The sequence below is a fragment of the Phaenicophaeus curvirostris genome, chromosome 2, assembly GCF_032191515.1.
Source record: "Phaenicophaeus curvirostris isolate KB17595 chromosome 2, BPBGC_Pcur_1.0, whole genome shotgun sequence".
Classification (NCBI taxonomy): domain Eukaryota; kingdom Metazoa; phylum Chordata; class Aves; order Cuculiformes; family Cuculidae; genus Phaenicophaeus; species Phaenicophaeus curvirostris.
The window spans coordinates 92,275,555-92,563,912 of record NC_091393.1 but is presented as its reverse complement, the minus strand read 5'-3'; the positions used below and the strand labels follow the sequence as shown (position 1 = coordinate 92,563,912).

General features: G+C 39.2%; 1 protein-coding gene across 5 annotated transcripts; it reads right to left on the bottom strand.

Annotated features, from left to right (window-relative positions):
* Window positions 1–54,218: 54,218 nt before the first annotated feature.
* EML4 (EMAP like 4) lies at window positions 54,219–216,855 on the bottom strand. Of its 5 annotated transcripts, none has more exons than XM_069852899.1 (24): window positions 216,744–216,855; window positions 128,798–128,980; window positions 118,229–118,358; window positions 113,332–113,505; window positions 111,087–111,215; window positions 108,038–108,063; window positions 107,547–107,579; window positions 94,941–95,064; window positions 89,613–89,762; window positions 88,111–88,180; window positions 86,629–86,739; window positions 84,174–84,269; window positions 81,905–82,039; window positions 81,554–81,689; window positions 79,633–79,784; window positions 78,330–78,455; window positions 78,082–78,213; window positions 77,408–77,475; window positions 70,463–70,551; window positions 69,196–69,293; window positions 64,359–64,446; window positions 62,976–63,074; window positions 57,540–57,670; window positions 54,219–57,037 (listed from the first exon to the last, which is right to left on the bottom strand). In XM_069852899.1, the coding sequence occupies exons 1-24, from the start codon at window positions 216,835–216,837 to the stop codon at window positions 56,573–56,575; spliced, it is 3,039 nt and encodes a 1,012-aa protein (XP_069709000.1). In that variant the 5' UTR covers window positions 216,838–216,855; the 3' UTR covers window positions 54,219–56,572. The 5 variants fall into 5 exon arrangements, with proteins under 5 accessions (XP_069709000.1, XP_069709002.1, XP_069709001.1 ...); XM_069852901.1 differs by lacking the exon at window positions 216,744–216,855 and adding an exon at window positions 149,060–149,097; XM_069852900.1 differs by lacking the exon at window positions 107,547–107,579.
* Window positions 216,856–288,358: the final 71,503 nt, after the last annotated feature.

Here is a 288,358-nt window from a genome sequence, read left to right as displayed (position 1 = left end):
CTACAGTGGGATGGGGTTTACCCCACTCTTGTCCATTGATCCAGGAAGGGTGAGGAGAGTGGTTGTCAGTAAAGACTGAGGCAAAAATGTTGCTGAGTATCTTAGCCTTCTCATCTGTTGATACGACGTCACCATTTTCATCCATCAATGGGGGTATTCTTTCTTTAACCTTCCTTTTCTGATTGACACAGCTGTAGAAGCCCTTTGTGTTAGTCTTTACTTCCCTTGCCAAGTTCAGCTCGAGCTCCGCCTTGGCCTTCCTGACCTCATCCCTACCCAACCGGGCAGCGTCCCTATACTATTCCCAGGTTCTCTTTCCCTGCTTGCACTGCCTGTGCAGTTCCCTCTTGCTCTTCGATCTGACCAGCAGGCTTCAACACAGTCATGCTGGTCTCTCTTCCCTTCTCTGCCTGATTTCCTACATCTGGAGACTGAGCGCTCTTGCACTTTATGGAAAGCATCCTTAAATATTTGCCATTGCTGTTCTGCTTCCTTGTCCCCGAGGACCATATCCCAGGAGGTCCTACTAACTAACTCCTTTAAGAGCTGGAAGTTTGCTTTCCTGAAAATTAGGGTCTTGACTATACTCCTTGCTTGCCCCATGTCCCTCAGGACCTTGAACTCCACCAGTGTGTGATCACTGCAGCCCAGGCTGCCTCTGGTCTTGACATCACTGATACATTCACTTGTATTCATGATCATCAGGTCCAGTGTTGCACATATCTTTATGTATCTTGTGAAATAAATACATAGAAACTTATGTAAAAGAAAATAAAAAGCCTTCATTCATATTACCCATTCTGAGGTTAAAGGCAGGTACCGTACAGTCTTAAAAGAACTGTATTTATGTAGATTACTATTACATAGCTAGTTCTTTTTCCCTTCAACTTTGTAAAGCTGTAATGTATTTCAGGCAGCTTTCTATTGATAGCCGTTTCTGAACAACTGTTCCTCCCAAGGCTTAACAACTTATTTTCATATTGCTTTCATGATTTCTCATTCATTAAAATAAAAACTCAGCCCTCCAAAGAGAAACCTGGAGTTTTCTAAAGAAAACATGTGAAGAACCTTAAAATCTGAATGAACAAAGAAATCCTATTCATAAGGCCACTGCCAAGATTCAGGTTCAGTTCCCAAACACTTTCTTTAATCCAGAACTTTTGCTTTGAGAAAGTTCTGTTAGTACAAAATCAAATCTCTCCAGAACAGCATATTCCATGACTAAATCTAGACAATGTCGTATTTCTGGAGACCACAGAACACAAATACACCTTAGTTTATTTGATATTACTTCTTCAAGATTTATAGGACAATTGGAAACATGACCTATTGGGAGGTTTCAGACCTGACCTGAGCAGTGCATGATCACGGTGTCTGTGTCTCAGGGTCACTTACAGCATCCCAAAAAGATTCCTGCATACCAGTTGCATTGCACAGACATACACTTCTCTTTCCCATAGCACAGCTGCAACCTGCTGCAAGACACACACACAGAACAAATAGTGGTACACTCTAGGTGAAGCCTGTGGCTTGTGTCCTTGTGCTTGCTTACTTTACTAATAAAAATAACAGTAACAATTATAATAAAAACCCACTCATCTTGAACATTCCAAAACCATAAGTCATCAGTTACGAAGAGTGAAGCTTCTCTTTTTTTTTAAAAAAAAAATATTGCTTATTTTTACTTTGTTTTAACCAGCCTTGCAGAACTCAGTATAAAAAAGAAAACACGTGTGGAAAGCAGTTATTCTCTAGCTACACTCAGGGTCCATTTAGTGCAACCAAATACAGCGTGTGTTTGTGCGCATGAGTGTTTATGTGTGTGTGTGTTTACAAACAGCAAAAGCCAACTTTTCAGTTTTAACTTCAGAACAATAGTATTGTCTGTTGCGTTTTAAGGATGAAAGAAGATTCCAGCCATATTTTTTTAATCTGTATTACTAACATAAATAACAAGGTGTTAAGAACAATCTCAGTGCCTGAATCTACCTCAACATGAAACAGTTTTGCAATTTAGCAAGAAAGGAAAAACAAGACCAGCCCAATAATAAGTTCTTATAACACCTACTTATCTTTCTGTGTGTCCATAACATTTTCATACAGATAGTACTTTACTGTAGTGGCATTTAGTCCATTTTACCATGGAAACCTTGCCTTCTACCCTGCATTAAGGCTCTTTTCCAAGCAGCTAATGCATAGTTGTTTTCCAGGGCTGGTACTGCTTCAGAGTTGTGCTGAATTAATTTGTCCTCTGGAGATGCTTCTCCATGGTCTGAGCTGAATCACGACTTCTGAGGAACTGGCATTAACAATTCTGACATAATAAGGCTGCGGGAGAGGGATAAAGCTCTCAAGCAGTAGCAAGGACCTTTGGTAAACATTTTGAGCCTGACCAAATGAGTGACAACCAGCATGCTGCTCCTCATAGTCACTGAAGACAAAACATGGATCAGTTTCCTAAAGCACCTCTGATGATGCCGTTATGAGCTCCCAAACACCTGTGTGCATGGGAACTAACATCATGGTGTGTGATAAGCATTCCCATGCCACTTTTGCTACAGTACATTTATCACAAGGTAAGAACCTCAATAAGTCCAATGGAGGGTCAAAGTCAGCTCTCTATTATGCTGACATGATGCTTAATACCTTTGATGCCTGCAGTATTATTCACATTTAATTTACACCTGTGTCAACAACTGGAGGCGCAGCCAGCAGGGTATGATTCTACTGGAGTGTAACCACTTCAACAGGTTTCTACTAGTGTCAGTTGGGCATGCAACATTCAGGTTCTGGCTGTTTTAATAATGACATCTCCAAGTCCCTGGAGTGGAAAGTTTGCTTAAAAAAAAAAAGGAAAAAAACAAAGAAAAGAAGAAGCCACCTGAAATTTATTGACACTGTCGTATTCTCCTTCTCTGGAGACACTCAAAACCCACCTTGATGCATTCCTGTGTAACCCAGTCTAAATTAATCTGCTTTAGGAAGGGGGTTGGTCTAGATGATCTCCAGAGATCCCTTCCAACTTCATCCATTCTGTGATATTCTTGTAGTCATCCACATAGAGGATAAAGCTGTATTACTGCATGGAGAGAGTCAACTATGTGCTTTTCAAAAACCCTTGCTCTTTTATTCAGGCTACCATAAACAGGTAATGTGCAGGAGTTGGTTGTAATCTCATTCTGTTTTTAAAGAAATCCAAGAACTCAAAATTCAATAGCACACCTCCTGATTTACATACCCTCCAAGGTGTCTGATAACATGCTCTTCTGAACTTCCCTCCTGTGTCTCTCTGGGCAATATCTGCTGGGCTCTCAGCCCCGACACATCCTCCTGGCTGAATTCACACCCATCTTCCAAATTCAACCTGTTGCCCCAGCAGTGGCAAAACAACTACGCATTGCAAAAAACTCTTTGTGCCTCTGTCTTTCAAATACTCACCACTGTGTTCTCTCATGAAGCCATGGTATTGCTTTTGTGCTGCTTCTTCCTCGGCCCTCATCTGTTAGATCAATGTGTTCATCAAGGAAACCTTCCTTTTACTGCCTAGATGATGAATATACATCATAAAATTGTTATATTTGACAACTCTTATTACAGGTTTTATAAAGTAGCTACATTTCTGCCACTGAAAAGACTCAAGAGCTTTCCTGATATACAACCTTTCCAACAAGAGGAGGAATGCAATTAAAGTGCATTTTCTAGAAGTCCCTGCTTTGTTCAGAGATGAAGCCAGACTTCATTCCTGTCATTCCCTTGGTTTTATGGTAACCGTGAAGAAAGTGTGAATATCTTTACAGTTGTTTTATATCACTTGGATAGATAAATACCTGGCTGTGCAATCAGAGCAAGAATGAAATTTTGATAGCCAAACTGAGTTTGCATTGAAAACCAAGGGCTTAACTCTTCTCAGCCTAATTAAAAAAAATTAGAGAAAAGTTTCTGGATGTTTTAAGATAAAGTTTTAGGAAAAAAACTTTTAGGATTAAGTAAAAATATCTTTTCATTTTCTGTGTGAGTCAAGAAAGTTTTGTTTATGGCTGAGAACTCGCCAGCTAGTGGGGAGGGAAAAGGTTCCCCTTTCTAGTGAACAGAGCTCAGAAGGAGGGAAAAGGTAAAAAAAAATCATCTTCTGATGCACTGAAAGTCAACATAGTTAAAGTACCTTCCTAGGTTCTCATACAAATGGCACCACAGATGTATCACATCAGGACCATCTTCAATACTATTCATCACTGCCTTAGTGTATCAGAGAATTATACCTCCCAATGTAGCTCTACTTTATCTGAAAAGCTGCTCCCCTAATTGTAAGGTACTTAGGTCCACAATTCTGTCAATTAAAGATATGTGACTCAGTTGTCTCTATCATTGCAGCAAAATCTCTTGAAATGAAAGTTGGCAGCGGTGTACACCTTTTTATGTTTGAATAATCACCATCATAACCGTATGCTCATCTATGGATTGAAGCATTAATAAAAGGCATCTTTGTAGTAAGTTTCTTCTAGAATTTCTGTAGTATCGTATTTCTAAGGAGAAAGAACATCAGCTCCTGCACCACTGTGACACATTCTGATTCTGGTAAAACAAGTAAGTGCAGCAACTGAAAATAAAACTTAGTTTAAAATATTTCAGTGACCAAATCAAAGCTTAGGAGAGAAATGCTTCCCTTCAATGACATAAGGAATTTCCCTCAAGTGGATATGATATTTGGGGTGCACTAGATACTACATGAGTAAATAAACCATATTAAAATCTTATTCCTTGACCTGTTGCCTTAAAAAAAAAAGCAATAATTTCATTATACTCACAATGCAGTCTCAGAGGTGGAAAGAAGGATGCAAAGAATTCCAGCCCATGATTTGTTTGGGACAGTCAGAGAACAGTGCTGGGTAATGAATTATTCTGTGTGAATCATCAGAGTGGTAAAGAGCTGGGGCTTGCTGTAAGGCAGGGCTGCCTAATTAACACCTCTCACCTCTGACAGTCACCACCTGGAGACTTGACATCCCCAAATTCATTTGCACACAATCCTCTCCCATGGCTCCTTATAACAGACAGAAAGCATGTGTTTTCCCACTACATCTGAAAAAGTGCAACTTTTCTGTGTCATTTTGTCATTCCTTCCTCCCCAAGGTCTGTGTTTCAAATATTTTGAAGAGTTCTTGCTGCATACAGGGCAGGTTTATGACTAAAATTGGGTTATTTTGCTCCCAAGTATGGAAAAAAACCACCCACTTTTCAAAGCCATGAGCAACAGAGCAGCAAAGCCAGGTTCTAGGGAGGGGAGAGATAAGCTTTATATGTGGCAGTGTCTTTTCCAGATTATGAAAGTCTTCTGAGATCTGTTTCCATCTTTATATTTAACATGGAAATTATCACATACCTACTGTAATACTAGTGATCTGAAATAAAATGTACTGAAGGCATGTTTTTAAAAGTATCTAATTCAACCGATAGTTGTGGGGAGATGTGTTGGGGTTTTTTTGTGAACACAAGGCAAGAAATGGAGACAGCGATAAACATACACAGATCATAGTTCAATAAAGGTGGAAATCACATCATTACCTCTATCTATATATAACCTGACATATGATCAGGAGAGGGATAATTGGTGCCATTTGACTTCTGTGCTGGATAGTCTGGAAAGATTAATTGTAATTACCAGATGTTGCATACATGGTGTCATCTAAGTGGGTGTATATGCAAACATGCTTTAGTAATCATTATTTTCAAGCTCTTTAAACTACTAAAATATATGCTGCAACATATTAATATATTTAATGCAAACCAAAAATACTATGAGTATTTTTCAGTAATGTGTTGTGTTTTTTCTTTTTAGAAAAAGTTAATGTAATTAAGCTGCTGTTGTGAAAGTAAATCATGATCATTCTTGAAATATATCTTTGCATAAATCCATTAGAGCATATAACCAAGGTAAAATCTGAGCATCATGGAGTAATTAACAAATTTAGTGTCACAAGGAACGTCCAAACCACACAATCATACAAACAGAAGGTTTCTTGCCCATCCCTGTCTGCAGTCAGTTTAAACAGGATGAGATTACATTGGAAAACCACAAGAGATTGTGCAATCCAGACTGTCCCGCTTATTATGAAGAGTTTCACAATGTGCTATGGCTGCAAACTGGCATATACGTACATCCTTCACATTTCTCCAGTCATACCAGTGAAATTAAGGCAAGGATGAGTTTAGGCTAATATTTCTAATACAAGAGAAGGTCCAAAAGCATTGCAAAAGATGAAGAATGTAGATTTTAAAGACAAAGTTGTTTTACTTATTAAATTATCTCTGTTATAACAACACCATTGATATAACAAAGGTAGAGTTCAGGAGTCTTGCAAGGACTTAGTCCTAATCATCACTGTTAGCAACCATGTATAATATATCAATTTTATGTCTCATGAGGAATCATCACCTTTTGACTCTGAATTTGCAGAACAGAATTTAAGCGCTGCAGTCTGTTTCTTACATGATAGAAGAGTAAGTATTTCCATGAAGACTGCCTAGTCTGAATGATAGTTTTTGTCACTGCGTTATAAAACTATAAAAATACTGGGAACTTTTAGTGTTCTGCTGTGCTGAAAGCATCACTTCTGGATTTACTGAGGCACCCCATAACCTTTCATAGTCTTCCAATCACAAAATGCATTGCATGCCTAAAAATGTTATTCACAACTGTGTTTGGACACGCATTTTTAGACCGCTATGGAAAGGGTTGGATGTAGTTGCCTGTGGCTGCAATGTGAGTGGGAACCTGTACAGTAATACAGTAAATAAGGAGAGGCAGGCAACCATTATGATAGAGCTAACCCTCTCTCATCCCAGCACTTCTGTGCTAAGCCACAGAGACATTTAACACAAGAGGGAATTCTCCCTTTCTCTTTGTTCTTTCATTTTTCCCCTAGACCTACACAAGATACACAAAATGTACTCTGCTTAAAGCATCTCTATTTCTTATAAGCCCAGTCATATCAAGTGATTCCCCATCTGACAGCCTCAGAAACGCACCCTAGTTCCTGTACTTAGGCTGTACTGTGCAGCACAATCACAGAATCACAGAATCACAGAATAACCACGTTGGAAGAGACCCACCGGATCATCGAGTCCAACCGTTCCCATCAAACACTAAACCATATCCCTCAGCACCTCGTCCACCCGTGCTTTAAACACCTCCAGGGAAGGTGAATCAACCACCTCCCTGGGCAGCCTGTTCCAGTGCCCAATGACCCTTTCTGTAAAGAATTTTTTCCTAACGTCTAGCCTAAACCTCCCCTGGCGGAGCTTGAGGCCATTCCCTCTTGTCCTGTCCCCTGTCACTTGGAAGAAGAGGCCAGCACCCTCCTCTCTACAACCTCCTTTCGGGTAGTTGTAGAGAGCAATGAGGTCTCCCCTCAGCCTCCTCTTCTCCAGGCTAAACAACCCCAGCTCTCTCAGCCGCTCCTCATAAGGCCTGTTCTCCAGCCCCTTCACCAGCTTTGTTGCTCTTCTCTGGACTCGCTCCAGAGCCTCAACATCCTTCTTGTGGTGAGGGGCCCAGAAATGAACACAAGATTCAAGGAGCGGTCTCACCAGTGCCGAGTACAGAGGGAGAATAACCTCCCTGGACCTGCTGGTCACGCTGTTTCTGATACAAGCCAAGATGCCATTGGCCTTCTTGGCCACCTGGGCACACTGCTGGCTCATATTCAGTCGGTTGTCAACCAACACCCCCAGGTCCCTCTCCTCCTGGCAGCTTTCTAGACAGACTTCTCCTAGTCTGTAGCACTGCATAGGGTTGTTGTGCCCCAACTGCAGGACCCGGCATTTGGCCTTGTTAAACCTCATGCCATTGGACCCTGCCCAGTGGTCCAGCCTGTTCAGATCCCTTTGCAGAGCCTCCCGACCCTCCAGCACATCGACACTTCCACCCAGCTTAGTGTCGTCCGCAAACTTGCTAAGGGTGCACTCAATGCCTTCATCCAGGTCATTGATGAAGACATTGAACAGGGCTGGACCCAGCACTGAGCCCTGGGGAACCCCACTTGTCACTGGCCTCCAGCTGGATTTTGCACCATTTCCCACCACTCTCTGGGCCCGGCCATCCAACCAGTTTTCCACCCAGGAGAGTGTTCGCCTGTCCAGGCCAGAGGCTGACAGTTTCCTGAGCAGAACGCTGTGAGAAACTGTGTCAAAGGCTTTGCTGAAGTCCAGGAAGACCACATCCACAGCCTTTCCCTCATCCAGCAGCCAACCCACTTTGTCATAGAAGGCGATCAGGTTAGTTTGGCAAGACCTGCCTTTTGTGAACCCATGTTGACTGGGCCTGATCACCTGGTTCTCTTGCATGTGCTTCATGATAGCACTCAAGATCACCTGCTCCATGACTTTCCCTGTCCCTGAGGTCAGACTGACAGGCCTGTAGTTTCCTGGGTCCTCCCTGCGGCCCTTTTTGTAGATGGGCACGACATCAGCCAGCCTCCAGTCCAGTGGGACTTCCCCAGTCTTCCAGGACTGCTGGAAGATGATGGAAAGGGGTTTGGCCAGCACATCCGCCAGCTCCTTCAGTACCCTAGGGTGAATCCCGTCCGGCCCCATAGACTTGCGACTGTCCAGTCGGGCTAGCAAGGCTCTGACCACCTCCTCTTGGATCTCGGGAGCCTCATTATGCTCCTCTAGCTCCTGGGTTAGTACACAGATGGAACGACCCTCCTTACGACTAAAGACTGAGGCAAAGAAGGCATTAAGTACCTCAGCCTTTTCCTCATCCCCTGTCACTGTTGTTCCTTCTGTGTCCAATAGGGACTGTATGGTCCCCTAGTCCGCCTTTTATTATTTATATATTTGTAGAAAGATTTTTTGTTATCTTTCACTGACTTGGCCAATCCAATTTCTAGCTGAGCCTTAGCCCTTCTGATTTTTTCCCTACACAATCTCACTTCCCTCCTGTAGTCCACCCAAGAGGCCTGTCCCTTCTTCCAGAGGCCATAAACATTTCTCTTCTCCTTGATATCCCTCAAGATCTCTCTATTCAACCAAGCTGGCTTTCTCCCCTGCCGGCTTTTTTTCCGGACCACGGGGATGGCTTTCTCCTGAGATGCTAGGACCACCCTTTTGAAGAGCTCCCAGCCCTCCTGGGCTCCCCTGCCCTTGAGTACTGTCTCCCATAAATCTTCAACAGCAGCTTGCTCGTGTTCCCTACGACTCTTGGCTGCTGGCCTCTGGACATCCTTAGAAATATTTGGGAAAAATAGAAATAACTGAGCATAACTGTATATGGTCTAATAGTAAACTAAGATACTTATAGATCCCTGTACTTGCTATTTTTTTAATATTGCATGTGATCAATACCAAAATACTAGACACTGTTCTATACACTTGTTGGAAGAACCCTATGACAAAAACTGTGCAGCGCTTTGTACTTCTTTATAAAGCAATTAGTTGATAACTTCTGCTAGAATCTACCAGAACCATCAGGTTCTGAGGTCAGGTAGAATACGAATATACACTAGGCTAGAAATATATGCATTTCATTACCTTGGACAGGATGTTTTTTTTCCTAGGCTTTACTACTAGAAATACTACAAGGAATAAACTGCACAATGAATCAGATCCACATGCACATACAGGTACCATAAGCAGGAAAGCTATAAGACTTATACCAAACCAAGGACAAAATTGTTCAGATTTCAGGCAGGTAGCTGAGAATAGGAGCAAATCTCTATATTCCAAAGCTTCTACAAGGTAGTCCTTTTAGAAACCCTGGCCTAAATCAGATATCCAAGGATGTTTTAAATCCCTTCTTGCATGTACTTTTTAAACAATCATTAGGCACTTATGTGCAAATATCAGCATTATCGTTGGAAAGATGACCATAGAATCACAGAATTGTTCAGGTTGGAAGAAAGAAAGAGATAGATAATAAGCATACTGATGTCCTGGGGAAGATATGCTCTCCAGGGAGCTCTGCTGATACACTTTAATCTTGATCTGCAGAGAGCATAAAAGAGCACCTGAAAATGATTAACTGGACCTGTATAAGTATTTTTCATCGTCTTCTTTGTTAAATACCCCCACAACTGGAGGCAAAGGAAGCAGTTTCCTCTCTCTGCCTGCCCAGCAGTAAACCCATGGAGATGCCCCCAGCTGCAGTTGTGATTGCTCCCGTATCCTCCTACTCTCCTCTGTCTTCCACAGCCTGTTTGCTCTTAAAAACGTAATAAAGCGATCCACATGATTGGTAAACCTCCCTTTTCCATTATGAGAAGCTGTGAAACATAAAGAGACCTGGAACTTGCCTGACAGAAATCAATGAATAATTGTGCTTGCACTGGAAAGGAAGCAATTAATCAGTTCCAGCATGCACATTTGTTTGCAACAGCTGATTATAAAAGCAAAGCAATCTGTTAGGATTTGCTTTATGATTTTCTGTTGTGATTTGCTTTCAGACTTACCTGTGAGCATTTTAAAATATTGCCAGCTATAGTAATGAAAACAGTTAAGTAAACAACATTTGAAAATGCTGTCACAGGAACATTCTTTATGGAAGAAGCACATGGCTGAAGTTGTAGTCTATTCAGCACTTGATACATGAGTCCTTGGTGCCAGACTTCCTCCTCTGTTGTCACTCTCAGCTTCTCTTGAGCTCAGGATGTCTTGAAAAACATGACAAAGCAGAGACTCAGCTCTTTGCCAGAGAGTTCAGGGTGCCCAACTGCCCACTCACAGTGCAAGACAGGAGCGTGAGGACCCTGGGGTGCGTGAGACCCTCAGTGTAAAGGGGTTTGAAAGCCCGGGGTGATGTACGTTTCCACAGCAAGACATAACTTTGAGAAAAAGTGTTTTTTGGTTTTGTATAAATGCAGACAAGTGACAATATTCAAATCCAGTTTATAAAATTTACATCATTTTCATGAGGCACTTTTTTTAACCATTACTGTCAAGTAAGCTAAAATCATTCAGCACCTGTCCAACTGGCTTTCAATAGCTAGGATGTTGTATGCCTTTTGTTGTTTTTATAAATACACTCATTTCATTCTGCTGCATTTTGGATTTTAATTGTAGATTAAATTATTTCCAGACATTGCTTCTTCATCCAAATTGTGCAGTAAAATCACAATTAAGTTTACCTTTGACCTTCTTCCTTCTGACAGAAGCAAACTGTGCAGAGCTCAGTCTCCCCAGAATTCAACCTTAGCACAGAAGCTCCTTGCCAGATCCACATCTGAGACGATGAAAGATCATCTCTTCCAAAGGATACAGCTAAGGCTGTGGAAGAACTGCAAGACACAATACAATACAGGCATTTTTGATTAAAAGGCAAAAACCTAGACTAGGCGCAATTCTAAACCCTCTTTACATTGATTTTATGCTCTCGTAACCTCTCTCAAAGGATAAATTTCTTTAAAATACAAAACACATACTTGTAAAAGCAATGATTTTTAAAATGGTAACATGACTTGAGCCTAAACCTTCCTGTTTAATCAGCAGACAGAGCAAATGGGATATAACATGACTGTCCACATCCTCTGTGGCTTGAGCTCGGAGAGAAAGCTGATACAGAACATTTCATGGCTGGGAGAGGAAACAAGAGATTTTACACACAAGTAACAGTTCTGTTATCATGGTGATTAAAGTAATTTACTGTAAAATAAAAGCCTTCCAGATTCTCTCAACATCCTGAAATCATTCTGCCGTTCCATGGTAATTAGATGGGTTTCAAATGTTGTAAAATATAAGCCTGTTTATGGAAAAATGTTCTGCTAATCAAGATGTCTCTGAGTATTTGGTAGAAGTTTTCATCTCTATTCCTTCTGACATCCACCATAAAAGAGAGGCAATGTGGCTTTACAAAAACTTAGCTAATACCTCTGCAATTCTAATTTGCTAGAGCTTAAACCAAAACACTGAAGAACAGAAAATTCTATAATAAAGAAGCAAAGCTGGAGTGGCTGCCAGGGAATCAAGGAAAATGAGAGTACTGTATGAATTCTGATTTTTGGGAGCCAGGATGTGCCTCTGTGCATTGGGGTTCAAGTGCTCTGAGTCAGGTTAAGGAATGAACACAAACCTCCTGCACCCCAAAGAGAGTTCTGACTCAGCTCCTCATTTAAAAAAGATGAGATAGCAGAGCTACCAGCAGCACTAGCTTTAGATCTTCTCCTTAATTTCTTTTGCTTTCCTTAAAAGTTAGAGCTTGCAAAGGAAACTTCCTCGTAGCTATATGGTCACATTGGTTTTATTTCAGTTTCTCTTATCAGTTGTCTTTTTCCAGATTTTCATAGTCCTTTCAGGTGATAAACTGTTGTTTGATGGCCGTTGACTACAGCTCATTTACTCTGCCATCCATTTCACTCCTCCAAACCTCTTTGCAAACTCAGCCTGCTGCTTTATTATCTCTGTGAGGAGACAAGATCTCCTCTCCACAGCCCCTGCTTCTGAACTCTCACCACAGAGCATGATAGCTTTTTGGTCCAGGAATGTGCCATCACCCCAGTCATATTTAAGAGTCATTTTTCTAAGTCACTACTCATGCTCAAGATTTTTGATCAACAGTTCAGAATTACAGTACAACCTCAAGGCACAGAAAGATTGTGCTTCCTCCTTGGGTTTTGACAACGTTTTTTAATAGCTAAAACAAACTAAAACATTTTTAAACAAATACACATAAATCAAATGCTAAAACCAAAACTGAAGATTCAGACACTGATGTTAGAACCCTGAGGGCACTAACAGCCCTCACTGTCTTTGCCCAACATCCCCTGTGCCTCCTCCCACTCTGCCCAATTCCCAGGAGCCCAATTTCACCTCAGCTCAGGCTGTCAGTCTCTGCCCTGGAGACAGGCTGCCCACAGTGTACAGTCTAGGTCCCTCCAGCAGGCAGGGTCAAAGGTGGGGCTGGAGACCAGCACTGCTGTGGTGTCACTAGTGCAGAGACTGTGTCTCCAGCCCTGTCTCTTTTGGTCCTGGGAGGGTTCCCTGGGTGGAGACCAGTGCTTTTTTCATTCTCGCAGAACATCAGGGGCCATAGATAGACCCTGTTAGAGTGGCACCCAGCTCTTTCTGGGCTGCCCAGATGCTGTTGGACTACATCCCGTTGGTGAAAGTCTCCCTTGGCTCTTATCTTCTCAGAGTGCCCTGGCAGTGCAGTCTGCAAGGGATGAACAGGATAAAAGCTGGAGTTGACTTGGCATATACAGAGGCATCATGGAAATAGTTTTTCAATGGAGAAGATTCAGGAACTGGAACATGTCTTTTGAAGAGGGCAGAGTTTTGATTAACACAGTTTTCAAGGAAAAGCTTTCCCAGAGGGTTTTAAATGGCACAATATATATGCATGGACATTTAGGGACTCTAATGACACAATACAGATGTACCTGTATCTATATGCAAATAGTTGTGGTGGTTCAGGTTTCTCTAGAGGTGAACAAAAGTTATAGGCTGTAAGGAAGTGTACAGTTCTCTAAAAAGAGTTAAAGGATGAATCTTTTCCATGATAATTACGTAGTTTTTTCTACAACCCAGTAGCATGATGTGGCAGTCCTCTGCACCATAACAAAGTCTAGGTGTAGTCAACTGCCAGGCAGTGAATTATCTGCATCGCTAGAGCATAATGAAATACAAACTCCGTGCCTGCAGCAAACTACACAGTATGTACAGCTCAAGCCAGATCACCTCATCAAATCCCCTCTCCACACACAGCTGCTGATTAATAAGGGTAGCATCCCATCACAAACAGCTCAAGGAAGTTAACCACCATGCATCCAAATGCAGCTGTAAGCTTTGACTCCAGTTACACTTAGATATTTTATGAGTGAAAAAATCCAAGACACAGACGTGCCAGTGCAAATAACCACACTACATCCTAGGGTTTAAAAAGTAGAACTTGTCACTGTGAGCATTTCTCTCAAGTCTGAAGATATAATACTTTAATTGTAATAATTCCTGCTTCTTCAGAACACTTCTCACCAAGTTAATGACACAAGGGAACAAACAGATTCAGAAGCAGTGAGAAACCAGCATTTTTAACACCCTAAATCAGACATGATTATAGGGGATGTTCTACATTTAGTAAATTTGGACCACAGTCTCAGGTCTCCTGATTTACAAAGAGTCTGCATCCCAAGCAGATTCTATTTGTATTAACAACTGACATGAACATTGTAGGGGCTGTGGTGGTTTTTCCTACCATTGACAAAGGGAAACCCTGCTTGCATCTGAATATCACAGTTGTCTGGAAAATTATATGCAAAACACTTGCTGTTTTCTTTTGGTAATGCTGAAAATGATGTTTCTTATTAAAATAATTGAGCCAAATTCTGCAAATTACATTTTGGTTCATCTACTGGGCATTAACATGAAATACTTGTTTGCTACAATTTCAGGAAGTATATCTGCCAGATTTTCCAGGCTGAAGGATTGATATGCCTGTTGCTCTGTGCCTCCCTTGTTCTTATACCTTTCCTTAAGCATTAGTCCTCATTTGCATCAAAGATCCAGTACAGAGTTAGATGGACATTGGTATGATACATCTGTTCTAGTATTTGAGTAATTGAAGGAAAGTGAATATCTAAAACAGATTCATTATTCATTCAGAAACATGCAGTTTTAAACATCATTTCTGTTCAAGTGGAAAGCTGACATTGCTTTTCCATCTCTTCTATTCAGAAGATTACTTACCTTGATGTTTTCAGTAGAACGAGTATTGTGAACATTGCAGCATGGATTCTTGTAATGGTCTGAATTGAGACTACTAAATAACTTAGTTTAGTCTACTAATATATTGAAAGCACTAATCATAATTACCAAATGACTGGGATGGAATTGGGATGAAATGAAATGAGCCAGAAAAAGACATCATGGAGGGGTTTATCAACGATATTTTTCAAAAGGAAAAAAAAAAAAGAGGAAATGGGTCTATAGCACCATATTGTGGCATTAAAAAGTTACCAATACTGGCAACAATTTTCCAGTATGTTCCGTTGTGGGGGGAAATGGCATTGGCAGAACTATTTTGAGAAGAGTTCCTGTGGATTTAGACAGAAAGGCTTTGCTAGACTGGTGGCAAAAGCAAGAATAAATTAGACTCATATTCACTCATTCACAGAAGTTCAACCGATACACAGTTTGGACTGACGTTTCAGCACATACATGCAGATGGATAGTGTATTCAGAGAGAGGAAATTCAAGCACAAGAAACAGTAGGAGGGCTAGTGACATAGTGAGACAGCTTACATCAATATTTTTTACTTTTTGCTGCCAAGACACACTCTCTCCAATTCTACTGTTGCTCATACAGATAATTTCCTATTTGAAAAACAAAATCAGTGTAAATCAGAGTGGCAGCCAATTTCAGGTAACATACTATAGATATGTACCAAGAACATCAATAGATCAATGCTGTTTATAAGCAACTGCTGGGAGGCAGATGACTGTGTCACATGGCTGTGTCACAAGAGGATTCTATTGGTGAAATAAAACTGCTTCGATTTAAATGAAATTATTTCTTCCACATCTATGATGTTTGCAAGAGATAAGCAGCAAATCAGATCATCTTCTCTCTGCATGGGAATTTTGACATTTCTCCAAGTTTTCATAGATGCTCTGATGACATCAGATGGTTAATGAAATAGGTGCTATGTTACTCTGACTTTTTGTCAGACCCATTTGGTACATTCATAGGTCTTTTTATTTGATAAAAAGTTACCTATTTTGTTTTTGCTCTTTTATCTGGTACATTGTAGTGCTGGAATGAGGGGCATAACAACCTTTTCTTTCCTCTATCACATATCTCAGCTCTCTATTCTTACATAACTTTAATTTACCCATCAGTATAAAATGTTTGATTAAAATAGACATGGGTGGGTGTGTGGCATAAATTGCACTTAAAACAGCCATCTAAAATGTGGTTAAGAAAAATGATGTTCTTATGATTAATTGCAGTGCTTTTTTTTATTTTGATGTGAGGTACATGCTAATGACTGCTTTTAACATATTCCTCTTGCTTCTTTATTTATTTGTTCACAAAGGCCTTTGATTGAGTAACTGCTGTGAGTGGAGTTTTATATAAACATTCTTTACAAAAACAGAAGAATGGGATTACAATGGGTTTTTCGAAGTGACACAGTTTGGCAGCAGCAGTCCAACAAAAGTAACAAATTGAGTACATCAGCCTTTAATTGTTCTGCACATTTGTATAACATATTGGCATGAAAGCTCCATTCTACAGACAGTGGGAGTTTAAATAACAGCAAGAGGGATTCAATCTGCACTATATGTGAAAATGTTCGAGTAAGCCATTAACTTCATCTTCCAACACCTCTTTCGATCCCGTGATACTTTAAATTCTTCCCTCCTCTGAATGATACACAAATTGGATTAAGAGGGAAAGATTTTCCAGTAAGAGGACAGCAAAAGGATAATAGACTACTTGCTGGCACATGATGGCACATGTTTTGATCACTCCCATCAATGCAAGGGCTGTCTGCAGGTCTGGTACAAGCTAGTAGGGATGCCAGGACTGATTGCCACCAAAACCATAGAATATTTACCCTCTATTACTCCCACACACAAAACCAAGCCAAAACAAGAGTATCTATATTTCATCCTTAGGAATAAAAATTTATATGAATAATATGTAGACAAATGAAATTGACCCAAGTGGTTAATTTTCACCATGTGATAGACAGTCTGTTGAGGATCTCTGAAATACTTCTGAAAAGGCTACAAGAGTTAACCAAGGAAAGCAGGTTCCTTGTCTATAGCGTACATGATTTGCATGGAGTCCACACATCCACTTGAAAACTTTAGCAAAAAGTTTGAAACATGCAGATATCAATAACAACACCAGTCGGGGTTTCTTTTCTTTGTAAAATGAGTTATCTACTAGACAAGCAAGGTATAAGAAACAAATGCCTACAAAAATAATAGATTATTCATTTTCACACAATTTATCTTCTTAAGCATAGGAAATTTAAAGCCAGTTTATGGAGACCACAAAGTTCTGGTTCCAGCAAGCTAGTCACAGAAACTGTACATACAAGTATAAAATAGATTATATGCTGAAAAAAGGAGTTTCAGAGTCACTCCTTGTTGCAGGGAAGATGCTTTTCTTTCCTTCCAATATGTTAAGATACAACCCTGTTCCTTCCTGAGAGTCAGTTTTGACTTCTTGCTAACGACATGTCATGTGAGAACCCCCATGAAACGTAAAACATATGCCACACAGGCCTTACTGTTGGTTGCCAGAAAACTCCTCTCCAAAAGACAGGGAAGTACAGTCCCTTCTAAGACACATGAGATGGATCTGTGACACCCTTCTTTTAGAGGAGATCAGGTTCAAGCCATGCACTTAAAATGTCAAAGAATGGCCAGGACTGTGTCTCAATGATGCTGAAGTTTGGTGTCTGACCCACACGCGAGCTCTGCTGAGATTCAGAGGCTCTGCTGTCATGCAATCACAAATTCACACTTTACTGATTAACTTGTAAAAGGAGGAAAAGGTGAGGGAGACGTATATTCTGGTAATTACAACCATGCAATGGGCAAACAAGTGTCAGATGCGATATTGCTTGTAGAACTGTTGCCTCTAAATTTCCACACTTTGTATATTTTTTTCCTATTTTCAGTACAATTTGATTTTAGATTCAGTTCACCTTCAGGATGCTATCCAGACAACCTTTCCTTAAGCTAGAAAAATCTTCCAAGAGAACTGTATTATACCCTCTCAGAGGTACTCTGTCTGGGCTGACCCAGGGTGAGCAAATACCTTGTAGTGCACAGGGTGCTGAGGCTTTAAGCTGTACCTCATAAGTATACAGCCAGATGTACACTGGTTCGCTACAGAGAAACAGCTAAGTTCGTAAAAAGTCCAGGCTAGCCTCATTAACTCAGAATATTCTCAGGCCTTCTCTTTTCTTTGCCCTAGCTTCTGCAGGCTAGATAACACGTAATGAGACACAGTGGATAGTTTCTGAAAGGGAAGGAAAACTTTTCTGCACTAAGAGCAGAGATGAGAGGTAGGAGCTATTCCAAAAAGAAAACCGGTCACTTCTGGAAGGTGAACAGCTACAATGAGAAAACACTTGAGGAAAGACTCCAGGCTGATCATGATCACTTGGATGGATTTTTCTGAACAAGAGAAGGAAAACAGTAGTTTTAGATGCGGGGAGGATGTGAGACAGAATTGGTTTGGTAGGGTTAAGACAGATAAGCAGAACATTAAATAGTGTAAAGAGGAACACAGCAAGGAGAACTGCTATAAAAAAATGTCAGCAAGTATTTGAGCAGGAAAAAAGAGACAGTGAACAAGTCTACAAATTGTAAAAGAAAGAGAGAAAGAGAGTTGTAAAGTATGGGACACACAATAAAGAAAGCAACTTTTTCACTCCTTTCCTCTGCCCAGATATTAGTGTTCTGTATTAGGAACAGGAGAATCAAATCTCATTCAACTCCCACTAAAATCCTGTCTACTTGGGTTTTATACATCACTATTCTTTTTTTCTAACTTTACATTCCACAGAATCTCTGGTGATGGAGAGACATCTCACTGCAGTATGTCTGATAAAGTGAAATCCAAAGAATGGCTATCTTAACTCTTTTTTTTAGGAATTAATATTATCTGGTGAATAAGTCTGAATCCTGTTTGAGCACCCTTCAGTTCAATATCATATTGAAATATCATAAAGTTTCTGTTGTCACCTGCCCTTCTTAGCAACATCAACATATTTCAAGGTCTCCTTTTTTCTGTGTCTGCTAGGCAGTAACCACACTCTGCAAATCATCTTGTAAGCACTACCCGCAGCAGTAGCACAAAGACTTGCATCCAGAAATTTAAAATGAATAAAACTGCTTGACCATACTTAAACATATCATGGTATGCATCTCCTCTTCTTCATTCATTTCTTATTTCTGAGTCAGAAATAAATCTACTTCTCCTCAGTTTGCAAGAAAATAGCTTCGGCTGCAGTTTGCCAATACAATCCTCAGCTCTTGTGACCTCCATGTTGTAGTAATTTGCTGAATTCCCCCTTTGCCAGCATTTTAAGCCATAACACTCCGTTCATTATTAAATCATTCTGAAAAATATCATCAGCTAAAATTAATCTATGGGAGGCAGAAGAAATAGCTGCAAGACTCCATATGTTATCAGTCTTAGTTTTATTCCCTCCCAGTCTCATAATCCTTCTTCCATTTGTTCTAGTAGTTCAATTATCAGCTCCCTGAGGGTGCCTCAGACTAGTCACTTCTTATCTCTCTACCACATATGTGACATTACTTAAAGTAAAAACCCGAACAATTACGTCAGTCACTGTGTTTTCCTCTCTCTTACTCTGTTAATTCACAGTACTACCTCAGCCCACTCTTTTGCATTTGATATCCCTTGAAACAAACAGCTAACAAATACAAGTAGTTTTCTGTGTTATATTAAAAAATTACCATAATAAGTATCACCTGCTAGTTCATGATGAATTTGAAACTATTTGACTATGCAAGATAAGCTAATTTAAATATTTTTTAATGGTGAAAATGGCATTTTACCAGTAAACTTGAGAGCAAAGGCTGACAGCTGGGCTGATGGCAGAGTAACCTTTTGTCCTGTGGGATTGTTGGCAGGGCTGCTGAGAAATGTCAAGTTAGAAAACACTCCCACACTACTCAGGATACTAAATCACAACACTTACTCTTGAACATAATGCTTCCTGATGAGATTAGACAAGACTGTTTCAACTTGAATGGTCAGGTTTGTAAGGCATCATCAGTAAAGGACTCCAGCACCATGATTTCAAGGACCAGATGGCAAACTAGGGAAAAATATGGAATACCAGGATTATTCATCATCAAAATACTATAAGAATTTATATGATTCATATTTTTTGATTAAACACTTATTCTGCAGTTTACAAGGAAAAAGAAAAGGTTGTTTTTACTAAGAACAGACATGAATCAAGAGCAAGTTGAAAAGAGCTAACCAAAGGCCTGCATCAGAGAAAACATGAGAAAAGATAAGGTCATCCAAGAGAGAAGTAGATCAAGAAGCATCAGTCATAGAATCATAGAATCACCAGGTTGGAAGAGACCCACCGGATCATCGAGTCCAATCATTCCTATCAAACACTAAACCATGTCCCTCAGCACCTCATCCACCCATGCATTAAATCCCTCCAGGGAAGGTGACTCAACCACCTCCCTGGGCAGCCTGTTCCAATGCCCAATGACCCTTTCTGTGAAAAATTTTTTCCTAATGTTCAGTCTAAACCTCCCCTAGTGGAGCTTGAGGCCATTCTCTCTTGTCCTGTTCCCTGTCACTTGGGAGAAGAGGCCAGCTGCCTCCTCTCCACAACCTCCTTTCAGGTAGTTGTAGAGAGCAATGAGGTCTCCCCTCAACCTCCTCTTCTCCAGGCTAAACAACCCCAGTTCTCTCAGCCGCTCCTCATAAGGCCTGTTCTCCAGCCCCAGTGTATAATGGCTGCCAGAAAAGCTGGTGAGGAATAGGAAGATGATTAGGAAATCTAGGCCTTTTATAGAGGCAGGAGAAAAGGAACTGAAATGTACTGGCACAGTCAAGCTGCAGGGTTGGAAATTGGTTTTACTAGCAGAGCACGAGCTAGACTTCAGTTATCAATGCAATGCGATCAAATGGAACAGAACAGCGGGTGGTTGGTTTGTTTGGGTTTTTTATCCCTCATAAAATTTATTTCAGAAAAACCTCAACCAAAACATGTTAAAAATCTTACTGATGGTTTGCAAGTGTCTTTCTTTGCCAGTCTTATGTGATTTGGTGACCAGTAGCTAAAATTAATTTCTAACTGGTACAAGTTTAACAGCTGTTTTATCTACAGTTCCCTAGAAAATTTTGTTGTCCAATTGATGTACTTTGAGTTATATGTTTAGAGGGTAAGTTTAAACAACTAATCCTTAATAGATTAAATCCTTTCTATCTGCAACTCAACCAATGTTTGCAGAGCACCTGTAGAAAGATAAATACATTGCTTCAGAGCTCCTGGTAAAAGTCCTATGTCTCTGTAAGATTGTTCCTTGTTTAAGTGCCCGCTCCTAGAACACAGAAATAAAGAGCTAGTAAGTATTTTTGCAGAAAACCACATCACAGTGTTTAGAGAGAATAACATATTTTGTCGAGTCTTTTGATTCTTAGCTCTTTGCGTCAGTGACAGTACCTCCTCTCTGTAGATGTAGCAAACAGCACAGGCAAGGTAGTTACCATCAAAACTGGCTTTAAGACTGCTAATGTAAGAAGTGTTTACTATTATTGAGAAGTCTAGAAAATACAGCCACAAAACAGTAAAATCCAATTACTGAGAGAGCAGGGGAGAAATTGCCTCTCTACAATTGCTTACATTACACTTCAGAAATGATTACATTTTTAATCCATGCTTCAATAACAGTTGAAAACAACTGTTGTCAGCTCAGACAAAGGCTTCATATTGCCCTGGTAGTCCTCATCCAATGCTGGTGAGCCCAGATCCCCAGAGTTGCCGAGTGTACCCTGCCCCTTACCTTGTTAGAGCAGGTGAAGGTAGCTATTCGCCCAGTGATGAAAATGAAGACCAATGGAAAGCTTGGTGAGGAACTGAAATTTAGAATTCCATGAGCTGCCTAAATTAGTCTAGGAACTATTCCAGCTTTGAATTAGAGCAGAAACTAGGATATAAAACATACAGCCTGTGTTTTTCCAGCATGTACCTGTGGGAGGCTAAGCACAGAATTTGACCCTGAATTTAATATCTGAATGCCCTTCTCCACATTTCCCTGAATGTCACAAGAGATTTGTGTTCCCTCATTGGTGCCATGCACCTCTTCACAACACACACTTTTACAAACAGCTTGTATTTTATGATCTGGGATAATTTCATTCCTACTGTGGAAAAGGTAAGCAGTTTTTTTTCTGTCTGAGTGTATTCTGTGTGTACCTCACAAACCACTGTTAGATATTTCAGCTCAAATAAAACACCTCCTGACAAATTTCTAGCTTAGTTAAACTACTCATTCTTAGTACATGCTACAAAATTTCTTCCTCCAAATGGATTCTGCATTTCAGTCTAACATTTACAGTGTATTATGTAGGGTTTGTTTTGTGAATTTATGGAATATTATTTTTTATTTTATTTTAATATCAATAGTAAAAATTGTTAAATAGAATTTTAATGTAACATTTAATTTTACATGTAAAGTGAATATCAAAATAAAGTATTTAAAATTGTTATTTCTGAACTCTAAGAGAATTAAGAGTAATTCAAATAAATGCCCACAACTTACCAATACAGTATAAGCAGTCACCTAAGTGTGTATTTTAAATTTGGTCACTGAGATTATATCTGGCTGGACTAAGCCCTAGCTGTAATTATCACATGATCAAACAAGGCATACATGTCACTGCAGTTCAGTGAGCTGCCTACACTTAAACCTGATTGAAGTTTAAGTAGATCAGGAAGATGGTCAGCCTGTGACATATTCTCAAATGCCAGATATACAAAGGAAGAGGAGAAACCCTCAGATTTAAATAACTTATTTTTAAATTGCTTCACTAGTTACTCCAAACAAACAAAGAACATATTTTAATTAAAGAAGGAAAATACTTTCAGATGTATTACCTGGTAACTTGGACAAAATTACATGCTTATATTTCTTTAAGATGGTTTAATGCTTTTAATCCTTGATTATATAACTGTGCTTTAATCCAAGATAAATTGCAAGAGAGCAATGAACTAAAGGACCAGTGAACCCCAAAAAAAGTTTTGATCCTCAGATCCATTTTGGCTTAAAGGCAGCCTGTGTTCTTTGAGTAGGCCAGCAGAAGTCTTCAGATCTCAGTAGAAGCCGTGCCGGATTTGGTATTGTTTCAGGCTCAGTCCAGAAAAGATACAGGGTTTTAACTTTTACGCTTTTCACAGTTATGAAATTTGATCAGTCTTTGGTGTCCATGTCTGGAGCAGTGTGCACACTTGGAGTTCAACATCATATTGTTCTTCAGTGAGACAGTTTTTATTCCTCATATGTGTCTCTGATCTACTCACTGCCTCTTCAGACCTGAACAGTTCTTTTACTCTATTTACACAATCAATCAACAGAACACCTTTACTCAGTAAATTGCTATTTTTCCATAGTGCACATGCAAATGTCCCGCTTACAGTTACTTTAACCTCTACAGCTGGCACAAATAATACTGAGCAGATACTTAAAAACCCCAAATCCATAACTTCGAAGAAAGACAGAGAATGTAATTGGGGAATATTCTACTCAACCAGGATCTTGAACGGCTTTTGAACAGTTCATTAGATACAGGTAACTGCTGTCATGTTACTGATATAAAGACAATTATATAGATAAGGTAATTTTTATGTCCTTGATTATTCCTATAGCAGAGGAGAGCAATGACTTAGTGGACTTCACGAAACCCAGAATTTCCTGAGGGTAGATTTCTACATATGAATGAGTTTTAGACTCAAAGAAAATGAAAGCTTAAGAGCCAAAGACTGGAGGCACATAGTAGACACTAGAATTGGTAAGTTTCGGCAGGGAGCAAGAAGTATGCCAGATTTGAGGCACTTTCCTCAAATTTGGCATGAAAGAGGACCTCAGAAATAAAGAAAAATATTCCTTCAAATCCAGTTGGCCTCAGCTGAGACAGCAAAAAAATGACACAATACGACAGTGGTTTTTGTAGTCATTTCTATTCAGGAAAGAATGGGACCCATCACACCGCTACTTTGTAATAAGAGACCTCCAATCAATCATTATTATGACAAATGTAAGGCAGTCTTCACCTGAGCTGAACATAAATTAGAGATTGTGCTATAATAAATTCTGGCTAAACTATTAAACTCAATGAAATTACATTCATTAATGCAAGAAATAAATCATCCCCCGACATGTGAAAAGCTCTCTACTGTTATGTGACAGCAACTGAAATCTTTGGGGAGATGGGAATTAATGGAGAACAATAAAATTTTCTCATGGAAAGAAACATGGAAAGTCTGCCAAGTGTTTTAGAGAATGTTCTTTTAGGATATGCTTGAAAATATAAATAAATACTTTTATATCCATACTTCACTGAATGGTTTTAAATAAAAATAGATTCTACGTTGCGAAGATCTATCTTCTCATAAAGAGGGGAGAGGCATTTATAGAAAGAGCATGTTGACTCGTAGGGGATATTAATTTTGTTCCCAGTAAAGACCACAACCCATCACGAAGCATGAGTTCTCTTACACAATTTCTCCCTCTGTGAGTCTTTCTGCTTCCTGCCAGCTTTTGACCTTGCAAATGCTCGAGAAGCAACACACTAGAGAGAAACCGGGAATGAATTTCTCTCTCCAGTTTACTCATGCTCCAGTTCCTCACTTGAAGCCGCAGGTTGTGTGTCAGCTGTGTGTATGAGCAGGTTATTTCAGGAGAAAGCATTCTAAGACTAAGCCCTCGCTTGCAGAAAAATGTTCACCCACTAACTAGCTGATCAGGTTACATATGAGTGTGTGCCCAGACTCGATATCTACTCCTAAAATTTATCTGTGTTTTACACAAAAAGGCACAGCCACGGTGTACAAAGCCAGGGCTAAAGCCCAACTAGACCTCAGATTGGCCAAGTCTGTGAAAGATAACAAAAAATATTTCTATGAATACATTAACAATAAAAGGAGGACTAGGGAGAATATTCAGTCCCTACTGGATGCAAATGGAACAACTGTGACAAAGGATGAAGACAAGGCTGAGGTACTTAATGCCTTCTTTGCCTCAGCCTTCAATAGTAAGGAAAGTTGTTCCCTCTGTGTACAAACCCAGGAGCTAGAGGAGCAGAACAAAGCTCCCATGATCCAAGAGGAGGCGGTTAGAGACTTGCTTGCCCAGCTAGACACCCACAAGTCCATGGGGCCGGATGGGATCCACCCAAGAGTATTGAGGTAGCTGGCGGATGTGCTTGCCAAACCCCTTTCCATCATCTTCCAGCAGTCCTGGGAGACTGGGGAAGTCCCACTGGACTGGAGGCTGGCTGATGTTGTGCCCATCTACAAGAAGGGTCACAGGGAGGACCCAGGGAACTACAGGCCTGTCAGTCTGACCTCAGTGCCAGGGAAAGTCATGGAGCAGGTGATCTTGAGTGCTATCATGAAGAACATGCAAGAGAACCGGGTGATCAGGCCCAGTCAACATGGGTTCACAAAAGGCAGGTCTTGCCAAACTAACCTGATAGCCTTCTATGACAAAGTGACCCGCCTACTGGACGAGGGAAAGGCTGTGCATGTATCTTCTTGGATTTCAGTAAAGCCTTTGACACAGTTTCTCACAGCATTCTGCTCAGGAAACTGTCAGCCTCTGGCCTGGACAGGCGCACACTCTCCTGGGTGGAAAACTGGTTGGATGGCCGGGCCCAGAGAGTGGTGGGAAATGGTGTGAAATCCAGCTGGAGGCCAGTGACAAGTGGGGTTCCCCAGGGCTCAGCGCTGGGTCCAATCCTGTTGAATGTCTTTATCAATGACCTGGATGAAGGCATTGAGTGCACCCTTAGCAAGTTTGTGGATGACACTAAACTGGGTGGAAGTGTCGATGTGCTGGAGGGTCGGGAGGCTCTGCAAAGGGATCTAAACAGGCTGAACCGCTGGGCTGAGACCAATGGCATGAGGTTTAACAAGGCCAAATGCCGGGTCCTGCAGTTGGGGCACAACAACCCTATGCAGCGCTACAGACTAGGAGAAGACTGGCTAGAAAGCTGCCTGGAGGAGAAGGACCTGGGGGTGTTGGTTGACATCCGACTGAACATGAGCCAGCAGTGTGCCCAGGTGGCCAAGAAGGCCAATGGCATCTTGGCCTGTATCAGAAACGGCGTGACCAGCAAGTCCAGGGAGGTTATTCTCCCTCTGTATTCAGCACTGGTGAGACCGCACCTCAAACACTGTGTTCACTTCTGGGCCCCTTGCTACAAGAAAGATGTTGAGGCTCTGGAGAGCATCCAGAGAAGAACAATGAAGCTGGTGAAGGGGCTGGAGAGCAAGTCTTATAAGGAGTGGCTGAGAGAACTGTTGTTGTTTAGCCTTGAGAAGAGGAGGCTGATGGGAGACCTTATTGCTCTCTACAACTTACTGAAAGGAGGTTGCAGAGAGGAGGTAGCTGGCCTCTTCTCCCAAGTGATAGGTGACAGGACAAGAAGGAATGGCCTCAAGCTCCACCAGGGGAGGTTTAGGCTGGACATCAGAAAAAAAAATTCACAGAAAGGGTCATTGGTCACTGGAACAGGCTGCCCAGGGAGGTGGTTGTGTCACCTTCCCTGCAGGTGTTTAAAAGATGAGTGGATGAGTTGCTGAGGGGCATGGTTTAGTGGTTGACAGCAATAGTTGGACTCGATGATCCTGTGGGTCTTTTCCAACCTAGTGATTCTGTGATTCTTTTTCCTCCTCCGACAAGAAAGCCATTTGGTTGCAGAGCCAGGTTCACACTTAGTGTTGAAATCATGAGTTCTTCACCAGCTACTGGTGTGCTTGAAAAGAACATACAGAGGATGTGTCTTCCACCTATCTTACCTTATCTTATCTTAGTAGGATTTTCTGAGAAACCAAGAATAAACAGGAAATAAAAGAGATCCGTGGATTTATTCCAGCTTTTCTGCCTTGTGTGTGAGAAACTATTTTATAGACTTCTCTGGATATTATTTCCTGCTGAACAAACTGTCTGAACTGATTGCAAACACAACAAAGAAGTGTATGTAAAATACAATAAAAAAATGTGAACAGTGCATCCAGCTGAGGAGAGGCAAGACAAACAGGCCACAACGACAGTTTCAGTATTTAGAAGAGTTATAGAAAAGGACATAAATACTTTGTAAAGCAAAAAACTTGCCAGAGAGATATTAGAAAAAAGTTAGACATTATGAAACAATTATGATAATTAAGGTGGAGAAACAGAGGACCAGGTTATCACAATGATGTTTCAAAACTCCTAGGTGGAGGTAAATTTTAAGATCAGGGCATAACTCGGGCAAGAACAGTGCTAAAGAAGCTAAAGGAAATATCAATGCAGGTGTTCTATAACACCAATGGCCTTTAAACACCAGCACACTTTCCCCATGATGTTCCTCACCATTGCATTGCCAGTCCTTGCCAGCATCACTGGTTCGTGCCTGGGAGGTATGCTTACCCATTTGCATTGGTACATGAGGCACAGCACAGCCGAGCACAGAGCAGAAAAACTGAGGGTGGCTGTAAAGATAACAACCACTTGTTGCTTTTTTTTATGGACAGGTGTAGTCAAGCAGTCAAATGCAGCATGTACATTAGAAGCTCCAAGTAAAGGTTATAGCAGGTTATATGGCATTTCCTAACAGTTGCACGCCCAACCTTTTCTGCAGGGAAAGTAGCCTCTAAGCAGCATTGCAATGCCCTCTCAAAGCTCCATGATGAAACCTTTCTTTTCCTGTGTCCCCACACGTCTCCAGAACCTGGGAAGGTCTGTCCACCAACAGCACAGTTCCCAGGTGCCTCAACACAGAGGTCTGCCCTGCATGACTCATTTACCAGAAACCGAGAGCCATGGGTTCCTGTAGACTTTCATTTCCTATTTCATAACACGTCTGATTATCTGTACAGGAATACATGATGAATACATCCATTTGTGCGTAGTGAAAAAAATCACACTGAGCATTATCCATTTTATACTTTTCAAAGGCTTAGGAAGATGACCATGTCAAACCCAATTTCTACTGGAGTTCCCCAAAGTCCTTCTCGATGAAAGCTATAATCTATACGAAATACCAGTTCTCAATTTGTAGTTGCAGATCTATACAAATACTAAACTTAAAATGTTTTCATAAGGGGCAAAATTATTATTTTTTTCTTTTTGTAGCCATTCTGCATTTATAAGCATTTCAACAACATTTCTTGAACAATGAAACATGGCTGCCTTTCCCAAGTGATATTTTAGCCTCAGAAGTGAAAGGTTGAATGGCTGAGTGAAAAGTGGTAATTTTGGGTACCTTCATCATATAATCAGTCATTGGTTTTCTAAGATTGTTGCAGTAAATTCATAATCTACAATATTAAGGTTCATTCCTTGCCAGAATGAGGACACACTGATATATCATACCCTGACCAGAGCATCTCCATGGGTAGGGGAAGCAGTAGCACAGACACCCCGAGTGTTCACCCCGCATCTGCCCTCACACCTACTCAGCTCAGAAGGTCATAAGTTAAAAAAAATTAACTGCCAAATCACATTTAAAAAATCAGCACTAAAACATTCAGGAAAGAAAGACAGACCAGGAAGCACACCATGACTCATGCTCATTGACGTATTTGGGTTTTTAGACTCGTTAAAGCCTACCAAGATTTTGCTGCATATTGAGTATACTAAACTGCATACAAAAGGTATGCGCAAACCAGTGTATAACTCATCATTTTCAATGGTATTCTGACAAAACTTTAATGGAGTCAGCAAAATGGACCTTTCACTGCATCATTTCATTAAAATAAAATGATGAGTTGTTAGTATGTTTATGCTGTTCTTCTTGCAGCAAGGTACAAATTCCAAATTACGCATTTTCAGAAAACTCAGGTTTTAGATTAACAAAAATTACACTTTACTCAAGCTTACTTAGTATATCTTTCTGACTATCTCAGAATAAAATTTCTTTAGTATTCTGATTCTACTTTAGCTTTCACCTGTTTTTTGAAGGATTTTATATCATTAGCTCATGGGGGGAACAAGATTAACAGCTTGTATTCTGAGGGAGGAAAGGGAAAGCAATCATGATTTATTTTCCACCTTTTTTAAGAATTAGCTTGTTATTATTTGCTATTTTCACAGGTGTTGTTAGAATGTACAACTTACATCAACTTGTGCTTAATGTTTTAGTGGTTTATGCACAAAATCAAATCCAAAAGAAAGAGAAACAGGGAGAGAGCTGACCTAGCAGAGAATTTCTTGGTGACAAAGCTCCTGACTGACCTGCTGTACAGCCAGGAGTGGTGGATTCTCTAACCTTCTGATATCTCCAGGAGCCAAAGACAGACCACAACCCTCATCTCACCAACCCATGGCCATGACTGCAGTACCATGATCTGGAGGAAAGATTTTGAGTCACAGAAGACAATCCGGAAAGAAGGAAAACACCATGCAAGGAAGTATGGCCAATTCTAATCTCAACACCTTCAGATATTCCTGGTTTTTTTTCACACTATAAATAAGAAATATTTTAGTGTACACACTCCATTATCATCTTCTGACTGAGTTTGAAATGCCCTTGATAAAAGCCCTGGTATCTGCATTTCACTCGGTTTCCGTGCTGACATGACATTTCCAACCCTGTCAATCCTAAAAGCCAGAGAAAAGTTCTGTCTTATTTCAATTAAGGCTACAGTTAGAAAAGTCCAAACCAGCTTGCTCTTTAGCTATGGGATCTTGGCCAATCTTAAAAATACATTTGCGTAGCGTGGGCTGGAGAATACTTGGAGCTGGCATCAGAGATTTCATAGGGGATTGTCTCTAAACATGCCACCATATTGTCATCAGAGCTAGCCTGTGGTCTCTAGAGGAGCTGGCAAATTTGATATTTCAAATCTTCTTATCATGGATCCACAATTCTCCTTTCTTGAGCCTCCCAGACCCTGTAATACATATTTCCAGTGTGTAAGAAATACTACTAGCCTAGGAATTACTATACTGACTAGTACTCAGTGCAGAATTTTATAGTCCATTCTTTCAAGCATAATTGTAAGTAGTTGATCTTCATTGCCCTCTCCCAAAACCTCAGCAGATACAACAGACTGTCATCCTCTTTATTTCAAATTAATGCTGTTCTCTGCCATTTTCCCAGCAGAAGAAAATCCAAGGGTTTGCACTGCTCACAGAAAGCAGAGGCCAGTTTTAGGAAAGAATTACCATCGTGTAATAAAGATCCCTGCTTTGAAACAAATGTCTCCTACGTTTACCAAGGCATCTGATAAAGTTCAGTCTCACATCAAGATTATTTTTGGCTACAGCAGAAAGTTTCTAAATAAATCCAGAAACAATTTTAATGCTAATTCATTTAAATTAATTGGCTAGATGTGCATATTAATTGTATTTTGGATGGTAAAAGAAGGAGGTAAAACATCTGTTCCAGGTGAATGACAGACATAAAAGCCATCAACAAGAATATGATATAAAGGCTGTCTTAGACACTAACATTTCTCTACAAGCAGTGCCTAATGCATTTCAACAGCCTAAGCCTAGAAACTCTAAGAAAGGCTTTGTTTCTAAATAATTATGTTAATCGAGGCTAAATACACATAATTGCATATGGAAAACAAACTGAGCGCACAGGAAAACAAATGTATCAAAGGCTGGAAGTTCTAATGAGGCACTCAGCAAAATAAAGGCAAAGTTTGACTTTCAGCTCTGCTGGTGCACTGGTTTCAATATCATTGCTCCCTATTTACAGCATCTTAGCTAAGGTCTAAATCAGGTCTAATCTAAGTATGGGTCAAGAATTAACTGATATCCTAGCAAAGGATGTGTATTTTACCTGTAATATTTCATAAATACCACCTTTGTTTTTCCACCAGGCCTAGAATTATTCCAGTCATGTCAAGAGCCTGGTGTAAATTGGGGGAGAAATCAGATAGACCGAATGAGTATTTTCCAGAAGCAAATATCATAGTTAGTAATAAGAAAAATGACATAATTATATTATTTGAAAAGCAAATATCTTTGAAAAATTTGCTAGGTAGTCAGGATGACAAGATATTTAAATGAATTATTAAATCAAGAAGTTTTGTTATCTTTGTAAGTGTTGATTCAATTCACACAGAAGTGATGTGTGCTCACCATCATGCTTTAAAAAATTAAAGATTCCCAATCACTTTGCATGGTCTTCCACATTGCAAATAGGAAGAAGTGATCATTTAGTAAAACTGTTTTATACTTCAGCACTTTCCTAGACATTCAATCTTGTTAAAAGGAGAGAGTATGTACAGTAAACACGTAAAGAGTTATCAGCAAGCAAAGCACTTTCTTCAGACAGGCATCCTTATATACCAATTTGATTTTTTCCATAAAGCTTTACTTTTTATTCCAGCTCTCACTGCTTCTATTAGGTCAGATCTTAAGCTGGCACAATAGATAGAGGAATATATATGGAGTTAATTACAGCCACTGGAGAACAGCCAAGAAGATATACTACTATGAAACATTTACTCACATTCCGGAGGTCATATGAACAACAGTAATGGGATTCCCAGCTTCAAGGCTGCGTGGAAATGAAAGGGGGGAACCTCCCATAGGAATATAAAAATGTAAGCTAAAAATGGAAAGTCAGACAATACAGGAAGGGAGCTTTAAAACTTATTAATGCAAGGAACTATAACGTAATGAAGTGAACACGCACCTTTTTTACTGATATTCATAGAGCAGATTTTCAGGATGCATCCTGTGAAGATTCAGCCTGTGATTATGCAGTGTTAAAAAGCCCTCTTTCTCTCCAGTTTCCTGGCTTTGAGAGAAGTACTTGTGTCATAAATAGCAAACATCAGGCAGATTTGTTCTGATCGTCCATTCTCACTTCCTTTATGTTGATTTCATATTTAAAACCGTGCAGACAAGATGCAGAAGATCCCTGTTTGAATTCACTGGAACAGAATACCTGTTGGTTAAATGTCCTGTTTCTGTACGGTCAAGCTGCCAACAGCAGGTGTATTTGGCCATGCTTCCCAAAGCCTTCAGCAGAACAGACTGAGACACACACAGACATGATGAGGTCTAAGATTCCCAGATACAGTTCTCCCAGAAGTGGGGGAGAGGATAAATTGTGAGGCTTGGAGCCTCTCTATGTTCATTTGGGACAGGAGCACAATTTTCCAGAAAGTCTTCTGGTTGATCCCACTTACTGCGTTTTGGCTTATATACCAAGAATATCTCAGAGCACACAACTCCTTATGCATTAAATTTGATAGGAAGATGAACTGCAGGAGTGCACATACCGTGCTAACAGGCAGTAAGTCACATGATCGGACTAGAGTTATTCCCCCAAGGCATGAGCTGCAGATATCAGGCTCCCCAGCACTAACTGTTTTACCTTACAGATCATCATCTACTGCAGATCAATGGTGATGTCAACATAACCTTACAGGAATAATTAGTTCATTCAAACCAATCTGAAAAGGAATTAAATGAGACCTGAGAAGATCTGCTTGGCTTTGTGTTGTCTATTCATAAACATCTTATATTTCTAATTCACCTTCTTTTGACTCTTTTTCCATCTGCAGTATTTCACTTACCTCTCTCAAATATAAGTCTTTTATATCTCTCAATATCTGTCGTTGTCACAACCAGTCCCACAACTACTATTAACAGAGGTGGGTCTGTCAGGCTCAGCAAGTGTACAAACCTAATCTCAGGAAATACTTTCTACCACTTGTCCTCATAAAGATGCTGTCAAAGGCACAAGTATGCTGCAGAATTCACTACTGAAGCGTCTAAGGATGAGATCACCTATCTGCAGATTCATACATATTTTTATACATAGAAACTATTTTTGCCAACATTAATTCAGCATATATCAAATACAAATTACTTAAAGGCTTGTCAGCAGTGTGGAAACACTCAGGTTTGTTGAGATGACCACAATGCAAGTTCCCCACTGCAACTAATACAGAAATTGTGTATAAAAAAGAGAAGCCACACCCACAGCACAGACCAACAGCTGATTCCGTAACTCTGCATGGAAATGTTAGAAATATGTTTAAACTCCACAAAACATCAAGTTGTTATTAAAGTTCCCTTTTGAAGTGTAAGCTTGAATCCACATCACCTAATTCAAGTAGACGTACGCTGTAGAATACTCTCTGATCATTCAAAAAAAAAGAGAGTATCACGAAGTGATGCACCCATCTACACACCAGGTAGAATACGTCTTCCTCTGCTCAGCAAAGTTCTGATGGGCAGGATGACAGTTTACACATTCCCTTTTCCAGGTACTTTTACTTATCGCTGTTTTCCAGGATATTGCTATTCCTGCTCAGGGCACAATTGACACTCTGCTAATTTTGCTCATGCTTTATCCTCTATACAATAGTAAAAAAAGAATATAAGGGGGTCCTATCATTAGGCTCTGGATATTGGTGTTCTATTCATTGGTGGTTTTCCTCAAGGCTCTTTCAGGATATAGCAACTTTTGGAAAGATCTTCACTTTCACCTCTTGGTAAAATTTTCACTTGCGTTTTAAGGTAAGTTTCTAGTCCTGCTAGCTGTAAATGAGAGCATTATGGTGTAATGCAAGAGTATTGCTTCATTTTGTGAGCCAGGAAAAAGAAAAGGCTTAATACGAAATATACTTAATATGAAAATGAATTCTCCTTATTGTAATTTAACTGGGGAGAGGAGGGACTAATGCTTGAGCTGTGCATTCTTGTGGTTGACAACTCCTTCATTCAACCCACATACTGACACAGTCCTGTTACAGTATCTGCAAACATTTTATGCAAAGTGAGACCTGCATGTTGTATATGCAAACCACAGAAATCTCTCTAACTGCAGAAAACTCAGAAGCTGACCAGGTATCTTTTCAACAACCCCAAAAAACTGACTGAAGGTGTAAGGAAACCTCAACCCTTTTCAGATACCACAGACTGCAGAATAGTGATGGAATTCTCACCTTCTCAACTGTTGCAGGAATTCTGGACGAGCTAAATTCTTCTCTGTGGAAGGCAAGCGTGGTGGCTTCTTAGGAGGTTCAAAGCTCCATGTACAAAATCTCTAAGTGACATAAAAGCACGATGTGCTTTGGTTCAAATAATTAAATATGAAGAATGTTTTCAAGTGCAATATAGCACAGCAACACCACTGACTTCAAAAAGTTACTGCTGCTTTACTATATGAAAGATCTGATTCTAGCCTCTAACCTTAAAACATCTGAATCTTTCCTCTGTAATTCAGCCAATGGTAATTTAAATGTCTTTCAACATCCATAGCCACAACGTACATCCATGCCATATTGTGTTTTCCAGTCAGACTTATATATGTGTGGGATGCAACAATATCCATAATGTAGACCTCCAAGAGAAATGCACAGAAATATATTAACATATTAAACATATTAAAAGCATTCCTTCCAATTTTAAATAGTATTCTGCCAAAATACTTAAATATAGCTGGTCAGCAGACTGCACAGTGGTTACTGTGATGAAGTGAGACACCAGTTTAGGCTCTGTCTGCACCACAAATTTAACCAAGCTGGTAAATAGTTAGCAGTACAGTCTGTTGATCTGGGCTCATCTCTAAGTATAATACATCCTTAGTTATATTTGCTCCCACCAACAGACTATCTGAACATGTCTGTGGATCTAGGAAGGCATGCAAGTTGGTGTGTGCTATTCACAGATGTGAGCTATAGTCCTTCAGGAATGCAACAGAAGAAATTGCTGAGGATTGTTTATCCTCTAAATTAAGGCCAGGCTTTTAAAGATGAAAAAATGAAAGACTGGCTGCCAACACCACTTTGCAAACTGAGACCAGGTGAACTTGTCTTCAAACAGTCAGATGATTTATTTTCTGATTCATATCCCTGGATACTACTCTTTTCTTTTTCTCACAATGCTGACACAAAAAAAAATTAAAAAATCACTAAAACAACACAAGAGCCAAATGACAATTAAAAGTTTCCATCACATTGCACTGACATTATCAAGCTGTGGGTGGATTCACTGACACAGTAGTGGAAGTACGAAATCAGCATTCATTCCATTCTTTAGAGATTCAGTGCTGCTGGCACCCGTACAGAAACGCCTACAAGTCTTGAGAGAACATGATAGTTGACCTGAAATGTTTGCATACACTAGGTTATTCAAACAGTTTTCAAGATATTTCTGAAAGTGAGCCTCATTTCAGTTTGATCTCTGGCTCCATGCTTGAGAGACATCTTGCACTTAACTGAGAAATTGCTGGGAATCTAGATTATATCCCAGCACTGAATGCTTGGCCAAAGAGATCTAGAGTCTCTGCCAGCAGAAATATACACTGTAAGACAGGCTGCCTCAGTGTGTTTTGCCAGTACTCCATCACATATTGGACTGATTTGAAGCCACCGATTGCAGTTGTATTCCACCACAAAGAACAGTTAAATCGGGCACTTTCGCCATGAACCACCTCAGAAGGATTTGAACTTATACGGAAATTCTTGTAATGTAATCTTTACAGGGAGGGAAGCAATAACTCACAGAAAGATTAAAGAAAAAAGTGTGTACAGATAGCCATTTACTCTTCTTTGGCTCTATCCTTTTTGCATGCATGTTTCCAGACAGAAACACAAAAGTTTTGAGCTTTCTACCCACTTTAGAAAAGAAGAAAATTACAAAATATGGCCCTTCTACCCATTAAAAAAAAAACCTGAAAAACAACCAAAGATTTACTATAGAAGAGAAATTTAAGCTAATTATTCACAAGGATTTGAAGAGCAGTAAATAATAGAGGCAATCCAAAATATTCAAGCTGTCTTACAACAGAAAACAAGCCCTAGTCTAAAATACAGGTGAAATGTAAACAACTTAGTGAACTGACTATTAGAAGAAAACTGGTAAACAAATGATATACCAAGAAACATGGCACCCATCAATTGGAGTGATAAGAACTGGTCCACACGGAGCACAGGAAAAGGTGTTTCAGGAGGGATCTTTTAATGTTTGGGACAGGACTCAAACCACAAAAGTCATAGAGTAGCATTAAAAAGTCAATGATTATCAGCAACAAACAGACAGACATTCATTTTATATAAAACAGATTTGCTCTGTTTTGGCAAAGTCTGCATTTAGAGGTACCTGAAGTCCAGTCCTCCTTCCTCAGTGAATGCCCTAAACATGGGGCTGGGCCAGCATTGCTTCAGGCAGGAGGTGGAAGTCCTGCAACTCCTGTAGGTGGTTGCTGCAGGTGCCCTGGGTCTCTTTCCTGATGAACAGTAAATCTGGGCATGCATTGCTACATGCCAAGGAAGATACTGAGCCCAGGGTCCCCAAGACATCTGGCTAAGATGTCTAACACCTAAATCAGTTCATAAAAAATAGTGCCTTCCTCTGACAGCCCCATTTTCAAGAATCAACAGTAAGTTCTCAGTTGTCTCAGAAAATACCTTCAGCTCCCTCCCTGCAGGAAGAACCGCCCTGGCTCCTAAGGGGATGGGTACCTCCAGCAGCTACAGACACATTTTTAAGCTCTGTCAAACACAAGAAAATTCCCCACATGCCTTAGCTTAAACAAAAACTCTCTCTTCTCTTGGTCAGCAGCAGAGATACTTTGTTTGTCCATCTTACATCCCAACTGATCACATATTGGCTACAGAGACCCATGTCCTAAGCTCTGTGAGTCAGGGGGTGAGTTAGGTTAAAGGTGTTGAGCTTTTGACTGAGTCCAGTCTTAGGTGTTCATAGTCACATAGGAAGAATATATGATCAGACTTCAAACATCAAAGCAGTAATCACAGGGATGGGTTTCTGTCCTCAGCAATAGGTCATCCTTCTTCTGAAGCTGCCCGGAAACAGCATTGACATAAGATCAATGGATGACAGTCTTCTTCCAAGTCACATTTTTTTCTTAACAGCATTCATGAGCTGAATTTTTCTAACTGTATCTATTTCTTCCTGATTAGTGGCACATATACAAATTCTGTTTCACCCTTCAATAAAAACAGTTCAGACATATGTAGATAGCATACATGGCATTTGTGCTACTCTGCTTAGGGTTGATCACTGATATTGGCTGACACTTTATGACATGTAACTCAGGTGCATGAGGAGGGACAGGGCAGGAGCTACCAAGAACAGTAACAACTTCCAGTGCTTTAATCACTTCCAAGGAGGCAGGAGGGCTCCATGACTATATATTGGCTGTCCTAGGACATAGGATTTTTTCCAAACTTGGATCAGAAAAGAGCTTCTAAAGCAAATCTCCTGATTGTCATCACCTGAGTACGCTTCCGTTCACATCCACAGTCTCATAGGTTGCAATCGAGGTTTGTTTCATGTGAAACTTGCTCAGTTGAGTCTCAAGAGGGCATCTAACATCCTCTAGCCAGCAGGAGGCACTCAGTGGGGCCAGGCTAGCACTAGCCCAAAGTATACCCTCTTAAAATCTGTAACAAGGATGCTAAGAATCACAGAATCCCTAGGTTGGAAAAGACTTCCAGGATCATCGAGTCCAACTGTTCCCATCAACCACTAAACCATACTCCTCAGCACCTCATCCACCTGTCTTTAAAATACCTCCAGGAAGGTGACTCAACCACCTCCCTCGGCAGCCTGTTCCAGTGCCCAATGACACTTCCCACGAAAAAAATTTTTCTGATGTCCATCCTGAAGCTCCCCTGGTGGAATCTTGAGGCCATTCCCTCTTGTCCTGTCCCCTGTCACTTGGGAGAAGAGGCTAGCTAAGAGTTCAGCTGCAAGTGTTTAGATTGATAGGTTTGCTTCTGCTGGGCTGCATTACTTTTTACCATAGACACAGCTTCTGTTAATTGAAATTAGAGCACATGATTCTGTTCCTGAATGGCTGCAGAGAGTTTTCATTCACTCATATTCCAGGAAATTGCCTTATTGCCCATAGTTAGCCCCATGAGACAGAATTTCAGAGCTCTTTCACAGGTGTGTGTGGTGCATGAGACTCCTCTTCCACTTGTCACATTATTGAAGTCATTAGAGGAGAACTTGAGCACCATTCCAAGGCAACAGCTCTTCCTGGAATTATAGACTGGATGGATTGTAATGCCTCACTCCAGTTTCCAGATTATTATTTATCACTAGGAACTGGAGTTTCAGTTTTTAAACTCTACTTCCATCAGTTTCATTTCCTCCTCTAATGACTTGCTCTGCAAACATGCCTATGTCATTATCCAGCAGCAGGACCCTATCCTCCCCTTAGACCCATAGTTGGTCTCATACCCAACCTGGGAAGCACTTGTTCCAGAAATCCACTTCTCAATAAAATCTTCGTTAACACCACGCATTCAGTCCATTACAATTTCAGAAAGAAAAAAGCAATTGAAACCCATGAAACTTGTAAACAGTGCAGCTTCCCCTCTCCTAGCCTCCATGACACAAAATGTACTAAAAACAAATGGGGCAGAAATCCTGCTCTTTTAGTAGTTGTCACACAATCACCATCCTATTCTCTACTGACATGGCCTTGAATTATTTCAGATTGTAACACTTCTCCAAAAAGCACCGCGTTATTTACCCTGCAAAACACCATTTCTCAGCAGGAAGTACAAGGAACAGCACTATTAGAATTAATACACAGATCTAATTTCCTCCCTGCTCTGTCATCCAGTGGACATTAGAGAGGCTCAGACAGCTTTATGATCTAGTTAAAATTCCCCTCATATCACCAGATGGGTGCATATCCCACTAACTTACTGGTGAATCTAATCTCTTCATATTGCTCTCCTTACTAAAATGTTTACCAAACTTCAAAAATAAGGCAAACTAATTTAGATTATAGCAGGGTGCCACCTAGTGCTAAGCAGGTTTGAATTCAAAAGGTGTGCTCTTATCTGTAAGAAATTCTTGATCAAAAGTTCATTCTTCAGTTGTACTGGCAGTATAACACATCCTCTCTGAGAGACTGCAAGGAAAGGGTATGAAATAACAGAGGGGAAGATTATAAAAGAACCTGAACTAATTACATTCTTCATAAAGTTAGGCAAGGTTCCATCATTAATGAAGCCTTGCACTTGTAGGTGAGTATATTTAGACTGTTACAAATCCTCTAGATTTTAGCACATAACATGATGCATGTGAATGGAAGAAGAAAATGTGAGAAAAGTAGGCTCAGACTACTCTAGAAATGCTGAGGAATGGAGGGGGGGGCTGATGGGGAAAGTCATTCTCACCAAGATAAAATCTAAATCCCCTTCTAAAGTGAATGTATTGTGCAGGGCAAGGAACATCTTCTGTGCTTCAGATGAAAGGCACCTATTGACCCCAACAAATATCTGCCAAAATATTTATATACCGCACAGCTCCCTGAAGAGAGGTGAGGTGAAAACTCTGCTTGTGGGCCGTGAAAATGGCCTTAGACATAAACAGAGGCGAGAGGCACAATAGTTTTCACTCCTTTAATGCTTTTACTAGGGAGAATTTAGGCTGAAAGAGGGAGGGGACAGGAAGAAATTCCCTGACAGCTCAAACAGAGATTAAGTATTTCCTAGTATTAAGCTAGAGAAAGCATTTCCCTGGCTAGTATGATGTTCCCATGCTGTAGATATTCTTCTCTGAGATCAACAAAGGAAAAATTGAGAAGCCTTCTATTCTTTTTAAAAAATTGTTAAACCTTCAACATGCCCAACAACAGGCATTTTGTAAAAACAGGTGTTTTGTAAAACAATATTTTCCAGAAAATGATACCCAGACTACAGAAACCTCAGTTCTTTCTCTTAGTAAGCACTACATGTGGTTATGAACAAGTGGCTCATGCAGACTGTCAGGGTGGAGTACAGATATTCCTAGGAAAACACAGACTGAGGTAAAGTCTATTTGCTACTCAGTGCTGTCTTCTTCCTTGGGTGTGTTTGAGAGAAAACTGAGATTAATGGACATTTATTACAAAAAAACCACAGCCTATGTTTAGGCTAGTAGAAATGGGAAGAAATGGGTCAAGAAATAATTCAGTGAATTATTCTGAATTATTCTTCTGCTTTTTGTCTACACTTGTTTAGTGCTTTCACATGGTAGCAAAGCCATTAAATACCACTTTAACTGTTAGGCTTTGGAGCTTGTTATAATTTACAAGTACAGACTGCAGCATAAATGTTATCAATTTCTTCTGGTTTGGAGAACAAAATTTCATAGCTGCTTAGTAAATGTTTCCAAACAGACCAAATACACCCTTGCAGTGAGAGAAATTAGCATGATTCTATAAGCTGAATTTTCTTTTCTTGGTTAAAGCCGGTTGAGCTTGAGAGGGATGAAATACAAAGGTGAAGCAATTTGAATCCTTTGTCTGCTGTGGAACTACTGTATGAAAAAAAGCAAACTGAATTACTTCCCCCATATTTCAACAAGCATGCTGCAAAAAATGAATCCTCAACTGGCTCAACTTTCTGGTCCTACAAGCCTTTTTACTTAAGGCAGAGAGAGGATTAACTCCATTCTAGTTAGAGTAATTCATGAAAAGCTCCTTTCCTCTTACAGGATGCCCAGATGGAGGCAAAGGAAAGAGCTGATATACGTCACATATACCATTTTAAGAAGAAGGGGTGTTCATTCTACATGGAATAAACCTACCTCAGCCCAAGTATAACACACTCTTTCCTCAGGTAAGCTCTTGGCCCACACACCAGCTTGCCACAGAGTGGCATTTTTGCAAGTAAATATCATCACCACAACATCTATTTTTATATGTTTTAAAACATGCTATTAAATAATATTTAAAATATAAATACTAGAAAACTATAAATCTAAATCTAGACATAAATATTTCTGGCAGGGCAGGACATCTCAGTTTCACAAAAGTGAGATGCCCTCGTTCTACATACAGGGAAACAGACACAAGGATGAAGCTCTTCGGTGAAAGCTTCCCATTGAGCTGGGAATGGAACTGTGTTGTCTCCACCCAGCCTCAGCTTTCCCACTGGTGCTCCTGAGGTGCCATTTGCACAAGGTCAGTCACCTTGTTCAAGCCAGGACTCCAGTTAAACACAAGGTTAGCTGCTTACCGAGAACTCTGGTTTAAAAGACCCCTCTCTGTTGGAAATCTGCTGTCCCAAATGAGGACCTTTAAACCCAATCTAGCAATCAATGAGGAGTCCCGTCCCACAAAACTGTGCAGACAAAACAAAGAGGCTGAGCCTGCATGGCCTGTGCGATACCCTCCAGTGGAATCCTCCTCCTTGGGTTACTGCATTTGAACTGCTCAAAGTGAAACACAATACTCAGCTGTAAAATATTTTCTTCTTGGCAGCTCACAATCTTGTTCCAAAGGCACATGTGAAATACATTCCTGGGTAATCTTGGAGTGAAGTGGGCCAGATGGTAGCAGTCAGATGTGACCCAATTCTTCTTAAGCTCTCATATTTTCAAAGATGTGTGCTTACAAATCTCATGCTTCTCTCCCACGGCGCAGATATATATATATATATATATGTATTTTAGACCAGGTTTTTGAGGCAGTCTCGGGCGTGTGCAAAACTGTCACCTTTTGGCACTTTGTGTTCCTGGGATAAGGATCTGTACACATCTGTAATGGAACAAGTCATCCCATTGCAGTTCTCACTCTGTTTCCCCTGGACTGAGGGAATATCAGGCAGCCTTCTGGTTTAAGAAGGGCAAGGGAGCAGAAATACTTTCTTCAGACTTTTCAGAAAGGAAATGGATAAAAGAGAGATGGGGGTGGAACTGGTTCCAGTTGTTATATCAGCTGGAGGAAAGGGGACGGCTTTCAAAGTGGTCATAGAGGATTTAGTTTAAGGTTTCAGCTTGTTTTGCTCAGAAAGACTTTAAAGTCCCTGATTTTTGTTCAATTAAATAAGCAGGCAGGCCCTCCTCTTGTTTTGGAGGGTTTATTTTTTTGTTCTTATTTTCTTTTCATGTATCTGGCACAGTCATCCGAGTCATATCCCTAGTGTCTAAATGTTTCGACATTCATTGAAATATCACTGAGCTTGGGGTAAGCCCTTGTAGCTAATGCTGCAAACCCCATCGCTGCAGGAACGCCACCTCCAAGAGCAGGGGAAGGTAGGACGGTCCCTGACCCCACTTTGTGTGGGACTTCACCGACCTCACAGCAGTTTTGGAATGGCGGATCAGACCTCACGTGTGTGTACAGACAGACCTCTCCATAAAACTTAATAATTTCAGTGCTGTTCTAGCTGACAAAAAACTTATTACTACTCTGTCATCATTACCTCACATAATCATGGTCCCCTCAGAAAAATAAACCAGATCATTCACTACCAAGTCTGTCTTTCACAGCTTACAAGAAACAGAGAGAGAGGTTCCCATTAAAATGGGGTTTCTCCCCACTAGGAAAGTTCAGCAAACAAATCAATGTGTGCACCCCTGCAAGGGCTTCGGTTGAAAATTTTAAAGGGGCAACATGCTAAGAAGAAAACAAAACTAATGTTCAAAGGCTACCTAAAGCTTGCCTTTGGAAGACCTGTGTCTGGATTTTGGATTAGATACGAAATGAGATGTTACTGAGCAGTGCAGAGACTGTACACACCCTTTCCTATGCCATGCAGCCTCACACCAGCACAATTCTCCCTAGACAGCCAGCAGCTCTACTGTCCTGCTGAAGCCTCATGTGGAGTCAGTACAAACCACTGCAGCTTCAGGGAGGTGCATGGATATCTCCCTTGATTTAGAAGCTCTACTTTGTCCTTCAGTGAAAAAGCTGAAAGCGAACAACTTGTGCATTAGAAACATAACATACCAAAAATTTCAAACTAATGCAAATATTTGGTTGTATATTGTGGATTATCAGATTGAGCAGCTGAATTCAATTTACAAGTTCAGCCTCCCTGATGGCAGCTGGGTGCAACTGCTCACCATGGAAGGGCTTGCATCCACACTACGCACACAGAAGCGGACTGCAGCAGCAAGAAGTTTGATGCGAGGATGTGACACCTGCATTTCACCAGTACAATGTTTTTTAATTGTCTGCAAACGAGATCAGTACCTATGATTTCATATGTTGCTAGAGGTATTTTGTGGAATTTCGCTTGCCCTTCACAGTTTCTTGGTGAAGCTGTTTGCAACACAGATTGAGTTGCAGAGAAGTGTTTGCTCACAAGCCAATGTGGCAACAAAACATTGTCTGTGCCGGGAGGCTGCCTGTGGAAAAACTTCCAAGAAAAGAATCAGGTTAAATCTGAGCCTTATTGACTAGCTACATCAAAATACAACTCACTAATTAAAAAATAAAAATAAGCAACAAAAAACCCAACCAACCCCCATCTCTAATTGTTACTGAGAGTTAAACTCCTATTTCCACGTACATACAGTCTACTCTGGTGAAAAGGAAAAAAAATCAACTTTTCAGACACTGCCCAGACTAGAGAGCCTGATGATTGTTATCATTCATCATGGGGTCAAAGTTTTGGTGGAGAGATTAAATAATCAATTTCTGCTTTCAGCAAAGAGAAATACTGGATGTTCTGCAATTGTATGAGAAAGTAAAAATAAACAATGTGAACAAATATACAGAACAGAGTATACTTTTGTGAAACACTCCCAAAGTTAAAAAGCAACTGTGCAGCACTGTTTAGTTTCAGTGTTAGCACAAATCTACACAGAACCAACTTAATTACTGCTACAACAAAGACACTGTAAATTAATCAGAGTATTTCATAAAATAGGGGGGAAATCTAAAAAAACGTATCTGTAATGTCTTTATAGAAGTTTTAGCAAAGCTGTGGGGTTTCTGAAGCTATTCACTAGCTTCAACATGAGAAATAAAACAGTCTCACTGCATATCCTCCCGTCATCCTGGGTTATAGGAGCTCTACATTTCTAAGTTGGGAGGTACAAGTATTTTTCCACTCAGGCAGATCTTTCACTTGAAGGTAAGAAACGCAAGAACACAGATGGATATCAATCCGGCTCTAATTTATAATGAGACTAGTGACCAGAGATGATTTCAGAAAAAGAGCAATGAAAAAAAAATGGGTTAAAAATAATCAACAAGTGAAATCCTTTAGAAAGTCTGTTTTGTAACAAGTTTTTACAAAGCATTGCACAATATACTTCCTATTGCCTTTTCTCTACTAGAATATGAAAGACACTTTTAAAAGGTCAAATTCTTGTAGATTAGAGATGCAGAATTATAAAACCACCGTCTAGCCTGCAATGCACTACAGAGGTGAGCACAGTCCTTTCATAAGAAAAGTAGGATGACCCATCCATTCAAATCCTATGATTATATGAAATCAAATAATATGAAACCAAATTCTATGATTCTATGAAATCCCCTTTAGCAGCTTTCCCTCTCTTTTCAGCTTTCAAATTACTCAAGAAATATATCTTTATTTCCCAGATTACATCCACCACTGAACTAACTGAACTACCTACAGTAGTCTTTGGAGACCATTTGTCTATTATGTTTAAGAGGATTCAGTAGTGCAACCATAGAAATGTTTGGTTTGGAAAGGATCTGAAAAGTCACCAAGTTCTAACATCCCCGGCATGGGCAGGGAAACCTCCCACTAGATCAGGCTGCCCAAGGCCCCATCCAACCTGGCCTTGAACACTTCCAGGAAGGGGGTATCCACAGCTTCCCTGGGCAACCTGTGCCATCACCATCCTCATTGTGAAGAATTTCTTCCTAATGTCTACTCTAAATCTTCTCCGCTCCAATTTATAGCCATTCCACCTAGTCCTATCACTACATGTCCTTTTAAGAAGTCCCTCCCAGCTTTCCTGTCACCCTCTTCAGGTACTACAAGACTGCTATAAGGTCTTCTAAGAACCTTCTCTTCTCCAGGCTGAACAAACCCAGCTCTCTCAGCCTGTCTTCATATGGAAGGGGCTTGCTTCATCTGATCATCTTTGTAGTCCTCCTCTAGGGCCCTCCTCTGGACCAGTTCCAACAGTTCTAACAGCTGTGTTGGAGATTCCAGAACCGGACACAATACTCCAGGTGGGGTCTCATAAGAGTGGAGCAGGCGGGGAGAAACACTTCTCTTGACCTGCTGACAATGCTTCTTTTGATGCAGCTGCACATATGGTTGGCTTCTGGGGCTCTGAGTGCATATTGCCGGATCATGTTGAGCACGTCATAAATCAGCACTCCCAAGTCCTTCTGTGCAGGGCTGATCTCGATCATGTCGTCCCCCATCCTGTATTGAAAAGGTGGATCATCCCAACCCAGGTGTGGGACCGTATACTTGGCCTTGTTGAACATCACAAGGTTCACGCTCGCCCACTTTTCCAGGTCCCTCGGAATGACATCACATCCTTCCAGTGTGATAACTGCACTGCTCAGGTTAGTGTCATCTGCAGACTTGCTGAGGGTGCACTCAATCTCACTGTCTGAATCATTGACGGAGATATTAAACAGTATTTCACAAAATCACAGAATCATCGAGTCCAACCATTCCTATCAAACACTAAACCATGCCCCTCAGCATCTCATCCACCCATCTTATAAACACCACCAGGGAAGGTGACACAACCACCTCCCTGGGAAGCCTCTGCCAGTGACCAATGTCCATTTCTATGAAAAATTTTTTTCTGATGTCCAGACTGAACCTCCCCAGCAGAGCTTGAGGCCATTCCCTCTTGCCCTGTCCCCTGTCACTTGGGAGAAGAGGCCAGCTCCCTCCTCTCTGCAACCTCCTTTCAGTAAGTTGTAGAGAGCAATAAGCCTTCTCTTCTCAAGGCTAAACAACCCCAGCTCTCTCAGCCGCGCCTTATAAGACTTGTTCTCCAGCCCTTTCACCAGTTTCATTGCTCTTCTCTGGATGCTCTCCAGAGCCTCAACATCTTTCTTGTAGCAAGGGGCCCAGAAGTGAACACAGTATTTGAGGTGCGGTCTCACCAGTGCCGAATACAGAGGGAGAATAACCTCCCTGGACCTGCTTGTCACGCCGTTTCTGATACAGGCCAAGATGCCATTGGCCTTCTTGGCCACCTGGGCACACTGCTGGCTCATGTTCAGTCACTGTCAACCAACACCCCCAGGTCCTTCTCCTCCAGGCAGCTTTCTAGCCAGTCTTCTCCTAGTCTGTAGTGCTGCACAGGGTTGTTGTGCCCCAAGTGCAGGACCTGGCACTTGGCCTTGTTAAACCTCATGCCATTGGTCTCAGGACCACAGTCTAGCCTCTTCTGATCCCTTTGCAGAGCCTCCGTACCCTCCAGCAGATCGACACTCCCACCCAGCTTAGTGTCATCCACAAACTTGCTAAGGGTGCACTCAATGCCTTCATCCAGGTCATTGATAAAGACATTGAACAGGGCTGGACCCAGCACTAAGCCCTGGGGAACCCCACTTGTCACTGGCCTCCAGCTGGATTTCACACCATTTCCCACCACTCTCTGGGCCCGGCCATCCAACCAGTTTTCCACCCAGGAGAGTGTGCGCCTGTCCAGGCCAGAGGCTGACAGTTTCTCAAGCAGAATGCTGTGAGAAACTCTGTCAAAGGCTTTACTGAAGTCCAGGAAGATACATCCACAGCCTTTCCCTCGTCCAGTAGGCGGGTCACTTTGTCACAGAAGGCGATCAGATTAGTTTGGCAAGACCTGCCTTTTGTGAACCCATGTTGACTGGGCCTGATCACCTGGTTCTCTTGCATGTGCTTCATGATAGCACTCAAGATCACCTGTTCCATGACTTTTCACAGCACTGAGGTCAGACTGACAGGCCTGTAGTTCCCTGGGTCCTCCCTGTGACCCTTCTTGTAGATGGGCACAACATCAGCCAGCCTCCAGTCCAGTGGAACTTCCCCAGTCTCCCAGGACTGTTGGAAGATGATGGAAAGGGGTTTGGCAAGCACATCCACCAGCTACCTCAATACTCTTGGGTGGATCCAATCCGGCCCCATGGACTTGTGGGTGTCTAGCTGGGCAAGCAAATCTCTAACCACCTCTTCTTGGATCATGGGAGCTTTGTTCTGCTCCTCTAACTCCTGGGTTTGTACACAGAGGGAACAACTTTCCTTACTATTAAAGATTGAGGCAAAGAAGGCATTAAGTACCTTAGCCTTGTCTTCATCCTTTGTCACAGTTGTTCCATTTGCATCCAGTAGGGACTGAATATTCTCCCTAGTCCTCCTTTTATTGTTAATGTATTCATAGAAATATTTTTTGTTATCTTTCACAGACTTGGCCAATCTGAGGTCTAGTTGGGCTTTAGCCCTCCTGATTTTTTTCTCTGCACAATCTCACTTCCTCCCTGTAGTCCACCCAAGATGCTTGTCCCTTCTTCCAAAGCTCATCGACATTCCTCTTCTTTTTGATGTCCCTCAAGATCTCCTTGCTCAACCAAGCTATTTTATTTCCCCACTGGCTCCTTTTCTGGAACATGGGGATGGCTTGCTCCTGAGCTGCTAAGATTTCCTTTTTGAAGAATGCCCAGCCCTCTTGGGCTCCCTTGCCCTTCAGGACTGTCTCCCATTGGACTTTGCCAACCAGCCTTCTGAACAGTCCAAAGTCTGCCCTCTGAAAGTTTAATGTGACTGTTCTGCTAATCCTCCTCCTCACCTCACCTAGAACTGAGAATTCTACCGTTTCATGATAGCTTTGTCACAGGCATCCTCCAACCATCACATCCCCCACAAGTCCTTCTCTGTTCACAAACAGCCGGTCCCAGAGGGTGCCTTCCCTTGTCAGCTCACTCACCACTTGTCCCAGTACAGACACCTAAGGGACACCTCTTACCACAGATCTCCATCTGGACATCGAGCCATTGACTACTTTATGAATACAACCTTCCAACCAATTTCTTATCCACCAAACAGTCCACCCATCACATCCATATCTCTCCAATATAGAGAGAAGGATATTGCGGGGAACCATGTCAAAGGCTTTACAGAAGTCCAGATAGATCACCTCCATTGGTTTTCCTTTGTCCACTGCTGTGGTTACCCCATCACAGAAAACTGCTAGACTGGTCAGACAGGACTTGCCTTTGCTGAAGCCATGCTGGATACCAATAATCATCTCCCTGTCCCCCATGTGCCTTAGCAGAGCTTCTAGGAGGATTTGTTCCATGATCTTCCTACACACAGAGGTGAGGCTGACAGGTCATAGTTTGTAGGTCAACTTTTCTACTCTTTCAATTGGCTTCTTTTTCTTTGTTGTATCAGTCATGCGAGACCACATATTTACTTGTCATAATGAACTCTCAGAGTCACTTTTCCATTTCAAAGCTTAAATTTGTACCTGTGAAATTTTTTATGTGAATATTCGTTAATGCTACTTTAAAGTTTGACTGAGGTAAAAAAATTTTTTCCAAATGAACGTCAGCAAATAGTTACAAGTTCCCATGCAACACAACAGGTGAAAAAGAAAGAATTGCAGTTGTCTTTTTGTATGGTCACTGGTTGGTGCATGAGGGTCAAGAAAAAACAAGTATTAGCATTACCTAACCAAAGACTCTACTAAAGGCATATAAATCTAATTGTTACATCTAAATCCGTGTATGAAAATGGTATGCCTTTACTGCTCTTGTTTTTATTTGCCATTACTATATTTTTTAACCATGTAACCTTACTACTGCAATGTTTTGTTAAACCACCAGCAGTATGTTGATCAATTTTGGATCACAGGAGAAAGCAACGGTGCATTTTGTTGCTGTTTTAATGCAACTCTGCCCTGAAAATTACTCCAAAGTGGATCTCCTTGACAACTACCAGAAATAAACCTCACGGACAGCTTTTCAATGTTTGAGGGAACAAGGGAAAGCAAAAAATATCAGGTTAAGGATTACAAGAGTTGCATGTTGGGCTGATCAAAAACTTGCCCATTCTTTTGCACACATGATATTCATTCCCCCCACTTCATAAAATGTACATTTTACAGAGAGGCAGCACAACAGATGTGCAGCAAGAACATGTACACAGAACCAAGTACCCCTAGGCCAAACTCTCTGCAGATGTACATAGCCTAAAACTCAGGAGTCAATTCCCACGAATTACAGCAAGGCAAGTCTCTAGAAACAGTTTAAATTCAGCAGAAAGCTGGACAGTCAAGTAAGCCGTTCATGGCAGCTCTCTCCATCTGCAGCCCTCCCTCCTAAGTGCATAAATACTTTCTGCTCTTTGCTGTAGGATTATGATTTATTCCAACAGGGTGATTCCGGGGAGATAGTGCATGCAGTGGCGAGATATTATAGTTGGCAATAATTCAGGACCCATAAGTGGTTTACAGCCAATAGTCTCCCTAGTCCTTCCCCTACAGCAAAGCTAAAACAGAATGTCCTTCATGCTATATGTGACATTAACATCCATGGCATTGGTCAGGCTCCAAAGTGATGGGGGGAAACACAGGAATAAGTTTTCCAGTCAAACTTGTGGCAGACTTCATGACAATACATTCCTTTGCCCATTTTCCAGTCAAACAAGTTTAAATCTGTGGAAGATCCAACAAAAAGAAAGGAAAAATCAAAGCAGTAATTTAGAATGCTACATATAAAAAATCTCTTCTCCTCCTCTCTGAGAAATTCATCAATTGCCATGACCTGTGTGCTGCTGCTAAACTGGAAACACTCTGGGAGAAAGTAATCTGAGTAAGAGAAACTGCTCCAGGAACATCACACAGGTTGGTAATGATGACATACTATAGTGCAGTGCTCACTGAGCCAAGACAGCCTTTATGGCACTTCATAAGCTGCCATAAGCTGCCATGGGCAGGAAAGCCCTGCCCAGCCCTTAAGTACATGCATTTACATATGATCACAACCAATCTTATTTAGTCTGTATCTGCAGCACTGGCACAAAATGGCTTTGTCTTGACAGCTAAAGCCTTAGCCAAAATTTTCAGAAGATACGAATGGTAGCCATTCCCTTCTTCGATTACTCTGATTTAATTGCTGGAAATTACCTAGGTGGTCATTACATTCTTAAGAGAGAAAAGACATTTTGAAACACACGTATAACTGGAAAAAAGAAAGAAAAAAGCTATCAGAGCAAGAGGCCTATTCAGGGAAAGATATTTCAGATGCACAACTCTAGGAAGGCCTCTGACAGGTAATCCAGAAGATAATTATTCATAGGGTTGTTTTTTGCCCCTAGAGAAATATTAAGTCTAATTCAAAATACTCCAATACAAGCAGAACTTAATGCATGCATGCACACACAAAACAGAACCATAAGCAGTTCTATCCTAGGTATGCCTTTTGAAAGCTTAAAATGCTTCGCATCTGTTTCCCTCCCAGATGGCAGAAAATCCACGGGATTGAGCATCTCCTGGTTTACGTATCAATATAAAAAATGCATTGCAACTTTTGACATAAGAAATTCAGCTTCACAGGCTCAACTAACATTTAATTTTCCATTTGTCAAACTTGTGGCAAATAGTATCTTTTCAAGTGCCTTGTGTCTACTACAGCCATTTTATGTTAAACAGTCACGACAAATATTGGATACCTGTGTATGGACAAGATGTTGATTGCTCTCTCCAGTCTTAATTTTGCATTGTCCAATTCTTTAAGGAAAAATTCTAACCAACACAATGCTGTAAAAGGTTTCCACTGAAATTCTGCCTACGGTAGAATCTGTAGGGTCACTAAGAAAGAGACTGCCCACACACAGCAGGGATGCCACTCATACCCACCTCTGGACCTGAAGAAATGTAGTAAGAGGAAGTCTGGCATATAGTAACCTCCTCTGTACACATAACACTGCATAGTGCAGCTCAGTCCCTTCTTTCACTGTCAAATTGGAAAAATATTTTTGTCTGCCTTGCTAAAGTCAAAGCTTTAGCTGTTGGTTTTCATTGTTTTCCTGAGCTATGACATGAGCCACCAAGCCTCCCACATATAGCAATAACACCAAGTTTGTCCTTTTACGTAGGACATATATAGTCTTCTAAGTTCCCAATTCCACTGTCATTGTTCACACAACAGACGCTCATTTATAGAATACAAAGTACTAGGGATTTTTGTACTTGCATATTAGTTAGCTTTTGAATCTGTTACAGCTTGTGTGATCCACGTAGTTCATAATTTTCCTTCTCTATGATTTTCCTTTATGCTGCTATAGATGCATACAAAAGCGTGAATAGATTTAAGAGAGACTAAAAGGAAAAATTATTGCCAGTGCAAAGACTAATCTCTTACTTGAGAGCTATGGGAGGGGAAAAAGCGGGATGGACACACACAGAGACACTAACTAGAATGACAAGATGACGTTTTTAAAGGAAGCTGAAATAAATTCTGAAGCAGCATTAAAAGCAATGTCACCTCTTGCTTTTAGCCAGGGAGGGCAGCAAGTGGGCTGCATGACAGTGTGGATTCAGAACAAGGCCAGCTTGTGAAAGGAGTGATGCATGACAGAAACATCTGAAAGATCCCACAACAGGGAATACAGTATCTCAAGAGCTATCTTACGAGCACTTCTCCGGTTCACCATACAAAAGCATGTACTAGAGCAACTTACAGGCACTTTATAAAAAAGTGTAACTGACTGTTATTCAGTCTTTAAGAATTTATATGAAGTGTTTTTTTACAATAGTCTCAAAGAACCAAAAAAGCATGGTGGTTACTGGAGAGCAAAATAATGTGACATATACGCAGTTATGCAGCAGAGGCTGGCTAAGCAGATCACTTGTCTGGTGAGAGCTATGAAGTTCCCAGAGATCCCCTTCTGAAGGGCATACTGGGCTGTAAAATCCACCACTTAAATCACAAGGACACATATATACCTTGAAGATGGACACTCTTTCCAAATGTTGGGTAGAACTTCCTGAAAGAAAATGAGTTTTCTAGAGTTGTTTATAAAAAAACCCCACATACGTGGCCAAAAGCTCCATGGACTTGCTGTTTCTCAGAATCACTCTGTAACCACCCAGCTCCTTCTGACGGAAGAAGTGAAAGCTCCTGTAGGTTTTAGCACACAGACACAAACCTAGCAGAGGGCAACTTTGGTGGGGTGAGAGAAAGAGTTGATTTCTTTTTCTTTTCTTTTTTTTTAAAAAAAATTATCCAATGATAATGTCCCCCTTCTTATCTTAAAATCAGTTTAGCACTGCTGTAAGCGTAGTAGCAGGAGGTTTTGTTTAGGTTTGATTCCCCACCTCTCACCTCCCCTTTTTTTTTCAATGGCAACAAGAATCTATCCTCAGGAGTTTGTCCCCAGCTGGGCATTTCATCCTTCCTTCCCCATCCATGCTCCTGTAACACACTCAACCATGCCAGTAGGCAGCTGAGCTTCCAAATTTTGAGTTTTAGCTCTCTTTATAAAGAGAAATCTGAGGCAATGAGGTTAGCAGATCTCAGAAGGGGCTCTTGCACTTGTGAACATCTTGCACTTGTGAAATACCTTTTAGAGAACTTTAACCTTTAGAGGATGTGTCAAGAGATTCCGCTTAGTGCATCCTGATGGAGGGGCACAGTCAGACCTGCACAGGAGGGAACTGGGGACCTAACCTAGGAAATGCAGCTCTTGCCCTCCTGCTAGAAACACTTTTTTTCCCCTGTGCTCCTAAACCTTCTTAATTCACTGCAGCATAAAATCATCCACGTATCTCTTTCAAACAAAAAAAAGGGCCTCGGGCAGCTGCATCTGTTTGATGCTCGTACAGTTGTATGCACATGAAGACATCACCGTGTACATTAAATGTATTAAAATGTGTGCACTGCCCTGTCTTCTAAATTGTATAATCCTACTGTAAGCACTTTTTCATTTGCAGTTGATTAAAGTATTAGTACATAAGACATCTGTCAGGAATAAAGATTAGGCAATGGGCTTGGACTTGCTTAGAAGTAAAGCAAACAAGCAGCACAAATATCACGTAAATAAAATCCATCTCATATAATATTAATCCTTTCATTGCCAGTAACCAATGTTTTATTGGCATGAGGCAGTGGAAAGGAGAATTTGTTGTTTGTTTGGCTCTAGCCAAGCTTAAAATTTCACAAGGATGTTCTACTTACTTTTATCTTAATTCAACTGAAATCCTGCACTGAACTGAAGGAAATCTAAGGGGGTGGAACACATCTTTTTGAGAGAAGCATAAACCAGAAAATACAACATATTGTTCAGTGTATATTGTAACCAATATAACAACCTTTTTTTTGCCTTATTTTCAGAGAGAAAGACAGAATCTATGCATTTCAGGGATAATTAAAAAAAAAAAAAGAGGCTGTAACTTGACATGCATCATACACAAAACCTAGTAATTGTTTTTCGTAATGAGAATTACAGTAAAATGAAACCTAAGATATTCCTGGTTCATCATTAGCCATCCACACTTTCAGTCTCTTCCTCATCTATCCCAGAACTACTATGAGAGGAACAAAACCCCTAAGTTTTCGGTCATATCCACTTTGCACAACATACACCCAACATGGACACATAGTGCAAGAGTCCATGAGCTTAGCATTTCCTAACATTCAAATGCTTTACTGTGCAACCTAAGCAAACATCTTAATGAAGAATTTGAAGTTTCAGTCATGTAAAATGGGATGTCATAGTTTTTCGTCTTCACTGGAGCTTCCACCCCGAACTTCAGCTCCACGTGACAAACACCATCACTGCAGCTACTTAAGGCGGCAGCAGATGCTGCTATCCCAAATAAGAGGGAGTGCTTGGAGCCCTATCCTGCCTCCACACTGAGGGGAGAACACAGAAGACCAGCTTACCTACTCTTCAGGAAGACTCTTGCCTTACAGAGCATCCCAGCAGAAGAGTTAGCGAAAGCCTTTTGTTGAATTTGGAGAGAAAGGGAGTAGAGCCTAGAAAAGCACACCACCGCACAGCTGCCCCCAACTGTGAATGGGTACATGATGTTGTGAGTATGCTGGAAACAGTGCAGTATGACCTTAGGTCATCTGCCTGTTGCTCAAGTTAGAACAGCAGCACTCTCCTGACAATTTGGTGGGAAAGACGAGTTGTTGAGGCTTCCAGTCAAATTCAGCAGGTGGCAGTGATGTGTTTTTGTTTTTGTTTTTCTCTCCCCTTTAAGCAAGGATAAACATGAGGTATTTAGCTATCTCGCAGGTTTCTTTTTTTCTCTACCCCACCCTCCTATTTTGTGAAGGACAGAAACCAGCTGCAAGAAACCGAGATGATTCAAAGCCTTCTAAAAGACTGAGAATCTTTCACAAGCAATAGCTCAAACACATCACGTGCAATTGGACAGACTACCATGAATGTGGAAGCATCACAGTACTTAACACGTTATATCCAAAATAAGCTTGTACTTTTTGCATGACTTCCAGAAGAAAACTTCCAGCAGAACCCTGAAAGGTAGACTGTGCTTTGCAGCAGGACAAATACCTATTTTGCAGTCCCCTGCTGCCTGTCAATTAGCTACAGTAGGATACTGCTAGTAGGCTATTAATAAAAAAATGGAAAAAGGAAGTGTCATAAAAGTTTAAAAAATTAACCAGATCAGTATTTAGGTGTGCCAGCATTATTCATGATGATGAATTAACTTAATTCTAGGTAGTTTGGGAGGTTATCAGAAAAGCACAAGTTAAAAATTTTCTTCCAAAATCACAGAAACAGACATTAAAACTGCGATCACAGCATTCACTTTATATTCAGGAGGGGAACCAGAATGGATATAGAGACAGTGCAATTTATTATTTTGATTATTTTATTTTTTTTAATCTTCAAAATTTTCTGCCTTGAGACAGGAATGCATGATAGATAGAAATGGCTCAAACATCTTCACATGAAACACTCTTAATCATAATTCATTCACAATTATTTTTCTAAAACATCTACAGTTACATAAACCCACCCATTCCCATCCATTATCACAGATTTAATTATTTGTTAAACAGTAGTTGCCAGCAGTTGAAAGCTGTAAGGCTTTTTGCATATTAGTAGAGTCTTCTGAACTACAAACACAAGAATATCACAACTAAAACTCTCACTTTACATGGCAACCCCAGATGGCAGATGTTCTAAAACATAATGTGTTGCTTACGTGGAGTTCATAAAAATGACAGAGAGAGCTCTGTGCCTTGTTAGCTCTAGCATCCTTCTTCCTTTACTAAGATTATTTTCTAATACTACAGCATATTCCTCATTTGGAAACAAGTACTTTGATGAGTCGACTTTCATATTCCACTGCTGCTATTTGGCAAATTTGCGAGTCAGGCATATGAGAGCTCTCCAGTAAAACTCTATGTACAAAGCACAGTTTAAACAGATGGGTTGCTTGGAATCTGTATCTCCCTCCATCTGAAGGGAACTACTTTGAGGTTTTCTGGAACTGTTGTAAACAAGAGGATACTTTTTTTTTATATATATGTGTGTGTATATATATATTTATATATTTTATATATAAATGTTCTAAATGTCCTTTGGGAGTCCATTTGTTTTTATCTTTCCAAATGATGACTAAATACCTGATCTGTAGCATTTCTCCTGAGAAGATACTAGTAAGGGAATGACAGTTTTGATGCACTTTGGAATGGCACAATCACGTAAACGCTTGCACAATTAAGACTTATGAACTCATCCAAAGTTTCTAAACATGATATTCTAACTAAGAACTAAAAATACTAGCACAATGCAGCAAATTAAAAAAGAAAGTTCTACATAATCAAAATATAAACAAGTACATAGGAAATGGATATCTGTCAGTAAATCTATATCTTTTTAAAGTAGGAAACTTATGCACTTAAGAAAAAAAATGTAGCCATCTGACAAACTTCTTAAAAAAAGTACTTTCCAAATGCATAACAAATGCCAAGATATCCCATAACTGGCCAGGTATAGCCACATTAGAGCTGCATGGCTTAGAGCAACCCGAGGAGGGATGGGGTGGAAACAAAAATCACAAAAATAGTAGATAAACAAGTCTAGGAAGGAGGAAAAAAAAAAATCACATCATCATCTAAGTTACTGTATTCTTATATCACAACTGCTAAAGGAGCTATGGAGAAAAAAGATTGCAGTTCAATGATTCTTAAGAGTTACCTCTAAAAATTCAGAAAAAAAATTATCAACTTAATATACTAATCCTAAGCACCAATTTAATAATTTAAGTTAACTGTATTCATATTTCTCCTACAAGAGATGGAACAAGTTCTGCTTGAAGGTTTAAAGTTTAACTCTGGATCCTATCTGACTTCTGTGTTCTTGCCACACTTCCTCTGCTGTTCACATCAAAGTCACTGTAAGGATTCTCTTAAGTTGCAAAATCTCTAGGCAGGTAATTCTTGAAGAGACAGTTATGTCCTACAGTTTAAATCAACTTTCAGGTCATGAAAAAAGAAAAATACCTGTATTTGGTTAGTCTGTTATTAAATAGTCTGTGAAAATGGAACAGCTGACATGGTTCTCTGACAGGATTTGCCATAGCAGTAGCAGCACCCAGGGCAGGGCAGACCAACTGCGAGCATATCAAGACTCCATAAGGAATTAGTAGTGTTAGAAAATTGCATGCGTTAGATCAAGAAGGCATTGCCATACATGTGGCACTGTTACATTGTTTTTCCTCTATTTTTCTTATTAAGAAAAAAAAAAAAAAGGAAAACAGCCCACAAAGAGCTTTTTGGTTGTTGTTTTTTGTTTTGTTTTGTCTTTGCACCTGGAAAAATCAGCACAGTTCTCCCCAGCTGGAATAATTCAGCACCTCCCATCAGCTTAGTTCTTCTTTCAGAAAGCATTTTCACATAGTTAAGGTGGTCTACTTCAGCTAAGTCTCAGAGCTAACCTTTTTTTCTAGTATATATTCATGCCACTTTCTGACATCAGTTTCAGAACTGAAATGGATCTATGTTTATGTCCACTACTAACTGTGATTAGATCTTGACACAGACCATCAAGCCAGGCCCTTGGGATGGTTCCACACAATGAACGGAAGCTCAGACTAAAAATCTTACTGAAACTCAAAAACTGGAGTGGTCATGAATCTCAGCTACTTTTCCCTATTTGAACCCTCACCCTGTAATGAAAGCACGCGCACCGAGGGAAAATAACAACCGCCTGAGCTGTGAGCATTAAGACACTGGTGAGTTATCTTGCTGCTCTTCTGTGACCGTGGATTCGCTGTGCTCCTCACTGGTCTCGTTGGAGGGCTCCTCGTAACTGGGCTCAGCGGGATCCAGGCTGCTCCCTTCACTCTGCTCCTCACTTTGCTCTTCACTGGCCTCTGCAGACTGCTCCAAGTTGCTCTCCAAAGAAGCTGGAGAGCTGCCAGTTACACTTTCATTTTGGTTCGTTTCATTAAAAGACTGCGGAAGAGGTACAGGAGATTGCACAGCATTTTCGCTGGCAGCAATGGGCACTTTGGCTGCACCGATGTCTACAACAATGTCATTTTGTGGTAGAGTTACCTTCTCTACAAGTTTCCATTGAATAATACTCATGTCTTTCCCTCCAGTTGAAATCAAGTGACCATCACTATGGGTGAAGCTGACATTTGTCACATGACTACTGTGAGCGCTGTATTTATGACTTGGAGCCTATGGAAAACAAGTAAAAAGATAAATCACATGCTTGACTAGAAGAGCACATGATACTGAAATATAAATCTACTACTGTTTTTGATTAGCCCTTCAAGAGAGCTCTTTATTCTCATAACACTAAAGAACTATATTTATATTATTCTTTCCCCCCACAATACACCCTCTCTTCTTAAGGCTTGTACCTTGGGACAGATTTAGATCTTTAAAGAAAAAGCAGTGGGCTCAACACCAAGGCCAGCCAACAGGAAGCACCGAGCCTTTGCTCCAGAACTTAAGGATAACTATTGCTACTTCACTTTGAGGTTTATTATTTTTTATATATATATATTTTATAAACCTTAACAAGGAAACCCATGCTTTTGCCTGTAGCACTGTTCTCAGATATACATGGGTCATTTGGCTGCCAGGTTCCAAAACGACCGTGCTGGAAGCTGGTGTCTGGCAAGGAAAGCTTCACGTAGTGCAAACAAGCATACAGAATAGACTGGTCTAGACTCACCTTTGGCTTGGAACAGGGATACTGAAAAAGATGGACCTTACAAAAATCATCAGCAACTGCTATCACTTTTCGGTTATGGGATCTGACAAGGGCATTTATGTCTGTACCATCCGATCCTTCAGGCCAAACTCCTAGGAAGGAATAGAGCAGACATTTAGTGATGGTAGTTTTAGAAATAAATTAAAAGACAATCCATACAAAAATAAAATCTATAAAGCTACGAGAAACAGAAAGCTTAGCAAGGTAAATAGGACATTTAACTGGAAAATGGATTATACATTATAGTTAATGTCATTAACATTTTGCTAGACTAATGTCGCCCTTGTTCCCCCAAACCGTCAGCCTCGGCCAGGACAGCTTCTTGGGCTTGATAAGTTTCCTGTTCAAAACCTCAGTCTTGTTTAAAGCTTATCTTAAGTTTGATGCTAAAACTGGCAACTCTTTATTTAACACTTTCATTCCTGCACAAACATTAAAAGAGCAAGACTGATGCCAAAGCATGGAAGAAGCCTAGGTACTATATGTTATACAAAGATTTCTTTTTTTTTTTTTTCTTAAATCTGGAGCACCTTTGAGTATTTACGTGAATCAAAGGAGACCACTGATTGATGATACTTTGCACAGAAACCCAGCCTATACAAGCTTCATAGATATAAGTGCTGTCAAGTGCTTAAGTACAATTCAATATGCTTTTAAGTGAAGCGAATGACACTGATATGTCTAGACAAAAGAATAACAACATTGCCTGGACGAAAAGCACAGAACAAACTGAGGAGGGGAGAGGCTCTAGATATAACAAAAGATAAAGACCATAGAGATTCCCATATAAAAAATGATTAATCACATCTGCAAGATGAACAAAACGTAAGCAAGGGGTTATGAGGTACCTGTGACATCATATTTTTACAACTCGGACTTAGGTTTCTGATTAAGTCAGGTATTATGAGGAATTTTCCACCCTCAAATTTCACCCTCCACCCCACAAAACAGTGTGTCTGATTGACTGAGAGGGACGTCTATTATCAGACATGGAAGACTCTTCTTAGAATCATAGAATGGTTTGAGTTGGAAGGGACCTTAAAGATTGCAACCTTGCTGCCATGGGCAGGGACATCCCACTTGATCAGGCTGCCCAAGGCCCCATCTGATCTGGCCTTGAACACCTCCAGGGATGGGGCATCCACAGCTTTCCTGGGCAACCTGTTCCAGTGTCTCACCACCCTCACTGTGAAGAATTTCTTCCTAATATCTAGTCTAAATCTGCCCCTTTCCAATTTATACCCATTGTCCCTATTCCTATCACTACAGGCCTTTATAAAAAGTCCCTCCCCAGCTTATTTGCAGGCCCGTTTCAGGTACTGGAACGTTGCTATGAGGTGTCCTCAGAGCCTTTTCTTCTGCAGGCTGAACAATCCCAACTCTCTTAGTCTGTCCTCATATGGGAGGGGCTCCCAGCCTCTGATCTTCTTTGTAGGCTCCTCTGGACCCATTCCAACAGCTCCGTATCCTTTGTATGTTGGGGATTCCAGACCTTGACACAGTTCCCTAGATGAGGTCTCACAAAAGAGGAATAGAGGTGCAGAATCACTTCCCTCGACCTGCTGGCCACGCTTCTTTTGGTGCAGCCCAGGATATGGTTGGCCTTCTGGGCTGCAAGTGCACATTGCTGGCTCATGTTGAGTTTCTTCAATCAGCAACCTGAAGTCCTTCTCTGCAGGGCTGCTTTAAATCACATCAGCCCCCATCCTCTATTGAAATTGCAGATTGCCACAAAACAGGTGAAGGACCTTGTACTCAGCGTTGTTGAACCTCATGAGGTTCTCGGAGGCCCAGTTCTCCAGCCTGTCCAGGTCACTCTGGATGACATCCCGTCCTTCCGGTGTGACAACTGCACCACTCAGCTTGGTATCGTCTGCAAACCTGCTGGTGGTGCCCTTGATATCACTGTCTATATCATTAATGAAGATACCAGAAGAAGATAACAGCACAGGTACCAGTATGGACCCCTGAAGGGCACCACTCGTCATGGATCTCCATCTGGACTTCGAGCCATTGACCACTACTCTCTGAATACGACCATCCAATCAGTTTCTTAACCACCAAACAGTCCACCCATCACATCTGTATCTCCAATTTAGAGAGAAGGATGTTGTGGGGGACTGTGTAAAAGGTTTTATGGAAGTCCAGACAGATCACATCCACTGGTTTTCCTGTGTACACTGCTGTGGTTACCCCATCACAGAGAGCCACTAGACTGGTCAGACAGGACTTGCCTTTGGTGAAGCCATGCTGGCTGCCATTAATCACCTCCCTGTCCTCCATGTGCTTTAGCATAATTTCCTGGAGGATCTGTTCCATGATCTTCCCAAGCACAGAGGTGAGGCTGACAGGTCGGTAGTTCCTAGGGTAGTCTTTTCTGCCTTTTTTAAAAATGGGCACACTGTTACCATTCTTCCAGTCACCAGGGACTCCCCTTGACTGCCATGACTTCTCAAATATGATGGAGAGTGGCTTGGCAACCACATCAGCCAATTCCCTCAGGATTCTGGGAAGCATCTCATCAGGTCCCATAGACTTATATATGTTCAGGTTCCTCAGCTGGTCAAAAACCTGATCCTCCTTTACAGTGGAAGGGGGTTTACCCCCCACCCATTTACCCAGGAAGGGTGAGGAGAGCTGTTGTCAGTGAAGACCGAGGCAAAAATTTGTTAAGTACTGCAGCCTTCTCCTCGTCTGCTGATACGAGGTCAATATTTTCATCCATCAGTGGAGTTACGCTTTCTTTAATTTTCCTTTTCTGATTGACATACCTGTAGAAGCCCTTTTTGTTAGTCTTCACTTCCCTTGCCAAGTTCAGCTCCAGCTGCATGTTGGCCTTTCTGACCCCATCCCTACACAACCAGGCAGCATCCCTACATACACCCCAGGTTCCCTGTCCCTGCTTGCACTGCCTGTGCAGCTCCCTCCTGTTCCCTCCAGAAGTCTCCTCCCTTACAACTATTGATTCTGGGAAAATAAAAAACATGTGCTGTCTACTTTTTTATACAGCACAAATTGCCAACTTAGAATTACCTCATGTTTTTAAAACTCCCACACTATCTCTTCTTGGTTTCAGGCAAAATAGCAAATAGCATTTAACTTTAAAGGGTTGGGTATTTTATTCTGTTCTCAGTGCACAGAACAAAAACCTTATTTTTTTCTGAAGAATAACAAAGGTGGCTTGTCAAGCCTGTTACAATGCAAATAAACTACACTCTATGTATTTTACTAAATAAAGACATGAAATGCTAAGGAAAGTATTCACCAACATTTTAGTGCTCTCACATCAGAATACGATTTAAAATACCATATATATACTATTTAAGAACTTTTAAGTAGCTGAAAATGAATGAATTTTAACTTTCTCCCGCATTCTACACATAAAATATTGTCATCAAGCAGGAGTAATAAATGAACTTCAAAACAGTTTCCCCAAGTTTTAGCTACCAGCTTCGGATGTCTGTGCTAAACAGCTATGCTATTTCCTCCTTTTTTAAATTTAAGATCAAAAAGACTAATATCCAAGATTGCATCTTTTATTTAATATATTTTGTGTTCACAAATTCCCGTAGTGGCTTTAAAGGTAAGATAAGTCTTTGCTTTCAGTGCATCAGGCAAACATGGAAAACCCAAGACATTAATATGATTAAGTTCTTAATTCTTAATAACTGTAAAAATAACAAAACATACAAAATAATAGGACTTTGCAATTAGGCATGACAGCAGCACTTTGATTTTAATAAAGTCTGCTAGTCAGCAGTAGGCCTCTAAAAAGAATTTGCTCAGATGAAACTGTGGGAAATATGCAGTAAACGAGAGAGTGATTTCAAGTGCTCAGGGTGCAGACTGATGATACTGCTGAGCCAATACAGTAATATCAACTGCCAAAAAGAAGTGATGCTATTCTCATCCAAACCATGCATTTCCATCCTCTTTCTTCTGCTGACAACTATGCAGTGCCTGAGCCTACGGACACACTATCCACAGAGCTAAATTAGTAAAACACATACCCCAAAAGCCAAAATCCCATGAACTTAACCCTCTTTCCTGAGCATCAAAGTGAGCAGCCCCTGGCTTATTTGGATCCCTGAGCCAGCTGACCCTCGGATAAAAGCCAAGACTTCACCTTTGGGTAGCGAGTATCTGCTAGGTTGGCTTAGCTGCACTGTGTGATTTAATGGGAAAACAGTTGCCTTTGTCTGAGACTGAGCCACGATTTTCAGATTCTGCAAAGGGTGTCAGACTACCAGACAACATAAAACTCAGGCATGATGAACCTTGGCTATACAGTTTAAATATATTCTGTTCTGCCCTAGAATAACACCATATTATCTCCTTCATCTACTTCGCTCACAGACCCTCTGGCACACTGAGATGTTGAGAGCAGTTAAGACTAATTAAACTTAATTCACAGTGGTTAAAGTTTGTATTAATTCAAAAGGGAAGGCATAAAAGATCAGCAGACTTATCCACTTTTTAAAAAGAAAACATCAAAAGGCTTCTCAAAATAGTGGTAATGGGAACTCCGTATTATCTCCAGCCTGGCCCCAGTCACCAGTAGATTCTATTTGACAGCTATTACAGAGACAAAGCCAATGGTCTAGATGTGAAACCAAACTCTTTCTGCACTCCCACACCTCAAGTCCTTATGTCAGGAATAAAGGATACTTCTGAGAAAGCACTGGGATTTACAGAGCTGCTACCCATATTATGTCTGCTCTACCACCAAAGAGTGGTAAAAGTTCAGTACCAACTGAGACACTGCCTACTACCTCCGTGTTTCTGGTAGATATAATTATTCTGCAAAAAAATGTAAAATTGGTTCAGCTCCAAGGCCACGGAATAGCCTCAGATCTTACAAAGTATTTTCATTTCTGCTGGAGAAAGATATCATATTAGCAACAAGAGTTAAGCTTTTCACTTTCTCTAATGTCTCCTGAATCTTCTGATACTCCATTTTAAAAAAAAGGCACTCGCGTTGCACTATTATTTCAGTCACAGTAGCAAAGACAGTGAGGAAATGACTGCTGTGGACCAATTCTTGATCAATCAAGGCTTACACACACAGAAGCAAACAGTCATCCACTCTCTACTTCACCCAGACAGACTGAATAGAACCAAACACATACACAACCCATTAGGTTCAAACCATTAGTTTTCAGGCTAATAGGAGCTGATATTTTCATCAAACCAGCAGTAAACAACAGTATTTGGCTCCTGAAATGGCACATTCCTGTTTATTTCTGCTACCTACCTAAAACTCCAAACAGCTTACGGTATCATACTATTGTCATTCTCAATAATCAATTAACATTGTATTTCCAATGACAAATTGAAGCAAAATAAAACATAAAAGCACAGTATGAATAGCTTAAAAGCAAGATAAATGGTGCTTACCAAACACCTGGAAGCCTAGCACACAAGTGTACGTCGTCCAATCAATATCCTTACAGTCAGAACGATTCCTGATTAGCTTACAGCCACTTGGAATGTCCCCTGTAAAAACAGTTAATGATGAACTATGTAATATAATTTTAGATTTACACTGTGCTCTTTGAATGTGCTAAAACAGTAAATAAACAGATCTTAAACCCAATCTGGAATCACATTGTAGTGGCAAAGATAGACTATTGCCTTTATCAAATTCTAGATACTTAAAACTTGGCTTGATATTTACGAGTCACATTTACTTCTCATTTCCCTCTTCAGATCAGCATACTTCAAAAACACTTCCCTGCAGCTTGGGTCCCCTGCTACATACTCTACAAATTGCTTTAACAGAGTCTGTAATAGAATAATCTCTCCTGTCCACCAGCTTCATTGATGTGTTAAAATTCAATCTATCATTCAGGAAGCTCTGCTTTTAAAACAGTGAGAAACTACCATCAGAGGAACCTTAGACTGCTCTTCAAATTGTAACCTGAAAAGAAAAGGCTGTTTCCCAAAAGAGAGTCCATCTCTCTGTACATCAGCTCAGTATTAATGAGTCACAGCTCTTTGCTTTCCTTTACAGGCAATTATAAACACCAACACTTTTTTTTTTTGGTAGACTAAAATGTGCACTATCCTGATTTGAAACCTAAGTTGTGACAGGCAGAAAGAACATATTAAGTTGACAGTTATTTAAACTGACATCTCTTCTTGCCTATACAGGAACCGATCTACAGTATTCTTGGCTCTTGTTAAAGCCAGAGGCAGACAAGAATACAAAAACTAATTTATAAACAGACTGATGTACACTATGCAAGTTGAACTTCTGACGTAACCACTATATATTAAATTCATATTTTCACATATTAAAAAAAAAATCACAAACGCATTATTACCACTAACTCATTAAGTAGTATTATTACTTTGCTTAGACTTCAACACCACCAGCCAAGATAAAATTTAAAAAAAGAAATCTCAGAACAGAATAGCAGCACAGAACCACTGATTTTATTACCCCGAAATAACTGGTACTGTTGACACTAATTGTGCAACTGTATATATTATTTTCAATTTACAGAACTTTGGGCCAACATCAAAACATAGCACCAATTGTTCTGTAAATTCTATGCTGTTAAACTGATTTATGACCTTGTAAAGAAGTAAGCTATATTTGGCATTGCCATTAGGTAATACACAGCTCTGAATAACATCAAGATATCAAGTTACAAAAGTCCAAATTGGTTCCTTTGTCGGTAAGCATTTTGTACAGTACCCATTAAACACACCATTCTAAATATTCTGACAGCTAATACATACTTCTGTTTCCAGTGTATTTAATTTCATACTTACAGTATAATATTTCATAGTCTCCTGAGTTTGACATTATATATTTGTTGTCCGGGGACCAGTCAAGGTGTGTAATGTAGCTGGAATGTCCCTGGAGAAGAATGCAGTAGCATCAATGTGAAACACTTATTTTAATTCAGAAGCAGAAGCTGCACCCACAGCTGGGACAGCTAATAGCAAAAAAGCACCTCCCCACCCACCCCAGCTCTGCCAAAATTCACTTCTGCTCCTTTAAAGGCTCCTTAATTCACCATGCCACACTCGCTAACAGCTCAACAAACAGGCTGCACATTGTGCCTCTCCCACCACATGGTGGATTCATCACTTGTAAATGCCGCCATCTCTCTCAAAAACCCTAGATTGATTTACTCCTAAGTTTCTAAAATATGGATGAACTCATATTTGTTCTTGTGCTAAGAAAGTATACATCGCTACTAACTGAGCAAGGCAAGTAACTTGCACAGAATCATTTTAAGATCCCAACAGAAAAATGACAGGACTCTTTTATTTCTCTATCCATCCAAAATAATTTCCACAAAATGCATGCATATTCAAATAATCTTTGCTCATCCTAAAAACTTAGGATACCTTGGTTAACAAACATCACGTAAAGCTATAAGATCAAGGACTGGTGTTACAAGAATACCCTCATAAGCTTTTTGAAAGTGTCTGCTGTGCTTCTAACACTGCATGTATGTTAATGCTGGCTCCAAAAGGAGTTGCCCCTACAGGTACAGGGTAATCCATGTAAGAATCAAGACACTTTGGCCTAATTCCTTAGTTACCAGCATCAAGAACACACTGATGGCTAAACAATCATCTTTGTTTCTGAGGGAAAAGCTAAATGCAGTCAGTATATTTTTCCTGGGCAGAAATTTATTTGTTGGTAGTAATAATAACAATATTAACAATAAAGACATGAGAGGCTCCAGAAGAGCAGCAAATCCGTATAAGGTACAAATAAATTATTCCTCTGTAGAGGAAAGGGTAGGAAATTAATAAAAGTAACGTTCATTTCACTCTTTTCTTCCACCATTCCATTTCTTCTTACCACTTCTCTTCCCCTGCAAGGCAGTCCATTTTCTCTCCTTCCTAGTCATTCTGCCAGGCAACAAAACACCACTTTTTTGAATGACAGATGCCAATTCATCTACCCGACTAAGTGGACATTATGAACAAGGTGTCCCTTGGCCACCCATGAGGTCTCTCGGTGCAGCCTGCACCCACTGTGCTGGGGACATGCCACCCACCAAACCAGTGTCCTCTACAGAGAGCTCCAAGAGTTGCTGATTACTTCCAGAATTACATATAGAAAATAGACTCATGTCTGCCTCCCTGTCCCCAGATTCTCTGTGAAAGACTGCAAAAACATTTAGGAGAAAAGTTAGCCCTTGAGGTTTATTTACTTATGAACTAGCCTCTGCTGCAAGCAGAGGAATTGTGTATTGACATAACTGCTTTGCAGTCGCTGATGATATATATGGTATTGACATGCAAACTTGGTATTTTGAAAAGAAATAAATGCACGGTTGGCTAGGATTTTTTCTCCCCGTCTTATTTTCCAAGTCTTCAAATTTGCAAGTGAACTCCAACATGGAAAAGAATTAGTCAGTCATTTATTAAACCCTGCCAGATATTTGGCAGCTGTTAAAATTCCCAGGTGCGGGGGGGAAGATGGGGGGAAACAAAGCAATTGTCCTGGGGGCTCCACACTGCAGAATACCTTCAGGCAAGTAACCACTGAACACTGAATGGGTACATAACACTGTAGTAATATTTTCAATAGGACAATGCCATTTTCTATTAAAATCTTTCTTTGGTAACTACCCTCAGATAAGGCAGCATCTTACTCTTCCTGTACGTTTATATACAGTGAACATAATTACTCACATTATCACTGTCTAGTAAAATTAAATCATTCTAAATGGAAACCCTCTCCTTCATTGGTAAGGTTATCTGTTTCATACTTAACATTGAAGTGCCCACAGCCTATAGGACAGGCAAACTAATTATTTCAAGTCAAGTCAAGTATATAAAATACATCAGCATGGCTACCTGTGTGGCTTTCACCTCACAGCTCTCCGTAAATCTGTGTCACTTGCTTCTCTTTCGCTAATGGATATCTCTGATGTAAGGCAAACAAAGACAGCGCCAGCCACCCTGGAGCTGCTGACACACTGGAAGTTCCTACCCCAGCCTATACCTTCACATTGCTGTCTGCATAGCTGGAACCCTCAAAAAACAGCTGCACAAGTTCAAATGGTTATTTCAGCTCATCTGAAATTCTTTCTGATCACAACCAAGCCCATCCCACACTGTGGGAACAGGCTTATAGGTCAGAGACTCGCCTCTCCAGCAGCAGCAGACAGCCTGGTTGTGACCAAAAGGGGATTAAATGTAACAGTGGGCATACAGCCCTTATTCACAAGCTGATGCTGGTTCAGTAGATAAAATCCTTCTGAAACTATTCAAATAACACAGTCAAGTTGGAAGAAACAACCAGAAGTTGACTAGCAGGACGACTGAGTCATACTACTTGGAGGTCACCCGCAAGGCTACTGAATGACAGAGGAATGCCAGATGGATGTGGTGCCAGCACCCAAGGACCAGCTAGGAGAGCACTCTGGGTCCTGAGCATGCCTGGGTGTCTCCCTGCTTAGCATCAAGCTGGTATCGACCTGCCAGTGTGCTGGCAGGCAGCAGAGGAGAGGCTCGGGGTGAGTGAAACCCGACCAGCAGCCTCAGCATGCTCTGCTCAGTGAACATGCTGCTGCCTTCTGCACAAGCTGGAAGAGTCAGGGGACCTCAGCCCCAATAGAAACCAGGTTGCTTATTTTGGCTTCTCTGCACAGTCACTTAGACTGAGAAAAAAATTGGTTAACAGAAATCTGCTTTGAAGCCTTAATCCTTCTGCCCGAGCATAACTGCATTCATTTCTCCCATAACAATTTTTACAAACCCCTTTCCTGCCAAGGTAGAGGTACAGACAGGCACACAGATGCATGATAAGCTGGACACAGGAGGAAAAAAGGTGAAGAAGGAGAGAAACCCTCTTCAGTGGGATGGTACCTTCTGTTTCAGTGTAGCTTCACCATCCTTGACACAGTGGAAACTCATTATTGATTAATGTTCGCAGCTACTGGCAGCTTTAGAATTATGAGATCATGTACAAGTAACACTATGAAATAAAGTGGTTATTATATGCAAACTAACTGCACCTCCAAAAAACTATCCTAAAATGTAGGGGCAACTGAGCCCCAGAATCAGCAAATGCTGGTTTAAATTACGATATGCTATCTCCTGAACATAATACACATAATATACATAAATAAATTATCTCATAAATCTTCAAAAAGCTCACAGAGACCTTGAAGTACATAATAAGCTATATATAACATATGCTAAAATTAGCCATCTTTGAGTAATTTTATCTTTTATAATATAAAATAAGTGATGAGGTGAAATGCCATACTGAGGCATAGCTATCTGCTCCCAACCCCACCAGACCCACTGGGTCCCTGGTCTGACCTCCTTGTAGGCTTGGCCCCTTCCCCACCGACGGAGCTCCCCAGAAAGGCTGCAGATCTGATTTCTTAACTCACCACCATTCTGCTACCAGCTAACCCTATGATCATCCTGTTCGCAGCTGCAGGATGCCTTGACTCGCCCTGCCCTACAACACTGCCATTGGAGGAGTCCCCAGCACACTCAACAGCAACCACATCCCATGTTAGCGCTGAGCCCTCCCTGCCAGCCTGCAACCACAAAAATGGAGCAAACCCACTGCTGCTGACCGGCCCTGGCAGCCCCGTGCTTCCAGCAGCAGCTGGACTCCCTGCCACGCTCTAGCGGTGTGAGGCATCCTCAGGCCAAGCAGAAATCTCTCAAAGACACCATACATGGCACTAACAGATCGGCCTTCTCGTTTTCCCCTAATCAACACTTTCCACTGCAAGTATTCCATTAAGGATTGTAGAAAATACGAAAATAAAACCAAAAAATCTTAGAAATAAAAAAAACCTCCCCCAAAATTTAGTCTCAAAGCTGCTCGAGAAGTTCAAATTTTTAAAATTAAAGAAATGCAACTGATGAAACATGGAAAGTGTTTTAACCAAGGGACGCATAACATTTCATACTTCAAATGTGAACCTATTCTTACGATATCATTTGCAAATCCTCTTAAGTTTCAGATGTTCTTTATGTAAATTTTCCCACTAACCTAAAGAGACAGCTGAATTTATGGCCAGCATATTACACTTAAGGAAAAAAACGTACGTCTTTTTAGCATTGGGACAAACTCATGTAAGTGTAAGGACTAATACATACTCTACTACTTGTGACAGATTTACATTTATTTACACTGGGACAAAAATTTACTGTTAACATACCCCCTCCCCCCAATTCAAAATTTTGTAGTAACAATTACAGATGAAAATAGTGCATATTTACAACCTCTAAAATTACATATTCTAATGATATTCCACCATCTAATGTTATGTTGGCCCAAGACTACTTTAACAACTGGGGAAAATGCCCCCAAAACGTGATAGTTTCTCCAAAAGAATTTCAGCATACAGGTACAGAGCATTTTTCCATCTCAATGCTGATTTACCATTTCAAAGAAAAAGCCAATAGTCAAAGAAATTACGTGAATGCTTTGCATTAAATATGACTGACACTAACAGCTACAGTACCCATCAGACTGAAGTTTAACATCAATCAAATGCTGGGAAAACTCCCCAAAAATGTATATACAAAACTAAAAAGGGAGAAGTCTGCTGTTTATTCATCTTAGCATCAAAAAGCAAGAATTGCTGATTATATTTGCTCCAAAACTTACAGTGCATTTTCCATATCTGCTATACTTTCTTCCGTTTTCTGTTACTACATAGAGGTAAATAAAGTTGTCATGGGATCCAACTGCAAGTAAGGTGCCATCTACAACACAAAACATTTGATATAATTAACAGAATTTTTGCTTTCCAAATTTTAATACTTTCAAATTTATGACTAAGACAATAGTCTCAATTAAACTATTGTTTACAAATTGTATTTAAGGATATACAACTGTTTATTTTATTTTTCAGTCAATATCTGTTTACTTTGTGGGTATGTTTTGGGGCAAGTTCTCACATTTCTGCTTTTTTAAGTAAGTGTCCAATGAATAAATGGTATAAATCCACAGACTGCACCACATTTCTGGAGATTGTTGACAGTGGGCAGGCTTGAGTTTTCTGCACCACAAAAAAATGCAGAACAGTATTCTATTAGTTTAGCTTTGGAGGGGAGGACTGCATATAAATCAGTGCTAAAGAGCATCTGAAGAAGTGAAGCATTCAAAGATTACAAACACTTCTCCAACCTGTGTTATCTCCATTTAAAAAAAAAAAGTACGCGTACAAGAGTTGCCTTGAATCATGATCAAATGCTGCTAGTGTCAAGGAACATCAGTACTTTAAAATAAATAGCTGCACTAGGCAGATGTGGCAGTAGCAGAAGAATGGTTTGCCTACTGACAGGGCATGTTATCCAAAAGCAAATAGGAAACAGATTTACAAAGTGTTTTTCCACCTTGTTTTAACAGAAAGGAGTCAGCCTCTGATGATTTGCCATGTCACATCTGAAGAGAAGACTCAATACTGGTTTGAACTCCATGTAATCCCATAGCAAATACTTAACAAATAGCTCCGAGTTTCAGACAGACCTCAGCTTAGGTTTATGGTTTTGTATTAATAAACTTGAAAATTAACTAAGAAGTATATTAAAATGTTACTGGAATACTAAGCTTTTTACAGACTTTTCTGGTAACCTGTCAACTATTTAGTTGAGAAATTTTAGTTTTTTTGGGAACAAAGCTAACATTCATCGCAATAGCACGGTTCAACCTAAGGAAAAGCTGGGAAAGGCAACTATAATATTTACAGTTATAAAACTCCAAGATTTGGCATCTATAAACAAATCTGTAAGCAAATATTCAGTTATATTTTAGCACCTTAATTTTTTTTAAAGCTCTGCCTTTTCTAGTGACTGGGGAGTAGCTTAACACCATTTAACAGAGCAGACATGTCATTTATTAGCAATTATTCTGAACGCACAAGTCTGCCTACCTACTGAGTAGCGCATCACTGAGAGCTGTTCATTGCCATCAGTGTGTATTGAAACCAGATCCCTCGTTTCAGCATCCAAAACAAACCACCTAGAGAAAGAAGAATTCCAATGAGTATGACTTCCACTAAACAAAAAAAGCAAGCAAAAGAGCAATAATCACTGCCTGCCTTTATCTTCTCATGCAAGTCCCTCAAGGGCAGTGCAGAGGACATCTGTTTTTAATGGAACGCTTTTTTGGTTCACGAAGCAGTAAAAGTGTCAGTGAAGAATATATAAAAGATTCTAAATACAGCCCAATTTCTTCCTCCTCCCTTGAACACTGTAGTAAACATCAAAATGTCTACTGGATGATAAATATGCCATCAGATAGCTAATATGACTGTACCTTCTCATCCTGAAGCCTTGAGGCTACAGCAGAATTTTAATCCACTATTTCTTCCTCATTTTGAAGAACAGTTTTGATAAAAAAAAAATGCTCTTTCCGTTTGTATGAAGCAAAGTTAAAAATAGAAGTAGTAGGAGGGAGTGGAAAACATCTCTATACTAATTTTAAACACAAAATATATTCTAATTTGGTATTTTCTCCTCATTCCTTTCCATTTCTATGAATAATTTTATTTAAGTAAGAAGAAATAACTGTTTACTGAAATTTGATGGTTCATAACCTAGCAATTTTTTAAAATTCTCTGCTTGGATGATACATAACTAAGGTAATTAATTGCATTTTTTTATTATTTAACAATAATTTTTATCTTGTAGTATGAGTTAAGAGGCACATGTAAAAAGCTCAGAGAAGCTTACAAACACCCAGTGGTCTGTACACTGAAATGGCCATTGACATCAAGATGGGCTAGATCAGGAGATCCTGAGCATTTTGCAATGGTTCTGATGTCCATCTAACTCCTAAACACAGCGAGCATTAGCAAAACAAAGACATAAAAATTTTAATAAAAATGTATATACGTATATGTATATCATGAAAACATAAGATGTCAACATGGCTAAATACATTAAAGCCATACTCAGAATTTAATTTTTTTCTCACAACTACGTACATATGCCACAACAAGGTTTCCATCCCTAGTAGAAAATTGCAAGTTCACGTAACGTGGAAATGAGTAAGGCAATTCCATCCGATGTCTCCTTGTGAATTAGGTGGAACACCACTTAAAGCTATGGCCATTTACTCCATAACTAACTTATACAACCTAAAATAAACTCCAGGAACAACAGCACAGATTGCTGCTTTCTATGGATGAAGACGAGATTTCAGTTCATGTTGATCTACCATCCAGCAGCTGGGTACCTGGAAAGTGGCCTGGTCTCAACGGCCTAAAACCAATGTTTGGTTACAGAACCACATAAAAGAAATTAAACTACATACGCCTGAAAAAAACCAGCCCCACATGTCACAGACTGATGAATAATCTGTGTGCAAGACAGATAGAACTAGTGGAAAACAGCTAATATGTTTGCATTGGACGGCAGTAGAAACCACACACAGTCTTTGCTGTATTCCTCTGCTGAAAGTGGACTTCAGTTTTCTTCCAATCTATGCACTGAAGCTTTGCAGGTTCTCTAAACATATTAGGAGTTACAAGTTGCTAATCTGCTATTTAGTTCAAGCTATGCCCCACCTCTTTGGCCCTGCCAAATGCTTCACTAAAACATTACCTGGTTGATAACCCGGTAGATATTCAAGAACAAATCAAAATAAATTAGAAAAAAAGAAAAATCACAACCAACCAAAACCACAAGAAGGTTTTGCGGGGACAAAGAGAGAGGGTGGCTATGCCAGTTTGCCACCATAGAAAGAAAACTAATCACTCCAATGACAGGAAAAGTGCTCTAATGGCACAACAACAGAAGTGTGATGAACCTATGTGGAGGCATCACTAAGTTTAAGTTACCTGGTTTTCTGGAAGAAAGGTGGTTTGAAAGCCAGTTCCCTACTGTCTCATACTTATTTGTATTTTCCTCAATCCAACAGAAGCTGGAGGCTCCTCACTGCTTTAAGCCAGGTGGGCAACACATCTCTTGTCCAGAGACAGCAAAGCAGGAGATAGGAAGACCTGCCACTTTACCAAAAAACTTAGGTGCTATCTTGTAAAATCTGTGTATCTAGTAAGGTGACACAGCATGATGCCTATTTGTTTTGAGCAGCATAATTACAGCACCTGGATATAAAATCTGATTGTGGGCGTAGTAACAACCAAAAGTAGCCTTCTTCCACAGAGTGGACAGGTACCCCATTCCCATGCCCTCCCACAGGTGATCGTGCTGTGCACAGCTTCTGCTAGACAGCCAAAGGGAGAGCTGAGCCCTCTGTGTCCTGCTGTGGCAGGGCAGCTGCTGTGTCAGGGACTTGCCTCTTCATACTGGCCCCAAGACCGACTCTTTAGGTTGGTCCTTTGAGGCTGCTACCTGAACCAAATAATCCTCCTGTTAATGTTATGTAAAATTAAGTGTAGCCCAAAATACTCAAAACTTAAAATGCAACTAGAAAACTGCAAAATTCCCCTCGCCCTGCTATTTTACTGACAGCACAGAGGTGGTATTGTGTGGTATTAAACATAAAGCAAAACTGCTGCTGCTGACCTCAAGACTGCACATTGAACTTCATTTGGCTTTAGAAGACAGCATTTTGTGACATCAGCCCTTCTCAAAAAATATTTCTGAACAAGGAATTTCAGCAGCAATCTTAGCTGACAGAGGAAACAGTCAATGCACCATGACTATTTTGATATTAATTTAAGAAAGGAAGCATTAGTCACATCTAGCTCAGCTGTTTCTTTATGCTTCCACAAGCTATAATCAGACATGTTCCGTTCAATCGTCCAGAATCTACCAATGTCTGGCAAACATTGCAACTGTCAGCACGAAAGCCTGTCTCCATGAACAGTATCTCCAATCCAGCAGCTACAGCAGTTCATCAGCACACCCACACACAAGCCTGTCTTGAAAACAGCTGGGGTCCACCTTGAGGCTGTGCTTCGGGAGAGGATCTTCCTTCCAACACAGAGGTATGCAACACACAAATAGCAGCTGACCTTGAAAAAGACCTGTGGGGCTGTGAAATGCAAAGCTTGGCTGCCAAGTGAACTTCTGATCCGCAGTTCAGATTAAATAAATGAATGGTATCCCAGCTGTAAGATAGGAACTCTTGCTTTCTCTGTTTTTATTTTACTGATTTTCTGGCAACTGTTACTGAAGATAAGATATTTTAGTTGTTTGTAAGCTCCCAAAAACAACACAGAACTTTTGTCATTTTTATCCATTTCTTGTCTTCCCATTCCTCTGCTTTAAAAAAATGCTAATAACCTTATAGGTAATAAAGGGTCCACTAAGAAAGCAATGCAACCAGTAGCCCAGCTGAAGTGTATCTATACAAACACGCAAAGCTTGGGTAACAAGCAGGAGGAGCCAGAAGCTACTGTGCTACTAGAAACCTATAACCTAGTTGCCATCACTGAAACTTTGTGGGATGAATCCCATGACTAGAGTATGGCTATCAACGGCTACAGGCTGTTCAGAAGGGACAGCCTGGAAAGCAGGGGTGGAGGTATTGCCCTCTATGTCAGGAAAGGGATAGTACGTGAAGAGCTATCATTGAAGAGTAGCCACAAACAGGTTGAAAGCGCGTGGGTCAGAATAAAAGACCAAGGAACCAATGGGAACCTTGTGGTTGGTGTATACTACAGGCCACATAATCAAGGAGAGACAACCAATGAAGCCTTCTTCCTCCAGCTACAGGTGGCTTCACGCTTTCAAGCTCAAATCCTACTCAGGGACTTCAACCACCCTGACATATGCTGGAAAAGTAGCACAGCAAGCTGTAGGCAATCCAGGAGACTCCTGGAGTGCATTGAAGGTAATTTCTTAACCCAGCTAATAGACACCCCCGCGCCAGGGGATGCAATGCTGCCCCTGATGGTCACCAATGCAAGCGAGCTCATCAGTGACATTAGGATTGGAGGCAGCCTGGGCTGCAGTGATCACGCACTGGTGGAGTTCGAGGTCCTGAGGGATATTGGGTGAGTGAGGAGTATAGTCAGGACCCTAAATTTCTGGAAAGCAGACTTCCAGCTCTTCAAGGAGTTACTCGTAGGACCCCCTGGGACATGGTCCTTAGGGACAAGAGAGCAGAACAGAGCTGGCAAATATTTAAGAATGCTTTCAATAAAGCGCAAGGGGGCTAAGTCCGCAGATGTAGAAAAGCAGGCAGAGAAAGGAAGAGACCGGTGTGGCCGAGTCGAGACCTGCTGGTCAAACTGAGGAACAGGAGGGAACTGCACGGTCAGTGCAGCCCAGAAGGCCAACTGTATCCTGGGCTGTATCAAAAGAAGCATGGACAGCATGTTCAGGGAGGTGTTTCTGCCCCTCTGTTCTTGTCTTGTGAGACCTCATCTGGAGTACTGTGTCCAGTTCCGGAATCCTCAACATAAGAAGGATATGGAGCTGTTGGAACCAGTCCAGACGAGGATGATCAGACGGCTGGGGCACCTCCCATTCAAGGACAGCCTGAGAGAGGCAGGACTGTTCAGCCTGGAGAAGAGATGGCTTGGAGGAGATCTTATAGCAACTTTCCAGTACCTGAAGGGGGCCTACAAGAAAACTGGGAAGAGACTGTCTATAAAGGCTTGTAGTGATAGGGCTAGGGACAATGGGTATAAAGTGGAGAGGGGTAGATTTAGGCTAGACATAAGGAAAAATTTCTTCACTATGAGAGTGATGAGGCACTGGAACAGGTTGCCCAGGGAATTGTGCATGCCCCAACAAAACCAGACCATTTGCACACATCCCCAAAAGGGAAAGGATACTGAAATGCTTATCATGGGAAGCAGTACATGAAAGCACACCAAAAACATGATGTGTTGGCCTGATAAAAACACACCACTGTGAAAGAACAGACAGAATTGGAAGAGAGGTAGAAAATTCGGTTTTCTTCAGATGTCACGATTTTAACCATCAAATCCATCTCTCTTAATGTTTGATTCCCTACTGCTATTTTACTGACTTCTGTACGGGAAGCAGAGGAGCACTAGAATGACAACAGACAGACATATGTGAGCTTTACCAAACTCTAAATAAATTAGTCTCATATAATGTTTGCTTTACGCATTTTGGGCTATGAATCAAGTAAATTATATAATACCTTGTTAAGGGCCTACAACTATTTCCTCTTGTACACTAATCGACATACATCACACAACCCTCATTTCTAGGTAAATACCTCCCTTGGACTGGATTATCTGGTGCAGAAAGCACTGTGTTATGCTGCTGGTTAAGCAGAAAATTTAAAACTGTTCTGTTATCTTGATTCACAACCCCATGTAATCCTCATACACTTGTACACTCACCAGGCCTCATTTCAATTACGTTACATTTGCATATCTCAAACCTATATAATTGAATTATGCAATTTCAGAATGCAATAAAATATAGGGCTGAAAATATAACTGCCCAGCTCCAAGAAGAACAGACTAAAAAATCCCCAAAGTACTCAAGGCCATTATCATAAATTTATCCAACACAGTATAAAACAGTTGCCTCAAATAATTAAAAAACATTAATTTAAACTGAAAAAGTAATGTTAAAATACTCTGGGAAGAAAATGAAAAGTCAAAAGCAATCACCAGGCTGGACACTTAAGGTTGCTCAATCTGCCTTCATGTTGCCTTGAAATACTTTCAAAATATCTAATAAATCTCAGGAAATGTAACCTGACCTTCTTTTCTCTTTTCACTGTTTCAAGTACTATTAGGCTAGTATCACTGTTCTGTTTAATGAAGGTTAACACTTGTTCACTTCAATGCTACAATTAAGAAGACATGAAAAAATGGAAAGCTAGTGTGGAAAACAATTAAACAAGAGCTCAGCAATAGTTTTCTTAGGAAGGTAAACCGTATTTTCTAGCCTGATGCTACACCTAATGACTTTAGTGAAGGCTGCATCTCCATCATGGAGAAGGAAACTGCTTAAAAGGTATTTAACATGTAATTTTTTCCTGAAACTTAAAAGGGTGTTGTTTTTGTTCAGCAGTTTTTAAAACCAAATTTTAAATGGATTTTAGGTATAAAAAAAACCTGGGAGGCAAACTAGCTCCTGCCCCTCCCCAGTTTTCTGACACGTACTCAGGATTATTTTATCATCAAGCTGTCAAACATGAAGTAAAAAAATTCTGAAAAGCAGAATAAAAATGCCACTATAATTACTGTCTGCTCCTCTTACCTTTCTAGTGCTATGAGTAATCCATTTTGTCTTGTCATGTGCTAAAAATCCCCTGCATAGGACTTACTTTTTTTGTAGGTTATACCAAGCCAAAGTTTGGATTTGAATTAAAACAATTTCTTTTCAACCACTGAAAGATGCCTGAGTTAAAGGATTTAGTTTGTGTTTTAACAGCTTTCAAATAGACAACCATTTTAAGAATGAATATGAACAGCTCAATAACACTTAATTGCAGCAATGTGCTATGTTGAACTCTGTCTTACATAAAATCAAAATAGTAGATTATTCACTTGTCTTTCCATGTCAGTTTAGAAGGTCACAAATGTATTTGATTTGGCAAGGAAAAAGTTCTGTACTGTACCCGTCTTATAAACGAAGTGTCTCTCACACACATACAATATCAAATAATCAAAATAAATGATACTTGGTAAAGACAATAAGGAGTGCTCATGGAACAACCGCCCCCCCCACCCAAAAACCCAAACAGTTAAAAAAACCCCAAAATCTGGGCCTTCATGAAAAAAAAAAAACAGCCCAACAGTCAAATAATCCTTCTGTCTTCATCTAACCTATCTAAAAAAAGATCTGTCTTTTTAAGCTGCTTAACCTCAAGCAAAAATAAAACGCAAATACTATGTGAATTCCAATATATAAGATGCCTAGTATCAAGTAATTTCCTTTAAACTTTCAAAAGTCTATCAAAAGGCATTTACCTGCCCGAATGCGTTCCTATTGCTACCACTGCTCCACTGGGATGGAAATCAGCACAGTGCCCCGGTTCCTGAATGAGGAGGCAAAGATAAGTCATTCACTCACCCACTTCCTTACAGTCAAACACGTTCCCTTGTACCAAACCTACTCTAAAAGCCTGAGGTGAACTGACAGGGTGAAAAACAAATTAGTTATCAGCATGCTTTTCTTTTAATGTATTAGTGACAGGGATTACGCAGCCTTCTTCCTTCTTGGAAGTAAAAAGCCAAGATTTCTCTGTAAAAAGATACTTGGGGTTGGTTATTAGGACAGAATTAGCCAAAATGAAACAAACAATGACAGTACGGAAGGACTTCTAAAGCCAACCTTGCATATTTGTACAATATCCTCTTTTGAACTGTTCGAGTAAAAGTTAAACTCTAACAAGACCAAAGAGCTTGGAGTTTTATTTGACTTGGATTGTTACAATTACATCAGATAATGGTAACCAGATTACTGTCTATACAATGTCTGACGAGCTTGGTTAAGTTTATCAAAGCTTCTAAACAGCTGTTTTTAGTGCTTTAACTACAGGATTTTTGCTTCTTTTGCAAACACATGCAACAAGGGTGTTTCAGAACATTAAAGATTTTTGCTATTTTCCAGCTTTATATTTAATTTTAATGGCTTGACATACATCTAGAAGCCTGGTCCATTCCAGCGTGTGGTCCACAGAGTTCCACATACAGACTTGCCTATCTTGGGCACATGTTAAAAATAAGTCTTTGAAAGGATGAGATGCCAGTCCCCAGAGTTCATCTGTATGTCCCTGGAAAGAAAACACACTTGATTTAACAAAGAAGAAAATAAACACTCTCTAGAAATAACACACCAGCAGGGAAACCCTTCACATTTTTGGGTTTAAAAGAAAAACTTTGTGCTTACCTGTACCTCAACTATGAAACCATCATTAAATGTTCCCCGCAAAACAAAATTTCGTGAAGTACCCACTAAAAATTGATCTGCTTTTCCTTCTGCTACTGCTCTGATTGTTCCATACTGGTCAGGAACCTAGGGAAAGAAACCTCTGTAAAGCCACATCATGCATCTTATTATAGGCTTATTTTTGAAGACTACAGATAGTGTACAGTGACACAGTAAATGCTTCCTGGTTAACCTTTAACAAACATTCATATGCCTCATGTCAGATATGACTCTGAATTTTATTGAGTTTCTTTCTTGCATGCCTGAATTTAAACACTGCTTTAACTTTACAGTGAGAATTTGTTTGGTTTCCTAAATGATTTAACCTTTATATTAGCCACACAAGATAGAAAATCCAAAGAATTATTTAGAAAGTTGCGTGTCATTGTTCTGGCAATATTTCTCAACACAAAAAAATAGTTGTAAAATAACATTATTACCAAAAGGGAAACAGAGACAGATACGAAAAGTGTATTACTCAAGACTAAGAGCTATATATGACAGTCAATGCTTATTTACTCTCAGCAACGATTTCTAAATGTCAACATCAGATTCAAAATAATAACTAAACATGTATCTTAGGGAAAAAATGCTGCTATAAATACATAATAGGTAAGTGGAATAAAGCATTGTTAGAACTGTTGAAGCATAATACATTATTTCAATACATAATCTTATTGTCAGGAAAAAAGAAAAGTATTTTAGAATCCATAATGCACTATTTTTTTCCAGTTCATCCTCATCTACCTGGCATTGCCATGAAACCAAATAGCAAAGACATACATATTCACTAAATATCTATTTTAGGTTAAAGTCAAAAGAAGTTCCTCAACATAGCTCTTACATTCCTACAGAGTACTCATATGTATCCCATCTATTGCTTGCCTTATGTCAAAAATTGTATTAAAAAAACCCTCAAATCCCAGTAACATTATCTTTCTTCAGACAGGCAAACTTAGCAAAACCTAAAGAATACACTAAAAAACCAGATGAATAAAAGAAACTAAGGAAGGGCTTGGAGTAAAGATAAACCTTACAACTTCTGTTTACTAAGCAGAAAAGAACTGAAGCCTTAGATAGGCTCATTTATATGCTGAAAAATTAAACACTTTTATAATAAAACACCATCATCCACCTAAGAAGATGGGGATCAGAACATATACTGTCAACCTAACTACAGATTCTCCAAAGGGTGGGGAGGAATCCAGCTTGCTAGTCAATATCTTACTCAAGGCAAATTTCCTTGTCACTATTGCTTTCATACCTCAATTTCCCTTTCTGGATTCAAATCATGATCCCACAGGATGATCCTTCGGTCTTTCCCACCTCCAGTTAGCAGCATCCCATTCCTCATTTGACAGAGTGTGAACACACTGCCATCATGAGCTTTGATTTGTCTGCTTATCTGGTACACTCCTACATACACACAAAAAAAAAAACTTAATAAAGAACACTACTAGTTTTTTTACCTGCATTTTAGAAGAAGCTGTGCCTTTTGGCAGAAGAATAAAGTAACAGCATATAATAAATAGTTACATTTGGACTGTCAGTATTGCATCAGTATTGCAAACACAAGGTGGTAGTGTTTTCTTACAGGATAAAAAATAAACCAAAGAACCTGCTTCTCCGAACACAAGCTTTTTTGAGATTGATTGTCCTACAACTGGTGAAGGCAAGAACAATTATTTGCAAAATGCTTTTATTTCTTTGCTATCCAAGAGAACACAGTTTTTCCAGATGCAAGAGCAAGTGTCCTTTAAATCAATAAGTATTTAGCAAGTCATTATTAGAAAAGAAGTAATGTTATTTTATTAAAAAAAATCAAAGAGTTGTCTATAATCTAATGGGAATAAAAAGCAAATTATTTATAGCAAAGTTTCCAGGATGCGTGAATCTAATATCTAATGCTGGATGTTGCACCACTTAAAAATAGTAAAACTGGCATTTGGCATCCATCAATATAGCAGTCTACCCAAAGGAAAACACCAGAAGGAATGAGAGAGATGTGAGGAAATTAAACAAAGGTAGAAAAAGAAGCCTTTTGCATCCTACTTGAACATTCATGTCAGCAGAACTGCTGTAGAAATGTATATTTAAAAACAAAACAAGAAGATTCTGGTGCTTTAAGACTTGCATATTTTCAAACAGCAACACTGGAAAAAGCCTAAACCACCACCCAAATAAATACTATTTTAACTTTGCTGACTCTGTCTGTGGCTCAAGTCAGTTCAATTCAGCATGCTCTCACACTGTAAAAAATTTTAGATCTAGTCCTGCGATCAATCTAATGTGATAAACCAACTAAAAGTTTCCACATTTAATTAAGCCAATGTAAATAAATGTCCTGTTTGATATCTTCTAAGACTATACTGAAAAAAGGTTATTTTTTAATAAGAAATACAAAATTAAACATCAGATAATTTGCTTAATTACTTTTCCATTGTGGTTAGCTTAAAAGACAAGGAAAATATTTACCTACAAAAGCAACTTCTACACCTTTTACACCAATGTTTTCCTCACATACCAATTTAGACCAGAGTGTTTGAAATAGCTGCCAAGTAAAATAAATTACCCCTACATTTATAAGTTACCTTAGGGCTCAACTCTGCCAAGTCTGCATGTGTTTGGTAACAAATAATTTTCCTTTCTTGTTTTTTTACAAAAGATTTGCCCCAACGAGTGAGTTTAACCGAAATTTTGAATAAGATGGGTTTGTAAGTATATTTTACACCCAAGACTTGAGTATCTGCTAAACCAGATATTGTTATTAGCGTAACTGATACAACTATGCATTATATTTTTCCTTCACATACAATTCTTATTAGTATCAGCTTCAATACTTAATGGAATTCCTCCGAGACTAAGCATGGTACAACATAGGCCTTAAGAGAGGCAAAGGCAGCCTGTAGAATCCTCAAACTGATCATACAGCCTTTTTGAAATCATGGGATGAAAAGAAAGCTGAGTAATTGCACACTTTTTTAAATGCAAAACATTCAGATGAAGTAGCTTTCATTAACTTTGGGTATGGTCTCATTAATCACTTGAGAAACTCTAGACTGCTATTCAGTAATTTCCTTAGACTTGAAGGAATTTAGAACCACCTGTTAATAATAGGTGCAAACCTTCACGTTTGTCTTCTACAGATTGCCTAAAATCTGTGATCAACTGTGAATGTATCCTACCTTTAGGTCCTTTTCCTGGAGTAGATTCTACAGTAGTTTTGCCCCATATAAGTATTATCCCACCTGAGTCTCCAGTGAGCACATCACCATTTCCCAAAAAAGCCAAACACTGAACAAATTTGGGTTTTTCATATTTCTGCAACAAAATAAGCAAAAGGAAGGGATAATTGCTTGTACTCTTTACGTCATTAGTATAATGTATCCACAGTCATACGCCCTGCATACACCTTTTCTGTTTGTTTACCTTTCTGTTCAAACAGTACATGCTAACAACAGAGCAAATTTATATAAAGTGTGAACAGATCATTTGACCACTGATTGAAAATTGAGGTGATACCAAGACATTCTTACCCCAAATATCCCTTGCTTCCTTGATAATGAATTGCCACTCCAGGTCCAGAAAAATATATGAGATTTGCCACATGTTATTATGGTATTTGCAACAGTTGGATGGAATTCTACAGCAAGAACAACTTCATTTGTAGTCTGAAATAATAACAGAAATAATATTTATTCAGATGGGGCATTAACTACTAGAAACACATGTAAAATCCCACGTTTCATAACAGAGATATGAGGAACTAGACAGCTCATTGTATGCTTGAATGAATCTGTAAGTGTTTCATGCTAAATCAACTGTCTGAATGACCGCACATATCATATTATATATATTGATTTTTTAAATTCATAAGAGTTCTTGAAACAACTTCAGTAGATAAGTTAGGGGTTTACATTAATTTTTCCAAATCACAAAAGTTTCTGTTCTCTGCAATAGCTAAGACACATAAAAGACCTTCTTTTGGGTTGAAAATCCTGCTTAGTTTTTACACAGACAAGTTTTCTGTTCTGGATATGGAAGCTGTGACAGAGGCAAGTGAGAGAACGGTAAAATAGCAGGATTATATCCATCATTCTGTTTCAGAAATTCTATAAAAATTCCTTTTGGCTCTTTCTTCCTCTCCTTTCTTCCTTACAACGAAGAAAAAAAAGAAGGCTGCACAACTCAAAACTCTGAAACACAGGGTCCCACCTTTGTATTTTTACTGACTACATATACTGAATCACTAGCACCTTCATGAGTATTTTCATCCTCTACCAACAGATTTTACAAACATAACAAACTGACTGGTCATTTATCCAACCTCTAATGTATATTCAAACAAATTGCCTTTGAAGACAATCTCCTGGAGGCAATGACTCTATGACTCTACAGAGCATTCAAGTAAATGCTCCAATGCATTTACTTCTATGGGATTTAAGCCCATGCATTAAAGGAGTATACTTAAAAGTGCTGCTGAATCAGCACCTGTGGGTGCATTTTTGTGTAAGCATGATTTTTGGCTTACTTTAAATGAAAAAAAAAACCTTCTTAAAGTTCATATTTTGCTGATGGCCATATTTATTGACTTGTGCTTCACATACACAGCTTCCCCCACATAAGCGAATCTACTATATCCCCAAATCCTGTGGAAACTAAGGACTGAAAAAATTAATCAAGTTCAGCTAAGAAAAGGCTTCCGTTTTGCACTCTAGCTCAAAGAATGAAATTCTGCTCACACCGAGCCCCACTATCGTGGAACATGCTTAAGATGCTGTAAGTTCAAGTCCTAAATGTGAATAAATACTAAAGGTCAAGCTGTGTCTACCAAATTGGTTTTAGCTAATTCTGAAACACCAAGGAAGTCCCTGAATAGTTAAAATAGTCAAAACATAATGTCAATAAAATGGGAAATGTAAGACTTCTCTCAAACAGCTACGCATTCATATCAGCAAGGAAATTAAAATACTGACATATAAACATATTAGAACTGAGAGAATACAATATAATTAGTGTTGGTCAACATAATTTAAAGAAAATGGGTCAAACCAACCTTATTTTGCTATCTGAAATTGCAAGTCTGTAATCATACAAACATATATGCTTATAGAGTATTCCACTTGCTAACTCATGATTAAAAAGATTAAAAAATACCTAGTTCCACATCCATGTAATATCTCCTTGCTTGATACTGTATAATGCAAAGCAAGAAGTCTCAAACTACGGACTTCAAGAGCAAGTTATCATTGGATTGGGTATTTCCAGTGGAATCAACTTTACACAAACATTGAGCACAAGACCTCTCAATGTTTCTCATCAATCAGAGCTTCGGAAACAGAAAAGCAAACAAGACTGCAATCTACAAAAGTACTAATGGACTTCAAATGAGAAGAGATACATGTATTGAGAATCAATGTATGGAACTCGACTCAGAAAAAAACCCAAAAATAAGGAATGTCCAGAAGTATATATTTTTTTAAATAACAACAAACTGAATCACCACTTCAGTTCCCTAAAGTTCCCAAGATTTATTTATTTATTTTTTAAATTAGAAAAATATTAGAGAATTGCTTTATTTGGATTGGCCCTCTGGGATGAGTAAAATGTAATTTTAAGCGCTCCAATATTCAAACCCCTTCCAATATGCAAGTTAAGAATACAGTTCTTTTGTACCCTTACAAAAGCTAGCAGTATTACACAGCTGTAGTTTCTCAGTAACATCAAAAGTCTATCTCTAAAACTGTTGTTTTTATGAGACTAGAGGGACTTTTATTTCAGAATATTAATTTGTGCAATAGTTACCTTTATTTCTGCTATTTTTGATTTCCTCTGCCAATCCCACACGGTCAGCATATGCTCATTAGAATCATCAATTACACACAAATGAGTACCAGAATCCTAAAGGAAAAAGAATAAAAGTATTGACAAAGTACTATCATACTCATGTAGAAATACAGTAGGGTAGTAATATTTTTTAAAAACCCACAAAGGTAGAAATATAAATTAAGCAAGTAATTGTAAGTTTAGTATATATGGTATTCTCCTTTATTCTTAAAGACAGATACAGATTTTTACACAACCTCATAAAAATGACCATGCTTCAAGTAATACTGTCAAAAAGCTTTAAAAGTATCTTTTCCTTTTAGTTTGTTTTTGTTATTGTTGGGTATTTTTTCTTTCTAGTTTGCAAAATCATGCTAGTAGCGAAGAGGTTTCTCCCTTTTACTATTCTGCAAATATTTTTTCCTCAGTTTGGAGACAACAGACACACAGCTCCACTTGTGGATTTTTCTTATGTGTCACCATCACATATACACAACTTAACATTTGAAGATTTTATAAGAATATTTTACTTTTTCCTCATGGAGCATTAATCACCAGCAGTTTCATCATGTAGTTGGTAAAACTGCAGCAAAGGTAATACTTCCTGAATAAAATTCTACTTATATAGCAAAAAGACTGGCAACTACAGTATTAAATAACTGAAACAGTTTATTTCAAAGTTTTACAACAACATGGTAAACATAGCTATGCAGAATAAAAAGATCAGACAGAAAAAATCTCAGAATAAAACCTTACTTATTCACAGCAACACATACTTGCACAAACCAGTTGTTTCAAAGACGTGTAGAAAGATTTGAAGGAGGCCTTATTTATTTTAAAGCTGATTCTTGCAGTTCAACCACATTCTCTAACAAATTATGAAATAGAGGTGGCTTATTTTTTTATTCCCAAATACTATTATGAGCAGTGATATGTAAATATACATGTCAATTATTAAGTGGAAGGAAGCCCTGAAGACAGCAAAGGTGATAGACAGCTCTTTCTTGGTTTAATGAAATTACATGGTAAAAACATAATTATAGACACTGCACATTCACTGTTTCAGTCTAGTGAGGAATCTTATAAGACTGTAATAAGCTATAAGATCAGTTTCAGCTGTAAAACAACTAATAAAAACTAAAATCTAGTCCTCAGAAGTTCCATGATTTTTTTTTTGTTTGTCTGTTTTGTTTTTAAAATGATGGAACTTATACTTATTCACCTTAGGGGAAGAAACCCGTATCTGAGATTAAAAGTTTTATTGGTTTGTTAGAGTGATAGAATGAGAGCAGTCCTCTCACATTATTCTATTTTGTTTATGCTACTTCCTATTTAAAAAAAAATAATCCTCTGTTTACTGAGAAACAAAACCTAGATATATCTAACTTAGTATAATTTCAATATTAAGTGAAACTGCAGCAAGAGAATGCAAGAATTTCTTTTCAACAGGTTGCCCTGTAACACCGTTGAGTTTCCATTCTTGGAGATATCCAGAATCCACCTGGACCACAGCACTGAGCACTCTACTCTGGCTGAGCCTGGTGTGAGCAGGATGGTGGATGAGGTAATCTCCAGACTGCCCTTCCCACCTCAGCTGTCCTGTAAATCTCTTCCCCTATTAGCAAAATACAGTAAAATTTCTTTTTCTGAATTTTTTCCACATATTAATACTTCTTGTTGGCATGAAGGAATCACAGCCCAGATTTTCCGGAGGTCTGATATGTCTCAGTGCTTTTGCAAAAATACAAAGGCAGCTTAAAGACTGAAGTATACAAGTTTTTCAAAAAATAAACTCATTGCAAATTCTGAAATGAGAATTTTATCAGTGCCCACTAGCACATCCCCATTTGCTACTGATTTTTTTGATAAATTCTGTGGATTCAGTAACAAGACTTCTATTTTTTTCTCCATGTAAAAGTAGAGGCACAAATTGGACAAATTATTCCTCAGGAAAAAATAGCACAAGATAATGTGGGTTTGGGTTTTTTTTATTTTCATTTTCCTGCTGATGGATAAAAACTTACTCCAGCTGTGGAAGCAGAAAAGTTACTCTTTATATCAGAACTCACCAAAATTTCTTTTCACAGATCTCACTAACAAACTTGTTTTTAACATCCAAACAAAACCAAAAAAAATTAAGCCCCAACCAAACCGAACCCAGCACAGAGCTCAATTTCTAGGTAAGTCTTTTCTTGCTTGCTATTTATTCACTGTGCTAATTTGTTACTGCAATTTTACAGGTGAAGTTTCCTGTTTTTCCAGCTAGCTCACTGTCAGCTGGTTTTATAAAGTTTACATAAACTTTACTGGCACACTTTTAATACCAAAATAGATCAGCTAGACAACCACGTAGAAAAATCTCCGGAGATCTCATTCTCGTTTATACAGCATTGGATAAATTATTTAACATGGCAAGTAATCACACTCATCTTACCGCTTTTGAAAAATCCAAACACCCCACTCCACGTTCAAAAGTCCCGAGGCCAATAACCTGCAGCGTCACCAGGCTCACCGAGTCCCATACTCTAACATGGGGCTGCAGAGGCTGCGTGAAAAAGCAATAGGAGAAACAGCGTCATTGACAATGAAAGCGTCATATGCAGGTGAAAAGTTTTAAGCAGATGCTACTTGAATCAAAAACTGCAGACCGAAATGCAGGATGACCTGTGCTAATTATGCTGCTGGATAGATAATATTTTGAAACTCAAAAAGTGAGAGTCAAGACAATCTTGCTCCCTCTAGCAGAGCTTCAAACAAAGTGGTGCCGCCAAGGCAAGCAATTAGGTATGGTGGCATTTGGAAGTTGTTGGAAGTTGGAATCTTTGCTAAATATATGTCATTAAACAAATAGTGGAAAAGCCATCTTGCATTTCAGACCCTTGACCTAGCAATCTTATGCAACAAATGAAAACAAAGATCAAACCTTGTCTTTTTAACATATAAAGTAGGAAAAAAAGAAAAAAAAAACCAAACCAAAGAAACCAACCAAACCCTGGTGCACCAAGTCCCCTAACCATCATCAATCACTCAATGAACATCTCCATTGTTGTATTTCATACAAGTACTATCCCAAACCAGCTTAGTTTCATAAATGTGAAACGATCACAAATAAAGTGGAAACTAATTTGGCTTAAGACAGTATACACCATAGAAAGTGGCAATAAATCACCTCACTAACAAACCAACCAGCCCTAACAGGAGATTCAAGAAAAGTTCAGTGAAAAACATAAAAATATCTATTACCCCCTCCCCAACCATATTGATTTCTTACAAAATAAGTTGAACATCTGAATAAGGGTTATACTTAATGTCCTTCAAAATCTCGAAGTATCAGTCTTCTTCCTTTCCCCCTCCCCCTTTTTATTTTCTGTCTGTAACTTCATGAAGATAATCCAATTACTGAAAATCTGACAGTTTGCCAGTGGCCTGGGTTAAAGTGCATTTAAACACACTTTTTCTCAAATGAGGTAGTTTGTAGCAGAGCTTCACACACCTTCCATAAATTCTCAAAGTTGATTTCCTCTTCCATGAAGCCTTAAGAGTACACTGACCCATAGAACTGAGGACTTTTTTCTCTTCTGGAAAAAGACTTTTTGAATGAAATGGGACAGAAATGATGAGGCTTTATAAATCAGTTACAAGCTTCACACTTGCTTGGAGAATTGAAATGAGTTTCCCATGTCAGATAAAGCACTTCATGGGCTTCTGCTCTTTTTGATGTACGGGTGAGTGTCTTGTTGTAACTGTCTTTTGCTAGAGATACAGGCTGTTACCTTAGGAACAGCAGAATATCTCAGTAAACGCAGTGTATAAAATAAACTACAAATGGAAGGTGAGGATGATATTAAGAAAACCCAGAATACTTTTTCCTAATTTTCAAAACAAGATACTACTGCTCAACAGCTCTATTACTTACCCTTCCATCTTTATCCACTCCAGCTAACTGTCCTGTTGCAATTCTAATTTTGTCTGGATGAACTGCAAGACTAAGACAGACAGAAATATGACTTGCTTTTGCTGCCATAGGTCTTCAAAATTGAGATGAAGACACTTATGATCCTAAATCCCACTTTTAATGAGACAACTTGAATGTTCTTCAACAGATTATTTCATTACACACAGCACTAATAGGTCGATAAGGCTCTTGCAATGGGTGTTGGCACACAACCAGGAGTGGCAGAAAAGCCACCACCCCCATGAGCTGTGACAAATCTAAGGTTTGTACTGTATCAGGAGTCCACTATAACAAAATATACGCTGTCTCATTATGAACTTCCTACATGTAGCTAGATGTCATGCATATTTTATGCCTAAAACTAGCATGAAACTGGTAAAAAAAACAGCTGAAAAGTTTGCTGAGGGCTTGTGCACCCAGAAGTCACAGATTACTGACACTTTAAATAAGTTATTGATGTAAATGCACTAATGAAATTCTCCAGTATGGTGCACTACTAGTGTAAGTAAAAATCTGCTTTTGCTTATCACATTTCGCTTTGGGGTTGATGTGAAAATAGTGCAATTTCAGAGTACACATCTCTCTTAGTCCAGGGGATTTTTTGACAGACCTTTTTCTTTGCTTTCTCTGTAAAATTACAAAGGCAAAGAAAGCCATTGAAACAGGAAAGGGGGAGCAGAAGATAGCCTGAAGAGGTCAGTGTGATGGACACCAAAAACATTTACAGTTCAGTCTAACTTTTTTGAATGAAAGTGGAGAACACAAGACTGACGGCATTCCTCCCACAAAAAGCAATTACAGATATCAAAGCACAGTCAGGAGAAGAGAGGTTTATATGGCAACTCTTCTCCATTCAGGTACAGTAGGGAGCTTATGTGCACCATTACATTACGTTCACTACCCTTCAGTCTAACATCATAAAGGAAGCAATTGCCTTTGCACCCATAATGATGTTGACTTCAATTTCCTTGCTTCTGTGTTTTGGGTTGCAAACATCTTTCTCATTTCCCTAGACTGTCTTTATACTTGGATGTGGCATCTATTACCAAAAAAAAAAAAAAAATATTGCTCAGTTTTCCATTTGGTTTTCTAATTCTCCTTTCAGACCACAATTTTGCCATAATGCCTTTAAATCATTTATTTAGAATTAGGCTGACAATGATTTATAATTTCTGGGACATCTATGTAGAATGATGTACACAAAGATCTCTTCTCTAATCCTGCACTTTTAGATTGGCTACCTAACCCATTGTTTTACGTTTAAGCCAGAAACTCTAAGATATTATAGCATGGACTACTCTAGCACCATTCATTTGTGCAGTGTTTACAACACTAAAATCTACTGGGAATGATGAAACAGAAAATAACTACAATTATGATTACATTAATGAGCTCATACACACAGTAGGAAAGAATAAAAGAATTATTACACTCATACTTATATGTGAAAGTTATATACTAACCATTTAACACAATCTGTATGACCCAAGTAGTGTCGCTGAGTTCTCTCCTCATAGTTAAATAGTACCACCACTGATGCTATGAAATACACAATTTCTCCGGTAGGAAGGAGGTAAACATTGGCTCGACAGTCTCTTCCACGATACCCATATCTATACATATATTTTCAAGTCAAGGTTTTCATAATCATTGCGTATCAGAAAGAAAAAAAACCAAACAAAAACAAAACAACAAACCCAAAGCAGCTATTGTTTTTAGTAAAGGATTCCTGGGGTGCTCTTATGTCAGCAAAGTCCCTTTATGCTTTTTTTCTGGAACTACAGCAAAATTCCAGTAACACGCTTTAGAAAACCAAATCAAACTCCATACAATTGGACTTCAAGATATCAAATCCCTTAAAAAGTGAAGCTCATTGATGTTAAAAACAAAATATATAAGGCACACTGAAGTAAAACAATTACAGGTTGTAATTTCATAAAAACCTCCATGTGACATGCCATTAGGTAACAGCAGGACTCATTGTCCTGATTTAATATTTTTTACGGCATCAGAGCTGTGCATCTCCACTCTGGGCACCAGAATATTACCTCTACTCGGTCCTTTAGAATAACCGTGTGAAAATTCCTAATGCCCTTCAGAAAAAGGCAAACTTCTGCGCAGCAGTTGCCAAGTTCAGGAAATATTTCTTTAGACTGCTTAAGAGTATTTTTAAAACAAACAAAACTTGAAAGGAACTGACATAGTGAAAAATAGTCTACCCAAATCTACCCCAAATATATCAAAAAGAATTTTTTTTTTTTTGTAGGAAACCTGCATGACTCCTAATGACATTCAGAAGTTTTACACACTGTGAAACAGCCTTAGTTAGCACTGATCAAACATTATTACAACCGGTTAATTCTTTGAAACGGGTGCAATTTTCTTCATCTAGACCATTAATGTGGCTGTCTGCCTGTATTTCAATTGCCAAGGTCACTATGTACAATTAACATCATAACTCAGACTTTAACAGTAGCTCTGTAGCCTCAAAAAGTATAATTTTCCTGTTATGTCCTGCACTTCAAAGAGTTCCCCGCTTCAGTGCCAACTAACACACCTGCAACAGCAAGGAAAATACGGGAATTACATTAAGCAACTTTAGCTAAAGGATTCGAGCCTTAGATGCTAGTTAATCACGTAAATAAAAGAAATTCAAAAGATCCACATAGGAGAAATCTGGATAGATGAAGTAATAAATGAGAGTAGCTGCAGTAATCCAAGTTTGGGGTGTTTCTAAAATGACGTATCCCTAAGCTCACAGGCTGGCCTCTATTATTCCTGGACAAGGGCTGCTATGCTACCAAAAATACTGCCACAGCCCTTCCAATGCCACCCCCTGCCCCCTAAAATCCCCTTCCCCCAACTCCTCCTCTTTTGCAGTACCATCAAACCACAGGACAGCTATACCACAGGAATACTTGCAAAATGAAACACATGCTGTAACTAAACAACGGTTCAAGGAGGGACACTGCATTCCGTTGTCAATTAAATCCCTTAAGAGTATGGGAAACAAAATAGATCTATATTTTGTGGTCTTCCATTTATTAAAGAACACCACAATGGCTCCTCTGAAGCAGAGGTTATTCACTAGCTTGCTTAGCAAGTGATATGGAGAGAAAAGCTGATACAACACAATGCTGAGGGCAGGAAAAAAAAGGATGCCTCTGCTTCTCCTCCATCACTATTTCACTATTTACATCCCCAATAAATTTTTCCTCTTTCATCTTCTTTTAAACACCAATGGAACAAAAGAGACACTCCAGAATGGCCTTTTATAAAAAAAAAATAAATAACCAAACAAAACCCAAACCAACGAGACCACTGGACTTTCAAAAATGATGGGCTACAAACCAATCAAAATATTTTTTTTCTATCATCAAGGATTAAGAACATTATTCTAAATACCTTCTCAGAAAAGAAAGGCAGATCTTGTTAATCTGCTGAATACAATGGGGAAGGTATTGATAAGGATTTATTAAGACTGACATCTTTGAACATTAGTCCTAGAAAAGATGTACACAAATGTGCCTTCCTACAGGAGAAGCCTATCATGAAATATCATTAAGATTTTAGCATTCACCATTGAGCTCTGACATTCATGAGGCTGCAAAAAATGGTTAAGTTTTCTCAGTCCATTCCTTTCCTTTACCCCTTCTACATAATAAAATAACAAAGAGCAGCTGCATTTTCTAAGAATGTGTTTTTAAGGAGCATGTAAAAAATCAACCTGTATTGTAGAGAATTTTTTTGCTTTCTTGGTCCCAGACTCTCTTGAGAGAAAACAGGAGGTGGTTGTTGCTCCACAGTATTTCTTTCTTTTTCCACACACTCAGAACAAAGTAGCAGATACATTAATGCAATAATTGACTGTGTTTCTCTATGGAAAAAATGGGTGATAACTTTGATGCATAATTTCCACTAAATTTCAGTGTTAATGTTTCAATGAGACTGATGTTTCAACCAGGGAAACTGAGAGATATTTATCTTTATATTATGAATGTTTCTCACCAATTATAAGGACTGCTTTGTCACATCATTTGATATGCTTAATAGCTTTTAGTTTTGGTGGGTTTTTTGTTGTAATTGGCTAAGAATAGTCATGGCCCTCATGAAAAGTGATCCACTGTACACCAGAATTCAATACTACATTTACTGCTGCCTTCCATTATTCTTAAAAACAAGAACATCAATGATAAAAATAATTTTATAAAACGGAGTCAGAAATATCCTCCAGAAACTGAGCTACTACATTGGGAGAAAGAGTCTATAAAGTCACTACTTGTCAAGAGCAGCACTGACAGTGACCTCTGTAGCTACTAAATAAGACCATTTCACTATTAGTAGGAATGTCAGATATGCTTTAACCACTTCTGAAGTGCAGTAGGAAAGATTGCACTACTAAGAAGGGATACCCAAACAAAATTATCAAATTTAAATGAAATCACTCAGGAACCAGATGCAGCTAAGAGCACAGACTTCCCATGAGCTTCTTAGTTTGCCAAGCAGCTTAGGTGTTTCTTCAATTGACAGTAATCTGAAGGGCAGACAAAAGCTAAGTGTGTTCTGTTGAATCTACAGTACTTCGTATCAGTAGCTGTATACACCTGCAGGTCACAGGTATATGTATATGTAATTTAAAACGGACAACCCTCTCCCAAACCACTCTGCCTCCCCCAACTCAAACAAAAAATGCAGCCCAAGGACCTCTTCTGTTCTTGTCTTGAAGTTGTTCATAGCTGACCAGCAATCTCTAAAACAGTAATACTGAAGGACAATGCAATTATAAAAAAATATCCAGAAGGCAGGGGTTTGAAAGGTGTTCAATACAAAACTTAAAGATTTAATAATGCAACAATCAACTGGCCTTTCAGTTGCAAAACACTGGCATTACCAAAATGTTCTGTGAATCACTGTCCCCATATCTTTTTAATAAGGTGTATAGACTTAGGTTTGCCATCATATTTGGAAGTTATGCCAAGCTTACAGATCTCTTCCCCTTGCCAAACCTGTGCATGAAATACAAGATCTTCTGCTGTTGTATCTTCCTGTCTCCAAATCTGAGACAAACAGTGCAATTTCATAGAGAACAATATTAATCTCCCATAAATTTTACTGCCTTTTCCTCATTGTCTTCTTCACTGTATCCAAAAGATACCCAACACTCATAAATATACTGGTCTGATTTAGGATGACATTTCCTTAAACAGATTCCAAAAACATACGAGCAGTCTGTTTAAACTAGATGTATTTCAGTTTAATTAGCTCTCAGCAGGAAACTAGTTTAACCTGAACTTAAGGTCCTTGGACATTAAATAAGTGTGTCCACTCTGGGATTTGCACCTACTTAACTGAGGGTGAGATTTCACGATCAGTTTTCATCAGTTCATACCCCTTACTGCTGGTGAAAAACTAGATCAGATCTTCATCCAGTATGCCAGTTCTAGCCCTTGCATGTTTGTGAGGCAAATAAAAATTAATGAGTTGATCCTTCTGAAAGCTAATGCTGCAAAAAATGATTACATTTCAGCCAGCTCAGTGACTGACCCAATTCACTGCACTGTGATATGAGTGCCAACATCAGCACCCAAGACCTACAACAGCAGGAAAGCTGGGCACCACGGCTTTGCAAAGCATGAATAAGAGCTCCATTTTCTTTCCAATTAGACTTTTAGTTGAGAACTTCCAATTGAGAACTTTCCTCCTTTATAGCCTAAGCTTCCACAGTATCAATGAAAAGTTCCAAGAACACGAGCTCCACAGCTGCTCTTCATACCTTGTACCCAACGTTATCTGTTTCAATCATCTACTATAAAGGCAGGGAAAATAATAGAGAAATCTTCTTTCCTAAAGCAAGTAACAAGGAGTAGTTTAAACTATATGTATGTCTTAGTCACTAACAGATATGCTGAGAGAGGTACAGGCAGCCTCTGTCTATACATATCCTGATATATGACGGCGTATCATCAACATTCCTGAAAACCTTCCTGCTTTCAACAACATTATGAGGATCAAACCTGAGATTACTACACCAGCTGAAGTGCTGTGTGGCATGTTACTTTACCAAAGTACTAAGAAACTTACACAATCACAACTTACTAGAAGAATCTGCAGAGATGGAGGGGGGGGTGTGACAGGAAGACCCAACTGTGTGCAGAAGGACATCAATATAATGTCTGATATACTAAGCTTGGAGAATTCCTGCCAGCCACACACAAACTAACTCAATTCTTCACATGATAAATGTATTTAATGCATATTATTCTCCAAGAAGTGAACCCCTTCACTTCAGAGCTGAAACACAGAAGTAGTGCTAAGAACCTTGTGCATGGCTGTTTCTGCAATCCTCACTCTGTAAGTATGGACAATGAGAAATTTTGGATTTATGCAATAGTTTCCATAGCCCTAAAACCTCCTGAAAATGAGCAGAAATTAAAAGCTAACAATGTTCCTGAGTGCAAAACATACATTAATACAGTGGGGGACAGAAGGGGAGATTTTTCAAACTCAGTAACTCTCCAAGTACACTTACTTTCACGTTAAAAATAAAATGCAATTAGTTTCACCAGCAAAACAAACAAAGAAAAAGTACAGCTTTTCTGTGCCTACATATTTTGCAGCTTAAAGCTGTACTATAAAGTAGCTACAAAACATTTCAATTGTTAAATTGAGCTTTCCCCCCCCACTTCTAAGTATTTTTTTATCTCTGAATAGAGAAGTCATAAGACTAGATTCTAAAGGAAAATAAGAGGCAAGACAAGACAAAAAATGGTAGCTACTGATATTAAGGATACACCCACTCCAGTTTTAACTTTTCAGGAGGCAGTTCTGTCCTAATATCATCATAGTTTTCTACTTCAGAAGGAATGAACATTGTGATTGGTCGACCCCGCATGAACATCTTGATATACTCTCCCTCTGTTGAAATAAAAACGTGTATTAATCATGTGACAAGTTTATACAAGAAATAAGCACAAAAGAAATCAGTAATAAGCACAGGGATGCAAATAACACTTGTGATACAACTCCTTTTTGAAATGCGATCTTGGTAAAGGCCCGGATTTTAATATTTGTTTTTTAAACAGAAAGCAAAAACATACACACACACATAGTGTAATCATTAGTTGAATTTGTGATAGAACAGACAGAGCATGTAACATTTTAGACAGGCAAATTAAACAACAAAGGCAAATTTCAAATTAAAATCTGAAATTGAATAAATAAGTAGTCACAGAATCACAGGATAAGGTACTTCAGGTTGAAGGGGACCTCAGGAAGTATTTAAGTCCAAGTCCTGGCTCAAAACAGGCTCAGGTATGAGGTAGTCCAGTCTCGAAAACCTCCAAGGATAGAGATGGCACAACTTCTTGGGATCTGGCTGTCTGACAGGACCCCTAGGGCTTTTCCCACAGAGCTGCTCCCTGCAGCTTTCTCTGTTCCCAGCCTGTATCCCTGCCAAGGGCTCTCCCCCAAGGTGCAGGACTTGGCATTTGTCCTTGCTTAGTTTTGTGAAGTTCCTGAAGGTCCATCCCACTGACCTGCCCAGATCCCCTCAGTTGGCAGCTTTACTCTCCAGCATATCAACTGGGCCCCTAGACTCTGATCATCAGCAGGATGCACCATGTTGCCTGCTCCAGGGCATTCCTAAAGATGTTAAATAGGACAGGTCCAGGACAGATGCTTGCAGACTCCACTTGTTATCTACCAGCCAACAGGTAGAGTGTAATTAACCACAACCCTCTAAAGCCAACCAACCCACTGGTCCTGTTTCTCATCTAACTTTCCACAAAACCAAACCGCAACAGCCCAGCTAAGACAAGAATATTGTGGGAAAAAGTACCAAAAGCTTTGCTAAGGAATATAATCTGAAAATACATATCATCACAAACTAATACATCAATCTGAATCATTCGTTTATCAAAACTGTTTCAATTGCATGCTATTGCATATCACATCATTTCCTGAAGAATGGAAAGATACAACAGCTCCTAACAACTCCAGTTGTAGACACTGTCCATAGCTGTGACAAAATACATGCATATCTCTGTTGGGGCACCTGAGCATTTGAAAAGGTACTGCTAAAGGCTTGTGAAGGAACATGAGCTTATTTTCCTCCAGAGAAAGTTAATTACAGAGTATCCGAGTGGCTTGGTCAAACACATAAGCCAGCTGCTAAAAGATATGTCATCTGGATTTAAGGAATATATGATTGCAACTAGTATACTAGGTACCCTACAGGAGTCTTCCCACCACACTATAACAATAATAATTTTCTAAATTGATAAGACCAGAAAAGGCCTTGGAGACTTGAAAGCCTTTACACCCTCCTCACATAGCAAAATCAGCATCATAGTGCTGTTTAACTATGGTTAAATCAGGCCTTAAAATCCACAAGAATTAACGCCAGCCTCCAACGCTGCTAACAGAGGATTTTAATTTTGAAAAACAGTGATGACAAAGACCCAAGTATTTCACTAATTTTCCATCAATGAAATGGTTACTTTGTTATCATTCTTCAACTTCTTTAGTAATTAATATCCACTGTTAAAGTAACTAATACCCCAGCCCCAAAGCAATATAATATTCTGCTGCCAATCTGGAACTCTGATATTTTTTATGTGTAGGGATTTGAAAATCACAGTAGACAGAGGTAACTCAGGGTTTCAAGCCAAAATGTACACAGTTGAGTAGGAATGGAGTAGAAGAAAATGCCGCGAATAAGCAATGCAGTATTAAGAAATCTCTTCTTGTATTTGAAACAATGACTATTAAGCTCTAAAATTAAGATCTTTAAAGAACTATTTTGAGATTATTTTCAAAAAAGCAAACATGAAACAGAGTTCCCACAAATGCCATGGGAATGCTTGCAAACACTTCCCCAATTACGATTATTACTCAGAGTCCATGAATGTGCAATCTGTAATACATTTTGCATTTCCTAAGACATCTAACAATAAAATTATGAGAAAATCAGACTTATTCCCACAGAATTTAACTTAACAGCTTGAGTCAAACTTGGAGATCTAAAAAGGCAAGAGAAGGCAGATAATTTCAGTGACATTAAAAATTTCTTGCTTACGTTCTTGCAATGTTTCTTGCTTACATATTTTAGAAGATGCATAGATGGAGAAATAATCAAATTTCTGAGCAAGCCAAACCTTAAGCAGGGTCTCTTCCCTTCTCTGAATTTGAAATACGCCCCACTATATATACTGCAAAAACATATTCTGCCCTTCTGCAGTCAGAAGAGAACAAGGAAGTAAAAACCTCTAACTATTTTAATCCACCAAAGATACAAAGCAATCTTCCACAAAGTCTGGAAATTAATTCTTGACACTCAAGGTCTTTGTTCTACAGCTTGACAAGACAGAAGATGGAAAACCATCAGTCTAATGAAAATAATGTGGTGAATATTCTAGGTTTCTTAAAAGACTTATTTCCAATCATAGAGGATTTTAGCAGGGTTGTGTGATATTCTATGGAAAACTGCCCCGGCAGTGGTAACACCAGAAAGCAGAAGCTTTGAATGCACCAATGACTTGGACAACACTGACACATACAGGAAAAACTGATGGTGATCAAACCATAGAATGTATTGGGTAACTTCTAGCCAGAAAAAGAACTACCCATGAACTTGCATGGTTTTAACATCACTTGACACAGCATTGCTCAAACTTAACCAGGCCAATGAACCCATGTACCTGAACATACACTTGTTAGAAGTGTACCTACTATGTACATGGTACTTAATTTGAAGATTTCACAACAAAAGGCTTAATTTGTCCAAATATTTTGGTTTTCCTCTTAATGTTCTGTAGTTTGCCTTCTTGATGCTTAATAGTTTTAATTTTTTTATTGTTTGATGAAACTGATCACAGTTTATCATATTTAACATGTTCCCAGACATAAAAGATATGATTAGTTTGACTATTTTTCCACTTTTAGTCTGTTCAAATCAACTTTCTGAGATCAAGAATTCATTTCGTTTCACCTTTGACCCTGAAAGGAGACTTTGTGCTGGAGGCAAGATAAGGGCATTTCCCCACAACAGTCCAAATAAAACTGAAAGCTAGTGCTAAAACCCCACAGGCTCAAAAACTAATTCCCAAACAGAAATTGTAATAATCAAACAATGTAAAACTAACACATGTATAAAGGTAATTCCTTATTTGGAATATTAATACAATGGAAGTAGAGCCATACAAGTCCAGTGTCAATGGAACAAATACAGAGAAGATGAAAAACAGTTGTCCCACTTCTTTCTAAGAAAAAATACAGCTCCTTTGAAGGAGAACCGCAGTAAGTCTATCCACTGACAACAGCAGAAAACTTGCCTCAGATCAAATATCAAAGAACAAACAAAATCACTTCGAAGTAGGTAAATCAGAAACAAGTTATTTTACCAAATGTGCATTGCTTAATTGCATTGTTGAGAAAAGCTAAAGATCGGTATTGTCTCTTGTTCAACACAAATGTTTAATTACACCAAACTAGTAACATGTCTCATTTTTTCCACGAAAATATTTTTAGAGTGTTTATTTCAGAGAGATAAAACAATACTGGCCAAATTGAAGAGTAATATCTTAATAATGATCTTTCTATTAAAATTTGGCACTCAACACTCCTAGAAATAAAAGCACAGCATAGCCTCAGGGTATTTAGAAAAGACCATTCATTTGTCCAAGTCACATTCTTGATCTAACACCGAGCTTGGCACTTCTTGTTCCAGTAGATCAATGCAAAATGACACCAGAAATTTAGGATCAAATTTCTCATTGCTGCTAAGAAGAGTGGAGACAAGCTGCAACTGAAATTCATAAGGACGGAGGCGGTTGCATCTGACTCTGCAGATGAGAGAGATGAAGTTTAAGAGGGATTCAGTCAGGCCAGAAGAGAGAGGCTCTTCCAGAGCTCAGGGGAAAGATTATCTTCAGGGCATTAAAATACAAATTACCCCTCTGAACTTCCCCATTAAAGAAAGATCTTTGTTTGTTTTTATTAGCTAGCTGCCTGTTAATCAAGATCACCTTTGAAGATACTGATTTAACACAATTGTTAGAGAGACACAGGGTAGGTATAACTCGATTAAGCCTCTCCCTACAGAAGAGGAAGGATTAAAAAAAGGAGACAACCCACTGAAAGATTTTTGTTTGAGTCTGTAAATCTCCTTTCATCAGAATAACCTGTAGGGCAGATATAATATTAATGTAAAAATCTTTTGAAATACTGGAGAAGATGGCATTATATCAACAAAAGTATTCTTAAACAGCAATTAATTGCCTGAGGCCAAACTCTTGTATTTTCAAGTTCAGAAAACCAGTGATTTAACTCTTCCATAGCATACTGACTTAATTGAATGCTAAAGAGCATTAGACTATCTGTTTCTTTCCTGCATTCTCACTATTGCCACGTACAAAGCAGTTTGTCAAGCTGTTTTTTTCCCTCATGTGTCTTTTGGAAGAGCCTTGATCATCTCATAACAGGTATGTAGGTAAAGAGGTGTAGGGGAGATAAAGTGAGAAGTTTTAAAGAGTTGAGGGGGAACTTCAATAAACAAAAATCCCTGGACAATTCTGGCATGTACTAGCCTGAAAACAGTAAGTATGAAAGTATTCTTTGTCCCACATAAAGAAAGGTTCAGACCCCTCTACCCACTATGCAGAAGCACTGGAGGGGGGCATACCTGAGAAAACTTAGCTACTTGTTGTTTTAATTAATCTGCAACTGCAGACACCCTATAAATCCTTTCAAATATGGATCAAACCAACCTAAAACTACAGTTGAAGTTTTGTAGATAGCACACCCTGGCGCTGTGGATTATCACAAAAAGATATAGCCCAGACGCACGGCTGCTACAAAAGGCAGCATCAAGTGGACGCAGCACTCTGGCTTCAGGGGCCAGCTCTTCACTAGGAACAGCTGTAGCTGTTTTTGTGCAGCCTTGAGCTCAAATTCACAGCCTTTGCCAAACTCTGCTTGGCTCCACAATAATTCAGCTCTGGAGCCTCAACAATGTTTTTGCACAAGTGTCAGGGAACAGCAATTTTTATTCCCAGGACTGGCTAAGGCTTATTAGCCCTCTGGGTGTGCTGGACCCAAGCAAGCTCCACGCAGGTCTCAGCTCTCTGTAGGATGCCCAGAGGTCTGGGAAAATTATTATCTCAGCCCCAAAAATGCAGAAACACTTGATCTGACTACGCCATAGCCCCAGTCAGCTGAAGGAACACAGAACATCGCTCAGTAAGACTGAAGCAAAGACAGGGTCCAGTGACTTGGCAAGGGCACACCTAAAGGTGAATTTAAGCAGCAATCAGCCAGAAAGCTCTGCAAACCTATGGTATGAACTGGAGGAACATCACAGCTGAGCTTAGCCCAGCCCAATGGATACACAACACGCCTCCCAGCCTCGGTTGCCCTCTATCTGCATCACTCTGTTTTTTATTCTCATCAGGGTACTGCAGCACTTGCTTTGAACAGCAGAGACTTGGCTGTCACTGGGCAATGCACAAACACACTGCTGATTTTGGAATACCACCCTAAAAACCTCCTTATCCTAGCAGCTGGGAACTGCTCAGCTTCCAGGTGACAATAAAGCATGGCCAGTTGGTTTTATTTTTTGTGCCTATGACAGCATAGCTTTTAACTTCAGCATAGAATGAAAACTGCAACAATCACCCTCTCTCCTCGTGGCCTTCATTTTGAAAAAAAAAAACAACTAAAAAAACCCAAAAACCCTAACAACATTCAGCTGTTTAACTCTTTTTGCATGATAAGGTTTCAGTCTGCTTCCACGCCACCATGAAATGTATCCTTTATGATTATGTGTGGCAATAACTGCACGCAGTGTTACAGAGAAGAACCTATCAGGGTGCATTAACATTTCCCATAAGGCTGTGTATCTCCATTAGAATTACTTCTGATACATCCTGGGTTTACATTTGTGTTTTTGTAATAAGTGAGTGGTTCAACCTCCATGTGACTATCTAGCATGTTAAAGCCCTTTCCCTCACCATATAATTCTGGCAGACAACCGGTTTATAGATAAAGGATTTCTAGTAACTCCTGTATGTGTGATCTTGCACTTTGAATAATTTAATTTTTTCTTATAAGACTCCAGGCCTCTGGAACATCTAGGTCTTACTTTATTAAAATCTCAGCTTCCACTCTATCAGCTTGGTCTCTCAGCTTCATGTCATCAGTGAAATTTCATCAGTGCTCCTACTTTCCTGTGTTAAGTTCATTAGTGTAAACACTAAGTCAAATAGGTCCCAATAGGCCAGAGGCAGATGTTAGCAACCAGAGTACCTACCACGGGTTCTTAAAAAGTTTATAGCCTGCTAGAGAAGAGAGGAATAAATATGTCAGTGAAACAAGGTGCTGCAGTAGAATTAACCCTAGAAGCTGGTCTGATCTGTAAGGAAACAAGCGCATCTTCCTCAATGACAGTCACCGTAAGCCAGCACACTTGCCCTGCATGCAAGGAAACTGTTGGTAAAGTATACAATCCCAAGAATTCAGGACTAAAACTATGGGCAAACAAAATATTGTAGACAAACAGTAGAGAGCGGCTGAAAACTTTCAGAAAAGACACCTTGTATCAGAAGGAGATACCCATTAACAAAAAAAAGATTTTAACCAGGCTGTATAAAAAAAGTGAAAAAGCAGCATAACAGTAACAGCAAAATTCAGCTTCAAACCATGCCAACTAATTTGCTCTTGGAACAAAGTTTAAATCCCAGCAATTCAGGCAAAGAAAGGCAGAAGGTAATGCCAGTGAGAAACGCTGCAAGTGATAACAGACAGCAAAGATATGGCAACACAAACCATATGAAAGGCTGAAATTAGTTCTTCCATGAAGTTAGCACAGAAAGATTCATAGTGACACTTAAATCATTTATTACTTTGTGAATCATATTCTTAGGGGAATATGGAACGTTTTCAAATAATAAAAAGAACGGGAACTGAATGGATGAGAAAAAAAAAGATCAAAGAACTCTTTTTGGATTAACTAGGAAATTTCTACAGAGAAAAGTAATTTAGGAGACATGAAAACTACTGTTTAAATCCTTCACAAATTTGAAGGCAATGACGTAACAAAAGCAAGAGACTCCGGCTTCCAAAAATATGCTTCAAAATGAAATAATTGAGGAATACACAGTAGTTTCCTAGAAGCACGTGAGCAGCCCTCATCCTTAATTAATGATTTCTTCAACAAAACTGAAAAAAAAATGTTAGATTAATGGATTTTATATCATACTATTCCTCATTATTTAGATACTGACATTGCCCCACAAGTCTGTACTGTCATTAAATGCTCTTCAGCTACCCAGTATATGCATTATGGGATGTGTAATGAGCATCCAGTAAATTTTATGTGTGTGTATATATACACATATACATGAACACTGAGCAGATAACAGCGAATAAGTAACAAAATTATTTGTCTACATAGTTATAAGTTTAATTTTTAAGGAATCATTACAATAATCTTATCAGCAAATTATTAGTGACTATTTTTCAATAGGTCCCAAACCATCTAGTTTGAAAGAGCAATATGGACTGATGCATCAAACCCTTAGCTTGGTTCTACCTGTGTTTAGCATCTGAATTGTACCCTTAAAGTGAATCACAAGCAAGCAAAAAAATGCAGAAGACTCCAACTAGCTTGGCCAAGCAGGACTCTAATAAAATATAATAAACTACCACATCCACGGTACATTTATTAATCTGTCTTCACCTTCTAGTTGCTTGACCAGTGACGTTATGCTTTGTAATACTACAAATAGCTTCTTTCCCACAAGCTTTCTGCTTTCAGGCCTGCGTCCAAGAACTCTGTAGGACCACTAAGCTGAGGGACAAAAGCTTAGAATCCTGTTTCTAATTTAAACCAGTGCTAACAGCATAGTGACTAACCAAATTCAACCCTCATGCCCAGACCGTTACATTTTAAGTTACAGTGGAATAAAAATGTGGCTGCAGGTCTGCCACCTCTCACCCTGAGCTATGTGTCAATTCTTGCTGAATCTGACAGGCGGACATGGGTAGGTACTGTCGCTATTGAGTGCTGATGCAGTGCTAAGTAAACAGTTGAAAAAAGCAGATGTGATGAGAGATTTGCCTTAGTTTGGAATAATTTTACAGCTTTGGCTTAATAACTCTTTGGTTATTGATTCTATATAACTTGATAAGTAAATCACAGTGAAAACCCCAATTTTGCATGTACCAGGTGACATTAAGAATCTAAGTATTAATAACAGTTACCATTTGCATTGAAATAATTAAAGTTTAATATTAAACTTTAGCTTTTTTATTAAAAAATAGAACTCAAAAAGGAGTACTGGACATAATCAAGCTCAGTAAGACTGTATCTAAATGCTTAACTAATAAAACCCTGACTTCATGAAAAATCAGTGATAAAACCCCTCAAATACCAATCTGCTTTTCTGAACAGTATCTACTGGTTTTAATAATACGCACTGTGTCTGAACGACAGCAAGCAGCTCAATTACAGTGAGACAGACTGAATCTCCATTTGCCCTCAGGTACACAAGCACTTTCAATAAGCATCTAGCAGAAAATCCGTCTGATGAAAAAACTGATCTGAGCTAGTTACTGAATTTTGCACTCTCAGTGGACAGGACACACTGTCAGCAGGGTAAATTTTTCCATTGTGTGCTTCACAATTGCCCTGCTCTGCAAAGCTAGATCTATAGCGCAGTTAAACCAACAGAAGAAAAAGTACTGGGGACTAATAAACCACAATCTAAAAAGGAATAAACTTAGGAACGCAGTGAATGTTTTTCATTAGTTCTTTTACATATGGTTTTTATTGCCATCCAAAACCATCTTATAAGTCTCTTATTACTTTATAACACATGAAATAGTGATTCATATACGGAGCTGCTATCACTGAAAACCAAACTCAAACATGGAATCTTGGTGAAAAAAAAATACCTTTCATCTTAAAATAAGCAAGATCTTTAACTTCTGGGTATAAAAATATGTATTTTTTATGATTAATGTTTTTAAAATGTCTTTGCTGAAGTGAAAAGCAAGATGGCTTTTATAGGCAATTATAAACACCTGCTGGTAAAGAATTTTAAAATACAACTTCAGTTTGTGCCCTTTCAAGGCTGCAGTAGCACCTGTTCATTTCACCCATAGTTTTCATTGGATTTTCACAGAATTTTAATAACTTCCAAGTCCTGGATTCTGTTGTAAAAAGGTTGTCCTGGCTTGCAAGTATAAACAAACAAATGTTCAAAAATAAGCTGGAAAACCTAAACCCAAAAATCTCTTCAGCAAATATATTGAAGTGTGTATCATACTTCCCTCATTCGATTGGCACCACCAAAATATTGCTGACTGTACTACTTCGGTTCCAGCACGTACCTAGATGCATAAAGCTCAGGACTAACCTTAAAGTAGAATAGATGCAACTCAACTCAAGAGGGAGAGATAAAGGCATCGAGGGAACAAAACTGGGTAAAGAAATAAAAGATACATGATGAACAGTAGTAAAATGCATGGCCTCGGCATGGAGCTAAACAGAAGAAACTCTGTCCACAAGGCAGCTACAGGCTGTGGCTCCTCACACTGCTTCTGCTGGCAGGAGAGATTTGCTCAGGTCTTGCTGATATTTACATGCAACACCTGTAGTGTTCTGTCTATGGGACTCCACATCAAAGCCAATTCTGACATCAAAGCTAATATCCTTATCTACTGAACCTCATCCAAGATTCTCACTCCTCAAGTCGTTCACTTTTAAAGTTAATACTATAATAAAATAAGTTAATAAAATAATATCAACAGAAATGACAATGAATTGCACAGATGGTCACAACACATATAATATTACAGTAACTTCTGCTGCTAGAAAAATAAGATTCCAAGAACTGAATGTATGGTACTGTACTACATCAACATGTTTCAAAGCAGTTTCTTTAACAGCTGAATCAATAAAAAGGAAAGACAGTGATTCCAGGATGTTCAAAGCTACATAGAACTGTCATCCTCCATCCTATTATCCCATGCAAATACCTTCTGCTATGATAATCTGCAATTTCACTGTGTTTCTAAACTTATTTTATGTGTGTATAAAAACAATGAAGTATTTTTACAGATTTGCTTTGAAGCTTGACATTTGGCACACCAGCAGTCTTCCCAAGAGTCTCTTTCACACAATTTCTAAGAAGCACATTGACACAATTGCTAGCATGATAGGTGTGTGCTGGGGGCTTATGGAATATTTCACATACAACCCAGTAAAACGACCAACTCAGGGGAGCTGCTGTAATGTGATTAACACCATGCTAGAGGCTGCTTGCCTCTAGTGGCAAAGGCTGGCAAGCCACTAAGGAGTGTTAAAGCAGCAATAACTTTTTATCCATTTGGGTTGCAGAGCAGGGAGGTCCTGCACAAACAGCACAAGCAAAACCTATCTTTCAACCCATCCTGCCCAAGAAAACTCTGTCCAGGTGCATGGGATTGACTTCCAGAAACCATGTTAACCGGTCTGTGTAACTCTTCAACTTTCTGACCAGTTGGGTCAAGGTGTAAAAGGATATGGGTTTATTTATGTGGCAACTATCAACTACAAAACCGGTCTAAAGGTCTCTTCCCTGATGTTACACTACAGCAATTTGCTCAAGTATTGCCAAGCTTAAACTGAAAAAGGTGGGGGGACAACCTTCTGCAACTACAGCAACTAACAGGTGGTTACTTCTGTGGCAGTAAACACAGCACAAACCCTAACACAGCCTTACACACACAGACACATATTCTAAAATATGTCAAAAATTATGCTCATTGGTCCATATGAAAAACAAAAAATCTCTGAAGGCTGAATCCTGCTAATCACAACTGCATCCGTATTAAAGGCAGAATGTTTTGCCATAAATGCTTAAAATGTTAATAAACACATTTTCTGTGACAAGACTATCTCCATCTTCCAAATACACAGGACTACTGTCGTCCGCATCATATTTCTTTTTCACTCCAGTTGGGCTCAGAACAGACCATGGCATGACACAAACGGAAGGTACCCGTTCAACATCCAGTGAAAACATATATCATCTGTGGAGGAACACAACAGATAGCAGGGTACACATCCAGGCCATGTAAGTCATAGCTACCAGGATGACAGAACTGAAGGACGGCCCACTCTTTGCAGAACACAGGCTTGTTGAAGCACATTGTAAGGAAAGAATTAGTACTGAAGGTATTTCAGCTGTATGCAACTTGGCTTTGTAAAAAATTGTGTTTGACAGAAAAGGTATTTTTAATATAAAAAAATAGATTTAATTCTTGCACAGCTATATAGCAGCTGGTCTGGATGCTAGTGGTGAGTTTTCTCTTTATAGTAATCATTGCTGCACATATGTACTATTCTACAGACAGAGTTAAGCAACCTAGCATAAAGAAACATTTATTTGTTCCTGACTCTTATGCAAACCCTTTTGCCTCTACTGTATTTGAATGATGCTTTTGCTAGGCATCAATTCAGGATATTTTTAAATCTGTAGTTTCTCTACGAATCAGAAAAACATAAAACAATTGGATTCACGTTGGTTTTGATTTCATTGCAACAATTCATTTATTAACTTTGGTTGAGTGTTTTTTCTTTTTGAATGAAAATCCAGAGGAAAACAAAAGTAATATGTAATGATGTAATCTTGCTTACAGCACAGCATTTGGAGACTACAGGTTTGTTAATTAGCAGCAAAAAAGCATGAGACAGAATCTCTGCACATAGACATATATTGTGTACAGCATGCACTTGGGTTACATGCTTTAGTTTTGAAACTGCATGCTTCAATACAGTTTGCAGGACATCAAAGCACAGTAGTTTCGCGATACAAGAAGTGGATTTCTTTCGTTGTCAAGTCCCACCATGCTTAGTTAGATGGCTCCTTTTCCTGTCTGAACAAGCCAGCAGCAGCAGGTAGCCACAGAATGCAAGAATCATCAGTGCAAGTACATACGCTTTAGAAGAGACTACTTTTTCATTTTAGGAGACTATATTAAAACCTTCAGTCTCTGTTCTTGTCTAATCAGCATGTATATATTGCAATATTGGCAAGACAGAAAGCTGAGATAAAACAAATCTTTTAGTTGGCAGTTCTTAATATTCTAATATACTAGAACCTTATTTGAACACACATTCTTCTCTAAGGGAATTATGTGTGTAGCATTTTAGACTATCCGCAAGTAATCCCCATATATACTACAATGTGTATATGCATATATGTTTCCACAATGAGAAAGCTGAAATATTTATTTAACTGTGCAAAGTTTTTAAGAGATCATGCATTGATGCTGTTTCATGATGAAAAGCCAAATAAAAGATTTGTGAGAACGCTAAATTAGAAAGCGACCAAAGGGCGTAGCTTAATTCTTACCTTGACTGTTTTTTTCACGAGTTGACATTTTTGCTGGTTATGGGACAGAAATAAAATATCTTAAAACTATTTCTAAAGTCTCACTTACACCCGCTTGGATGAAGACTGGCATATAGGTCAAAATGTCTGGCTTTTATTTTCATAACCTCTGTCTCTTTATGCGCGCACGCACACACACACACACTGGAAATAATGAAAAGATTTTTCTTTCACAAAAGTAAAAGGAATCCTCCCACCACCCAACAAAAATTTCTGTCCTTCGTAAAGATCCAACATGATGAGGCATTTCTCCATGATTTCAAAGATGCTAGTACAGGTCTTGAGTAACATTTGGCCAGATGAATTCTTGTCATAGTTATTAATGCTATTTTAGCTCTATAACTCTGTTTCATAAGACACATACCAATGAATTTATTTATAGGAAATACTATTCAGTCAAAAACACAACTCTTGCCTTCAACCAGTATTTAAAAATAAATGTTTTTATTTACCTTGGCTGATGATGACATCTTTGTGCCTGGGGAAAAATTCAAGATAGTATCATTAATATTATGTGAAATGCTTATCAAGCCACACCACCTAGTTCTTACAAATGATTGCACTTGGCAATCTCATCAGATTCTGTGTACAGTGTAACTGTACTATAGGATGCTAAATAACTAATCTTAGTCATCGCAGTGCATTTTTACCCATATAATATTTTATGCAGTTCACTGTATCTTTTTGGGCCTACAGTAAGGGTTTCTAAGAATTACTGTAATAACAACAAAATACAAAAAAAAAAAAGCTTTTAAAAATAAATTACAGATGGCATATTCTTTATGCACGGAAAATTCCATTTTGAGACAGCAAGCTTATTGTAACCAAATGTTTTAGGCTGCCGAACACCCTCAGGCCTGCACGCAAATATGCTGTCAGCACACACCACCACAATTTTTTCTAAGAATTAACCATGTTGGATACATGAATTAAATGTAAGCAAGTTGTATTTTCATTTAAACTGGATCCACGCAGCATTAGTGGATGCACAACACAGTCTTCATAGAAATGGAGTTGAGACATCTTTCCTCAACAGAACCAGGAATGAACTACTCACAATATCCTCTCTTTTTTTTGTGAAGAAATAAGAAATATTAATTTCCAGCATCAGAGCTACTTCTTACCAGAAGAAGACTCCTTGATGGGGGAAAGTATTGCATAAAGAACCTGCCTGAATTCATTTGAAATTCAGCAGGAAGGTATGTGGGGCATACAGTATTTTAATAGGAGTAACAGAGACAAAGGTTCAAGTATATGCATGAGGAAAGGAATCTCTGGCTATTGGCAGAATCACCCTTTACCATGCTACCAAACGAATAATTAAAACTGGATTTCCAGTCTTGCCTGAAAAACATTGAGTGATGGACTGCCATAGGAACCCTCTTACTTACGGCTTTATCAGACTAATTTACAGTTCAGTTCTGGCTTAAAGACTGAGCTTACTAAACAAAGTTCATGCCCTCAACTGGTAGCACAAAGTATATGTAAAATGCTTCTGTCCTGGGGCCCACATTAAGGGCTGAGTTCTACTCCCTTGTGCAATAGTCAAGTAACTCCAGGCAGATTAGGCCAATGTTTCTTAACTGGAAATGATAAATGCAATTTAATAATTTGCCTTTGTGCAATACCAACTAATTATTTTAGGAACTGATGTAAGAAATGAGTACTAATGTGTGTTCTTGAATGCAAACACTGCTTTTATTGTAAATCTGAGCATAAGAAGATAGACAAACAATAGAATACCCAGTCTTCAATCATATGATGGTCTATAGATAAAATTTGAAATTTTATTTAGTACTTTAAGATATAACAGCTTCAAGTTATTAACAAGACAACTTCCTCCAACAATAATTAAACTTAATTTTTGTTAGATATCCAATTTCTTTTTTCTACATCAGAGACTGTAGGAGGACAGCATTTAAAGTCTTTTAGAAAATAAGAAGAATCATAGTAAAATGAAACAAGGTACTTCTATGTAGGCCATGCCTAAATCAGTATACAAAAAATTAATAAAAGCAAATTTTATTTTTTATTATGAGCAAATTTGAAGTATATGCCACATCGTGAGAGATACTTCAGTAGCATAACAAAAATCAGGAAACAGAAGCTTTATAAGTAGAAATGAAGAGATGTTTTTTCATTCCAAACTAATATCTAACTATAATCTAAATTGCCAAAGGGCTTTTAAATTCCAACAGTGCAAACCAATTATAAAAGGAAAAGAAATACTTGCAAAATATGTAAGCCCATAATCCCTCACACACAGCACTTCATTGCTCTGCAGAACTCTTCAAGCTAAGCATAAAGCTTTCAGTAAATGTGCTGATATCCACACCCATGATTAATTTAAGATGTCTTTGTTCTTCCCATTCCTTGGAAAGAAGGAATGTACTTGCACCACTCTTGATTTTAAGCATGTATTTGACAACTAGCCTTATATGCAAGCTAAGGAAAGCACTATGGACATGATCTTAAAAAAAATACTTTACATTAAAAATTAATGTAAAAATTACATTTAAAAAATGGAAATTACTCTAAAAGGTTTGAAGAGTTTTATTTGTCATAGTGGGAGAGGTTTTAAGGTAGTTCTGCCTCAGAACAGTTAATGGCTATTAGAATGAAGATTAATGAGCAGATGTATGAAATCTGCAGATGACATCAAGCTGGGAGAAGCTGCCAGCACACTGGGAGGATCTCAGCAAACAGGAGAGGGGTCAGACAAGAAGTCAACAACAATTTCAACAAATTCAGCAAAATTTCAAAAAATATCAAAAAAAGAAACTGTGTGAATAAAAATTGGGAAGCCCAATTGGCAAGGAGTATTGAGAAGTGGGTCACAACAAGGGTCAACAATGAAGAGTTAACAGCAAAACATTAACTCTTGTTCCTGTGCTAACAGGAGTAGAAGCAAGTACTCTGGGCTGTTCATCCTTGGCAAAGCCTTCACTGGAGGCCATAAACTGAGAAAACCTGCTGCTGAAGAAGTGCATGAGGGGAACAACAGGCTACAGCAGATCACCTACTGAAGGTGAAGCTGAAAAGAAGGTCCTCTAATCAGGAACCTGTTAAACAGTTAATTTGAGAGACCTGCCTGAAATCAGAAATACGTTCTTACTACTACAGTCTACATACATATTATGTCAAACCCAGTAAATTACCCTCAGGGAAATAAGCTAGCATTTTCAAATCAGTTTTAATTAGGAAAAAAATGTTTGGAAGCTTCACAACTGTGGCATTACGCCATAAATCTTCACTCACTTTGAATAACTCCACTAACCCCATTAAAACATATTTACACTCAAATCCTGCATTCATATTTTATAATAATTCAAAGATTCCACAGGCACTTGGAGCACCAGGTTAGGCCAGTAATTACTCCTGGTAAAAATGAAGGCACAAGTGATGCTAGCACGTACATAAATAAGTTCACTAAACTTATGTAACTGCATAATATTTTGGCTCTAAAATTCACTTTCTTTTATGTACCAAACTGATACGTACTTGTCTGCATTCTTTGCCACTTTTGATATTAATTTAGATGTTGATGCTACTCTCAGCAGCTTGTTACGACTGTCATCTGAACCATCCCAAGCACTGTGAGGTTTTTCAGCAGTCAAGGATTTCTTTATGCTAGAAGAAACAAAAATATATTTTACAGTGACAAGATAATAAGGTAACGATAACTGGAACTGGTATGCAACTGACAGATCAAGCAGCAGAAGACAAAAGCAGAGCTAGGTCTTCCCTCAAGCTGAAGCATGAAACAGGGAAAAAAGATTAGTCAAAAAGTTCTAACTGGATGAATGAAAACAATTGAGCAAGACAGTTGCCAAATGTTTTATCCATTCCTTTTTAATTCCAAATGCTCTTACATAGACTTGAACAAAACAAGTCTATACTTCACCACTATATTGCTAACAAATTACAAAAGAGGAAAGAAATGAGGCTAACATATATCAGCCTTAAAGAATTATTAAAAAAAAAAAACACTTGAGAAGGTAACAAATAAAAGTAGAATTTATTTTCCCCGATTAACTGCTCACCAGCTTTAACACATCAATTTCTGAGGCAGAACAGTTCTCTCAGATTACAGTTTCATAGGACTGTTTTGCAGATGGCACATTCTAAACCACATTAATGACTTTAACCTTTTTGAAACAAATGCCTGCAAACTTCTTCCACAAATAAGGCAAGCTGGGCTTGGCTTAATACTACAGATGATTAAATCCATGAATTATGATATAATATTTCAGCTATCTTATTGTAGCCAATTTGCGCTAATGAGAACCCGCAAGTTTTGCAGTCACTAGTTCATTAATTTCACACACATCTTAATCACAGAAAACATTCAAAAGTCATCTAGCCCAAATTATTGTTTAACCAGTTGATTTAGTGTCTGCATTTGTCCTGCTAACAGTATTATACTTCATCCTGTCAGAAATGCTTTTGCAGAAGTAAGTCCTGAACCGCAGCCTTAGAAATGGCAAGCTCCTTCCACAGCACCTCAAGAAGCTGAAAGGTCCTGAGACAAACAAGTTAATCCAATCAAGTTAAACAATTAAGAGACTAAAAAGGGCATTTATTTTGTTCCCCACATTGCAAAAGATTAGTAAGCAAGACTTCAGACAAACATCTTTACAGTGAGATACCAGGCAGGAGAACAACAGGCCACAAGTTCAGCTTCAGACAACTTAAGAGTTTGTGCAAGACATGTAGACAGAGCCTTTATGGAGTGTTACAACATGCATCAGTCAAGTGAAAGTTTAAATATTTATTAGAGCTGTGAATTCGAGCAATGCAAGACAACAATCTTGTGAACCACAGTACATTTTAGAGGAACAAATTCCACTTATTTAAGAGCACGTTTCAGGTTCCTAAATGCCAACTAATAAAAGAAAGTATCTAACTTAGAAAAACAATAAGTTGACAACGAACTAAAGAAAAAAAAAAGCCACACCAAGTGATCTGCATAGTTTTGAAACTCAGAAATAACACCCCAAATCTTAAAATCTATTAATTTGAATTTTAAAAGCAATTAAAAAAATTAAAAAAAATAAAATTCTGTGCCTGAATCCCACTAAAATCAGCAGGAACACAGAAGCAATCCTAAATAAACTTCTATGTTCACTCAAGTCTAGTAGTTCTATGATTTGAGTGTAAAACCAGGACTCTACTCACGTAAAGAATCAGAAAAAAAAGTGAGACAAACCATCCTGCAATCTAGTAGGAATTAAAAAGGGGTCGGGCGAAAAAAAGTCCAAACTGCAGTCACTCTGTAAAATAATTTGAGAAGAAAAGGTCTGAACGGAAAAGTTATAACGATACCAGTATTTCACAAATGCAATGTAGTAAATGGCCACATGCAAAATACACTCCACAATTTGGCTATGCCAGATAAAACCTATGAAGTGTATTTTGAGGAAGACCAAATCAGAGCCATTGTTATATATTTTAGGATAATGATTGATTAAAAGTAATCTAACTTTACCATACTAGGATTTCAATCACAGAGAACAAAAAATTCCTTTGTAATCTTAAAAAAATTACTGAAAGAAAAAATGCATCTTTTAGATGTTTGCTCTGAAGCTATGCATATTAAATGCATCTACTCTAGCACAAAAAAAAAAAAAATCAAACATTTAATCAAGATCATGAAATTGGAGCTATTCCACTCGACTTGTTGTCCAATATGAACTCAGTATTATTGCAATAATTGTCTAGTTTTGTACTGTGGTACTGTGAAAACCTTTTAGCTGGAGCAGAACTCTTGCTTTCTTGAGTTTGCCTGTGTGTTTGGAGAGTCTGTGAGGAGGGCTGGGGAGAAGGTGATGCTTGAGTTTGTGGACTTTGATCATTAGAATGAGAGTCCTCTTTTTTTTCTTTCTGTCCTGGAGGTTTTTCCTTCTTTTTTTCTGTACCGCTGCAAAATAAAGTATAACATAGAGGAGGGAAAAAAGAGAACAAGCAAACAAATTAAAAAGGTGGGAGAAGATGCCCTCTGTGAAAAGACGGGAGAAGCATGTCACGATTTATTATATATAATCATAGAAAGAACACTTTTATTACTTACTCACACTTTTCATTTTAGTGTTTTGCTAAAATAAGTTTCATTCACAAGCTCCAAAAATCAAAAAGGTGAGAGAGGCATGGAAGTTTATTTATTTATTTACACAGGATAGTGGTACTATGTTAATTCTGATTTTAAAATGAATACAACTTTGACTTGAGTATCTCCTTCATTTGATGGCACTTCTACAGCATTCAAAGCTGGCACAAGTTGATGCATTGCAAGTCTGCCATCCTTCAGAAAAAAAATCATCCTCTGGTTCAGCTCACTGACTACCTTACCGTGCTCCCAGCCTTTCAGCGCAAGCAAAAGGCAGGTGTGTGACTTGCACTATCTCTGATTAGCTTAAGCCTGCCATGAAGCTAGACCCCCTCCCTGTATTTCTGGACGTGCATGGTACTGCTTAATTTCGTGCTGTCACCGGAGGAGTGAAATGCCATTGCTGATCGCCTAGACTCTTCCTGACTGCACCAGAGGTTAAAGGCAATCACCTCTGAAAAATCACAGCTGTTTTGCTCTGTAGTCAAGTAACATCAGACCGTCTTGCCACTTCTTTAGTGCCTTCAGTAAATCACAGCTAGGAATAGATCATCTTTGCTTTCATAGTGCAGTATTTATTAGGTTAACATTTGAAACAGCTTTAAATATGTCATTAACAACTTTAAATTCATTACACATCTAATCAGAAGTCCATTAAGTAAACTGAAACAGTGATTAAAAGGCTCTTGTATAAAATATCATGCTTTGCAATATACTGAATCACACAAACAGTAGCAGGACCCCAAAAAGAAGAGTATTCTGTACTACAAAGCCTTTTTTTAAGATTAAAAGAAATCTTCCAAGATAAATTTCACTTTGAATAATCAAAGCAAGATACAAACACCAGCTAAGAAAAGGAAAAAGGAATTATTTTTCCCTTAGTTTCAAAGTAATCTGCAAGGCAAAAAAAAAATAGCACCTTTCTGAAGGAGAGAATCCAGATTTGTACTCCCTCATACCATTTCCACTCCTTGCGCCAACTCCTTGTGTATTCTTAGTTATTGATGTTTTGATTTCCCTTTTCACACAGAACGATGTAAAACAGTAAGATAATATTAAAAATAAATTACTTAAAATAGGCCCCTGGATTTTGATGCAGCATTCATTTTTGTATCACTATTTCAATTAAAGTATATCACCTACTGCCAAGACAAAGCTCTCAACGCTTATGTAAGTTCAACTTCTCTAAATGTTTTCAAAGAAGCATTGAAGAACAGGTCAAAACATGAAAAATAATCTAAAACTCAAAACACATTTACAAGGATCACTCAGAATTTCTTTTATAAACCATATTAACTAGTTAAAAACGTAAATATAATCCATTGAGTTTACAATTTCTTTTCAGAGAAATGGGTGAAAACAACACAGAAAGGGCTTTCAACATTTCTAATAATAGTAAAAGAGATGAAGGACGTAAGAGGAAAGAGAATGCACAAACATAATGACTTATCTAAAAACACCTTGCAATCAACAAAGATTAGTCCTTCTTGGTCAGAACAATGTCTCACCTCGCACCATCTTCTGTCTCTGACGGCGACATAAAAGAGCTCATCATTACCTGCAGTCCCTTTTCCCATACTTTTTGTAATACCCTGTTTAAAATGACACACCAGCAATCCTACAATTCTCTGTGTTCCTCCAGCATGCTCAGGTGAATGCCTCTGCTGACAGCACCATTATCATCTAACTTATCAATTTGTTACCATATTTTCTGTGTTCTTACCCAAATTCACTTAGCTCATCTGATCCATCTCCCAGAAACCACAGGTTCAGTGTGGGAATCTTTTCAAGGACTTCACTGAGCTTGTCAGCTGTGGACTACCCTTTTCACACCTTTGCCATTAGGTTCACTCCTTACCTTCTCTGTTTAGCCATGAAGTCACTGAATGACTGGTTTACCTGAGCTGCAGCACAAAGTATACCTTGGGTTCCAACGCAGTGCTTTTATCAAGCACCAGACTGCAAGCAGGCTTCTTTTTTATGCCTATCATTTAAATTTGAAATTATGCAGATATGTGACAGCCCTAGTATTTAATATCTCTGTGCTGAATTTATTTGGTTTGCTCTTTCCTGTTAAAATCTTCAGCTTAATTGTATTATGACTGCTATTACAAAGCAGCTTGCCCACTAATACCTCTTGAACAATATCTTGTGCAACAACGGTAACCAAATCAAGAACAGCACCTTTGCTTGTGGGTTTCTGAAGACTAGTTGTTCTGGGAAGCAATCATTTAAAGTATCCAAAAATGCTTTCCAAATTCCAACTTGATGAGGCATTTCTTTGGTCTGCATGGGATCAGTTGAAATCTATTATTATCTCTTTCTAATTCTCTAATTTCACTTAACGCAGCGTTTCATCCTTTGGACCACAACACATTGGCAGCTACCTCAGAGGTTGGTCTTTCTGAAACATGGAGACTATTCGTACCCAGAAGCTATTTTCAGAAAAATGTTTAGTCTTAAGTAAAATGATCTTTGTGACAGTCACCTGGACGAAGTACAAACCTGTTTCCAACTCTAGTGATAATACAAGGTACACAGCCTGTTTTTGGTTCTGAAGTGTTTTGACACCTCTATCACAAGACAGTTCCAGACTACAGGGCTGAAATTTTCTCAATACGTACATGACTCCATCTCTGTCAAAAGGACATCATCTACCTGTTGTTTATAGTAACATTCCTGGACTCTGGTTTAAGCAACAGCTGGTATTTTAGCATACCTTTGTTGAAATGAGATATACTGCTGCTGTGCAACTACTGAGCCACCAGATCATCTCCACAGTTGCAGTGTTCAATTTGATAGAACAAAGATTAAACAGTCCAGAAAATTAAATAGAAGACATCCTCAAGAGATGCCAGGTCTACAGACGCCAGAGCCCCATCAGAGCCTTCAATAGAAATAACAGGTTGTACGCAAGAAGGCCTTCTCTTATTTGTAACTACATATGACCACTTATAATTAGAACATGAAATTTTGGATGCTCAGCTGCACAGTTTTAGCTCCCAAAATATGGCTGAGTGGGGATAAGCTGTGATAAAGGAACTGCTGAAAACATAAACAAAGGGATGACCTAAGCCTTCCTAAAACAAGCCCTGAAGAAGGGAGTCACATATCTTCAGATGCATTGGAAACACCGAAACCTTCCCTGGACAGTTATTTGGAAGCCTGGGGAAAGCTGACCTCTGCATATTGAGGTTTTCTTCTTTTGGTCTATCCAGGTCTCTTTTTAAAGACATTAACTCAGATGAAAGTGATGCCGGCCACTCCACTGATCTTCTGCAGTCAAGTATCGAACAGCCAATGAATCAAGAAGGTGATTCAGCACAAACACAAGCTGAGCACCACGGGAACTGGACTGGCTCTCATCAAAGTGCTAAGTGTCACAAGGGTAAGATTAATGGAAAAGTGCTAAATAAGAAATACCTTCCTGCAGGAATGTCTTTTGTCCCACTGCCTGTCACTAGCAGATAGAGACACAGTGATCACTTCCTGATTTACTGTTTAAAAGTAAACATAAGGATTCAATAAAAAGATATACAATGCTACACAGTGGAGAAGAGGAAAGAGCAAGGCATTAGCCACGCTTTCCAAATTCCAAAGAGCACTAAAGCGTTTTCTGATTTGCCCTCCTACAGTTTATATTTGCATGCAGCACTTTTATTCCCTGAAGTATATCACTTTCCTGGTCTTGTTGTATAGCACAGTGTTTACATCCACAGTATAAGACAAACCAGCCACTGGAGTTACCAAGAGCACTCTACAGAGGCCAAGAATTTGTTCACAATTTAACACCTTTATACATTAGAGTGTTCTCTGCCCTCTGGCTACATCTGGCAGCCTGTTCTTTCCAACAAAAAGAAATAGCTGCAAAATCTACTGATTAAAGCAGCCACGCAATCACTATCTAACAGACTCACAGAAGAAAGTCATTACACAAATGCTCTGTTTTCTGTATGCAGTCAAAACCATTACCTGCAGGAAAAAAACCATTACTGATTTAGCTCATTTAACTTACAAATACTCAGCACTACTTCTATACATTTGAGATCTGAAACATATATTCTTCATAAAGACTAAGTAGCTACATTTTGGGTTAAGATTTTCTACATCAAAAAGTAAACTTTTATCTTACACAATTCACTATTGTGTCATAGCTATTATGCTGTTGCCTGCTATTTATGCTCCTGATAATGAAGTCGGTTTTGTCCTTTAATATCCTTGGAAAATAATAAAGACGCTGACGAATACCAGAAGGAAAATTATCCATTTGTATTGGAAATACACTGATCTGTTCTTTTCCTTAGGGATAATGCATTTTGGACATTATACACTATAGAAATAGTCTCAATCAATGAATTCTTTCTAGAACACTGCTTTAAGCAGCCCAACAATATGGTACATCTCCAAAGTTTATTTGAATCTTACTAGACTTCAGGAAGCTCTGATACAGGTCATGCAGAGGCAAAATTCAAACTCTTGCTCTATCTGTTTGTTTTTTTTTAAAATGTATTTTTTTATTTTAATAACAATTCGGTACCTTTTTGCAGCAGATGAAAGAGTTTCTTTTCTAGCAATAGAAACAGATGAACCGTGGCTTGTTTTCCTGCTTCCTGTACTCCCATTAGTTATACAGGACATCGAGATAGCCTCTCGGAGGCTTGGCTGACCTAGGGGGAAAAAAAAAAAAAATTGAAGAACACGAGGTTTTACAGCTGTATCCAAAGATCCATCTGAAAAAGAAAAAGCTCTCAGTTGCGGATCTGGTATCATACAGGAGCAAACCATTCAGGACAACCTGAACATTCAGGACAAGTCTATATCCAGTGACATACATTCATGAAAGCCTTAACTCAAGCAGCTGGAGATGGGAGATCTGTGACACGAAGACGGGCAAGAATATGCTCTGACAGGGGTCAGCTTCTCTATTGCCGTGCTGTCAGCAAATGCTTTAATTTAGCAACATGCCACATCTCTTTCCAGTTGTGATCCACAGGACAATTAGATTACAGCTAGCCTTGAGAAGCTGGTTAGCTCAAACAGCTGCGGGACACCAGATCTGATTATTCCACCTCTGCTGTTCAAAACTATCACAGCTCAGATAATACAACATGAGGTTTGTTGCTTTCAATTTGCTTGTTTTTCACTAAAGTTCAAAGAAGTTGCTGAAAAGAATTATTACTGAAGGAATTATTAAGATATTTAAGGGTTGTGATGCTAATAGTTCAAAAATCAAGCTTTTCAGCTTGTTTTCAGCTGCTCCTTCCATATCAAAAAGTTATTGACCTTTGAGTATATGCACTATGGTATAATTATTAAGTGTCTGATATACTTCACTCCATAGAACATCTGCCACATCAAGCAAACATTACAGCCTCCCTCCAGGGATGAATCAAGACAGTATATGTGAAGAAGGCTGTTGTCTGTCAGATGTCCACTTCACTCACTACAGAAGTTTGAAACTATGCAGTGAATGTGGGAGGGGATTGCAAGGAAGATGGGAGTGGGGGTGGGGAAGAACAGTGGGGGAATGAAGGCTCTTCTATTTAAAGAGCTGAATGCTAGCCTGGCAATCAGCTCTTGGACCTGTCTTTGCCGCAGACAGTCAGTGAAATACAAGGCATTTTATTTGAACTTGACATTTCACCCTTTCCCACTGATTGTTCATCTCTCCTTTTTTGTGTGACTTTCTTATTTCTAAGGTCTTATTAAGCCAAGAGTTTTGCCCCCCCCCCCGTACTATTCCTTTCTGAAGCATTACATGCCCTGAAAAATTCTCTCAGCTAATCTTGCATTAAGCATCAAAAAAAGCAGTGGTCATTTTTGACTCCGTCTCCATGCCACATCCCCATTTCGCAGAAAGCCAGCTGTTAAAGCATCTCATGGGGTCATGATGCCGAGCCATTTTGACTTCAGCAACAAGCACGAAGGATAGGACTGACAGGAAAATAACAAGTCTGTGCTCATGGCAGGCTTGGAATAGCGCGAGACAGATAAGGCATGAGGCCACACATAGAATATAAATTGAGGAACAGAAAAACAGTTAGGGAGAATTGACTGCTTGGCATACTGAGGGCAAACTTGCACAGATGCATTGTTTGAACAATACTATTTGTCACATCACAGCTCTATCAAGAAGGCTGAGAGGAAAATTAATTATTGTTTTACATATAAGAGATACCTATCACAGGAATATTAGATTTCAGAACTATTTGGATGAAGGCAGAAATGGGCTGACCTATGCTAACCATATATTGCTTCAAATGCATCAAGTGGCATGTGACCACATCTGAAATTCTGATCAGGAAAGCCAAAAGGTGCATGCAGAACATCCCAGGCAGGAATAAGAATAAAATAAATCTGAAGAAAATAAAGACACATCCAAATACAGGAACACTGCAAAGATGATTGTTGTTCTTCCTAAATTCTGCATAAATCAAATTAGCCCGATTCCTTCCAATTGGTACTTCTTAGAAACTGTTTTATTTGCTACATACACATTTGGAATAATGATTTTTATTTTAAAAGTTAATATACTGTACAAAACCTCTAAAGCTCAAGAGATTTTTATTCCTCCATGTAACCTTAGATGCAAGAACAAAAGCACATAGGCTTAAAAAGCACTTTTGGTATTAGAAGCCTATAAATTAGCTTCTTTTATTTTCAGTGGCAAAGTAAATCATCTTTATTGTCAAGATGCATAATATCAAGGCCCATGATTCACTCTTGAACTGCATACGACCTTAGCATCTCCGTCTGCTCATCGTATTAGATCAATGCCTCTCCATCCAGCACTACCATGGCTTTCCAGAACTGTGAATCAGGAGACATAATAGACGTAATTTCCAGTACAGAGGGGAAAGTATTTAGTGGAAAGTATAAAGAACAGTAGTACTACAGACAGGATACAGGGACTTAATAAGATGGGGGAAAAATATTGCTCAGTTTTCTCAAGCAAGGGGCACATTGCTATTTTGTTCAGTGAAGATGTCTAGAATAATTCCACCTACTAGGTATGAAAAATGTTAGCTTGTGTTTATTCCCAAGGACAAAACTGTATACTCATGACAGGAATGTGCTCTACTCCACACAGTGACAAATGCAAAAAATAATAATAAAAAAGGAGCCATACGGCAGGTTTAGGCTTATTTGTTTTTGAGGAAAGTGGATGTTGATGATAGTTCTGCAGAGCACTTCCTAATTTCAACGTGTCATGCAAAATTGAATCTGAGATAAAAGCTTTTGAATCAAAGTGAAAACAACTTCTGTAACATAGCTAACAATTACACATAATCTAGATCTCTAGATTATCTAGATAATTCATTTCTTGAAACAGTGATCAAAACATTTGGACACAGATTGAAATATCAACATCTAGAAAAAACTTCACTGCCAGATACTTTTGAGATTCAAAGATACGTCACAACTTCTTGCAGCCCAGAACAAAGTCTTGGTCAGTCACAGCTGAATATGCCACACTATTTGCAATAAAATGTAAAAAAAAAAAAAACCAACAAAAAAACAACGGGGGGAAAAATAAGAAAAAAAATCCCACTCAAATCCCCAAACCCAACATCCCTAAGAAACAAGCCCTATTCTAGACTCTTTATATTTCATTTTAACTATATATTAAAATGTGACCTTTGAAATACCTATTTTTAAAGAGGGGGAAAAAATAAAGTTCAATTAATCTACAATTATATATAAATAAAATGCATTTAAATTTTAAGCTGTGAGAAGGAAGGGCAAGTTTAAGCCCTGCACACATCCCAGGCAGTGGAGCAGTGAAGCCTGGCTGCCCATGGGGACAGAGACATAGAATTAGGATCTTCCCAGTCAGGTCAAAATCCGACACATCAGTCCCAAACCACGCATCTCTCCTTGACTTTTGACCAGGGAACCCCTACAGTCAAAAGTTGTACACCACTTTTCAAGTCAAAAATAAAACCACTGTAACCTTCTTCACTGCATACACAGTCCTTCATAGCAGCCAAGCAACTTTGCTTCAGAGACCTGGAAAATGACAAAGCAGCACAGAACACAAATTCCAAATCAATAGACTAAAATAATAGAATTCTCCCAGCATTCGGATTGCATATCTCTGCCAATATCATGTCATACATCACGTGCAAATATAAACAGTCTGAAATTCTTCAGGCTGAATAGCACTCAGCTTTATCTGTTAGTTTGGAACAAAAGCCAGACATAAACTCAGCATAAAATGAAAGCTAGAGTATGGTGACCAGGATTAAAGCCAAATTGCCAGAGATGAAAGTGGTAAAAAATGTCTTTTATGGATAACGGAGTCATCTCTCTTCTGATAATTTTCATAGAATGGTTCTGCTGAGCTCAAAAGAAGCATTTCAATAACATCTGTCAAGTATACAAGTGTGTGAATGAAAGATAAGGAGGATTAGAAAAAACAGAGCACAATAAACCAAGAATCTATTTCCAACTCTTTATCATCCTTGATTAGCTAACTAGGGAAAAAATGAAGACGATGTAAGAGACAGTGGTAAGTTTTGAAAATATGTGTCCTGTGATAACATGACAGCTTTTCTTTCCAAACACACATATAAGATAACTAGAGATGAGTATCAGTTAGTAATGCACTTCTTTTTCACAAACCTAAAAGTTAGTTATGTTAAAATATAGCTTATTACGTTTTTACTTGTGTTAACGTGAACAATGATTTGCTTAACATCTTTGTATGTGCTGATATCCTGACAGGTAAAATGCCTTTCTTCCAAAATAAAACAAACTCCTTTTTTCTGTTTTTCAGGTAATTTCAATTTAAATTAAGTAGCTGCAGCTACATTAAAATAACTTCTCTGGAGACTTCATGCAAGTGGATTTAAAACAAGATTTAGTTATACTGGTTTTTTTAAGCTTGCCTTTTTTTACAGTATCCAAGTCCTTCAACAGCCTCTAAATACCTTGTTTCCAGCAAAATTTGACAAATTTCTCTGTATTTCAAATATATTACACGCCTAGGGGTTTAGTGCAAATAATACTAATGGCTTGAAGGTCAGAAACCCGATTTAGTACTATTACTAAAGAAGCATACAGTGTGTGCTCATCCACGCTATTATTCACCAGAGAACCCACATAGGTGAGCTGTGAAAAACAGACTGAAATAGTTCTAAATGTAGCACAACATAAGATTTTATCTGCACTTCCTTCCTAAAATAAAGACATTAAAAATGAACTAGAAATTATGAAAAACCCTAAACTTACTCTAAAATGTTACAATTAATTGTATCACTGCAACTAACTGTAGCCACCGCTTTGCTTCCAAAGTTTCAAAGCATGTCAAGTCCCTCAGCTTATGGAAGATGCTGGCAAAGAAATATCCTGGGACTGCTAAAATTTTTTTGAAAACAAGTAGTGTATTCAGAAGGGCAAGGGAAAATATTCTTCAGCATTTTGTTTTATTTAACTGTTTTGCTTACATAGTAAGAGTCAAATTGTGATTGAGACTTAAGTAGAAAAAATAGTCTGTTCTATCATGTGAAAAAATGTTACAGATCACAGCAAGATACTAGTTCTCAAATAATGACTAACATAAATTAGGAGAAATAATTTAGTTCAGTACCAATGGTTTATACTGTATTTTGTTTAATAATCCAATTTTAAGACAAAATTGAGCTTTGACAAACAATTATTCTTAAAACAATTAGAACTAGCTGAAAAAAATATGATACTTTTTATGTTTCGTTTTTTAATTGATGCCAAATTTCACAAATCTTAACCTACAACTGGCTATTAAACATAAATTGTTTGTCATTTCCCATTAAAAGAACTATCTGAATAGAAGTATGTTAATACGCAACTGTTTGAGAAGGTATAGCTAAAGCATAAACATCTTGAGATGCAAGTGAATGTCTCCCAATATGTAGATCAATTAATCACAATATTAAGAATAATTAAATATTTATTTAGAGATTTCCTACAAAATTTTTATAACTAGTGGCTTACTGTCAACGTATGTGTTTCTAACTATAACTGATCCTCCTAAAGAGATAAAACTAGTTTTTCAGGTGTTATGCTCTTAGGAGTCATGGGGAGCCACACCGCTGTTCTGATGCTTGGCTTTTGGGGCAGATCTTTTAAAACCTACTGCTCAGGAAAACTGAAGATTTCCTTGGTGAGGGACAGTCAACAGCTTATTCAAACAATATAGCCCTTTTCCTCCTCCCTTCCTAACATCTTATTCTTTTGCTATGCATTCTCAGAGGCATCATCTACTTCCTCAACCAATTGCCAAATGAGCTATACCCAAGCAGAGGGAGAAAAAAGTTAGTGGCACTATTTAACTCTTCCAACATTGCAATTCTTAGTTTAAGAAGCATCACGAAGAACAGCAGAGTATCGCTCAAGAGAATTTGCCCACACTGTTCTAATAGAAGCACACAAATGGACAAACCATATCCAAACCCATAAGAAGCATATGGAAAAAGAATAAGAACACTATCACCACAACTGAAAAGCATTCCTCTACAATTCTCTGAATATCTTCTTCAACGAATAAGATTATTAGGTTACAGAAGGTAAAAAAATTGAACCTTCTTCTTCATGACTTCTTTCCTTACACTTGGTTTAGCTGGTTAGTGGCCCTTAGTTCATTAATACTGTCCAGATATAAATTCTTCGTGTAAATGAAAATAGATGAAGAACATCAAGAACAGTGAGTATAGCAGAACAAAAAGAAAAGAATAAAGAGGAGAAATGGGGAAAAACAGGGAAGAAATGCAAAAAAAAAAAAAAAAAAATTAATGCAGAAAGAACAGATGGCACTAAAACCAATACCTGGAAAATCCATTAAGACCTCAAGAGTATGATTATTTGTTATGTGAGCATACAGCCTGCAGATTTCAATTGGACTATTCCCATGAGTAAAATGACATATGTACAAGCTTGCCAGGTTCATTTTAATACTGCGGATAAGAGCTTATATCCTACATCTAGCATAAGATTTTTCCTCTATATGCTTCTCATTTCTGTTCCTTTAACATTTATTGATTAGACAACATAAACATGTACCTACCCAGGTATCAGAAAAAATCTGTACATTAAAATGTGTTAAGTCTAAAACCACAAATGTAAGTCCATCTTATGCTTTCAGTTAATGACGCTTGTTGAACACCTTAAGTTATTTTTTGTTAATATAAACCAAAATCACTTAATGCTATTGAAATGAAACCATTGTTGAGATAAGGTAAAAATCATGTCAATTGCTCTGCTTATATTAGTGCAATGAAATGGAATTTGATGGAAGATACTATTTGTCGTATTGAAGAGACGCTGTTTCACATGACATAACACGCAGCAGAAAAGCTACGAAGACTCTCCAGGTTCCTGTTATAAATATCCACTGCACAAAGGAAAAACTACAATAAAATATTAAAGGAATCTGTGTTTCCAGTATGTAGGTGCTTTTGCAGGTCCCCAGGATCACTGCTCTAAGTAAAGTGAAAGCCTCTAGGTCTGGCAGCCTGCATCGCCGTGGGAGACTCTCTGCAAACTGCCATCCATTGCTTCAGTTTCACTCTGTGAACTGAATTTGCATACGAGTTATTCAATATCAACTCTTGCCAAACAACAGGAAATAACTCCTCCAAAGGTTTAACCTGTGACAAGCCTCCTCACTACAACCAAGCCTAGGATAAAGGACATGACCCCTTCGTTTCTCTGCAGGCAGACATCAGATGCACCTTCTAGGTGATGGTCACTTTTTCAGGCAAGAGCTCATACCTGGAATCACAGAATCATTTAGGTTGGAAAAGACCTTTAAGAACATCAAGTCCAACCATTAGCCTGATGCAGCCAACTCCACTACTAAAACATGTCCCTAAGCACCACTTCTACACACTTTCTAACTACCTTCCAGGGATTGCAACTCAACCACTTCTCTGGGCAGCCTGTTCCAATGCCTGACCACCCTTCCAGTGAAGTAAAATTTCTTAATATCTAGTTTAAAACTGCCCTGGTGCAACTTGAGACCATTTCCTCTCAACCTCTCACTTGTTACTTGAGAGAAGAGACCAACACTCCTCTCACTACAGTCTCCTTTCAAGCAGTTATAAAGAGGGATAAGGTCTCCCCTCAGTCCCTTTTTCTCCAGACTAAACAACCCAGTTCCCTCCTGATATGATTAGTCTGAGGTATTTTACTGGTGCCATTGTGTGCCACAAACTTGTCACCACACCCAGAGCCTGAGGGATGAGTTCTCGTGTTACACACATTTTGACACCCTGGATGATTTTAATAGGCTTACCAGGCACCAGCTGTGAGCCAATTTATCTTGGTGGCAGCCGCAAGCACTAGACTGCTTTATGCCTTCCTTTTCTTCAGTATCCAGGTAATCTTTGTTTCTGGAACTTTTAGTGAATGTTAACACCATCAATCATTATCAACAGCCGAGACAAGTGGCAACAAGAGCACAGAGCTGCTAAAAGCAAAGAACTTCCCACCAAAGAAATTCTTCTTACCAGACTTTTCATTAAAAAAAAAGGGGGGGGGGGGGGAAGTAAGGAAAAAACCCCTTCCCCTAAAGTACCCACACACTATGATCACCTCAATTCCTGTAGCTGCTTGGTCCCTAATCAAGGCCTTTCACATTCTAAGAATTCTCAACACTATCCTTCCAGCCAGTAAATTTTCCTTTACATGGTTACTCTTAGTTGCGTGCAGTGTTTGAGAACTACTGTCATAGTCATTTAGAATGACTTTGCATTGAGAAATACTAGAAAGGAAAACAAGCCACACGTGAACACTCTCAGTCTGCTTTTCACTGTGCAATGACAAGTACTAACCCTGTTGCAATCCCTAGTAGAGGTATTTCCCTCATACAGCATCTCCACTTCATAGTTTAGTAAGAGGCATTAAGCTGGCTAAAAAAACCTCACACTCTAGCTTATCTTATACAGTTCTCAAATCATCTATCCTTTCCTTGAGTATTATTTTTGCAAGAAAATTCAGATCTTCTGCCAATGCTACTCATTCACAGAAACAATACATTTCACTTTGTTAAAATTTTCAAGAGGCCTTTACCTGCTGAATGAACTTAAAATATAGAAATCAAAAGTAGAACCTATTTTGCAAGTTATTGCAAAAATCTATATACGATCTTGTTCTGAAATGTTTACTAAGTTTAAATCGATATTTATCTCAAGCATATTTTTCAAGTCAATTTTAGACTTGCACAAAACTCCAGCGAGTATAAGTGAACAAACTTTTGCTTTTGTGACATCTTTACACTACCTATACACAGCAGATTTAACAATAAAATGTGACGCTAATCTGTTGCCTGGTGGCCTTAGGTAACTGAATACAATGGGGACACATCCTCCACAACTTTCATACAGTGCCAGTCAGTCATAACTCATTTATATTCAACATATTAGCTTGTATGTTAACATCTAAACCTATAACTTTCTTCAGAGTTGCATGCTACTGTCATTAATTGGTGGAGATTTAACAGCACAAAGCTGAACATATTTAGATACTCCATCCCTTTTCCCACCAAGAAATAAATTCCTTTTGGCTAAAATTAAGCTGGAGATCTCTGTATAGCCCCAAAACCCCTAGAGTCTCAGTAAGGAGATGGCCCCAAGGCATTTTGCAGAACAGAGCAAGTTTACCCTGCCTGTGCACATAGTTTGCTGGATATTACACAGCTCCAAGCCAAAGGTCTTTAACCATGTTTGTGCACATCCCAGATCCTCTGCATGGAAACACAAAGAATATACTAATAAGGTCCTATGCTGCATACATTTTGCCCATATTTTCCCACTTGAACGTTTTCTTTCTGTTGTAATGGACAACAGGTAGCAAAGACTGATTCAGTTGACATACCTGTTACAGTTCTATTTACACAGAGTAAGAGAAAGAAGTCTCAGTCTTGATGAGACTGAAGATATGCATCAGGAAGATAAAAGCTGCATTTATAAGCAGGGATGACAACAGCCTACTGTTGTGCAAGCAAGAGAGAATGGCAGAATTCAGAGCCTAAGCCAATTAAGCATCATCACTTCCTTCCATCTGACAAAGTGACTGCAAAATAACTTAATTAAGGAAATTGATCACTCTGCCACATCTAAAAGAATTCAAACTTTCTGCTTTTGCACTTGCAGTCTGTATAATGCAGCCACCCAAACAAACATAGGCTATGACGTGTCAGTTCAGTGTCATTGCTGTAATGTGTGTGCTTCAAGGCTGAAATACAGGGATTGAGCCCAGAGAACTTTGTGCTGCGTGGTTTGACAGATACATGCATTTATGGTGAATTATAACTGCAAATTATCTGAAATATGACCTAACCTTTTATTTGTGTACCATAAATATATGTAGCTGTAGTTCTCCCTGAACACACCATTTTAAGTTGGAATAAATTCAAATAACTTGATTTAAATAATTGTCCAGAATAGGAAAGGAAATGGCCACAGGAAAAAAAAAGCATGTAAAAATTAGTATGAGCAGCATCCAATTTCCTTGCTTTTAAACAACGCTACATGTTTCAAAGTTACAATATGAAAGCTACTAGCCACTATCCAAGAGAGATACTGCTGAGTGACTACATGGTCACTTCTTACAAGAAATCTACTCAGATAAACAAACTAACTATTATCAGAAAACTTCCTTTTTGGTGGCAACGTGGTTTAGGTTTTTTTGTTTTGTTTTTAATTTAGGAGCAAGGGGAATTGTAGCCTCTAACATGTCCCTTCAGTTGAACCACTTCAAGGTGACGTCAAAGCTAAGACTCAGAGCTGCCATAAGCCCCAGAGCCCCCAGTGGCAGCTTAAAGGATTGTAGCTGTAACACATTTCACCATTTAAATTAAAACAGAAAACTTTTAACAAGAAGTAAGGTAAATTTTCAGCGATGCTAAATACATAAAAGTGTTATCAAAGAGCAAAATTACTAAGTATATTTAATATATCTATTAGCCATGTACTATAAGGCCAGTTTTAAAATAAAACTAACACTTTCAGCTCAAGATATACTTGCTTTTCCAAACTGGTCAGAAAAGAGGAAAAAAAAAAAAGTGCAGAAAATACTAAATGGTAACATTCTGACTCCAGAAACAATCTACCAAATATGGGCTTACCTTTACTTGGTGCTGATTTTCTCACAGATGCTACATGGTCTTCAGAGATAGCAAGACGTCTTAGCACATCAGCCAAGGCTGCTTTTAGCACAGTGATTTCATCTTCTTGTTGCTGTACTCTCAGCTCCAAGGCTGAAAGACGGTCCTGGACATCAGACGTGCTCGCAGCTGAGATGCTGTCGTCTGTACAGTGAGAAAGCAGAGTAGAAATAGGGATTTAACTGTTTTGTTCTAAACTAAAAGCCACACAAAGAAGCATGACTATCTGTCCCATCATTTCGAAATGCTGAAGATGTTCAAACAAACATGTGTAGGCAAAGAAAGAATGGCTGTTATATTAAATGTACCAAATTAATTCTTCAAGACAGAAACATTACTAACCATTAGCTATGACAGAAGGCTTAAGGAGTACGGCCCTATTACAATCAAAAAGGTCAATGTGCTTTCTGGTAAAATAGTGCCAAAAGAAAAATATGCCTACCAGCAGAAATCAGGCTTATTTAAAAAGCCAACTGAATTATCTAAAAGGTATAAAACCGAGGTAAAATTTTGCAATATATTCTTTTGGCACTTCTGAGAATTTTAAATATGATCCCTAATTTTAAAGCAAGATGTAAAGTTTTTTTTAAAAAAAAACCAAACCCATAGCTGTATTTACAAGACTTGATAGCTGTGGCCTAATACCATCAAGTGGTAAACTCAATTCAAATGGTCAAGGTCAGAGTTCTTGACTCCAATTCCTTCTCCTTAACTTTTTTCACATCACCATCCTGCATGTGCCAAAAAAATACATGACATTATAGTATTTGGCCTGAAGTGAGCAGACAATAAATACACTACAAAAAGGTTCCAAAAATCTGTTTGGCCACACAGGGATAGATTAACATTGAAGGCATAATCCAGCCAAATCTATTCTTCAGTGGTAAAAAGGAAATTACAGCTTCTGCATACTCTTTGCCTTTGACAGTTGTTTGCATTATTTCTGCCAAGCCAAAATAACACATAACAGATTTTTGTATTTGGCTGTTCCAATAAATCACAGTCCAGCCACTCAAAAGACCCACAAATGAGTATGTTGCTCAATCACAAGGTACTGAATCCTTCCCCATCCTGATTTAGGTTTACTAAAACTCAATAAGGAACTTCTAATACAGGTTTGAAAAATTTGCCTGTATTATACAGGCAGACAGTATATGTCCATATTCTATGAAATATATACAAACAGCAAACTTACACTTAAGGGTAAACAGCTAGATACTATTACTGCAATTATATACAATCTAAACTTTAGTTCACTAATCTTATGAAGATTTACCAAGGAAAAAAGTTAATAAAAGCCACAATCCTAAAACTCTGTTTTCCACTAAAAAAGCCGCACTCTTTAATACTTCCATAAGGTCACTTTTAAAATAAATGTAAGCAAAAGAATCACTGATCCAAACCCCTTCAATGAATTGAATATGAAAGAGATTAAGGAGTTTTATGCCAACTTCTATTCAGTAAAACACGATGCTCACTGCTGAAGAACCAAGTGAAACAAACAAAATGAAGAATCACAGGAATACTTCCACAACACTAGCAAAACTCCTACAAAACAAACTAATATTAGCAGTGAAATGCATTTACAATTATTATTAAATGGAAAGGAACAGTTAAGATTACATTAATAAAACAACCCCTTCAAGACAAGTTTTGCATATCGATTCAATTCACTCTCTGGTTAAACCAAAAGCAGAAGTGTATCACTTCATAGTTAATACTGTATTCATTCAGGCTAATAAATAAAAAGAACTGCAGGAGAACTAATAAGGCAGAAAATTAGACTAAGATCCGGAGACAACAGATCAAAACAACTCTGAATAAAATACTTTCAAGATTGTCAGCCATAACTGTACCTCCTATATGCAGAAAAGTTATCTTAATGACTCTATATGCCCAGCATATCTGATGTTCTCTCAAGAGTAGTTTACAAATACAGACCAGTGACTAGCTACCTCACAACGGAAAGGTCTGTGTAAGATTCTTTTATTAAAATAATCATTTTCACAACATAAGACCTCATCTGCTTTATGAAGCTAGTAGAATTTGCTACAAACACATGTACGTATACAGCATATAAAAAGGAACTAAGGTAAATTTTCATAAATTTTTCATCATGAAAAGTTTTCACTTTAGGGAAGTAAAAGGACTGACAGGGAAAAAAGTACCATGTAATTCATACTGATTGCAATCCTTACAATATTAGCCTTTAAAAATATGCAGTAGGTCAGTAAAAATGAACACTGCAGAAAATAGTGAAATTACTTTCAAAATATTATGATCTTAATATCTCATCTTACACTGGAGTAGTATTCCAAACACAGAAGAAATAAATTTGACATTTCCATATAAAAGAAAAAAAAAAGGAAAGCTTATTTTAATTTGTCTGCCAAAGCCTTCAATTAATAAACTATTAAAAGGTCTTATAATGGATAAATTATGGATAAATTCCCAGGCCATATAAATTTACAAATGTTTTATAGTAATTTGTATAAGGAGTAAGTAGCTATGTCAAATCATCACTTTAGAAGCCAGACATTACTGTGTTCCCTCTGTGGAGTCCAAATAATAGTAATTACCAAACCAGGAAAGGCTCTGCTGTTAGTCTGTCTGATGAGCACAGATGCAAGCACTCTACCAGAGTGGTGGCTGCCTGACTTGGGCATCTTTTTTCTCACTGACTACTAACATTGCCTAGACTGCTTTTGCTGAACCCCAACACCCGAAAAAACAAGGGACACATTAGATGGCTTGTGCAGCTCACAAAGGCACAGTTACATCACTAAATTCAAAGGGGAACTGCAGAGCAAATCTTTCTGCCCTGTAAGGGTGAGCTGCAATGCTTTTACCTCCTCATTTCAAACGACATGATAGAAGAGTTGGCCAGTGTTCACCTTTGTGACCTGTGCTATGGAGGCTTAACCCCTAGACATACATAGAAAGGCAGAAGGACCCTCAAACTCAACTTCATCACCACAGCCTGTCAGAGGTCGCAGCTGTATAAATATGGTATGAGTAGGAAATCAAAATGGTTAAGCCATTTAGCTGATGCAAAATGGACAAAGCAATGGGTTGTGTGTGTACAATAGGAGAAAAGAGTTTTCAAACCACCCATGGCTATTTTGCATTGCAGAGAGGGTACAGTGGCTGAAAGAAGTTGGACAGCAAGATCACTTTGAAATCAGGAATATTTTGGTTGATCAAAGAGCACAGTAGCACACTAGGAAGACATTTTATTGTTCTTTATCACCCTACAGAAGCAGCATCTGTTTCAAGTGATGACAATCATATATTACACTGGCAACTATTAGAGAATTAAAATGAATGATTCCTAATCCAAATACCTCACCCATGACAATATTCAACTGAACTCCAACATGCCCTTCTTGGCAGTGTCTTCAAAAGTAAGTCAGCTAGGTATTAGCTTAAAAGAAGATGCCTTGAAAGTAAACACAACTGCAATCCTTGAGATTATTTTAACAAATGCGCACAGTATAAAACTATACTTCTGGTGTTTTTTGGTCATGGAGGTTTTCAAAATCTCTTTCAGATTTCTTTTTCTGTTGAGAATACATTCTTATAACCTACAGACCTATTTCAAAAGAAGTTTAAAGAAAAAGTTGCGTTCAAGGACATGCCCTTCCACCCTCAGAAGGGAAAGAGAACTTATGGAAGAACAAAGTCAGTCACTATGAAGTCCATCTCGTCCCTTCCTCTTCTCCCTCTCTTAAATATCTAGTCTGTCGCCTGTGCTGCCTCAGACGTCTATTCAGGCCTTCCAAGAGACACTCAATTCACTAAATCTGAGGGAGAGTTATTTATTTATTTATTTAAAGAGGGAAACCAGATTAGAGAATATAGTAAGAAATTTGTAAGTGCAATTGACTATTGATTCATTAACTTATTCCATTTCAAAAATACCTTTTTAGGCATCTGGTTATTTTTATTATAACAAAACAGCATCCTTTCTGATCTGTTGGTCACATTTCCTAAGCTATCCACAACCTCTGTGTTCAAGGCAGCCACGGGGAACAAGATCCATTACAAAAAAAGCACCATCTGCAGTGCTTGCTGGTAGTAGTGAGGAGACTCCACACAGATGTGGATCTAAGGTCCTTCAACTTAAAAAGTGGTTTAAGATAAGAGTATTGGTACCCAAATGACAGCAAAAACGTGATAGGTCTAAGCATACAGTACTGTAACTTCCAAAATAAGATGCCTTGTTATATTACAATAGTTCACTAGTTTAATTTTTAATTTTAGCTATTTAAGCATTAATCCTTCCCCTGCTTTTAGAGTAAGCAGGGATGTATATGGGATGATTGCATTCAGCACTCATGAGACATCTGGATGACAAAAAATTGTGGTTCATTTTTCATAGCTAATAAACAGTACTAAAAAGATGCATTATGCTGTGTGGGACTTGTCAAAGCCATATGCATCAAACCATTCCCAGCAGACTGTATAAAGCAGCAGCTCAAAGTGACCCTCAGACTTTGGCCAGGAACTTTGAAAAGGGTATCCAGTACAGAGCGATGGTACTTTAACCTCCAAACACACATAACACTCCTCTCCTCACATGTCACTAACCAGGCATGTGAGTATAACAGCATTTGAAAAGTATCACCCTTCATCATTTACCACCTAGGGGAAATATGAACTGGCTACATTTTTAAAAAATATATCTTAGTACCGAACCATCTATTTGGGGGCCCTCAACAATTCCAGAGCCTCCATTATCAGTTCTCTCAGTTGATTCCTGCCAGTCCTGACCGAATATAAGGGCTTGATTTCAGATATAAGCAACATTTCATAAAAGCAAATTCTAAACACTTCAGCACATGGAAATTTAAACCACAGGGTGGAAAATCCTACATTTTATCCAACAAAACCACACAAACCACAGATATTTTCAAACTCCTATCTGCCAAGGCACCCACAGAGTTGTCTATGTTTTCCCTAGAGTGGTACAAGTCTTTTATTACCGAAATGCAACAGAAATTACTTAGACTGCTATAAAGATCTGGCTGACAATGTCAGGAGATAATTGGCCCAAAAGAACCCTTTCTAACTAGGACTGTGATCTGTCCATGTGTGCAAGAAGGAACGTATCTGCACCACTTGCAATTGTTATTCTGAAGAGCAGTGAATAATTTGCTTCTGGAGGAGGGTTTTATTTCCAGAGAGATAACTGACATAGTTGTTTTTCATGCCCTGTTAAGTGAAAGAAAATTTTCTGCAGCTGACTTGTCTTAAGACTAGCTAATAAAAGGTGCAAAGATCAGGAATTCTGTTCCATATCTGTAATACCTAATTCTCTCTAAAAATAAAGGGGGGAAAAAAAAAGGTAGTAGCCTACAATCTTTTACCCACAGTATCTTTTGCACCCCCTCCAAATGCCAGAACACACACAAGTTATCTTTGGTTCATAAAGGATGTGAGTCATGGAAGGAACATGAGAACAGGAATTAAAATACACAACATGAATGTGAAGGATTAAAAAACTTCCCCCTCCTCGCAAACAATACTGTACGAAGTTATAATATGTCCCTAAAAGCTAGGCCTGTCGGAATGGAAGCAGAGTGGGAAGTTCTCTCTTCCTGCAAATGCAAGACTCTGGCCTTTAACACTCTCAATTAACCTACATATCCTTTCCTACTTTTTCATTCTCTTTCCCTAATTTCTCAATTTTTCCATTCAGAATTAAAAACAATGCAATGCTTGATCTCATACTTGTTACTGGAGACACAAGTAAAAGCTCTTTCTGTACTCCACTGTAGAACAATAACACAGATGTTCTGAGATGGGTACAGATAAATCATTGACTGCAGACACTAGTCCCCAACTCCCAACTCTCAAATATACGGTATGTTAGTACTTCCAGCACTAGCTAAACCTTTTATATGTTCTCTTCCACAGACATTTCTCCAGGTTTTAAGGAAGAATGCATCTTGTCACACGAGATTCATTTGCTCAGGGTTGATGCCACACAAGGACGATCACACTGAGAAAACTCTTCCTCACGCACCTCATTAAACTGCCTAATGTTGCATAGTCCAATGTTATTTTAGTCCTCTACAAGCTAGTTAATAAAAAAAGATGTATTACTCTCTACTAGCCTTTCAGAAGCCACTTCAAACACATGTCTACAGTAAGCAGTACATTCATTTGCACAGATCCTACTGAAGAATCGGACCATAAAATGAGAATTCAATGTTTAGTGGATAAAGCCTTAGACTAAACATCAAAAATAATCACTTAAATGGCTAATCTGCATTTTTAACTATAAACCATGCAAAAAGATTGCTTATTACTGACTCTAAAATACAGCAGTGCAATCCACATGTTAACTGATGGATACAGAACTTGGCCATAAAAAAACCCAACAAACCAACAACAACAAAAAAACCAACCCTCACTCAAATCTGAAAATCTATACTGTGCCTAAAAACCTCAAAAGCCGGACAGGAATATAGTTCATGATGTTAAGAATTTATGCATTAATAATTTACTCGACTAAATGCAAACCAGACCATCTGGAATACGTCTACACAAATCTATGTAATCATATACTCCAAAACTCAATTAAAAAACCAAACCAAAACAAAAAAAACATAACAAATCATGCTAAACAAAACTGGGCCATAAACTATAATTATAAATTGCTAAAGCACTGCATTAAATTTTAAAATAAGAACAAAGGCATATAACTACACTGAACAAAGTTTCCTTAGGACTATTCAATTAAGCACAATATACATACATTATACAACTGCAGCATTTTGTCTGTGGATTACCCACAAGATTTTACTCTAGCACATGGTGTTCTGCAATGCAATAATCACTACTGACCTTTGCTGTTTGCAGACTGCTTTATGATTTATTTGAAGTGAGTTCATGTCTACTAACCTACTACTGCACTATTACATTATAGAGAACACCGCCTGTGTTTTCAGGCAATCTCATTTTAAAGGGTTGGTCAGACACATAGGATAACCTACCACTTCATCCCTAGTAATTAGTAGTTCTACTTACGTATGTTAAACAGATTTGTGCACATAAGCTGCACATCTTTTTTTTTGTTGATATGAAAAAGCAAGGGAAGGAGAGAGATTAAAAGATGATACAAGAACTTCCTGAAAAAATAACTTTGTAATAACCACAAATTACAGCTGTTATGACAAAAAATATTTTTGTAGTAATACCATGCCTCTGCTGCTGTAAACATTCACGTATTTCTAGATCTTCTGTATTAAAAATAATATCAGCTAGAGATTCATAGGCACAACTCCACCCATGCTGTGTTTGACCAACATTGAGTGTTTTGCTTGCCTAGGTTTCCAGTAACTTCATAATTTAGTGGACACACAAGTTTTAAGAAGAAACAGATCGAACTTTATACTTGCCAATACTAGTTTTGATATGTAGACTGAGAAAACAAAACAAAGCGAACACTTACACACACTTCTCATATTTGACATTGGTATTCATATAATTACTCGAAGAGGCAGGTAATTATGCTGGCTCTGTAATGTATCCTTCCCCAACTGCATATTTCATATCAGCTCCACCTCCACTAAGGCACATCTCAACAGCAAGACCATTCACAGGATTTTCACCACCCACTACATTAAAAACCCTGTGTCTTTTAAGTATTTTTCTTCTCCTAGCATTGCTTAACTTTAGATGCTTCTAATACTCTTCTGAAGCTCAGAACTCTCTAATGCTTGGCCTTCAACTAGTAGGACATGCCTTTATCTTCCAAAACGGTAGTTCTGCTAAACAGATGAGCGACCTCCACACTCCATAGACAGAATTCATCAGTCACCTGCTTGGAATCCCCCATACAAGTTGTTCACCAGCAATCCCAGTCACCCTAAGCTCTTTTTAACATTTGATGCAATCGATTCTGATGCCACAGTAAGAGGTGCAGAGAGCATCTTTTCTAACATGCATGCCTGGAAGTTCACATAGCAACTAAAGAGAGAGCTGCAGTGAACTGCTCTACTGTAGGTTTCACATGCATTAAAATTACACTTTCACACACATATTAGCTTTCCTTTGTCAAAAGTATTTCATGTTGTGCAGGAACATTCCCAAGATAAAATGCTAATACCAAGCATGAAACTATGTAGCACCTGGTGTTCCTCTCCCTTATCTTCCCGCATGGACAAACTGATCAAGTTATAATTTCCCAAAAAAACCAAATTTCACGTACTGAAGAGCGACTGAATCTCTGAGGCCTTCCTGTTCATCAAGGGCTCTGCCACCACTTATGTTCCCATACCATGAATGGATGGAACACCAGTCACTCCATGGAGAGACACAACAGTCTCCAGCTTTGCAGGATAATGGCATAGCCAGACACTGCCTAGGGTTCCAGGGTGGTCAGAGCAGGACTCTAAGGGCAGTAAAGCATCCCTCTTGCACTCCCGAGGCTGCACAGAAGAAAAACTTGCATGTTCTGCCTAACCCGAAACCAGATGCAGACATGGAAAAGTGCTGAGCGCTCACAGATACCTCCCACCAGCAGCAGTCAGGCTTTTGAAGTATACAGGGCTGTCCTACCTACGCAGTCTGACAATCAAGTCTTCCCAGTTTCAAATTGGACAATCAGTTAATCAGAAAATTATATAATTAGTAGATGCTTTTGACCTTAATCTTTTTAACCTCTGTCTTCATCTGTTAAATGCAAGCATCACCCCACACTACATAAAGGTTAATTAACATTCGTGGGCTATTGAGGCACTACTGTAAGTGCTGCAGCAAACTCAGAGTTGAAATTCATGCATTTCTTTGAAAAGCAAGAGTAAAAGCCTTGCCATAAAAATAATATCAGGAGACATGCAAAGAAAATGAAGGCAACTCAAAATACTGAGCAACTCGTTTTCAGGCAGAATCACCTCTTCCAAGTACTGACTTGCGGGAGACTATGATCGAATAATTACAGGCTGTATCTTAATACTTAGATGATCCAGAAATTTAAATATAGGCTTGAAGGACTACTCCAATTCCATTTTTTTATGTTCAGTCTTTGACTTTTCACTCATAACTCTTTCCTTTATCCATGTTTCATTACTACACAAATTTACAAAAGACAGGAGCATTAATTGTCACTGATCTGCTCAACACAATTAATGATCCTAATAACTATATTCAGGCTTGGACAAAAGTAGCAGGATCTAAATCATCACAAAGTCCAGCAAATGTCACAGAGAGCTCACTGAGAAACATGGGATCATCTCAAACACTGATTTTCCGTTATTACTTCACAAACTCATTACACGGACGGGTATCCAGTAGGCAGGCAAAGAAGTTGTATGAAGGCTTGTCAATGAAAAAAAGGCAGAGGAAGGAAGGAAATAGAGGGAGACAGGAAGTGAAAAAAAAGGAAAAACTAAAAAAGAAAGAGCACGCAACAGAATCTTGTTCTCCACCTCACCCTGCACCCCACCCTCCCCCCAGGACCACTTACTTCCTTAATGCTCCAGTCAAAGTAACGATGCCAGCTTCTGCTCAGAGAAATGTGTATATTTAGGGTATGGGGTTTTTTTTTAAAACTTAAGCCTGAATTCATACAGGTTACCACTGATCTTCCACACTATATTTCCAATAAATTTTTTCCAGTAACATGCAAGTAAAATCTAGTATGCAAAACATTCAATCTTTAGATTGCAACAACATAGGGAAAGTCCAACATTTCCCATCACTGCAGTGCATCTCCTCTGGTGTGAAACACTCAAAGCCAATAGTACCAACATAATTGTAATCTGAAACTTAAGGAAACCTTCCAACATTGTCAATAATTATCGCTTATTTGGGCAAACTTATCTGAGATTTGTTTGTGGTGTGCTTTGACAGGTACATTTTTGTCCCAGAGGAAAGTTGTTTCTACTCTTTAAGCTCATTATAGTCTCCTCAATTCTAGGGTAAATTTTCAGCAGCAAACCAGAAAAGCATTGAAATCGTTAAGTGAGAGAACATCAGGCAAAGCAACACACCTTTTTTTATGCATACGGTTTATTTTGTGCCATGCAAAATTTATTTGCAAAATTTTACTCTTCTCAAATCCTGGAACACAAATTAATAATCTCCAGCTTCTGTTATCTAGTGTTCAAGTTAGATATTATCTACATAAATAAAAATGTTGGAACATTTCTGAAATTTGTTGTACTATCTGCTTCACCATGCTGCTCCTTTCTCCTTCCCCCAGGGCTCATAAATAACTACTTACTTAATTTCTAACATCACTAATACAAATTAAGTTTCTTTGATCTCATTCTATGCTACTCCAAGCCATTTTATCATAAATGCCACTATTCAAATTTCCATCCAGTCAGGAGAAAGCGTGCCCTGGCCTATCTTCTCCTTAAATAAGTTTTTGTCCATACTGTCCACTTATGAATCTGAGTTGGACATGTTGTGCAGCTGTCAGCAGCTGCTTGTGTTCCACAGGCAATACAATATTGTCTCATAGATTTACTATTATGTTTACACAACAAGAACAGCCTCCTATTGAAATTATGGACATGCATATAAAAATATCTGCATTAGGGTGCTGTCACATTGAAGAGATTCACTTCTTGATACTGATATCAAACACTGAGCCCAGTGTATGCTGTTCTCACTCATCTTCACCTCCCTTCATGCGTAAGGGAAAGCTGCTCAGGTCTGTCCTTTGCAGCATCATTTCAGGCTGAACATTCAGCCTTAAAGTACAGACACCTCTGTTCATCAGCACACCTCCAAATTCACAGAGAACCTCCTTTGGGTGCCTAGACAGCGGGGCAGGATGCCATGCCCTTTCCATGAGAATGGGACAGAAGCCTGTGTCCCCATCACAGGGAGGCTGGCAGATCCCCACAGACCATCAACCCACTGTAATTTGGTTTCATGGTGCCAGTATCCCACTGGGCAGTCAGAGATCCTCCTCCAAAACACTCCTCTCGCCCCGTCATGGGGGAAGCCTGCCCTTTTGGCTCTGCAGGAAGAGTGGGAACTGGCAGGGTTTTGTACTCAACACAAGTATATTTACAACAGAGGAGCGGAGAGGGACAAGAGCTGATATACACAGCCGGGTATTTGATAGCTCTTACCTCTCCAAGTCACAGGACACTGTGATTTCTGATAAAGGTAAAATCTGTTTGTAAAGAGACTTAGTCACTCACTGGCTTATCTCAGTTTTCTGGTATTTCAGGTATATGAATTCCTTCCACTTATTCACACCTCTACATGGCCACTGCTTTATTACCTCTCAATACCAGAGCCCATCCAATAAAACACCAACTTTCTCTCCAGCAAGGAAAAGTGACCTTGAAAAGTTATTGTCCTTCTTCCATTTTCTTATCCAAAAAGCTAAGGATGATAATACACACACTCTCTCTCTTGTGAAAAATAAGCTCTATTAAGAGACAAATCTACCAGAGGGAGTATTACTCCGCTTATTATTCCGCTTACTCCAGGCAGAACCAAATCAACAGCATTTTTGAGGTTGTTTTTGCATAGAAAAGAATGAAAACATCTCTGTACAGACTAATCATAGTATTGACTCCACTCAGCTATCTGCCTAGTTTCAAGGATAAAGCACAAGTTGTGTGACTACTACAGAGCCAACCTGTAAGGTAATATCTGCTACTACTCATCGCACATTAGTCACAATCTCCATTTCAGTTACTACAGAGGAGCAAGCATTGAGAAATAAAGGGAATATTTGTAAATTTTGCATCATAGAAAACATTTCAGATCAGACAGCAAGAAGAAATAGCTATACTGGTGCAAGTCACTAGCCACCCTCAAAAAGGGGAACTGAGCATAAACACAATTAAAAACCTGACTAGTTCTTTTGCTTTATCTTGTTAGCAATTAAACAGACCCAGTGAAACTTTGAAGTTCACACCTATAAACAAGGTGTGGGTGGAAAGCATTGCTCACACCTTTCCTGGTGCTGTGGCTGCTGCCTCGCAAGAGACTGAGTGCCCAGTCATCAATCCTGCCATTCTGCGACTTGCTGTATCTAAACAGCTGTGGAAATATTTAATATTTATTTTTATTGTTTTTACAAAGAAAGATGCTTTTTAAATAATCCAGACTGAAGATCTAACATCAAATGTTCCTTAGCAAGGGCACTATGAACAATGTTTCCACAAATGCACTACAAACAAATTAGGTAACTGTGAAATGAAACTATTTGATTTACAAAGAAGAACTCTTGAACAGCGTGACAAACTTCTCCATGTGTGACTACACATATATTGTTAAAAACTATAGTTAGGCTGCTTCCACAGAAGTAAATACATAAAAATGAAGCCGGTTTCAATGATAATTTTAATGGCTAATACTGGCACTATTATGCCTAGAACCGAAAACCGCTGGAAAGGGAGCAATTAGGTGTCATCTTTATTTAGGTTATGCCACAAAGCAGGTTTCAGAATTGATTCACCTGCAAGCAAACACAAACACACAGAAACAATGTTATGTGATGCTACAACTTCCCAGAGAAAAATTAATCCCTGAAAAGGACACATTGGACAACATGGGCAGGTTAAGACCTTCTAAAATTTCGCCTTGGATATATTTTTTATGTAGAAATCCTAATTTAAGTGTCACAATTGCTGTTGAAAAATCGTATGAAATGATCATGAATATGTGCAAGGAATTTGCCTGTGTGGGGAAAACATACATCTTTTCACAGGGATACCTTTTCCTTCTTCCTTAAAGGGACCTGTAGAAAAATACATAAATTCTTACATGGAATGTTTGCTGAACTCAAAATGGACCACGTTTCTATTAAAGTTGCTTCAATACATCACATTTTGTATCAGAAATAGATTACATATCTGTTCTTCCCATTGATAAAGCCTCTAAAGGGATAAAAAATCTTGAGGTTTCTTTTCCCACTATTTGCTACAAAGCAACAGTTTTTAGTTAAAGAAATTACCCCTACAAATAACAAGGGAGACTGATCATGGATTTATCTGGCATTAGGAATGATCAAATACTACAAATGCTTGACAGGGAAACAATAATTAAATCTGAAAGGGACTAAGTAACAGCAGTGTCACAGACCAGGAATAAGCTACATCTTTTCCCGTTTTCTTCCTTCTTCCCCAAAATCAAGGCACTAATTAATCAAGAACTGACTCCAATCAAAGCCTTCTCTGAAAGAAGAATCTTTATGCGCTAAAGTACACAAGTTCAAAGATAAGCAGGAAAGTTTTGCTGCAAATGTACACCAGCAGTGACGCAAACCAACAGCCTCTACGTTGCCACTCACCCTGCTACTGCCACACTAGCCAACACTCCTTCGCAGACCCACCCCAAAGCTCTTTTCTTCAGTACACAGGGTATCACTTCCAGCTTTTCACAACAGACTAGGATGCTAGGTAAAGCCTGCCCACAACTGTGGAAAGAAAGTTTATCATCTCATACTAATGAATTTCAAACCAATGAAGTGAAAAATATACTGGAAAAAGCTATATGTTGTAGGTCCCCAGTGTCTGCAATTCAGTTCTCTTCCCTTTTTAAAATCCTGCAGATTTCCATAGCTTTGATATCTGCAAGGGGAACAATCTATAGACAAATAAAATAATAGTTATTCTGCAAGCAGCCATATTCTTAACCATAGAACTATCTAGTTTATTCCTTTAATGCTTATGTTTTAAGACTGACTAATTTCACATACACTTACTAAGCATTAGCTGTACTAATTCATCTATTTATACATATAAAAGAACCATCCAGGAGCATGCTATTTCTGCAAAATACTGCCAGCCAAAATAACAGGATACCTCATGCATAAAAAGGATCCACCACCACCACATCAAGAAGAATAAAAATGGTTTATACATTTTCAGCATCTTCTAGCCTTACTGATTATTTTATAAATTTTATTTTGATCTTTAGCATTAACAGCAAAAACTTAAAACTGAGCTAGTATGAACATGTTCTTTGGGTTACAGCCTGGGGTACAGACACATAAACTAGCAGCGACTGAGCCCAAGAGGGAGTTCACAGCATCACAGCTTCCACGTAGAAACCACTCAAGTGCATGCCTTCACTCGAGAATAAATGCCAAGCTATTTAACCTACTAATCCACATCTACTAATCTACTGTGTCAACATGCTGTAAGTTTCCACCTTCACTTAGCTCTCTGCAACTCATGTGCAAACCCAAACTCTAACTAGGTGTGACCATCCTTTGCAACCTGCAACCAGCATAGCAAAAAGTCTTTGTACTAGAGCGGCATTTGAAACGCTGCTTCTGCCTCTGAGTGCTGCGGAAGACCTCTCAGCACCAACCAGCAGGCAGAGAGGATAAGGGACTCCGCCCTAACAGCATCACCACTCTTGTGGGGGGAGAAGAGCTCAGGAGCGTTGCTTTGGCCCTACTAGCTCCTGCCAAACTCCTGCCCAGCAGCCCTCAGGGCACTTCATCCCCATACACATAATGTAATCCTGATACAGAAACAGCATGCGATCAGTGCAAACCACTCAGGAATCAAAAGCCACTTTCAGCTCCAATTTTTGCCCCTTTAAAAAAAAACAACCCCCGAAAAAACATGTTACAAAGACACCATGCCACATTATGCCATTGAGCAAATGGGTAAAAGGTACAGTGGCAATGGCATGCAAAAACTCAAAGTATCTACTCGATCAGTTTCTCATGGAAAGGAATGATCCTTTTGATGTATTTCATAGGTATCACTAATCTTACTGTGGGTGTTCTTGTGGCTTTAAATGCTTCTGAAGAGCATCATGGGCAAACATGGGCAAACTTCAATAAATTAATGCATTTTTAGAGCAAGTGAAAAACAAAAAGACGGTGCTGGGAGAGAAAAACAAAGGCAGAAAGCAAGGTACATATATTTCATTAAAACTACATGGAATTTAAGTGCACCTTCTCATTGTACAATAAACCACTGTGACCAAGGAGTGACATATTTGATCATTCCTTCTCCTTCCCTGCTTCTCAGTCAGGTTTTGCATGTCCAGCAGTTCCTCTGTGCTTCATGGCAAGTTCTGCTCTGAGCTGCTTTGGCTCACTGCAGAGAGAGCAGGTTGAAGAAGTGCTTTAGTTTTGCATGCTGCAAAACGGAGGTGTCTAATGGTGCTGCTTTTCTGATTAATCTACTTATCTGTGTGAAGTACGGGTGGGATGTAGTATTCATAAAGATACTTCCTTAGGTTTCTTAATCTGGGCATTACTTAAAATTTGAGAGAAAAGACTCAGTGCTGAGAAAGTGTGTGCAGTCTGAATCCTTTTATCTGACCTTTAATGACAAGTTTGCTGCAACAACTGCACCTTTGATATTTCACCAGTTTTGATAGTTCAGCAACATTGAGCATGGCTTTCAGTTATTTCACCTTGCCTTTCTTTTCCTGTTACTGCCAAGAAAACATAACCGTTGCTCTGCACAAGTCATCATTATCTTCATAACCCCCTTCTAATGACTAATACATATGCTAAAACTGTTAGAAGTGAGAGAGATACCCAAACAAAGCAGAAGAAAGATTACCCAAAAATGTAACCTCATTTTGAAAGTTAACTATCAAGGTAGAGAAATGAGACTTACCCATTTAGTCAGGGTAATAATCAACCTTCAAAACAGTATAAGATGAAAACCTCTACCGACCTTGATGATGCTTGTAATTTTATGTCATACCCATATAGCACTGCTGTTACAGTGCAATACTGCAGCTGTTTAGTCACATGCTACAGTGTAATAATGCAGACATTTACCAAAGTACGTACCAGATATACTTTTTTCAGTTTCTCAGTCAAGACATACACCCAAAATCATAGAATCATAGAATCACTAGGTTGGAAAAGACCCACAGGATCATCGAGTCCAACCATTTCTATCAGTCACTAAACCATGCCCCTCAGCACCTCATCCACCCGTCCTTTAAACACCTCCAGGGAAGGTGACTCAACCACCTCCCTGGGCAGCCTGTTCCAGTGTCCAATGAACCTTCCTGTGAAAAATTTTTTCCTAATGTCCAGCCTGAACTTTCCCTGGAGGATTTTTTATGAGCTATGTATATGCAGACAATTACAGCACATCCACAGTTGGCGATACACAGCCAAGCCCATGTTTGACCTGACAGAGGGATCTCCATGGCTCTGTGCAATGCCACTGCACCGGTTAGTCCTGCACACAGCCAGGTCAGACCAGGCATGTCCCTTTTCTCACTTGCCTGGAAAGGAGGTAGTATCTGATGAGGAAATGGCACTTTGACAACAAATTTTAAGTATTGAAGCCTGGGAACAGCTAGCCCATCTAGCTTACAGCTCATTTCATTAAGCATTGGCTCAGGTAACTCACAAAGCAAGTAAATAGTGCTTAGTCCAACTGTGCTTATAATTACTCAATATAGCCACTCAGTAAAAGCTCCATTTAACTCTGCCCAATTAGTTGAAGGTGGTAATCAAAACTATACTAACTTGATAAGGAAGTAGAACTTCAAATCAGACATACATTATTTTGCAAACTCTAGTAGACTTACAGCTATGGAAGAAGCAGTAATGGTATTTTCACAAACTGTAATGAGACGGGATTTCACATCTAGACATAAGACAAAGAAGCTCACTGAAAATGTCAAACTGATTTGGAAAATTACATCAGTAGAGTGGTGGTTGTCATCATTTCCTTCTATAAAGTACAGTATAATAAGCAAAGAAACATATACAAGGAGAGTAATATCCCATCAGAACCTATATTTGGAAAGCTCAATTCCCAGGCATTTAAGCCCTTCAATTATGAGCATGAACGGCTATGCCTACAAAAATACAACCCTTTGCATTCATTTCTTGCTGACTACTGACCTTTTTGGATTGATTAACTAACAATTACTTAGAGCAAACAATACAACGTAGTTTTAAAACTAGCTATGACAGCATTGACTCTCACAGAAAATTCTTATGCCAAATACACTGAAACCTACAGCAAGTTAAATTTTTAATCAGACACTGAATATTGTAACATTTTATGCATATTGACTAAGAGGATACAGACTTTTTCAGGCTGGTTTTCGGTTTGGGGTTTTTATTGTAAGTATCAAGATAGTGATATGGATTTTTAAATTTATCATTATTATTAGTGACAGCATTTAGAGAGTAAAGCTGGCTCAAAAGTTTTCAATGCAATTACAGTAAAAGTAGTCTCATTTAAAAAGGCTTCACTGCATCAGCACAAATGTAGTTGTGGCGGTTCAAGCCTACAACAAAAACACTATTTAGGGAGATGTAATCCCCTGAAATAGGCTGATATGTCATTTATTTAACAGGTCCCCATCCAGTAACTAGCCATTTTATGGAAAACATCAAGCTGAAAGTAGGACTTCTATGTCAAATTTGTCTATTTTTGCCTACATAACAAGCACTAGAAATAAAAAAAGCCCTTGTAACAACTGAATACTTAAAGTCAATTCCCATCTGTTAGATACTAATTCAAAGTAAGTACTACTTCTCCACAAGTGCCTGGCAGGCAGGGAAGCAAGGCAGAAGGAGCAGCATGGTGCATCAGCCATCGCCACCCCCTGCCAACAAGACAAGGTGGAGGGCAAATCCTTTGCCGGCTGAGGTGCCCTCCAAGGCACAGTGACACCCCTGAAGTGAGGGGCACTCAGCCCAAGGAGGACTCAGTCCCACTCCTGTGGAAAACCTGTAGAGTCACCACAACACTGCCACCTTCTCCATCAATACCTCCAGCAACTGGCAATTCCCCACTGTGGAACAACACCTAAGTCAGCCTTAAATGGATTTGGATATGTTTATCTTTAACGTTAAGAGCCTGAAAGCAATAAACTTCACAAATTTGGGGATGTCCAGGGTGATGTCCCATTTATAAATATTGTTTACAATGTCAAGTGCCATTGGAGGCAAATATTTACTAAAGAATTAGGCCAAACTAAAGTTTTGAAGGCAAATATTTTCCTTGGCTAAACTAAAAATTTTTATCCTGATCCGTATCTCCTAACCTAAATAAATTCTAGCCTAGGTCTTGTTTGATAGCTAAGATTTTCCTGAAGGGACATGTTACAACATAAGCCCTTGCCTTAGCTTTAGTTACAAAATGTTAATTAAATACAAGTAGAAAGTATAAGTGACTCCTACTGACATTAAACAAGCTTTTTCAAAAATCTAATTAAACTGCCCACCAGCACACATTTTAACATATTCCGTATGTTAAAAAGGAGTGCTAGTTCTTTACTGCTGAATTAGGAAGTTATTTTTAGCTTTGTTAAGAAATGAGTAATTGAACAAATGTACAATGATACCTGTGCACAACAAAACCACAACTAAAACTGAGGTAGCAAAGTTCCTACAGAAAAGCATATCACAATCAAAACTTCACCTAAAATAACCTACTGTTCATGCAAACCTTAATCTCCTTCAAATATAGCAAGAATGAGCACGTATAGCAAAAAAAAAAAATTAAAAAAATGAAGTCTTTCTGCAGTTTAATCTCAGGCTTTTATGTACTTGCTGCCGCTGCAAAGTTGGTAAAAGCCCTCAAGGCAAGGAGCTCTGGAGGATAAGGTTAGAAACTTCATACAGACAAAGTACTTGTTGATTCTCCATCATACACTTTCTTATTGCTGTAAGTTTACTTGTCAGCCAAGACACATTCCTCAGAAAACTGTAGTGGGTTTAATGATATCAGCAGGAATCATATCTTAAATCACCAGACTATATTACAGTGCTAAAAGTATCCAAAGCTACATTTTCTTTTAATTACAAATGCTCTCTTTAACTCTTATTCAGCAAAATGCTCAAGTCTCTCATCGAGACTTCAGACTGCATTATTTTCTAAAATGTAGAAAGAAATTGAAGTAGAACATAGACACTGAGAAAAGAATGTATTGCTTGCACTCTGTTCTGCTGGATTTCTAGGCAAATCGCAAAGGTACACTCACTTCTGAAGCTCAAGATATGCCTCAAGCTCAAGCCTAAGACTGCTATATTTTACAGAGGAGCACAGAAACTCTTGCTAAGGGCCATTAAAGTCAATGGAAATGTGTTAATGTAAACCTCTAACTCATTAGTAACAAAGTTGCAAGTTATAGCCATAATAATTGCTGTTCCTTTGAACTTCCACTGGAATATTAACAGTTAAATATTAACCTTGCTTTTCTACGGTAACAAATCCTTGCGAGCCTGCAAAAGACTGTACGAAGCACTTGTAATTTTAAAATTTCTAATTCATCTTCCCTCCTTCCTCAGAGTTGCAACATCCTGAATTCTAACCCGAATGCTTTGAATTCTGAAGCAGATAAAGTCCAGTGCTCTGCTCACTTTAAGAAAGTACAAGGTCATTCCTTTCTCCCACTAAATACACATAGAAAACTAAGTGCTAGATGCCAACCCTTACTTTATTAATTATTTTTTAAAAAACAAAATATCCTGTTGACGATCCTATTTTAGGCCAAGACTGTAAGGTTTTTCTACACAAGCCGCTGTGTTTGTATCAAAAACACACGGTGTGAATCAGCAAACAACGAGGAGCCGCTCAGTGGCGTTCATTTCATTCGCTGTAACACGCTCTCCCGCCATATACAAGAGCAATATATTTTATCTCTGAGCTGATTTGTTGGTGCTGGTGAAGGTTATTTGTTTTAAAGACTTAACTCGCATTCTTTCGGCGGGTACAGCTAGAATGCTGCGATTAACGACCCGGCTTACGCCCAGGAGAGGCTGGCTTGATGGCAGATGTTGGAAGAAAGGGAAATAACGCGTTGAAGTATTTCATTTTTACTACGACACTAGTGAAAAACAGAGCGGGCAGAACCCCTCGGTCCACGTTTCGCACAAGCCCAAGCGCAGCAGCCCGCGCCGAGCGAGCCTGTGCTGCCTCCTGCCTGGAGCCGCTGCTCCATCTCACCCTGCGAAGCGTAAAAGCGAGTGAAAAAGGAGCGCTTAAAAAGGAGCCTGGGCACACATAAGCGAGGGAAACGCTCCTCGCCGCCGGGGAGCCTTCTGCCCAGCGAGGGGTCCCTTCTCCAGCACCCTCTCGTCCTTTCCCTCCCCTACCCACCGGCATCAAAACTCATCGTTTTAACTGTTCCAAGGTCGGGATGCTGCGCGGCAGCCAGACACCTCCGTCTCGGAGCCGGCGCGCTGAACCACGCGGATCAAACCTTCACCCCGCTGTTTACTTTACAGATTTCCCTTCTTTTCCCCCGCCCAACCCAGGCAGGCGAAGAGCCCGAGGCGGTACCTACCCGTGCAGAACCCGCCGAGCATCCCGGGGTCGCAGCCGGCGCCCCCCAAGCAGGGCAGGCTGCCCTCCATCCCTCCTCCCTCCCTCCCTCCCTCCCCACCGACCCCGGGCGGAGCGGAGACCCTTCCCGAGCTGCTGCCGGAGCGCGGCGAGAGGCTGGAGGGGGCGGGCAGGGAGCGCAGCCCGGCGGCTGCCGCAGGGAGTGGCCAAGCCGGGGCCGCCGCTGCCCCGCCGGCTGAGCCGCCCTCGGCTTCAAACGCTCTGCAGGTCGCAGACCCGCTGCCCGGGGGGAAGCCGGCCGCTGCCTACGCGCTTTGCCACCTGAAATCCCAGCGCACCCTCAGCAGGCTGGCAGGTGACACCGGGCTGAGTGGTGCAGTTGCCACACTGGAAGGACGGGATGTTGTCCAGAGGGACCTGGACAGGCTGGAGAAGTGGGGCTGCGTGAACCTCATGAGCGCGAGGTCCTACACCCGAGTCAGGGCAATCCACGGTTTCAGTACAGAACGGGGGATGATGTGATTGAGAGCTGCCCTGCAGAGAAGGACTTGGGGGTGCTGGTTGATGAGAAGCTCAACAAGAGCCGGCAGGCAATGCACTCTCACAGCCCAGAAGGCCAAACGTGTCCTGGGCTGCATCGAAAGAAGCGTGGCCAGCAGGTCAAGGGAGGTGATTCTGCCCCTCTATTCCACTCTTGTGAGACCTCATCTGGAGTATTGTGTCCAGTTCTGGAATCCTCAACATAAGAAGGAAATGGAGCTGTTGGAATGGGTCCAGAGGAGGGCTACAAAGATGAACATAGGGCTGGAGCATCTCACATATGAGGACAGGCTGAGAGTTGAGGTTGTTCAGCCTGAAGAAGAGAAGGCTCCAAGGAGATCTTATAGCGACCTTCCAGTACGGGAAGGGGCTACAAGAAAGCAAAGGAGGGACTTTTTACAAGAGCATGTAGTGACAGGATGAGAGGCAATGTCTTTAAATAGGAAAGGGGATGATTTAGATTAGACATTATGAAGAAATTCTCCATAACGAGGGTGGTGAGGCAAAGGAACAGGTTGCCCAGAGAAGCTGTCAATGCCCCATCCCTGGAGGTGTTCAAGGACAAGTTGGATGGAGCCTTGAGCAGCCTGACCTAGTGGGAGGTGTCCCTGCCCACGGCAGGGGGTTTGGAACTGGATGATCTTTAAGGTCCCTTCCAACCCAAACTGTTCTATGATTCTTGTTCCAAAGCCTGTTCGTCCACGTGTCAGAAACACCACAGATATAATGGCAAAGCACAAGGCGACATGGCAAGTTCACGGCAGCGGGGAGGGGGCGCAGAGAGGGAGGGAGTGGTTGTTTGTTTAGCATTATATCTGAATATTTTTCATATGACATCTTTCGAGATGAAAAAGCACTGACTTCCCCGACAATGTACTTGTATCCATTATAATAAAATGAAGCAAAACATCGAGGGTTAAAATCAGCAGCTTTGCAAACCAAACACTCTATTCAGCAGAAGGGAACTGGTATTACAGACGCATTACAATCTATTTAGCATGATCATGATTTCGCCCGTCTTGCAAGATGAAGCACAGCCAGATGAGAACTAATGAATGCAACATGTGTTCGTTCTTTTGGTAGCCGTGCCTGAAGCCAATTGGCAGAACGACTACAGCAAGATAAATGTCAAAACAAAACTATTTGTGAGTATGTACTGCATATATTTTGCCGCCTCAAACATACTTCAAATAGTTTATTATTTTCAAGCTTTGCAAGCATATCAAATAACTCTGGATTAAAGCTTTGATTTCCAGACAACTGTGGGATGGTATAAAAAAAACCAAACCACCCAACAAAAAAAAACCCCAAAACAAAACAGGGTTGAAATCCATGACTCCATTCAAAAATAAGGAGGGGCACTTTTTTCCACCCTCACAAACTGTTGATAAGAAGGTTCATAGTAACATATGTACTTAAGACAGCACACAATGGAGTTTGTATGTTTTCCCCAGAATTATCAATCTGCATAATTTCAGCAGTATCTTTATTTTCCAGCATCTCCTGCCACACTGGAGGAATCAACCTTTGCAATGATTTTTTTTAAAAAAAAAAAAAAAAAAGAGAGAGAGGCAGTGAGGCAGTCAGCCTAACATATCTCTGTGGTATGAAGCCAGCCAGCCAACTACTGTTGTTAATAAAAGGAAGGGACCAAGAAACTGAATGGTAGAGGACACTAAAGAGTACAAGGCAAGGGCACACAGCTAAAGAATGGGACTTAACCAAAGCCAAGGGCTTCAACACACAGCCACAGGACCAGGAACTAAGAACTCAAGCTTCCGACTTGTCCCGAACAGTGTTACATCACATCATCATATTAAACAACCTTCACTGCAAGATGAAATACTGAGTATCATCTTAGATGGGTTGGACATACAGAACTCTTTCATATGCACAGGTATACATTTTGATATCTCTTTAAGTTCAATGTGCAGGTAAAGACAAGCACAGAGAGCAAAAGGAGGCTTCATTTGCCTTTTTAGGTGGCCATTAGTGCTTTGAATGAAGACAGATTACATACAACTGCAAGGAAGCATCCAATATAGTTCAAACTCAAATTTTTTTCAGAGCAAGTAAAATACTTTGTATAAAAAGAAGTTAGGAACTCCTACTGTACTAAAGGGATATGAAAGACTGATATTTCCAGGTATCTATGAGACTGACTTTTAGCTCTAAAAGGATGGATTTCCCCAGCACAGAAAAAAAAGTTGTAGTAGGGCTGTGTTTTAAACACAGCCTAATGCCTAGCTAATCAAGAGCATGCAGGGTGAGACCAAAGAAACCAAAGCAAACACCAGAGCAGCTTCAGAATTATTCTCTGAATGCTAACATTTGGAATTAGATTTCAGATGGACTAGTGTATACAGCTCACCCTGAAAACGGCAGAAGCAGTCTCCACACCTCTCAGCCCTGCTGGGCTGAGAACATGATCAAAATTCCTTGATTTGCTTTTAAATCTCTCATGAAAGCAATAACTACTCATTAGGATTTTTTAACTCTCCTAGCTCTGGCCCACGCCTGTTCTTCTAAGCAATCTCCCTGTCTTAGCAGCTGTCTACCTCTAACCTTTTCAGGCTTAAACACCATTTGGGCCTCCTCCGCCCCTCTGTAACACAAACAGTGGGGGAAGAGGAGGTAAGCCTCTTAAGCAGTAAGCACAAATGATCAAACAAGTACTTAAAACATAGCACAGACCAAAACAAAACATATAGACGTAGGCAAGTAACCTTTGCCTAGATAAAATCGTCTCAGAATATTAGTAGTGCAAAGTACAATGTTACACTACGTAAAAACCAACCCTCTCCAATCTAACATAATAAAGCCAGTTAAAGAGCAGGAACAGAGCCCAGCACACTGCATAAACACAGGCTCAGTTTTTGTTTGTTTGTCCCCAACATACAGATATTTATGAAGATTACACATCTGGTAATGTTCTGGAAAGAACAGAGGATGTCTCAAAGATTACAGCAGCATCAGTCAGTTTAAGAATCTATGGAAGGAGCCGTTTTGGACACACCTCAAGTTTTCATACCCCAAAAACAACTCCAAACCACCTTTTTTTTCAGAGGCAGGAACAAATGGTTCTTCTAGCTTTTGAAAACAGCCATGGGAACTCTTTGGCGCCATCACTTTCACATGAAGAGGAGTCAGAAGCAGGTCTCCTGCCTCACACCCCAACCATTGCCTTCCAGTGAACCAGCCCCAGCCAAGGAAACCATCAGCACTCCTGCCAAAGCCATGGCCCCTCCAGCCGCACAGAATGCAGAACAGACCCTCTCCCCAGGACACCTTTACCAATTTAAGAGGAAGATTATTTATTCAGTTCCCTTGGCAAGTGATCCTGCTACCAATACCTGCAGTTACATGGAATTTGGAAAAAGTCAAACCTACTTTTGCAGAACAAGGGTCTCCATCTCTTTCAAAATTAGGAGACGAGAGCCAAGAGCTGCTGCATGAGGCAATCACCTTATCTTCCCTTCAAAGTATTGCTGGAAACTCTCCCTACCTACCTTTCCTTCAGGAAACCTGTAGCTCTAATTGTAATTAAACAATATAAATTGATAACTGCACTGAGACTGGTTTAATGACTCTCTTGTTGCTGAGCTGCAAGAGGGCAGCACTAGTTAATTCTGTTTCTTTATATCCATACAACTAATTGCGTTTCCACTGGCAAACAATCCTTCAATTACTTTGCTGCACTTGCTTTGCAGAAGGAAGAAAGCAATGTTTCAGTTGGCAATTAACCTTATGGCCAAACAGTACCACCTTTCAGCAGCTGCATGCAGCTCTGTTCCAGTATTACCTTTACCCCATGGAAAGCAGAATAGCAATGATTACTTCAATAACTATCCAATTCCTAAATATTTGAACCCTTTTATTCCTTTTTCCTAATGGGAGAAAAAAAATCCTTTCTGAAATCAACAGACTGTTTTTAAAACCATGCTTTACCTGCCGCCACCTAACTAGCATAACAGATTAAAACCATCTCAGCAGATGAGACAAAAATAATTGAGCACAGTTTTAAAACAGACACTTTGAGTTAAGGATGCTTGTTGCATCAGGTCTCTTTCCAGCAAGACTTTCAAGGTGTACAGATGCTAGTAAGCTAGGAAGGAAAAGGACAGCCTTGCATGGTCCAGCACTCTCATTCATGCCCGACTGGGGGATGCAGCATGCTACTCACTCCTCCTCTTCATTCCAGGTGCTGGCACTGTAATAAAGCCTATTAAAGTCCCATTCTCTGAAGCTCTAATACCAAGAGTGATGGAAGGCAGGACCTTTGGATATGATTAAGGTCGCTTACAGTTAGCATACAGCAGCACTACTGCTAAAATAAGCATCCTTGCCCTTCTGCATCATTCCCATCCTCATCCTGCTCCTGCCACTGGCACAACTGCCTGTGGAGCTGCACAGGGAAGCACATTGGGAGACTGAACAGGCTGAAAGCTAACCTATCAACACCAAAACAAGGAAACTCAGCAGGCCAGCCATATGACATATGGCACAACAAACCATTTTCTGGCAGTAAGGAAGGTGGCAGCACCCACTGGAAGGAGTAGTGGGAACCATGCCCATCGACAGCAGCTCTGCCTGCAGATGACTTAAGGTGATTGTGAAACAGCTACACTTGTAAACCACGTTTCATTGCCAGAAAACTTAGTGAAGCACAAATTTACAAAGAAGAGAGTGAAGTCCCCAAGCGAGAGGTGCCAGGACAGAATGTGGCAGAGAGCAGACAGCAGTGTCAGAGGCCATTCCCTTATCACTCCTCCCAGATTCTAAACTGAGCTCCTTCATCCTACAGGCATTTTTCTCAAACAGAGCTAGCATGCAGAACACATGAACATCAGATCTTAAAAACTGTCCTGAAGCTGTCCTCCAGAACTAAACGATACCCATGTCCATGTAGCCAACCATCCCAGAAAAGGGATGTAGTGAGGAATAACTTTTTTTCCCCCAAAACCACATTACCTAACTCAAAAAAGAAATCCCACAAACAATGCACAAATGTACATGTGTATTTTAACAATAACCACCTGAATGTTCATTTGTGTCAGGTGGATTTTCTGCTGCACCAGCTGCTTACTCTAGTTTGCAGAGGTAGGTGCTCCAGCATGACTGAAGTGGCAGCAGGCTGATGTGGAGAGTAGGAAGGGTGGCAATGTTTAAAGCTGGTATTTCACCGAGCATACCTTCAAACCACAGCTGTAGCATGCTTTCCGCTGCCTGCTCAGAGCACTTGCACAGCAGACTGCTTGCAGCTGCTTTCCTCCCTACTCATCAAGTGCAGTACGGAAATAGCCAGCAAACAAGATGAAAATGTATTAAATCTAAAAAACAGGCACAGAAGGGTCTCTCCTGTGAATTTTACTTCGGGCATATGTTTCAGATCACAGTCCAGACCATGTATCCAATATGGTGGCCCATGAAAATGTGCAACCCTGCCCCTGAGAAAAGGAAAAGCCTGAACAGCAGCATCCCTCTTAGCTGCAGTCCAGTCCATACTTTTGTGGAGATCATTACTGTTTCATCCTTGGTCAAGAATAGATGCAGCTTCAAACACACAAGTTTTGCATAACTCCTATTCTTGAAGCTACAGCTAAATCATAAGGTTGTTAAATGTGAAGCATTTCCATTTTCCAAAAGTGACCAGCAAAATTTTGTTTCTTAATAAACAAGTAACTCTTAGTCTTAGTCATACCAAAGCCATGGTTATGGACTAGCTATAGTTAAGTGACTGCTGCCTAATCATTTAGCTCATGTCAACAGAAAGAAAAATGTTGCTTCTGCCATGCAGAAGTGAGGAAACAGTGGGGGAGAGACCAACTGCAAAAGCATTTTTTAACAAAGCACTTCCAATAAGTATCTACTCCTAGAAATACTACACTGCTTAAGAGTTGTTTATTCTTTCAATAAAAGATTAAATGCCATTCTTGCATATTAAAGCATCTACAAATTTTCCCTGTTTCCACTGTCATAGTACTTCAATGTTAATTATTTTTACTCTTTTTAAAAGTTGTAAAAATATAAACTAAACTAAGTGTAATAAAACAGAATTTGAGAGTCTATCGTTTATGACAGAGGCCAGACAGTTTCTCTTTGAGAGTATCCACTTTGAGATGCTAAGGAAGTAGAAGATCCTTTATGAAAATGCCACCAACAAAAAGGGCAATCCTTCACACAAAGCTAATTCTTATTGGGGATGTACAGCATGAGACTTGTGGATGCACTGAAGGCTCATACAGCGGATAGCCAGCTCAGGAGTGTACTGGGATGACATAATTCTTCATGTGAACAGGAAGCTACTCTGTGGGCAGCAGATAAGACATGGTAAATGCATCTCAGAGGGTGGCTCAGATATAATCACAAGTCTTGGTATGGCACGTAAATGAGGAAGAAAAAACACACACGCTAATCTGGCTTCATCTAGATGGCTAGGAACACCTTTTGGCTTCCAGAACTCTGCATGCGCCAGCAGAATCCAAATCTTCCCCTTGAGGGGTGGGGTGATCATCTGTACTTGTGACCATGTAGTATAAACACAATAACTCCAATTTAAATATTATCTAGTACATGCAAATGTGATGTAGGTGTCAGACCTTCAACTATTACAACACTTCAGAGTTTGACCTTATCAAAAGATCATTTACAGCCACACAGTTTTGACATATTATATATAACAGCTGTACAGTCCATAAATTAATTACCCTTCTGATGACACAGACTACCAATACAAAATGGCTTAAAGGGAATCTGTAGAGACAGTTTTATATCTGCGTCATTCCTTTAAATTTAGTTGACAGCAGATTCTGTAGTCTCAGTAAAATGGGTCAAAATAATAAACATCATACTTTGTTTACAAATGTAGGATTGAACTGTAGTGAAATCCTCAGGCAGGTCTTATGTTCTTCCAGCAGCACAGGGCATAAGTGATACATGCATTTAAAAAAAAAAAAATTATGGAAACTCCAGTTTACTTCTCTTGTTTTTCAGTAGTGTTCAGTATTATATTTCAACCTTACTTTAAAACTTGGTGAATACAAAATACGAAGAACAAGCCACACTATTTCCACGTATTTTTCAATAAACAAATTGTTGTTAGAAGGAACCAGCTTGGTTCACACACAGAGGTCAAGACCTTTCAACTAAGTCAACAAATTAAATCTTCTGGACTAGAAGTCATGCTTACTTGAAAGTCTGAATAACATTATTGACACAAAATTACATATTGATTTCCAATTTATTCTTCCTGTAGGAATAGCAGTGTTACAAAAAACTGACACAAACGATACCATTGCCAGCCTCTCTGGAGAAAAAACAAAGGACAGTAGGAGGCAACAAGCAACCCACCATTTTAACTGGTAGCTCTTTCAGAGGTCAAGACTGAGGTCAACTTTTTACTACAGAAATGTTGATTTTGCCAGAAAACCCATTCTATAGGTCAGGAAAAATAATTTCTTCCTGTGGATCACCAATCCTGTTATGACAGCTAAAGGTCAAAACAAAGAACAAAAAGGCTAATTGGGGGTGGGGGAGTGGGGAGAAGGGAAGCTATGCTGTGCAGCAGTGGAGGTCTAACTGAACTGACAGATTAAACAGGTGTGGTGTAGGCAAGGACACATCATGCTATGGGGGGAAAAAGCCACATAAGAAAAATAGAGAAGGTCCTTGGTGGCTTTAAGAAATGCAGTTGTATTTTCTAAGAATCCATCTTACCAAAGCTTCAGAGACCTAGTAAAGGTCAGAAGTAGCAGGAATTCGACAATATCGAATTACGCAAGAGGCATTTCCCTACACTGCAAAACCACCAGCCCTAGGAGGTGAAGATGGTTACGGCAGGATATGATCAAGCTCACTATGTCCTTACTTCACCACAAGGAGCTTCTGTACTCCAGATATACTTAGTCATCACAAGGGAACAACCTAAAACACACTGAAATCACAACTTTAACAGGAATTTAATTGGCTTCAAATGAAGACTTGACCCATCTGTTCCCTAAAATGGATGAAAGTCCATGAACTAAGTGAATAAAATCCCAGCAGTGATGGGATGACAATTCTGCTTCACAAGCAGAAGAGACAATAACACTGAATGCTCTAAGCTCTCGAAGGCTTAGGATAAGGAATAATGCACATATACGTATATATGTATAGGAAGTAAACTGAAGATATGAAAACTATTCCTCCTCCCCACCTTTTTTTGAAATACAGACTACGGCAGCAACAGTATTTTTCTTAATACAAGAGGGTATCCCCAATCCATGAAGTCAGCAGGCATCATGTAACTAGCTACTTATGTGTAAGTTTACACAATCAAGACTGATAGGAGCACACTCCCACCACAGAGTTTTGGGTTTTAGGTAGAAATTTGGCAAATACCTTTACACACAGTTTTCTTAATGTAAATTTGTGTGTGTGTGTGTGTGTGTGTGTGTGTGTGTATTTTTTACCACAAAGTTCTAACCTACAGACAACCCAAACATAAAACTTCAGTTTGAATTATGTATTCCTTATGAAATGGACTGTAAACACTTTTTCTTGTACCAGCCTATATGATGTTTAAAGCACTCCACAAAGCCAAATGGAGGATCACAGAACTGAACTACATGTGGCTATACAGCTTTTAAATTATGGACGTAATAAAGCATTATCATATTCAGTCTATGTTTTATTTTCCTATTCCAAATTTTTAAAGTATGCGAGACTCGATCTCAAGACAGTCTTCAGCAATAAGAGATATTCAAACCGTAGCAAAGTCCTTGAAATTACTTAACAAAAATAAGTTGTTTTTAAATCATGTATACACCATAGGCTACAACTGACCATTTAAATACTCAGTTCAGTATACTTATCCTAAATCCCCCCCCCACATTCTTCCTTTTTTTATCCCTAAGACAAAGAATTCCATTGTTTTATTTTAAAAACGGTTTTCATCAAATGGATTTTTAGAAGACAAACCATAACTGATTTATTTATCAATAAGTCTGTAATGAGCACAGAGGCTTACAGGACAGTGAGCAACTGACAAAATTACATTTCCAGCATAAGTTTTACTTAGCAGAAATGCTTTGCCTGCTATCCCTATAAACAGGAAGACTCAGCTATTTCCTTCAACCAAGTGCTAGAGACTTACTAACACAACAGACCCTGCAGCAACATCTACCTGAAAGTAACAAACCTGTAATGCTGGACGTTTTACTATATTTCTCCATTGGTTGTATTTACAGTATGAAAATGCTTTTTCCATTTTCAGCATAAGTGAAAATCCTTCTACAGGAAGGCATGCACTATCAAATTATATTGCAGGACACCAGAATTAAAGGAATGGTATTAGGTAGCAATGAGAAGACAGGTAAAATCACAGGAAAGAAAATCTCAGTCCCTCCTTCTTAAGTTCTCAGTAAACATTGTGTGCTCCTTTAGGCATCATTTGAGGATGCATTCAATTAGCAAGGTAACACATTTGATGCAATCTTAAAGGCTGATCAAAAATACAGGTTTTCCATCTTCTGTCAAATTGCTCAATATTCTACCACATATTTGTGTCTCAAAAGTAATCCTTAAAATAATTGCTTTTATTTTTCCCTGTCATTATACACCTGTTTGTTGAAAAGCGTCTATCACAATGCAAGGAGGCTGACAAGGGAGGCAGTTCCCTCCAGCTACTTTAAAACAAGGTCAAGAGAGCCCAGTTGTGGGCTGCAAATGACTGACTTCATACCTTTCAAGACTTTCTTAACAGAGGATTAAACTAAGTAAAATATCTCAGATTCTTTTGGTGTTACTCTCTTGAAAATCAAGTCACTCATTTTGTTTTACCAAAGGAGGAGTATTTGATTTAACTGATTTGATGGGTAATCAGGCAACTGATTTTATCTGCTTCATTGCTATCACATTTTATCTGTTATCATTGCTATTACCATCCATTATGGTAAATTACAGGTTTTAAAGCATACCTGCAATCAGAGGAAATTGGTTTGTTCTTGCATCATCCTGGAAATCCATGGAGGATATGTATATTGGAGGGAGGTGGAGAGAAAAGGATTAAATTAAACAACAATTTGGAGGAAGCATCTTGCCAGTTTCTACCTCCACTGATGAAATCAGGCCTATGGCATTAAAAACAACGTGACAGAACACAGCTTATTTGCATTGTCTCCTTCCTCTTCTCATTTAAAAATCAATTGCTATCCTTAAGCAGGATATAAGTGGAAGGAACAAACCAGCAAAACAGTAAACTGAATTTGCAGTCAGATCATCACTGTCCGCCCCCAGAGCCATACAAAATGGTCTAGAGGTAGACTGCATCCAAGACCACCGAGTATGGGCATCATGTGTCAACATCATCATGTGATTAGCACTCGGTCTACTGAAAATCTGGATGTTTATTTTCTTTAAAACTAAAGGCTGCCTGAATCTGTAGAGGCCATAAATTTTAAATGTTAATTTAAAAGAGCACATTACTGACTTTCAAACCCAAAGCAACATTTTGGGCTGTCTGTACCACACACATACGTGGTATGGAGTTCCTTGATGTAGGTGGGGAGACTGTGGTGACTTTCCAGCACAGGCCCTCTCTACTGACAGGATGGAGCCAGATACTGGCTGTAGGAATGAATCCAGACATCTCTGAAAACACACTTGCAGATAATTGTTTTCAAGGCACCTCTCTTCAGTAAAGGACTAGAGTGGAAATAACCCGTACTTGGCACGACCTCTTGAGTCAGGAGTTTGATTTAGATCATTAGCAAATGAGCAGTTTAAATGAGATTCACTGTTGGAAGATTTGATTTGGTAAGGAATTTAGATCCTGCTACACAGTTTTGCAGGAAGGAGTCTGCCTGACAGCTGCAGCACTGGGCAGGAGGGGTACACAGCTCTGAATACACCTAAGTGAGGTGCTGGACAGGCTAAAAAAAAATCAATGAGAAACTGCAGCTGACTGAAAAGGAAACAGGGACTCACCTCAAGACCATTATACCCTTTACTCTGATACATTTTAAAAAACATGGCAATTCCAACAAGTTATTGAAACAAGGCACCTTTGTAGATACAAAAGTCTTTTGAAAAACAACATTTTAATAAACTATACCTAAGCAGCACTTTGGACAAGATGGGCTGTAGTAAATATCATATGATATTGTCATTCCTTCTTTTATAGCATCATTCCCAATGATTATCAGAGCTAATTTTGTAAAAAAAAATAAATTAAAAAATATAGCTACTAATATTACTCCATCAGTTTAAAAAAATTGCTTTTGAAAATTATTCAAGTACTTTGATTTCTCATACTTGGGTTGCTAAAGAAGAAAGATGTTCAATAAGTTCATAAAGATGACAAAACAAAAAATACGCTGACTTAACAGAACTCCAAAGAAAAAAAAAAAAAACCTGCTTCAGAGCACCTCAGGACCAGCACAGGTTTTACTAACATGCTTCTTCACCAGATGAATTCCACTTGTGTATTAAAATTCTAGGTAGAGTGAGTCTACAAACTAGAATTATTTTGTATTAAGCAGTAATACATTAAGGACAGTTTTGCCTCCTAGGAGACTGACATCTTTTTCTCCTACAGGTCGCTGCCCTAGTACTGTTGCAGACGCCACCCTTCATGTTATGGGATAATATAAACTACTACCTAAGCGAGGCAGGATATTTTTCAGTGTATTTTTTAGTTCCAAGTGTTCCATCACTTTGGGTTTCTTTATGATCTAATCTAAGCAGCATAAGCAAGACAGTGCACAATCCTACACAAAGCATTAACTTAGCAAAGCATTCTGCTGGCTTCACAAATCATCAAAAAGGTACAGCAGAATCAGTGTTTCAAGTTTGCCTGAACTGATGCATCTGACATAAACCTCTGATGCATCTGACGTAAACCACTGATGCATGGAGTACCCTGGATTAGTTTTGAAATGATTCAGTGTTTCCAGAGAATGGGGAGGGAGGAATATCAGCCACCTATTAGGGGGTGAAGGGAGAAGTTTCTTCTACAATTGCAAAACTATTTTTCCATATATATTACTCCATGCTCTGCCAGAGCAAAGTTAAGCCCCTCAAGGTGCATGAGGTTCTCTGCTGGGCGTAGTCACTATGATAATTGGATCTGTCTGGTGAGATAGCAGCTTGAAAAGAACAATTATAAACATTGTCAGTTTAAAATGTTTAAATCATACGTTATATGACAGGTATCTGCCATATCCAAGTTTTTATAATTTATGAAGCAGATTCTAAATACAAGGCCAACTTCAGGACACTGAAGGGAGGCAATGTTTTCTGGTCTTCTTGTGTGTGTTAATTAAGGATCTTTCTTTTCCTCAGTGCTGCATCCCTGAGATTTCTGATGTTCATGCTCTTTGCTTTTGCAACTCTGAGGTCTGCTAACTTCCCTGTTTTATTAAATAAACACAGAATATCTCCTTGCCCTACTTCACAGCTTCATCAAGAATGGCTTTAAAGAAAACCAAACTTTCAAAACATGCACAACAAGTCATACATGTTAGCAACAGAACTGATGATGTTGCAAAAAAAAAAAAAAAAGCTCACATCAGGAGCTATGCAAGGCCATACAGAAGACAGATGGAGTTCAGCCCCTGAATAAACAGCTCTTAGTAAAGCTCACTTCAGTTTCGCTTACTTGAACACTCACAATAAAAATGAACAAAGCCTGTTATTTTTATGGGTCACATCCGATTGTTCCAATGCATGTTGATCATATCTTCTACAAAAAAAGCCAGGATTTAAGTGCACCAAACCATTAAGCAGAGAACCTTTAAAACTCTCTTATATTTAACCTATCTGAATTGTAAGTGGCTGTATCAGAAAGGACTGAAGCATGTGCCATTTTGCAAAATAACTCTTAGTCATATATACAGGCAGGTAATTTCTAAATACATAACTGATAAAGAAGAATTATGAGTTCACCTTTCTGTACTTCCCACAGATTAACACAATTTCAGGTGCTTAAAAATGACTACATACCCTGCTCTAGGCATTGCTAACATTGCTGGATTATTCACAACAATTAGGAGGGGCTGTGTTTTAACAGCAAATTCACTCATCTGAATTATCAGTTCAGAATTCCTAAAGTTTCGGTTTAAGACAGAAAAAACCTGTGTATTTTTTGCTCCTATTCATTCTCCTAGAAGTATGCCAGAATTATGTGCCCATTACAATTCCTTTACAGACCATGACAACAAAGCAGTAAAGCACACTAATGAAAACAAACTCATGATCTTTCCATATCAAGAAGAACAAATTTCCAATCCACTATAAAATCTAGCAAAGTAGTAAATTATTAGCCATGACCAACAATTCAGAAGTACATGACAGTATTGCAGACACACAAAGTAAAAACTTAAACACAAACCACATGAATACAGATCACACCACAAACTCTCCTACAATCTCCTAGTGACAGGATGGATTTCTCTACTTCAGCCAGTACTTTGTTTCCCAAACTTTGTATTGTAACAGGCCCCTTCCCACGATGAACTCTTAGCTGCAACGCTTTCCACTTAATTAAGACAAGAGCCACTTCCAGCTCTACAATAGATGTGACACACACCAGCCCCACAGACTCTCCAAGGCAATGATGATCTCCTGGGAGCACCACAGAAGGAGATGCCACAAAATCCCAGTAGAGCTAGCATTAACGGTTTGTTGTCTTTTCCAAATTCCTCCAGGGACTGCCTTGTAGTAATGCCACTAAAATTATTTGCTCCTTTTGGTCAGCATGCACAAAGGTTTTAAATCCAGAGCTCTGAGAACACAAAGGGTATAAAGTGGGCATGTTTGGCATTAAGCATGAAGCAGGAAACAATATATGAGGGCCACTGGCAATGAGCATAGGACAGAGGGCCAACAAAATATCTGTATTTCCTTTAAATATTTACTTTTAGCTTACTTTCGCTTTTCTTGCCTACTTAAACCACAAATTATACATGATGACAACCGTTCTGAAACTCCTATTGTGCTAAATAGGTGTTTACACATATTTTGAAAGAATTTTTTTTTTTTCTAACTTCTCAATATAATGAGTTTCTCTTAGTATTTCTGGCTCAGAAACACAAACCTTTAGTCTAGAGTTCCTCATAATACACACAACTCCAGCTCCCTCTGAGTTTCAAAAGGACAGACAGAAAAGAGACTTAACATTTACACTTCATTCCACTCCAAAAAGACTTTGATAAAATCAAAACTTACACCTCGATTATGAAATGTCAATGAGATTTATTTTAAATGCCTGTTCCTTGGTTTTCACCCTTCTCCCTAGCGCAAATGCAGAGAGCTGAAAGACCTGGCACTAACTCTTCTTTTGTCATGTGGCAATAACAGAACGCGACACTCAATAAACTCTGCGCTTCCTCAAACAAAGACTAAAGGTTCCCTTTCTTGATAAAGTGAGACTTAGCTATAATAGTTTCTAAATCTCCATGAAGTTATCTTAAAAATAACCCGCTTACAGGTTAAACAGGTTCCTTAGTAATAAGAACAAACAAGATCCTACCTGCATGGGGGGAGGAGGGGGAGGAGGAGGAAGAGGGAACCGGGAACAGTGACCTTCAGGATTTAGATTTCTTTTATCACTCCAATGTATCTATTCCCCCATTGCAGTTACAGATACCCTCACGTGCAGTAGCTACCTGTGGAGCTATGAAGGAATGCCTAGCTGGCACCAGGGCAGTTATGCACATGCTCCTTGAGGAGGACTCTGCTGTACCACCAACTTTGTATTATTGCAGACAAGGGGAGTTCTCATAGGGGCAGATAAACCACATGGACAATGACCAACACCAACATTAAGTTATGTGCCATGCCAGGCCAGTAGCAACTTAAACCACCACATCCTAACCCCAAATTTGGTTTCAAATAGCCTACCAGTCCAATTTGCATATATATGTATGTATAGACACATGCATCTGTGACCTATGAAATCTGGTGTCTACCTGGCCCCTCAGAGCAGCTCCCTTAGGGTGCACAGAGAGTGTGTACTGTAAAACGCAGCTGAGTTCTAACAGGTGCTGCATCTATTCAGCAACCATAAAAAAGAGGAAGGAAGTGCTGTGTTAAGTGAGAAGAAAAAAATATATTTATATACGAGTCATTTCTGGGTTCACAGGTTTTGAGATCCTTTTTTCGGTATGAGTCACTGGTCAAGGGGAGATCACACTAATATCTCTGTAGATCTCTAGAAAGAGTAACAGACATTGTCTCACCCTGCCCTTTCCGAATAGCTCTGCAACCTTCCCTGTATCTGATGGCATTAAAATTAAATTCGGGACTTGACTAAAAAGGTCTACAGAGAAATATCAAGCCTGGAATTGTCTACCAGCACAGACAATATTAGGCAGAAGTCTCAACAGTCGACAATACTGAACATTCTCCACATAGAAAATAATGTGAACAATAATATTGCACATACTGCAAAGATAAATCATAGAGCATTACAAGTTGTTAGGCAGGATGTGTCCCACTTCCTCTTCCTCCTCATCAAAAACTAAACAACCTAACTCACAACTAGCTATTTCAAATGTAATTAAACCCTGCCAGCATCATGACTGGCTAATGCTTTCCCTCTGCCTGTCTTTCCTCACTATTAACTCAAAAAATAAACCAACAAAAAAAACCCTCTGCACACCCAAATTTACAGACCCACAACCAGACCTGATGGTGTTTTCCCCTTCTGGAGCTTAAGTAAAGCTAAATGGAAAAAAAAAAAAAGCAACAAAATAAAATGACAAGGTTGGTGGGGGGGGGGAATGCGCAGAGAAAAGTGAAAAAGGAAAGCAACACACATAGATTAAAGTCATAAAAACCCAGTAAGCACAGAAGAGGTGCTAGGCAATTCAATGAAGGAAGGACTCAGAAACGGTATGCTATCATACATAGCACATCTAGATGTGAATAAATTTTAACCATTCAAAACTTAAACAATTTCACAGCACAATTAGCATCTATCATCCCAGTTTTAGACAGAAGAGCCACTAACAACTGCACAGAAAGGAAGTGGATCTCCAAGCAGAAGCATCACTGGGCACCTATGATTAGACATTTTATGTAAGGCTTTCCATTCCTACACCTTCTCATATACTAAAATTGCAATTAAAGGTAAAAGGATCATGTCTGGAAAAAGAATTTTACAACTTCTTGGTTTTAGACAGCTACATTTCTTGTATGGCACTTAAAAATCTGCCAGAATTTCTCCTATAACCATGTTTCCAGCAATCCCAGCTCTCCCACACAGTTTTTGGTGCTAAAGTAATAGCCTCCTGCAGGAAACTTTTTTAAAAAAAAACACACACAAAAAAAAATTCAGCCACACATTTATCTTGCATGATGAATTGTTTTCCACATTAAGAATGCTAGCACTGGAGTGTCCTGTCACAACAGGCAATTAAGAGATTCAAAAGAAAAAGCGTTAAGTCTACAGAAGACAGGTCATTGCCACATTATGAAGTATATGAAGTAGATTAAGAGAAACATAACCTTTTAGAGGTAGCCAATACTTACACAAAAGCTATAAGTGCCAGGTAGGATAGTCAATGAGGGAGGAGAAAAATAAAGGAAGAGAAGTACTAACACACACATCATCATTGGATTCATCCATCCATCAAAATGAACTAGTGTAGAAAGACTGTGCAATTGACCATATCGATAAGTTTAAGAGCTTGATTGGCTGTGTTTTACTGCTAAGGAGGATAAGGCTGACTGCAGAACGCAGAGCCAGCTGCTGTACAGCACATGGACAACATCTGTCCTCAACACACCAACATCAACCTCAACACTGGCACCAAAGGCTGCAAGATATTAAAACCAGATTTAAATTAAAAAAAAAAAATAATAAAAAAAAGAATGAGGAAGCACTTCATACCAATGAAGTGGTTAAGAAAGAAAGAACAGTTGAAACAGCAGACTTTACAATTATCATGTTGGAGACAACTGGGATTCTACAGAGGTTTACACCTGAACATAGACTGTCGTCTATAGATCACCCCATATGAACTGCCAATTGAAAGTATGAACTACTCAGAAGCTGGTTATTTTTGTTGGTTAGTTGGTTTTTAATGAATGCTAGCAATGGCATGGAAATAACACCTGAAGGATTCCTTTGGTCAAAAGTCGTCATCAGTCACTGGTCAACAGGGATGCTGTCTCAGAGTCACTTCATGCTGTTGTACATGAGAGATGATGGGTAGATCAAGCAATCACAATTTGATTCTGATCATTTCCAATCACTACACAAGAACATTCTAAGCAGTTTGGAATGTGGAAAGGGCAAAGTTCAAGAAATGACTAAAATTTGTTAGTGGGGCTGATTAAGCAGACAGATTCCAGAAGACATGTGCACACAAACTGAAACCCATTTCCACTTGTGTGGTATGTTTTCCAAGAAAACGAACAAACTTTTTGAGGAGGACTCCAGACTACCTGAATGAATAAAAACCTGACCTGTAATGCTAAAAGCAAGCAGAAGGTTTTGTTGTTGGTGTTTTTTTTTTCAGAAAGAAAAAGAAAAGTATGTTCAGATGTTACAGGGTACAAACAGAAGAGTAAAACCAACTGGGAGCCTGCTTGAGCTCAACTGAATGGAACAGCAGGGACATCACTGTTACTACGCATCACAGCTTCGAAAGAGAGAAAGGCAGCTACCTACACACGAAGGTTAAAGAGGATGTTTAGAAAAAAAATAAGTAGGAACAAACACTGAAGCAAATACTTTGTCTTCTGTTTCAAGATAGACAATAAAATGATACACTGAAAATGGGGCTAAGATAATGGTTATTAGACCATTTACACTAAAGAAATAAGAGGATATCAATAATCTCCATTCCACAACACTGAAATAATTGGCACACACCACAATGACAGATACGCCAAAAACAATTACAAGAAGGAGGGGAAAGGAAGTAATTTGGGAGAGAAGGAAAATCAATCTTGGTACTACAAGCACATAAGCATGACCTTGATAATAAAAGATCTGAAAAAAAGAAATCAAGGAAATTTAATTAAACAGTGAAATGAAGATGAGCAAATTTCATTTTATCTTGGTAATTTATTCCGCAAAGAAAGGGTAGTATACAGCCAACTTAGGCCAGAGTTAAAATGAGACATCTCATGGAACAATATTTAAAGGTACAGACTGGTACCTTTTTAAAGATGAACAAAGCATTGGCTGAAAGAAACACAATAAAAAGATAAGATATCCAGACAAAGAGAAGGTACTGTTTTCCTGATATTTTATGAGATCAGGGCTATTTTATAATCTGCGTTGTGACTGCACAAAAAAGCAAGTATCCACTAATGACTTCTGGGAGACCAAAGTTTGGAGAATTCATTGTTCTTTAAAGCATCTCACAGAAATTAGGCAATATTTTGGGCTAGCTGGAGCAACACACATGCAACAAAATTTAGGCATACAAAGTGAAAGACAACTAGGAATAACGACTTCTGCTATGGTCTGGGACCCATTAATGAGTGATGAAAGGGTGAAGAGATCTGTCAGAGCATCAAAAGATCACAGCTTCTAACAACTGTTTGATACTTATAGCACTGCACTATTTCTACACACACACACAAAGGACAAAAAAATGGTATTTTTAGTAGAAAACCAGAACTGATCAATTATATAAAGTACTAGTAAACCACTATCTGTAGATTTTTTCATAGGAGAAGGACGAGGATTTTTAATGTGGAAAAGCAGAGGCTAGTCTCAGCCTAGAGGATGGAAACAGCTGTCAAACTAGATGGGGCAGATCAGGGGCAAAAACTGTTTCAAGATGAAATCTCAAACGTGAGGAACAAAGGCGACCCAAACACTCCTGGTTTGAGGTTTCAGGTGTTTAATTTGACCAATTTCCTAAGAAAGAAGTTCAAAGAAGGTTTGCTAATGCACCATATACTATAATATAGTAATTTCAATTCTGTACTGATAGCTTCCACTGATTTTCTCAAAGAACCCACTGCCTGGTCAGGAGTGGAAGGGCTCCCACTGCCACAAAGCAAGAGGTCTTACTCCAGCTGGAAAGATGAAGAGCAACCTGTACTTCAAAATAAAAACAAGCTTCAGCACAATCTGCATGGCACCTCATTAACATTTTTACTACTGTTCGAGTGAATCTTCCCTGAGTCAGACTTCTGTAGTTTAGGTATAGTCTACTCTCCCATTCAGCCAGACATTTACATTTAATACATTCCCTGCTAATAACAGAAATACAGGAAAAAAAAAAAGTCTCTGATCTTTTCTGCTGCCTCCCTAGAGTATACTACATATTTACTCTTTCAGTCTTTTTATTAAGGCTTTGAATTTGTTAGAACAGTAGGGAGAGTGAGCAACAGGCCATCTAGATTTAAACTTTTCTTTTTTACATGACTGTTAGGGGAAATTGTCCCCTTCAGCTCTCAATTCCAAGTCAGCTGTATTTCAACAGTCCATTAAAAGAAGAGAAACAAATCTCAATATTTACTTTTTGTTGAACTATCAGATAAACGTTGGGTCTATTTCTGTTCTATTCACATTCTCCCACAATTTCCATTACAAGGTATGCACTAAGCACTTTTGACAAGAAGTTCCCCACTGCTAAAAATCTCAGTGCTAAAAGAAAAAGGTAATATTTATTTAGGTTTTGGTTTCAAACAGAAATAAGTTTTCAAAATTAAATTGGAATTCCCTCAACTTACTCCACCACAAGGCAGGCTCAAACAGTCTGCAGCCCAGAGACATAAACTCTACATGTTACAAAGTGAATTTGAATCCCATTTTACTGGTAACACTTTTGATTTGTGTAACTGTCCTGGACTACCACCAAAACCTACACTACTTTCACATTGATTTGGTTAGAAATGCCTCACAGTAACGCTCTGTCCAAGTCTGCATGGCATCCCACAAAACAGGAGTACCTGCACTGGGTATAACGTACAAAATACAGTAGCACCTAAAATTAATTTTTAATCATTAAATCATAAAACTATACATACACATCAGAATATGAAAACAAGTAATATGTAAGTAAGGCATAAAGCCTAAAAAGGATATCTACATGATACTTCAATAGAAATCATATGCATGCCTAAAAATGACTGGGTTTTCAGCAAATTTACTTATTACTTCACATGTATTATGCCTCTAGGCTTACCTTCTGGCTTGCCTTTTTTTTTTTTTTGAAGACTAGTTCAGCTTGCTACAGTCTATAATACTTTGCAATAGTTAGCACTGAAAAATATTTCTTTCTCCAACCTGCAGACACATCTGCACCTACTTAGAAATTAACTTCAGCTCTCCCTTGTTAGTAGTTTTGATTATTTGGGGTGGGAAGGGGGAGTAAGAATGGTGTTTGGTTTGGTTTTTCATAAATTGCATAATGGTAAGCTCTGGAAAACAGTCCGTAGCTGTCCAAAACCAATAGGCTGCTATCAAGTCCAAATCAGTAAGATGAGCTATGAAATGAGAAAAATGCACTTGGTTTGCATAACTGATCCCAATTTTATCCCTGCTCGATGGTAACTTTACAGTCAATAAATAAAAGGAAAAAGAAAAAGAAAAAAATTCACAGAATAAAGAATGAAGGGCAAAGGTTATGTTGTTATATTAAGCTTATTTCACCATTTTTTTAAATTTTCTCATTCTTTTCTATATATAAATTATGAGGTCCAAACCCCACTGAAAAGCTCTGGCAAGACTAGTGGATGAGAAATGATATCACATGTACATAAGAAGCTGAAACTACAATTCTAGAGTTAACATCCTGTTTTATTTCAGTTTATGTCCAAGTGTTGTCATTTGCAGGTCATCAGCCTGTATGTCATTTTATCAAGTTTTGAACAGTAGAAACTTAAGCAATGATACGAGAAAAGCAGTAGGGTAGGACAAGTAGTTTAAACAAAAAATGACAGTCAATACCTTCCAGCTAAAGGGGAATTATTTTCTTCTTTTTTTTTGTTGCTTTGAGTAGAAGCACTTAAAAAGTTTCACAAAACTTTCTTCGCTGAGCCGCAGTGATTTGCTGGCTTTGATTAAAGAAGAGCATAAATTAAGACAGTATACAAAGTACGCTGTATATAAAGTACATAAGTATATAAGAGTATTCAAAACTGTTCAGAAAATTTAATATTTCTCTCTCAGCAGCTTTCTCTACCTTATAAGAATCTAGTTAGTGCCCATGGCAGGGGGATTGGAATTAGATGATCTTTAAGGTCCCTTCCAACACAAACCATTCTACAATTCTATGATTTATTAGAACTCTGTCATTTCCTTTCCCTCCTTCCTCCACAGGAACATATGGTTATTTTTGACGGCACAGTAATTCATTATGTCAGCTATAAATTGATTTTGAAAATACACTACAGCAAGTTAATTTTGTTTGGGGATAATATACAATCAAAAGCAAACATCAGAACCACATACACACTAGAAAGAAAAAAAAAACCAAACACCCTCTTTCTGAAGTAAGCTGTTGGTGTCCCACAGATGTAGGAACATAAGGAAAATTCACTTGACACCCTAAAAACTTCCATAGAAAACTGGTATTTAAATGGTTTTGTTTAAATGCAAGGCGTTAAATGTGGAGATTAGTACCACCAATAGTTAAATATTGGTGCCATCTGAAACTCACTCTGAGCAAGCATTTCCACCGTTTCTTATACCAACATAACAGAGCATCCTTCAGTTGACTTCCATCTGGCAACCGTATGAATGGCAGATACATGTCATGCGTAAGAAACCATTTATATCCTTAGCCTTTTAATAAAACTGGACTACTGTTCAGAGAGGCTGAGAGTTTGAATTTCATCATCGGGCTTAATATGTATCTGGGTTCAACTTTAGGAAAGAGGCTGAAGGACAACCGAGGTTTCACAGGGAAAAGCGAAAGGAAGCATTGACACTGTTTGTCAGTAACAGCCTGGTATATCAAGTTTCCATCATCCCTATAGGAACTTTCCCACTGCTGTTACAGCTTCATGCAACTGGAAGAACTGGTTGATGCATGATTCAGACAGTCTTTCAAACTGGTACTGATATTTAACTGCTCACATTAAACTCATGCACAGCACGTTTTTATAACACATATGAAACACATAGCTATCACCAATAGCTTTTCCACTGTGTGGCACTGTGATTAGCAGTAACGTTAACCCCAGGAGCTACTGCCATACTACTGCATTGCCAGCCCAAACATCTTCTGCACACAAGTTCTACCAGCTGGCGGTACCACCTGCTTCTCCTCTAGAGACCCACTAGGATGCTTGATATCAAGGGAAAGAAACAAAATCTCAATTTCTAGTTCAAGCTAGAAATTTGATGAAAATAAGCATGTTCATGGAAGCGTACAGTAAAAAGGAATTTGTTTAGAAAACTATGGTACTGTTTAGGAAAAAAAAAGTAAAAATCTTGTAGGCAATTTTATCATTCTGGAAACCTTGTGTGTCCCGCAGTTCAGGGTGTTCTTGACCTGATCAACTCCCAAACTATTCATGGCCAAGCACCAAAAGAGAGATGCTAGGGAAAGACCACCGAGAACACCTAACATATGGGGCTAGGGGTCAAGACCTCTCTGCTGAATTTGGGCACCACTTGCTGCTGCTCCTAGCCCTGGGAAAAACAGGTGTAAGTATACTCAGTTCCCTAGAAAATAATGCCTCCGCTAGAGCCAAAGGTGGCTCAGATACATAGTTAAGAAAAATGAGTTTCATGAAGCACCACCTCAAATCCAGAAACCCCACTGATGATCATCTGCCTTCCAGGCTGGACCCTAAGAGATCCACAGGTCCCTTGCTCCTGGCAGTGGAAGCAGTCACATCAGAAAAGAAGGCGGGGGGCGGGGGGGGGGGGGGGGGGGGGGGCGGGGAGGGAAAGTAAGATGGAGCTCTTGCATACCACCTAGGAAAGCCTAGTAACATCAGTAAGCCTACAGTTGCCAGACCTGGGAGACAGTATCAACAAAAGAATCAACATCCTGTTACTGAACTTTCTGGGCATCTACCCTCTCTCAGTTTCACTTGATTAGCTTCACTGTTGAAATTATTCTCTGCTCCAGAAGGTTTTCTGGAGTCAAGCCCATAAACCAATGATCCATGAAAACCCATTAGGACTATTTCTTTTTCACAAATTATGTAAGCAATAGAGATCCTATCAGTCGTGGCTGGAAGAAACCCATCATACTTTTTTCTCCTCCACCACCCCCGCAACCCCTCAGTAATAAAGAGCAGTTTTCTTGCTTTTATGTATTTGGCACATATCAACCTTTGACTACACTAAACAGAGCACTTCCTCATGCATAAAGCATCTACCCTCTCCTTCTTGCACTCATGTGAGCTCTTTCCAAACAACCTGAAGAAACAGGATGTTTAAATTCAAAAAATTGCTCTCTGGAAAGCATAAAAAAGGAGCTTTTCAAAGAGCATCATCTGTTCCTGAAAAGCAACTCAAAGTGTTGTGCTAGCGTTGCCTACCTTTCATAGCCCAGTGTAACATTTTAGTGTAACACCCATCGTAAACAGTTTTAATTAAGGGCTGCAATAATAACCCAATAATCCTCAGAAAAGTTCTTCTAGAAAATACTTTTGGCAGCAACAAAAAAATCAAGACATCTAAGATACACGTGATTTTCACATATTTCAATTAATTCTGGGAGTTTACCTGTTCTCCTCCCCAGAAGCCAAGGGCAAAGTTCCCACTAACTCCAAAAAAAGCGGGACATCTCTTAGTTCTTAGCCCCAAAAATATATAACACAATTATCAGCAAATTAAAGTGGACTTCACCATTGATACTGCAGCAACCTGGCACAAACAGCATCATGTGCTTGTGTTTGATGGTGGTGTTTCCCTCTTCCCTCTGCACTGCTCAGCCAGAGCACCCATGTACCTTCCCTACAGCTACTTCCTCAAAGGTATAGAGACATCTCTAATGCTCTTTCTCTTTGGATTTCACAAAAACAGTTAAACTTCAATAACCAGCCATCTTACTAAGTGTTACTGAAGCCACCTGGCAAAAAAAAAAAAATATATATATATATATACACACATATATAAGTTTCATATATATGCTTATAAATAAACAAAATTACAGGAGTCATTAAAATATTGTTGTTGTTGTTATTATTAAAAAAAAATATTCCCTTCCTATTCCTGCCATGAACTTATGGGGTTTTGGAATTCCAAGATTTTCCTCAACTGGAAGGTCTTTACATGGGATGCAACAGTCGACAGTGTAAAAGCATCTGTCAAATGGGAAGCATACAATTGTGATTAAAGTACTGAACCAATAGTTAAGTAATAAATAAAGTATATGTTTCCAGCTCTACATTTTTTTTTCCCTTATTGTGCAAGTAAAGGACAAATAACACTTTCTAGAAAGCCTACATTAGGGAGCTACTCATCTAATACCCAAATTCATAAGAACCGGACACTAGTCTCCTTAAGCTTTCAAAACTCTGAGACCATGGATATATTTAAAAAAAAACAACTAAAATCAAAGTCTTACAAACACGAGACATAAAGTGACATTTGCTACCCCTTGAATCAAAACCTACACAAGTCAGCTTATTGTGGTTAGGGCCTTCCTTCTCTCATCCTCACCTTCCACCTAAAAATACAATAAAAATTCTGTTCATCCAAATTTTACATTCAATCCACCCTACCAGGTTTTTAATTTTAGTACAGAATATTTTGCATCTTGAGAAGTGTAATGCAAGTAGACAAAGGTCCCTCAAGAGGTATCAGTCACAACAGATCTTTTCTCATTGAGCGTTTCAGGCCATGATAAAGTACAGCCCATTAGAACTGTTTACTAAAACTTTAATAAAAGGCCTATTTTCTTTCGACACGCCAACTGACACAGCTACACTATCAGGTCCTTTAACAGTCATAACTACCAGTGAAGATCTCCAGAGTATTTTTAAAGTCTCATAAATACAGACTTAGGTACTATTAATAAAAAATTCAATAATTCCCAGAATAGGATATATATACATATGTATAAAAATTCTTTCTTTAGCAGTAGGTCTTTTGTCTGAACAACAAGCCTCAATACATCCTCCCACAGAGTACATTTTTCTCTGTGTTACGCACATTGCAAAATGACCTATTTCTTTTGACCACAGTAAGAAGGTGACTACTTAAATTATTAGATGCTTAGCATTTCCCTGGCAGCCCAAATAAACGATGCCATGATTTTAATCTAAACACATGTAGTGATATTACTTTATGGAAATTTTCACTTTCTAGAAGCAGAAGACATACTTTCACAAAACAGACTCCTAATTTATACACACGTGCTTTCAAGCAGCCTGTACTCCTTACTAGAGCAAGCTGACAAGATGCTCCTAAAAAGTTGTATCTTCATCATAAGTTTTAAACGTCAAAATATACATGCTGAAGTGAATGTCTCTCTCGTCGGAAAAATAGAAAACAGTTGTGCTTAGGAATCTGTTCACTAACAGCAAAATAGAATAAAATTAGCTCTTCATCCTGGATCAGGCAGTGAAAAAAGGCTTTATTTAAAGGCCAGGTATATTGTTCTAGCTAAATGCAAGCCACAGGACTTCAACTGACATTTACTTTGGCAGCTTCACACAAATCAAGCTCACCCATTCTGCCTTCAAAAAGGAATTCAGGATCGACCACGTTAATAGGACATTGTTCATTTCTAAGTATGCCAATTCACACAGACTTGGTTTTCAATAGAAAAAGTCACAGATGAAACTATTTCAATTCCCCTTGGAAGAAAAGAAGCTTTTTGTGAAAGTTGGCAACGTCCCTTGCCTCCTTCCCAATTAAGAGAACTAAGTCGATGCGGGAGAGGTGGAACTAGCTATACAAAAATACTGTGAGAGCACAGAACGATCTGTGCTGTAACCTTTAATTCTAAGGACCAAACAACCTTTCTTAACCAAAACACAATGAAACGGACAAAGCCACAAACAAGAAGCAAGGGTGCCTAAGTGATGTAAAGAGAAGATAAGACAAAACAAAATTTAAAAGCTCACAAATATCCCATCCCAGAGACAAAGAGAGGGCAGGTTGCATATGGAGTATACAGAAAACTGCTGCTAAGGAGGAAAAGTAGCAAACACCAGTTTTATTCTTCTGCCCAGAAGAGTGAGTTAAGAGGAGTGAGGCAGCCCCTTGCCTTGCAGTTACGCCTGATGTGCTCTGGCATCCTGCGGCAGCAACCAACCAGCTCCAGCACGAATCGTACTTGCCACAGATGGCTCTCTGAAATCTTCCCTGCTTTCCAAGCCCAAAGTGGTTTTTTCTGCACTTCTTTGTTTCTGCGGAGCCATCACAAAACTAGTCACAACTGAGTCCCTGGATTAAAAATACGTCAAAGGTGTTAAATAATCCTATCCACTCCCATTTAAAAATCAGCAATTATCTCTGCTTATGCACAGCAAACTTCAGTAAACTTCATGCAAATGTATTTGGGTGCTTAATTCTCAGGGCAGGTAATAGAGATGGATGTTCTTTCCATAACTAGAGAATTTTCCTTGAGCTAATTGAAAACAGGCATATTTTGAGTAATGTACAGTACTGCCAATAGCCTTGCAGGGAGGCAATGCAAGAATGATTTATGGGCTGTGAATATCACGTAAATCTGTCTTCAAGTAAAAGGATCATTCTCTGCATAGAACAAATTTAAGTACTCAATTATCAATGCTCATAGTTTTACATATTTCCTAACCAAACAAAAAAATCCACAGTGTACCCTAGCCCTTCTCAGAGGTTGTCCCACACCAAGTAAATGGGCATCATTTATAACCAAATGAAGCCAGAAAACCAATGCTCAATTAAAACATTCTTAAATTAGATTATTTCATGCTTTTTCCAAGTCTTTTCCCACCCCATTTTCACATCACCTTAGTGTTCACCACTTTGTGGCTCAAGGGGAAGGCAATACTTAATCTCCTGTAAGGTAAAAGAGGTTTTTCATCTATAACAGCTGTTGTATACCTCCTTTTTTCACCACCTTTTCAAGGAAGCATTCTTTTATTTCATTTTAATTTGAGGCCTGTGGCTTTTACTATTATAGAGAAAGGAAAAAAAAATCATCCGTTTTTTCAAGTAAACTTTCAATAAACATAAATAACTTCAGCAGCTATCCCGATTCCTGGTGGAAGTACATTCCCCAAACTAATTCTTAGGCAGTTTTGTTTCCCATTCCAGCAACATCACTCTTTGAGCATCTGGATCTTGTTCCAGGTATCCTGTATTTATCACATAAAAGATTTATTTCAAGTAAAGCTAAAGCAATTCCCTGTGCAGATACTCACATAGATGCAGGCTCTGACCACGCTTAGTACAGTAGATCCCTATTTGCACTGGTGCCGGCAAGTCAACATTTATCAATAACTGGGAATGCATTCAATGAGGAAATAGGTTTAGGTTGTTGGTTTTTGTTTTTTTCTCCTCTAATGGAAAACTGCACTAAATACCCTTGGCAACTATATTAAGAGTTTGTTGGTTTTTTTTAAAGGAAACTAATAGAGTTGCTGGCGATTATTGAGTTAGTTGGACAGTGTTGTACATGTAAAAACCCTAGGTTTGTAAGTTCATTTTCCTAGTCCATGCCTAGCAAAAACTATAGCTTAGTCCCTCAAGGTACAGAATACACTTGTATCCTTGGGCAGCTCCTAAAAGGGTCTTATGAAAGGAGTAGTGTTGAGTAGCTCTGGAAGAAGTCAAGTCAGAATAGGTAGAAACATATAAGAAAGACTCATTTAATACTCAGCAAGTTAGAGACAAAAATAAATGTCAATTTCTGTAAATGGCACATTTTGCATGGCCATTTATCTCAGTGACAGGGGACCATGCTGGTAAATGTCACATTAAATATGTCACCATGTTGAGGATAAAGGTAACTCACAACAGAAGAAGATTACAAACTGCTTTCAATGAGGGTCTCTGGCAGCTGTCCCATAATTTGGCAGTAAATAGGGGCAATACAAAGATGAGACACAGTTGAACTCAGTAACAAATAAGCTATAGTTTCCACACACTAATACTACCACGTCTTCACAAATAACTTGTAAAAAGACGTCTTTATTTATTTACTTCTGCTGTAAACAAGGGTTTGATCCCTGGCCTTGCAGGAGCATTAACAATGAATGCACTGAACACTCTCCACGACCATGGTTCTTGATTTCAGGCCTCTACGTTTAGCAAATATTCAAAAAAAAAAAACAAGATGCTTCAAAGCACTTACCAGCTATACAAAATTAGCATTTGCATCTGAGGGCAAATTTCAGAAGTCTCAGTACAAAATTTTGCTATTTGATAATTAAAAGCCACATGTGTATGCACATGCATAAATATGGATGGCTCCAGGCAGAAATGGATGGATTTGCTTTTGAAATGCTGATCCTTCAGCACCCAATTTCAAAAAGCGTTGGCTTCCCCCAAAGCAATTGGAACAGCTAATTTGTAATTACATGCTCACTTTCAGTTTGATAATGGTGAGAAGTAACTGCAATCGGAGACCTAGTCCTGCAGTCACCAGAACACACACAGCACAGGAACAGAAGTCAATATACACAGGTACAGAACAGGCGAGGGGACCAACTCAGTAGCTCAGCACATCGGTAGTGAAACATGATTCAGAACTCTAGTTGCTGTTCAAAAACTATTCATTTTGTAGGAAACTTTACAAATCCATAATTACAGAAAAGCAAATCCTCATCATAAAGCAGTGAAAACTACATTCACACCATTCTAGAGGGAGCACTTTCAGCAGCATGGCTCATTAGAAAGGTATTCTTGCATTAAACACCAATTGCAAAGACAAATGTTAACTCAATACCCTAGAGCCATGCTGAAAACTGTATTGCAGCAGTGAAGACGTACCTGTTTAATTCGATCCAGTACCCCTGCGCAACAGAAGGCCCCGTGATGCCATTCTGCATCGTTTTTCAGCTATCAAGCATAGCTTGTTATGAAATCCTATTCTACAAAACCCACATCATCTACACCATTCAACGCTTAAGAATAAGGGTTTTCCTTACCACAATGACTGGGGAGACAATCCATTTATCCTTCTGCTGTCCAGTTACCTTAATATAAAACTACTGCAAATCTAAACAGTACTTGCTGCTGCTTTTTCTTCTGAAACTGCATTACTTTAGCACAGTTCCAATCCAAAAGGAAGAAAGAAAACCACTTCAGATGTCTTGCTAGAAAAGGAGTATAGCTATGAACAAAGGTTAAAACTGAAAACCTGAAACTACTTAGCAGAGGTGTGGCTGCTGAAACCTGACATAGTTGCGTCACCAAGATTTTTCTTTGGCAAACACGGCTTCCTGAATTCAAACAAATCTTAGACAGAACTATCTTTTGTTCCAGCAAAAAGCAATTATTGCACAGACGTGCTTTCAAGGTCACTAGCAGGAAGAGTAACTATACTGGGATGTGTCAGTCATAAGTAATGTTTTAAAAAAGTTAACACCAACCAATACATACTTAAAGCCTTCCATGCTCAACAGGCCTTCCTTCCAACTGACCACAAATAAACATGAACAAAAAGATATATAAAAAAGCAATAATTATTTTAGAGGTTCATAGTCTTCTCAAGTACATCTAATATTTAACATTCTTTACAACCAAAACTATTTTGTATTACTTTGGCAAAGTAAAACAAAATTAAATGTCTTGTTTTAATTACTTTGATGGAAGAAAAAGTTGCCTTCAAAATAACTTTAAGAGAAAAAAAAATATTAACCAGGGACTCTGCTCTCCTTTATATTAGGAAGTCTGATGCAAATATATATTTGAAAAAGAAGCATTTTAATATTTGTTAACGGTAGGCTACGTAACCTATAACAATATTCCCCTTAAAAATACAACTGGCTGTAATTGCAAGTATTGTGGTATTTATATTAAGAAAAACATTTACATTTAACAAATGCAAAGTCAAAAGTTGCAAGCATTTCTACAAACGCCATTTATTCTTTTCAGGAGGGCAATAAATATATTCAGATTACTATTGACAAAAATAAGCATTCACAATATAAGCTCATTTTAAAAACAGATATGTTAAGTAAGAGTACAAACAACCAAACACAAGTGCTTTAGAAGAGATACAAAACACCCTTCTTAAAGGTTTAAAAGAACTTCTGTTAAGAATAAGAAGCAAGATCATCTCATCTTTGTCTTTACAGGGAAGCCTTAAACTTTTCTTGAAATAAGACAAAGAAGCCTGAAGTTAAATAGAAGATATCAGACTAGACAGATCATAGTATGTTCTCATACTGAAGGTCAAGTGTGTGGAAATGATTCCTAGGGGCTCTCATGGAATCACAGAATTGAATCATAGAATTGTTTTGCTGGAAAAGACCTTTGAGATCATTGAATCCAACCACACTTCACCATCACAACTGTACTTCACAGCACCAAACCGTGCTGAGCCCCAGTCAACTTCACTCAAAAGCCTTAACAACTTCTCACACAAGTCCTACCCAACTGTTAAAAACAGCAGTTACTTTTAATTCACCTGTGTATTCCTCCTCAGTTACTGTGAACTGCCAATTGAATACTGAGTTATAATAAAGAAAACTACGTGATTGCTGTAATTTTTTTTGCCTTTGAAAAGTGAACTAGCTGTCATTTCTACTGCTTCATCACGTTTACCTATACTTCAGGATGCACGGCTACACTTCAGCTTTACTTCAGTTTATTTTCAGAATATACAACACTACCCAAATATTACAAAAGCAGTTTTTGTAAGACAGTGCTTACCAGTGGTTACTGGATTTAAAAATGCTTTCAAAACACCTAACAAAGAAAGATCGTACTTGAAGGTCTCACCAAGTGTGCAAAGCTAAAGAAAACAACTTGAATTGTTCGATTTACTGCCTTCAGTCAATACATTCCCTCTAAATGCATATACACACATGAGCAATGATTAACTTCCATAATTCAATGCAAACAGTTATAAAAGTTAGGGGGTTTCCCTTAAACAGAAAAGTTATAGTTAAGCACCTTCTTTTCACAAGCCTCAGAAATATGTACTGAGATAACACTTTGACATGAGTCTCATCATGCCCAAGAAAGTACTTTACATCCATAAAGTACAGGATTTGAAGAGTGGGTTTCTACTTGAACACATCTGCACAAGCAATTCACACATGAAGTATTTACAGGCACATACATGAGTGAAAAAAAATAAAAAAAATTAACAAATGCAGTAGGCATGTAACCTGCTTGGCAGATGTGCTCTATAACACAATGTAAATGAGACAAGAATACCTGTTTAAGGCATTATAAAGTTTAAAGCCCTTCTGAAAATATATTTCCTTCCATTTGATGCTTACTAATGGCAATTGGTTAGGATTTAACCTCACCATAAAAAGAAAAGTTTATTTTATAAACACAAACTATGCAGCTCCCTGCACCACAAGATGAGGGCATGACAACCAGCTGTCATCTGCACTAGATCAGATGATTCTCCAGCATTATTTGCCAAAATAGCCATGTCCTACAAATTCAGCTTAAAATTTTGAAACTGCGTAACATACCTCAAAAATCTTAAGGAGTGGCAAGAAGATCCAACATGCCTAAACAGACATCAACAAACTCACATTTCTCTTTAGCAAGAGAAGAAAGAAATCAAGAGTGGTATTTAAGAACTTGAAGACTGAATCTATTGCACCCACTTTTGCTCAGCTCTCAGATTTTTATTTGCATACCTGAAGTGGAAGTTCATGTGCTACAGCGTAGACCTCAGCTCCTCACAAGTTTCTTCCCTGGTGACAGCAGTGGCTGCTGCAAACTAGCCAGAACCAAGCACACAAATGTACATGGCTCCAGCAGTTACTAGTGCTTGGAAGCACTTTAGCTGATAAGGCAGTACATTTTCCAGACAGAGTAATTCCAGTTTAATTCCCAGAGCTAAGAGCCCACGACATCTCCATTGGTGCTACAGCCTTGTATCAACTTCCTAAAAGCGGGAGAGAGAAGATAATTGTTTGTTCATAAAACAAATTGTTCCTGATGATTTTCCCCAAGTAAAAGACAAGCAATGTACAAATTAAAGCATTTGCTTTTGGGGTTTGGTTTTGGTTTGTTTTAAAAAAAGGAAGCAAACTAATATTCCTCCCATCTTGGAAGGATCTGATGCACACTGAGGTCACAAGCTGCCCATGGAGTAGGATTGTACTTAAAAAAAATAAAATTGATCTGGCGAGACTACTAGTGAATCTAACTTACACCATGTTTCTAAAAATGGACAGCATTTGCTTCTCCATTTCTGTTAATACATTCAGAGATGTCTTCATCTGGAGAGAAAAAAAAAACCACAAACCTACACCTCTGAAATGCATAAAACACAGTAATTTTACAGTTTTCTAAAAACAGATTATTTACTGCAATATCTCCTGCTTGCTCCTCATACAGAAGTCTAAATCATCTCAGTTCTCAGGAGAGCTGTCTCCAAAGGAGACGTGTTTTTCAATGTAAACACTAATTCTGTAAGAACAAGGATAAGGAAAAAAAGGTGGGTGGGAGTATTTCCTTTTCCTTGGATGTAGTTTTGCTGAGTGTTCATTGTTCACAGGAGATGTTCTACCTTTCTATTGTCTCATATGCTTCCCCCACGCCTTTTTTTTTATCCCTTGGAGACGAGCACTAAGATAAAGCATATAAAAGAAAATATATTGCTTAAACTTTGGTTGCTCAATTCTAGTTTTAGAATCTTCATCAAGGTCTTTTTTTATCTGTAAACTCATGTTTGTCCTGCCCCTTTCTTTGAGAAATTAGTACAGTAATTAAGCCTCTGTAAATCCGCTTAGTCTAACGTACTGTCCTGGTCTCCTTGTTGCTCACTCACTCTCCTCTGTCAGGGTGCTCTGTATTTTCTCATAAACCTGCCTAGTCTTAACCAAATTAAATAACTAACTATTCTTATATGCTTCTTGTCATTTCACCATGTTGCTCATGCTGGCAGTAAAACTCATGTTTGAATAGAGCAACCCCTTCATCTCTAAATTCTAGCAGAATTTTTTAGCATATCCAACTGCTCACAACAGTTTGCTGTGCTTCAATGCACCAACTTGAGCATCTCTTAATTAACATTCTAAAGCCTGACAGTAATTCATTCTTACTAACAAGCCCTCCACCAGAATTAGAGTACTTAAAACAACTCAGCTTCTTTTCACTTTAACTACCTATGGGAGCTGGAACTATTTCACTTACTACCTGTTTTTGTAAGGCGATGCATTACAAAGTAGACCATCTGCTTCATAAACTTATCACCCTTCTAATTTCCTTCCCATACGTTTTTCTGATGTATTTTATGGCCTTCTGGTTTGGTTTTGCCAAGGTTCAATTCCCTTTTCCTGAAGGACCTCTGTTGACTAAACTTTGGTGTACCACCCAGCCTTCCTGCTTCCCTTTTGTTTGGTTTTTTTTTTCTTTTTTCCCCTCTTTCCCTCAAGACGTGTATCCTTTCCGAGACCAGATGTTACTTAAACTTTTATGACATGAATTTAATTATTCAAGTTTATCTGCTTCCCAAGTTGAATCATTAATGGCAAACTTCTGTCTAAAGGGGTAGGAAGGAGGGCAGGAGTTAAATCCTTCCTCCACAATTAACTACAATTGTTTGGGCATGGCATTAGTTATCAGTCCAGTGCTACATTTCAGCAGTACTCTTGCTTATAAATATATATAAATATCTTATATGTAAAAAAGTCAAAATATCATGGCTTAAGTTTCCTTCGTTTATCACAAAGATTTTCAAAACTTTTTTGACTCTGAGTTTATCTGCTTTCACTTTAAATAAGTAAAGAAAGGGGAGATAGAAGAGGAAGACCTTCCTAAAATGTTAATTGATTTTTTCTTTTTTAATCACAGCTGGCATGTCTAAGTTTAAATAATTATAACTGATGTAGCAGAACCTGGCCAATCCGGGTCAGCTGCCCCTCTACTTGCTGCATATAAAAAGCAGGCATTCAAAGCTGCAGGAACTTGTTAAAGCATGTTGTGCAGCTTAGCTCATCTTCCCAGATCAGTAAGCACCACTGAAATCCAGTAAATATCTTTTAATGCAGAACTGCATAAAACAGTCCTTATACTGGCAAAAAAAAAAAAAAAAAAATCAACCTCCTTCATATTCAGTGTGATAATAAACACTGAGAAGCAAAACACAAAAGGGAAAAGTGCCATGCAAAAGATATTTAAAACCCTACAGCTAACCAGAATGAGTATGAGAAAATGTTCTATTTATCCTAAGTAAAAAAACCCCTACAGTATGAAACTATAATTATGCCCCAATATTATATGCATCAGTAATTAGTTAAGGCTAGGAACATTCATTGTGAAGAAAGAGGTTATTTAGTTATTTTTAGAAGACCTTGCACCATACAGAAAAAAATAGAGGTTAAGAACAATGAGCTCATGATTAAGCCCCTTATAATATAATTTGATGTAAATTGAAGCCAGGAAAATCAAATGCTGATTTATATTTATATAACTGTAGACTAATAAAATTCATCAGAATATCAACACAGTGCAGTGCTACAGACTAGGAGAAGTCTGGCTAGAAAGCTGCCTGGAGGAGAGGGACCTGGGGGTGTTGGTTGACAGCCGACTGAACATGAGCCAGCAGTGTGCCCAGGTGGCCAAGAAGGCCAATGGCATCTTGGCTTGTATCAGAAACAGAGTGACCAGCAGGTCCAGGGAGGTTATTCTCCCTCTGTACTCGGCACTGGTGAGACCGCTCCTTGAATACTGTGTTCAGTTCTGGGCCCCTCACCACAAGAAGGATGTTGAGGCTCTGGAGCGAGTCCAGAGAAGAGCAACAAAGCTGGTGAAGGGGCTGGAGAACAGGTCTTATGAAGAGCGGCTGAGAGAGCTGGGGTTGTTTAGCCTGGAGAAGAGGAGGCTGAGGGGAGACCTCATTGCTCTCTACAACTACCTGAAAGGAGGTTGAGGAGAGGAGGGTGCTGGCCTCTTCTCCCAAGTGACAGGGGACAGGACAAGAGGGAATGGCCTCAAGCTCCGCCAGGGGAGATTTAGGCTGGACATTAGGAAAAAATTTTTCACAGAAATGGTCATTGGTCACTGGAACAGGCTGCCCAGGGAGGTGGTTGTGTCACGTTCCCTGGAGGTGTTTAAGGCACGGGTGGACGAGGTGCTAAGGGGAATGGTTTAGTGTTTGATAGGAATGGTTGGACTCGATGATCCGGTGGGTCTCTTCCAACCTGGTTATTCTATGATTCTATGATTCTACTCTGCACATTAAGCTGGATTTTTTTCATGCAGCAGTATTTTCATATAGTTTAACAGGGTACCAATTGTAACTTCAGACTCCTATTTGTGGTACTATGTGGAAAACTTAAGTTATTTAGAGACAAAAATCAATGTTGCACTTAAGTCCATTCTGTTAACTACACTCACATTCAAAACAGAGAAAATAATTATTATAAAATAGCCTCAATTTATTGTCCCAATTTTGTTAGACATGCTATGTCAGCTCTTTACGTAAGTTTTCAGTGTTCACATGTCCTCTCTAAAAAATACGAAAAAAACCAAACACAAATAAACAATCACAAAAAAAACCCAATTTAAATCCTACATTTTAGAGGCTAAAAACCTTCTATTTCATGCCTACCTACTCCCTAGTCATGAGACCATGAATAAATCACCTGAGTAAAGTGCAATTTTCTCCACCTCGTCTCCTCTATAATATTACCTTACTCTATAACACTTCACTCAGCTTCTTGATTTTTCTCTTCCAAGTTAAAAGTAATCCTGCTTTTTCGAGCATATATATTATACAATTCTCCTCAAGAAAGTAACATACAGTAGAATTAGTACTATCCACTCATGCTTTTTAAATGCAATCTTATATTACAACACGTACTGTATTGCAGCGTATTTCCAGCAGACCGGTCACTCAAGTCAGATGGGTTTAGATATCTGTACACATTATTGTTTCCACTACTGTTGCTCCAAGAAATGCCAGATGAAGACCAGAGCAATAAGCACTGAACCTGAGGACTTTATAGATAAGGTTTACAGCCAGCTTCCCTTTGGTTTAGAACTAACAGGAGAAGCACTGGAGTGAGAGCAGTGATGTATACCACATTAAGCAAAGTCCAACTGAGGGGTCAGATGCCTCAGAAGCAAAAAACCTGTTTGGAAACAGTATACACAAACTTGTGTGTAAGTGACTATCTTAACAGATAAATAAATGTCTCAAACATAGGAGCTGAGAATTCATTTATGGAAGTTACACTTCAATTTCACATCTTCAAGCTAAGCTTTAAACGTTTAGGTCAATAAATACTTAGCCTACTCAGAAAAATCATTTATGCTTCTTTTTTAAGTATCAGCTATATCAAAGCAAAACACAAGGTTCACTAAAGCAGAGAACAGAAATATTATTCTATAACTAAATCAAAACAGAAAGGAGTTTTTTAAGCACCCCTGTGGAACAAGATATTGTACAAGATATTTCATACTACTATTCCTATATTCAATTTATAAACAAATACAAGCAGCAATGCATAATCAGTATTTGAGGAAGGATGTATTTATTATTGAATCTCCAAGAGTTGCAATCAAATATATCTGGCTCTAGCACACAGAATTAGACACACAAGATTTCTGATCAGTCCTGTTACAGCAAGTTAAAATAAAAAAAACTCGCAATGAGTCTTTCCATGAAACGTGTTTATTTTGCTCCACTGCCAACATAAAAAAGATCCTAGAAGTCGTATTTCAGTATTGACTCAAACATCAATAAGTACAACAACTGGTTGAGCTCAGAAAAGCATTACAACGACACCATTTTTACAAGGTTGGTTCCCTGAAGAGCAATCTGCGAGCTAGAAGTCCTTTAGTTTCAAAATGATCTCCCTCATCCTGAACCCAATTCCTTAACTTCTTTTTGTCCTGGCCTGTAAATGGGCTATAGGACTATATCATTTCCAAAGTAAGCAATGCAATAAGCCTTGACTTCCCAGAACACCAACACATCCATATACGATTTCACTTGTAAAAAACAAACAAACAAAAAAACCTCAAATGCTGCACATAGGTGAAAAGGTGTTTTGGGAATGGGTCTAACACATCCATTCTCCAATTCTCTTCCCTAAGGAACAAAGAAACTGAAGAAAGTACATGGACATCTAACAATCTTTTCAAAAAGCTCTTAATCAACTAGACCATGGCTCCTGTCAAAGCAATAAAATTCAAAATGTGGTACTGTAATTAAAGTTTACACTACATCTTCTTTCCCATTTAACAAACTGCGAGCCTTCTAATTCAGCAAGAAACTGCAAACAAACTTTTTTTGCCCCGAGATATTTCAAGTCACCTCTTACTTGCATCATTTGGTAATATTTACAGATTCTTTCCTTTCCTTAGCGCAATTTATTCTGGACCTTAAGTGCAGATCCTTTTGCATTTAAAGCAATAAATAAAAATGGATAAGTTATAAAATAACCTGAACAATGAAAATGGCTTTCTCCATATCAACTATTACTGTGTACATATGTATGGGGGGGAGGGGGTTGTTTGAAGCAGTTAAACTTAATATCTTCAGAGAATCATCTGAAGGAGACACGTTCTTGCACAATACAGTATTTTAAGCTCGCTGAAAACTGATGCAACACACAAATGTGCATCTTCCTTTATTATTTTTAGCATGCAGATCCACCTCCCTGCTGCCCCAAGCTACATTAAGGCAGTATTGAAATAATCTTCCAGTAAGGAAGAATTCTGGATAATTACCACTACTCTTACAGTACATGCCAATTGTACGTGGTTACAGATGGTTGAACAAATACATTCAGAGATGCTCCATCTGATTTTCAAGCCGCATACAGCGAAATTCATATTTTATAAATATTTAACTAGAAGTAAAAACGGTAAGGCTTAGCATAGCTGTCACAACTTCAAGCAACCGTATCAATTAACAACAGAAAACCTTAAGACAATACAGATACAGGAAGCTTGCAATTACTCACAAAAACCTAACTGGAATAGATCGCAACACAATTTCCCAGCTCCCAGAGCAAGTGTCCATGAGATCTCACCAAAACCCACCAACAAAGAGGAAAAAGTTATCAGTCCCTGCCAGCAAGCTGTTCTATGCACCTGCCTACACCTGGAGGAAATAAGAAAATGCAGCAGCCAAGACAGGGGATGGAGTACACCAAGAGATGGTGGGGGGAGAAAACCTTAATGCATCACAATGATTTTAATTAAGTTAGTTCTGATGCCTCGAAGTATTGTTTGCAGTCTGAATTTTATGTAGACACACATATACACACACACAAAGCAAAAATAACTTCAAGTCAGCACTTGAAATCTGCAAGGGGGAAAGAAAGATTCAGAGAGGTAACGGAAACTTCTACATTTTTCTTTTGCTTCCTGGTAAAAGTGACTCGACTGTCTAATTGGATGAATCTTGGGGACTGAACCTACAGAACTCATTGAACAGATTTCTTAAATTGCCTTTAAATTCAACTCCAACCTTGGTTTTAATTCCATTTATTCTCTCTCTAGCTATGCTCCCATTCCTGGGTGTCCTTTGACGTAATCCACAGAAACAAATTGCTCTACCACAATGTTCACTGAATGTAAAATGTAACGTTGCTATGGACTGAACACGAGCTCCAGATCTGCTGCATTCATACAACAGAAACCCCAAGAGCTACTGCAATACAGAATTTGCTGTAGGCAATATTGAATAAAACCACTGTGTAACAGGAAAGTAGCAAATCTCACTTCCAAAGCAACACACAAACTTTTCCTTTCTGTTTCAGCAACTCACAAGAAAGACAAGCTTAAAATTCATATTGAATTCATCACTCACTTTCTTCCTCGAAATGTATTATAGTCTGATGTTGTCAGAGCGCAAGTGCTTTAGTGGAGATTCTACTGCCTTATACCTGCTGAAACCACAGAATCCACTGAAATTATGCAAAACTTTGACTTAAAACCAAAAAACCAACAACTAATCTACAAGAACAACACCAGAAAAAAAAAACCACCTGAAAAAAAAAAGAAAAAAAAAACAAAACCAAAAAAATCCAAACCAGAAAGCTATATCACACCCTCAGAAAAAGAAAATCATATGTAATCAGAACCATGCATTTAATGCTCGGTATCCTGTCAGACACTAGGGTGTTTTTTTGAGGACCAAAATAAAAGCTTCTAGCAATAATCATTCTCAAAACTGCTACTAAATTTTAAACCTATGGAATCAACAAAAAGTATAATATTTATACTATGTTTTTTATTGCATCAGGGGAAAAAAATAAAAAAAATTACTGAAAACTTTTACATTGTTATCTGCTAATGTGCTCTACAAAGTCTCACATGCATAAGCTACAGGAATATTTTCACATCTAACTTGATTTTTTATTAATGACCTCTATTTAGCATCAATGTGATGCTATGGGTAAAAAGCTATGACTTGAAGCTAACAGTGCCTTAATTATATTTCTGTCTTACAAAAACAACGTATAAAAACTCATGGGGAACCTGATAAAGTTTTTTTTCTTCTGGAATTTCTTACTAAGTTGTGTGCTAAAAAACTAGGAGATTTGGATGCCATCACCATTGTTAGCACATACACTCAAACAATTCTGTCTATACTCAACACCATAAGCTCCATCTAAAAAAACTTACAAACAGACTTTTCTCACAAATTTTTTGTGCTTATTTCTAACAGTACAGAAAACAAATTAACTTAAAGCTCAATGTGAGTGTTCCTGAAACTGACACAACTGCAAAGTAACAAGTGGATTACTGGTAATTATTAGAATAGCAATTACACTCCTCAAAATTAACTTGACTTTTAAATTTTACTCAAACTGACAGACCAAAATGTTTTAAAGACCGTGGTAAGTGCAAATTACGGGTTGAACTCAGAGGCGCATGTACCTGATGATAACAGAACTGCTTAAAAGTTAATGGTCTCCTCCAAACTACAGTTATTGACATGTCAGAAACTTGAAGACTGCACATGACCTTGACTAAGTCATCATAAATGCTATGATCTCCAGTGATCATATACAGAGAGAATAAGTGCTTTCTGCCTGTGGTAGCATAAGGGAAATTCCCAACTGTACACATGACTTCCCTCTCAAAACCCTGCCCCATTTTCCCCAACTCCTTCCCTGGAGTTGTTTAAGGCACCAGTGGACAAGGTGCTAAGGGGCATGGTTTAGTGTTTGATAGGAATGGTTGGACTCGATGATCCGGTGGGTCTCTTCCAACCTGGTTATTCTATGATTCTACGATTCTCTTGCCACAACAGCAATTAAAGGTAATCTTGCAGCTCCTTCCAGCAGATACAGCTCACTGCCCAACTCTACATCTGCCCACAGCAAGATGAGCTTCAGGCAACATGTAAGGGCCGGGGTGGGGTGCAGGGGGTGGAATCAAAACAAAACAAAACATTCACTTTCTACTCTAAACAACGAAAAGAAATAATTTTTTAAAAAAAAATTGCAAATCTTCCATTGGGTAAACTAGGCTGCAAGTTGATAGCTGTTACTTTTTCCCTGTATTAGACAGAAAATTTTTTTTAGGGAAGTGACTACTCCTCACAGTATAGCAAACCAATTTTTACCCAAAACTGAAGGTATTCTCTTTATTATAAATAGTCTTGCTTACATCAATCTATACACCCAGAACGTTAAGCAATAGAACACAGTTCTATTCTCTGCTTCCAGCAAACTCAAGTGTTTAAGAACAAAAAGTCAATGTGCCTCTAGTCTCCTTTATATTTGACAACCATGCATAGTTGTACAAATTCATAACTGGAATGGATTTTTTCCGAATCTATTATAAGATTTCTTGGGATTTTGCTATTGTTTCGGTTTTTTTAAAAAAGCAGCTATGTGGAGAGAAAGCGTTAGTCAGTTTTATTATACCCTTCAAACAAATAGTATCAAGACTTACGACAAAAAAAAAAAGAATCATAAGCAAACTTTCAATATCAATTTTTTGTTCATTTACAGAACACTATTTCTGATCTCTGCCACCATATTTTATTTTGCAAATGATGTTCTGCCCATTAAATTTGGTAATACAAGTCAGCTGCAGCATAATGAAAATGAATGTTCAGTCATCGAGATGCCTCATAGACAAGGTTTGCCATAGATCTACCCAAATCATCCACCAAATGCTTGTCCATTTACAAAGTACACGTGCTTGTATATCTTTTGACAATGAAAGCTGCTTGGCTTAGTTAAATGGCACTCAGATACAACTTTGTTATTGTGCAAACTTGTTCAAGTCCAAATCAAACAAAACCAAAGGAAAAACATGTTAAGTAGCAATGGAGCTAGTGAGGTTAGCAAAAGGAATATACTAAGGCGTAAAGGCAAGATTTACCTTAATTATGCACAGCTATGTGTGTATACTGGAAAGACAAGATACTCATTTGAACAGATGTACCTGTCAACGTGGCAGATCGTGGTGGGTGCTGGTTAGTTTGCTGAGGAAGGAAAGGGGGATAGAGAGCAGAAACAGAGGTATAAAATCCCTGCAAACAAGACAATTCAAGACTTTCATATGGATTTTCTCTTAAAACAGGACTGCTGGCCTCAAGTCCTCCAGCATTAAGCTGCTGTGCAATGCAGGAAACCCTGCCTCTGCCCAGAGAAAGTTCTCCCCAGTTTGTAACTCCATTCCTCACATTCACATGAATAGAAAATGCTCCACAAAGCTCACAGACATCAGCTGTTACTGAACGAGAAACATATTTTCCCATTCCTGTTTCCCATCCCTAGCAAGTTCACAGCTCCATGGTCTTCAGCACCAACTTCCTAACACTAGCTAAGCTTGTCTCACTGTGCAGAAAAACAATCTCCCGGCATCATACTTCAGTCAAACCTTGCCCATGGCCACAATTCACTGCTCAGATGAGCTCAAGTGTTTCAAAACAACCATGCTTATAGACCTTGGGGCTATCCAAACCAAGTCCAAGTTCATTTTCAGATGAAAAATAATTCACAAAACAAATTCTGACAAACAATACTTTGACACTATCTTCAGAAGAGTCTCCCAAACCTTAAAGAAAAGTAAGTCATACACAATGATGACTTTAAAACTTCAGCGATTTTAAAGCAAAAACTATTTAAAAATAGTTCCAATATGCTGAGGACTCCTGATACTTTGTGTTTATGCTGTCATGTATTTCTGTTGAAACGACCCTTAGATTATTCAGCAAAGACAAGCACAGAGTCTCGCAGCAGTGACAGAACAACCCCATGCAGCATTGCCAGCTGAGATCACCAGCAGTAAGGAGCTGGGGATCCAGGTGGACAGACTGAATGGGGGTCAGCAAGGCATCCCTGCAGCAACCAAAGCTAACCACACACTGGGCTGTGCGAGCAAATGTAGAGCCAATAGACTGGCAGAAAGTATTATTGCCTTCTGGATGGCAACTAGACATGTGCTCAGTTTGGAGTCCCCTAGTACAGTGAAGGACTGACCAATTGGAGAGAGCCCAGTGGAGGGCCATTAAGATAGTAAGGAGGCTGCAACACATGACGCACGAGCAGGGAGTGTAAGAACTGGGATCCAGCTTTACTCTTCACTACCTTGGGAAGCAGGTCTATACAGAAAAGCACACTAAACCCTTTCAGAGATGCACAGGGAAGTGGGATGCAGGAAGCAACTGCAACAAGGGAACCTGTTTTAGCTTTTAGCTACTTTCAGTGAGGACATTTTTCTTCCTTTGTGCCCAGACTTTCAGCCTTTCCATCCTTGGAGATATTAAAAACTCAACGGGAGCAAGACCCCAAGTAACATGATCTGTCTTTGAAGCCAGCACTATCGGGGCTGGGGGGTGTTGGACCAGATGACCTCCAGAGGTTCCAAGCTACATTTTTCAGTCATTCGGTGATCTATTCTAGGAGGGCATGCTTGGTATAGGATTACAAATGTAATATATCAACAAGCCAAAATGCACTGCCAGCCAAAATGCAAGAATAGATCTACTCTACAGTCTTTTGACATACACTTGTCAGCAGATGCTCCAAAATGCTGGGTCACAACTCAGAGGAAAGGACAAGTGGAAGAAAAAAAAAAATCCAGAAATGGAAACACACAGTTTTTTCTGATATATCTGTACATAAGGGCTTCTACCTTATATACAGCTCATACTTTTTTGCGGCTGGTTCTTGAGCAACGGAGACAGGTACCAGAGGTGCCAGTAGTACAGACTTGACTTGCAAGGGAACAAACAACTGAGATGAAAGATCAGTATTCTGAAATGAAAATTTTCTTTTTTTAAGATGCCATCTGCTGTTTTACTCCCACAAGACCCTACTGTGAAGTCAAAATAGTGTTTGAATAAATCCTGGCATCACTTATTAAGTACATATGTATCCCCAAGAAAAAATTGCGGAAGAAACTTGATTATTTAAACAGAAGTATCTGATAGCTAATCAAAGTCACAATAAAACAACCCATTAAAAAAATAGAAAAAAGGTGTTCTGTAACACAGCTGATACAACAAACTTTCCTCCAATATAAATGTCCTGCTGGTGTCTCACAAGAGACAATACAGCTATGTTTGAGATTGAGAGCACTGGACAAGGCTGGGCCAAAAATTCAGCTGATGTTAATCAACAGAACCCTATCAAGGAAAGTGGATCTGGCCTGCTATGCTTTTGTTGCACAAGTTGAAAAAACTTTGTTAAAGTCGGTTGCAATAACTTCGATTTATGCTGGTCGACAGTCCTCATGACAAAGTTTGCTAAGGAGAACAGGGTAAGAGATTGGTCATTTCAATGTCTAATACCTTAGACAATGTCTAATACCTTAAATTGGGAGTGCACAGAAGTAAACCACCTCTTTGAAGAACATGAAATCAACCTACTGGACAGACAGAATGTATAATTAATTATTTATTTTTGTTAATAAATACAATTAAGATACTGTGTCTAAAGTCCATGTTGGCTTTAGGAGACAAACTGAAATTTACTACAAAAATTGGAATCTGGCCATAATTTAGGTTTCTTGCAAGGTGAAACAAGTAAGAGGAATCTACACTGGTGAAAAAAATAGGTGCCAGTAGAACATGAAGACAAGATGAGAGCCAGTAATAAGCTGGCTGTCACACAGATTGATTATCATGCTTCCTGTAATTATAAGGACAGATCTAATCTACACTATTGAAAAGTAACTTGCATCTTAAAACTGTTTTGAAGAATTTTGTTTTCAATTAGGGACTACAAATTACAGGGAGTTAAGAGGGCACTGTTAACTGCAGTCTAAATCTTATCCTTTCTCTGGAAACTGATAGCCTGGGTGGGGAGAAGGAAGGGAGATAAAAGAAAACACGCTTGTCCAGCACTACAACTCCAACAAAAATATTCACTCACTCCATGTTGATTAAAGTTGTGGGCATTTGCAAACGAGAAGCCACAAGCAGATCAAGGAGACTGATGCAACTAGACTTGGGTGAAAGTAATTTCGGAAGTAAAAATACTGGAGAATTAATGCACTAAAAGATCTGTAATAAAAATCCAAAGTTTGAGACACTTTGCAGAGAGGTTACTCAACCATTAGGAAGCATGTAAATTCTGACATTCAGAAGACGTAGCCTCTATTGTAAGAGATTTTCCATGAGCTCTACAAAAATTACTGAGCTTGGTGTAATGTATATGAGCATACATGTAAGAAAAGGAAAAGAAAAAAAAATAAAATCATAAAAAGAATGGAAAAGAGGGGAAAAAAATCATTCAGTATTAGGAAGATTCTCTGTTTTCCTGGCCAAAACACTAAGTCTTTTTCAAAGAGACATTTGATGAAAGAAGCACATCTGAATGTGTTGAATAGGTACTGTAGGAATGCTGTAAAAAACATGGGAAAGATGTTAAATGCCAAATTCCTCACCGTTTTTGCTGAGTTGCAAACTAATACGTCCAGCATGCATTTTACTGATGCAAAACAAAACCACCTACACCAATAACATAAGCACTCTACAAATACACATGAATTCCAACACAACAAACACAAATATAACCAAATTAACTTATGCCTACAAATCAGCTAGCAAGCAAAAATAAGCCCTATATGAACAGATATAAGGGGGGGAAACCACAAACAAAAACCCTCAGAACACTACAACCTTCCAAAAGAGCAAAAGTGTGTCAGAGTTTCATCAGTGACTGAAGATGCCAACACACTAGTTTCTAAATTCCTGTCTGCTGGCTTGTCAAGTATCATTTACGAAAATGCAGTCTGAATACTTCATGACTCAAGACAGTGTGGCATCACAAATTCAGTATTTAAACAGATCTATCTGGTTCATCTACTCAGAAAACAGAGAAAAACTGAATAACCACTTAGATATTTGAAGAATGTATATAGTTGCATCTAATACTGGCATCACAGTTCATTAATCTAGGAAGGTTATACAGATTTGAGGTTTACATGCATCTACTAAAAATGTCATCAAAACTTAATTGTACATCACACTCTTTTGTCCCCCAGTGGCCTCCCTACTGCACTCAAGACTGCCTTATTTGAGTAATTAAAATAATCATATTAGACTACCAAAAAAAAGTTGGACAAACTACTATCTAAACCAATGAGGGAAACAAAACCCTGAAACACTTCACAGGGTGTTCCTACATATTTAAGGATTTTAACCTGAGAACACCTGCCTACAGGTAATTTTTAAACAGTTACAGCTTGTTTTGCTAGCAGTTTTACTCAGGTGCATCAACCTTTAGCAGAATCAAGAACATGCCTACTATTTTCCTCTTCAGAGCTCTCAAACCAAAAATTCAAACATTCCAATACAGAAAGAACAAAGTAATCAAAAGGTGCCTTTCAGACAGTATGTTGTCCATTCATAAACCTCTCTGTGCCAAAAGCCAAGGCATATTTTGGGTACTCCAGAGAAAGTACCCAAATGAAGAAATTAACTGTATCACAGTTTTGTCATTCAACGATACTTTCGATTTTTATGCAATGTATCATCTTATCTTTCAACATATTTTGGTTACTGCAATTGCCTTTGGCAACCCAAACTACAAAGAAGCGAGACTACTCGCTATTTGCACAGAATAAACATTACTGCATATTTAAAAAATCCATACTTTCGTAACAACTTTTGCTCTACAGGAGAGGATATAGCATGGGTCATCGTATCTGTAATAATATCTGGTAATCTCTGCTGTCTCCCTTGTAATACCTCCTAAAGTATTGTCTCCTCCATAAATCTTAGGTTTTACATGCATTAATGGAGTATATTTGATGTTTAAGTGTTTACTTAAGAGCTACAATTCTGCCTTTTGTATTCTGCTAGGCCACGTTCACCTGAAGAAGCACAGTTTGTTTGTGTAGAAGAGTATTCTGGGGGAGACGAATGCATCTCCTTTTATAGCATCCCCCTTCTTTCCCCCAAATGTCAATTCCTCATAGCTCTAGCAAATTACTTCCACACTGGCCTCTGCTCTTCAAGTCCAATTTCTACCCAAAGGTAATTTCTGTAGAGTGAACATTTACTGGTTCAGCCATTTTCTGTTTAAGCTGTCTATGCATCCACCCCTCAGACATGTTTTTGCTGACACAACTGAGTGATCTACACATTTCTGCTCCAAAACACAGTTTCTACTATAAGTTAATCTAGGATCTTATTTGCACACAATCCCTCCACCAGCCCCTGGGGCACATGCTGACTGATTTTGTCAGCCTGCTATGGTTTTGCTCAAGGGCTTATGACTATCCAGATAAATCCTGTCACCACACAGAATAAGTGAAACAAATGCTTCCAAATGGCTAAATCCGTAGGAAATAGGAGGAAGAGGAGTCCCCAGAAAAGGAGCTGCTGGTGGGTGTGGTGACAGTGTCTTCCTGAAACCCTGATGCTAAGGAATGATCACAGAGTTTAAAAAATGCCAGGCAGTGCTTCATGGCTGCTACATCAGCTGTCTAAAAATAAAATAAAAAAAAAACATATGAAGAACACTGCACCATACATGTTAACCAGCTTTACATGTCACGGCAAGTTTTCCAGGTTAAGAGCTCACCAAATAAGTTGTCTTTAATTCTGAAATGAATCAAAGAGTAAGTAGGATTTCATTTGCAAAGCAGCATTTCTAAGGGGTTCTTATAACGGCCACTGCACAAAAAAGCTCCATATTGCAAAAGCCCATTCATTCCTTGGTTTCTCAAAACAACTGTATGGAAAACCCCTCCTTCTTATACACAGGGGCTTGTGAACATGTTTAAACTTATACACCAAGTGAGATACGAGCCAGTCAACAGGAATATCTAGTTTCACAGAACCGTTTTCATCTAAGATGTTGAAGGGCCAAGGCAATGTTTTCATAGAAAAGTGACAAAACCCTTTACAATATGGTATTTGAACCAAAAAAAGTCTAAACCACAGATAAAGTCTAAACCATAGGAGTACCTGAGCCCAAAAAGCCATATCTTGTTATCTTTCCTCTGAGCATTTTAAAAGACTGTTGCATAAAACCGGTAAAGTCACAAGCATGAGAAAATGCTTACTGTTAGCAATCCCAGTCCTCCATACAGCTAAATTTTGCTCTACTTCTAATCCTGGCCTCTTTCCTAGCAGTGTTTCAGAAATAGCACTGTACAGTAGGTTCTGTACTCAAGAAACTAATTTACTCAAGTTGCACTTTTCCTCAAAGATGCTACTTCTTGGAAATTAGGATGATTTTTCTTAAATCACACATACTTCTAACATCGGTTGAAACTGATATGATTTTTAAAAACACATTTTATTCACATTCACGCATCACAGAACTCTATTTTCTTACATTACATAAAGAAAACATTTAGCAGACATGAACAGCTCTCATCAAAGCATATGAAGAGCCTCCTTACTTAATGACCAGTTCAAAGTCATTGAGGCAAGCTTGTAAAGGCTTAAAAGCCACAAGGCTCTGAAAGTTCCATTTTATACTTCATATGACTCCTGAGTAATCAATAAACACTATTTTTAGCCCCAAGAAGTAGTAGAACAACGATAAAGTTCTCAGCCATGAAAGTGAGTTTTACAGATATTCTGACTTTACTTGTCATGGTTAAGGCTAGATTCCTTACCTTCCACTGCCACGAAGCAAATACAGTACATTATCCTTTCTTAAACTCCAGAAATATGACTGTGGCACCAGAAATAAAATAAGGGATGATAAAGATGAAAAAGCAACCTAGAACAGACACTTTTGATGCCAAGCCCATCATCTGTGCTATTAATAGATCATACATGGACCCCATGTGACACTTTGAGTGAAAATAAAAATAAAGAATCTATTGACATGAGTACAGTTATTATTCTCTACAACACCGACTTGCAAAATACTTGTAAAACTGTCTGAGGAAGTAGTAAAGAAAAAAAAAAAAAGAAAAAAAAACAGGAAAACACAAATAGACACACTTAGTAAGAACTGCAACGATCATCCTGAATTACCTTGGGATATCCTAGTGCCTTATCATAAAGAATACGCAAGCAAGGACGAATAAGGACCCAAAAAGCAATTTGCTGGGATCAAGGATGATCAAGTTGCCCAGGGCAGGAGAGTAAGAGCACTAGAGGATTACTAGAAACCACTCCTGAAGCAAGGGAGTCCCAAATGAGCAGAAATACAGAAGTAATTAAGGCTTCATTAACTATAATCTAAAATTGCATTTTTCTCACCTTACCAGGGAAGTTCAACTGCAATTAACTGAGACAGGATATTTAACCACTGTCTTAGACAACACGAACCAAGCTTATGCCTGTTTCTAAAGTTCCTTTTGTAACAAAATGGTCTTCAAAATTACCTGATAAACACAAAGCCTTTTTTTTTCCCCTCAAAGTATGTTCCTTTACAAAGCAGTCATAGGGTGCAGTAGTGTTGGCAGCCAAAGCCAAGGTTGCAAAACAGTTTCCATTATAATACTGTTTTCAGAGGTTTGTAACTTTCTCAAATATTTACCTTTTTATTGGAACGGTTTCTCATTCACTCTAGGAATGCACTTGATAAGCATCTGAATATGCTTCTTAAAAATACTTATCAACAAAATAATCATACTGTAAAATGTGACCACTTAGGAACTACACAATGATAACGTATATAAATGCCTACACAACCAGTCTAAACCTGACACATCCCTGATAGCTCAGCTATGCAACCAAAATGGAGGGGGGGAGAGAATGAACAGGTGAGAAGTTCATATTTATATGCCTAGCAAACAAAATTCCTTCCTTTACTTTCTTCTGCTTGTAACATAATTATGGATTAGCCTGTTACAAAAAAAAGAAAAAAAAAAAGTCCGAAGAAATTAAATCCAAAACAACAAATCATAAACCAGCAGCCTTCCATCTGGAATTATTCAAAAACACATATGGTCATGTTTTTAATGCAGAAAAAATTTATAACCTGATACTTATCTGCCTTTCTTATGATTTGCTGCTCCAAAACACACTAGTTTTAGAATATAGGGCTTGCAAGCTGGTCTTATAAATGAAATATTAAGTTAAAGCTATTAGTTCATTGATTTGGGGCTATTTCCATAAAGCATATATATGCAAAAGAGACTGAATTAGGTTGGCTACATTTTTCTTTTAGCACACAACAACAGTAAAATGAAATTAAAATACATTTCCTCATCTGGAATGTATGCATAACTGCCCTAACAAGGACAGCTAGACAAATGATGATAATCAGGCAGGATAATTATATCATTAGCTGCATCCAAGGTTAGCGCTTGCTTAGTTCAAGAAACACTTCCAAAACAGACACCTTCTGTCCTCCAGAGTTGAGATGACAAATTTATCCTCCTGGTAGCCTCCTATGAAGTCAGTAAAAGCAATCCACTAAGTCAACACCAGTGCTACCTCCTGCATCTGTGCTCCTCATGGAGGACAAAACCAAGCCTAGAAGGCTCAAAATCTCCAGACTCCTCAGAATGGCTGGAGAGCTTCTCCAGCATGACTGAAAGGATGGAAGAGTTACCCCAGTCACCCCTGGACATGCAAGAAAGTGGTTATCATGAGGTTAACCATCTACCTGGCAACCTAAATCACTAATTAGCCAATCTTCTGCAGAAACATGCCCATTAACAAGCTGATGGGCACACAGTTAATCCTGAACATTCTACACAAGACAGAAATTATTTGGGCTTCAAGAAGTCACTTTTTGTTCTTGCCCCTCTGCTCACATGTGCAGCCATTACTCAGTCTTCACTTGAAGAGGGTTTACAAACACTGACCAATTAATGGGAGCCACACTTGGGAGTCCTCTCCTGGAATGGCACTAGGCAGCCTGTTCTCCCCTGCCAGAGCTGCCTCTCAACAATGCCCTGAAGTCCTCCAACACAGCCGCACGCACACACCACGTGGTTTGCAGCCACGAGTTTCAGAGAATAGCACCAGACTGGGTCCTGTGTGGCATGCAGAGCAAAGTGTGGTCCTGAAGGCAGCAGCGCATCATCTGCAGTGGGAGGGAATGTAGCGAGAATGCAACCAGAACTCCAGTCCATCTGGTTTGCCCACACTAACACTTTTAGTAATGTTTTCATTCAAATGGGAACAAAGACCTACCGAAGGCCTATAAATACTACCTCAAAACTAAAACTGAGCTTTTTCTGGTAGGTAGAAAGTAGCTGAACTGCTAGGTATGCATCTCCTCTTTAAGGTTTACTCAAAAGGGAGTGGGAAGAGAAATGCAAAATGATTGTAAAAGAAAGAACACACATGGCAACAACAAGTTCATAATCTGTAGCAGAAGAGCTACACAACCTCTTGATATTTTGTAACTATTCTAGTCTTGTAACTATATTTGTAACTATTTTATATGGCTGGAACAGGTCACTTCCTAGATAAACAAAAGCAGCAGCACTAGAAAGCACTGAAGTACAAATATGTGTTCAATGACAAATCCAAAGGAAATTTTCCTACTATTTATGTTGACGCATGTGGGTTCACAAAAATATTCTCAGTGATAAATCAGATACAATATAAACTATGCATGTGAAACAGAACACGCACAGCCAGAAATCATTAGCTTTAGCACCACAAAACGTTAAAAAACAGCAGTAAAAGTAACAGAGAATCTTCAGTATTCTGATGTTGCACTTCCTTCTAGGCTTCCTGTTGTACATGTGTAATTGCTGCAATAAAAGTCCTTGGAAAAATGAGTCATGTCAAACAAAATAATCAAACCTTAATGATTAACAAAGAAGCAGAACATAATTTACAGTATTACAAGAATGTTTCTCCAATGTAAATGCTTTTAAAATAAGATTATATGTTTAAAAAGGCTCTATTTTTCAAAAACAAGTTGTACCATGTTTCCAGTTAATCATCTTAAAGTGCATTAATCATTCTGCAAATAAAAGAAAAAAAATTCCAAACATCAAAAAAACCTCAAAAATGTAAGAGCCTCCAGGAACTGTAGGAGTCTACTTTATGAACACCAACAAAACACTTTCTTAATTCACTAAACTATGAGTAAAGTGTAGTCCTCCTCCAAAAAAAAAAAAAAAGCAGAAACTTACCTACTTTCAGTGTTATAATAGTATGGAAAATGGTCTTCCTGATATTTTTAATACATAAACACATCTGTGAAATTAAAAAGAAGGGAAGAGAAGGAAGAAGAAAATCACATGGCAACCATCATCTTATTAAATAAGGATGGTTCTTGTTAGAAGAGACACAAAGAGAAGATCCTTACCGGACTGAACAGTCAGTACTAACCATTCAAAGTCAGCATACAAGGAGGACACAGGTTAGGTAAGAGTGACATGACATAAAATAGCAGATTTAGGCAAACAGAAACATTTGCAGAACAGGGTTGTGCTAGCTCGCTGCCTGCATGCCACGGCAGACCCCAGATTTGAGGGATGAATTTATTTCATCACCACCATGAGGTCAGGAACACACCAAGGCAGCGATAGGAGCGCAGTCAGCAGCTACACCTAAGGAATCCACAGGTCTCCCCATTTTGCAATTTATTTATTTTTAATGTATAAAAAGACATATACAGTGCATATCACCTCCACTTCCCTGCCTTCTCCCTAATGCAGCACCACTATAAAGGAAGACTGCAGCAATGTCTTTCTCTGCTGTCAAATACGCTGGCAGGATGATCATCATACCTTTCCCCACCTCCTCTTGGAGGACTGGGGTGTAGCATCACAGATAACAGCAAGAACAGTTAAGATCCACTTCAAGAATTTTTCAGCAAAAAAGTGAAGTTAAATGTCAGTCAGTAAAAACCAGAAAATAATATTCCTCAAGGAACAGAAGTGTTGGGGTTGTTTTAAAGAAAACACGCAAACACAACAAAGAATCCAAACAGATGCTATGGGGTGGAGAAAATTCTCCAAAATTATATAGTGCTTGAAAAATCTAAGTATTTTTACTAAGCAGCACATGTTACGGCAGCCTAACACAACTGGAAGAAATAAGAGTTGCTCTGCAGAGCCCCCTCATAGTGAAGAGCTGAGGATGGCTCCCACAGACCCAGACTAGAGGCCTTTCTTCCAGAGGCAGGTGTCTGCCTTTCACTTCCCCACTTCAACACTTGTTCACTGCAAGCCTAAACTGCATTTAGGCTTTAGCCCTGCTTCCCAGCACAAAGATGCCCATGGGTTGCAGGTGGCTGAGGGCTTTGAAGCAGCCACACCTGGTAGAGCTGAGGAGGTTAGATATGTGTACAATGCACTGCACAGATGAGGAGACATTAACACATACACATCAAAGTCAATGAAACACATAATGAAAATAACTACGAAATAGTTATTTCTGCACCCCCATTCCATAACAAAGAAAACGCAGATCAGAAGCCAGTACCCAAGGCTGTTTGACCAGTACTGCAACTCAAGTGTTTGTAATATTCCAAGGTAATGAAGATGGTAAGGAAGAGTTAAGAGTGAACAGGCAACTCTTAATGACATCAACACTACCCATTTTCTTTTTCTAAAAATACATACACAAAGATAATACAATAGTACAGGAGAGTTGTTTGCCAAAACACAGCTGCTTCTTCTTCTTAGGCAAGTCACTTCTTTCTAGTAAAGACTTCTGTCTTCTTTTACCTACCAATCTGTTTAACTTTGAAGGTAATCCACACATTGCATGCAAAAGACCTGCAAACAGCAACATAGCAAAGAGGGAAAAAAAACTACTTCAAAGTTATCTTTAAGTTTTGCAAAAGCAAAATACATATTACAATGCGTAAAATAATCTAAAAGCAATAATCCTGAAAAGAAACTAGAAAGACATATTAATCATATGACCAAAACGTACCTGAAAATAAGGGAGTATAGTAATATAATAGAAATGTTTCAACTTAAGTTTGCATATATATTTTAATGAGATCATAGAAGCACTATTTAATGATTTCATGCAGTTTTTATAGAAGTCAAAAAGACTTGTTACAGATACTGCTGAAAATGTAAGATTACCAGGTCAAGAACAAACGCTAATAGCATTCCTAAAAAAGGCCAGACTTGAGACCCTTTAAACAAAACTGAGGTGCTTTATATATGTACATACCAGATTCTGGAAGCTTACTAATTAGTTCTTGAAACAAAAATAAAGACAAGTCAAATTTCATTTCTTTAAATTAATTTCAACTAAAGGCTGAAAGGCAGATGGAAGTTATCCTATCAAACCCAAATCTGCAAATACTGGTAAAAATAAACATCATATAGGCTATATGCTGCAAATGATCTTTGGATGCTTTGCCAATTCCATTTTACTTTCTTGCAATTCTCTTAGTCAAAAATTTTATCTACAACTTTGAAAAAAATGTCCCTTTGGGGTCTCTAAAAAGAAAATGCTGCCCTTAACTCATAAAATCAGTGGCCAAGTTAGAGCCCTTTTACTGGTAAAGCTGCTATAGCCACAGGAACAGGAAACTAAAATTTCTACTACAAATAATGGTTACACAAACGTAGATAATTAAAAGCATGTTAGCAAGAACCCCTATGCACATCACTGAATTATTTAGCTAGGTATTAACAGAACCAGTATCCAGAAAACACACAAACAGTAGTCACATTTTTGTATTTCAAAATGTTTCAAATCCCTGTATTTAGATGTGATGAGGGGAGGGGTAGGATGATCAAATAAGTCAAGACCCAAGGGTTCAAATCTCACCTGCATGGACATTACTTCCTCTCTACCTTTCCCCATCCCTTACTCCAAGCCCATAAGGCTTAGGAGAAGCAAGTTGTGTTCAGATCTGCTGGTGCAGTGCAAACAGGGAATCCTTGTATGGAGACAAGAAGAGTCAGAGAACTGGAGCCAGACAACGACAGGAAGGAGGTCTGATTCAGGGGAAGGAAACAAAAGGTAAAATCTCCCCATGAATACCACCGTGACATTTCTTTTAACTGACTTCAGCATACCTAGACTTCCAAATGTATAGTTTGCCACCAATAAATACCCGAGTTGAAGGACAGATGTTTAACTCCTTTGTGGCTCACTTTCAGTACCACTAAAAATAGGAAGATCTGGCAAATAAATGGGAGGAAATAGACCAAATATAGAGGCATCAAAGGCCCACATCCCTTGTAACAGAAACAGTAAAAAGGCTGAGTGAGGCCTGTGGGGAGGGAAGCTGCACATTCACACTTAATTTGGAGATGCTCCCTTCCCCAATACCCTAAACAACTTCTCACAAAATAACTTGCCACTGGTTCGGAGCAAGCACCTGGGTTTCAGAGCACACACGTGCAGCAGTGCTCATCCAGCAGCTCAGAGCCTCCCCTCCCTCCCACAGCTTCAGCCCTATCCAGGAATAGGTCACACATGATGCTGTACAGGTTGTGAGTTGTACAGGTACAGAGAAGAAGACACTGCTCAGCACTTGCACAGCTGGCAAGCTTTACACACGTGTTCTGAAATACCTTGACACTGTAGAAAACAGCTTCTGCTCTTCACGGCTGAGATGCATGACCATTTCAACATTTAGAATAATAGAATTAGGCTAGAAAAGACTTCTAAGATCATTGAGTCCTGTCTCTTAATCTGACATCCTATTGTCTCAACTGGGATAAGTCCCACCCAGTACCATACAACTCACGGGATATCTAACCCAAAAGAAACCATTCTGCAGCACATCAAGATCAGAGATGATTAACAACTGCCAATATGATGCCCAGAGCTTAAATAACTTCACACCAAAGTTACCTTGGCTACATATTTGCACAGAACAGCCCCCCTAAGTACCTTTCATTTTTCCTTCCAGCACCCTCAATACTCCTTAAAAGTTCACAAGTGCCTTTCATGGGTTCCACCACAGAAGGATCACAGCATCTTTTATGAATTTGAGCCAGCCTCTCTCAGTCTTACCTCTCTCAGGTTCCCAACACACACATAAAGCAATACAGACACCTGGACCAGAGGTCTGAGCTTTCACTTGAGGAAAGGGTCTGTATTTTAACGGGAAAAGGATGCACAAAGTCAGGTAAGTGGAAACTAGCATGTTGCTATCATAGCAAGCATTGCTGACTCGGCACAGAAAAAGAAACAAAAAAACCCAAGTAAGGTTAGGATTTAGGTTGGAAATATTTTTTAAATACAACTTTTAGTAAGATGTTTGCTAATGCACCAAAGCATGGGATCCCATTTCTCTACTTAAAACAGAAGCAGAGCGAAAAGTAGAACCATACATCGTTCTCTTCAAAAAAATTGTTCAGAACACACCCCAAATAATTGCAAGGTGAACTGTAACAAAGGCACTTGGCCTATAAGCCCAGAAGGGCATGCAACAACATAAGAACTATTCCCTCTTATGGTAGGATTCTTGCAAATATTAAATCTAATTGTATCAAATTATTGCGTTCTGAAGACCAGGACTGGAGAGGCTTTTTCCCTCCCGTGCCATAAGCTGTACGTACCTAGCAGTTCTAAGGAAGTCGTTGATGCAAATTACTTGAATGTTTAACTCCCATAACCTGCATCAGTATCTCTCCAACTTCCTCTCTCCAGTGCTAGCACCTATAATCAATAAGACTTTTATTACACTGAAGTCTTTAAGCATTGGGGATATTTGCACTGCTATCAACCACAAACAGGTACTTTCCATACAATGCATCTTAAAACAAACGCTTGCATCCACAACAGAATTTACAAAGCTAACAACTATTAACATCTTCAAGGTTGGCATCTAAAAACAAAACACAGAGGTCTATTTTAGAATTAAATTTGTCATTGGATGGGGCTTTGCGCAACCTGATCTAGTAGAAGGTATCCCTGCCCTTGGGGGGGAGGGAGGGGGAGTTGGAACTAGATGAGCTTTAAGTTTCCTTCCAATCCAACTGACACTACGATTCTATGATTAAACAATACCTTATAGTATGTATTTTTCTACATCACAAACGAAGTTGGATTGTTTTTCAGTTCCTGGCTTCGTTTTTTCTAAACAGAGTTTATAAACTTGCAGACTGCAAGCTTAGACCTATTTTCTTTGCATCTAAACCAGCTAGCATGGAAAAGCTTCAGGCCTGACGTTAATCTCGCACAGAAACTACTTGCATTCTCAGCATTTTGAAAGTTTTCAAATTGAATCATAAATCTGTATAACAATTTTTAATACAATTACATGCTGGGAAGATTTTGGAGATTCAGCACCTGAGGCTCTATTACACTTGGGGAAGCAATTGCTTCCTCCCAAACCCACCATGGGATGAGGACAGAGCTCCTGGCACAGCAGCTCCCAACTCTCCCACATGCACACAGAAGACATTTGAGATGATTCATTTCTATACCAGTGTTGCTCCATGGTATTGTAAGTCCCCTGGAAAAGGTACATCACTGATACTTCTTAGCTTACAACCCACAGATCATCCCAGGGCCCTGGCTGTACCTGTCCAACTTGGTGAGCACATTCACCTCCAGAACTGCAAAGGCACACAAGCAGTAATGGATATGGATACACATCTATTTAATGCTCGCACTTGACCATGCAAGTTAGCTGTATTGGCAGACAGCACAGGAATAGCACCATGCTGGAGCATCATTTCTAATGAAACACTTGTAAGCCAAATCAAATGTTCAGAAAAAAAAATGTTTTTTTTCCCTGAGAACCTGAATTGCTTAGTGTTCTCTACTACTATGCCCAATATACATTATCCTCTGTTTAACAGGAAAACAAGCGATTTTTTTTTACAGCTACTCTGAAAACATCTCAAATCGCCTACCGCTGTTTATAAAGCCATTAAACACTTTACAGCTACTGCTTCCATTAACTTCACAGTACCAGTAATACATGAACGTTCATATGATTTTAGAAATCAAACAGTACTGGAACTAGAAGTATAAATCAAGGCTAAATACTCTACCTCTGGGGAAAAAAAAAAAAAAAAGAAAGAAACAAGAAAAATCAACTAACAATAAGAATTTGGAGAAACCAGCTCTGTTAGCTTACCAAAGTCAGGAAACACAGGTTTAGTTGTAGAATTAAAGAATGTTATGCTGTTATGCAGAACCTGATGTCAGGAGGAATTATACAAAATATCGGTATTACCCCGTCTTACTGGATCCATCCTCATCATCACTGGGTACACTGCACCTTCAGCCTCCGCATTTCACCATAAATCTGCAACAACTCAGTATCTTTGTGCAGTTCCTATTCCCTCTAACCCAGACTGCTAGAAAATGAGTAGTCACCCACATCAGCTACAACAGATATCTGGTATGGGGTGAGAAACAAAAGGAAAACAAACTGGGAAGGATACTGTGGAACAAGCACATACCCGCCAGGAAGCTCTTCCTGAAAAACAAATACATGTACCAAACACAGAAAAAGATTTCAGGTATTTCTTAGCTTCAGACTAAACACTTGTCCAAGCTACAACAGTTTTTGTAGATCCAACCTACCAAAAAGAAGATAAAATACTTAATTTTAAAGTGTTAACAGATAGAAACAGCACCTCCCCGACTAACAATTTTTTATTTCAAAACATATTACTTTAAAAAACCCCATATTTACATCAAGAATACCACCATCAAGTTCACACTTGCAAAATATATGGCCTTATTACTCTGGTTCTTTAGCATAAAGAATACACTCAAGGAAATTAAGTTTGTAAGCATTTCACCATCTCTATATTCACATTAATTATACATTCACTCCTATAACAAGAACTGCAGCAAGCAAAGAGCAAGCGGCCTGTCAGTTTGGCCACAGAATAATTGCTACCTTTCCCACGCTAACCAATCCTTCACCACTCTGAGCATCTTTCAGAAAATACTGTGGTCACAGATAATTGAAAATACAGCTCAAAATGCAAATCTGGGGAACAGCACTGCTAACAAGTCATCTTTCTTAAATATGTTGTATCATTTTCATGGAAAAACGCTATTTCATATGTTAAATGCTTAGAAAATAGACATGCAGAAATCCCCCCCATCAACAATCCCAATGAACACAAGTCTTAAACAACCTCAAAGCAGTGCTTCTTACAGTTATCACAAATCTGTCAATAGAGACTTGGAGCTATTTCATGCTTATCCTATGCCAAAAAGCATAGTTCAGACTGCTTATTATTGCAGTCACCCTTGCCTCATGACTTTAACGGACATGTTTAGAGTTCAGAAAGCAAGCATTACAGCCACACAAACCACTGATTTCCTGCTAGATCTCTCCGATGGCATTTGCACAACACACACTGGGAGAGGAGGCAATAGCAGTACAATGCTGGACTTCAGAGCCAAACAAAGTTGTATTTTTGTCCTTGTTAGAGTTCTTGTTTAAAAAAGCAAAGTGATACTATGCAGATGTGAGCATTGCCATGACTCTGAATCTTGCAGCTGAAAGAGTTTAATTTATGGCTCCTACTGCTGAAGGTTCCTTCTTTCCACACCTCTCTTTGGAACTGCTGAGAAACACATTCCAAGGTATGCTCTCCTGAAACTCCATTCAATCAAATTGTATCCAAAAAAACCCCGAAGGGTAATAGTTGGAAAGCATGTTAACACATCTGAAGTGAACTTTGGTCCTAGGGAAGCTCCAATGTATACGTGTAGCAGTCATCTCAGAACTATCTGATTCAATGCATAATTTCACAACAGTTGCACTAAACCAGAGATGCATGAGAAAATCTAACAGCAGTACTTTTCCTTCCATTCCAATACCTACTGCTCTTGGAAAGGAATTAGGTCAACCATGCCCTACCTAACCAATTAGGTCTATAATTCCAAGCCACTCCAAAAATCCGTCTATTTGCTATAAAATACAGAGGTACTGTAAGATGTATAATAACAGTCTAAATCACAAGGTTAGTTCTCAGAGGTAACGATCCTCAAAAAACAGAACCTGCAAGAGAAACCTTTGACTTTTCTCTGCCATTTTTAAGCAAAACTGGCCAATGAAATTCATTGGTCTAACTGACTGAAGAGCCACACAATGCACACAACAGAAAACCTCTTAAGAAAATGGCATGGTCTGTTTGTAATCCTGAATAAGGGGGAAAGAAACAAACCACAGCCCACCCTGCTGCTGTTTTTTGTACAGCAAACGTTGTCAAAACCCCAATGTAAAAGCAACACTTCTGTTCTCAAAACAGGAAAAAAAAATGTACCATACAATAAACGGTAAGCAAACTGATTGTTCTACTATTCATTTTATGTATATTTGGGATTATTAATTCAGTTACACATGTGAGTGCTCGCTTACCTCAGCAGCTGACTGAAATTATGCATTTTAAAACAATTTCTATTACCCTTACACCATAATTTCATTAAAAAAACAAAAGTAGTGCTGAAATCATTACCCCATGTGTTTGGACAGCAAATATAAATTTCTCTTGTTACCAGCCATCATCTTGCTTTTGCGTCCTCAACTCAGAATAACGAAATCTATGTCTTTTGTCTTTAAAATTATGAGGTTCTCATGAAAAAGCACTTTCATTTACTTTAACTAAACCATATTTCTAGGCCTAACTAATTTACAACACCCTTTTGCGGAGCCAAATCTGGGGCTTAGAAACATTTGTGACTTTAATCTATCCACTGGGTTTCAAACTCCCAATTTTCCCAGAGGATTAAGAAAGCTTGCCAATTTAGCTTGATGCCTTAAAATCGTTTACACAAATCCAAAATACATTCAAATATAAACCAGTTTGGTTTCAGCCCCTCCTTCCCCCTTTTTTTTTAAGCCCAAAGAAACTGGCAGGAGAAGTGGGAACCAGCTCCAGGCTGGAGCACTGCAGTCACAGCTATGAGCTGAGTTTCAGTAAAACAAGAGAGAATCAGGCAAGGCACACCAGTGACTATTTTTCTTTCGTTTAATATATTTGAAATCCACAGTAGCCATACCTCTCCAAAGTATATCTTAACTGTTTAAAGAGTATATCTGCTTCCTCTCTTGTTCCTTCCACCGCACTTTTATTATGCAGATGATTAACATGCAAGCACAAACAGCTCTAGAAAGCTACAGAAAATATATATAAAAATAGAGTAAGCCTACTTCTACAGTAAGACAGAGCTGCAATCAAGAGTATCCTGCCTAAAAGTTGCAAGACCATGCAATCCACATCATTAGACAGGGCAAAAAGGCAGCGCACAGCATCGCCAAAGAAAGAAACTGGATTCTCCAACATTTCCTAGACAAAAAAAATGTCCTTCCCAATGAACAGCACTGTCATGCAAAGTAGAACAACAGTACAGACACTAAGAAGTTAGGAGAGCAGTCAGTTAAAAAAATATCAAGACACAGCTATATTTAGTAAACAAGTTAGGCTGAAACTAGTGAGGATAAGCAGAAGCGGCAACACACTGAGAAGCAAAACAATCAAAAAAAAGTAATAGAAAACCCCAGTTCATCCAACCCAGTAAGAAGTCTTAGGGCAGAATGCTTAGGGATAGTATTGTAATATTCTCTGATGGTATGTAGCATGAATATTTACAACATGGAGCAAAAAGGAAAAAACTAAAAGAAAGAAATAAAATAAAGCAGGAAAGAGGAAAATAAAAGAAAAACAAAAACCATTTTTAAAGAAAAGGCAAAACCAGAGGAGACAAACTTTCCATATCTTCCAAGATTTAGCAATAAACTCAAGCCTTTAAAGTCTCCACTGTCTTTCTTCGCATCCCACCCTTCCAGCAGCACCACCTATTTACTGTCACTAACTGAATTATCAGCTCAGACTGCAAGTTCGCCCACAAACACAACGTTTTCAAATCTGAACGCACATATGCACATGCTAAAGATGACTCAAAACTCTCAGGAGAGCTTGCACATCACCATGTGGTGTTTCCAGGTATCCATTCTTCAACGCCCAATGCAAGAAAACCCTGTAAACCAAGTTCTGCACCCATTTCTACAAGGAGATGAAAGCAAAAATGGCTAACAATACCTTTTTAAACTGTTAATGCCTGTGCTTACTGCTTTCCAGAGAGGAAAATGAGGCAAGCAGTGGAACTACCTGAGCTCATAAGCAACAGTAGAAAGATTTCTTGAAGAAAAAAAAAAAAGTTAGCGAAGCTGATAAAAAGTTGTTTTTCAGGTGATTCTCACCTCCTACATACAAGAATATCCCTACTAGAAATGCTAGACACCAGCAAGAGCAGAGAGACTTGCACCATCATCATACGTGTTATGTGCTACAACCCTCCAACACTCATCCTACTACATTATGTGTGGGTAAAACAGGAACAACATTCTTCGCCTTAAAATTGCATTCATTAAGGATTAGATTTAGTAAGGACCTAAAGAGAGAAGGAAAACCAAAATAAACCTTAATAACTGATAGAAACCATACCAAGAAGGGAAGCAGCTACTCTTAAGAGCAACCATGGTATACAGGTCTCCCTGGACACTACTAACAGCACAGTTAGCAAAATAATGCTGCTTACAAAACAGAACAGCGCTTCAGAGGATTTGAAGGAGTACTATACTGTTCTTGACCACTTTTTTCCCCTCTTATATAGTTCATGATACAAAGTCCAGTGAAAAAAAAATCTTTCCATAGTTGGTTCTTCAGACAAAAGAAAATTCTGTCAGATAACTGTATTTAACCATACAAAAAATATTCAATTAGGGTATGAAAACATACTGAGAGGCCAAAAATTCTCCTCAGCATCCCAAGCATTAAAAGCCTTTCTAAAGAAGAAAGAAGAGTCTTTCTTATAGTCTCCTACATTTGGGATTTTTAAAAAAAAAAAAGAAAAAACCAAAAAACAATAAAAACGAGAGTGTTACAACCAGGGCAAATATTGCCAATTGCTCAGTGGAAAAAAAAAAAAAAGGACTGTACTTTAAACACAAGATCTTTTGCTCCTTGACTGTCTACAGAGTGAAAGGCTCCTCGCTGCCCTGCTTTACTTAATGTAAAGCCAACTTTTAGTAAAAAGTGGACCACACTGAGTTTCTAAAGCACACAGCCAGTCCTCCTAGCTGCTTTAGTTTAATCACCCCTGGCACAACGAGGGTCATCCTTCTCAGACTGACATCCTGCCGAAGCTTTTATTTTTAAGAAGACTAGCACAGTGACAATAGCACGCAGCAATCTCACAAACAGAATCCCAGGAATTAAGCTGAGCTCGCTGCCTCTACGAGCAATTGCACTGCAGCACTACAGCCGCTGTTGCAGTCTAGACGGGCAACCGGAAAACTTCATATTCTAGCCCAAATAAATGACAAATACCCCAACTTGCTGTAGCCATTCCACATGCTCATTTTTCTCAGTACTGAACCCAGCAAAAGATGAATCACAATGCACACAGACTTCCCAGGCTGAGAGCACTGGTGACCACAAGATCCTCTCTGTCTGAGCTCTCCTGACCCCCTCACATACCTGCCCATGCATCACTGGGGGCTTTAGAGAAGACAACTTGCTGCGTTTTAACAAAGCCATGAGTCCAAAAGACACTGTTGGCTCTTCAAAAACAGAGGACCAGCACATACACATAACACTGCCTCAGCTGCCATCCAATGCAGACTTGACATACCCATGAAACAGGAATGTTTTCTAACGGCTTTTACACTACACCCAGTAAAAGTAAAGGGGTGGAAAAGAAATCTAGGAACTGATCTACATGCCACCCCTCCAGTAACTAGTTAGCAAATATATTGCAGTTAGTAGCAGTACATACAGTGAGGGAACAATATGTAGATCCTACATAAAAAGAAAATATGAATCTTTCTTATTATTTCTCCAGCTCTCCCTCCAATAACATCAACAGCAGAGCAAAACATTGGCCTCTACTTAATCGTTATAGCTCTCCTTTGCCTTCTGTTTCTCTGTAAAAGATGCCTAAGCACAACTACTCTTTTTTCAGAAAGAAAACCTAAATTATTCTGCTTGCTCAAGACTTCAAGAGAAGATTTATTTTAATTTCCCTCTAAAAATATTTTCAACCATAGAGAATTCTTCAGTAAAGACTAGTTCCAAGTTTCAGGGCATCATGGACAGCTGCACAAAAACTATGGTTTGAATTCAGAATTTGAGACCTCTTCATTTATTTTTATGAGTTACTCTTCTGCCACAGACATCATAGCTGGAGAAAGCCCTATTGAAATGCTTTATACCATGTTATCATCATTCACTGGTGGCAAACTTGGAAATGGCTTAAGTAATTTTTTATAATGTAATCTGATGAATGATTCCATATCTTTGTTTACAATGAGTTATTGTTACAGAACTCAATTAGCAGAAGCTTTCTGAGAAGGGAAAACAATGCAACAGCTAAAAGCCATGGAAAATTGTCCACCATAGAACACTCCATCACCAGCCCCAGGCAGTCAGTTGTGGCTGACTTCAGAAGCCAAAATCTAGCAGACCTCATACCTTAGCCAATTAACTCTACAGAAAGCAAGATAAATGAACAGCTTAAGAGGTGCCACAGAGAAGTGACAGATGCTTCATATTAAGACAGCACTCCAAGACATCTTTTGGCTGAAGATGAGCATTAGCTGCACCAGCTCAAGACTGGTAAGTTTTAGGCCCAAGAAAGGCATCACTCTCCAGGCTGTGTCAGGTTCACAATAAAGCACAGCTCATCTAAGAGCTGCCAACTACACAGTATCACCATGTCCCACCCATCCTCTGCTGAGGGCCCCTGCTCCTTCTCTCCTACCACCTGTCATGCTTCTCATACCCTCTAACAAGTCAGTTTAGCGAGAAACCCACCAAAACACCTAAAGTGAACAGGAAGGCTGTAAATGAATGTAATCTATGATGATACATCAAAACCAAAGTTATTGTCAGCAAAACTGCTGGCTTTCTACAGTCCTACAAGCCCTCTGAGTGGCATCTCTGAAGCAGTTCACCATGGACCCACGGGGACCAGTGTGAAGGTGGATGAGATGAAAGCAGTAGTCCGCAGCACAAAGAGCTTTATTTTCATTTCAGAAGAACTGTCTTGCTCGATTCTTCTGAATTAACAGTGCTTTCTCTTCCCTTAACATGCCATCTTCAGGTTGTTTTGATCAGGACCCTAAGATGCAAAAGACCTTGGCAGAACCTGAGCCAGACACCCATGCTACGCTCCTGTCTCAGCAAGGACACTAGGCAGGACCCAGACACCTGGTCCAAGCTCCCAGTTTCCTCATTTCCATTTAGAAGCACATTGTTTCACTTCAAGGGATGCATCTGAAAAAGCAGATGGCCAAAATCCATCATGACCTCTGACAGACACTGTGTTGAAAATTCTTAAATGTAAGATATGACTGTCCTGCTCGGGACAATAAATGGGATTCAATAACTACTTTGTTACTGGTGACATTCAAATAGTACTTAAGTCCCAATACAGATGAAATAACTCAGTGTTGTATCAAAAGAGTAAATCAATACGTACTTCAGCTGTGCGAGTAAACCTACAATACATTTTTTTTTTAGTTTATACAGTAATTGTACACTCTTAAGTAGAGTGCTACATAAGCATTTACTAATCTAATTACCAAAACAATTTTCTAAATTACATATAAAATGGATTCTTTCCTCTGTTTATTCTCATAAAAATTTCAATGTGGAAGCCAAAAGAAAATACTTTACGCAGCTGTTTTCAACTACAAGAGACATGTAAGAAGGTATTTCTGACTGTGCTGGAGGGCACAATCTGTAATAACATTTTGCCTTCCAGATAATGACAGGAGGCATTAAAAGGACAACTTGCTCTCTAATAAGCTCACTCGACTGGTTGAGCACGCACATACATAGATAGCATAGATTTGCCAACAATAATTTTAATTAATTTTTACATTTCATTCTAAATTACTTTTATGGCTTTCCTAAAAGACATTTAGCAGAGAGCTAATTTAATTCAAGCCATTAGACTTTAATTAGGAACGTTAAAAACAAAACTCAGGACAATTCACACATCTTTGCGAACACTACATGCTCGTTAGCAGCTACAGTAACCGACAAGGGACTAGAAATACAGAAAAGGACTAAGCAGCATGATTTAAGCCTGAAAACAAGAAAGCCACATAAAGTTTTATTCTTCGAAGCTGAAGATTCTAGGAATGCCCAAGTCTAGAAAATGACCGTGCACAAGTGCTTTCCATAAAAGCAAAATCCAAAGCCAGCTAACAATGAATATCACGATACACAGTTTAAAAGGTTGAGCTGAGCTTAATCCTCATTAAATTCTAATAAAATCACAGTGCCTTCCTGACCAAACAGTGAAACAAATTAAAGGTCCAGATGGAGCCTCCCTTAATAAGGTAAGCGAGATGCTCCGAGCAGCAGAACACCGCTCCAGCACAAGGTGCTGGGCCACCAAACCTCCACACAGGAAAATGGCACTTCATTACTTATAAAAAAGTGGGCTTTTTTTCCACAATACAAGCTAGTTATTTCTAAATATCAGCGGGGCCAGTATTCCACGAGTTAAAAGCCATATCGGTGCCCTTTGAGATGGGGATCAGTCCCAGTACTGGATAAAGAGGTTCATAAATATTAACCACGACACATTTGCATATGTCACCCACAGGCACAATCTTCCCTCTGAAAACCGGGAACAGAACCCATACAATTCCTCCGTGTGTTGCTTTTTGATCGTCAGATATAAAACGACCATGGAAGTTACTTGAGCAAGGAGAGTATATCAGGCAAAAAGCCAAACTACCAAAGCATAGTGTTAATTATGGTGCACCAGTTTAGTTTGGACAAGTGCCCAAAATGCTGGAGTTGACATTTCAAAAACCTGAAAGCTTAGGATCACACTCAGAAGTATTTAGATGAGTCAATTTTTCCAGAAAATTGAGAACTTTTCACTATTATTACAGATTTTACGAGTGCTGTAAAAAAAAAAAAATAAATAAATTAACCTAATTTTTTAGAGGCACGGATTTGTTCTTCTACAAAAGATGGAGTGAGCTCCACCACGAAACGCCTGCAAGAGATGCAGGGATGTAAAGAGGGTGGCAGGTAGGCACCACAGGGAACCTCACCCTTATAATTTGCGGAAAATACGAGGCACGTAACACGGTTTTATAATTCTTATCTCTGGAAACATCCTCGGTTCACGTTTTTAAGCAGGACTGCTTCATACTCCCTGAATGATCCTTCGGGATCAATTTCTTTAAGAAAAAAAAAACCTTCAACAGCCTTCTTTCTGAATGATCCGGAGGATCATTCAGAAAGAAGGCTGTTGAAGGTTTTTTTTTTTTTTTTTTTTGAAGAAATTGATGGCACCCCTGCCAGTTTCCTAGGAATATTTAGGTAAAGCAAGGAGCAAGTATTTTCGATCGCGGCACAGCTCCAGGCAGAGGAGTCCGCCGCTCGGGGAGCACCCAGCCACCGGGACTCTGACGTTTCCAAAAAACCTGAAAGGTTAGGATCACGCATTCCCAACTTTTAAGGAGCTGCGCGGAGCCGGGGGGCCACGGGGGGAGCCGCTCCAGGGCTCCCCGGGGCAGCTGCGCGTCCCGCTGCGACACCCACCCCCGGGGCGAGAGGAGGAGGGGGGGGGAGGTGCGGAAAAGAAAATAATAACGTTGGAAATAATAATAGAGAGAGAGAAAGAAGGAGAGAGAGGGACGAGAATAGCCCGCAGAGCCAAGCAAGTAACTCCGGGGAAGCTCAAGCCCCCGGCGAAGGAAGAACAAAGGAAGCAAGTGCAGCCGGCGCTCTCGCAACAGATGGTTTGGAGCCGAGCAGCCTTCGCGCTGGCAGCCCCGCCGCGGCTCGCACGCCCCCGGCCCCGCCGCCCCCTGCAGGTGCGCGGCCCCGCGGCTCCGTCCCGTCCCGTCCCGTCGCTCACCCAAACTCCCGGCGAAACCGTCCATCTTGTGCGGGGCGAAGGCGCCGTCGCAGCCCGAAGCGAAGCCGCCGTCGCCGGCCGGGAGCGAGTTCATTCACGCGCGGAGCGGCGAGCGGGAGGAGGAGGCGGTGGCGGCGGCGCCGCAGCCGCCCCGGGGCAGCGGCTCCCGCGGCTCAGGCGGCGGCTCCTCCTTCTCCTTCTCCTCCTCGTCCTGCTTCTCCCGCTGGCTGCTACGCTGCCCGGCTCCGTCCCTGCGCCGCGACCCCAGCGCGGCACCTAGCGCCGAGCTCCTCCCGCCGCCGGCAGCGCCGCCCCAGCGCCCGGTGCTGTCGTGCTTCCGACTCCGCCCGCCCTGGCACCCGCCGCTTCCCCCGCGGCGGCGGGAGCGCGCGGCCCGCGGTGTCCCGGGGGCTCGGGGGGCGCCCGGGGGTCCCGCGGGGTCCCGGGGGAGCCGAGCGGGGTTGTGGCCGCGGGCACCGGCGGCGCGGCCCGTGCCGAGCCCTCTCCGGGATAAGCGACATCGCGATTCACGTTGTGCGGGGGGAGTTTGCGCTGACAGTTTAATCGGGGCGATGTGAAATAATCCCCCCAGCGATCGAAGCGCCTTAGCCCCATATCACGCTGGTGGTTTTTTTTTTTTCTTAGATTACTCCAAAAACCTTCCTTCGAGCTAGTTTGAGGAAGTTTTTCCTCGCTGGATATTGAGCCAGAGGAGCCGTGACGTCAGGAAAAAATATTTCACGGAAAGGGCCATTGGGCACTGGAACAGGCTGCCCAGGGAGGGGGTTGAGTCACCATCCCTGGAGGTGTTTAAGGGACGGGTGGACGAGATGCTGAGGGGCATGATTTAGTGTTTGATAGGAATGGTTGGACTCGATGATCCAGTGGGTCCTTTCCAACCTAATGATTCTGTGATTCCCTAGCCTTATGTTTCTTATAGCTGTGTGTAGGTGACCTCTCCCTCCCAGCCAGCCACACCACCCACTGTCTCCTATAACTTCCAGCCATGGCTTGAAGATGAGAGAAAATAGAAAGTAGAACCAGAAATTCGAGTCAGCCGTGCTGCGTATCATCTAATCCTTCAGCCGAGAGCGCTTTCTACGTTAAGCAACATCATCGAGCTGTGTGATGCATCGCTTTCTCCTTGGTCAGGAAGAACTACGTACCCATTGCAACATCCTGTTTTGCTCTAAGTATTTTACTTTAATGCTCTCGAGCTGGTGCTGAGGTCATGCGGAGAAATGGCTAACTGCCTTGTGAGCGTGTCCCTGGCACCTGCAGCCGTGTCCTTTAATAACAATCTGTGGATGTTGTTGAACAGGACTGGGGAGAAATGCGGTGCTGGAGAGGAGCACAGACCTCATGGTAGCAGCACGCATTTCCCCAGTGCTTCCCAGCTGCTTAGGCAAAAATGTCTTTATCTTGCTGAGCTGCAATAGAAAATAAACCCAAGAGCTTTATGCTTCCTCGTATTAGAGGAAAATGCCTTGAAATTTTTCATCGAAACTTAACCTCCCCCAGATTTTCCAGCAAATTTTACTGAACAGCTGCTCAGTAGGCTGCACAGCCTACAAACTACATGAATAATCCATCTTCACATATCCTGTGGTCTTGTCAAAAGAGATGCCTTTCAGTCGATCTGCTATAAATCGGACATCACTAGCCACTGATTTTCTTGGTTCATATTCTGTCTGGTTTTATCTGCTAGCAGATATTAGATCTCTTACCTGCTCCTGGGGCCTGTTGCTGAAGAATGGCTCTATATAGCCTAATTCCATGGTCTTTTAGCTGTGGCAAGAGAGTGCTGCACTCCAGCAAAAAATGCCTCAAAAATGCTTTGTTTTACACAAAAAGAAAAAAAAAGGCAAGAAGAACGAGACACTGCAGCTCCAGTCCCATCTTCTCACCCCCGAATTATTACCTGCCTCAGGCCAGGTTTTCAACATGCTTAAAGCACTGGGAGTAGAAAGAGAGGAATCTCCTCTAGATGGGAAAAATGTCCAGGAAATTCAGAGCCTGTAGACAGGTTGGTTTGGTTGTTTTTAGGAAAGGTCTCCTTTCCTCTGAGGCAGAGCCTTAGCTAAATTCTTTAGGTGGGATTTGTGTGCTTCAGTATGATGTTTCATTAAACAAAAAAAAAAAAACCCAAACAAACAAGAAAGCACCCCAGCTGCCTTCTTGAGCTCTTAGCAGGACCATGCTTCAGACCTCACACCAGGAGGGAGCTGTTGCATACATCCTTAGGTTTGTAAGTAAAGAACCATTGCCTCTGTTTTATAGACCAGAAACCAAGGCACAGAGGTGGAGAAAGCAGCATGGAGCCTAATCTAGACGTGTAATTCCTACTGAAATTTATTAGGAGCAGGAATGAATACATTTGATTATCTGGGTCCTACAGAGCTTGCACAAAAGTATATTAAAAGTTTCAGAGCTGTAAAGAAAGCTATCTTACACCCAAGATGACTTCATGACTCAAGTACTGTTGGAAACCTAAACTTGGATACTAACATTTTAAAAATGAATCTCTGTAATTGCAGAGTTAAGGAACTGAACAAAATTAAAGACATTTAAAAGCAAGAAATTTTACCTCTGTGTCTTATTAGTTGGGGATTTCTGAAGAGAGTGCTATAGATGAGTCAAAATATGGAAAACTCAAGCTTTTAAATTCTTTTGTTACCGTCTTCATTCTAAGCCACATTCTGAATGTTGCCTAAATTTAGGTGGGGTTTGTTTGGGGTGTTAACTTGTTTACTGGTTGTGTTTATGGTTTAGAGAACAGGTGTAATTGTGGTATATACAATACAGAATCAGAGTTTTAGCAAAAATCTGCAGTAAATACATATATGGGTGTTTATTTTTCATCTGTAACTATTTGACTTGGCTGTAGAAGAGAATAACTGACAATTAAAGCAAAAATAACTTTGTGTGTATAGGTTTCAGACAGGTACTGGCAAATTACTCCATATAGCCTCTAAACTGATAAATAGTATGACTGTTTCAGGTGCAAACCTTAAGGACAAAGTGATTTCTTACCTCTGATTTTCTACCTAGTGCTTAACTTGGAGCAGGGAGGAGTTTTATAGTACTGTAGGGGTTTAACTTAGTTTCTTAGTTGACAAAGATTCAAAAACATGAACCAGAATTGTTACAAAGTTTTAACAAGTGGGATGGTTGTCTCCTTTTAGTTTATGTTTTGATACTGAAGAAAGATTACCTTATTCAGTATCAGACTAAACTTAGAATATCTCACCTCAGCTTTCAAGTAATCTAAACTTCCAGTGCTTTCTTGCATGTATAGATAGTAAACAGAGGAAGACAACCATGATACCGTAAGGCAGGAATTTTACGTCATTTTGACAGATTCACAATTTCAGAAAGCCATATTCTTGCCGGCAACCTTTCTTCCCTCTGCAGTGCTGTCTGACCCTTTGCAGGTCCCACTGATGCAGCAGGCTCTGTTCCTCCTTCTGATGCAGGAGGCAGCTGGACTGGTGCTGGGCTAGGGTGAAACCTGTGCTGCACTGCTCAGGGTATCTGGTGAGCAACCAGCCGGTGCCTCAGCTGGTGAATCAGTTTGGTGTTACTGTCTTCACCGAACAAGATTGACGTATCCCAGCTGAAGACCTGGATGTACATGTGGAGTCTCCCTCTTACTAGAAGGGAGTTATGGAAAATATGAAAGAGGTCACCCTGAAATACACAGTGGAGGCTAGACACATTCCAGAGATTGTTACACAGCCCTTGAAGGAAATAGCCTATTTTTCCCCCATTGTTTCATTTCTCTGGCACATTTTCCTTGGACTGCAGGTTTTTGAGTAGTACTTCTTGTAAGAATACCTCTTTTTTTTAAAGAAAAAAAAATGACATAGTTTGGCAACTTTCAGCCTGGGAATTGTTTATAACTTTTTGGCAGCTTGAACGTAAATTATATTTAAGCATTTTTCCACTGAGGAAACATAAAAATGATTAACAACTGAAAATTAAATTGCTGAGATTCTTGTATGTGAAGTTAGGAGTCAGAACCTATGAACCACTTCATCTTACCCGTTAGTAAGAGGACTCTGCTTCCCACAGTACTCATCTCCTGTTACTTACAATGGTGTCTAGTTTCCTGGACCAAAGTGGAAACATCTGAAGGAAATCTTCTCCTTCCTGCAGTTTTTCTGGTGCACCTCTTCAGAGCGAGTGGTGAGAGCCTGGATGCGTGGCAAGGAGCAGCCAGGGAGCCCCAGCACTGCAGGTCTAGTCCTGCCTCTCCCCTGCTCTCACCTGCAGACCTGGAAAAGGGAAAAAAAGTGATGCTATTTGCAACCACCTGTGCCCCGCATGGTAGGCTCACTCCCTGTGCTGTGGTCATGGTCATTTGAGGTATTGTTCCTTCATAGATATGTGCAATTCCTTATGGTGCCTTGTTCTGAGGAGGAACAACTTTGTTGGCTTCCCATAAGGCAGGGGATATTGTTAATTCTCCCAAGTGAGGCTCAAGTTATAAGAAGTTCCCAGGGGTCACTGATGTAAGGGTAAAAATGTGATGCCTGACCCAGCAGTAGATCAAATTACTCGTTCCTGATTAGTAGAGGGTAATCCTCTTACCTTGAACACAAATTCTCTTTTCTTTCTGGGCTGGGATTTTGCCTCCCCATAAAAAGTGGGGAGGTGCAGTCCCTCTAAATTACCCCGGGGTAATGAATCAGCACCTGAAATGCTGAATGGCCTGAAAGGCACCAAGAATCTTGCCAGAGACTTGAGGAGAGCTAGAGATTAAAGGTTTCAGTTACATGTTTAACTAAAACATGGCAGAGTTTTTTGAATGGGGCTGAATTTATTAATTGCTGTGTCATTAATTTTGATAAAGATGCCTAACTGCTATTGTAAAATACATGTTAGAAGCCAGTCTTCTTGATGTCACTGTGTGCCTACCTCTCTCAGTTTCTGTAAAATTCCTAGTGTTCTGAGGTTAAGGTATACCTAGGCATCTTCTGGTCTTCCTCCATTGTTGTATAAAGTAGAAACAGAAATTGTCTTCCAAAACAAAAATATAAAGTTTGTCAGAAGGTTTCAAGTGGCTAAACTCTAGTTAGATGGACCTTTTCACAGTAGGATGGATTGTAGTCTTGTTTCTATAATGCTACAAATTAATTGTTGATTAACATGAAAAAAACTCATAAAAAGTCAGGGTTGACTTTTGCAGCTATGTATAGTTGATCTTTAACTTCTGCATGTTTAGTTTTTCACTTTATTGCAAATAGTTTTTGATTGCAGTTCGGAAAGTCATTTCCAAATCTTCAAAAATGTCCTTATTTAATCTGATAAATGTAATTGACTAACAGCCAGGGAAGAAACCCGTATTTTTTTAAAGAAACTAATAATTTGTGAGGGTCTAAGTAATGGAAACTCAGTAGAGACTGTTTTATTTTGAGGAAGTGCTGAGCACCCACTTCTTGAAAAATCCGGCTTGCAGTTTGCTGCTTTTTATTGATTATCCCAAAATTGCAGTTCCAAGCCATTAATGAAACTTTGTCAGGAACTGTATAATTTCCTGGAGTCCTCATTAAATGTGCATTTTGGTTGAAGTGTAAACCTACAAGTCCTGCTAGCTTAAGCTAAATTTAACATTGTTGCATGAATGTATTTAGAAAATGTCAGTCTCCTAGAAATGTGATCACCAAATAAGAATAAAATTGCAGAGCTGTAGTGCTTTATTCACCAGCCCTGGTGGTGAATGAACACATTCAGTGTGATGCCTAAGCATTTGAAAACTGGCAAAATTCAAGCAGAGCTAGTTGAAGCTCTGTGTGCACAATACAATTTTTTTCTCAGGAGTGGAAAGGCTTAATATTTATAATAGAGAGCAGGTTAAAATTTTAGTCTGAAACTTTGTTGATATTGAGCTTGTATTAAATGAGGAAATTTGAAAAATATTTCACAAATCTGGAAAAATAGAATCTTATCTTCCTTCATCTCTCCCCAATGGATAAGTTGTCTGGTTTGTCATACCAAAAAACACGCTCAGTTTTTTTCTCAAATTAGTGATCTCCTCATGAAAATTATACGTTGGTCCAAGCCCTACAAGTCTAATGTCTTACATAAGTGCTAAGTTAAGGATTTAGCTGAAACATGAATTGGTGCATTGGCTTTGTATCAGCGATTTGCATTAGAGCGCTATATATTCTCTGCCTCAGGAAAAAATGTACTTCGGCTTGTGCTTGGGAGCGACCCCTTTTCTGTACTCCTAACTTAGAAAAATTAGGAAAAGGTGAAGTTAGCAGGTTAGCAATGTTAACTAGGGATGCTAACTAATAAGTACTAAAACTGCTGGAAGAGAAGGTGATTTTTAGACTGAAGAGCTTATGGGGATCCCCTTTGGGGACAGAATAAATTACTGTTACATTTGGAATTTATATTTTTCCCCGCAACTGTTAAAACATCTCCCATAGCTTTGCATTTTATACAGATCATTATGCACAATAGGAAGCTGGTGTATACAATAGCCTGTGTGCATTTGTATGTATCTGTAAATAAATACTCATATAGCTCCTTCCTCATCAGTGGGGTTCACTCCTCTGTGCATTTCTGTTTAAGCTATTACTCCGCTTGAAACATTTGTCAGTGGAAGGAAGTGCCTGCAGAGACGTGATACATTACTGTATAGTTTCTTGCTGTGAAGTGTTGATTTTAAAACAGGCCAGCAGCCTGCAGCCGACTCCATAAGAAAAATGAAAAGACAAGGTTTAGGAGGTTTCATTTTACTTCTGTCCTGTTGCTTTGCCCAGTTTAAGGAATCTTTTACTGTCTTTCAGCTATCCCGTACTCAGCAGTAAATTTCTTTTTTAAAGTTTGGCCATTTCCCCTCTGGGAGTTTGGGATTCCTTCCCATTTCCTTTTCTACATCCTTAAGCTGTGCCAACCATCCTACTGCCTGTTTACTAGCTGGCAGGGCAGGTGTGCGATGTTTTCTTTTAGAAAGGATAACGTTAGCACTCAAATTCAGTGAGCAGCACAGTAATCATCCTCTGTTTTACAGACTGAGAACAACGACAAGGATGGTAGTCTAAGATCATAGGCTGGACAATGCAGACAAAAACCAGTTTAGCATAAGTTAAACTGAAATAAAGTGGAAATAAACTCTATTGCCATTAAAAATACTAATTGTGCAATAATATCTATGCACAGGTAACTTGGACTAAGGGCAAACCTGCTGCCTGTATACCAGCAGCGCACAATGCAGCTTTTAGGTATTGATATCACCAGTGTCTGCAATAACAGATAATTACTTTATTACTACATGAGAGAATGTAGGTCTAGAAAGGATGTTTTTGCCAGGCTCTTGGACACATACCATTACTGCATTTGCAGGATGAATGAATAATATCAGGATCGTTACTATAAATCAAGAAAATAAAAATTCTAATCTTTGTTTCTTAAAGCTCATCAAAACGTGTCACACCTTAGTATCTCCTGCTTTCAGAGGGCCTTCAAAGTCATTTAGGCTGATTGTGTGATGGGGGTGATAGCTGGTCTTTATTTGGACTAAATCTGTAAAGACTCAGAGGTGAAACTTTGAACCCATCTTGCACCATGATCTCTATATGGGGGTCCCTACCAGATGTAGCCATGGGAGTCAAATTTTCTGTAGTCAAAGGCAGTAGTTTATTAACTTATTGATAATAAGGCTGTCTTTAAGCCTGCAGTGTGTAGCTGGGATGAAAGAACTCATTTTCAAATAGATTTACCTATGCCTGAAGACTTAGTTAATAAAGCACGTAAGTTTAAATTTCCATTGCATACCCTACATTTACAAATTATGGTTCCTGATTAATGACATCAGGAGTTGAACTTTGGCTTTTAAAGCACCGGAATCATACTGTGCTGTAGACACATTTACATTCCATTTATTCAAATTGTCCAATTAAAAGGTACTCGTAGAAAGTATATAATATACCAGAATGAATACATTATTTCCCTTATTAATCTGCTTTCCTTGCTTTTCAGCAGAAGTGAACAGCCCTTCCTTTTGCCTCAAATGGGAATTCATGTCACACACACACAACTGCCCTGAAATAGGCAGCCAAAGTAAAGGAAAAATTTCCAGATCGAGTTAGTAATTTGTTGTTGTTAAATAAATAATTTGGAAAGTGAAACCTTTCCCTTTAATTTTGCTTACATGATTGCATTCAAAAATTGAAAAAAACAAGGTCTGATCCTACACAATCCTGATTCCTCCTCATCTCAAGAGAAAAATGTCATGGGATTGAGCCATCCATATCTTGGAGAAAGGAAGTCATTCAGTAATAGCATCATGAACAGCTTCAATTTTCCCTTTTAATGATAATGTGTAAAATTTAGCAGGCACTTTCTGAACAAAATACATTAAAAATTACTCCCCAAAACTTTCTAACATTCTTCTTATTAATTTATTATTTGTATTTTATATTTATATTTATATTTAACTAAGTTATTAGTAGTCTTCTTATTAAGCGTGTGAACAATTTTTATGTGTCCATGTCAGACCAGAGTAATATGCACAACAATATTTGCAGCTCCTCAAATTTGAGTGGTGCCTGACAGCATATCCCCGGTGCCTCTCTGCTTCCAAAGGATTAACAGAATAACTTCTATAGAGCATTTCATGCATGCAGCTAGCATTAACCTTTCCTGCTGCAGGTTGGTTTTCCTGCAGGTGCTCATGAGCAATGCTAATCTGAGTCCAACACCTTCAGTAGCAGCAGCTAATGACAGTAACTCTGCAAATGAAAGAGCTGTGCTTGCTCTTTCCTAGAACCATGGAGTGAATAAATCAGCATCAATGATACTTCCCCATGTAGTCCATGGAACTTTTGTCAAATTGTGAATAGAGTTAATGCAGCAGGTAGAGAGGAAAATCCTGGTATTTGAAATTTTCCATGCGAAGACAGCAGATGGCAGCAGGAGAGACTGTGTACATCTAAACTTGAGGTTTCCCTTCTTCAGTTTGGTGGGTAGGTGTTGAATCTTTTCTTGGCTAACTTATTTTCTAGTTGGTCATGAAAATATAAGAAAGCTGAAAGTTACTTTTTCTTTCTCAGTATCTGTGATCTGCATGCCGGAAAGGTATTTCTTGGCTCCAATGTCTCTGGCCTGGCACTGAAGTATCCTTTGTCCTATTATGTGATTTATAATGGTTGAGAAATCATGTGAAGGCAAAAGTGAGTGCTCAGAGCAACTTGATCTTTTTCTTTAGTTCTAAATATAATATTTCTGAATAGGAACATTTTTCCTTCTAAAACATGCTTCTCATACAAAATCCTTCATGTGTCAAGGCCACAACTCCCAGGGTTTACTGGTAGATGCAGAGAATGTGTTAGACTGGAGACAGGATATGGGAAAATTTCTGCCTGAGCATCATGTGGTAAATGGAGTCACAGGCAAAAGCAGTGCTTTTCAAAAGAGAAAGAAAATTGTCATTCAAAAACTACTGTTGCTGAAATTGTGAGATGGGCGTTAAAGACATTAAAGTTTCATTTAATATCCAGGTGCTCATGAATTCATCTTTTAAACAGAAGCCAGTGAAAGTGAGATTTCCATAGGTAGTTCAGGGCATCAGCATTAGGTTCTGTAGCTCCATCTTTCCAGAGGTACAATATGTTTTGAGGAAAGAAACCGTGAAAAGGGTAAGTTTCCTTTAGGATTTTATAGGTGAGGAAAGTAAAGGGCAGTACAGAGTGATATTTAATGAAAGTGTGTCTCTAGTTAACCATTCCTTTGGCATTGTGAATATTGTCTCTCTTTTTTTATTTTTATTTTTATTTTTTTAATTTGTTTTTAAGCAAGTTCCCTGATTCCATTGCTCTGGTTTTTTCTTGCTTTTCCTGCAGATGTCTCATGCTCTCTATATTCCTTTACCAGATTTCAGGTCAGGCCGTCCAGTCCTCTTCAGAGCCATATATTTCTAGATGTTTTTTGTCTTTACTCTGCTAATTCTTTCACTATATTCTTGTCTGCTGTGGATATAAGAGGGGTTTTTTTTGGCTTAGAGGGCCCTTCCAGGCTGAGTGCCTGTTCTAGTCCTAGTCCAAAACTGATAGTGATTTTCTAAAGCTTTGTTTCAGATTTAAACAAGAAAATTTCTTATGGTAGCCATGACTTCAAAGTTACAGTGTTCTTCCTGTTCCTATGGAAGCCTTTTAAAGGTTTCCTCTCTCTCTCTGTATCTCTGCATATTTTGGTTGCAGTATGCATGATAATGAATGACATTTTCTTTCTGAATAAAAGATGTGCCAGACAGACTATATTGGCTATCCATACTATTTTTCTCTGCCAATTCAAAGGATTTGGAGATGCTTCTAGCATTTCTTCATATGGAAAGCCATTGTAAGCTGTTCCATGTTTTACTGTTCCAGCTGTTACAATTTATGGAGATCAAATCTGTTTTAAATGTTCCTTCGGCAAAGACTAGCAAACAGAACCTTGCTGGGAGAAAACAGGTGGTAGTATAGGAAAGGAATAGAAAAGCAGGAGCTGATCTGTTTCTCTCTCTCTGTCTCTCTTTTTTTTTTTTCCCTGCAGTATTTTGTACTTAAGGTAATGTTCTGAAGCCCAGGAGATCTGAACTGAATGTTTCTTTGTCATGTTCCTCCCTACCTACATCAGCCTCCCAGAATCCTTCAAAGCTGGTAGTACCACAGGCGTTATCTGTACTGACCATATTACTAGATGAGACCGTTTCCATCCATTCTGCCATGGCACACCACACCAGTAAAGTGAATGAAAGGATGGAGTCTGTTCAAACTTTAATCAACATGGATGAAGGGGATGAGCAACTAATCCTCTCGTTTATGAGGATATTGTGAAGATGGAAGTGGAAAAGGTAAAAAGCACCATCAGGCACTAGCAGACCTTACTAGTCCAAATTAAAGTATCTCTAGGTAGATTATTAGGGTTTCAGGTAAATGAATCAGTTAAAGTTTAGTTGTGATGACAGGTGTTTTGAAGAGCTTCAAAATTATTCTAGCTGGTTCCACATTGGTGAAAAAGAGTGACTAATCTTGAGGACTGAAGAAGAATGAGATTAAAGCTTATAAACTGTAAGAAAAATATTAGATTGTGGCAACTGAAAAAAGAAAACGTGGAGGAGAATTTATTAATTACGCCTGATAATGGAAAGAATGGAGCAGCCTTTCTTTAGTAGGCTTGGAGTCAATTTAGTCTTCTTTTTCTTCATTCTGTGTACTTCTGGCAGCAAGTGAAAAGCAAGTGAATCATCTTTTTGTGTTGCCAAAACAATGACTCGAGGGCATTTTGATTACTACTGTCTTTCCCTAGGATCCAGAGAAGAGTTGGTGAGCAGGTACTAGATTCTCACTCTGATCATCTGTCCATTACATAAACAATGGCATAAAGAAAAATCAATAAACTACTGTACTCCAGCAGCACTGCTTTCCTACTGAACTAGCTCCCAATTAAAGAAATACAGGGTAGTGAAAATCGTGACTCAATAATAAACATCTCAGAAATGGAGGAAAACTACATAATGCATAAGGCGACTTTAACAAAAAAAAAATGGCATTTGTTATGTGAATTCATTCACTTTTAATGGAACAACCTTATTTCTCTTTTTTAAAATACAAACTCTTATCTGTAAATGTTACTGAAACCACATAATAGCTGGATTGTGAGAGTATGGAACAAGCACAGTTTGAATGTAATATGAACATATGATATGAATAAAATGTTTTTGGTGTACTTGCAACTGGCTGATGTACTTGGAATTGACTGTGCTTTATTTTTTCTCAGCATTCTTTCCTGCATTCAATTCCTGTATTGTCTATACTGGTTATTTAAACAAATTTGGTCTGGATTTCATCTGAAAAAAGCAAGGTGGACCATATATGCCCTTTCAGTATTCCTACTGTTTGCTATATTATTGCAAGTACAGTTTATCCTCTAAATTCATTTCAGCAGCAGAATCTGAATGGTCACTGGAATGCATGTGGCAAGCAGACAAACTCTACCAGCAAAGAAGCCCCTCATCAAAAAGAGTGCCTAGTAGTTTTAAGACTGCATTGTGGTTTGGATTGATTTTGTGGTGACTTTTGTTTGGTTTCTTGCCATTATTCCAGAAAATACAAAGATCAAAGAAAGAAAGTTGTATTGATTGGCTTGGATCTGGTCAAAAACTAGATTTGTGTTTTCTAATGTAACTAACATTTCACAGATGGCTTGGTTCATGTTAAAGCTAGGGATGCATGAAGATTGAATTATCAGAAGATTAGAACCAGCTGCATTTAGTTTGAAAATATTTTTGTACATTATCTGTCCAGCAAAATGCACAGAGCCGACTCTTGCTGTATGAATTCTAGTGAATGCCTAAAAAGTCCCCACAGAGACTAATTGAGAGTCTGCCCCTGTTTACTGCTGGTTACCTTTTCTTCAAAGAAACTGCCTTTTACATGGTTGAACTCATGAGTTCAGATCCACAAATCTCATTTTTGACTGTGAATTAAATGTAAAAACGATCAGATCTGAAGAATGTTTTGCATTGACTCTGCACATCTCAGAATGACTATGCCAGATGCAAAATTATGAAGAACCAGCACCAGTAAGTTGTGCATTATCTGCTAGCAGATGTATGCTTAACATTTACTCCTTTAGATTCTAAGTATTAGAATCTTTTCATGATGTCTCAGGGCACACAGAAATATCAAAGACTGTAATAAAACAGACGATCTAGGTTTTCAGTGTTAAACTATGTTTACCAGAATTGCTTAAATGTATTAAAAGCTCTTTGAAGTCACTGACAAAAGAACACTTAAATTACAAGTGTTCCTTTTACTTCTAATTAATATTTGTTTATTATTAATACTTTTTCTTACTATTATTAATTAAAATACCAGCATCCACACTTTCACCAATCTTATTACCATTAACCACATAAAAAAGGACTAGATTTCCTAGCATTAGTACTATGTAGTTTATTCTGTTTTACATTCTTAGGTTCATTACGCACAAAGTATTATGAAAACCAAGGATAAACTCTTGCTTAGTGCTCATGTAGTCTTCTGTTATGGATGCCCACTTACATTGAAATCTTACATTTAAATCATTCTGAATGCTCATCTGCAAGGAAAATAATTTGCTGCAAAATTCGGAATTCTTTTGCTAAGTTAATCTCTATTTGCCTATGTCTTAGATTTAAAATACGTTAGTAGTGATGCATACAAAAAGCAGTTAATTTTTTAAGGAGTGATTCTTGCCAAATCTATCGCATGGGATAATCTCAGCAGAAAAGTTCAGGCTTACTAGGAATAAGCACTACATATTTTTATTAAGTCCAAGGGATATTTCTTTGCATAACTTTTTTTCCTGAAGCAGATTGCTTATGGTAAAATCAGCATGCTTCTGTGATGCATGTTTTTCCCATAAATTTGAAGTCCTTTTCAAGCATACACTGATGCTTCTGAGAAATAAGGCTTTGTCTTGAATACAGACCCAAATCAATTATTAACTTCTTGTACAAAAGGTTTAGGATGTGGGACAAGTTTTTAAAGCCAAGTGCAATTTTGCATCAGGTATTTTAGCCATCTGGTTTTACTAAAAATGTAGCTTTAAACTTGTACGCCTGTACTTGTGTATCAAAGGAAAGTGCAAAACAAAATCTTAACTATATTCTCATCTTCTCTTGGCAGTCTTTGTAGATTGCATCGGAGCTTTACAGGTTCACCCAGTTAAGCATCTCTCCCTGATTTTTTGCTCATTACCTCTTCAATTCCCAGCAGTAGTGAGTTCAGTCTTACTTGCTGCAGCAAACTGCTGCAGTGAAAGGCATTATTCAGCTCCAAGGAGATTATTTTCTGGAAGTACATTTTTTTTTTTATTTTGTATATTAGTTTAAGAGGAAAATGTGGCTCTTAAAACTTTTCAGCCACACCAGACAAGGCCGGAAGGCATTCAGGCCCAGAGTTCAGTAACAGCCTGAATACGTGTGCAAAGAGTTATTTCAGATTTTGCTTGCAAGCAAGTTTTACTATTTTTAATCAGATGTCTAATCAACTATTGCCAGGCAGAATGAAATCAGCTAATGAAGGCTTTAACAAATGCGTATGTTTCTTTTCTTTTGGTCTATTCAGTTTGCATTCAGCTTTGGTTTTTGGACTTTTTTGATGTCAGGGTATATGGAAATTACTTTTAAATGATACCTGAAATTCTCTTGTAATCAGATTTCATATTTTTGGGACTTCAGAATAGACTTCTAATTTCATAATCTCTTTTACAATATGAAGAGATTAAGACAAGAATAATTATATGATACATATGTAATAATATATTGACTAATGTATTTTAATGCAATGTATGTTCTATGATGCACTTTGTATTTTATACAATGTATTGCAATACAAATCTATAATTAGGCTTTATAGTCTTATACAAAATAGTGAGTTCTATCTCAGAAAAAAAAGAGGGTGAATAAATGATTAGGCATCCACAGAGCTGCAACGATTTTCAGAAGCAGAAAATGCTGTACAGTGTTTCTGTGCTGAAATAGTCATGGCACAATTGCTATTGTTAAAGCAGTGCTGCCCTAATATTTTCAAAAAAAAAAAATCCATCAAGGGAATAGATCTGACTATAGACTTTCTTGTGCAGCACGTAGGAAGAGAGGGCATGGATCAGTTGGCTAGGCACTACCCTGGACTCTGAACAGCTAAGTTCTCCTCAGCTGCTCCTAGGGGACCCTGAGGAAGCAGTTCTGCTTCTCCTTATCTGGATCTGACAGAGAGATTCTCATCCTGCATGGTATCAGAGGCCCTGGTGCTTTTCTTATTCAAATAGTCATGACTATACTGCATGAAAATTAGTCATCAAGAAAAAAACACATCTTGATTGAGTAATATGATGTTAAGAGTAGATATTTCGAACTTTCTGTTCCAGCCTTTCAAAATCTAACAGATTTGGGGAAATAATCCTCCCGATGTTTTTTTTGCCCCCAGCTCCAAATCACTGACTGCTACTGACGGGTCAAATAAGTAGTTCTATACTAACAGCTATTGCAAATTGCAATATTACAGACAGGAAAACTACCTGTAAAATTTTAGCTTAGTCTGCTAAAGTAAGTATAAAGTAGAAATGAAAAAAAATTAAACATATTAAAGGAAAAAGTCTAGGCCAGATCTTCTTCCATTTACTTGCCAAGACTGGAAGACTGGTTTTGTGTTACTCTGAGTGCGCTAGGCACTTGGGACATTGTCACCTAATCATATCCATGAACCTTCTGAAACCTGGCTGACAAGCATCTCCATCCCAAGGGACTTACACCAGAAAATAATTGTGCAGAAAAGTGTCAGGGAACATGGGGTTATTTTTTAAATGCAAACCATATTTCTGCCGCCTCAGTTTCAAGGCTAGCCAACATCTTCAATGTAAATACCAGACAGTAATAAAAAGAGATAAGTCTGATGTTGATTAACTGGAGGTTTTGCTATAAAATAAGCCATGTGATTTAATGATTCTGAGTAGCTACAGAGTGTCGAGTTCAAGAAATTTCTTCAGTGACTGTTTCACTAAGAGGGAAAATTAAGCATAAGGTTAGGCCAGGTTGCATGATATGATGATTTACATCATTAAATGTATTCAGTGATATATATTATATATGATGCATTACTGGATTTATAAAATGGATCTTGATGCTCACTGGAAACTGGGAGTGCTTGGCACTTGTACCTGTGATTTTCTACAGGGTAGTTGAATTATGCATGTGGGAACTTACCTCTGCGTACTCCTTTTTTTGTTATTGTATTTTGCTTTGGTTTTTGTTTGATGTATCTTGATCCCTGCATGTGAAGTTTTCTGGGGCATTCATAGATTATGGATACTTTCCTGATATGTTTATATTTCTGGGGTTTGTTATTCTACCTGTGAATTCTCTGCTTACCTCTGTGGCCTTACCTGGGTACAAATGCAGTGGAGATAAAATCATCAGACATAAACTGTTAAGATAACAAAGAACAAGTAGAAAGCAACAAGCATCTGAAGTGTCAATGGGGATCAGGGTGGTGGTTTGAAGGAGGAAATGTGCTCATTTCTGTGGCAGCAATGCTTCATCTGCTTTATGGGCAATGTCCTGCAGATGAAGCATCTCTGGAGAGAGTGTGAAAGCTGATCTGTGAAGGTCTGAAGTATGAGGTGAGGTGGGAGCTGTCAGCAGAGCAATATCAGTCTCCGCTGACCTGGGCCGCAGCTCTGAACCCTCCATTGACTTTGTGGTTCTGCAGTGATATTTATTGGAATAATTTAACAGGATCACAGATTTCTTTTAAATATTTACCTGGATATAAGAACAGTACAGAATCTTTTCACGAGAGATAAATGTTTTTTAATCTATGCCCAACTCTTGTAAGGTCAAAACTGAGAACCTATAATATAAATATGCTAGCAAAACTGCTCCATATGGCTTGATCCCAGTTCCCTAATATCATTGACAACTTCTTTTGTGTTAACTTAGACAGACTTCGAATAAGTTCTGGTAATAATTAGAGTACAAAATGTCTGGTGCTCTCAGAAAAACAGGTGGATGAATCCATAACTAAGCAAAAGATGAACTTATGCATATTTATCATGGACAGCTGCAGGCAAAATCCCAATGTTTTAACCCTTCACAGCATTGTTATGTGCCTGCATTCCTTTGCACCAGCCACCTGTTGCACCACACCAGCATTGCCATATGAGGAAGAATTGGCTGTGATTGATACGGACACTATCCCTAGCATATGGCCTTGCCTGAGGGACTCTGGGGAAAATCAGAAACATCCAGTGTGAGAAAGGACTGCAGGCTGGCTGCTAAGTGTAGCCCTTGAGTCTAGATCACATTTGGAATAAATACAAGTGGCTCTTCATCACCTTTTTGAAAAGCAGGACAAATTTGCATAGTAAAAGCAAGGAAAGCAAAGACAGGGAAAATTTTCTTGGACCAAATAAAACTATTAGTTGAGTGATTAATGGAATAGTTCTTAAAATACTATTTATCAATAATCCTTTCAGAGATAAGGAGATTCTGTGATAAGCTGCATAAGTAAAGGAGCAAGGGCTGTGTCTAGCAAACTCTTGGCACACAAGAATAATTTTTATGAAAAAAAACCTGCCTTAGCAATAATGTGTTGCCGATTCACTTCATTATCTGTTCTGCTTTGCTGCTCTGGAAAGGACTAGGACTACTTCCAATAAAAATGAAAGAGAGACTATCACTGACTCCAACAGCAGTGGGCTCAAACATTAACACTGCTTTTGGTTCACCCACACTTACTCATATATGTCTGAGTAATCAATATACAGTACAGAATTCAAAATATGCATTCTAGAATATTTGGGAAATATTCTTGCTTATTTTCAGTAGCTTCTTTATACATTGTTAATTTACCACCTACTCCCACTAAATCCACTGATATCAACTGCAGTCTTTTGTTGTTAGCTTCAGAAGGTTTAATATTTAAGGATAAATCTAGATTACTCTGAAGTGAGTGACAAAATTTCTATTTTATTTAAGTGTTAATACTGGTGATTGTAAAGGTAAACTTCCACCGGGAATTCAACTCAATTTATATAATTATATTTTTGTGCATGTAATGGCTAATATTTCCCCATTAAAAGAGTTTTCACAGGCTGTACAGCTACCTTTGCTTGCATACAGAATAAAGAAATACTTGAGAAAAATTTTCTAGCACACTGTATGTCTTAATATTTTTCTAATAATACTCTCACTGTTTAAAATCTGATTTTTTCTACCTTCCCCCCCCTCTTCCTGAATCTGCCAAAAATGAAGCTGAGATGGCCTTCAGTTGTCAAGATGATCCAAATCTGAGGCTGATAAAGACAGATGGAGTTTCACATTTCAGGCCCTGAGTGTTGTCAACCTGCAAAAAAGTTATCAGGAAAAGATTTCAATATCCATGCCCTAGTCTCTGTTAGCTTAGTTTATTTCTCTAAGTGTTTACCTGTACTGGAAAACCACCACGACATGGCCTATGCCCTTTCACTGTTTGCATACGTGACTGGGTAGAAGACATTCCTTCACTGTCTTCAAACTTCCAACCTCCTGTTTCCCATTGCAGGTCTACCTGCAGTTGGTGGGATATGTAGTACAGGATAAAAATTATAGCCGTGGAAACCTTAAATTTTCTTGTTTGTCCTTTCTTCCTTTTAAGAGATCATGATTGAACTCACAAATAAATATGACAGGATGAGAGGGAATGGCCTCAAGCTCCGCCAGGGGAGGTTCAGGCTGGACATTAGGAAAAAAAATTTTCATGGAAAGGGTCATTGGGCACTGGAACAGGCTGCCCAGGGAGGGGGTTGAGTCACCTTCCCTGGAGGTGTTTAAGGGATGGGTGGATGAGGTGCTGAGGGGCATGGTTTAGTGATAGATGGGAATGGTTGGACTCGGTGATCTGGTGGGTCTCTTCCAACCTGGTGATTCTATGAGGTATAAATTTCTAGTGCCTGTTTGCTTTCATTCATATTGTAGAATCATAGAATTATTTGGGCTGGAGAGGACCTTAAAGATCATTCAGTTCCAACCCCCTTGCCATGGGCAGGGCTTTCACCCTTCCAGGATATCTTCAGTGCTTTGCTCCCATAAGCTTTATGAAAGGGAAATGAAGCATACAGTGAAAGTCTGCCTTTCTAACACTAGAGATGAAGCACTGGCTTCTTTTTATTGTGCATTAGCCATCTCATTTTAAAAATAAAATGAATTTACAGCACTGTGCATCTGCCACGAGACAACATGAGTCATGTCAAGCACAGGTACGTGGTATCGTATTGAATTCTCCTCAGTACCTGCTGGGAACACTCCAGATGCGCTATTTTCATCTAGGACACAAGGTGAAATAACATTTTTATAACAGGCTTTTCTCTGCAAAATTCTTCTTCCCTCACTCCCATCACTCTGTCATGGAAGGCAGTCTTCTATTTATGTTTTTGTTGGAAAGCTACCACTTTTACTTTAAAATGTGGAATACGGTGCCTCACATCCATTATGCATTAGGAGTGTTGAGGCAGGAAGCTAGTGCAGGATAATTGGTGCTTATAAATTCACATGATCTGTTACTGTACCATATCCTCCCTTTGAAGTTGTAAGTGTCAAATCTCCATACAGATTTTTCATGAAAAAATCCTTCGCCTAGGCATAATAACAGCTTTTTGTTTGGCCATATCTTATATATTTAACATTTCCCTAAATCCCCCATACCCAATATTTCCTTTTAAATATAAATGTCTTCCAAACCCTCCTAAATATTGTTGTTTTCCTTAATCTCATATTAAGGGAGATTTATCTATGATGAAAAAAGTGATATGAGCTATGAAGAGACAAACAGTTAATTTTACCCGGCATACAAAAATATTACCTGCCAGGAAAAGCTGAGAAGATAGTGGTTAGATAAAAATCTCTTTTCTTCCTTTGCCATTGTATTGCATTAATCACATCAATAGATTCCCTGCAACAGCCATCCTGACAGCAACCTGCACTTTATTACTAATCCACTGAAGAAACTATGGCTGAACAATAGATTGGTGCATTAAACAGAATCTGGATCCACCTCTGTTACATGCAAATCGAAGCATATTTCAACAGCACAGTGACAGAGAAAAGCTATGTGTTTATTTGTCCTTGCAATGAAATTCTCATTGTCCTCATAGATTATGAATGTATGGATTGTTCTAACTATCTGTGAAGAACATACTTAGCAAGAACTATTTCTATGCTAGCAAAATAAATGCAGTTAATATTTAAACTGTGTGATCCAGAGTTTTGATTTGGATGCACCGGTTACTCTACTTCTGTTTCATGATTCATCGGGTACAATTCTTGGAATTACTTTTTATTTCAGCGTTCTTTTAAATTGTCTCTTTATTATTGTTTTAAAGTCAAATGTTTGGATCTGGTGAACTTCTTAGAAAATAAACTTCAGTCCTGCTTGCTTCCATGCTGGCATTGTCTGGAGAATGCAGTGTTCTCTCCTTCGAGCTCTTGGATAGCGATGTAATGTGTTTAGCACGACAGAGTGTTTTCCTTTTCCTGTGCTCTGCTTGTCAACAGTACATTACCTTTGACTTTCCACGTCTCCAAACTGTTCCTGAAGCAGATTGCATATGTAATTTAGTACTCTCCCCTCTTTATAGTTTTCCACTTACTACGCAGAGGAGGGGAACAAGTCCTTCCCTCATCACAAAATACCTCTCTTGCCAGTCACAGTCTTTGATGGAGTTAGCCGTAGCCTTAAAGGGCTGTTGGTCTCTGAGATGCAATTAAGTTAATTTTTTTATGTGTTGGTCAGCATCTCTTCCTTTTTCATGCAGTCATCCCATGTTTTTAGTTCGCTGCAGGTGCAGGAGGAGAACTGCATAGACAAACTCCCAGTGACAGAGGGACACCTGAGTACCAGATGCTGGTGGTATCTTTTTAGCAATTTCAGCCTGATACTCAGCTGCTGACCCAGGACACTGTTTTGTCTCAACCTTCCCCCTAGTCTCTGCAAATCTGCCATTACAAACCCAATATAGTCTTTATGAATTTCTACAACATTTGCTCTCTCAATGCAAGCAGTCTTGACAAGAGATGCTTTTAGCAGCATGTATTTAGAAAGAGAATCCAAAAAGGATATAAATATAAATTAAACAAATGTGATCACTGTGAGAAAGTACAGTTTGGTAGAGTTTGTGGCTGTTGTTATCCAGCAATGCCTTGCATAGATGGAGGGAAATCATATATTTACAGATGGAAGAAAGGAAGGAAATCATGTATTTACAGATGAAAGAAAGGATTTGACTGTCTCCAGCTCCTTCAGCTGACTCTTGGGCTAAGAGTATGTTATATTTCTATTCAGTTTTAACAAAAATATTTGAAAAGCCCTCTGTGGACCATAACTGCCACTTCCTCACCACTTCATGGGTGGATGAGTTGTGCCGCAGGCAGGCAGTCCCTATTCCTGTCACTGCCTTGGAGTTGGTGTTGACAGCAGGGTGTCCCCAGAGCACTCCAGGGCTCCCCTCTGCTGGAGAGGCCGCAAAGGCAGGGACTCTCCTGTGCTTTTCCAGATGGCCCCACGCTGCTTGTCCTCAGGGAACAGGCAGACTATGGTGAAGGCTGTCTCAGGTCTCTGCTAGCACTGTCTCCCTTGTGCCTGTCCCTCCAGAGCTCTCAGCTGTGGGGCCAAAATGTGCACCTGATGATTCTTGTGTCAACAAGCAGCTGACAGAAGAAGGACACTTCCCACTCCTCCAACTCAGAGCTTCTATAATCAGATTTTGCTCATATATGAAAGCAGTATTTTTCCCTGTTTTTTTTTTTAATTCCCCTCTGCCCCTGGTGTCTGTTAGGGATGAAATATCAGCTGAGACCCCACACAGTCACAGAGCTTGCAGAGCTGGACCTCAGGACACGAAGCCTGCAGCCTCAGCTCTTTGACCTCACCATTTTGCAGTGAATTCAGCTCTCTCACAAGAGCCATGCAAACAGAGGAAATGTTCTTTATTCCTTCCCTCCACAGTACACACATGCCTCAGAGCAGCCAGACTGTGGCCTTCTGGTTTTCATTATGAGTAAATGTTGGAAATGTGGTGTGCATTTTCCAGAAGGGGCATGTTGTGTATTTAATTTATGAAAGTAAAGAAGAGAGGAAGTGTTTTCTAGATTTTTTGGTTCAGTTTTTGTATAAATTAAAGAACTGGGGTAGTATTGTGTGTTGTCTTCCAATGATTATTAGCCAGATGTCTGTGTATGTGCTGTTAAAAAAAAAATGTTATAAAGAAGACGTGTGGTACTGTTTTATTTGTAATTTGGTTGTCCACAAGAGTCTTATTAACATCTCTTGATAAGAAGGATATACATCTAGAGGAAAGAAAAGCTGTGGTACATAGATGCTATTTCCGTTCTGAAGCCTAGATATTTTTAGCGTGTTCATTTTTTGAATAATTTCCACCATAGCTAAATGAAATTTAGAGATATGCAATACGTGCAAAGAATGCAGGAAAAGACTTATTTTACTTCAGCTATGTGTATGTACTGGGCTGCTTAGTACAACATGTCTATTGGGAACTGGCTTAAAGTTGAGCCTTGGCAGTACGTGGGTGTCCATGGGACAGATAAATGAGCAGTTCGCACTCATGGACCTTGGTCTGCAGCTACAGCATCGTAACAAGATCTCACTTGTTGAAAAAACTCTGGAGAAATATAGGATGCCAGAAACCTGATTTGTTCCTAATTTGTGAATATGTAAATCAGGAGTATGTTTCCTTCTGGTCCAGTGAGGTTAACATCCAAATTGAAGAAATGGGCTCTGGGCTCTCCTTGTCTGAAAAGTGACAATTTAAATCTGCTCTGTGCACGTTTTTTCATAGAATCATAGAATCACCAGGTTGGAAAAGACCCATCAGATCATCCAGTCCAACCGTTCCTATCAATCAGTAAACCATGCCCCTCAGCGCCTTGTCCACCCATCCCCTAAACACCTCCAGGGAAGGTGAATCAACCACCTCCCTGGGCAGCCTGTTCTAGTGCCCAATGACCCTTTCTGTGAAAAATTTTTTCCTAATGTCCAGCCTGAACCTCCCGTGGCAGAGCTTGAGGCCATTCCCTCTTGTCCTGTCCCCTGCCACTTGGGAGAAGAGGCCAGCACCTTCCTCTCCACATCTTCCTTTCAGGTAGCTATAGAGAGCAATGAGGTCTCCCCTCAGCCTCCTCTTCTCCAGGCTAAACAATCCCAGCTCTCTCAGCTGTTCCTCATAAGGCCTGCTCTCTAGCCCCTTCACCAGCTTTGTTGCTCTTCTCTGGACTCGCTCCAGAGCCTCAACATCCTTCTTGTGGTGAGGGGCCCAGAACTGAACACAGTATTCAAGGAGCGGTCTCACCAGTGCCGAGTACAGAGGGAGAATAACCTCCCTGGACCTGCTGGTCACACCGTTTCTGATACAGGCCAAGATGCCATTTGCAGAGCAAAGGCAGTGCACCTCAGCGTGTAGGTTTTCTGTTGGGAAGCAACGCTTAAGCAAACACGAGAAGCACTAGCAAAAAATTTATTTTTAAAAATCTACCTTTAATTACTGATGGAAGACAGAATAAATCCCTTCCTTCAGTTGGAGCTGCTGTGGCCCAGTATTTGATCCTTTCTTTGGGGGACATGAGCAGCATCCTGAACTACATGGCAGAGTTGCTTCCTGAGAAAAAGTTTCTTCCCTAAGAAATGCCATAATTTGAGCATGTGAAGAGCCTGCCTCCTCAGCGCAACATTGGACTGAAGCAGATGCGGCAGCCCTGTATGTTTAAAAGTCAAAAGGCAGATCACAAAAACCATTAGATTGGTTTAAAAATACTGTCTGTGCAATTCTTTTCATTTGCTTTGGACTGTCAGAAGTTTCTGGTTTTGTTTCAACATTGCTCTGCAATCCTGGGGGCAAATTAATATTTAAATGAGACCTACAGGACTCTAGAAACCAAAGTTAAAAAAAATCAAACCCAAACCAAACCCTCAAATAGTAAGAGTTAGAATATTACACTCAAAATGCTATATAAGTAGCTGGAAAGACCTGTTTATTATAATTAGAATGGAGAAAGATGACATCAAATAAATTCCAGAACTTGATACTGCTGACATGATTAGGGAAGGTAAAGAAGGATAAAATAACTTACTAATAGGATGCATATGTTTGTAGTGAATCTTTTGTAGTGATGGGAGGTTGTCAAAGACTTTTAAATGCACACACATACCCACAAAAGCTCTTCTATGTGAGGAGGATAGGTAAGCACCTCACTGCAAATTCTGGAACTAATCATGAAGACCATACTTCTTTCTTCCCTAATCTCAGGGTGAAGCAGATTGGATGTTAGCTTGGGAAGGAAAGACTTACTGCCATCACAAAATAGTCTTGGGCTTCTCTTGGTACTTAACCTCACTCTGTCCCTTTCATTGAAGGAGTCATAGTTACAGATTTATTTTTTTTCTTTCTCATTGCTTCTTCCTACAACTTTGTTTTTAAGATTTTACATGCACATTCTGGGATGTTAGACACGCATTTTGTAAGCAGGCATGAAAGCTCATGAATGGTGAGGACAGAGGCCAAGCAACATCATGTCAGATTCTGGTGAAAGTCTGCAATTCTGTATTATGTTTTGGAGTTGTTGCGCTCAGGTGGGCTTCCCTGTAATCCATGATCCCATGAACCCTATCTGCTTGTCATTGTAATGATGAAAGGAATTAAATATGTTAAAGTCAGTGTGTTGACAGTATATAAAGCAAAGGGACCATATAGAGCTTGGATTTTCCACTGTGCCAGGAGGCATTACTGTGGAGCACAGCCAAACCTGTGCCAACTACACCAGATCCTGAGCCATGCCACAGTGATCTGATGACGCAAAATGTTGCTCACCAGATGCCATAAAGGTAAGTGAGAGCAGAAAATGCTGTCTTTGAGAAGGAAGGTAGCCATGGATTCACTCCCTCAGGAATAACTGGTGGTGCTTTTCATTTAGCAGGGCTTTTCTGGAGGTAATTTGGGTATCTTGGGAGGATTCTGCCCCAGGCAGCCATCAGAACCAGCAAGGGGCCACTGCACCTGCTGTTTTCCCATTTACAAGAAGCCTGCAGATGGTTCTGCAGGATCCCAGACCTCTTTCTCAGGCAAGAGGTGCTTTAGGAAAGCAGAAAAACATATTTTCACGGCAGGGAGGAAAATAAAAAAAGATTAGGAGTGTGGCACTTAACAAGGAAGAAAATTTAATGAGCAAAAGGAAAAGTTGGCAGCAGAGAAAGCCAAGTCCACGAAATAGTCTGTGGGTAGAATGAATTATCTGTACAATTAGGATAATAGCTTCCAGGATAGTTACTGTAGAGGACATCCCTGACTCCAAGAGAAATAGTCAAAAATCTTCCAGCTGCGGAAAAGAAAAATAAAATGATGCACAGATGAGAGATCCCATTTTGTATTCTTCAAAAAACCATGTTCCAGAACATGTGATGATTTTTTATGTCTTCAGTATTTTTCTTTCCCCTTCTAATCAAGAGTTTTTTCTTAACTTTTTTCCTTATTGGTTCTATGTGCATAAATCATCATGGCTGGCACCTTCTTGTTGACCTCATCTTCACTAAGAAGTCTTGTGCAAAGTAATTCATGATATGGTGGCAACATCTGAACCATATTTCACATGAATGCTCATATATCACTGTTTGCAACACTGTAATTGCACGGTTGCTGGAGACAAATACAAATTACCCCGCTGGAAGGATAGCTGGTGAGATTTATGTTGTATTGTTGCTTGTTCTTGCAATAGGAAACTCTCTTTACTGATACAAGTATGATCACTCTGTTGAGCAATATACTTCATGGCCAGACATATGGAGACTAGCCTTCCTGTCTTTATGGTGCAATACTGAAATATGCTATAGTACCTGACATAACTCCAGTTGAACCATATCCAGAACTACAAACAGTTTAGCTACATCAGCACAGTGGTATGCCCAGGCTAATTAAAATAGGGCACAGGCTGCGCTGATACAGCTATAACGTTGCTGAAACCAAGATATTATCTCAACAAAGAGCTGCACTGTGTAATATAGATATACTCTGTAAGGCTGATGAGAGATACATCGATATATCCTTCAAGATTCAGAGATGAGCACTCTTGTAATAGTTTTCATCTTACCTACCTGTTAAAAATATTGGCACAATCCTAAATAATTTTCATCTCTCTTACCAGGTTTTCCCCTACATTCCAAGACCTGCTTAAGAAAAACAAAAACTTACAACTGAAAAATGACTCAAAGAGGGAGTTCAGAAAAGTCCTCAGCCAGTTGTTGTAAAATTCTTGAATAGAAATTTTCCAAGCCTTCCCATTATTATCAGATATTTTTGCTTGTTTATTACTGTTGAAAATTTGGCCATTTTTTCAAACTTGACCATTTGTTCCGATACATGCACGGAATGATTCAGTCCTTTCACTCCTAATCTTTTAAAGATCTCTTCTTGCTATTCTTAACTGTGCTGGTGTTAAATTTTTTGCTCCCCTTTCAACTTTTTACAATGCATTTCCAATACTTATTTTTATTGTAAGCTTCCTTTTTTACTTCCAGTAGCTATTTATAAAATTTCAAAGTTGCTTTCTGCATTCACTGTGCTACTAATGCTGCTTAACTCTTCCAGCTATGCAGAATTTTACCCAGTTCTTTTCCCTTTCATGTTCATGGCTTGCTGGCCATTTTCTGTCTTCTGCCAGATGAAGAGTAGCCTCCTCTTTTTCCATGTCCCAGAGGTAAATAGTAAAGACTCCCGGCAGATTTCTTGTTGACCTGTTCTTTCTATGTTAAACTAAAGCAAATTATGCTTCCTAAGTGCATTTGGTCTCAGGTACTGTTGGAGCTTTCCTGTGGATCCAGGCTCAGCAGACTCAGTAGGACTTACAAGAACTGGATTCAGGGAAGAAAATGTGATTGGCCAAAAGCAGTTACTGGCTGATATATGACTGCATATAGAGATCACCTGGGAAAAGTAAAGCTAACTGAAACACCTATAGAACTTTCTTATTTGTTGCACCTGTCTATAAGAAAAGAGGACAAGGGATAATGAAAGATTGTATAGCCTACCTATTTGTCCTTCCCCAGACAGTGGCCAATAGCAGATCCTGGGGAGGAGCTTGAGAACCTCCATATGGTATTTCCTCCAGCTCCAGAAAAGTTTGGTTTGTTGTCTTTCTGTCCTAGAGGTACTAGTTTTGCTTTTTACAGCCCAAAAATGTTTTCTTGCATCTTAATCCACCCACTTAATGAAATTACATCATCCTTTAGCAACTGCAGTGCCCTGTGAAAAGGAGTTCCACAGCTCAGCCAGGTACTGTGTAAAAACTTATCTTAAGAAGGGCTGAAAATTTTCTAGTCAATTCAGTTTTACGTGAGGCTTCCCTCCGGAGCTCTATTGTTTCACTAAAATATAGACAGACAAATAGAAGAACGACATCAACTTGGGTGCAGGGATCTTCAAGATAAACCACAGAGAAGCACATGCAAGTATAGATGCCTGTTCACAAAGCCTTGAACATTCACTAATTAATTTATATTTTACTAAGAGCTCAAAAACTCTTCTTGGGATGACACTTCATGACTTCACAAGGCACAGAAAGAGAGAAGCAGTTGTTGGAAACAACTGCATGGTGTGCAGGGCATTACAGTCCAAAGCCTCAGCTAACATATAACCTCCTCTGTTTGTGAATGGTTTGGTTCAAATATTAAATGAGAGTGGCTATCTGAAATATGTGATATTTATAAAAAAAATTCTAAATTGAATCAATAGCCATAAGTTTCAGGAGAGAGTTGTCTAATTAAAGACTGTGAGGAGGAGGAACATAGGAAAAACTCAAAACCAAAACCCACCCTCTCCCATCCACTCCATATTCCTTTATCTGTACCAAAAGCCCTTTCCCTTTATTTGGGCTCAGTAAATAAACAACCAAGAAATTCCATTTCCGGATTTGCTTTTTGCAACACACTAACAGTGAAGATTTAGCACTTTTTTAAGATTTGCAGATTTTAGCACTTTTTTAAGATTTGCAGATTTCTTTGAAATGAGTTGGTTTCTAGAACCTGACCCTATCATGCATGTTTTCTTGTTTAACCATCTCCTAGAGCCAGCAAATAGAAATCATGGCCTCTTCACTGCCCCACACAACCAATTCGAGCATCTCAACAGGCATTGCACCAAGCACGAAATCAGAGAGATGCTGAACAAATTTATTAATAAAACACAGTTGGAAAAACTGACATACAAAAATGGACAGTGTATAGGCTAAACAAGTAGAAAGTGTATTTAATAAGCTGTGGTATAATTTATTCATCTTCACCTGTCTCGTGATAGCTTTGCAGGCAAAGATTGTGAAAATGAGGTCTGTCCCAACAGCGTGGAATGAAGGAGGGGAAATAAATTTCTAAAATAGCCAGAGAATGTATCACAATTATTAGTCTACTTAAAAGGAGTAATCATCCAATTGCCTAATCCAAGAACTGCCTCAAATTTGCAGCTATACCTGCAGCAGACCAGGTCTCATGGGCTATGGCTTGCTTGCATGTGTATCTGCATACTTTAAAATTTAAAAATAACATGGGGAATCACATTTGTGTGTACTTCCACTTTCTTGATTCAAGTTAGATAATGACACCCTATGCATGAGAAGGTAGAGGCAGAAAGGCTTCCCTTTCCATATCAATCGCAATATCAGACTTTCCTAGTACATCCTGGATGTCACCTGCAATCATGGGAGCAGAAAGACCAAGCCCAGTACTGGAGACTTGTTCTCACAGATTGTCAGCTGGTGCCATGCAAAGTGGTCAGTGTGCAGTGTTACTCTTCAGGTGATCCCACTGATACAAATCTCCTGGAATAACCTCTTAGGAAGTAACACAAAACAGTATTCCCGTGGAAAAATGTGCATGTAAGGAGAAATTTCCTGTTGCTAGAATTGCCTCATTTCCACCATCAGTCCATGGACAGAACCATCTTTCTACCTGGATTATGTCTGAAATTGTTATTGTTCCTTTATCTCTTTTTCAGTGGACCTTTCTATTTGCTTTGTTGAATTACTCATATCCTCATAATTTACTTCTTTGCGCATGAAATAAAATCAGATATTTTCATCTCTTCTTATAAGGAAGCCCCACAGGTCTATAAACAATTCCATTGCCCTAGTCTGAATGTGTCCTAGTCCTTTTGTGTCCTTTGATTAGATTGAATATACTTCTTTAACAACAATAACACAGCAGGACAAAAGAATGACATCTCCTGTCATGTGTAATAACTCTTGTGGTCATTTCCAATAAATAGCTTTTCCATCCTTTTATTTCCTTTTTTTTTTAACTTTTTGCTTTGCCTCTTTTTAATATGTTTTCAAAAAGTAATTGGATTTATGTATTTGTTGGTTTTTTTGGTCTCAAACCAAATGACATTGTTCCAATACAGAACTTAATTTAGAGAAAAATAATATTAAAAAGGCTGCTCAAGAACTACTTTGCAGCTATATTTGACCAGCTTTATACAATAGCCACTGCCAAAAGTAACTTCTGCTGTGTAGCTCAGTAATCACACTAATGCTGCAGCGTTTAAATTTCTCTGCAGATGACGGGTAAAAATAAGTGAGCTAGACATAAAAGCAGAGAGTGAGTGAAAAAGCAGGCAAGAGAGAGATGTCCTCAAATAGATTATATGGGTCAAGTCATGCAAGTGCTTTTATTAATGCTGATTAATTCTGTCAGCTCTTATGTTAATGTGCTGCATGGCACGAGTGGGTACCAACCAAAAGTACAAGGAAGCTAAGACTATTCTCTAAATAAGGATGTGGCCTAGACTGCTTGAAATGGTGTATATGTGTGTATGTGCCTGTCAGAATAATGATGGATGTTAACAGGATGAAAATGAAATCTCTGTTGCTGTGCTATTGTGAGACAGATACATCTCTCTCCAGGCTCAAGGAATTAAAGGTAGGTTTTGTATTGCCAACCCCAAGCCTTCAGAAATCTTGACACAGTCTGTCATCATGTATTTTTACAAATAATAACTATGGATGCTGGTTTCGGTTGCCCTTTATTTTCTGAATAGATAGCATTTCATTTTCAAACCTCCTACTTATATAAGGGCTAGAACTGTACTTAATAAAACAGAAAACCAAAATGTTGCTGTGTGCCAAGAGCTGATGTCTGGGCGAAATTTCAAAATGTGTGAGATTCTGATAACATTATGCAAGATAACCTGTCTGTATGGTCAGACTTCAGGATGGGAAGTACAGTAAGAAAGGTTCATACAAGCTGTGACATTCCTCATTTGTGAAGACCAAGCATTCATGAAAAGAGCTCGCAGAAGACTTTGAGAGGTGGTTGCAACACAAGCCTGGCATTTAAATCAAGAAGGTATTTAAGAGACGGCAAGGACTATTAAAGGCAGAGGTGGAGCACTGCACAGTCTGCTGGAGGTGGCTGCCAGCCCCTAGATGAAGAAAACACGTGCAAGCTGTAGTATGGCAGCCTGCCAGAGTGACCTCTTCCCTGGGGTGCTGGGTAAGCAGAGGTTTTGTATGTCATGAGGTACATGAGCTTGCACCCACGAGTGAGGCTGAGTCCTTCTGGCACTGCAGTATCTGCCCAAGGCTGTCACCGAGTGCCATTGCCATACCTGTCCTCCAATCCTTTTGCCAAAAATGAGGCATGTGCATTACTGCAATGATGGGAGCTCTTCTACTGCTACAAGCAGTTGGGGGGTTTCCCAAAGAAGAACTTTGCCACCATTGAGCTGACAGCAGTGAGCCAGCACAACCTACTTGGCTTTCCTGCGATACATGATTCCTCCACCAGCTTTCTGACAAAATCCACCACATCAGATGTGTGACAGGGAACTTGAAAAGCTGCAGGGCCCCAAAGGAGTTAAACCTCCTTTCCAGCCACAGATCCTGTCACATACAGTGTTCTCCCTAGCATGCATAGCTAATACAATAATAAACTTTTAAACAATCACTAAAGCCAGGAATTTAGATACCTGATATATTTTTATACCAAAACTTTCACCATTGGTTTCCTCAAGACTTATGACCTGATGAAGGTCTTCTGATTCCTGCAGCAGCAGACATGGATACATAATACAAATATGTTTGTAGCATAGACTCAGTATTCCAGATCAAAATCCAGTGAGAGGATAATTTGATTAATGATCTTCTAAGCTTTCCTGAACAACAGAAAATCCTCTCTGACAAGTGAGGAGTGGCTGGGAAAAGAAAGGACTGAAAATGATTTGAGATGGTGCCTTAAAGAAGAACTTATGTTCTTCAAAGTTTGTTTATTTCTTCCAAATATGCCAACTGGTCTAATAAAATAAATTGCCTTTCCCTGGAAGCCTTGCCTTGCTTATAGCCACAGTGATAACCTTCTGCTGTTGAGAGATACTATCGTGGCGAATAATGAGGCATTATTTGAGCCTGTCTTCTCTAAGAGTACCTTGTTGCTGCAGGAGACTTCTCTCTTGCTTTTAAAAATAATTTGCATGGGGTCATAGATTGGTGAGAGAAACTCATCGATGGCTAAGGGTTTGCTACCATTTCAATTATTGTTTGTTTAATAAAAGATGCTGTATGTCCAATGTGCATTGCAGCCCAGAGCAAATATATCTGGTAAAGAAGTGCAGGATGGAAATCTTGTCAGTCTGAGCTGTAATTGGTACAACTGTCTGCTGCTGTAATGAGCAACAGACAACATGAACATCAAGCCACTGGAATCTGTCCTCATTAACACTTGTGCTATTTTATACACAATCTTTTTTTTCTTTCTCTGTGGCTATTAGGAAACTGTCTTTTTTTTTCTGCTAAAATATGGGCATAGTTATAAAAGAAGACTATCACTATTTTACACATTGATTGTGCTGTTTCTCTGCAGGAAAAGACAGAATTAATATACTGCAGGAAATGCAAGTGTTGCAGTAAGCCCCCTTCTTTCTGAATTTCTATGAGATAATACGCATTGCTGCTCAGTGTGCAAACAGAAATATATCTTATATGCTAGTAGTTTTGGTGTCTGATGTTTTGCAGATAAGTTTATTCTTCAAGAATTTGTTAGGATGTTATGATGTTTTTATTCTATCATTTTCCTTCACAATAAGGGGGCTGGACAGACCTAATTTGAGTGGAGGAGTTGAAAAGATGTCTGGAGAGGAGAAGGATAGAAACTGAACAGCTGGGCATATGGCCAGAATGCTGAATGCTGTCAAAAATGTGAAGTAATTCCATGTGCTGGCAGATGCCTGAAGAATTAAATTAGCAGTTTTCAGTGCAGCTAGAAGTTGTGCTAGTTTTTCTAAGGGGAGCTGTAGTTTTTCAACTGGCTGTGAAGGGAAGTGATTCTCAATTACTGGAGCAGGAGCACAAGCATGTAGCCCTCACAGGAGGCTGGACAAAGAACAGAAATGAAAAACCACAGGGTGAAAGATTACATTGCATAAAGAAGATACTGGGTGTTATCAGGAGGCTGAGTGAATGAATTACTCAGAGGATGGTCTCCTCCTCTTCTATCTTATCTCCTCTGTCTGTGACATTTCTCTAAATTTACCTTTGTGAACCTTCAGTCTTATCACACCAAATGAGGGGGAAGAGAGTAGGACGAGGAAGGAGAACATCTGCCACAATGGTAGGAAAGATAAGCTGCCACCAGTTCCGCTGTGATCTCCTGTCCTTTGGCCCTCTCACTCTTTCCAGAGGAGGGGATAACCATTAAGTGCTGCTGCTGATACCAAGGACCTGGCCCTGCCCAGCCCCATATCAGTAGCAGGTGACCTTTCTGGCCACTTGTCTTCTCTTGGTTTTGGCAGAAGACAGTTGGAGATACCTGAAAGTAAAAGGAAATCAAAAGACATTTTGCTTGTGACAACAAAAAACCACCTCACTGCTGATCATTCAGAGCCTAAAAGTAGGCTCTGAATATGTAATAACATGAAGACTCTTTTTAATAGATACTGTGCTCTTTCTGAGTACTTGACCCCTGTCTTCTGGCAGACTACTACAGGTTTTTTTATGCCCCCTTTGTAGCCCGATTTTTAAGACAATGAGGCTCAGCTAACGTCAGATCTCACACATGCAGGAGAAAAGCCTTGAAATCTGACCTGCCAAAAGAAAACATACCCTAACTCTGGAAAATCGTTTCAGAATCTGGACATTGGGGCCTGACAGTGAAAGAATAACAGAAGCAGAAGGGAAAATGCATGTTTTCAACTGACAGATTGTATATTTTAATCCTCATGCAAGCAGACAAATTGCTACATGAGTGAGCGTGCACCAGAATAGGATTAAACATGAATCCGGTGTACTCACCTTCCCACAGAACGGGCTTGCACAGAGCAATTTTCTGGCTGTTTCTGTCTGCTCATGGAAAAATGTGTGGAAAGCCAGGCCAGGCAACATGTGTACAGCTTTTTACCCAGCTATCTACTTTGTAATGAAACAGCCACAAAAGCGTCCTGAAAATATTTGAGAGCACAGTAAAAATAGGACTTTGTTTTCACACAGCTTCAGAAACAGCAAGTGTAGCATTTAATTGGCTTGTAAACAGATGCAATGGCTCTGACACTTGTTGTTCTCAAGGAAAGACTCTTTCAAGTTGATCTAAATGAGATTTGTTATGTCATGCAAAGGAAAATAAGACTTTGCAATCACTAATGAAAACTGTGAGAGAGAGTGCTACCTCTTCTAAAGTCTATGGATTTTGGAAAAGGTTCATTTTAGGTGCATAGTTAGGTAACGAAGTGCGATTTGATTCACGCGCTGTCAAGAAAAGACCTTCAGTTTCTGCTGCAAGCAATATGAATAATGATACAGATAAACAAAGGAAAGATGTTAAAAAATAATGCTAGTTTAAATTAGCAGGTTATGTCACAAAAAAAAGAGATATAGTGATTTCCTCTGCTGACAAAGAGATAACAGAACAGCACCATAAAATGAAAACAAAACCAACCTAGTTTTCAGAAGTCCTTTACTTTTTATCATTAAGGGCTGTTTAACGATGTAAAGTTTCTACAATAAGCATGGAAGGAAGCTGACTCTAGACAGCTATAGATATCGGGGAAGAGTCCACTGAAGCTAACATATACAAATCAAAGAGGCTCTATTTGTGGGAATGGCCATTAGCAGGATGTTCCCATAAACCTGAAACTAATATTATTTCACTGGAAAACAGCAATTTGCTTATTTTGCACCACACTGCAAAACAACACCATGCTGGTTCCTCTCAGGCAAAATTTTCTCTGACATTTATTGCAGTTTAGCTGAGTAAAAACTGAAATTTAAACTGTATAAAGCAAAGAGAAAAAGTCCAGTAAGCAGAAGCAATTTCTCATTCTGTGTGATGACTCTTTGTCTTGCTTGATCCTTTACCCGTAAATCAGTGAAGCTTCACGTCAGTTTTTGATTAGGAGTTTTCAGGGAAAATCCCGGGTGCTGCAAGAGTCAGTAGGTGATGTGTTTCCCTTTGAGTCAGCCCACAATCACACCCCTAGAACGTCTGGAGGGATTGCTGATAGCCTCATCTTTCAACTGACTCTGACCAAAAGCCTGACTGCCTCTCACCACGGGGACCAGGACCTTCTCTATGTCTGCATTCCTGGTGCCAGTGAGGAGTGAGGCTCTGGCCCACTGTTAGATTAAGACATTTTCCTGCATAGTTAATGGTGGTAATGCTGGTACCCTGGAAAAAGCTCTGATTCAGCCACTGTGGTTTTGTTTGTGGAAAGTTTTAGATCCAGCTGTAAATTACAGTTCAGTGATCACTGTATTTATCTGCAGTGCCTTCAACTACCCTTTCAAGAGAATAAGACTATACTTTCTTCACATACTCCAGATTATAGTTATGATTATTATGTGGTGCTGAACTGGCTTTTAAACAAACAATTGCCAGGCAAGAATTTCTGCCTATTATTTTGCTGCATCCTTCAAGCTTCCTTGGCATTAGCAGAGGCAAAGGTTTTGTCCAATGTTGAAAGAAATCATGTGAGGTTCAGTTTCCACTTAGTTTTAGTATCTTGAAATAGTTCCTCTCCTTTTGTATCTGTGCTTGCATATGTTTCAAAAATATAATTAGAGGAACCTTCTAGACTTGCAGATTGGTCTCAAGTAAGAATCTACATAGTTCACATTTGTGATTGCAGTTTTGGTACTCTGCAGTTATAATGCTTTGGAGAATAGATCTTTACCAAGATTTAAACAATGACATAAGATACACTCAGAAAGAAAAACAACAAAGAAAGATCTGCTTTGTGCATATGTGGCACAAATACAAAGGTTGGCAAGGAGCTTGTGGGCTGCTTTATTCTGATAAAAATGAAAGCAATACAAATGTGGGCTGGGCCATATTTCATATGGTAAGACCTGACACAAAGCAGACTGACTATGCTTGAATCCAGTATTTTACTTAATATCTTAGCATTTGAAAAATGGTATATATATATATTTAATTCTGATGGAACCAATTTTATCTTCTTATTTATACCTGTTGGTTTTTTTTAGTCTTCCTCTGTTACATAAGACATAAGAAAGGTATAGTTTGCAGAGAGGAGAAAGTGACCAAAAGACATTCAGAAGGCATTCAGTGCACACAAGGCCAGAGTTTATTGGTTTCTTCCTGCAAGCTTAATAAAATGTATAAAATGTATTGCTTCTGTTTTCAGACTTTGCTTCAACTGTTGCCTACTTGCTGCTTTCTAATACCATGTTCTGTGCTCTGCTAACATGATGGCCATTTGAGGCTGCAATCATTAAAAACGTATCTAAGCTATCTCAAAAGCTGAGAAATACATGTGGTTTTCAGATTGCATACATTTTTCTTCAAGCTGGCCTTGGCATGTGCATGTTTTTTTAAGTACTTAATGCCAGACATGCAGATAAATTTGAATTTTGTCAAGGTGCCATGGAAGAATCAGTAAGGCAAGATGCTAAAATCAATACCACCCAAGAAAAGTTTCCCAGCTTACAGATATCCACCAAGGACGTGCATGGGTGCACAAATCACCTCCTGCTGAGGGCAATCAACTCAAGTAATAGTCCTGGAGGAGAAAAATAAATTTTCCTTAGTCTACAAGTGCCTCAGCATTCTCTATGATGATGACTTTTGGTGCCATGACACTTAAAAGTACCTCAGGCTCAGACGTACCCATTTATGTTTCATTTTAAGTCTTGATTAGAAGAAAGTTTCCTGCAAATTTAGGCTGCAAAGGCCATTCCACCTTGCTCAGTCTCTTAGATCACCCTTACAGCAGTGGGGCTGTCAGCTCAGTGGCCATTCACCCAAGATTTCTTTCTGCCTCCCTGGAGGGGACATCACTAACCCAGGACAGAAACGAAGGATCAGATCCAGACTTTCACAGTGCTAATGTGTTTTTCCTCCCTGCAAGTGCAGGCTTGTAGGCTGGATTGCAGAGTGCAGTGGTGGGACGATGCCAATGTATGCTGGGTTTTACTGGGGAGGGAAAAGGGCTATAATGGGAACCCCGTGAGTCACTGGTGCTGCAGCATGGAAGCAGGTTTCTGGAGAATTCAGGAGCTGGGCAATAGCTCTGTTACACCTTGGACAGGTCTGCAGAGGGGCAGTGGTGCCAGAAAGTCAGCAAGGAACACAACCTCTAAAAAAGCTTTTTATTAAAACAAGAAGCTGAGGAAAACTGTAAGATGGCTGAGACAAAGGCCTGCAAAAATATGAAATGGTGTGTTCAGTAGCTAGGGCAGGGAAATGATTAGTGTTCTGATCAATGCACTCCTTGAAGCAGAAACTGGAGAGGAGGAGGTGGTTTTGGCTCATAAGCAGTTTCCATTGAAGTGATGAAGGAGTAAACTACACAGCCGATCACATGGGGCCAGAGGAAACTATTGATGTGATAGAGTTGTGGAGAAATCCCAACCAATGAGGTACAACTCTCTTCAGAATACTCAGCACTTCATTGCCCTCTGTGGAGTCCCTAAAGACCATTAGGGCAACCCATGTAAAACAAAGAGAGAAAAAGGGAGAAATTTTACCTAAGTTGTGAGCTCAGACTCTTCTTTTCTTTGAAAGGGACATTCAAGACAATGCAAGCCCAGAAGACATATTTTCAGAGAGGAAAACCGAAGCAGCAGCTGTACATTTAGCAAAGATCAGTGACATTCATACCACCATGGGTGTGTACACCAAAGCTGATCAGCCTCTTTATAGAGGTAATTTCCAGATTACCCATATGTACTTCATGCGTCTGGGGCCACAATGGATCTCTACTTACGATTCCAACAAATGTACACATCTGTTCTGTATTGTTAGTAAGTGAAACAGATGATCCGGCTGTCCCACTTAATGAACCACTTGGACGTTGAATGAGACATAGTTACAATGCAGCTAGGTTGGTACAGAAGTCTGAAAATTGGCTTAAAGTGGGGAGGGGGTGTGTGTGTGTGTGAACTGGAGCTTACATAACTGTGAAAAGTGATGACTTCTAATGCCCACTTTCTCTCTTCTAGAGGACTCGAGAAAAGTCTTTGAACAGTCTCTTGATGTTCTATTTTCTTAGACCTTTGGAAGACAGTGTCTGCTGCTACCCTTCTATCTTCCCAAAAGGGGAAATCCACTTGATACTGGCCATAACTGTGGCTACAAAACTGCTTCATAAACCTGTAATCACTAGACAGGGCTTTTTTAAAAAGTAGCAGTAATTCATTTTCTGAGAGTTTAAGCTTGAGAGATTTTTGTGGTCAATGTGATCTTATGGGAACTGGTGTTTGCCGGATGTTATTATTGGAATGCTGCAGCTGCATTTTTAACTGTTAGTGGACTGGAAGCACTTTATTTTCATGTTCCTCCCTGCAGAGTTTTCACATGGGACTTGATAACAAAGGTGCTGCAGAGCCCTCTGTCTTAAAGATGCAGCAGGGCTCTGAAGCTCAGTGCTTAAGAGCTTCATTGCATTAAGATAATGCCTAATAACCCCTTGGAGAATTGTATCTTAGCTGCCTGAAGTTTCTCAGATAATAAACAGCAATTCAGGAAAGTGAAGATTTCCACTCAGGATCTGCCTTTTAACAAGACCTTGGAAGGCTGTTATACACCAATGTATCCGTGCACTCTGAAAATAACGCAGGTCGGGGTGTCAGACCATAAACTGTACCATAAATGCACTAGTCATTAGTCACCCTATGTTATTAGTTTATTTTCGTTTTTCCTAAAAGCTGTAGTTGTCCAGCCATCCGACAGGTCTTGGATCTCTCTGAGTTCTCAGCTTACTGAACCAAAAATCCTGGTATTTCTTCACGTAAAAACAAATGTGACTTTAAGTTCACTCTTCGTAGATGGAGCTTTGTGAGGAGTTGGCTCTATTTCTCTAAGAGGATATGCTTGGTCTTGTTTCTGATAAATTTCAAGTCATTAGAGATCTACAGGAACTGGATGATTCAAATCAAAAGACATTCTTATAATTTAATTGCATCTTGAACTCTTCCTTAGAAGCCTGAAGGAAGAATAGAGAAATTATATGAAATGTCATTGTAAGGCTTGTAATTTAAAAGAAAGCCAAGCAGTGCCTTGTACCAGCTCCTCCTACAGCTCCTTTCCCTTGAGCAATACTTATGTCCTAGAATAATTTCTCCCATCTTTTGGTTAACAAAAAAGACAGCCTTGTTTGAAGGACTGTTCTTTTAGGGCTGGTCAATAAATCATATATTTAGAAAGTGAACTTGAATTTAAAGTAGTGAATTAAAAAATTAATTAATTAAACTGAATTAAACTGCCCTGTGGACACTTTTAAACACACCATTGTCGCTGTTAGTGTTTATTCCCTTTGGCAGGGTTAAAAGGACCTATATGAGGAGTTTAATTTAGTTTAACCAACCCACCTTAAAGACTAAAAAGGCTTAACTTTACTGGGTCTCCTCACTTGCAGAAGCACATAGCCCTCTCAGAGTTTAGCCTGAATTAAAATGACATTTTGACATTTCCCCTGTAGTGACTGTTGGGCTAGTTAGGCAGATACAATACTGTGTTTCTCTCGCTGAAGCTGGTGAGATTTTTTTCCCTCTCGATAAAACTGCTGAAGAAAGAAGGAGGAAGGGATAGACTTAAACCAGGTTTAATTGAGGTGCACAATGCACTGTCTGGCAGGCAATGCACCCTCACCAACTGCCTCAAAGAACGAGGGCAGAGCTGCCATCTCCTCCTTGAGACTTTACAGATAAAGATGTGTACAGCTCTTCAAGTTTTTTATGAAGAACCTTTCCCCTAGATCATGGTTTAGTTGTTCCCCCCTCTTTTTTTTTTAGAAGCCCCCTTTGAAGGCTTTTTAAACTTCCTGTAATGCTCACTTTGTTTGTTCCTTGAGATAATCCTTGTTCTAACCATGGATATGAGGGAAATAAGACTAATTGTAGTAGTTCATGAGAAGAAAGGGAGCAAGAGTTATTCCTAGGGAGAGATTTGTTGCAGAAGTATACTTCAGGGGGTAAATTGTCAGGAGCAAGGAAGAAAGGGAGCAGGCTTTAACCCTTGTATACAGAAAGGCTCATTCAAACAGATGTATTTTTTCCTTTCTTGTTGCATAATGTCTTCCCTTGAAGAAGACTCACATAATGTGGCACAATTCTTGCACCGTTCCAATCCTATCCAGACCTTTCCAATAGGGAGAAAACCTGTTCTGCGGTTACTTATAAACATTGCAAAATGGGGGTATTGCTGGGATTTTTGCATGCACAAAGCGTAACATTGAAAGCTGTTCTACCTGCCTGTGGTAGAGTTCAGGGTGGGGACAAGCGTGCAGATTCCCTGAACAGCCCAGGGGTTAAGCTGTAAAGGCCACTTCAGCCTTCCAAAAATGAGTTTCAGTAATCTGTGAGACATCACAGAAGAATGAAAGGGAGTTTCAAAATAACCTTACTTTAAATAAAAACATACTTTGGCAAAACTATGTGAAATGAAAACTGATGTGCTTGACCATAGTATTGACATGTTCATCAAACCACTTGACAGACGGCAAATATCCATGCAGAATCAGCGCCAAAAGCTGGAGCAGCCAACCAGATGTGGAACAGACTGTGGCTGAGCCTGTCTGCTCCTTCAACCCTTACAGAGAGAAGCTGCTTTGGGGGGCTACAATCTGTTAGTTCTGACCTGGATATCCCCAACTCAAGAGATGCTAGAAGCTCTTCTCATTGTGAGATGTTTCTGCTGTTGGGGATTTGGCTGATGAAGAGCCCAATAGGTATAAGTGTTGAAGTAGAAGCTCAAGGAATTTTAGGATGGGGAGTGGCACAACAAATATCAGTTCTCTGCAAGTATTTAATAACATACCAAAGTTTGAAGCTGAGCATGTTTGCTGGTTGTGAGTGTTCCAGCACATTCCTTGATCAGATGTCTATACTTCAGAAAACTGGGTTCCTACAGAGATTTTGCATGATACCAATTCAGAATAGACATCTATAGGAGCCACTTCAGACTTGTTTTAACTAATGAGCATTTATGCCAATAAACTTGCTTGCTAAGATATTGCCAGGAAGCGATAGGTAGTCCAGTCCTGAGCAGCCAAAAAGTTTGCTACATATGTAATTATAAAATATCTCTGTGTGAGTGCCAAGACATAGCTCAGGGCACACAAGTTCCACCAGCACAGGAATAACAGATGTGATTTCTGTAAACAAACTGCAAGCAAACACACTTAAAAATATTCAGAGAAACATTACAAAGGTCCCATTCTTCACAATGTTTTCTGAATTTAGCAGATGTTGAGGACTAAGTGCTATGATGCAATTCACTGGGTATCAAAGACTCGCAGTGAATATGAATTAATAATTGGCTGCACTTGTTCAGTTTCAAGTAATGATGAAAAGCTACAAAAAATACTTAAATCACCCAGTTACAAAGGGACTGTTGAGAAGTAATAATTTCTTGGGTACATAGTGATATAACCTGCTTAATTCTTGGGCAGCTAATGCTGTGTAACAATGTCGTCTAGTTCCATGAACATGGTATGGGGAAATTGCACCATCCAGAAGCAGTTAGAACCCTCTGCCTGCCTTCTTTCTTAAAAATACAAATCCATCAATCCAGTTTGTACAAGAGATGAACTGTAGCTTGTCAGTGACTTTCTTTCTAAGTTGCCTAAGAGAAAATAGGATGGGTTTGGAAAGTAAAGGGAAAGTAAACAGGCCAAGGAGAAAGTTAAAAAAGAGCTCGAAGTGCCAATTCTGAGGTGGAAAAGCAACCATTTTGTGTAACAATGACTTTATAATTGTTAAGAGAAGTGTAAATAGTCTTCTGTAAATATTATTAGGCATTGAAATAAGACTGTGGTGCTGAAACAGTCATATGAACATATTGTGTTTAATGAATCAGAAATATCCATCTTACCGCATACTTATGAAGAGGAAAGTTTGATCGGAACAGTAAAAGCTAAGTTGGAAAATTGCTATTTGTGAACTAAAAACTCACACTTGTGCTACTGAAGAGCAGCAGTGGGGACTGGTGATACATGGTTTTATAGGTGGACATATGGAGTAAGATTCAAGTTTGATTTCAGAAAGCTGTACCGCTCTCATCAGCTCCCTGTGCGTTGCTGAATGAGGTAAGTGGTCTCTTTATGTCTCACTATCTCACTCTGGAATTCTTGTCTGCTTACACTGGAAATGCTTCTGTGTGATCTGTATCTTTCTCTGTAGTTTATATTAACCTCTTCCTTAACTTTATTTAGCTGTTCCTTGGAATAATTTGGTTTTGATTACTCTTAAAGTTGCCAAATAACTGAAAATACCCCAATGGAAACAAAACAAGAGAGCTTTTTGGGTCACAGCTGCTATTCTGCTTTGACATTTTTCCAAACAGAGTGCTCTGCCCCATCACAGACCAAAAGCAATCCTGTGCACACTAGCTGCACACTCCCATCATAAAATGAGATTTACTTGTCCTGTAGGCAGCAAGATGAATCAAAAGCCAGAACAGGGACAGTAATGCTAATCTGTTTAATTGTAAACACAATCTTGTTCTGTGATGGGCCTCCACACTGACAGACTGGAATGGATCCAACTCAGAGCACAAGGAGCTCCCACAAATGCATCATTCCTCTCCCTGCCATGGGTGACATATTGCTGCTTCTCTGGGACTGAAGAACAAGTGTGAGCTCCCCAGAGGAGCTGGGTTTTATGACTTACCCACTCCCAGAGCCATGTCATGACCCCAGGAATTGCTGTTCTGCATAAAAGAACTCCATTAGACTTTGAATTCTGATTCTTGGCAATTCACAGAGGAGTAAAAGGTTGTCCCAGTTCTGCAGATGGTATGTGTCCAGATGAAGGAAGCAAAAATCACTCTGCAGAAAGCTGCAGGCTTTTTTCTTGCCTGTGAAATCACAGGTTCAGCTCAGCTATGAAGGAACACAACGTAATGGGCGTGTATTCTTGCAGTGTTTTATAAAAATACAGCTGCAGGTGCAGATTTAATAGTGAAAAGAAGTGGCATTCTACTGTACTATGGTGCTCCTCCTGCTATCTGTTCTCTGCCAAAGAGCCCTCGTACACTATCACTGTTATGGGACAACATTTTAATGAGGAAATACTACTCACTCACATGCAGTAAGCCTGTATATAGAGGTGAGGCTGACTTTTTAAGGTCAAAATGCATTGCTCACCTCCTCATTTTCTATTAGGACTTAGATGCCAGATAACATACTTTTTCTCTCTGCACCCAAACTGTCTTATTTACATAATCTGTGTCTTAAAAAATCTTCCTGTGGGCTCTAGTGTGCTATTTAGATTTAGTTTGCAAAAGATACAAATAGCACACAAGAGCTATTTCTGCCCCTTGAAAAGCAACTCTAGTATTTCTTTGCCTGAATTGTCAGGCACATGTTTCCTTCTGTCCTTCGCTGTATACAGTATCCACACAGCTAACTCTTATGTTTTACCTCTGCATTTTCCTTTCTCTCAGATTTTTCTTATCTGTTGTACCAAAAGATCCCTTTAACTGCTCTCCAGTCTTTCTGTCTCGTAGCAGTGGGCATATTTGCATAAATTTTACTGTGAAGGTGTAGAAATCTCTACAACGGAATTGGATGACAAGGGGGCAGATTATTAGTTTCAAACTTTATAAAATATTTTGCATTTCCATGCAAATTCAGCAACTGTGTTATGCACAAAGCAGCATTTTCAATATAGGAAACAGTCAAGCTAAAGAAAACAAGACTTCAGAATTATTTTACCTCTTTGTATTGAAGGCACGCTGTATTATAAGAGATTCAAAATGAAAATAGAGATGTATGTAAATTTACATCTACTAAACATGTACATTTGCATGGACTGCTCTGAGATTCTTTGAAATGAGTTCAATAACATCTTTCTAAAAATTTCCACTAAAATAAAAAATGTCAAGTAATGATCATAAAAAGCATATTAAACATCGTAACAAAATTGCCAGGAAAAATAGCACAAAACAAAGACACCTTAGAGCTATAACATGATAAGAAAAACACCATTTCTGCATTGCAAAATTAAAAATATACTCCCCTTTTCTTCAGCTTTATGTCCTCCTGTTTCCTCATAAACTACAACTGGGAAATGGTAGTGCCTGCAATGCCCATAATTCTTTATATCATTGTATAATGTCCAACAGGGAGTATTCGAACACCTTCTTTAGTTGTCTTTTTCTGTGTACAGTATAATAAATATCATGACAAGAACAGTTTTCATTACAGAATAAGTCAAGCTTGGAAGCAGAAGAGGGCAGAATGTCCCTTCTTTTTCCAATTGAAACTTACCTTGGGAAACCACTTTCCAAAAATCTCACATAACAGGAAAATTCAGTTCTTTATAGCTCTTCTTAACACACAATGCTTTGTTACAAAAAGACAATATTCAAATATACATCCATTTAAAAAATATAAAACCAAAACGAAATATCTGATTTGACTTAATGCCATTGAATTTTGGCATTTGGAATTTTAAAGATTTCAACTTTTGTATTGCCATGCTTTTCAGAAAAAAATAGGGCTCTACTTTTCCTCCTGCCACCATGAAACTTCAAATCTGGAAAATATTTAAAACAGCACATAAATATTATCTGTTTTCCTTGTTTCCCGTTCACCCTTATTTTCCTGTAGTTTTCCAACCATGCCCAGTTATCAGGAAGATGTGATAGTAGAGCAGAATGGAAATAAAAATCATTATATGCAATAAGCCCAAAAGAACAAACAGGTGTTTGAGCTTGTGTGTCTGTGCAAAAGAGCTCTAATCTTCATATATCCTCTAGTGATACAGACTTTGAAATAAAATACTTCAAGTCATGCGTTTGCCTCTCTTGTGCATATTAGTTCAAATGCACCCCTTTATAGCTAGAGCTGCACCAAGGAAGCTTTACTGCTATCTGAGGAGACCATGTGGTATGGTAACTACATATGTGAAATAGAAACCATCCACTTGAAACAGAAATAGCAGTATTTTTCTTCCTTTGTAAAGCACTGTGAGATTCACGGAGGAAACAGAGCTGTAGAGCATGATGACATGACATGTTTGCTTTTCAATTACTGATGCTTACAGTATAGAGAGTTTTATGCTCTCATAATAAGGTGTAAAGAAAGAATGGGTGCAAAAGCCTGTTTTTTTAAATAGGGCTGTTTCTGAAGAATTCCCATCACTATTCTTCATATGCCCATTGTTAACTCGTTGCCTTGCCTCTGATAATAACATGGCATTCAAAACTATGTGTTGTTTTTGTATGGCCCAAAGTCACCAGTAACTAGTACTGGTAACCCAGAAAGTAACTGAAATTTTCTGTCTCCTCTGTCCTGGCTTGCATATGTTCACCTGAGTATTTTTTGGTTTCCCCAAAGGAAAACACTGCTAGGTGTCATAATGGGCATAGACATGTGTGCACATATGAGGGGGTCAGCAGCCTCTGGATGTTTCTGAAATTATGGAGCGTATGAGGGTAGGAGCCACAGCTACTCTTCCCGTCATGCCTATTTCTGAAGTGGTTTGACAGTACTTCTAGCAAAAGAGTTTTGTCAAAAAGCATAACAGGAATACAGTAAAAGACAACTTTTTTCCATAGTAATCTAATTCCATAAATGGCCGATTACAGGTTTATGAGTATTTGCTTTTGATCTTTCTTGGTCCTCTGGTTTCCTTCTTACTCTCTGTAAACCAGGAAACCTCTCATCGGTTGACTATGATGCTATCAGAGTTCAAAAGAGATGCTTTATGCTGGATCTGAATGGACACTTACTCTCTGCATCCCTAGAGAAGTCTGTTTTGAGTAGCATTTAATCTGAGAGGACTGGTAGATCAATGGGGTCACTGTGCAACTACTTGAAAGAAAGTGCTTTCATGTACCTTTTGCCCAAAGAAAATGCCAATGTCTTCTTCCAGGAGAAAGCTCACTCTTGTTAGCAGCAAAATAGTAAATGCACATATGTTGCACTAAATGTTTTCTACTAAGCACAGAGTTTGGAAAGTTAGTCTCTTGCTTAGCTTCCTGGTCATTGCCATGTGGGTCTTCATACTATGTATAACTAATTTTCAGACAACAGAATCCCATGTGCCCCCCTTGGAGATGTATTTAAGCAGTAAAACTCCTGGGTTCTTTGTTTGTCTTGAATCATACTCAGGTATACTCATCACACATTTGTTTCAACTCCAAAACTATTAATATGTGTTGCATATTCTATTAGTATTAAACTTTTTTTTTTGTCTAAGTTGGAAGAAACAGAGGAGGGTGAGCAGAGATAATATAAACTGCAGTTTTCCTTCCTCCAGTGGGATGGATGCTCTTTTTCTTTTGGCATAACTGAGATAACCCTGAATTTGGCTCGAGCCTGTGCTAGAGACTAACAGTCACAGGACGATGTGGTACCTAATGATGGTGGAACAAGAGAGGCATTACTCGGTTTTTTTTTCTTTCTCATGGGTTCACTGAACTGATAGAGAGGGAAAGACATGACATGGCTTACTGTGATAGCCTAAGCTCCTTCCCAGTAAGTTCTGCTTGTTTGCTTTACTGTTATGTAGACTTCATGGTTAGTTTCTGCTGGAGTGATCTTTAAAGGTTAATTGTTTTTTATTCAAAGTAACTTTATTGTGCCATGACAGCCATTCGTAAGCTAAGATGGATTGGTATACTAATGGATATCCTGTTCCAGGAAAGTTTGTGTCTTACAGTTCAACTTAATGAGTCAAGCTTCAATATTTATAATGGTATGGGGCACCAATGCACACAAAGGAAAAGATCCACCCTAATGACAGTTGAGTACTGTGGAAATGGTCAGTTATCTATGCAAGTTAGTGGAAGGTAGTAATGACTTAGATGGGCTGTAATTTTCCTTTGAAAATTAAAATGCTACTTGGTGCTGATGTTAACCAGCACCTAAAGCAGAAGTGTTAATATACTTTGACCCTTAATAATTCTGAAATAGATTTTTTTTTTCAAAAATAGCAATTAGATCGAAACTGTCCTTTACTCTCTGTCCACTGGAGCCAATGGTCTTCTGGAGAGAGAGACTGAGGTCAGGATTTTTCCCACAGTCATGATCTACCTTGAAATGCCTCTTATTGCTCCTGATGAGCATCAGTAAAGGCTGCCATTGAACTAGATCTATGTTTAATAAGACTTGCTACAGTAGACAAGGACAAATTATTCCAGAAAGAGTGGTTAAAACATGCTCCTGGGGTTTTATGGCTGCGTGGTGTAATCCAGCCCTTGGCAAATCTGTTGTCCTACCAGTATTTTTCCAGTTGGCAGTTCTTGTATAGAATTGTTCCAGCTCTGCACAGAGGTGAACTATATTGCACATATATCTTTAAATCTGAAAAGGTAATTATGCTGGATTAATAGTCTGGCTTTAAAAAAGTAGAGCTTATTTTAGCAATATCCTAGCTGATGCTGAAACAAATGTGGTAGAAATACTCTGTGGAGATTATTATTATTTTTTTAAGCCAATTATAACTGAAAGAAATTGCAAAAAATCTAATTTTAAATTGCAAAATGTGGAATTGTGTATTTAGCATCTCCAGAATCTTGGTGCAGTCAGATACGCACCATTTGTGGAAAAGCAATGACTGACACATGGAATATGGCCCATGGTATATGTATTCAATTAACTGACGACTGTGTATGCCAATCCTCACAGCATTTGAGTGCCTGCTTTGCAAAAGTCAGAAGCAGGTTCTGAGAATGTAGAAAGACTACATTTTCTATTCATAACGCTTTTCAAGGTTGAGTGCTTGGAAATCTTGAAAAGCCAAGGCTTGGAATCTCAGGTATGCCATTTTTTGCCACTAGTGAATTTGAAAATATTAACTCTCAGGCTGTACAAGCAGCTGGGTTTTTTATATTTCTTTATTACAGACTAAACTTTGTGTGTGCGCTAAAATTTTGTGTACTGAATTGTTTCTAATCAAATATTCAACCCACTTCTTGCAAACCCCATAGTTTAATTCTAGATAATTTTAATTAGTTTTTAAAGCTTGTAGCAAATTGCTGCTGTACCACTACTGCAACGTAGAGATTAAAAACTATATTATCATTAAAATAAAGTCAAAGCAATCAACAAACTTAAATGAACCTGCTGAATACCTTTGTTTCAATATACCAACTTCTAAGACACAAAGTGACAATCTAGCATACATTCCTAAGTTTGCTTTGCTGTCATTATTCCTTTTGTGTGAGTAACTTGAGTGGAACTACTCCTTGTCCTGAAACTAGACAGCCCTAGAGGGACGTCTAGAAGCCTGTACGATCAGAATCCTAAATCTGAGGTGCTATATTCCCTTTCAATGAGAGTTGAGTGAACAAATTGTAACAACTTAGTTAAGTGCTTCCTTTGCCTTGTAAACAAGAACCTAGATATTTCACAGTTCTTGTTTACTAATAGTTTTGGAGAAGGTGAATGGTCTATAAAGCAGCATGAAGATTTGCAGCTAGTGGTGAGACCTTGGGGTGGAAATAGCAGTGACCACAACCCTGCTAGAAATGTGTTTAGAAGTTTTCAGGAGTTTATTAACATTTTGTAGATGTATAGTACTGAGTGGTATCTATTGTATTAAGAATACCGATCCTGAAACTGCAGTTCAATGATTACTCGTTTACTACATGCCATTAATAACACCATCAGCCACTTCAATACTGATTTGGTTCAAACTATATGAATTGACAAGTTTTTTCCTGTGACATGATGCACTTTTTCTTCATCAGCAAATGGCATAGTATGGATTGGACTTGATTACTTTTGATCCTTTACCCTGTGTACTACTTCTTGTATCAATCCTAAATTCATCATAAGCGGTAATCTCTTAAAATCATGATCAAAACCCACTTACTCTCAGATATAAATAAAAGGGGGAAGAAGACACTCCATTTTCCATTCCATAAAAGCGAAAAGTGCTCGGTGATGAATGGTGCAGCAGATAATCAAAATGAGAAACAAATGAACAAGATAGATTTTTCTCAGGAATTAAAAAAAATCTTTACAGATTATTAGGGAGATTTCACAAGTGAATATTGAATTACAATACCTGTGCACTCATTCTTTCAACCACCTATGAACTCATTATTGGTGCTTTCTAGAATACACAGTATACCAGAGAATAAAATCACTTTTGAAGCAATATCTGGAGTTTTGTGAACGTAAGTCATGAAGACCTTTGCTGTTTCTGTGTTCATCTAAAAATTTTTGCATTAGCAATACTTGAATAGAAGCAAGACAGGAAATTAATAAAACCCCGTGAAAACCTTTTCATGGTATATTACTTAAGCTGTGAATCAGATGAGAAACTTGTCTAAACAGATTAACTTCAATGGTACATAGCTTGTACAAAGTCATTATGATGTACACATACCTTATCACAGCCAAAGTACTTTTTGAAGGGCTCTGTTAGAGGTAAAATCTGTAGAGACAAGTTGGTAAGCAGTCCCTTAGCCCCCAGGATATTGCAAAAAGTGCTGACTGCTGTTACTGACCTTTGAGTGACGCATGTGTCCATGCTGGCTGGTGAAAGGCATAGCCTTCTCTCAAAACATACTGTCTGAAGGGAGAAAGTACTTGGCTTGCTGATTCTTTTGATGGAGATTTGGATGATTCAAACTCCAGACATTTGAAGAAAATAAAAATGTTTGAATGCCTTATGCATGAGTCATAATGCAATTTTGGATCCGTCCCTTGGCATGACAAAGTATCCATTGTAGAGAAAGGATTTCCTGATCTTGAAAGTGCTACTGAACCATTTGCTCATAAGAACAAACTTTATGAAAAATCTCTGCCATTAAAAAATGTCTTTTTAAGCTTTCCATTCAAGACGGCTTGTTTTTCTCTCAAGCACTCTCAGTAGTATTTACTCTGCATTTTCATTGTTGTAAGTTCTTTTTTTCAGGCATCTTGGAAAGGAGAAAGAAGCAGTAACTAACTTGTCACTGAGGGCAGACAGAAAGATTTGGAATTTGCCACCTCAAGACCATTACGCTACCCCTCTTCAGTTTCTGCCTTAAAACAGCCTACATTTCTTTTCAAATGTGTCCTATTTTTATGATAGTTATGATACATTGCCTAGCTTTGTTAAAAAGCGGAGCAAAACGTAGAATGATAACTTATTAATGAATCAAATGTGGAAGTAATTCTGAAGTAGTAAAAGAAAGCAACAGTAACCAAGTAAGCAGAGTAAAAAATCATGAAATGTTGTCGATATATTCTAGGATAAATGGAAGAAGTCAAGAATCTTGATGCTCCTTCTCCTAAAATTGCCCAAAGGCCACACAGTGTGTCATGCTTTAAATTTGTGCTCTATTATTATGCTTTAAAACATCAATGTGTGTATGCATGCCTGTATTTTAATTCTGACATTCACAAGTTTGATACGTTCAAAACTTTGCCACTGGGTAATTAAAAAATGTCTTTCTCATTGCACGTTCTTTCTCAAGATAGGATATGGGAAAACCAAGAAAGCAATTAAATTATACCACCTTGGAAAACCCTTTACCAATATTTTTATTTAGAAACAGGTTGACCAGTGCTCTGTTGAGATACCTGAGACAGGTTTTCTATTTGCCTTCTCCATCATAAAAATCACCTGTGTCTACTCACATGCAAACTACAGTATACCCCACACCTTAGTTTTCCACTTTAAGAGGCAGTCAATATGCAATGTTTTCACAGTATTTTAAACATCAGCTGAAATATTTTTCTGTGAAGTCATTAGTTGAAACACATGCTGTTATGTTTTTTTCTTGATACTTATATGCTACTTAATAACATATTTGCATTTTTAAAAAATTCTAACACCTGCCATTACACATTTAACATTCACTTGATTTACATATGAATAAAATATCAGTCTAGTGGGGTCAAAACTTGCACTTCAGGAAATCTGAATTACAAGTGCATTCATAGTTTTCAACAGAGATTTGCTACCTTATTGCAGTAGCTGAGATTGCTGAACATGGCTTCTTGAAGAAGAAAGTACTGAGCAGTATGTGAACCTTAGAAGTTCATTACAGTGAGACATGCTTACTACCTGCATACATGCTGTATCTAAGTGTTTCCTAGGTTGGACAAATTCCCAGATTGGAGGCTTTGAGAAAAATAGCTTTGAGATATCCAAGGCTCACTACATATTTTTGGTTAAATAAGTATCTTCATAAACTAACTTTTCAAATATATGCGAGACAGTGATCAAGTCAAGATGTTTATTTTAACTCACACTTTTAGTTGTAGAAACGTCTGTGCCACAAACTCAGGAATTTTAATAAGTACAATGTTGTCATTTCATTGCAAATTTAATTGGTGAGGCGAGAAAGAAGGGGATAAATGTTTGTTTCTAACACAAAAATCAGTATATATTACTTTCATCCATGAAGGGTTCAAGTATAATATTACCTTTCCTTCCTACATCAAAGGAAGAATATTAAAGGCGAAGCTATGACATGTAAGGTTTTCTTTAAATCAATGAAAACATGATACAAAAGTATTTCATCTTTTCCCCCCGAATAATTATAATGCTGTGTCTTAAAGGCATGGTGGAGCCATAGCAGTTCTTCAGAAAATAAGATTATTTTAGAAAAGGCAAAAGGGAAAAAAAAGGTGACATTTTTCCAACCTTAGTTTTATTCTAAACCTAAAGCAACCTTGTATTCACTTAATATTTTCCCAACAGTACTAGCAGAGCCTACAGGCTCTTTGTTATGAAGGTCAGCCCCCACTACACTCCCACACACCTTCACCCTTACATCCCAAGATGGATGGGAGGCCAGCCCTTGGCATCCACCACTGCTGCCAGCACCATTGGTGGGCATGGACTGGCTCACGGGTGCTGCTGGACTTGCTGTCCACACAAAGCATGCCCTAGCCTCAGGAAGATTTGTTGAGGACTATCTCAGCTTGTGTCTTCTTCAGCCACAAAAATATGCTCTCACTCAGGGTGAGGGCAAATAAACCAATGTCAGTGTTGAATAAAGCCCATCCCAGCAAGAACATGTATACGGTATGCCAAGTGAATGTTGTGGACACTATGTGGAGTCTATGAACTGTAAAAACTACTTGTTCATCACGCTGCCTCCTACCTTAGCAAGCCACAGAAGTCACCAAACAAATGCATATAGAATTAGCCAGAAAGCCTTCAGAAGATGATGTAACCACTCCCTGCAGAAGCTGGTAGCTGTGCCCTAGTTGTCAGGCATTCCACATAGTTCACCATCTTCAGTGACCATGTCACTTCTAACTGGCCTGAGAAAGATTCACTCAATTTCCTCACATTCCCCAATGGTTCTCACATCCCAGTATTTTATGATAAGCCGCTGAATTCAGTAAGGAAGCTTGTTCACAACTTGTTGTAACTATGTGTGGATGGACTCCAGGGAAATAGGTCATGCAGCTAGTGGTGTAGGTTTTCTGCATTTCATAGATGAAAGACACCCTATTCAAACAACTTAATCAGCAGCAATGAGAGAATCCCTGGGTTTGCAGCCAGTGCTCTACAAGGCATCATGGAAGAGCCACAGGGCTGGCGCATCTCTCATCTTCCTGAGCAGCCCTCTGCACACCCTAGGACTACACTAGTGGTACTTCATTCAAAGCACGTTGTTCAGGTTTAGCATTACTGAACAACATCTACAGTGGTTCGTGCCTGTAGAAGTCAGGACAACAGGATTAACTATGGGGCAAGCCCTACACACAACTCGGATTTTTTTGGTGGTAATTGTGTTGGCAGTGTTGTTTGGAAGCATGTGTTTTAGTCAGAGCATTTACCTTTCCATGCATAAAAGAAGTAGACACCAGATTTGCTTTTAGTGAAGGCAGAATATTATAGTTCATGCTCTGTTTTTTTTAAACAGTATTTTCCTTGTTTGTTTTTTTCTTTCCCATTTGTTTTGGCTGTTTTGCTTTACTGTATTTTTCCTGATTTTTTCTTTCCTATAGTCTTTCCCATTGCATGCTTTTGCTAAAGCTTAATTTACTTCTGAATATTTTGGTTTGCTCTCCTTGCCTTGGCTACCGTATTTTGCTGTTGCAGATCATTCCAATATTTGGACAAAGTTAGCTATGTTTTTTTGTTCATGTAAGGACTGTCTGCTTCTAGTTTATTTTTGATTCAGTTGTACATAATTAGATAACTGTGAGCTTCAATAGATGGATAGTGAAAATAAGAATGAACTGCTATAACTTGAAGTTGAAGAATTTATTTATTTACATTTATTTTCATACTATTTCTCAGTTCCAGCTGTTTGTTATTCTAATTACAAAACTGAGGCTATAATTTCTTTTTAGCTTGATTGATAACTACTGAAGAAACAGGAAAAATATACTGGAGCTGTTGCCAGCATATATTTCAAATTCATAATTACAGAAAAAAAAAAATTCCACCATTTTTGTTTCTTCTATTGATGAACAGAAGGTAACTGACATACACAGGCCTTTTCTCCATTCAGGATACTTGAAATATATGGTTTTATGTGCTGTGTTGACAAACCTGGCCCTGACATTCACCTATTGTCTGGGGCTCCATGCACCTTCCTTCCACAGCAATACTACACTGCTACATTCAGATTGGCTCACAAGATAGATTAATGAGTATCTTCCATTTCGTAAAAATGCAGTTTCCATCCTGTAGCAATCTCATATTTCTGAGCTGACCAGCAGATATTGGAGTATTCCAGTGATGATAAAATTGAAATGCTCCTAATGAACATGCTGCAGTTAGTGCTTGTTATTTCCATAGGAATTCTTACAAAATAATAGGCTTCTGAGCCTCAGAATTGCTCCTGTGATATGAGCTGTGTTCCATATCCCTTGGGGTTTCAGTAATCAAGACATTCAGAGTTGCATATAATATACACTGTTCAAAGGCTTTTTATTTTCCTCAAGAGAGAAAGAAGTACTTTCAATGCGTCACTGTTTGAAGAAAGGATTTGACAGCATTTATAGAAAAATTCTTCAAATTTTAATAAATCATATATAAGATGTTATGGAAAACAAACAGAGAGGAGATATTGAATCATCATCATCTTCCTGTAAAAAATCCAAAACAGTATAAAGAAGGTATAAAATTTTGAATTCCGCATGTGTCCTCTTCACCACTGAGATGTGTGACAGGGCTCAGTTCTTAAGGATGCTGAGTGGGTTTTTACCTTTTATCCAGTGCTGTTCAGTACAGCACTGTGCCCCCATGAGTCAAATGTTCCAAACTGTTCCTTGCTTCACATTTTGTCTCCTACATCAGTTGTGATGGTCCCGAGTGATGCTCATTGTTTTGGTAATCTTTCTTCATAAGTGTTTTCTTTCTGATTGCTGTTATTCAGCAGTGTTATGACAGAAAACACTGATTGGTTTTGCCTGACCATCCTTTCTTCCTTGTGTATTAGAAAGTTTATTAGTACTGGTGAGTCAGAGGAATGATTGTTTAAGTACTGACACAATTACTGCAGTTTATTTTGGAAATAAATTGCTGAGAAGGAGGCTCTAAGGAAAACATTTTCTGATGCTGCAAGTAACTCCTACAAAACCTGCCTTGTAGTTCCTACAAAACATTTTCTGATGCTGCAAGTAACTCCTACAAAACCTGCCTTGTAGTTCCTACAAAACAAGACCTTTTCTTATGTTTAAAGCAACTTTGTGAATTTAGCTTGCATTATCTGGTGGCGAATTTCAAACTCCAGAAATTGTACCTAAAAGGCAAATAAATTTGGGTCATTGCCCTAACTTCTGTCAGGGGTCTGCACAATATTTCCCGTGAAGTGGACACTTTACAGAAGAAAGAAGTGCATGCTTTGCTCTGGCAGCTCTGCCAAATTAACACTGCCCATGGCACAATGACTGAGTGGGCAGCAACAAAACATTACAGAGAGAGGAATGGTAGAAGAAACCACATGGAAGTTTTTAAAGTAAATTATTGAGCAATGTAGGGTGAGCTAAAATACTGCTCAATGCCTTAGGGTGAACCAATTCTAATTCTTAAGTACTGCATCTTTTTCTTGACTTTGGGGACCACAGAATGCTCTTAAGCACGATTTCCAAGCCTTTATTATTCAAGGGAAAAGAAACTGTGTTCCTTGGACTGTATTCTTTGCTGCAATGTACTTAGGCTAAATGATGCATCAAGTTAACAATAAGCATTTCGACAGTCCAAACAGATGCATTAGTTATTCTGCATTAACTCAGTTTCTAGGGGAGTGGAAAATGCGTTCTCTATTCTTGAGGCATGAGAAAATATGCCTATACACTGTCCACATGACACAAGAAGAATCATGGACTTCATTTTCCAAGGCACCCTTCCAAAACACTGAATTAATTTCAGTTGGAAATGCACTGCAAAGTGTGCAAAGATGAGGTCAAGGTGGGTTATCTGAAGCTTCTGATTATTAAATCCACAATGTGCTGAGGATTTCTCCTCTCAATGTTTCTCTGCAAATTATATGGTGGTCTTTGGCTTAGACAAACCTCTTTATTAAACAAGAGAAAAGTAGTGAAACTAATTCCTATAGCCATCTGTGAGAATCAGATGCCACTGCACAGAAGCAGCTGCCCTGATGCATTAGTTCAGGGCTGTGGTAGAGGATCCATGACCATGTCATCTCAATTCCACCATGTGCAGAAAGACGGAATGGAGGGCTTTTACAAACATTTCACTAGCCTGGGGAATGTATCAACATACCTTCAAGAGATATGACTGAGGTGGGATTTAACTATACCTGGTTAGGTTGGATTTTGTCTTGGTCTTATTCATGTTTATGTGAACATAAGTTTGGCCTTATACCAGTTCAAGGGAAAGACACCAGGCAGTTTTAAATATATCAGGGTAGAGTCTAAATAGCTGCAAAGTTGCCCATTAATTAAAGATATTTCTGCTTATGACCCCAGTGACTGCAATACTGCTAACATCAGTTTTGGCGCAGACTTGTAACACACGTGATATCATCTGGACTACTACATCAAGCACATCTTCACTGAGGAGATAAAAATATGGCAGTACAGAATATATCTTCACAAATGTGTATTTTAAATTTGCTGTCTTTGAATGGCAATGTGCCGGTGAGAGCATGAGGAAGTAATTTACCTACTGCCTCACTCCAGAGATCTGTGCAAAGACATGTGCATCTGAAACAACCTGATTTCTAAGATTTAGTTAGCAACAAAATGGGTAATGTTTACAAAAAACAAAGCCATTTTATTTTTTCTCTACCGAAAATGAAACCTAATAACTTGTCATATGCTTGGGCTCCAGGTATTGGAGTCAAACTGTCACTGAGAAACAGTTTCCAGAACTAAGCACATAAAGTGAGCTGTAAAACATACTAGAGGATGATTTTACATAACCTTGGTGTCTTTCTTCATGCAGAACATGGCTGTTCATCTTTATTAGCTGTGCTGTGGAAGACTTCATTAATATTGGTCTAATATGAAAAATAACCCACAAAAATCAGGAACTTGTTATGCTGACCCTTTCCAAAACTCAGGCAAGTAAGGACAAGAGATAAATCATCCATGAACTTAAGGCAGAATGGACTGCGCTATTTTGATTTATATTAGGCCTCTTTAGGGACCCTGGTGTAGTTTGGAGATTTGATCTGGTCAGGATTTTGCACTGTAATATATTTACAAGCATACAGATCCAGCTATAGTAATGCATTTTATAGCCACATATTCAGCTAAATGGCCTAAAATCCTGTTGCTATTAGTGTACTATGTGAAATATTTGCCATTTTATGGTAATTAGCAGCAAATCCAGGCCTGGCTTCAATAGCCTTTTCTCTGACATTGCACTTCCACAGCATTTCCCACAGGCAGCAGGCCAGACCTTCACTTGGTGCCAGTAGAAATGGTTCCTTTTGTGATGTCTATTGATGATTGGGCCTGGTAGGCAGATCTCTTAAGTTTCCATACAACTGCACTTTACTTAGCAGATTAACAAACAGTAGAACCAAGAAATTAATGCCCTTTCTACAGATTTTAATAACACATTTAATACACATTTAATAACAATAAAGCATAAATAAGCACAATAACACATTTAGTGCTATTTAGCACTCTTAGTAAGTTTGCAGATGACACTAAGCTGGGAGGTAGTGCCGATCTGCTGGAGAGTAGGGAGGCTCTGCAAAGGGATCTGAACAGGCTGGACTGCTGGGCAGAGACCAACGGCATAAGTTTTAACAAGGCCAAATGCCGGGTCCTGCACTTGGGGCACAACAACCCTATGCAGTGCTACAGACCAGGAGAAGAGTGACTAGAAAGCTGCCTGGAGGAGAAGGACCTGGGGGTGTTGATTGACAACCGACTGAACATGAGCCAGCAGTGTGCCCAGGTGGCCAAGAAGGCCAATGGCATCTTGGCTTGTATCAGGAATGGCATGACCAGCAGGTCCAGGGAGGTTATTCTGCCCCTGTACTCGGCACTGGTGAGACTGCTCCTCGAATACAGTGTTCATTTCTGGGCCCCTCACCACAAGAAGGATGTTGAGGCTCTGGAGCAAGACCAGAGAAGAGCGACGAAGCCGGTGAAGGGGCTGGAGAACAAGCCTTATGAAGAGCAGCTGAGGGAGCTGGGGTTGTTTAGCCTGGAGAAGAGGAGGCTGAGGGGAGACCTCATTGCTCTCTACAACTACCTGAAAGGAGGTTGTAGAGAGAAGGGTGCTGGCCTCTTCTCCCAAGTGACAGAGGACAGGACAAGGGGGAATGGCCTCAAGCTGCACCAGGGGACATTCAGACCTGATATCAGAAAGAAATTTTTCACAAAAAGGGTCATCGGGCATTGGAACAGGCTGCCCAGGGAGGTGGTTGGGTCACCATCCCTGGAGGTATTTAAAAGATACCGGTAGACAAGGTGCTCAGTGTTTAGTGGCAGATAGGAATGGCTGGACTCGATGATCCAAGAGGTCTTTTCCAACCTGGTGATTCTACGATTCTATGATTTTCATTTTTACTCTGTCAGGAAAATGATATCTAAGTATGATTGAACATAATACAGGAGCTTCATAGCTTTCACAGTTTTCTTCTGCTCTTATCAGCTAGGGCTGAACCCAGCAACACTGCCAATGGGAAAGACAAGACTCATCACATCTTCTTCTCTGTCACTTATCAGTGAAAGCACACTGACTCACACAGTGACAATGGAAGGCAGGGAAACCAGGTAAGTATAGTTCCCTTAGTCTCCCTTCACATCATACTTATTTTTCTACAAGGGAAATAGAACACAACTTACATGCAGATGAACTATTCTAAGTACTGAAGAATACATATTCTTTCAGGTTTGTTGCTGATAAGTGCTGTAGAAATAGAAAACAGTAAAATTTAGAACTGGTCAAAAATAATATCAGTTTTGCGGCTAAATTCAGTATTTTGTTTTGCTTGCATTTGGCTCCAAACTGCCATTGAAAAAAAAACAACTTACCAGAATATTTGATTTAGACTTTATCTGAGTGTTTCACTTTGGATAAGACTGAAAAATTTTGTTTTAACTCATTCATATAGAAGGTTAATATTTTGACAACACATTTCACACAAGAAAAATGTGGAAAAATTAATACATCCTTGTCAAATGTCTCCTGTAATCTTTTCAGCCATGTGGATAAACAGTTCATTTAACAATTTGCACTGCACCTGACCATCAAAACAGAAATAAAAATTTTAAAAGAAAATGAGGCAGTCATTAACTAAGATTTTTTTTTTAAAGAAAGTCTACTATTTGAGTGATTTGTTGCCTTTGACCTACCAATTTCTGTGATGAATAAAACAAATCTTGGCCATCTGGGTTCAGTTATCTGGCACAAGTACATCTTTCTAGTAGTTTAATCTTTGATTAAGCTGAGAAGGGAAATGAATAATTTAATTGAATTGCATTTCTATTTGGAAGATTTATTTGCAGGATTAGAAGTTGTCTACCCTCTGAGGTCACAAGTGGAGATGAACCTTGTGTCTTTAGTCTGTTCCTGTGTGGATATTTGCCTGTATCATGAAGGACGCACATATGAGACCCCTGATGGCATTACATCAGAAGAAGGATCTGGGTTGGAAAAAATAAAGCTTAGTGAGCAAAATGTACTAAGAGCTGCATGGTATACTCATGCTTGCTTGTAGTTCAGTCTGGCTCTAGCTCACTAATTTTTTCACTAAGTTGAAGAAGAAAATTTCCTCTCTTTTTTCCCTTGTAACCTTTCTAAAGCTGCTGGAAGAGTGCAGAGTTGTCCTAGATAACCAAGTATACATGAAAAATTCTGATCATGCCAAAATCCCTCTCCTAAAGGAAATGATTTGAAATTTCTCTAGAGACAACACTGATAATCTAAAACATAGCTGGATTTACTTACTATTGCTGCAAGGTAATTGAAAATGGTCTTTAGACGATGGATAGACCTTTGGGCATTACAGATTATTCTTCTTCATAGCACACGATACAAGAATTTCTCTGGAAACACTCCAGATCACTCAAATGCATGTCATTTCCTCGGCTTCTAGGGTAAGAACAGCAGAAAATTGTTTTAATCTTTCCAGGTAACAGAGTTAAGCAACTTCAGATTTTATGAACACACATTCCTCTCAACTGAAAGTACAATCTAATTAAACTTAGAAAAGGGTTGATAACATTAATCAAAGGTATATGAAAATTACTCATTTGTCTCTGTTTCTTAAGCAATAATTCAGATGAACAGATAAAGCATGCCACCTACAGTTAAGGTCAGGAATCTTGGTCTCTCTTGGGGTACCTGTTTTGGGTTTCTACTCTGTGATCAGAATATGAATGAATAGTTACTAAGTCACAGTAACTGCATCATACTGAGCAAGGTAATTAATAGCTGAAACTGGATGAATTTGGCACAAATACAATTGAAAAGCTTCAGAAAGTGATTGCCCTGGAGGCACAGGCATTCAACTTATTACTCTAGTCAAGAGCACATGCAATTTCTTCTTTGAGCATATATAATATTTTTAAAGACACAGTAGTCAGTGTGCTGGGGTCCAGGCTGGCCACATGAAAATTTAGAGCAAGAATGGTGAATGGTGAGAAATTGAAATACTGAGAGGAGCTTTACAGCCTTTTCCACCATTATGCTACAATGCCGTGAGAGGGAGTTAAGAGAAATGCAGTTTAAGAAGAATGCGGTATGCTAAAAAAGGAGAATTTATTTTTTCTAAACAAAGAATGATTAGCTACATAAGCTGTCTTAACAGAAAGCATTCACAGCTTTGCAATAATGACAATAGCTGAATGCACAGTTTTGAGTGTTGATCAGGCTGTTTGAGTTAGAAGAAGAAATGCTAGAGCTAAATGAAACCTGAAGTGAAATATTTAACACATCTTTCTTACCTGTTATGAAGAGCTCCTGATAGGACAGCTGCCTTGCTGACTGTTTCAATTTAGTTACTCAAGCACAGCGGGTGTGATTCAGTCATTTAGATACCGACTTCTTGCCCTTCTGACATCGTCCAGTTCCTAGACCTCTGTGACTCTCTGCTTTCTACACAGAATGATGCATAAGCTGCTTTAAAATGTTCGGTCACACAAAGAGTATCCAATACTGTGCTCTTGGCAAATGAACACAGTGTCTGAAATCTCAGTCTGTAGGATATTTACCAACTTTTGATAGCAAAACAAATCTGAGCAGAGTTTTCACAAACAACAGTCCCTTAAATCCTAAAGCTGACCACGCTATGGATTCTTCGGGCATTATTCAAGTGACTGAACTTGTGCTATACACTAGCACCAGTTTGATGCTGTGAAATTGCAACTTTACCTTCTACTTGGGTTTCAACTTTGTCTTTAGTTTAACGGCTGGTAACATAGAATTCCTTATACCAATTGCATACAGCCTTGCACCTTTGTAGAACCCCAAGGCTGAAGCTGACAATGCTGTCCTTCAAGCCTGCCAGAATGGACCACTCTCGACCAAAGACCTGCCCTGCCTGGGGCTCAGCAACACATAGATCCAGGGATTCTAATCACAACTCACACAACGACTGCCTGCCTAAGCTGGGGCAACCTGATTTACTTATCTCTCTCTCTACAACAGAAAGCTATAGTCTGCTTTGAGAACATTGTGGGGTTTCAGATTTTAAAAGGAATATGCGTAAGAACTAGGAAGTGTAACGTGATGATTTAACAGACTTTGCCATAGCTCATAAAAATTTTTGAAAGTAAATCTGTCCCAAATAATAAAACCAAGACATGATGCAAAAAGAATTAAAAAAAAAAAAAAGAAAAGTAGTGATTTTTTTGTGGTCTTGGATACTTCTGTTGTGAGAGAGCCTTCACTGACTGGGTGCTGAACAGCACTTTTAAAAGTTTCATTGCCATGAGTCAGGTAGCTGGCACAAAGAACTTCCTGTTTTGCTTAAATAGGTTGACATTTTGCAGTTTGTGTGTTGCAAAACCAACACTTTTCCTCTGTGAGTCTTTACAAGACAACTCAGCAAAGACTGCAAGACTATTGCATAGCAGGCAGCACTCTCAGACATAAGAGTATTGTGAAAATTTTCTGGATTCTTGGCATTCAATCTCTTCCTCTTTCTTTTACCACAACAGAGAAGCTCATATTAGCGCAAGTGTCTCTAGGGGAAAGCTGAAAATGACACCAACACTTTTAAGATCAATGGCAAACAAAACCCAGGATGTGTTTTATTTTGTGACAACAAAATGCTCCTGAGCATAGCTTGGACAAACCACAATCCCTCAAATCCAACTATTGATTCCAGAGAGAAAGTGAGAAACGCCTTGTGTTTGCATTTGCGCCCTGCAGAGCTTAAGAGAAGAGGACAGAGTGAGAGGTGAGGTTACAGGAACACAAAGAAACAAGGAAGCAATGTTGGAAACTGTGGGCACCTCTTGCTTGCCACTGTGGCTAGCAGGTATGTGTATTTTTGGCCTGCCAACCTGAAGTTAGATGGACAGCTCTGTCTGTCCTTCCCCTATATTTTTTTCACACAGTACTGTGCACTGGTTTACATGCAAGGTCAAGCCTCTTGTGTTTATAATTTCATTTAAGTTGACCTGAGTTGTGGCAGAGGCTTGCACTGTAAGAATTACTTACAAAACATCCCCCTACACTTGTTTGGTTTCTGGTTCCTTCAGTGCAAGAATCAAGAAGAGAAAGGGTAACAGCCGCGTACTGGGTACTTCCTATCCAAAACTGCAGCTGCTGGCTTGTCTGTGACTTTGCCCCTCATAACCAAGGTCATTTCCTTCCTCAAAAGGCCAACCATGCAAATGCTTGCTTGCATGAGACAACCTTGGGGAGCAGCTTTGGGCTGAGACATGCAGAACTCTGTGGAGTGGGTGTGTTAGGCTCTTCTTGGAAGCTGTAGGAGCCAAGTGTTTCCTACCATGCTGTCAGCAAGGCTATACGTGTTTATCTTGATAAGAACTGAGTCATTTTTCAATGGGCAATTATGATGCTAAGACATCAGGATTTCCCCTCTTCCTACTTCTTTTAACCGGTTTTCTATAACTCAAGACTTGTCTTTTGTTTTAAGCAAAGCAAGAATTCTAGGGGAAAGTAACATCATCTTTGGGGTTTTTTCTATCAATACAAGCCAGCTGCAAAACACTCATCCTCTGGAAGTCAGTCTGAGAGCAGGCACTAACAGAGTGGCTCTGTGGTTCTTGAGAAAAGGAGAGAGACAGCTGGGGGGAACCAGCACTACCTTTTGGTAAAAATTTAGGCTGCTATTACAGATGTATGCTTCTTACTGAAGTTTTTGGGAGACCGTAAAAAATATTATAAATTATCTATATCAACATAGGAAATACAGGTTGACATTTCTTATACAGATTTTTACCCTGCGTCAGTTATAATTTTGTCAAGGTTGCATTCTAACATGTACTACAAGGTACCTTCAAGGGATATTTCTGAAAGTGAAATCATTTTTTATTTGGTTGTAGTTTATTTGTTATTGTTTTGTTTTGTGATATTTTTGTTGTTGGTTTGGGGTTTCTTTTTTAGAATTGGGGCTTATTATTTCCAAAATCTTAGAGCTGGTGAATAAATGCATTCAGTTTGGATGGTTACAACCTTCCTGTGAAAACCGGGGGGCGTATATAGCAAAAAAAAGAGTTAAATGTCAAAACGATTAATATAAGACCATAGGAACATTCATGTCTTCAGGAAAACATGAGGCCATTTGCATTTACATCCCCTCTAAACCATTCATTGTTGAAGCCTAGAATCTTTCAACAGCATAAATCAATCCCCTCTGCATATCACCAAGTTCAAGTTTATTATACAATCAAGGTGGAGCTCAGATATCCCTGCTGTCATGCTGTTTTAAATAAGCGAATAGATGAAGCTAATTTAAATATCATCTGGTTTTGGAAAGGATTGTGTTCTGTGCTCACTTATATTGCAAAGAATTTCTGTTGGATTGGAAATAACAGATCTGAGAGGGGAATTTTTTAAGTGAAGCAGAACTGAAGGGGAGTGAAAACTGATACCGAGTTTCCATATAATGCATCAAAGCCTTGGCACGGTTATTGGCTTTTTGAGTGTGTAACTCTATCTCCTAATGTGAATTAGTTTCACCCACATGACAGTGCAGCAAGTATTTTGCTGCGGAGCTAGGCATTATCTTTCGGACCCTGATGCAATTATCCCAAACTGGTATGACAGAAGTATCTTAACTGTTGGTTTTCTTATTCTTTTCCTGCAAGAGAGAATGAGCCAGATATTCATCTTGTAGTGAGATTATATGAAAAGAACTACTCAATTGAGATAGGGATAAAACTAAAGAAATTTTATGAAGACAATTTTTGTACAGCACATACTTCCCTCTATGAATGATAGAAACTTCTGCAATTCTTCTCCACATTTCACAAGAGTTCTCCTAAAATGTCAGATAGATGTGAATGTTTGACCTACAAGTTGCTGCACTTCTGAACTCAGGAATAGTGTTATTTTTTTTCTGATTTATGTGGATTGATGCCCCACCATGCCTGCTAGGCAGATGGAAAACTTTCCATCCCTTTTTAGACATACCATGAAACAATAGAACTCAGGAAAAGGAAAAGATAGATTGCATTATTCTGTTTTACCAATTCAACATCCATTTACAGGGCAGAACTGCTTTGAAAAGATCCAGGAAAAACTTTGTGATTACAGTTAAGCGTAATTCTCAATTTTTTTTTCTTAATGTTGAATTTAAAAATACCTTTAATCAACTTCATCCCATTGTTCATGGGAGATCTAAATTTGATGTCTTGTTTTGGAATTGCTGCTAAAAGAGGGATTTTAGTTGAGATCTCCCATAGTTTAGCTGATTGCTTTAGTTATTCAAGAACTGATGGGTGGAGAGGGAGGAGTGGGAAAAACACTCTCCAGAGTTACATGTGTTTGCTGACTCTTCGCAGCACGTGTATATGGGTGTAAGTATCCTGGTGGGAAATCTCCAGAGCATTTGGGTGAATAACAGGGCTTCAACAAGCCAAAGTCTCAGGCCTTGGGTATTCTTCTCTTGGGCATCGCAACCACAAACCTGCTGAGAGAATACAGATATTTGCTGAGTTTGGGTAGCAGGAGAATCAGCAAAGGAGGAGTTCAGTGCCTGAACTGAAAGCTGCATATCTGAGTACTCTTAACAGGCATGGCCCATAGTGACTAGTGTAGCTATTCTGTGGCAATGACACACTTCTCACCAGTAACAAAAACAGGTATGCCATGCCCAGTGTCCAGTGCTTGACCACGTCACAAACTTTGTAATAGGAAAACCTCATCATGAGCACTGGTAAAAAGTATAATGACAAGCTAGGGGAGAGCTGGACAGATGGATGCACAATGATGCAAACTTTATTTTTGTTTTCATTACACATCTTTAGCCCTGGCCTCTGTCAGTTGTAACCAAAAGTTATCGCTTTTGGTATGTGTGGATTTGCTGCCACACACATCTGTGCTCATCCAAGCTCCCCATCAGGAGCAGCATTGACAAGCACTTTGGCAGCCCCAAAGAGGATGCTAGAGCTGAGCTAAGCAGTCAGAGGCACAGCAGCTGGGCACCACGAAGCTACTCCATGGCTTGTGTGGGGTGAAACTTTGCTGGGAGGCAGAGGTGGTAAACGATACCCATGCTGGGCTCTGGCTTTCAGCCCCGAGCTGCCTGTATTTGGTGTGTGACGTGGGACAGGCTATAGCTGCACCTACACATGCATGCAGAGGAGTGATGCTCCATCGGTGACTGCCTATGTTATTAATCACTTGTTAATGTGGTATGTGTTCTTAAATTAGCACCAAAAATAAAGATGAGACAATGACTGATTGGAAAAGGATTTTCTTTGTTCCTAATGGGCCACAAGGAAGAAAATCTCCTGAATAATTTATCATCTGGCTAATGACTGAATGTAGCTTCTGACGAAATGGTGCTAAATTCGTCCCTGATATACTCTATGGAATTACACCAGGGAGCAATTTGGCACAGTCAACCCATTTCAGACATTTTTAACTATTTCAGTATCAAAGGGATAGTGACTAGGTTGCAGCAACAGAGTCTGAAGGGCCCTTCAAACTGTTTAAAATAAATGGAGGCTTTTGTTGCTTGTTTACTTGTGATGTTGATCTATAGCTGATGCCATAAAAACTAAAGCAGCTACCTATTTAGAAAATACTGTGTGTACTCCTTTATTCCACATAAACAGCAGTGAGAGGGAATAAACAATCAAAGAATCTAACAAAAAAATACCTGTGGTGTTGAGGTATAGCTCTTTCCTGTTGAATTAACTTTACCTTCTAAAAATAATTAATTATTGTCATTTCCTTTTCAAGCACAGGAAAAGTAACTTGTCATCGATCAGGAATTATTCACTGAAAGGAATTACTGTGTTGATTATAAACTTACCAGAAAAAATAATAAGCTTTAGAGACATCGTACCAAAAAAAAATTAAGTAAGAAGAAAAACCTCTTGTTTATTCTTATCCCCTCAAGATCCTGGTCTAAATATTATGGTATCCTTTGGGTTTTGTTTGGTTTTTTTTTAAGAAATAATGTATTTGAAGAAAATACAGGACCCCAAGAAAAAAAAGTCAGTTCTCTTACTGCTTTTTACTAATGTAGGAATAAGAGCCAGGCAGGATTTAGGGAGGAAGTTGTGGATTTGATTGCACAAGAAAAACAGCAATGGCAAGCAGAGGTGGCTTTGCCTACCTGGTGAATAGTGAGAAGTCTAGTGACGGGGTTTTGCAGTAACACGTATTGACTCCACAATAATTTTAAGTTTAAAATGAATTTCCTGATAATTTGTTTGTAATAAATACAAAAGTCACAGCATGGGGTAAAAAAGAGAGAGGTCAAACTTCATCTTCTGAGCAATCAGGATGTTCTCGTCACTACTGTGTCATGGTGTTTGCATCTTGAGATCTTACCTTATATCAAAAACAAATTCTGGAAATCATCTGAGTACTTTGGCAGGTGATGGATGTTTCTGCTGAAAACTTCCCTTGCCACAGTATGTCTGCCTAATTATCAGTGTGCACTAAAAATGAGGCCTAAATTTAATGTTACACTAAAATAGCATGTTTTCTGAGTTGAGAGTGAACAGAACAAAACCACTGCCATGTTACAGAATTTTGTGAGCACTTTGGAACTGGCATTTATGGGATGAGAAGTGACGCTTAGCGCGCAAATTCATTGTGAAACAGGCAGCAGGACTGGCTCACCAAGAAGTTGTTTTATGGAAGTTCCAAATCCTCTGAGTTTACAAGGGTAGTAAATTCCTAAAACATACTAGTTACTAAGCTGAGGAATCAGACATTTACAACTTTTGTTTCCCCACGGATATTCCCCTGCAAACATAAATCTTGGCGCGTGTCAGTTGCTTTCCTTACCGGAACCTTTCCTTACCTACATGTATGTGCAAATATAAAGCAACGACAGATGCCTCATGAGTTTAATGCATTCCTATCTTGTATCACTTTAAAATGCCACAAGTGGGATTTAGCCGGAAACACCTCTTCAACTTCTGCTACCCTTACGCCTCCCATTTGAGTCTACTTCTGCTGTCGGTGAAAAAACCTTAGGTTTTAGCTCTTCAGTTGAATTTGCCATTCAAGTTTATACACCTCCTCTTCTGGAAAAGGCTACCCAGGGAGGTGGTTGAGTCACTATTCCTGGGGTTATTTAAAAGTTGAGTAGATAAAGTGCTTAGGGATTAGCTGCATCAAAAGAAGCATGGCCAGTAGGTCGAGGGAGGTTATTCTGTCCCTCCATCCCTTCTTTGTGAGACCTCATCTGGAGTATTGTGTCCAGTTTTCAAATCCTCAACATATGAAGGATATGGAACTGTTGGAACAGGTCCAGAGGAGGGCTACAAAGATGATCTGAGGGCTGGAGCACCTTCCATACAAGGACAGGCTGAGAGAGTTGGGGTTGTTCAGCCTGGAAAAGAGAAGGCTCCGAGGAGACCTTATAACAATCTCCCAGTACCTGAAGGGGCTACAAGAAAGCTGGGGAGGGACTGTTTACAAAGGCTTGTAGTGATAGGACTAGGGGGAATGGCTATAAACTGGAGAGGGGCAGATTTAAACTAGGCCCAAGGAAGAGTTTTTTCACCATGAGAGCGGTGAGGCACTGGCACAGGTTGCCCAGGGAAGCTGTGGCTGCCCCATCCCTGGGGGTGTTCAAGGCCAGGTTGGATGGGGCCTTGAGCACCTGGTCTAGTGGGAGGTGTCCCTGCCCATGGCAGGGAGGTTGAAACAGGATGATCTTTAAGGTCCCTTCCAACCCAAACTATTCTATGATTCTATGATTCAGCAGTGAACAGCTACGGTTGGACTCGCTGTCCTTTTCCAGCCATCCCGCGATCCCATGACTCCGAGGAAACACCTCGGCTGCCTCCCCTCAACCTGCTCTGCTCTCCGCGGGGCGGGCCCGGCCCCGCCTCAGCCCCGGCGCGGCCCGCGCGGTGCGGTGCTGCCCTCTGGCGGCCGCGGCTCCTCCCGGGGCGCGCTGCGGCCGCCCTCGCCAGCTGCGGGGCTCGGGTCTCTTCGATTTCTTTCCGGAAAGGAAGAACCCTCCCCGTATTATTTTTTTTTTCCCTCCTCTTGTGATATTTAGGTGTAGAGAGTCGATTTTTACAAACTAGAAAAGAGAGATACCCAACTAATGATCACAGCTCACAACCAACTCTCTCCCTTTTTACCCTGGGTCTCAGGTCCGTGTATTTGGGCGCTGCCTTTGCGCTACTTTGAGATTAGTTTGAAGGATTTGGTGCCCAGGGAAGTCGTGGCTGCCCCATCCCTGAAGGTGTTCAAGGCCAGGCTGCATGAGGCTTTGAGCAGCCTGATCTAATGCAAGGTGTCCCTGCCCATGGCAGGGGTTGGAACTGGATGATCTTTAAGTTCCCTTCCAACCCAAACCCTTTTATGATTGTATGGTTTATATGTGTTCATGGCCAGTGTGTCTCCAGAGGTTGACATCACAGTAGGGTCCTATGCAAGGTACTTACCTATGGATTTCATAGAATCATAGAATCACCAGGTTGGAAGAGACCCACCGGATCATCGAGTCCAACCGTTCCTATCCAACACTAAACCATGCCCCTCAGCACCTCTTCCACCAGTGCCTTAAACACCTCCAGGGAAGGTGACTCAACCACCTCCCTGGGCAGCCTGTTCTAGTGCCCAATGACCCTTTCTGTGAAAAATTTTTTCCTAATGTCCAGCCTAAATCTCCCCTGGTGGAGCTTGAGGCCATTCCCTCTTGTCCTGTCCCCTGTCACTTGGGAGAAGAGGCCAGCACCCTCCTCTCCTCAACCTCCTTTCAGGTAGTTGTAGAGAGCAATGAGGTCTCCCCTCAGCCTCCTCTTCTCCAGGCTAAACAACCCCAGCTCCCTCAGCCGCTCTTCATAAGGCCTGTTCTCCAGCTCCTTCACCATCTTCGTTGCTCTTCTCTGGACATGCTTCAGAGCCTCAACATCCTTCTTGTGGTGAGGGGCCCAGAGGTGAACACAGTATTCGAGGTGCGGTCTCACCAGTGCTGAATACAGGGGCAGAATAACCTCCCTGGACCTGCTGGTCATGCCATTTCTGATTCAAGCCAAAATGTTATTGGCCTTCTTGGCCACCTGGGGAAGGGGGGACTGTGGGCAGAATTCATGCTGTTAGCAGTTGCCCTAGATGCAGGGAACAAGTGATAGGGCAGCAGTGTCAGTGCCACTGTGCAAACACTGATACTGTGTGCAGCAGAAGCTAGAATTGTTCTTCTGTTTGTAGACAGAGTGAATGGAGCTGAGGGAGGAGATTCATAGATCCACCGGCGGGTTTTTGAGACCAAAAGGAACCCTTAGATCATCTAGCCTGATCATTTGTATGGCACAGGCTGCAGTTTCATTCAGACCTGCACTGAGCTTCTTATTTGCTTACTGAAATCACCTTCCCCGGAAAAGCATCTGTGCTTGATACAACACATAGTAAGAGATGGGGAACTCACCACTTTCTTTGAAGTTTTGCCACTGGAGTTAATTACCCATCACAATTAAAATGTGCTCCTGCAATCTAATTTGATTTTTGTCTTGTTCCAGTGGTTGCATACACATCCCAATCATCATGTTTTTTGAAGTGAAGAGCTCTTGAATCCTCTGTGTTGTCTTTTCTGAAAATCTTTATGTGGCAATCATCCTTGCCTTTCTTTTTTTTTTTTTTGTTTGATAACCTACATACACTGAACTCGCAAGTGTTGCTGAATTGTGTTTTTCCCAGCACTGGAATCACATTTGCAGCCTCTCCAAATTATCAACATACTTTTGAATTGTCTCTGCTAAGCAGTGAATACACAGACTCCAGAGGAAAGGCATGTGTAGTGCCACTGTTCTTATCAAGATACCCTTAAGGAAGTGGGATTTGTGTAAGGTATGCTGCACTTCATAGTAGTGCTGACTACAACTAGGCTGCTAGTAGTTTTCTGGGTTTGAATTATAAAGCTTACACCTTTAAAAGCCAATATGTAGGAGAAAAGCTTTCTGCCCAGGCTTGGACTGCCTGTATTGGAGAGCCCTGCAGGTTTCCGCAAGTTCCTAAGGACCCACAGACTTCAGACCTGCTACTTATGCCTGAAATATTTCAAAGCAGATATTTGATCTGCTCAGCAAGTTGGTTTTTTCTTTGGACTGAATGGAACAAGCAAACTGCGGGCCTCAAATCAGAAGAAATTCTTTCATCCATTGTTCAGTGTGCATCATTTTCTCTCTCCTTACCAATCTGTTTCCCATTCAGCTACGACACTTATTGGGCTGTCTGAGATATCTGTAGGAGACTATTCATCCTTCTTGTTCAGGGTCATGTACTTAGCTTGCTCTTGTTGGAATGTTTGTTCATCCCTTTTGAGCAGGAGCTCCAGATACTCATTAGTTCCAAGACATTACCTGGACAGTAGGCCATTCAAGGACCTGCATGTCAATAGCAGAACAGCTATCCACAAGCCCCTGGGAATAGAAAAGCACATATGCAAATGTTTTGGTGGCTGACTAGTTTTAGGATTGTAGGACTTTGCTGGAAATCTGTTATAGGTGTTTTTGGAGTACTTAATTGTTGAAAATTCCGACTTGAACTCCTCTCTGTGATGAGATAAATGAAAGTAATTAAGCATTCAGGGATATATGACTGATCAGATTAAGCCACTTGTTCCCAAGCTGTTGATGCTCTTTTGGGTCAGTATATTAAGGGTGAAACACCTGAAAACCTGCTAATTTCTGGGTCTCATTCAGTCATATCCAAAGATTTGTAAGGAAAAAGAGTCAGCCCCTTCCCTTGGGCAGCATTAGAAGTCAGATGATAATGTGATTCCAGTTAACATGCCTGCCTAGATAACTGCCTGATAACACCTAACCAGCTGTTGGTTTCAGCCAGAGCTAACTTGTTGGTTTCAGCAATGCTTTCTGACGTTGTGCTATTTGTGCCTAATTACATGTTGGCTTGTGGCTTGGATCCAAGCTCTCCCACCATCCCCACTTCCTGTTATTGGCTCATGTTTCGGCTTTTCCACAGGCAAATCAACTGTGTTTTCTCAGGCATGAAAAATCAAGCCCCACATGGTGAGTACCTTCTCCTTGAATTGTTTCCCACCAAGCAGTAGGAACTCAAGGCAGGTTGGGCCGATGAGTTGAGGCCACACTTGATTAACAAAGATGGTCTGTGCTATAGCTTGTGCAACTTGTGTATATAGGCATCTCCTAGCCAAGCAATTTCCCATGGTGAAATTGCTTGAATTGCTTGAATTCCCATGGTGACCCAGCCACCTCCCTGGGCAGCCTGTTCCAATGCCCGATGACCCCTTTTGTGAAAAATTTCTTTCTGATATCCAGTCTGAATGTCCCCTGGTGCAGCTGGAGGCCATTCCCCCTTGTCCTGTCCCCTGTCACTTGGGAGAAGAGGCCAGCACCCTCCTCTCTACAACCTCCCTTCAGGTAGTTGTAGAGAGCAATGAGGTCTCTCCTCAGCCTCCTCATCTCAAGGCTAAACAACCCCAGCTCCCTCAGCCGCTCTTCATAAGGCCTGTTCTCCAGCTCCTTCACCATCTTCGTTGCTCTTCTCTGGACATGCTTCAGAGCCTCAACATCCTTCTTGTGGTGAGGGGCCCAGAGGTGAACACAGTATTCGAGGTGCGGTCTCACCAGTGCTGAATACAGGGGCAGAATAACCTCCCTGGACCTGCTGGTCATGCCATTTCTGATACAAGCCAAGATGCCATTGGCCTTCTTGACCACATGGTCACACTGCTGGCTCATGTTCAGTCAGCTGTCAATCAACACCACTAGGTCCTTCTCCTCTAGGCAGCTTTCTAGTCACTCTTCTCCTAGTCTGTAGCACTGCACAGGGTTGTTGTGCCCCAAGTGCAGGACCTTGCACTTGGCCTTGTTAAAACTCATGAGGTTCACACAGGCCCACTTCTCCAGCCTATCCAGGTTCCTCTGGATGACATCCTGTCCTTCTGGTGTGGCAACTACACCACTCAGCATGGTGTCATCTGCAAATTTGCTGAGGGTGCACTCAATCTCACTATCTGTATCATTGATGAAGGTGTTAAACAGCACTTGTCCCAATATGGACCCCTGAGGGACACCACTTGTCATGGATTTCCATCTGGACTTTGAGCCATTGACCATGAATCTCTGAATACAACCATCCAACCAGTTTCTTATCTACCTAACAGTCCACTTATCAAATCCATATATCTCCAATTTAGAGAGAAGGATGTTGTGGGGGGTCATGTCAAAGGCTTTACAGAAGTCCAGATAGATCACATCCATTGGTTTTCCTGTGTCCACTGCTGTGGTTAACCCTACCATAGAAAGCCACTAGAAGGAGAGCACCAGTTAATAAATAGTGGTAAGCTTATTTTAGTAGGGGTCTTCACAGTTTTGGGATGGCAGCATATCCCCTGGGGTTACAGGGCTGAGAGGGGTTGAAGGGCAGTGGCGGGAGCCTGGAGATGGAGAAGGAAGATGAGGAGAGAGAGGCTGAAGGGAAAATCAGAAGTGCAGATCCAGGTTTTTGCTTGTTGGCCACGTATGCATCTCTGCACCACTAAGAGGAACAATAAGATGAAGGTACATTCATTTACTTAGTGCGAACAAGTGTCAGATGTCAAATCGAAGCAGTGCTTAAAAGCCCTGTGCTTTTAACTGCTTGCCTGGTAAACTGATTG

What these genes read in the sequence shown, in the direction of transcription:
- EML4 (XM_069852899.1), bottom strand. Translation starts at nt 216,837, where the DNA reads ATGAACTCGCTCCCGGCCGGCGACGGCGGCTTCGCTTCGGGCTGCGAC. An exon ending in CTTTCATCTGCTGCAAAAAG is followed by an intron (nt 113,506 to 118,228) that starts GTACCGAATTGT and finishes TTTATTTTGCAG; the next exon opens with CGGTACAGAAAAAAAGAAGG. An exon ending in AGTTCTGCTCCAGCTAAAAG is followed by an intron (nt 111,216 to 113,331) that starts GTTTTCACAGTA and finishes TGTTTCTTCTAG; the next exon opens with CATAAAGAAATCCTTGACTG.